This window comes from Oryzias latipes, chromosome 21 (genome assembly GCF_053564925.1).
Source record: "Oryzias latipes strain Hd-rR chromosome 21, Olatipes_Hd-rR_3.1".
In the NCBI taxonomy this organism is placed as follows: domain Eukaryota; kingdom Metazoa; phylum Chordata; class Actinopteri; order Beloniformes; family Adrianichthyidae; genus Oryzias; species Oryzias latipes.
In genome coordinates, this window is record NC_136257.1 from 20,556,768 (window position 1) to 20,828,309 (window position 271,542).

A 271,542-nucleotide genomic window follows, 5' to 3' on the forward strand; every position below is an offset into this window, starting at 1 on the left:
CCATAAAAAACCTTGGACCTTTACCTCATCCTAACTTGAAAATGCTTGATGGAGGTGGACATGGTTGAGGTGGCAGTTGAGGTTTGCTTTCATCGAAAGGAGAGTTTGCCAGGGTGACTCATAGTTTTTTTTTTTTACTGCTAACACAAAGCAGAGCTAATTTTACAAAGCAAGAGTTGTATGTTCTGCAGGTTACCAAAATAGGAAAAATAAAATTGGTAAGTATTGTGTTTTACCAGCAGTTGTAAAGGTAAATGAAAACTTAGAGACAGAAGTGGGTACCTGTTTGTCTAGGTTTAGGTTGGCATGGTTGTATTTTGATCAATCTTTAGTGGGAAAAACATCACCTACTCCATCTTAATAAGTACTGATAAGGCAAAACCTTACTTTGTATAAACTTTAATTTCATAGAAAAATTAAACCGAATATTAAGTTTAACTAGTTTTCCCCACTTATTCTAGTATTCGAATTACACCCAGACACTGATTGACCTGTAATTTGGACATTTTGAGATGCATTTTACTTGATAGACCTCCATCCATGTTCTAAAACCACTTAAAGACCCACTCCAATGAAAATAGTGGATTTGGTGTTCTTAACATGTTCTAATGGCATTTTTCTGATTTTGGAGGACATGTGTAATGAAAATTGAGCTTAAAATTGCATTTCTGAGGAACATGCTGTTGAATAAAGCTTGTAGCAGGAGGTGCTTCAGTCGGCGGGCCACAAGCTCCCTGCTCCCCTTCACTTGCAGACAAATAGATCCAAGTACGTCTTTGATTTTGGCTAAAAATACCATAATTATACTTCCATGGCTTAAAAATAGATCAGAAGATGATTGAATTTGGACTTTAATCTCTTTAATCTCTTTTTGAGAGGTTGCTGGAGCCTTTCAGTCTGTCAGACAAAGACGGGGCACACCCTGTATACTCCTGTTCAGTAGAGGGCCACACTTGCAACCACACACAGTTACAATTAGGGACAAATTAGTCATCAATTTATGCATAGTTTTGGACTGCGGGAGGAAGCTCCAGTACTGAGAGAGAACCCACGGATGCATGGGGGGAACATACAAACTCCTTATGAAAATACACAGAACTAGGGCCCTCTCTCTCACTGTGAGGCAAGAATGCTTCTGATAGACTTGTTTTCCTAAATTCTCTTCAAAAAATGCATAAGTTGGGTAAGTTAAAAGAGAAAAAAATATGTCACTACTGTTTAACGCAGACAGTGTCCAAAAATCTCCCAACTATTGTCTCATTTTTTTTACAGTTGGGCTACCGGTCAAAATGTCCTTCACATTTGTATTGTTTTTCTTCCCTGTCTTATGTCTTTCTCAAAAGCTTCTTAAAAAAAGATTTGACTTTAGGTGGGGATTTCTTGATTATTTATCTGAAAAATGTGCAGCTATGTGAACTGATGATGCTGCCTGCTCTGTTTTATCTCCCTGAGTGAGCATAAGTTTCAGTTTGTGGTTGAATGTTGGGATGGTTAGAGCTAAAAGTGACTGCATGGAAGCACTTCTGAACTTCTAAATCAAAACATGAAGATCCTGAACCACTCTGACCAGCATTTGTCTCCCTTTCCAATTCAGTTTGACTGTTGGTTTTTTATGGTTTGTTTGAGCATCAATGCGGTTTTGGGTCGATTTTTTTTTGGGGGGGGGGGGGGGGTAATGTGGTGTAAAGAATCTGACCAAGAAGAAACAAATGAAAAGTATCTAATTTTTAAAGTGAAATTTGACCATTTCTTGGAGAGCTTGTTGAGAGCTCTCCCCCTGATAAAGGCTTAGCCCTTCCCACAGGCCAATTACTCAAATATTTCATCTAAGCAAGTTTCTACCTTACAACTCAGAGAATTCTTAAACATAAACCATAAAATAAAATTATTATTGTAAACAGGATTTTAACGTGTGAAATACAGAAATTAGTTAGAAACATAAATCATTTAGACAGAAAAAAACTAAAACTAAAATTCTGACATCCAAAATCACTTCCTGTTTCCTGTTGCAAATTGAAATGTGTAAGGCTGTGTAAGTGCTCTGGCCTGTGTAAGTTTGTGGTGGGAAGCTAGGATGTTGAGTACAATTCTATTTAAGACCAAGTGTGCACCCTTAGGATCAAAATATATTGAATATTATGGTGTGGTGAAATGGGAGTTGATGTGATAACTCGCATGTGAGAGGTGGGTCTGTTCGGTGCAAACTACAGAGACTGCTGATGGACTGAGAGATGACAGGAAAGAAAAACAAATTCAGGCTGATGTTTAGGTGCTGTCTTGTGACCTTTGACACTTTCAAAGAACATAACATCTATAACGACAAACGTACCACAACTTTTCAACCAAACAAAGAACCTGCTGCTTATGTGCCTCAGAAAAATGAATCAACTGTTTCATAAAACCCGGTAGAAATGACAGCACCCTGTTTACAAGAAGACAGAAGGATCTGAAAAAACAAAAAGGAATTAAAGGCAATTATAAAGAAATGAAAATGAAATGAAGGCCACCAAGATGTTAACCTCTGTGAGATAAATGTTTAAAAAGTTTAAAATGTCCGATCACAAGCAAAAAATATATATAAATAGAAAATTGGGACAGTTTTTGACAGTCAACCTACCCATGTTGTTTGCACATGCATTAAAACTTACATTTAAGGTGGGAAGTCTGTTGTAATACACAAGTTACTGGACATTTAATGAGTAAAATGTAACTCAAAATCTATTTTGTGGTCAAATGTATTGTGTTACTGTAATACATTACGGTACTTTTGAAATGACTTACTTTCAACACTTGTAGCATCAATCACATATAAAGCTTTTTTTGTTTATGTTTTTGTTGGTTGTCAGTAAATTCAATTCAATTTAATTGAATTCAATTTTATTTATCGGTATATAGCCCAATATTTACAACAATGCAATGATCAGTTGTCCTTGTCTTTCGTCCTTACTTACAGTCCAGCATAGTGAGGCCCTTCAGAAACCATGAGAGCAGTTTTAAATTAAGCAGAAAAAATACTGGCAGTGGGACACTCAACTGCCTGTTTTAAACAGAAGTGTGGTGGGAGTGGGTGCTGTGGTACAGTGTCCTTGTGGGCTTTTGTTCCAAGCATATTGGGCACATATTTAACCCTTCAAGGGCCAGGTGGATTATAGAAAAATATTATTTTTGTCATTGAATATACGCCTTCACCTAAATCCAGAACATCATGGAATTCATAAAGTCAACAATTGAAAGTGGATGTTTAATCCAGTCTTAGCTCTTTTCAATGACCAGATCAATGACTTTTTTAGAGTCCACAGTGTATGAGTACATTTCCCCTAAATGTGTAACAGCAAGGAAGGAATACAGTTATTTTGCCAGATACAGTATGGTGCCCCACAGTAAAAGTTTTAATGAATGTTCCTGCTGGCTTTTAGAAATCTTCTGTTTAAATTGTCTGCTTTGACATAAACCAACATCTGTTTAAGCATTTATCTGTCCACTTCCAGATACAGGGCTTATGTCGCTTGAGTGACCCCACACGCACATTCCAACATCAGGTCTGTCCTCCACATCCTTTCTCTCTTTCCACATGGGTAATTCTCAGTCCCTATAAAGGCATGGAATAACCTTGTTTCTATTTTACTGGTCCAAAACTTTTATAAGCCCTGCTAATGTGCACTCAAACTTGTTTCCAAAGCTGCAGCTTCATTATGCTTTACCTCAAGAAAACATCATTAAATGCATTCTTGGCTATTTATCATGTGTTTTTGTTGTTGTTTTTTTACTTTTGCTTGTGGATAAAATCGAGAAACTGCTTCCTCTGTTCACATATAACTTATTTTTTTTAATCTAATGTGACTTTTATGGAGATTGGGGTTAATTTCAATGTATGGGACTAATATTTGCCAAATAAATTTATGCTTTGTTTTTACAAATGTTAAAGGACAAAAGAAAGGAACTGAAAATTAATATAAAAGTTGCAGTTGACATTTAAATGGAAATGAGTAAAAACCACTTGGAAACTGTTCATCTGGTAAAGGTTTCAATATGGCTGCTGCCTTTTGTTTTTCTCAACAGAATATAAAATTGCTCAAAGCTTCCTGAAAAACACATAGTAAAACCAGTGTTTTTAGCCAAATATTACAGCTGTTTGCACAAGGTTTGCTAGCAGAACACAAAACAGATGGAATACAAAATTTTAAAAGGTTAAACCAGCTTCTTTATTGCAAAATGATCACATTTTACTTAAATCCATTTGACTATAAAAGAGCATCAAAATGTTAAACTTCTTAATTTTTTTTTACCTTAAATTCCAAACACAAAGCTGATCAGCTGGTAATCAGGTAAAAATGGAACTTTAGAAAACCTTTAAAAAGCTTAAATAACCCTAATAAAATAGACTGGACCCACGTGAAACTATAGATGCAGGCACAAAACCCAATCCAGACTACTTGGCAAACAATATTTTTTAAATTGTACATTTATGCTGTTAAACAGACATCTGAAACACATTTCTCTCCGTTACCTTCAGTTGCATCTAATAAAAAACAGTGGCATCAATTCAGCTGGCATATGCTTTATTATGAGGGTTATTTCCAAAAATGTATCATCATGAAGGTATTAACAGAGGAAACTCCGCTTGATTTAGTTTTGGTCATTATTTAATTCAGTTTTTCTGCTCAAACATTTCACCAAACAAAAGTAGGCATATTGCAAAACAAATACATTTATTCTGAAAAATTAATCACCTGTTGATACCAGACTGAAGAAGTGAAAAAGCAATCTCTATATGGGGAAAAATAGAATTTTTAAAGTTCTAAAGTAAACCTTGTTAGTCAGACTAATCAGTGCAACCTAGAATCAAACCCAAAAGGATTCATATTTGGTAAAAAATTATATCAAGGATTTTACCCAGAATTCAAAATGTTTGCTTTAACCTCTTAAGACCTGAGCTAATATTTGAGGTAACCCTCTATCCATGTAGTCACAGGGCCCCAATTAAGAAGAATTAACTACTGTGGTAATATAACCCAAAATGTGATGTCAATGCATGTGGATGCCAGGTCTTAAGGGGTTAAACCATGTTTTAGGAATAAAATAAAAGGGAGATGTGGAGATAATGCATAAATCTGTCTTTTAACTGTGTAGTTGAGGTTGGACGGCAATGTAATAGGAGGTTTTAGTTTTGTGGTTTTGTAACAGGCCTAAATTTCTAAATTTGCCACTCCAGCACACAACATGGTACACGTGTGATTTTGATTTATGGTTGGGTTCTTTGTGTCAAAAGCAACTGGAACAGTCATCCTTCAAGACTCACTGGGGTCTGGTCTGACTTGTACACATTATTAGAATTAAATTTGGACAGTGAAAAAATGCTGGCTGAGGGAAACAGAGGTTCCAGTTCAGCAAAAACATAAAGCAGAGTCAATCAGCAATTCCACAAAGCATGGCGACCAAACGAACCATCTGCAAAATGCAGGGATACGTTGTTTGAGTAATACAAATAAACAAAGTTTAGAGTCTGGTTAAAGAGATTGCTAACTGTAAAGTGTAATTGTGTGATAGATTTGAGTGGAGCCATCTGTTAGGGACTTTCTATGGTAGACAGGTTAGGATCACACCAGTTTTCAACTTCAAATTTGTTTTCTAACTTTTTTTCTGATCTCCTGATTTGTGGGTTAAAGTGACATGATAGTCTATATTTAAACCATAAGATTTGCTTAACCTTTATGTGGTGTTGTGTGCAGAAATCTATGTCATAAACACAGCGTACAGTCTAGCTGTCTTCTGCTCATTAACCCTGCAGCATGCCTCCACTGGACCAAAAACGCAAGTAAAAAGAGTTGAGCCTGATGTTGATTCAATTCAAAATTGGTGAGCAAAATTTAAATTTTATCCAAAGTGTAGGACTTCTATAATTTCTGCCTCTATTTGCTTTGCCCTGCCCTTGTAATTCCTGACCAATGAGTGAAGTGCTTTTTAGTCATGTGGTTTTGTTTACAAGCTTTAGCTCGGAACAGGAAAGTATGCTTCACAGCAGTCTGATTACAGACCAAACGCAAGGTTCAGGACTCGATCCGGTTCAAATTAAGTGGAGTCGGTCGGACAAAGGATTTTCCCATTCTGATACACCCTTAGATTATGTTTAGGCTATGCTTCTTTTTTAAAAATCATGTTTAAAGTCCCATCCTATAATCATTTTACCTATTTTCAAAGTCTCCCCAGCGGTTGTTTAATTATGATTATGACAAGTTTAGCCAAAACCAAAAAAACCTGTGTCATTTTCTAGAACATAGTTTCTGCAGAGAATCGAGAGGTCATTAAAAATTCACCTCTGAGTTGTGGCAGTTGGCTAGATGAATTCCGCCCCTTCCCCTGCCTGTAGCTGAGAGCTCAGAGCAGGGAGCATATTTCCAACATCACAAACAGCTCTTTTTCGGATTACTTTTTTTGTCTGCTCCTGATCTACACTGGTTTGAATAAAGAAATACTCAGAAATGCAATTTTCATCTTAATTTTCTTTTCACATCATCAGAAAAATGTGACAAGAACATGTTAAAAACACCAAAAACACAATTTTCATCAGAGTACATCTTTTGAAAGATCTATAGAAACCCAGGACAAAAATATTTCATTAATTTTTTATCTAAGCTAAATTTTAATTTTCTGGGTCCGCAAGTAGATAATGCTTTGCAGGACTGGTAGTTAATGTATTTAGATTTGTCCATGTTTAATAATAATTTAGTGAAATAAAAAAAACAACTTCTAAAATCAGTTTTTTAAGTTCAACTTTGTTTTCTGAATGAAAGGCAGTAGTAGTAGTATACATTTAATTGTTTTTTGTCTTCCTTTAATCAATGAGATAACTTGGAAAGCGTTCTAAGGAAAAAATCAAGAGGATACAGGAGTACATAGAGCACATCTTGTTTCATAAATGTTTTCCTTCTAAACCTCAAAACTGTTCCCGATTGTCCCTATTAAAATTAATCTCTTAAGTCTTCAGGCATTTCTGAACAAAGTACTGAATCTCCTTTTTTCATGTCTCTATTTTGTGACTTCTCAACATGTCATTGGATGTCAACAGTCAAGACGATTTCCAAAGGATGTAATGAGTAATTCTAAAATAAACTACCCACAAACATTTGGAAATGCAATAGGACACAAATAACCAAAGTGTAAAAGCAAATCCTGCAGAAACATCAGAGGGGGTTTCCCACTTGACAGTCACAAGAGTATCATGTCTCTTTTTTTCTTCCTGTTTCCTTCTTTTGTTCTTCAAATTAAATAAATACTCAAAGCTAAAGTTGAGCATTTACTTCCTTTACCACATAAATATTTTTGAGTGCTCTTTTGGCAAACTCTTGCTGAAGTTAAGAACTGCACAAAAAAATTACAACATGTTGGACTCCATCATATTCAAGGCTTTGCCACTCCATAGCTTAACCCAACTCATTCTGTTTTATTCTTTGTGAATGTAAGTGACATTAATTTTTGCTATCTTAGATGACCCCACCCTTACTTACATTGACGTGTTCTCCCTACCATGACAAAGGTGGATAAAGGTGGAAAGATTTCATGTAATCCATGGACACCAGTGAAGATCACAAATCATTGAAGAAAAAAGGTTCAGCGCACTGTCTAGTGGGTCTAGATGACCCAACTCCCAATGGTAAAGTGCCTAGGATAGCACAAGGGTTACAGTGACAGAAGTGACGAGTGACTGAATTCCTCACATTTTCTTAGAATAAGACACGTCAAAAGCAGAAATTAAATTGTTCCATTGTGGCTCCAACTGAATCTGTCATTCTCGAATGTTCTAGATCTACACAACCTGCATCAGGCTTGAAGACATAAACAATGATAATTATTTTTTTCCTTTTTTTAGTTGAAAAGAAGGATAAAAATTGTGAAATGAATACCCGATCTTTGAGACTACTGTCATGCTCAGCCAAGCAATTCAATAAATCCACAAAAATATGGAGTTAATTCAGTCTCAATAATCAGAAATGCACACAACCGGTTTTACAAATGCACACGCTCCGATTCACAAATGTCATTTTATGCAAACGTGAAAAATAAATTCGGAAATACACACCCTGTGTTTCACAAACACACAGATTGTGTTTCACAAATGCACACTAAATGTTTTACAAATGCACAATAAGTGTTTCTCACAAATGTGCACACTGTGTTTCACAAAAAACATTTTAGAAATTCACAATAAATGTATCAGAAATGCACAGTAAGTGCTTCACAAACATGATTTTTAGGTACACATGTGATGTGAACTCACAGATCATTCGAACTGCAGACTGTGCATTCAAAATCCCGTTCTCGTTTGTGAATCTCCCCGTGTGTGAGAGAATTTTCTACGGTGAATATTGAGACTCATCTGACGGAGCGGGTCAACTAATGTCACCATTGGCTAGTGAATCTGTCAATCAAACTCATCGGCAAAGCAGGCGGGTTCGCTTTTAACCAATCGAATGGCCCCTTACACTCCTCACTTTCAAAGTGACGAAGGAGGGAGCTGTTCAGCACAGCAGTTGGGAGGACGCGGGCGGCAAACATGGCGGAGAGGTCTTCTGAACGGGATCAGTCTCAGCCCGTAAGTAATGCATTTATTTGATCATTCCCTCGTTGTACGTCCTGTAATGTTATTGAATACTAAGTTGAAGCGTTCTCCTTTGCCAAGTGACATGTGTGAATGCTTTATGAACACTGCAGCCGAGTCGTTTGCAGAGTACCCCCACCGCAAATTAGCTTAGCTTTGTTTTGCTTAGCCTGTGCAAGTTGTGGCTGTGTGAGTGTGAGTGAAGTTCAAGCCGGTGTCGGTTCAAGCTAGCGTCTACAGCCAATGATCTGTAGGTTCTTAACATGATTCATAAGGAACTAAGGGGAAAAGCATGCCGGATTTACAGCAGCAAAGAAAGTTTAATAAAAAGTATTGATTTGGAGACGGCGATTTGTTTAAACACTGATGCTATGCTATGCTATGCTAACTAGCTAGTTGTTCCGTGTGCTGCCTTTATGTAAACGCGATCCGGGTTAAAGTTAGACACAGCATTTTCACAACCCAGACTTTAAGACGGGGTGGATATGTTCAACAAAGTTAATTCATATGACATTCATGAAAACGGCATTTTTTAAATATAACAGACATGAATCCACTGTCTGTTGAATGAAAGCAGCCTCATTAAGTTTCTAACGTTAGAACCCGTATTCATTGTGATGACCAGCCCTGTGAGATTGTGTCAGAGTGTCAGCCACTAAAATCCCCGTATCTTTACTTCCAATGACGTAATGACAAGAATCCCAAACATTATGTTTTTAGGCTGTTTTGTAGTCGATAAGTAGTCACAGAAAGGGTGGATGGGAGAAATCAGCTGTCAACAGTGATTAGAGTAGAAGTTACTGTAAGTATTACACACAGGCTTCCTGTGATCAGTGTCTTGTCTCTGATTTTTTTAAAGGTGTTCTTTACTACAAGCTCAAGTAATCATAGCAAGAGTGTTTTAAAAAAATTCCCCTTTCATATATTTGAAAATTATGTAATTTAAGATAAGACAGCTAAATTATCTAATCCATGTTTGTTGTTTTTTTTATTTATTCTCTAGGAATTACTGAAGCGTGACAGCGTGACAATCTTTTGTTCCTCGTGCCATCAGGCAATACAACTCTCTGGCAGGGGATCTTACAAGTAATTTCTTTTAATTTTACCCACTGATTTTCCAATTATTTACCTTTTTTTATCAATCTTTTTATTTTGTGATATTTCTATTTGTAATGCATGTGTGTTTATGTTTTTTTAAGATGGCCATTTTTAAAAAATTTCCTCAGGGATTATTAAATACCCTTCTATTCTATTTCATATTTTATCATCCTATTGTATTACTGTTTTACCTGTCAATTGGGAATTTAGCATTTTTGCCGCCGTAAACATCTGTCAGTTGAAAGTATTTGTACTTGTATTCCATGTATCCTGTACCTGAGAAGATAGCAGACAACAACTGTGCAGACACCCATTTGGCCTTCTTCAGTGACGCTGTGAACGTTTATGGCTTTCCTCTGAGGTATTCATGTCATTCATAAAGAAATATTTTATTCACATATCAGGCAGTATAAGTACTTGGTTATTTGTACAAAAATAAAATTACTTTTTTTAGACTCCTCTCCATAAACAAAGGCAACTCTAAAACTCTTTCCCCTCATGAATAACATTTTACCCCCCCTTAACAGTCTCTCTCACCTCATTTTTTCCCCAGTGATACATGTAACCCACTCCTGCAATTTTTTTAACCTAGAAATTCTACTTATTGGCATCATACATAAGAACATTACATTTTAAACTGATGTGTACCGTATTGGCGATGCATTTGTAATTATGTGTTTGAGACATGATTTTCATGTTATTGTCAGGGTGAGAGGAGATCACGGAGGAGAAAATGTGGGCATAGCCGAGTTAATGCTCACAGTACGTACAACTGACACAAACGGGTTCATTGTGGGAAAAGTGTACACACAATCAACGGTGAGTTGAACCTAGTTTTAGAAGCTTTAATATATACACAGGGCTCCAGACTGCGTCCATTTGGTCGCATTTTGCGACCAAAATTTGAGAGTGTGCGACTGAATTTTACACCCAGTCGCACATGTGCTACCAGTAAATTTGCCTCCTCCACCCTCCGTATTTTTTATACATTAAACATGAAAGGAGCACGTCAATGATCGATGAAATGAGAGATGAAATCATCAATGAGACGCGAGCGCACACGCACGCACGCAGGCAGACACACACACTCGCGCGAATACTCATGAGACTGGAGCACACGCGAGCACACGCGAGCACACACTCGCGTTTCATTGAGTGATGCCTGAGGCGGCCAATGCGTCTGAGAAGAATAGGGAAAGTCACTGCAAGTGGCTAAAATATGTGGAGGGGCGGGGCCTAGAGATAATCGAGCGCGCGTAAACATCCGTGGGAAGGAAACGGAGACAAATATCATCACAACCTGATATGTGCGTCTGAGCTATGAGCAAGCGAACTATTGATTCGTTCTTCCGACCTGCAGCTATTGTACCAGTGACAGAGTGTACAGCAGGGGTCTCAAACTCGCATGAAGTCGAAGCTGCAGCGAGACTGAAAGAGACCAGGAATTAGGAGTTGTCCTTAACATTCAATTTCGTTTTAATATGCCTCTCCCCCTAAGTATGAGCTGTGATATTACATCTTTTATAATTATTTTAATGTTTTGTAATGGATGTAGCCTTTTTTTAATCAGTTGGTATTTTAAATTATTTTAATTGATCAGTGAACTACAAAAAACCCATCAGGACGCATGTCCCATAATGCATTGTTTTGTAGTCTGTAGTAGGGTTGGGCGATGTCCCCTAATTTGGCCGTTGACGATGTTTGCTGTCAACCATCGGGATGGACGATGACATCGTCGGGGGGGGGGGGGGGGGGGGGTGGTATTTTTACATTTTTCGTTCTTATATAACTGCTATTCGTTATTTTGCTTTTTTCATTTTATTTCCCAACTAATGGTTAATCCGCGATGATCCAGTATAAACTGAGGGAAGTGACTTTAACAGAAAAAGTAACAAGCAAAATAGAAAAGAAGTGGTCCGCTCCTGCACTTAACTAGCGAAGTGGACCGGCGGAGGGCGGATTTACAGCTTTATGTTTGATGGGAAGGGGGGGGGGGGTACATGAGCGGTATGTGTGGGAGATTTAAGACTGCGATCCGTCCCGCAGCTCTAGGGGTACGAGCTATAAAACTCAGAACCGGATCTAAACGTGTGTCTGAGCACAGTTCGGATCGTCAGCACACACAGCGGTTTGAGCTTCAAAGCAGAAATTTCGCTCAGTCCTTAGAAAACATTCAATCAATCACGTGGATTTGTGTTTCCAGTCGTGTCCCGACTAAATAAAGGCTGATGTTATTCTTACATGTTTACGTGCAGCCAGCAAGCAGCACCATCCAAAGCTAATGTTGTTAGCCCGTGTTAGCATACTGCTAATCCTGGCTACGTTCAGAAAAAGCACTGACCACACGGATTAAAATTCAAATGATGAGCGAACAGGTGTTTCATAATAACCGTAACATTATTAAAAGCACGTTTAGAAGATCGTCTCGTATTTTACCGAGCTGACATGTCAATGTATATAGCTGCTCGCCGCTGTTATCGTTTTGTATTGAATTGTTACCTTCAATAAAGTTTGGAAAAAAAGCCGCTCGGCGGAAGTTGTATCCTCTTCCGGTTTTCAAACTGCGCATGTGCGAATACTGCGCGTGTGCGAATGATTTATTCCGACCGAAATTGTGACCTTAGTGAACGTTTTTATATTCTGAAAACATTTTTCTGGGCCCATGTACACGGTTGGATTCCAATCCGACCATTGATCCCATCAAGATATTTTGTACATGTAACCGCGGCTTATGATGTCGACGCGCAACGTGGCGGGGGCGTGGCATCACGATGGTGGTCTCTCCATCGGGATGTCAGTCACCCATCACGATGGACGATGATATCGTCCATCGGCACAACCCTAGTCTGTAGGGCAGCTTTTAGTCAGTTCAATACTAAATTTCCAGCTGCGTTCGCTCTGATTGGTGTCTTGCTCTCACCCCTTTCTCGGGATATTTTTGTTTTGATTGACAGGTGATGTTGGAGCAAAAACAAAAATATACGTCACACACCAGGTGATCTGTGCAGTGTTGCGTCCATCTGGGTGATCTCAAACACGCTTATTGTGCATCTTGGCTAAACCTATTTGGTGTGACCAACATGAATTTCCATCCTCTAATATTTACATACATTTAAGTATTGTTTGAAACTGTGAAATTACGAAAGGTTACTACGGTAATCACTTGTTACTAAAAACTTTTTTTATTCTAAATGCATGGTATTTTTTTAACTATTTTTACTTAGTTGTACTGTCGTGACAGCGATGGTGATGTCAGTTTACCTTCATGTTGCATCTTCAAAAGTGCAGAATAAAATATGACACTGAATTAGAAACAGCACATTGTAATTTCTGCATCTATTATTAAAGTATTTATTTGTAATACAGTGGAAATTAGTAGATTTGGTTAGAATGTTGATTTACGGTATGCGACCCTAAATTTTCTGGTTGTGCCCCTAAAATTTTCAGTTAGGGGCCACTATGCTCCTAGTGAAAAAAGTTAGTCTGGAGCCCTGATACATAAAAGTGAATGATGTATTAAAAATAAATCTGACAATATAATATTTCTTTTTGCTTTTTTCCAAATACAGGATTGAGCTCCTCTGGTGTGATGTCTTCGTGAGTGTTACTGGTTTATATTACAACATCCTGCTCTCTCCTGAGGACCAAGACTTGCTCAATATCAGTCACATCACGTATTCTGCAGCCATTACATTTTTCTACCACGCATTCAGGCCAGTTTGGATGTCTTTAGTGACGCGTGGGACAGCCATCCAATCAGGACGGAGCAAAGCATGACACCAAATCAGCCGTGGCAGTTGGGCTTGACCCAGAACCCTGTTTCTGATCCCCGGGTAAATGCTTTATTTAATCTCACTGTACTGGACAACTGATTTGTGTGCAGTTTGACTAAAGTGGAAAGTATCAAGAAGAGTATCATGAAATCATAATGACTACAGTGAATTTTCGTCGAAAATGAATGAAAAGGATTATTGTTGTGTGGTGCAAACAATTTCCCTAAATTGTTTGTTTGTAGGAAGAATAGCACATCTGCAAGTTCAAAATGCATCACAATGCATGGCCTTATGAGCCATCAGATGTACTAATGTCACTACTTTGTTAAGGTTCACTTATTTGCAAATTATAAACAGTTATGGAGATATGAGGTCTGCCTGCAAGCAACAATATAAGTTATTATTAGTCGGTCACTGTTCCTACATAATCTAAAACACAAAAAAACAGTGCTGTTCATAAACAGTATCTTTTTTTTTTTTTTTGTCAGGGTATGCTGGTTCCAGAGATTGAATGGGAGGAGAGTGGATCCATGACTGAACCTCATCCTGGGATCAATGTCCTGGTATGGGACAGTCCTCTTTTGGGTCCACAAATGTTGGAACTGCAAGACGACATCAATCCATTGTGGAATTCAGACCGTTTGGGAGTGGACCTACATCTTTACTGTCCAGTGTGTTTAGAACTTAATTTAGGCGACATAATTACATACAGAAGAAGAGAGACTGAGGGGAGCAAGACAGAGTTCAAATCAATACTGCTGTATTGTTCAAGGGACTTCATTGTATGTAAGGAAGTTATGAAAATTAGTTCCAGTTTAAATAAAATTCAAATCAGTAGAGATCCCACATTTGCTTAAATTTTGATGTTTTAATCTGTCCATGTTTTCACTGAATTTTACTCTGCAATAAAGGGTGAATGTTTGCACTTTGTTGTTCTATGACCATCTTTTGTTGTGTAGTATTTAACCAGCTATAAAACCCAGAGAGATGAGGATCTTTTTTGCAAGGGTGACCTGGCCAAGAGGTGTATATGTATATGGTTACAATATAAAATCAATGACATTTGAGTTATTAAAAAAATAAAATTAAGGTCAAGCAAAGTGACTTCGGGCTGAGCAGGGGGGGTGTATTGGGTATCTGTGATTGACAGTGAGATGAACTTGAGGTAATGTAGTCCCACTGCGTGGTACGGAGCAAAGTGATGCCAGTTTCTCCACAAAACCTGTGGAAGTTGAAGATTTTTCTCCTCCACCTTCATATGATCAAAACCGAAGGGAACCGTGTCTGAGTGTTGAAATGACGCTAGCATGAAAGCTAAGAGAATAACGTACAAACGATCCCGAGTGAAACATTCATTTTAAATCTCATGACCAGTACAGAGTTCGATGGATTCAATGTCAACTGCATTCAACCACTGTTGCCTTGCTTCCAGGTCCACTGAAAAGTTGCACAAGCCAGTAATTTTTGACAACCGAAGGCAATAAACCGACAAGCCATGCTAAGGCTAACACGCTAACGACCGACTGGTCCAGAATCAAAAAAGGGCGGGGCTTTTGCCACCCGCAGAAAGCGTAGAGAAAGTGTAAGGGGCCATTCGATTGGTTAAAAGCGAACCCGCCTGCTTTGCCGATGAGTTTGATTGACAGATTCACTAGCCAATGGTGACATTAGTTGACCCGCTCCGTCAGATGAGTCTCAATATTCACCGTAGAAAATTCTCTCACACACACGGGGAGATTCACAAACGAGAACGGGATTTTGAATGCACAGTCTGCAGTTCGAATGATCTGTGAGTTCACATCACATGTGTACCTAAAAATCATGTTTGTGAAGCACTTACTGTGCATTTCTGATACATTTATTGTGAATTTCTAAAATGTTTTTTGTGAAACACAGTGTGCACATTTGTGAGAAACACTTATTGTGCATTTGTAAAACATTTAGTGTGCATGTGTGAAACACAATCTGTGTGTTTGTGAAACACAGGGTGTGTATTTCCGAATTTATTTTTCACGTTTGCATAAAATGACATTTGTGAATCGGAGCGTGTGCATTTGTAAAACCGGTTGTGTGCATTTCTGATTATTGAGACTGAATTAACTCCATACAAAAAAGACATTAGGAGAATGCTCCTCTGGAAAACATTTAGCCTGCTTAATAATGTAAAGCCTTTTTGGGCAGAACACCAATGAGGGATATTGAAAACAAAAGGACAAAGAAAGAAAAGTTTAGTAGTTTCACAAACAATCATACTTTAAAAGTCAGTAAGCTCCATTTCCACACATGGTGTTATTTTGTTGCACTTCTAGCTGGTGAAAACATTTATATTTAATTTTGCATTCAAGATGATACACCAAGAATGTGGAAAAAATCAAAGGAAAGATAGATCAGACTTAGTTTTTAAAAACTCACGGATTCTGTTGTGTCTGCATGGGTGGCTAAATGTAATAAGGGTGTGCTTAGGTGCTGAAAGTGATGGTACTGCTGACTGGCAGAGATTTAATTACTTCCCTGATTGACACTCCTTGCCCTGAAGAGGCTGTCTGTGGCTTCTATGCTCTTTGTGTCAAGGAGAGCTATGCCAAATACTTCAAATGTGAAAACGGACCCTGAAGACACATGTATTGCTACCTACTGTTTGTGTGTGTGTGTTTGCAGAGACAGGCTATTCAAATAAGAAGGACTACTCATGGGCAATTTTTCAGCGTTTGAAATATGATCAAAGACAAAAGTTGCCACAACACCTCACAGCAGCATCAGAGCCCATCTCCAATGCCAGAGCTTTTGTAAAGCAGCTTTATGATCTCTGCCCCTCACACACACCTGATCACTTAGCTCAGTTCTTTGGAATTCTAGTTTAATGCACACACCCACACAGAAGGAGAGGAGGGAGAAGTGTCAAGAGTTTGCTACTGACTGAACTGATGAGGGGGAAAAAACTTTTTTTCTTTTTCCTATCTTTTTTTCCAACTGTCATTCTTTATTTTAGTCACAGTGAGCAATGAAACCTGGGGGACTTAATCTTTATAGAAGTATTAAAATGTCAAACTTAGCATCGGAAACTAAAGGTAAGAAACGATGGCAGGAAGTAGAAATAAGAAAGACCCACCCCACTGAAAATCCTGTTTTTGGTGGTTTTAGCATGTTCTTCAGGCATGTTGCTGATCATGGAGGACACATATAAAGAAACTTCAGCTTAAAATAACATTTTAGAGTATTTTTTTATTCAAATCATTGTGAATCAGTTGGCATGTATCTCAAAACTGTGTGCCTGGATAGCTCCAATAAGGCCTGCATTTTTTGTTGCACCAGCAACGATAGGTTGGGGTTGTGGAGGGGTTGTAAGATGGGACATAGTTGAGATGGATAACGGGAAATGGGGCAGGCTTTCTCTGTGCCAATACTCTCCCGCACAACTCAGATGTAAATGTCCAATGAACTCCTTCCCCTCTGCAGAAACGACAGTTATTTTTATTTATTTATTTTTTTGCCTAAAAACAGCATAATACTGTATAATTAAATGACCACTGGGGACTATTTTTACATAAATCAAAAGACGATCAGAGAGGTACTTTAAGAACAAGAATAAAGAGAACAAAAAAAGGAGAGAACAAGGAAAAAGAGAACAAGTTGAACAGAAAGGTCATATAGGTTTTGATTTGCTGGAGCACATCTAGCAAAAGAAATCTGGATAGTACATGCCATGGTAGTTGCAATCAGCAACATAACTCAGATTTGAACAGACAGATCCATGCTAATTAAATAAAACAAGCAGTGATTTAGTTTTGACTCAATGAAAGAGGAGCTTAAAGAGAAAAAAAGCTGTGGAAAATAAGGCTAATCAGCAAAATTGGAGGAATTTGACAAAGATGATGTGAAGTGAAGCCATGTTCATGACCTCAAAGTGATTATCAAATTCTACAGTTTTTTTTTTCTGTCTCATGGCTTGCAGTGGCATCCAACTGAAAAGAAAAAGTGCATTTAGGGTGAATATTACATTACCTAATGACATCGTGGCACTTTAATCTTGTCCTACAGCCTTTTTCCAATCCAATCTTTCTTTAATCTGACAAACCATCCAGTCAGCATGCACCTCTGATATTTTTAAGTATTAAATTTGTTTGACCCAAGTCATGAACCAGCCATCATGACTGATGGGCCACTGGGAGTCACTTACTGTTACTTATTATCGTTCACTTCTGAATTAGGTTATTTTTGTGTTATCTTCAGAACAAGTTCATCAAAATAAAATGTATTAACCCTTGTTCCTACTCCCCCATAAAAATAAATTAATAAACACAAAATGATACTAGCCAGCTACTGCATAATAATAACTCACATACAATAAAACTTAGACCATACATCTTTATTGAAGAACACTTTATATAAAAAATAACTTATATATACAGTTACACTATGTAATTTTTTGTGTGTTTCAACAGTTGGACTATATGTGTTATTGAGGTAAGTAATTCATGTTTAGCATGGGTATAGTTCCATAGCATCATAAATGTCAGACCAAATTTTGCACATCTCATAAGATATCAGCTCACTTCACCAGTTTGTGTTTATACAAAAAAAAAAGGGTTTTCTTGGTATTTTTAGCCCCTAAAGGAGCATATAAGTAAAAAAAATTAATAGAACTGGTTTCTTCTGTGCACCAGAACCCAGAAAGTACTTCTATCTCCCTTTAGGGACTTCAATTTTTTTTTGAATGAATTGTCTACAATATTTTACAAACAGGGTTTGTGACCTAACACCAAATTATGTACCTAATAAACATGAGAGCTGGAGACCAGCCCCAGGTTGGAATTGGGAGAAAAAAACAGCAATAAAGAAAAATATTTCTGCAGAGGGTTCATGGTATGATATTGTAGTAGCATCCATCAACTTAAAAAGAAAAGCATTTCTACACAGTCAATGAAATGGTAAAGCTTCCCACAAAACTTGAGGCTTAGTAGCTGGAGATACTAACAGATTTGGTTAATTAGTTGTGTAAAAACACATCATTAAATTGTACCTAAGAACAAAATCATCTGGTCCTTTCAAAATCTAAAAATGATGTAAAGTTCTGTGTGTGAACAACTCTGCATGTACATTTCGAGATTTGATTACTTTTATAGACGGATGAAAGCAGAAATTTCTCTCAGATGTCTTTGATTCTTCTCAGGATGATGGGCACTAACGGCGTCCTCTCAGCCTTTATGTTAGTGTCACCCCTTGTCATTGTATCACACAGCTCTAGCCGGCTGCCAAATTATCAGCAGTAAGCGCTGCTCACTCTTGCAGCTATTTAGGTTTTAATCAGTAACATCTGGATGCAACTTACCCTTTAATTTCAGTGAAAGTTGCAAGACAGCACTCTGTCCTTCACAGTTTTTGTTTAGGCATTTTAGCTGTGCCAATTAATATCATAGTAATGTATACAACATGTTGTTTTTTAGAGTTTGCTCACACCAGTACCTCATTTTAAGTTTTTTATAGACCAGATGATTTTATCATCTCTATATAAACATCTTTCAAACCAAAATAGCACATGCATTTATTTTCTGTGAAAATATGGCTCAGATAAACGTCTTTGTCTTAGAGCCAAATTTTCTAAGCCATGCACACAACGCCTAACTGACTTCAGCTGTTTTTTTTTAGAACTTTGGGTAGAACAATCAGGTTTTGTTTGTTAGGGAGAGGGAAACTTAAGTCCTCTCAGAGCATTACTGAGTTGACCACAAAAGCTGCTGGTGCTACCTCAGTCTTCACAGTTCAGCAACCCTTGAGGCCGTTAGTCACTTTCCTGTCCTGGCACTGCTCATTTTAACGCAGTAAGGGTTTTATAGCATTTCCACTGGGCTTTCAGCGGTTAAGTGGCCCTAAATGCTTAATAAGGTGCTGGAAATCACAGGCACTTACCACCCATTCCATAAACCACAGCACTATAGCCTATTAGGCTAATGGGGAGCCACACGCCCAATAATTATAGCTGGCGGCAGCACTGCCCCAGAGATTGAGGTGTAGGGGGAATGACTGGCAAGCTTGATGTGGAATGGTTTGTGTAAGCAGCATTCAGAGGGTCACCAACATGGTTACTGGTGAGTTAGAGAGTGTCTGTTAAACTTATGGACTGTGGAGTGTGGTTTCAGGCAGCACGCAAAGAGAACATTGGGTTCATCCATCACTGTTAAAGATTAGACATAAAACACACATTATAAAAATAATACTTAGTTTTTTTGTTGTTTTTAGATAGGGTTTGGAACTTGTTCACTTACTGCAAGTGAATATCATCCATATTTTCACACGTTGCTGTACATTACATATGCTGATCAAGTGATAAACTTTAGCTTGTTATTTTACCAAGCGCTCACAAATAACTTTGCAGTTCCTTCAAAACGAGAAATATTCTCAAATGTTCTTGTCTTTTTAAGGATTCAGCCAAAGGCATAAAAACTTTGATGAAGGTCCAAAGTTTACAGGCGGGTTTACCCGATGAAAGCTGACCCAAAAGATGTTTTAGCATTTCCATGTGGCCATGATGGTTGAATTACAAGTGGGGGGCTTATTCCTACTGTCTTTTCTCTGTGATGACAACATAGTCAAAGACACCGTTATTAATGTTAACTAATACTGTGGTTGGATCAGATCCTCCTTTTTTTGCACAGACACTAAGATCTGGTTTCAGAGACTGAAAGATGAAACATACGGTTTGGTGGCAATCCAACGTGAGAAGACCCAGTGACAGATCCAATTATAATGTCCACTGTGTCCATAGTCTTGTAACCTTCACTTAACTTAGTACTGATTTTTTTTAAGAGTAAACAAAAGTTTATATAACTTGTTCATGTGTCCAAAACACAGCTCACATTTCTTTTAAATTCCACATCATTTGAAGAAAATAACATGCTGGTGGTAGAAAACAAAAACTAAGTAGTAACTCCTCTATATAAAATATAGCTAAAATAGCAAACTAGAGTAGTTTGAATTTAAAGCTTTGGTACTTTTCAACCTCTGAATCCTGCAGCGCTTGGATTAAAAAAATAAAAAAAATTAAAAAAAAACATTTTGGTCCATTAACTTCTTGAAAGAAAAGGGAATTGTGGAGAGCAACATTCTTCATGTGGTGGGATACTGTTCATCCAATTCAAGTCTTTGAAGTCTCTGCTCCACCAAATATTTAGACACTGGCACAGCGCGGGGATGGAGACGTACACGGGGAAGGACAGACTAACTGGCTGTGGAAACTGTTGACGCTCTGCCGTCCAACCAGCGCCACTATCTCATTGCTTCCGAGCACATCTGCACAGAGGGACTCCACTGCATCCAGCCTCTCAATCTGCACCAGGCGGGCAAGGAGGTCTGGGATGCTGTAGCCTGCGGTGCTCACTCTCTCAAATAGCTGAAGGCCGTCGCTCATGCCACCAATCTCGTCACGCTTCAGGCCGAAACTCTCTGCCAGATGTCTCCAGGTTTTGACCACAGCTGCATCACTGCTGTAGGAGGAGCTTAGCATGCGGCTGGCCTTCTCCAGGCAGTCAAAGGGAAGCTCCGTGGGGCTGAGACCTGGAAAAAGGAATGATTTTAAAATGTATTTTGTAAAATCCTAACTGCTTTCAAACTGTACTGATCATCCCTACTCACCCTCAGTCACATGGCAAGTCCTGGCATACAAGTCTAGGATTTTTTTCCTTCGACTCTGCAGCATCTGTGTGGTCACAAGAAAAACATTGATCAGAAACTCTGATCAGTTCAAAACCATGTCCTGCAAAGAACACTGTCTTCAAAATCTTCCTACCCCGGGGGTTTTATTGTTGTTATTGATTGCGTTCATGCTGCTGACGTTGCTGCTGGTGATGTGGTTGGGAGCCTGGGTGTTGTTTGCCTGGCTGCCTGCAGAGGCTGGGGTGCCATTGCAGACCACTCGGTGGTCCAGGAGGCCCAGAGAGAGCAGGCAGAGGTCGGGCTTGTAACCCACGTTAGCTTGACACAAGTTGTGGTTGGTGGCCTCTGACGATCTCAGTTTATCCGATGTCGGCTCCTCGTCACTGTCAATGCTGCGGCTGAGCAGCTGCTCATTTTCTGATGATGCATCATTTTCACTGCACATACATGATCACACTTTTAAGCATTTAGTAGTAAACGTCTGTAATGTTTAACCAGTTCTTATTCAATGAAGATCTTCAGTCATTGACCATTTTATTGTCATTCATAAATGAAAAATTATATTTTTTTGGTTTTCAGATGTTTTAAAGCAGAAAGACTTTGTATGATTGTATACCATTTGGAGGGAGGTGGTTTTTTTGCGTTAATTGTAGTTGTGTTGACAAATTCATCCATGCTGCTGCTTTTCTCACACTCCAGCTTTATATTTAGCGGTACAGCTGCACATGAGAACCCATTATTTTCTTGTAATCACTACAACTCCACTCCGGCTACCATAACGCTGTTATTTATCCAAATAGTGGCAGCCAGTGTACAAAAGACAGATTGTTCTTGCAAAGTCAGCAGGATGTGTGGAGAATGAACAAGATAAAACTGTTTTGCTGGCATGTCTGCTGGTTTTTTAAGCAGTTCCTCTGAGGGACTTCAGTAACCCCACTTTAACAACATGATCTTATGTGAGATTATTATTATTATTATTTTTTTATCTCTGATTCTTGTCTGTTCTGGACCCTTTCTATAGCAAAGGCACCTTGTTGACAGAGATGCAGACAGAATGCCATTGTTCTGATATCTCCTCAATTTTAAACACACACACCCAAACTCACAAAATGTCTTTGATTCCCCGACATCCAACACCCACTCTGGCAACAAACATAGACTTTGGACATATTCTGGCATGTTTTACCGCACCATTGACTGCTATTGATGATAAGGAGTTTGTGCGTTTGCGTCAGTGTGCATCTTCTATTCTTTTATTTACATCCTTTTGTTAAGTTTTGTTAAAAAAATAAAGGTATTTGAGCATGAAGCTGTAATCTGTGTGCTACACAGCTGCACAGATTTCCACACGTCCCTCTACTCATTCGTCCTAAAACAGCCTTGTGTTCTCATGAGGGATGAGATGTATGCAGACATGAAGGTGAGAAAAGCATTGGTCTTTTGTTGTCTGCGAGGACCTGCGTTCACCTGGTGGTGGTTTTATGTGAAGCTTGGAATAAACACCCGTATCCACCCAGACATCTATGTCCTTTGTCTGTCTCAATGTTTTTTCGGCTTCAGGGCCCAGACATGCTGCTACTACCTTACCTACACCCCACCCCCACCCCTTTCTGTCAGTTTCAATCCCACATAATGAGCTATCTTCTTTATAGGAGGAAAAAGTGTCTTCATAAACCACACAAACTGTTTGTATGCGCAGTGCCGGATTCCCTCAAGCAAAAGAAAAGCAAAAACACCAGAAAGCATGAGTACATGCTTGTTTGGCGGGAATTTTGGTTTTGGCAAATTCTGCTGTGTTAAGTCTTCACAAGCAGTCATAAAGAGCATTCAAGAGCAGACAGTACCCATGCAAGAGTCTTTTACTAAAATGGAGGTTTCTCTTACCTTTTTACTGTCTTCTGAGGAGAGGCTTTTAATTTGTCGTATTCTTCTTTTTCTGGGAAGATTACCACATTGTCTGTAAAATAAAAGAATTCACAGCTTAACATTTTCTTTTTGTTTTGTTTTTATTTTTATTAGTCATGGGGCTACTGCAATTTACCCCAGCTGTTGCCCTAGAGGCAGGGCAGACCCTGAACAGGTTTTAAGTCCATCATGAGACCACACAGATCCTAAAACTACCCACATAATTTTTCCTACCTGGGGAATTTTAAAACCACCTAATATACAAGATGTGACTTTTCTAAACCATAACATGTTCTGTTTTGGAACCAAAGAATGGAAAAAAAGAAAGAATTTACAGTCAAAATGATGATTGCTAAATATGTTGGATACCTGGCCATGTAAGTAAATACCCACTCCAATGAAAATTATGTTTTCTGAACATGTTCTTGTGGCATTTTGTCATGATGGAGGATATATATAAAGAAAATTCAGATAAAAATTTCGTTTCTGAGTATTTCTAAGTGCTGTGAAACTGGAACAGACGAAAAAACTTTGTTGGAAAAAAGCTTGTATCTGTATCTATTCCGATTCAAGCACTTGCAGAGAAAAAGATCCATGTACTCCTTTGTTTTCCATGTCCGAGCTAACATCTGGCTCTAAACTGCATGGCTGGATGGCTCCAAAATGTATCGCCACTTTTGTTGCATCGCAAATGTTAGGTTGGGGTAGTGAGGCGCTTTAAGATAGTGAGAAAGCTTACAGCCCAGTGGCAGACTTAAACTGCGCCGTAAATTTCTAATAAACCTCTGCCGCTCTGCAGGAACTATGTCTTAGAAAACGACACAGGTTTTTTATGTTGGCTAAAAAGGCATGGTAACACTTAAAAGACCCCTGGGAATGCTTTTAAAATAGATCAAAAGATAATTGGAGTAAGACCTTAAAAATGTCAGTAATTACTTGAACTCTGGCACAGAGCCTTGAAGTGTAGTGAGTTCTGTGAATGTAAACCTGATTGTTAGTTGTAATTCATCCACTTTTGATCCATTTGTGTCATTAAGTAATTTTTACAATTTTATTGTTATAAAATTTATAAACCAATTATTGATTTGGTTCTTCTTCTGAAAAAATACACAGGCACACTTAATGTCTTCTACTTTCTTTTAATCTCACTTTTCCACATGGCAATAAGAAATGAAAGGGTTTTGTTAAAGCCAAAGTTCTTCATTTCTTAATTTCCTCTGTATTTCTCTGTTGGTTTATTTTTTTAGCCATGTTTGGACGGCCATGGTGCAGAGGTAGAGGGGTCGACCTCTGATCAGAAGATCACAGGTTCGGTTCCTGTCCCGCCTGCCCATGTGTAGAAGTGTCCTTGGGCAAGACATTATAATCAACATTGATCATGGTGGTTACAGGTTGGTGCCAGTGTTCGGCAGCAAAGCCGCCATCAGTGTTTCAATGTATGTGCATGGGTGAATGGGATCGTGACTGTAAACCGCTTTGGGCCTCAAAAAAGGTATAACACACTAGTATACAACACTTACCATTTAAATTTAAAAAGCTAAGGCTGGAGAATACATACAGTTATTTAGTTAATTTAGATAGAAAAATTTGTGCACAATAAAAAGATTAGCTGTTTCAACATGTATGTTTGAGTATACACAAGAGGGAAAGAGTTCAAGTATCTCTAATCTCCTTGCACTGTTAGCTCATCGTCTGCATTAGTGTCAGCTGGCTCCAGTAGAGCTCCAAGCAATGCACTTTTTCTTTCACATAGACATCCAAAGAACATTTGAAACCAGCCAGCCATTACAAAGACAATAACAAGAACTCAACGTTATAACTCAAATCCAGACATCATATCCTAATAACACTAGATTCATTCAGTCATATGCTTTCTGCTGTTGTATTTCAGCAGTCCCAAATTCTCAATGGCCAAAATTGCAATATTTAGCTTCTGTGTGTGTGTCATCCTGTTCACAGTGCATTTTGGTCTGGAGAAAATTTTAAAGTGCATCACAGTAAGAAGAAATGACGCCCAAAGCAACGTATGGCTTTAGCTTTGAAAATGTCACATTCCTGCATGATGCACTCATCAATCTGCAAGTCTGTCAGACCTCTTATGCACACACACACACACACACACACACACAGACGTACGTGAAAGTACAAGCACGCACATGCATCTTCATAGATTCTACTGTGAATCACCCAGTTTCGTTTACAGTATTTGACAGACACCTGAAGCCAACATTAACTTTTTGTTGAAATTCTATAAGATCAAATAGGTGAATAGCTAGTTTGACAATGCACAAAGCCTCACTGAGCACTACGTTTGTTTTATATTGGATTTTAAATGTGTCCCATAAGCCTCAATGCTCAAGAAAAGATTTTGTTCCAAAAACATGATTCTTTTTTTCACTGCCAAATAGCTGATTCTTAAATGGCTACAAAATGCAGCTTGTAGCTTTAATTAAAAAGAAAAATCGCTACCAGCTTAGCCCCAAAGCATTCTAGGAAAGCCATGGATTTAGGTTGTAAGCTGTCTATTACCGTGTGTAGCTCAAAAAAATAGGCAGTTAGTGAGTTACATGAAAACACGTATGAATGAACTCTGAAGCAGCATTAAGTAGACATGATATACATTTGCTTTATCTATTTAAGCTTTAAAGTACCTTAACGTATACTGTTTTATGAGTACTTTGATGTAGTTTTGAACACATCCTTAGTCATCTGATGAAAAAAAAAAAAAAACTTGGGTGGTCTTTCTGCAAATATTAACAAAATTACAGACAATTATGCTTCACAGAGTTCATCCATCCATTTTCTATACCTGCCTATTTTTGTTCAGGGTCACAGGGTTGTTATAGCCTACCCAGCCACTGTTGGGCAAAGTTAAACAGTTAGCCAGTCCATGGCAAGGCCATTCTGAGTCAGAATCCCACACAAACTCACATTCACATCTAAGGGATGATATAAAGTCACCAAATAACCAATGAAGAGGGTTTTTGAACAGTGAGAATAAGATAGAGTACCTAGAAAAAACCCTCACAAGCACTGGACAACATTAGTACTTTGTATTGTATTAGTGTAATATGGTATGAGTATATATATTAAAAAAAACATTGAATTTTGAGTGACTTGTTGACATTTCGGCATGTCTCTTCAGGGGTCGCCGAAGTGTATTTCCAATGATTTACAGGTGGTCTGACAGAGATTTTTACGCCGGATGCCCTTCCTGACACAACCCTGTTTATTATCTGCAATGGGGGCTAGCAGAGGGAGACCATGTGGCAGTCCTGTACTTAACCAATTGAGCTATCCGTCTTAGGTTTCTCAATGGCTGTGATGCAAGTTTATAAATAACAAGTGGGAAAGATAGTTTTTATTTTCTTGCCATTGCACTGGCATTTGCTGTTTCAAGTTTACTGTGCTCACCTATTTAGGTCCTTGAAAAGCTTGTAAAATGTCTTCATGGCTTTTGTACCCCTCCCTAGCTGTGACAGTGGTCTCCCAAAATACATTGGGTGAAATAATGATGAAAATGAATTAGCTTGTATTGATTATCATGAATTCACCAACAAAATGGTGTGTTTTTTTTCCAGGAGTGTGATGTTACATTTGAAAAGTCTGTGTAAAAGTTTATAAAAGTTCTGTGGGGGGGAAAAAAACATCTTATATTTTATATATAATGTATTGGTGGTATATCTTCTAAGAGTACAGTTTTCTAGTTTTTATTATGGAGTATGTATTGTTTTTTATCAGGATGCGGCTTGTTTTAATCCATTTTGCTTGTAGAATGTAAAGAGTTGCAATTACTTACATTAAATATATTCTTAAATGTTCTTTTATTTATGGGTACAAAACATACAATCAAGGTTTAAATCCACAACGCCAATAGCAATATTAACAAGTTGACTAGATTTTTTTCTTCCACCAAAGACTTTTAAGTATCCGAGTAGAAAAACCAGAATAAGCTGAGCATGTCATTCACTGCTGTGAGTTTCTGACTCACCAGGGACATCTTTCTTGTCCTCCAGTTTGTTTGTCTGAGCCTCCACTGCTTTCACAACTTGTCCAGAACAACATGCTGTCAACAAACACAGCATCAGGCACAAACCTTACTAAACTGTAACAAGTAGCCGTGCACACATGATGAATGTATGACTCACCCTGGCCATTAGGTTTGGCTTTCAGGATGTAAAACATGATGATGAGCACAATGGCTATGGCCATGATGAAGATGGTTGACATGGCAATGATAAGAGCTGTTGCAAGATGACCCTGTCCTGGAGAACCTGCAAAGGGTAGGTCATAAAGTAAAGGTATTAGATGGATGAGGGAGCAGAAAAAGAAAGGATTACCAAGATGGTGATGAATGGGGACAGGCAAAGCCAGGCCTGCATTTCCTTTTTTGTTTATACCTTTACCTGGATGAGGGAGGACTGTTGTGCTGCCAGGGTTGATAGGGGGTTTTATTATTGCTTCAGTGGTCTTCTTGCCTGTAAAATATAAGCAAAGTTCTCAAGATATTTATTTTCTTTATGTATTAGTTAAATATTTTGCTCACTCTGGCTGCAATTAAAAGCTATAGGCAAATGGGTGGGTTCTGAGGAATAGCCCCCTACACTTTGTTCTTCTGCACTTGTGCACAAGTCTCTTGACTCTCCAACACAGGATATTTTGGGTTGCAGAATGTGTTTATTCTGCTAAAGCGCAAAGAAATAACAACAGGTTGGACGGGTTATAGACGTAGTCTAAAAACTATTTTTTCTACAAACAAAGAAGTAACCCTAGTTTCCTGTTTCAAAGGTTCTTTACCCAGTTTTCATGCAGCGTTGCGCACACTGTGAAGTAAGATTATCCAGTCACATCTGGTGAGTTTAGGAGCTTGATAAAAAAAGAAACTCTTGCTTGCTTGGATGTTGTGTTACTACTGTAATGACCTCCATCACACATGGGTCTGCATTGACATTCTGGATCCTGCTCCCAATACAGAAAGCATATCAGCCAGTTTGAGAAAATGTTGAAAGTGTTCCTTCTGGATTATTTCCCATCTTAGATTCCCCAGGATGTCATTTGTAAACAGTGTTAGACAGAACACATTTTCTCCTCTTGAGATGATTGGCTGTAAGTCGGTTTGTTTATTTTATTGGATCATTTATGTTCAATGCTAGCTAAATGTTCAGAAGAAGGAAAAAGTTGGATGGTGCTCCTGAACCCATGTTCAAACTCCAAACTGGCCTCAGTTCTGACTATTGACTGCATATGAGAACTAGACTCAGTGACCCCTCACCTCTTGCGTTCAAAAACGAAAGTACCTGATTGTCCCAAAAAGCTGAAATCCCATTGACTTCTATTGAGAAATAAACAACTATATGTCATTCTACTTGTCAGAAAATCCATTCTTGCTCAGTTACATTTTTAACATATTTTTGTCAATCCTCATTTTTTTAATAATATTTAGGCGGTAGTTTGAAATGTTTGATTGACAGATTCTTCCGAGCTTGGTTTCAAGTATAAGGGGGTGTAGACTTCCAACAAGCTCACTCCTAATTGGGAAGAGTAGTTGCCATAGAAATGTTGAATGGGCCAGACTAGGACCAATCCCTGGACATGGCACTGTCCATATTGCAAAAGCAAATTGCAATCTAATTGAATTAATTTAGTTGAAACTGTAATCAAGTAATTTTCTATAGGTGACATCACACTCACCCAGTCCAGTTCTCATATGTCAATGATTCTGACATAAATAAACACTCCAAAAAAGCCTTTAAAACCTAATTAGCAGGGAAGATTTAAGTGACAAAAAAGTTTTTTTATTAGTTGAACGGAAAAAAATGCTCTGAGGAAAGGAATAGAAGTCATGAGTTCACGTGCAACTTTTTTGTGAATCCTGTTGTTATTTTTGCATTTCATCCAACAGTGCTTCTTCACATCACTTTACAAATAAAACTTTTTTTTACTGCAGATTCTCAGCCCTAATAGCACTTAAACTTGATCTTTCCCAGACCACCTTAAGTAATACTTAAAAGTTTATGAGGCAACACAATTACAAAGCAACAACAACCTTCTTTTCTGATTTCTCCAAATTGTCTATTGTTTCCTGTTTAATCCTGTATGTGCCTCCCTCTGAGTATTCATCAACTCCTTTTCCTCTTCCCTAATAGAGCTGTGAAATCATGACAGCTCATAAATCCGCTCTTTTAATCAGTCTTTCATTTCACAGAGTTGATAAACCATAGACCATTATGGCATGAGCCCTGCCACTTCCTGTGATCCCAAGGCCCTGTGTCATCACATAAACAAACACCCCCACACACAGACACACACCAGTGCCATATAGCTGCACACATTCACTTGTGTTTATACTTCCCCTGAATAGGACAGGAGTCTGAAAAGGAATTCTGTTTAGCATTGTGTGGTTTAGTGTCTTTAATCTGGCATTCTGGCTGAACACTGCAGTGGGAACTCTGGTCCAAACCGACTAACAGAATTACAGAGCTATAAATCTGTACAATAAAGCTTAAATTACAGTTTAGGACAGGGACACGTGTTATAATAGCAACTGTCTTTAGTTTAGGATCACCCCCAAAATGAGATGGGAACCCAGCAGGACCGACCATACTGCTTCATACCACAATTTGCAGGAGAGTAGCATCAGCACAAGCACAAACACGCTAATCATCTGTCTTCTCACATCCACCAAAGTTTTAATTATCGCATACACACAGCTAGGAGGTAGCTGGGGTAATTTACAGATTACATGACAAGTGTCAGCCTGCCTTCACCCTGAACAAGGAGAACTCCCAGCTTTAAGCTGCTCATTTTTTAATTTACCGTCGGGAGGGGAGGGATTAATTTTGAGTTTCTGCGGGGAAGACTTCAGATGGAAAGAAAAATGGCATTTACTTTGAGATCCGCAATGGCTTCAACGAACATCAACTTCAAAATATTTTCTAAAAAATAAGCAGCTAAATAAAAAAAAAAACATGAAAAATAGTTTTAATAAATCTTTTAAACAATTAATGGAATACAAAAGTTCACATTTTTTATGGCACATGAATTTTTAAGAAATTTTTTAGAAGTCATGGTGGCAAAAAAAAAATATATATATATCTATGAAAAGTCCATTAAAGCTCTTAAATACCATCTGTGCTTCGCCACTACATTAAAAAAAATCATGTGTTTGTGTTTATTAAATACTTTTTATGGATTCTTTTTTAACATTTTTTTCTCCTAAATTTAAAACAACAAAGTTTTAAATGTTATTCTTCCTATAAACATTATTTCTTTATATATTTTTGATGTTTCGTCATGACATCTTAATACATCGTTCTATGTCCTTTATTGGACTTTTGAAACAAACTACCTATACAATTTGTTTTGGAAAGTAAAATTAATTTTTTTCAAAAAAAAATATAGATCTGGAGTTTTCAATAAACCTATGTTTAAAAAAGAATAATTTTTAAACTAAATAATTTAGCTCACTAACCACAACTTCTGGCGGAATAAACAAATGTATGGTCAACTCAGACAAATATTCATATAGTTTGGACAGCACCACACAAGAAGTCTCTTGGAAACTTTAAAATATTCTAAAGTACATGAAAAGCCAAACCATAATCAAAGACAGTTTGCTATTAGACTTGGCATTTTGGTTGGTTTGGTCTATTTAGATTTTAAATGAATGAATAAAACTGGATTTTACGAGGCAGAAATTGCTAGATGTATTTATCATAATGGTTGAACAACCTACCAATCATGTTATCGCTTTCAATTTGGAGATGCATTTCAAAATTTAAGAGGCAACATTTCCCTTTACAGAAGAGCATTGCGTTATTTGCTCACTCTGCAAGCAAGAAGCATAATAGTTAGTGCAGAGTTCACAAGTGAAAGTGTAGATCCACGTGTCAGCTACGCACGATGATCAATGGGTGAGGAAATGAATGAACAGGGATGGGATTTTGACCAGAGGGTCTGAAGAACTCAGCAGAGCATCTGACCTTCATATGAAGTCCAGGCTTTCAACATCTGCTTTTGCTCACCTGTCACCTCTTATATTCGTTCACTTAGACACAAATCTCTCCTGTCTTTTCTTGTAAAAAAAAACAGGGGACCACATGCAGAAAACTTAGAGGATGTGTACTTACTGTGTGTGCACAAAAAGCAAAAGTTCTTAGATTTAAGAAGGCATGAAACCATTTAGATTTTGTTTTTTAAGGGTCAATAAATTTGAAACCACAATACACACTCCCTGCTTCTGAGCATTTGCATAAGAAATGCCTTGTTTTCACACCCGAAGACATTGCAGTGAAAGAAAAAATATGAAGGGTAAAAGATGAGTGAAGTAAAAGAAAAGTCTTACACTCTTTGGTATTAAGTGGCGCATTCTGGCAGGAGTGGCAAACCATTGCATAAAGATTTCTGGCCCTGTTTTCCAGCATATAATACCTGCAAAATACAAAAACAGATGTTTCATAAAAACAATGCAATGGACTGCAACTGGATTTAAGTTAATTTTAATTGATTCCCAGCTTTTTTTAGCGATGAATATAGGAAAATGAGACATTGTGGATCAAGCAACCCTTTAAAATTGATATATTAAATGTAAGTAATATCAGCAAGTGTATGTAGCAGATGTGTGCAGGATTTGAAGCTGCTACATACGTACAAATACTCTGTAGTATGGAAAAGCACCTGGAGGTGTAGCGTGTGACCTTTTTAAGAAAATGGATTAATTGGTGCTCTGCAGACGCTAGTGTGGAACAGATATCGCCCTCGGTCATAATGTGTAGATATTCAAGGAAAAGAGAGAATGAGGTAACAAGGTAGTGAATAAATGAATTGTAAGGGATCGCTAAGGCTTCAGGGCATAAGGGTAAAAAAAAGAGAATTCATGCTGAATACCTACAGCATGCAATATTCAGTCTTGCAGGTATAGTAAATGCTTCAAGCTTGAATAGTTTGATTCAGTGTTCTTTCTCTAGTGAAATCCTTTATTATATCCGTGTCTGTCGCTTTGTCCTCTCACATAAAGGATGTTGAACTGTTTTTGAGTTATAACACGTTTCAGCTGCCCTTTGCTAAAGGGACTTTAAGCTTGTTTCATCTCTCCTTTTACTTCAGTGAAGGTGTTGCATTGGTTCAGATGAGGCAACCTTCATTTTTCTTTTTTATTGAAAACTTTTGACTGATGAGCAAAGTGTTTTTGATTATTGTCAAGTTAGTGAATTGTCCCTTAGCCAAGCTTCTGGGAGACTCTTGGCAGCTTTAGGTTTGGTAAATCCATAGGTATTCTTGATGCCATTAATTCATGTTATCTTCTCAACAGTTTCTGCGTTGACACAGCACCATCACTTTGATGGATGCACTTGCCTTTTAAGATTTGTCTGTTGTGGTCTTGACCAAGTTCAGACCACACGTGCTGGAAACACACCTTACTTTTCTTTTGTACTGATGTGTCAGGGGAAAAGTGCTCAAATCTGTGTCAAGCATCTTCTTATGACTAACAATTAGATATTCCCTAAATCTTCAAGTTTGTGATGAACATACACTATACTAGATGACACACCGATGAAGTAATGGCCAAAGTCTTCCTCTGTTGTAAAAATCACATTATTTAAAGATTCACTCAGAGGAAAATGTTGTTTCTGTGGATCCTGCCTCTGGCTCATCTCTGGCTCGTCTCTGCTCTGTACCTGACCGAGTACCTCGCCTCTGCTCCTGCTCCTACACCTGGCTGTGGTTCCCGGCTTGACTCGCGCCTTTGACTGTCCCCACAACCACGGCTGGATGAAGCTCGTCTGCTGGACTTTTATATATGTAGTTGTAGATTTAGATAAGTTAATTCTTCTCTAAGATTTCTGGTAAATCGCCTGTCCGTCCTGGGGGAGGATCCCTCCTTCATGTGGGCACCCCTGAGGTTTCTTCGTTTTTTTCCGGAATCCGGTTTTTTTGGGAGTTTTTCCTTACCGCGAAGGGGGGTCTAAGGGCAGGGATGCCAGTATTGCTTAGTCAGTTTGTTAGTTCATTTTAGTATTTTTCTATTGAACTCTTTGTATTCGTGATCCTTTTGATTTCATGTTTTACTTCGAAGCCCATCGAGACGACTGTTGTTGTGATTTTGGGCTATACAAATAAAATTGAATTGAATTGAATTGAATTTTTGGTATTTTTAGCATGTTCTTGAGGCATTTTTCTCATGATGGATGACATGTAGATAGAAAACTAAGCTTAAAATTGCATTTCTAAGCATTTCTTTATTCAAATCATTGTGAATCTGGAGCAGACGAAAAATGTGGTTTGAAAAGAGCTCATTTGTGACAGAAAATATGATGGGAGGACCACAAGCTTCCTGTTCCCTGCTCACTTGCAGGCAAATAGATCAGTGGCAATTTCTTTAAGACTGCAAGGGAAGCTCAGCTTCCCTTATAATGTCACAGAATTAATGGTCAAATATGTACTATTGTATCAACATTTTATTGACTAAAAATGTGTTAGAAAACGTTTATCTCAAAGAGTAGTTCGTTCAGTTACATATAGCAGGTCGGCTGACTCGATTTCCTTCTCATACATTCCCGCAGCATCACAGTGCATTTCCCTATTGAAGCCCAGCATCCATTGACTTTAATGGGGCTGCTTTGAACGTTTTTTTTCAGCGCTTCGAAACTAGACGGTCATTGGATAAACGCTGCGATGCTGTCCCGCCCACGGACGCTCAGCGTCTCTGGGGGTGATTGGGGAGTGGGCTGGCCCGGACTCCGAGCTTCTGGGTGATGATTGGAGGGTCTGTCGAAAGACTGCATCTCCTTGTACTGACAACAATTCTGTACTATAAGGAATCACTGAAGCTATTCGCGCTCAGTCCCATTGCGGATTTTTCAAGTTCAGTCGAAATAAAAACTGCTGTGACCTATGTCTTTGATATTTTCTTGGCGAAATTGCTTGATTTTTTTTACTTTTAAATAAATAGACAATTTTATGATGTAGGCCAAAGATGAGGTTCTCCTCTCTGACAGATCAGTAGCCGCCACTGAAATAGATTCATGTACGTCTTCGTTTCCTTATCCGAGCTGGCATCTGGCTAAAACAGTACGGCTGGATTGATCAGAATTTGATAGTCATTTTTGTTGCACCCAGAATGTTAGGTTGGGATTGTGAGGAGCTGTAGGCTAGCAGGCCAGAGTGTAGGTAAAGGGATGATGGGAAAAGGAGGCAGGCTTACTTCACAGCAACGGTTCAGCCCACAAGTCAGAGGCAAATTTCTAATGAACTCCTGCTGCTCTGCAGAAACAATGTCTCAAAAAATGACAGTTTTTTAAATATTTTGTCTAAAAACGGCCTAATCATAATTAAAAGACCACTGGAAACATCTTTGCAATGAATCAAAAGATGACCTGAGTGTGACTTTAAGGGAAAAAAGAATGTAAGAATGTGTCTGAAACTGGACATCTATAGATGTCTAGGCATCATCCTAAAATATGCACAAACATGCCACTTTACCAAAATGTATGCACTGAACCTTTCACGCCATTAAAAAAAAAAAAGGAAAGAAATCCTCAAGCATCTAATCAGGGCAGGTGCCATGTTTTTTCCCGATTTTTCTTTTTAATGGTGTGCATGTCAGGGCAGATCTTGCTGCTGACTTTCTGTCAGGCATGTAATCAGGACACTTTATGTGGTTTTTGATGTTAAGCGTATGCAAACACTAAGGCCTAGATAACAAAAGGTAATGTCATGGTGCTTTTAAGACACTGTGGGACGTCTGGCCTCTATTAATGCTAAGTAGCAATTTAGTTTATGAATGGGCTCATTTCTTTTATTGTTATGGGGACCCCTAAGCATGTGTGCTCGGGTACCTGTTCCTGCTGGTGCTTTGTCAGGGCTAAAGTGATCTACAGGTGGCAGCAAAATGCCACAAAACACAACAAGTAACATGCAGGAAAAAAAAGAATTTTTATATACCATCAAAGGCTAGAATTTTTAGACCTATTACAGCTGTTTTTCCTCTGATGCATTCAGAAAAAATGTAGTTGATTTTAAATCCCCATTGGCAAAGATATACCTCTCTCTTTAATACACAGATTTAAAGAGAAGATCAAAGCTGTTACATGCAAGGTTTGTGAACCTGAAGGAATTTAAAATACAAGACGTGTTATATGTTTTTATGTAAGTTTTTGAAAAATTAAATTCCTCGAATATTTATTTATTTTTGTGTCATGTGCTCCTCAATTATTTAACCACATGAGGTCTGCCTATCTTAAGATTAAAATTACAAGTTTTTTAGGCAACCGGGGCATAAAGGGGGTTATGGCTGGCATTTGATAAATATTTCTATTCTATTTCTATTCGCCATATTTTTCTAATGACAAACATTTCTTCTGAGCACAACCTGCTCCTCTCCGTCATCAATCCTACTCTTTTCTTCCTCTTCAAGGCCTCACTGTTGCACATTCAGACAGATGTTGAGAAACCTGACTGATGCCTGCAGCGCATCTTTGATCACACCTGTCAGAACATTGTTGGCCATCTTAACCAGATACAGTCTGACCAACAGCTAAGTCTTCAATGCAATCACCTAATTTACCTGCATCTAAGCTTGTGTCTTTGAAAACGTGTGTAAAAGATGTCAGAACATCTTCGTAAACTGCAGAATTCTAAACTATACATACAGTACGGTATATATATGCATTGTTACGACAGGTGCAATTCATTGCATGCTAAATCATGATATGCATTTTTAAAAACTTAAAATGTTGGGCTTTGCACCTCTTATCTATTGTGAATTTTGCCTTAATACATCCCTTGCATTTCCAATTGAGATGGCTCATGTATGTGTGTACGGTTTTCTGCTTCTTATTAAGGAACAGGGTAAAACAGTCTCATAATAATTACCAGTATTCTAAAGTAAAGTTTTCAAGAGATCAAAGTAAAGCACCTCAAGGATTTTAAGAACTACAAAACGTTTGCAAACAGTTTTTGCAAAGATCCTCTGGTCAAGAATAGAAATAGGAGATTTTTCTACCTAAAACAGATTTTGGGGGCAACATTTTGGCTACAGGCAATTTTCCATTGTTTTTTATTTATCATTTTTGAAAGTAAAACATGAAACAAAAAAAGACATAGCAGTCCTCCCCAAAATATGAAATGAATAAGTCATTGTTGGCCTGACCAATAATTACAACCCTCCCATCTTGTCTTTGCTAGAATGATTTACAAGCAAATGTAAGCCTTTTACATTTTTCTTAAAAAAAAAACAAAGTCGTTGTAAAAAGCCATGTTTAATCCTTAAGAAGAAAGTACTTTTGTTAGTTTTTACAATAGTTTGTTAAAACAAATATCTTCAATTGAACTTCTGATGAAAATCTCTCTTGTTACGCAGGAATGAGCTGTTTTTTATAGGAAAGTTATGTGGATTATTTATCGTCCAGAAAAACAGACAATTTAATAATTCTTGTAATTTTAGGTCCCTTTTCTTTAATTTATTTTTGTAGGTAGACCAAAACATTAAAGCATAAGTATGCAGTAATGCTTCAATTGTTATTAAAAGCTCATTAATATTGGGAAAAAAACACCATTTGCCCTTGAGTTTCTTACCCAGGCAAACAGGGTCCACACTCTGCATCTTTTTCAGCCGTTCCAGGTTCACGTACTGTAGCTTTGTAGAGAGCATTGCAGTCTTTATGGCGTCTGCATATCTCATACTTCCCTTTGGAGTATTTTCCCTGGGGGCATGGCACACAGGCAAAGCCTTCGTCTTTCATACCGTGTCCACAGGACTGTAAAACACACATGAATCCAAAAAATGAATGGAAATAATAACACTAAACTTAATAGAGAAGAACTAATTCTAAAGTCATTTTTAATGTGTTTTTTTTTAGATTAATGACAGGATTCGGCACTATGATGTGGGCACACAAATTCAAAAACATGCACCGTACACAGTCAAAAACACACATCTGTTTCTAGAAAATGTCCTTTGCAAAAATCTGGCATTACTCTTCTGAGATGACACAAGAGAAATCTGATTGGTCACAGAGGGTCTTTGTGTGTGCTGAGTGTGTGTGTGTGCGTGCGTGCGTGCGCGTGTGTGTATAGCTCTCCATGCCTGGTAGTGTTTAAGATGACCAACTCATCATTCTGTTTTCTAGCATCGATCTTCTCCACATGGCGCTTCCTCTCAGTGGGGAGGCCGAGCGGGCCACACAAGTATACACACATGCTCACATATACAAAAAAACACACTCTTTTGCTCTTTCATCTTTAATTTCCCTTTGCGCTTTCATCTGACTATTAAACAGGCCTGTGTCTTTTCCCTTTGGGCTACAGTAGACTAAACCTTTAAGAAATGCAATACCCCCCTTCTGTTTCACGTCCGCAAGTCGCAGTGCGATTATTTGATGGAAAAGTGCTCTGAGATATCAGTAGGATCATGTCACTTTGAGCTAAAGCGTGCCTTGATCTTATGAACACTGACTCACTGAGACTTTGCTTCTGTTCAGCACCTTTAACAAGTTTTGGTTGATTGAAAACCTCCTCCTTTTCAAAGCAAATGTGTCTCCTCTGTGAATTTGTACAGTATTATGATGAGGCAGGGAGAGTGGAAGTTTTTTTTTTTAGTTATAGTTTTTTTTATATATTTTTTTAAATTTTTTAGTTACCTTTTTTTAAGTAAGTACACATTCTATAAATCATGCTCAGGAAGCGCATGGATGGCTTTGTTGGTTAAAGGTCCTTGGGCAATATGGGCTACATAGTGCTGGTCCCTGCGCTGGTCCCCAGCCCATTCGGAATTATAATCTCGACCAAATCACCTGTGCGATTAGTCAACACTGATTCGCTGCGGCGACCCCTGAAAGGTGAACAACAACATCTTATGCTATGTTGGCAGCACACATTCAAGCGAACACAATTTGGGCGTCCACATTCAAAACTCTTTGAATGTGGACGCGCTACCGCGTCCCTGCACATGTTTCTACGAACGTTTTAATGCTGTATGTTTAAAGGTCTACACTCAGCATCTCTTTCCAACATTTCAGGTTCACCTACAGTGCATGGCTCTATGCAATTATGCGATAAAACCAGTTCAACTTTGACCAATCAGACATAGTGACGTATGGGTGGCATCCCTTTGAATTCATGCAAGTACCAAAGCATGTAAAAATTGATCAAGGAGGAGAAATTTATAATTGATTTTTGTATCCTGCCGGAAATGATATGACACCAAGTCTTTCATATATTGAACTAGAGATGTGAAAATAAAGCGCCTTGAGCAAGATACGTAAGATTTGCCTTGACGTTTCACACTAGTGTGAACACCATGTGCTAAAAGCAGTTCAAGAATGCGCGTTGGTGAAAACGTAGCATTAAACCTGTGGAAACATCTAATCATGTTAGAAAAGAAGCTTTGACAAAATGCAAACTAAAACTCTGTTTAAGCACTAATTAAGTAAGATACAAAGTAGATTCATATCAAATGAATGGCTGCTTTACATGTGTTTACATTCTGAAAAACAGTCTAGTGAATACACACGTGTGTTATGTGGATCCTAAACGTTTGTAGCTGTGTGATGTATTGCTCCAAATGTGTTTTCTGAAGTCTCTTTTGTGAGGAGAAACCTTCCGCTTTTCCCTTGAATGAAAGCATGTCAAAACACACACTAGACCACATGCAAGAAGACCTCTGGGAAACAAAGGAACATGTGAATTACAAGCTGTGGCACCCAGCGGATCAAGGTAGCTGGAGAACGTCCAAAGGGGGCTATCATCTAACAGATAAAACACTTTTCTTGGAGAGGGGGAATGGTAACAAATAGTTACATTTCTCTTTCAAAAAAAAAAGGCTTTGATCATAAGAAAAGTGATCTAACGTTTAGAGTGGTCAAAAATATTGTTTGCTTTAGATAAAAAAAAAGTGCGACTAGAAAGCTGATTTGTTATTAATCGGAAATAAAATAGGTAACAGGTAATCTACTACTATTGGTTTTAATTTATGGGCTTTTAAAAAAACTCTGTCTTTTGTTTATATATATATATATATATATATATATATATATATATATATATATATATATATATATATATAAGTTAAAGTACAGTTTCTATTCCACTTAAAAATATAATTGAATTTCCCATGAATTTCCTACCACATGGACCTATTAGTTATAAAAACCTTCCAAAGTTAAGTTAAAAGTTAAAGTTTTTTTTCAAACATCCTTAGTTAAACATGTCTTATCAGCTACAGAGTGCTGCTCCACGTCCAACCCACAATAGCTGCTAACTCTGTCTGCCTGATGTTTGGTCTTTGTTTGACAGCTTTGCGTTACAGCTGAGGGGTTCCCTCAGAAAGCAGTGAATGCTCCTCAAATTGGAGGATATTCAGTCTTAAGACAGTTTGATAAACTAAGGGAAGCTTTTTTTTATATATACAAAATTGACAATTGACACCATAAAACTATGACATTAGAGGAAACACTCAAAAAAATCATACATTTCCAGGACCAAAATGACTATAATTTGCTGCGTTCACACTCGACTGCAGCTGTCTTGATTTGGAAGGTGTGCCCCCCCCCCACTTCAGGTGTCCACTGAAGCATTAGCGTGCGATGTGTTTGCTTTGGCTGTCTACTGGTTGACTGATGGATGCTAAATCACTCTGTGACTACTGCGTGTCATTCACAGTGATGCATGCCTTCGCATTGAAGTCAATGAGAGCAATAAACCATAAAGAAATTGCTCATTTGAATTAGGGCATTCTTCGCTGTGCAGCTATGTGTGAGTTCTGCATTTTTGCAGGGGGGAAGGTAATGGTGGGTAGTCTGTGGAAAACTGACACATTTGGTTCATAACATCTTATCATCCTATTTCACAGGTCGGTTAGAATTTTCAGTTGTTTCATTTTGGAGCTTCCTTTCTTTTTGTTTTTCTGCTTTCTACATTAACAAAAGTTGGCCCTAAATTACCTTGTTAAAGTTTGAATACTTACCATGTTTGGTTCTTGTCCTGGCCGGCATTGAGGGCAAGCTTGGCAACTGTTACTGGTCTGGTTGAAGAACTCATATTCCCCACAGCTGGAGTACTCGGCACTGGCAAACATGCAGCACACCTAAGGTGACAGAGACGAAAAAGCTTGTGACAAGTCATTTCTGTGTTTTGAGTAACAATCCTATTTAAGCTCAGTTTCATCAAATCAATAAAAACATTTTGAAAGACTCTCTACAGGTTATCAAATTTGTCAATGGAATATGTTGTATAGTTTAATGTTGTAGTACCTCTGATTTGTTTGTGTAGAAAGCTGGATCATACCTTAAAGTATGGTTTTACTGAGACCTTTTAAACATTTTTATTGATAAGTGTTGGATTTATCCCATTAAGACAGATTGGTTAAAATACCTTTGCTTGAAGATATAAACATTCCTGCACTTGAGCTGTTTTTTTTTTTTTTTTGTCTTGTTAGAAGATATCAGTATATTTTCACTGTTAGCCTCAGGGGCTGATGGGTATCTTTTTCGTGAAACGTAAGTTAATGCAGTGTCCCCCTGAAGTGACAGAAACGTGACTGAACATGTGGCTTCATCTTCCTATGTGAGACAGGACAATTCTGGCTTATTGTAATAAATAGCAGCTGGTATTTACAACCTTTTGCAGAGATTTTGTTCTTCTGAACTAAGTGACTTTGAAAAAACATCTCCTAGGAAGTCATTAAAGGAACATTTAAAGAAAGGGGAAAAAATGCATGACTAAAACCCTCCATTATCTCACTTTTGCTTTAATGTTTCTCATTTATATAATGTGAACAAAAGTATGTTTGCAGCTCTCTAGTATGACCTTTCTGAACATCAGAAAACAATGGCCAGCGCTTCGAATTAACACAAGCCTGATGTTTTAGAGTCAGGAAAGTCAGAAAAGGGGTTTCATAACGTGGCATGTTTCTTTATTTTCACCAAATGTTATCCAAAGCTGCATTTTGTTTGGGTAGGATGTGGATATAAACTACAACTGTAAAATAGATTTAGGCACAAGCACAATAATACAATGATAATATTAATAAAAAAACACGAGTTAGGGGCTTCAGAAATAAAAATAATAATGTTCTGCTTAAATTTCTGTTGTTTACTTTGTTTGATAAAGGATTTTTGGCACATTTCTTTTTTTTTCCCCTTTAGTTAATTGTGGTTTTGGGCAGGTTAAAGTTCCCCTTTTATAGTCCCAATTTAACATAATGGGTTGGACAAAGAAAAGAAAAGAAAAAAAACAAAAAGAAAACATGTTCAGTTTATGGGTCTTCATTGGCATATCTATCCAGAATTCATGCATGTTTTAAGTCGGAAAGTTTATCAAAGTAAGACTAAAAAAAGAAAAAGAGATTTTTTTTTTTAAATTACTTTTTTTTTCAACATTAATTGAAGTTCTGACTCTCATCTCTTAATTTTTCCAGTTTAGCCCCAAGTAGTGTCTGTCATTTCCTATATCCTGAATGTTTCCTGTATTTTTAGTTGAGTTAACAGGACAGTTAACCCACTCCAAGTCACTGGAAAGCAAATAAATCCTGCAGTACATCCTCTGAATTTCTTCATCATCCTCCTTTTTCAAAGCTGAGTAAACAAACTGTCTGTCAGAGTAATTTATCATACCAGCTGCACACAACCAGCTGTGTCAAAGCACTTCAAAAAAATTCACTTTGGGGCTATAAATGCAACTGACATTTCTGCACACAAGCAATTGTAACAGTGGGACATGATTTAGCGTAATTCTTGCTTTTTGAGAGCTGCAGTGTGTCCCTGCATTTAAAGAAAGAATATGAGACAAAAATACTGTTACATTTAAGCCAGTGGTTTTTAACAAAACATTCTTTGATTTTACAGGGATTTTTTGCCCTCTGTAACATTTTAAGGTTTTATTCAAGTTGCTTACACAAAATGTCACAAAGTTTCTGAAATGTATTTTTGATTTTTGCAGTGATTGTAAGATGGAGAGAGAAAAAAATAGAATAATGGAAAAAAACGAGTACAGCAAGGAGAGTTCCTTACCAGTAATGAAGACAAAAACATGGATTTCTTCTGACCTCTTCTTTTCCACATTTTCATTTCCTTTCCCTGCTGGGGCAGAAGAAAATGGTCAATTTCAAAACTTAAAGCCCAATAAACACACAAACATTTCTTCTCTTCAGTCTGGCAAGGCAAACTTCTGTTAAACATCAGTGAAGTTATGAATCTGTTCTTGCCAACTGTCGTTGAGGGGAAATGTTGTGCATGTGTGTGGCTCCAGTGAGTTCAGTGCACCATTAGTATCACATCACTGCCAATAAACCAGGAACAGTGGTAAACACCCTGTGGCATTCTTCTGACTTATAAGTGTGAAGTGTGAGAACAAACCACCACAGGCTAATCTTTGCTTTTATCAAGTTTACCACTGTAACTACATTTCAACATAAGACTCTTTCTTTTGTCACATATGTTTTGTGAGACATTTGTTATGAACTCTCATTTTTACTGCAATGAAATGGACTAGTTTTTGTTAAATGTGTCCCACAAACCGTGGCTAAGAAATGGACTTAAGATACATAATATAAACAACTCAAAAATCACCATTTAAACTTTCTGAGCATTTTAGTCCATTAGGTAAAACCACAAAGTAACAGTTTGACTTCAGGACTGAAACTTTTTTAACAACCAAGTGAATTTCAGCATCGGAAAGTTAACTGAGTAACCACTAGGCTTGTAACACTAAATAAGTCTCTCCCCTTTTCTTTCACAACATTTTTTCTAATTTTATTGTATATTTAACACATTTGCAGCTTAGACCTTTTTAACTTTAGTGGCAAGAAATAGATTTTTTGGAAAACTACTAATTTTTATGAAATGCTGTTTTCTATTCCTATTTCTATTTTCATATGAATTACAAAAGTTGTCTTTGAAATGACAGATGACTTTAATCCATTTAGTTGCACTTACACCTTTGCTAAATATGTTCAAACATCTTTGAAATTTGTTTGTTTCAACTGTTTGACTACGTTTCAGAAAAGACCCGTTTGATTCTTTTTAACGGTCATTAGGGACAACCCGGTAACACAATTTGCAGCTGCAGTTGAATTCATCAACATCAATGTCTGTTTTTGTCCATATACATCTCATTTAACACAGACAGCAGGCTTCCCCTTTGCATTGTTTTAATTTTTTGCAAAGACATGGCAAAGACAAGATTGTGTTTTATTGTAATCTATTAATTTGTAAAGACTCAATATACCTTTCCCATTGCAGGTATAATGCCTTTGGTTTAGATTTACATCAAATTCACAAATCAAAAAAACCTGGAAGATATTAATGCTAACAAACAACTTTGTTTGATTACTGTTAAATAAGTCACCAAATATGTCGTAACCTCTTAGTACAGCTGATCCATCACTGGACCTTCTATGTCATATGTTGTTTTTTTTTTGTTTTTTTTAACAATATAATATATCTGTTAAACATACTAGAGAAGATCTCAGTTCTGCTTTGCTTCTATTGACAAAAGCCTGTGGTTCATTGTTCACAATAGCCTTTAATCAGAAAGGGATCCCAAACCTACATAGAAAATAATTACTGCAAACATTGTTCTTGTTTTTTTAATCAAAAACAACAACAACAACAACAAAAAACATCTGTTAAGATTCTATTTAAGATAAGATTGGGGCTTGAATTAGCACAATATTTGAGTGTGATTTTCTTTTACGTGTAGCTGTCCTTGAACCCAATTAGTTTACTTTAAAAACAGCTGAAGTCTACATCCATCTTAACTTGTTGAAAGCATCAAAGTGTGAGTCTGCGTTTGAGACACGAAAAGGAAAAAGTCACAATTATCTGCAATCCAAGGTCAAAAATGCCTCTGAACCGCAGATTTTACTCATCCATGTCGCAGACTTCAGTCTTCTGATCTTTGGCGAAGGAGAATTCTCCAGCCCAGGCATTTCATCTTGCTTAATTACACTATCCACACCCACACAAACATGCACACCCACACACAAACACCAGCACATGGACATACAGTTTATAAATGCACACAGCATTCATTTTTAAAAGCAAAATAAGCCTAATTGTGCAAAACACTGTGGTAAGACCACAACCGGTACGTACTATGTGTCTGTGTGTGTTTTTAAGTCTGCCTAAGAGATAAAAGGCTTGATGGTGTTTTTTTTTCTTCCTTTCTTTTTGAAATCAGGAAATGAATAACTGCCAAATGGCTGTGGACCCCTTGAGGCTATTCATTATGGGGTTAAAGTGATGTACGCACAAACCCCCTTGCACACAAACACATCCACCAGTGCTGTTGCGTTTGAAGACTTCTGGTGTCTTCTGACAATCTGTTTTACCTCTTTCAACCCTGTCTCTCTAACCTCAGCCTTCTCTGTTGGGACAGGTCTGATATGAAAGTAAGCCTCAGACTCCAGCTCCCTAAGGGGCATTAATCTTCTAAAGATTGTATAATCTCTGATAAATAACTACTCTGTGTTTGGCTGTATCTGTATCTAGCAGACTGCATGTCTTACATAGGGACAGCCGATGATCCAGACAGCTCCGACTTCTGTTTCCTCTTACTGTTTTATTCATCAGCTACATGTCCTCAAATGTTTGACCTTTGTTTGGATGGCAGCAAAAGAAATTCGTAATGTAATATGCCTCATATCAACAAAAATACATTTCAATTCTATAAAATTAAAAAAACATATTCCAAAAACAAAAAATGAAAACTCTTCATCCTCATCTAATGGAAATCAGCCAGTCTGAAACCAGTTTTTTTTTTTCTTAAAGCTTTCACTTTCAGACTTTGAAAAAAAGATAACAGTATTAGTGTATTTCACAGTTTTTCACTACATTTGCTTCATGGGGGAAAATGTTAATGTTAAATCCTTACGTCATTTAGTAGCGTGGTCAAAAGGAAGTTCACATAAATTAACTTTTAGGTGTTTCGACTCGTCTTTATGGTAAAAGTAGGCACTGTTTTGGGTGTTTTCACAATAGGATGGGCTCAAAGACTTTGTTCAGTTAAGATGGAAAAAATGTACAGGCTGCCATTTGCTTCTGGTTGTTTTTGAAGGGACAGAAGCCGCTCATTTGGAGGGGGAACCAACTAACACCAGCTCTGATGGAAAGAAAAGATTTTTTTTAAAGGAAAGGGGTTTGTCCTCTTAGTCCTCTAACAATGAAAGAAGAAAAAAAATCTGTCACCTTTTGCTAGACCGCAATTACCAACAAAAAACTTTTTTGGTGATTCTTGCTTCTGTACAGCTTACTATCGGGAGGAAAAAAAGTTCTGCAGCGACAAACCAGAAGCTGACTCTTCTTCCAATCAGCAGCAGAAATATTACCCAATTTAAAACATTAGGTAATAAAACATATAAAGAGGCAGCAGTTTGACCGCACACTGTAACGATAAATAATGTCAACATTTTTTTTTTTGCTGAATCTGCTTTTCCAAGCATTTTATTGAAAGCTTTGGTAACTTCACCTGCTCAAAAATCAATGGCAAAATGTAACGTTGCTTGCAGAAGCTGATCTTGGGTTGAATTTTCCTCATTTTAGGGGTTACATAAGAGAATTCCCTTTTTTTACGAGCTGATGAGTGTGTGTGCCTGGTGAATTTGGATGCCTTCCATGTTTTGATAGCCTTGTACCACTGCGCTCTCTTCCGGATGGATTATGTGGGGAAATAGCTTTTAACAATCACCGTCCAACTCAGTAAAGGATATTTATTACAGCGTTGACTACTCAATTAAGTATTAGGCCAATTAGTGGCCAGGGAACGCAGCCAAGAAGCAGAGCAATGTAGATAGTGATGAATGCGGTTGAAGTACAGTTTGTGGTCTTTTGAAAAGCTTTTTCTAACTGATGACAATCACATTAACAGCATACAGATTTAAGACCTTTTTTTTTTGTCATCTTGAATTCTGATGTTTTTGAAAGACCCATTTCCATTAAATGTCTCTTTTGATTTTTGGAACATTTTCCTTCTTGTCTTTAAAAGTGACATTTAAAACAAACACTTATGGTAACACTAGTGAAGCAATAATGCAGACAGACTTTAATACATCGTTTTAGTTTGTCCTGTTTTTATTTTACTCCAAATAAGTCTTTGGATTGTGCCATAGGGTCACAGAAAATCAAGTAAATAAATAAATACATTGAGGAGGAAGGGGAAAAAAACTAAAGCGGATATGATTATAATTATCTAAAACTATTGTCAACATGTACTTCCTGTCTTTTCAGAGATGTTCAATTTTAGTTCTAGAGAGTTTTTTACTAATGTATTAGATGCATATTTGGTTTTGGTTTCTGTTTTTTGTTCCATCTTGTTTTATCTTACATGATTTATTTTTTTATATAATCGTTCCTCTATAGACATACGGCTTCAATTTTAGTTGAAGCTGTATGTCTGTTTAAGAACGATTGATGTAGAAAGCAAAAAAAGCAATAAACTGAACTTTATTCTTTATTATTAAAGACATCTCCAAGACTCTTTTTTTTTTAATTCTGAATTATTCTTTGAATTCTCAAATGGTCAGAAATGAGAAAACCTCTAGGAGAACAGGTGAAATGTCTTCAATAATTAAAGATAAGGTCAAGTTAACTGCATTTTCATCTTCCACTTCAACAGAATCAACCTGGATGAATGAACATCTGCACAGACACTGTGTACAGGTGCATCAGTATTTATGTAGGGGAAAAAAATACCATATTTAGCTTAAAACATTTAAGCTGGTGCAGATAGAATCATTACAGTTAAATCAATTGTAATCTGGGAAATTCAATGGGGAAGTGAATTGACAAACTATATCATCTCATTTTATTCTAAAGTTTGACGGACAACAATTGTGGACTGCAAACTACTGCAGGTTATGCTTTAGATAAGTTACAAAAAATGTCACACCGTTGGTTTCTTTGTGTTTGTGTTTTGCCATAACACAATATCAAATGGTAGTGTGCACCTGCAAATACCACTGCCTCCGACAGATGAGAAAATCATGTCATTATCATCTCTTGATGTCTGTCTGGGAGTAATTTTTAAACTATTAAGCCATCCACTCTATACACCTTTAATTAATGTGCCTAGCACTAAGTAAAAGTGTAGAAGACACAAATTATAGTCTGGGAAAATGATAAAAGTGAAAAACTTCTGTGAGGTGGCTGCATAAAAGATAAAAAGTTTGGATTTTCCCAACAGTTTTGTTTCTTTGCTCTCTTATTTAAAGCTAAACCTTGTGAAAAACCAACAATGGCGAGCCAAGTTTTTAAAAATTGTACCTACATTTTCTGTGTAATTCCGACAGAAAACCATGAGAATAATTACTACAAAAATACAGCAGTAATTGCAAGTATTTGTTTATACTAGTTCAGCTCAACGACATACAATAAAGCAATAATAATTTATCAACCCACATACACTTTCACAGCCAAATGCATAAATGCATCTACACATTTTAAACCAACTTAGTGAACTAGGTCATTGTTCTGTCAATGTATGAGCTCAAACTGTCTATTTTTTTCTGATGATATGGAGGAGGAATGCACTGTTGGCACTCTTTTTTTAGGAAGCTGGAGATTAAATGCATAGAAGGTGCTGGTGGCCTGTCATTCACAACAGACCAACCGCTTTTACCTAACGAAGCTCGCTGATTGCAGACAGATCCAAAGGGAGAAAGGTCTGTGTATGTTTCTGCAAGGCTCTCTTTAGCTTTTGAAGGCATAAATTGGTCCCACAGGAAGTCAAAATCACTCAGCAAAGTAGCCACCAAGGCTCACATGAGGAACTAAATGAGCTAGAAATAAATACATCTGATTAGTTAGATGACTACCATCGAAGTTTGATGTGAAAATAAACCTATAACTAAAGAGGTTTCTAACTTTGGAGACAGACCCAAACCTCAGACAACAGCAGCCCCCCTCAACCCCTGCCTCCACCAGGATAAACACCATCTTACTCCAACTTTATGACCCATAACAGTGAACTGAGTCTTCACAGGAGCATCCGAAAAGCACAACTTCTTATTTTCACTAACAAAGCAGTCTAAAGACGCACCAAAAGCAGCGACACTTCATTCCTTCATCTTGATTAATGAGAATGTTTTTCTCTAGGAGAACAAAAACTCTGCCTCTAACAATTTTAGTTCTTTTCATATGAAAAAGTGTGTCTTTGCTTAAGAGTAAATGAGGTTTTTCATCTCTCTTCATCTTATGATTGCTTTAATTACAGGCTTACTGTCAGCTTCCCACTCTGTGTGCCGGAGAAACAAAGTCTTAAGGGGCATGAAAAAAAATGCTGCAAATACCTGCACACAATCTCTCCTATCACACACCTATGGCAGTTCAAGTCAGTCAGCATGCTCTTTGATTTTCTGCCTGCCGGTGATCTGTCTTTCATCGTCTGCTCTCCTTGATCCCTTGTTCCCCTCTTTAACTTTCCTGGAGCAGAACGTCTATCTCTCTGTCTCTGCGTCTGTCTCTGTTTATTCTGTATTGACAATAAGTTGGAAGGCCAATCTGCAAGCTGGAATTCATCTGTGTGTTTAATTCCTGCTAACTGACTAACAGCCAGGATAAAGCAATAGGAAGAAAATGAATATTTCTTTGCTAAGAACCTGTCATTTTCTTTTTAAATCTAATAAATGAAGTGCTGTGTAAAAATGATCAGTGTGTCAACAATAGTGGATAAACCTCTAAAGTTAGCTTTGTCAAAACTGATAAATAAAATAACGTACTGGAAACTTTTAAACTCGTAAAAAATTTATTTTGACCAAATTTACTTTACTTCACTTTTTTACTCCATTTATCAAACCTTAATGAAGAAATAAAGATGTGCATTTTAACAGTTTTTTAAAGCAAAAAGTTTGCTGAAGTTGCTTCCAAACGAGTGCCTTGAATCATTTTTCCCCCGCACATTTCTCCCTGGGATTCCCACAATGCAATGGTTAAAACAGATGCATTTAAAAACGCTGTACACCTCATTTTGTTTCTATGGGTACTTTGAGACCAAAAAAGTCCAGCATTACTCAGTTCAACTGGAAGGGGAATGCCAAAACCCCTTCCTTTGTGTTTTTTCACTTTGCACTTTTACAGATCAGATTGGAACAAACTTTCTAGGCACAACACACAGTAATAACAGTTGGTTATTGGGGGGGGGGGGGGGGGGGGGGGGGGGGGTGATATTGCCTCAAGCAAGTTCTGACCCAAAAGAGAAAAAATTGAATAAAAAAAGTAAGAAAAAGTAGTAAAATGCTATCTGCTCCCTTTATATTGCATGCCAGGCAACAAAACATTAGACCTTTTTCTTCATTTGTATGTATTCTTACCTGTTTCAAAAGTGTTTTTTTTTTAAATCATTTTTAGTCAAGTAACATGAATGCTAGCCTGAAGGTCAAAAAGAGGTCCAAGATAGAGACTCACATCTTTGTTCCATCACCCAACCAGTCAGTTGTTCTACAGCTTTCCTTATTAATCAGTGATTTATTTATCTCTTTAAAAACATTGAAAACAAAAATTAAAATAAATAAGAGAATTAAGAGCTCTGTGTGCTTTCTACCAATTTGCAACACCAGCTTAAGTCTGTTCAGATATTTAAGCCCCATATCAAGCTGGACTATGGCAAAATTGATGTCTACCCAGCAGCAAAGCCTTCACCAACACCACCTATAAAATGAAGCTGGCATAATTGACATAGATATTAGGAATTGCAAGATGTTTTTTAAGTGCTAACTAGGAGAGACTGTGCAACTCGTCAAATATATATATATTAGGCCTGCACAATATACTGCAAATTTATCGTTATCGCAATATCCAGCTCTGCAATATGCATATCCCAAAAGACAATAAATAAATCGTAAACCTTAAATGTGTTAAAACAATCTTATGGCAGCTTGAAGCATTTAACGAATCAAATAAATCCCTTCATGCATTTGACCAATCGGATGGACGTCTTCACCTTTTAGACCAATTGGATGGAGACCTGTTATGTTAGATGTTTGTCTCCTATGTCGTCGAGGGTCATTAGGAGTATAATTTTTAAACTGTTGCAATGAAATGGGAATGATGTTTTTGGTTGTTTTGCTATTGCTTTATATACCGCAAATTATACCGTTATCGCAATATTAATCTCAAATATCGCATATCGCGATTTTTCCTCATATCGTGCAGCCCTAATATATATTTATTTTGTAAAGGCACATTAGTAAAGCCATGACTATTATGATTATGCTGTTTTGTGGAAAAATGAAAGAAAAACGGTGGTTTTCCTAGGATATTATTTCTTCAGAGCGGCAGGAATTCATGAAAAATTTGCTTCTGAGTTGTGGGCGGAACAATTAGCACGGAGCGACCCCGCCCCCATTCCCCTCTCAGTTGCTGAAAGCTTGGAGCAAAGACCTTGTGGCCCGCTCGGCATTTTTCTACGCCCTTTTTAAATGGAATTTTTTCGTTAGCTCCTGATTTACAACTATATGAATAAAGAAACACTGAAAAAATGGAAGTTTGAGCATAATTTTCTATATATATGTAATTCCATCATCAGGAAAATGCCACAAAAACATGTTAAGATCACCAAAAACACAACATTCATCAGTGTTTCTTTAAATTCTCAGATCTAGAGAAGCTGTAGAAGGTTTTGTAAATATAGACATTTTAAAAAAGAAGTTTGTTATAGTCAAGGAATTTTATTTCATTTTAGCTACATATTTATATAGAATTTCATTCTGACAAAAATTGCAAACAAAATGAATAACTTTGTGTGACTTTCTAAGCCTACAAGTTCTGTTTAGAAGACTTACTTAATCTGAAATCACAGACCTACAGAGAAGTAAAAACCCTTTATTACCTTTGTTGTGTATTTGCTCATAATAAAATAGAAAGGCCATAAAAAGCCTTTAAAAATGTGTCCTTTAAAACGGGCTCTGATAAGCAGAGTTGAAAATATATGGCTTAAAATAGAGTCGAATCCCTACAACATGTCACTATCATTTTACATTTTAATTGTTTTCCAGTAATCCTCAATTTGGGATGCAATCTTTTAAATGTTTTTTAATATTCTGCAAGCCGTGTCTGTTTCAATCTGTTCCTAGCTTTTGCTCCATAAATCTGCAGCAAATTTACAAAAGATACAACTTTGAGGGCAATTGTGCTTGTTTCATATGGTCTGTTTCAACCGCCCTTGATCTGACAGTAACAATAAATTATTCCCTAGCTCGATGTAAAGCGTTTAAATAGCTTCTACAAATAAACTCTATGATTTGTTAAGATGAAATTTCCTCCTATATGTGTGAGGCATACCTTTCAATCCCATTAGGCCTCTGGAGCTTTCACAAAACTCTCTACAGCGTTAAAGGGGCATAATGTGTTGGATCAAAATCAGCTGGTGTTCTGCATAAATCTCACCATTAACTTTCACAAGAATCCTTTCTTCCTCCTATGAAATCACTCCAAAATAAATAGAGCTTTGTGTGAAATGAAATACCAAGAAAAGCTAAGTGACAGAGCGACGAGTAAGTAAACAAATTATCGCTTCACTTCATTTCAGTTTAGGATGATCATGACCACAGGCAACAGGTTTGTTAGTTTTTCTACCTTCATCCCTTTAATCCCCAGAAACCATATTAACGTCTCTTGAAGACAAGCTACACGCCCTCCTGTTTCTTCTCAGCGCTTCCTTTTGCTTTTCTACCTGTAAACATGAAAGCTTCAGTGGCAGCAGAGACAGGCTGCGCTGGGGGCTGCAGGGGGAGTCAGAGAGACAGGGGGATAGAGACGGATTGATTTCCACCTCCAGCAGCTCTAGTTCAAAGACAGCCAGCAGACTTCAGAGGCGCGGCAGGACCCAGCATGTCCACAACCGGGCCCACTTGCCTGTCTGCGGGCAGGACTTCCCCCCAGGGCCGGGACAGCCAGGCGGCACCAAGAAAACAATTATGCAGACAGGGGAAGAAGGTGTGCAAGGGTCAGAAGTGCACGCCAATGCAGGAGAAGAAAGCAAACCAACCTAAACACATTTTAGCCTTTTCTTTGCCTTTATTAATACTAATTTAAAGCCGAAATTTAAAAGAAATAACTTGACTGTAAAGTAGAGTCAGTGCATTATTGCAGTTAGGATTATAAATCACTACAGTTTGTGACGCCTTAACCATAAAGCAAGAGATGTGAAAATTATGCTCCCACCTTGGGCTACAACCTTTGCACCAACACGCACTGATACTTCTGAATTATTTAGGGACGCTTCCTTCACACACCACACTGAAAGATTTATTTTATAGGGATCATTCATGCAAATCAAAACTCTTAAAACTTTATTTTTAGTATTATCTGCTCTGTGTCTAATGCAAATGAATACTAAACTGTTTTTTAAAATTACTGATTGAAAAAAAAGTTCTATAGAATTAAACAAGGGAAATGTTGTGCTGAAATTTAAGTTATTGTCATCCACAAACTAAGAACCACACACTAGTACTTTATAGAACAAAATGTTGTTGTTTTTTACAGTTATAATCAATGTTTTTATTTTATTTTATTTTTTTCAAGAGCTGCAAAGACTTGCAACAACCACAATGCATGCATTCCTCCGGTTGGAGCTCTTACCTGTGGGTGGAGGGGGTTGGTTGCAGATCCTTTGGTGCAGCTCCTTTGCAGAGTCAGCGGATGGGCGCCTGCTCCTATGGTCACCGCTCAGTCTCTGACCCGGCGTTCCTGTAGCATCCCCAAACGGACCGGCAAGTCTCAAAGGTTCAACTTCACACAATCTAAGTTGTGTCTCAGCCTCCGTTTGGACGCATGTCGGTGTGTCTGCAGGCTCCTCCTTGAAGTTTTCTCCGCCCTGGAAGACAAACTGATTAAAGCGTCCCAGGTAAACTCTGTCAAAAAAAAAAAAAAAAAAGTTTGCAGAGCCTGACTCGACCACGCCATCTAGTGTTTGCAGGCATGCAATAAAATGTAGTGGAGGAGCCAAAGCATGCAAACTGCTGGAAATGGTTAGTGGAGTTCTATGTATGTTTTTTAAATAAAATATTTGCAAAAACAAATATGTATGTGTGTATGTAAATATCACATCCACTCACTCTCACACCCACATCTATGGACAATTTAGAGTTGCCAATTGACCTATGAAGCATGTTTTTGGACGGTAGGAGGAAGCCTGAGTCCCCAGAGAGAACCCATGCCTGCACAGGGAGAACATGCAAACTCCACACCGAAGGGTCCCCCCACTGATGTTCCGGTTCAGGTCCCCCAGCCAGGACTTGAACCAGGGGCCTTTGTGCTGTGAGGCAAAAGCCCTAACCACTGCGCCACCGTGCAGCCCATGTGTTGAAATGTATTTTTTTAAATAAAATATAAACGTTTTCATCTTCAGAACAGTGGATTTATAAATGGTCATCACGAAACGCTCATATGAAATCGATGATGTAATATTCACCGTTTTAAAGAAAAAAAGTAGTGAGCATGATGTTCGGATTGCTTTTAAAATCCAGGGCATGACATAGTCCAGGACTATATAGTTTTTTAGCAGTTAGGGATTAGGGTGGGAATTCAAACATAGCCATGGTCATGACAACCTGTTCTAGCATCAAAATGGGGAAGAAAGGTGATTGAGGTGACTTTGAACGCTGCCTGGATGTTGGTGCCAGACGGGCTGTTCTGAGTACATCAGAAACTTCTCATTTAGTTTAGGATGTCCTAATAACAACCCAGTCCTACTACTGTTTGGGCTCTTTATACAAATACCCCACACCCATTCTCACAAACACTTACATCCACAAAAATTTCTGTGAAGCAAAACCCCAGCTGAGTGGTGCATTGGGTCTGAACTGAACTAAAGCTTGGACTTTACTCTTCCTCTTCCTTTTTTCCAGTCTGCTCTTTCCTCCTTTCCCAGTTGCAGGAAGAATGAGATAAAAGGCAAGCTTTGAATACAGTCTTGTAATAACCCTAGATCTCTGACATTCCCTTTCCCTATCATTTTTTTTTTTCATTTTTTTGTTAATCAGTGGTCATCATCTGTTCTACACTCACCTGTTCTTCTATCTCCATCCTTTGTACTTTCATCCAGGTCTTCATCCCCCTTCTCACTAGAAGCGCATTGATGTGGATTCTGCTTCCTGACCAAAGAAAAAGGATAAGAAGAGGGGATAAAGAGCGGATGAAGAGAGGATAACAAGAAAGAGTAATGAGTTCTGCTGAGAGAATGATTGCAGCTCTGTTACAGACTGGACAAAAACACATATTAAGTTAAACCTGTATTTACTGTAATATATGGTGCAGTGTAAAAATTTACCTCCAGCTGGAGCTCCAGCTATTAGGAAATTGACACTTGGGACTTTTTTTGGAGTCATTATGTATAACATATTTTGTAGCAATTAGATGAAGCAGTAGTTAAGTGAATAACTTTGTATCAGAGGAGGAATTTTTGCCCGTTCTTTGCAGCATTGAAGAGATTAGTGGATGGTTCAAGGTAACTGCAGACCAAGCTCAGATCATAACCCTTTACCACTGTTAAGTAGAGAGGGGGAATATGGGCTGATTGTATTTAAAAAACATTTTTCCATCTATTTTTCTCCTTGACATTCTGTCAGATCACATCTAAATGTTTCAAACATTTTTTTTTAGTAAAGTTACTGCTTATTAAGGTTGTGGATAATGACCTAAAAATCAAGATGTCTTTGTTAGTTCCATACGGCTACTGCAATCCATTCTTATGGAAGCAGAAAAGTAGACTTTAGATCTTGCAAAAATTCCCAGCATCTTTATTTTGCGAAGAAAAATCTGATGCATAATGACTTTTGTCTTTCTTTTTCATTCAGCGCCTTCAAACGTGGAGAACAGAACCTTTAGGTGCACATGCTCCTGATATGGTGTCAGCATATTCCAGTATTACACATAAAACCAGTGAACCAACCTCTTACAAGACGATATGACCTTGCTCTTACCTCTGTCTCAGCTTCTACCTCACATAGCCTGTCTGGGAACACACACACGGCCCTCTAACTAGCCTTCAGTGTGAAAGCAAGGAACCGGTTGCCATGGAAACTGTCGTGTCAGATAACCTACTTTTGCAAGTGCGAAAGACATTGGCTGATGAAAGAGCGAGAGGTGTAGCGTATAAGTAGAGGTGATGTGCTGGCGCTGTTCTTCCCTCTTACATACCTGTAGTTCTGATAAATCTGGACTGATTCAAGTCATGAAGATGCAGAACTAATAAACGTTGGTAAAGGTACTGATGTAAATATGGGTACTGATAGAAATGCATCAGAGTAGAGAAAGAGCTGCAAAAAGATGAGTGTTAATCCTGACAAACATTTCTCAAAGAGTTACAGACACAATATGAGCAAATGAAAATAAATAACAAGAAATGTTCTGGACTAAAACTTTACAAAGAAAATAAAAGAAAACTCACGGACAAATGTTGACCTGTCTTGATAAAAATTATGGATGTACATTCACTCTACTCAATTAACCAGTAGGAAAAACATGATGCAGTAGGAAATTGCTATAATTTCAAAAGTGAAGTTCATGCTTTTTCCATCCAAAAATTCATTATCTCATAATATATGTAATTTTATGTATTATACAAGAACACTGCTTTCTGTTTTGTGACAGATCATGCATGTGTTGTAGATGTGCATAGTCAAGGCATATTAGTTGAATCTCAGTCTAAGAGAAACCTCAGTTACTAAGTATTTCAGTAAGAAAGGAACTGAGCAGGACATTAACTAGCTATGAGGAATTCAATTTAGTAATTTATTTACATCAATCAGGGATTTATGCAGAGCAGATTGTCGTTTAATTGTTTCGTTTTCTATTTTTTGCTGTAAATGAGATGAAGGTTAGTCATAAACAATGTCACTCAAAAAGTACTCAAACTATCCTTAACTGCCTCCACTCACCAAAGTTGGACATGTCTCAGTTTTTTTATTTCTCAAGTACTGTAGTTGGAAAATCAAGTTGTTTGGCTCTTAGGAGTCGATTCTGACTTTTTGATCTTTGCACTTCTAATCCACTTTGCTCCTTAATGACATAGGTCATTCTACTCTGAAATAGCTGGAGTGAAACAACTGGGTTTCCTCTAAACTAAAAAAGCGCAGTATAGCACAGGTAGACATATATGTAATAAGCCAACGTGAGAAAGAACTGTGTGAAGAAATACAATTGTTCCCTCAGCATAAGGCCACGATGTGCTCATTTATATAAGACTGAAAGATAAGGCAATTTGTCTATTCTTTTTCTACCAAGTTATTAAACTCTGAGGAGTTTTTGTTAGAAAATACTCATCTTGCCAATGGGGCTCTTTTTTTTGGCAAACCTGCCATAAAATGCTTGCAACAGGGCATAGAAAGCTTGGAAGAAAACTGGATGTCATGAAAATATTGAAGAAATCTCCAAAGCACACACTGTGGAAGCTCACCACAGCACTCAGACGGATAACAGTCAATTCAACAAGGAATATACTGTAAACAGGAACTTAAACACACAGAATCCTAATTTATAAGACAAGACAACCAAGGAATAAAGTGCAACAGAAAATGGGAATCCAAACCTGACATTGAAAGCAATAAAAATACCTGAATCTGGTCACCAACTGCGACAAAAATAATTATCCGAAGCCTTAAAACGTTATTTACAGATTGATTATACTTATTTTTAATATTTTTCTGTTCAAATAGAAATGTTGATGTTAGACTAATTTAGGTTTCAAGGTACCAGTACTTCGAATCTTGAGAGAGCATAAATATTGGTTGGATCTGTTGAACCGTTAGATTAAGTTAAATTAAGTTCAGACATTTAAATATTTAGAGATTTATCTTATATAAGACACTGACTAGAACAGATAACATTTGTGAGAAAAAGCATTTTTTTCAAGTTATTTCTGTTAAATTACTGTTACTTTTTTGCAATAACAAACATCACAGGGTTCAAAGTGATGAAGAATCCTTTAACCAAGAGACTAATTCTTCTGTTTTAGTGATGGCTTTAAAGAAGTTCATGAACCTGTAGGTGACTTGGCTTCTTTCTCTTAACATGCTGGGCCATGCCTATTATGTACAGATCACACAGCTCATAAAAAAACATCAAGAGGTTTGAGATAAGCCATTAATATTGGGAAACCACACCCAAGCCTAATAAAGTGTGTAACCAAAAATGTCTGAATTTCCATTTAGAAAAATGTTCCCGACCCAAAGATGTTTCCTCCTTGAATAACTTTGTACTTTTTTCAACAGCTGGTGAATAGTGGAGAATTTCCTGTACGACTCACCATGTGTGGCGTCCACACTGAATGTCAGCAAATAAAATCACAAATTAAGGCTGAAACACATAGAGTTCTCTTAACATTTTTCCAGTGTTACCTCATCACATTGTAATCCAAATGTTTAAAATTAGCTTTATTTAATGAAAAAATGTTGCTTGGGAACTCTACAATGCATTCCTTTTTTTGTCATAATATAATCGATCGAAAGAAAACTTTATATTAAAAATATTGTTTTGCATTTTCACAGAAAAGTTTTTATCTCTCAGTCAGATTAATTAAAAAAACAGTTTTATCTATGGTAATGTAGTTTATCCTGGAATCTCTAACTCCAGTCCAGCGTCAACGATGTTTCAGTCGCTGATGGTGTGAGTTGTATCTCACTAATCAACACTGTGGCTGTGTCCAAATTCGAGGGCTGTTTACGTCACAGCGCCGCGAAAAGTGCTATCCAATTCAACGACTCCTTCAAATGCGGCCAACGAATACGGCTTTCTTTTTCACGATTTCAAGGATTGGTCTGGTTGTGTCCTTCTACTGCCGTCCACTTCCCAAGATGCATTGTTGTTCTGACAACAATGAGGGACTATAGACCCTGGGTTGGAGATAATATCACCTGAACTAACAGCATTGATAAATGCATGTTGACAAACATGACAAACTCCTAATCTGACCTGACGTGACCAAAGCAATCTCGCCGTCGGTGAAGGCGAGACATTGAGAATTTAAAAGTAAACTCTAAATTAAGATAAAGAAGAACACATATTAATTTAGATTCTATTATTTTTGATTGGTTTTGTTATATATTTCAATTTCCCAGATATTTTACCCATCTCACATTTTTAAACAGTGGTGTTTAGACTAGACTTTTGAGCAGTTTTCTGAAATGTAAGTGATTTAAATTTACGACCATAATTCATCACTTCTAACAGTAATGAACATGTTTGTTACAACAATGTGTCTCCAGGCCTGTTCATGTGAGGCCTAACGCCCTGCTCACTGCATCAACTACGTCTGACTAGCTTAAACATGCCAATCACAGCATTAACGTTCAATATGAAACACCTTATGTACATGGAGAAATCCAAATGGTGGCTTTTTTTCAGCCTGGTGGCGTATATCAAATGACCAAACGAAACATCTGTGTCACATAGAAATTAAGTAAGTATATACAAAAGAGTCAGTGAGACACTCGTTCCTTTCAACTGCAATACTTAGCAGCTAAAGGTGGAGCGCTGAGCACTTTTCAACGTGGGTGGTAAAGAAAAAAGAAAAAAAGAACCACCCCTTGGCTTCATTTTAGTCTCTCACACACACATATGTGCCCAAACACACACACACACACACACACACACACACACACACATTTATCTTATTCACTTCCTACGCCTCCTGAGAATGAGAGCAGAGCAGGTCTGAACAGGTGCACATGCTAAGCGAAGCCATAATAATAGCTGAAAGTCACATACATTTGCTACAGTTGAAGGGGCTTTATATTGACTCACCGTCCGACCAATTATATCCCGACAATTTTGAGAAACCTTTCCCAACAGTAAACAAACGCAAACCTTAATTAACCATATAGTATATTCTTTTTTTATATACTCCTTTGGTAATTAATGTGTTTCCTACCCCGGTTGGCCTCAGTCATGGATGAAATGTTGTACAGTGACTGTGGTCAGAAGGTTATTAATTTCCCTGCTGCTGTTTACATATCAAAGTGCCCTTGGCAAAGACGCTAACCTCTGCATCGTCTTTAAACTGTAATGACGATGAAAGCATACTTAGCTTATGGAAAATAAAAACACTCTACAATAGACTGAGAATGAGGGAATCATGTCAGTGACGATTCCCCTGAAAATCTGTTGGTCAGCTGCACAGGAAACATTCCACAAACATGCTTTATCCAAAAAAAATCCTCCTTGTTTGCACCACTGTCTTTAAGCAGGAAACACCCTGGATTTAGTCAGGACCTTTGCTGTTTGAAGTGGAGTTTTTTTTCCTTCCTGCACCTAAAAATTCCTGTATGCTCCAGCTTCCTTTCACAAGTCATAAATTAAGTTACAGCTGTTGGTGATATAGGAATTAAAGATTCAGTAATGTTTCATAATTGAACAGATGAAGTCAACAAAACATTTTCTCTGTATGATCTTGTTGAACTTCCCTAGAATAAAGCTTTATTCTAATCCATAATCATTTTCTATTTTACATTCAGTTCATCGACGTACAATCTTATAGGATGAATTGCCTCATCAATTGCAAATACCCACTGTGCCACTTACATCATTGTATTTTGGAGTGTTGAATCTGGACAGAGAGACACATCCACAAGGTGTCACCACTGACTAGTTTTTGACTGAACTGCCACTTCACTGATTTCAAATTGGAAGGAAGGCTTCCATTACAGACAGAATAAGAATATAAATTGGTAATAATTCATCTCATTTTTTTTTCTTTTAGTTATTGCATGCATGCACTTCCTTTATTTCGTGGACACCAATAGATTCCGACAAACTCGAATGATGAAACTTTTAAGATCCAAATTGAATTTGTGAGGAATTGGAAATAGCAGCGGATGTTCCTGGAGGTGAGAGGAACAGTCATGTTAGAATGATTGTTCACTCTGTGTGGAGGTGTGAGGGGGAAATGTTCACAAGTGAGAGGCCGCGCTGCTCATTTTTCTCTTTCTGTGGTTTGTGAGCGCGCACCGCAGTTGAGATGGGCGCGCGGGAGATGATGATGATGGTGATGATGATGAGAGCGTGACCTCACCGCTTTCTGCACAGCTGCTGGTGAGTGGTGGTGGGGGGAGACCCAAAAGTCGGAACCAGCGAGAACCACAAACACGTTGAAGAAGACGCAAAAGAGAGACGAAGAGAGAGAAGCGCGCAGACGGGTGGAGGTGGTCGCGGTGCGTCTGTGGGCTTCTTCCCACCGGGTTCACCTCCAGAATGTTCTGCGTCCCCGGGTGACTTCCACGATTTCTGAGTGGGGGAGAAAAAGTCGCCGCGGCATCTGCTCCGACACTCCAGCCCAGATGCTTACCCTCTCCACCGACATGGACGACTCTTCGTCGCTCTTGGATCTGTTGGAGTGCTCGGTGTGCCTGGAGCGCCTGGACACCACGGCCAAGGTGCTGCCGTGCCAGCACACCTTCTGCCGCCGCTGCCTGGAGAACATTGTCAGCTCCAGGAGCGAGCTACGCTGCCCCGAGTGCCGCATCTTGGTGGACTGCGGTGTGGACGACCTGCCAGCCAACATCCTCCTGGTTCGCCTGCTGGATGGGATCAAGCAGCGGCCGCAGCGAGGAGGAAGCGGAGGCGGAGGAGGTGCTGGGGCTGGTGGCACTGGCAGGCAGTCCCTACCCGGTGGTTCCCTGCAGGGGTACGCAGCGGGGATATCCGCGTCCCCTCCGGGCACTGCAGTCAGAGAGCTGCCGGTTGCCACCAGGAGCTCCCCCGTTAAGGTTGGTTGCTTTCCCTCCATCCATCTCAGTTGTTTTGATTGTGCCAAAATAATACTTCAAGTGTAACTTTGTGTCACTCTGGTGCTGCTCATTGAGGACAGGTGGACAGAATGCTGCAGTTGCACTTAATTGGCAGCATGAGAGGTTCCTTTAAAGAGCAGCAAATGTTTGGTCTGCTTGGGATAAAACAACTCCAGAAAATGTTACTGAAAGGATATGTTGGTCCAGATGTTCTTGATATCCACCTTCTGATTGTGACATAAGGACTATTTAATCTGAATTCAGTGGGCAAAAAGGTAAGAGCAGCATCCTCCAAAGTCAGATTTGTGCTGTTGCTGTTTTGCTCTTCTTATAGTCCAGTTGCACACAGGCTGCAGCAGTGGGAGGTCTCATATCCCACAGTCTGTGGGAGAATAATAGAGTCTTGTTTACTTCCTGTGTTGTGTGCCCAGTGCATCCTCTCTTGGCTGTGTTAGAGACTGTAGCTGCACTGTGGCACTCACACAGCATACAGTGATATCATCAATGCTGAGCGGTGAAATTCTGAGGAGAGAAAAAAAAAAGAGGAAGTCGGCCAGTTGTAATGAGAAAGAAATGTCTGTTTCTGATCGAATTCTAGATATCTGCTTAGCTATTTTGTGGTAGTTCATATTTACTTGTTTACGTGCTTGTAAACAAGCTTGTGTTCTGTTAGAACATTGATGTGTCAGATAAAATCCTTTTAGTTTTGGGGAAATGTTTACGGTTGGGGAAAACCAATTTTGAAAGCAGCTTTTTAGCATATTATACTTAGAATGACTAAAAATATTTTTTTAAACCTCAAATTAAACAAGAAAAGGATGCATGAAACCCTTTAAATGGTTGCCTAAGATAGAAGAAGGAAGTTGCACCCCACAGTATATCTAAAATAGATGAAAACAATGTTTTTTGCTTCCTTTTTTGCAGACAACATCCACCTTGAGAGGGGTGTTATGAATTTTTAAGGAGTGTTGATTTTTGGCTCTCGTTCATTTATAGCTGTGGAAGGGGATAGCAAAAAAGGGGGCTTAAACCAATATAAAGATGTTAATGTTTAAACAATAAACTAATAACCCCAGTTATTGCCCACTTTTTTATAGATAAGCTTCAGCAGATCTTTGTGAAAAAGTTGAGGGTGGTTCAACAATAAAAGAATGAAAGAAATTTTGAAATGTAGACTCACACATACACGTCTTTATTCTTGATTTTGAAGCACAAACATTCTGATTTACAGTTCTGACAGGAAGGAATGCGTGAACTGTTTTTGTGAATGAATTGTATTGATAGTTGATTGGCACACAATTGTGCTCTGAATCCTAAACAAATGAAATACACAAAGTGTGCATTTGTGTCTTAGCTGGGGCCAGTCTGTACTTGTTTCTAGAACTCCATGGGGAGAGCGTTGTACTGTGGACTTAACTTTTATTGCTTTTATTTCCGCACACAAGAGCACAGACGCCTGTAAGCCACCCCACCCTACCCCCACTCTTACTCCAAACAAGTAACCCTCTCCTCTTCCTCATTCTATTCCCCACCATGCAATCCCCTGCAGCCCCCTGGCCTATGTTTGCTCCAGGCACTCTTGGGACCTAAAAGTCTGCAAGGAAACTGTGAATTACTCTCCTGCCTGCAGGTTACACTCCTGTGTTTGTGTGGACTTAAATGTTGAACTCATCTGTGCAGAAACAAGTGGGTCTTTGCAAAAAGGGGAAAAGTTTGTGTGATGCCACCACATGCACACAGTCGCTTAAGAGCTTGGATGCTAAAACAGAGCACTTTATAGCTGAAATTAATTGTCGAAGTTAAGAATGAATGTGTTGCCATGGAAAGAGAAGAGGAAAGAGGCATGCTGAGTCAGCAGCAATACCAGCAACAACCCCCCAGCACCCCACCACCACCACTACCTCTCGATGCCCTTCCTTAGCTTCTGACGCAAACCTTTGCATCTTACCAATTATATTATGCCATGGTCATTTCATTTCCCCCAGCTGCTCTTTTAAAGTTAGTTTCTCAGAAATTCATAATCACAAAAACAAATAACATCAACAAAAATGAGATCATGGAGTCACAGGCATCTGTCCTTTATATTTACTGCGCTCAACCAACAGTTTTGGTCCTTGAATTGTGGTCTTGCTTTTAAGCTGTTGAAAAAAATGTTGTATTTTTCTGCTTTTGTTGACTTTGGTGACCTCTTAAGTAGTACATCTGTTGTTTTGTGGTGGAGAGGCAATCACACAAGTAATACAATGTGTTCCCCATGTGGTATATAAAACAAATCTTCTTATAAAACAGATTTTCTGTGCAATTTCAGCTGAGTGGACCGGAAAGCTTGTGTCTTAAAAACCATTGTTGCTGTTCTCTTTAATGAAAGGAACCAACCATAGCTTGTTCTGCATGTGAGCACAGACAGTTTCTGACAGTGTAATGAAGCTCAGTTAGAGCTCAATTCTGACATAATTAATTCTGATGCAATAATATTAATCATTCAGATCATTTGCATATGAGATAGAGTAGAATAGTGAAAGTAAAAACCAGCCATATGTTCAGCAGATATTACTTTCTAGGTTTTGTGGTGCTGTGTACCACATGGGGAGGGATAAATAAACAATATTATATCAAAGTGGATATGAAAATTAAGGCTAGAAATTTCAAAGGGGCAGAGCAAAAAGGGCCCTGGGTTTTGTAACAGTTAAAGAAAAAAGGTTCCAGCTCTGGTTTCAATTGGCGTGAACCTTTTGGGGTTCCAGAGGGAAGCACATTTTGAAAAAGAAAGTCACTAAAGAGAGATAATTCAGTCTTTATTTACTCCAATGGTATTTTTAATTTTACCTTAAGAAACAAAACAAGTATTTTTCACAATGGCACTGATTTTGTGTTTAGCTGGGGATGTGTTTGGTGTTAAAATGTAATATTCATCTCTAGTTCATTTACAAAAAGAATACTATCATTATTCAGCGTTCGATCTATTTAACAGTATATGTACTGTAGTTGAGTTTTTTGTTTTATTGGATTAAATAAAATATGTGTCACTGGATTTCTGTCAAAATTACAATAAGTGATTTAGTGAACAAGCTAATAAAAACATAAATTCTTTTATATTTAAATCTTTTTCATAAAGTGCCACACCTTGTAGGCATGCCCATATAATTCTAATTAACACATTTTTTATACCAGTTGTAATCCCTAGCAGCATGTTTAGGTTGATTGTGGAGACTCAGTCAAGAGAATTACACTCAGGCTGGTTTGCAGTCCATGTTTATTTTTCCCGCACGCACAGGAAACTCACTTGAAGGTGTTTTTTTTTTTTATTTCCGAGCATTGAATGAAGCAGATGCAGAGTAGTGCATTTATAGAAACAGATTACACAGTGATGGTTTCTTTTGGCTTTTATGATACAAGCTGTGTCAGGGCTTGTCCTCCAATTATATGTTGCTGTAAATACCCCCTACTGTGACAACCTAAATCTTACAACAATAGAAAATTCCTCAGATGGCTGTCTAATAAATACCTTGAGTAGTTAGTTGAGTAGAAGTTTGAAACAAAGAACATTCTTAAACTACAAATAACTGGGAAATTAAAATGTTTTGAAACAATGACAAAGGTGGCTTAGATCCATCTTGGGATATGAATGTTTTCATGGAGTGCATTATCTCTTGTGAGTGAGAGGTTTTATGCCTTTGGCAGTATCCATTTTACACCTCAGTGAGTATCCACAATTGCTGTTTTGTGATCATAAAGCTCTTCAATTTGCATCTGCAACTGTCTGTCAGCAATAGATTGAGCCTGAGAGGGGATTAATTTTGGACTGAGGCACAGTTTTCTGCACAGCATTCAGTCAACATTTGATGTGATCAAGAAACTGGTACATCCCACAGAATTGTATTCCTCTCAGATTCAGACTATCATTATGTGCCATCTGTGGCTTACAATCACAATAAGTGATAAGTGTCTAGAGCATTTCATAAAAGGAACTTGTGATGAATTGTATGCATTCAAAATAAATCAACCAGAAGAAATTGGACTGTTAAATGATTTGTCCCTAAATTGTAAGCACAATTTTTATCAACAAGGGCGATTGGATTTAATTTAGCTTTCATGTGGTTCTCCTCCTGTCTGTCCAGTTTCCATCAAAACAGAAGTTGCACAAAGACTCCAACCCTTTTTTGTTTCCCCACACCTGCAATTACCTGGTTGATATGGTAACACCTGTGGTCACTATGACAACAAATGGCAGTAATGACAGTATCTGCTTTCATCTCCAGTGTAAAACATTGCTTTACATTGGAATTCCGAAGGATTAGGAAAATTTTCTATTGTGGAAACAGTCCCTGTCATGTTCCTTTGAAACTGTCTTTTTGATTACAGTTCATTAAAAACAAAAAACGGTCACATTCCTGCCCTAAGTCAGCATTCACTTTAATCTACTCATAGAAGTTACAGGACTTTCTTGAAAGCGATGTAAGCTTCTTTAAGTCCCAATCCAATCATCTTTAGGTGTTTTGTAAAAGTGTTTCCAGTGGTCTTTTAATTGTGATTTTGCTGTTTTAGCGCAAACCCCCCTGTGTCGTTTACTAAGACATAGTTTCTGCAGGGCAGCTGTTGTCCATTAAAAAATCCCCCCTAAATTGTGGACGTTACAGTTGATGCGGAGTAAGCTTGCTCTCATTTCCCATCATTCATTTGTTTACATCAAAACTGTCCAGCCGTAGTGTTCTGAGCCAGATGTCAGCTTAGACGAGGAAAACAAAAACGTCCAGGATTCTAGTCGTCTTCAAGTAGATGCATCAGAATGGAGCACACCAGGGAGCTTGTGGCCTACGTCACAACTGAGAGCTTTTTCCAACAGCATTTTCATTTACTGCTCCTTATTCACAATTATTTTAATTTAAAAATACTCAAACACAATTTTAAGCTTAATTTTCTTTATACATGTCCTTCATTATGACAAAAATGGCACAAGAGCATGTTGAAAACATTTAAAAACACAATTTTCCTCTGAGTGCTTCTTTAAACTGTCCAGACTAGTACTAAAAACTCCACAGTAAAACACCTCTGCCTCCTTAGTACGAAACGGCTGCCAGTCAGTCGCACAAACACCCCACCTCCAGCATGGGCATAAACACATATTTTTATTTATAAATGGGCAAGCGCATTCATCCACTTTCATTAGTGTCACAAACTGACAATCTCTGCAGTAAACAATAACCTCCTAGTTGTTTCCTTTGCATACAACTATATTATTTTTACTTCATAAATATGTAACAAGCACAAAAGGTCAGACAGTGCTCTGGCAAACAAACCCTCCTCTGAAGTTTTAAAAACTTTACTTTTTTAGAAACTACTTTTCCATGGATGTGTGTATACACGGATTGTTAAAGAAGCACACAAAGATTCCTCTGATAGTCATTACATGTGTCCTGTTCTATTTTTTTAATGAGATGAGAATGCCATTAATTTCAGTGGGACCACACAATGACCCCCGTGCTGACACAAATGTTTTTGCATATGCTTCTATGTGCTCAGCAGTTTAAGATGAGCACTTTTTGCTTTCTTGGAAAAATCTTTCTGCACGCTTGTGTGATTGTGGGAGCATGTTTGCATTAATGTTTTTGTCTATAAAATAAATCTTTTCTACTGAAAGTGTAGAAGACTTTAGGGCCGGGTTGATCAAATCGATCAGAATCCATCCAATTTTAATACATCAATAATTGATCCGTAAAAGTAGAGATAGATTTTTTATGCCTTTCTTTTTCTGGTGACCTAACGCATAACTGCAGAAATGCCAAAATCTGCTTGCTTGATGCTAACGTATAATGGAATTTCCCATAGGATGTCTACTGCTAACGCTTGTTTGCCCTAAACATACATTGCTGACCAGATGGAGTGTGACGCTATGGTAGAGTTCTACCTAGTGGCCAAACTGAAAAGCCCTTCAGAAGAGGCATAATGATCTGCACATTTTTGTTGGAGGTTCTTTGTTTGAGAAATCATGTAAAACTGTGAGGTGTAAACAATCCCCTTGATTTATTATTTCACTAATGAATTTTACAGTATGTAAACTGTATCCGATTAATATGAATAGTAGATTATTAATGTATTTCTATGTCTATGTCTAAATGTGTAAACAGTGTAAATTTAAAGTCGAATCAAAACAAATCGGATGGATCAAAAGTATTAAAAAAATTGATCCAGGCTCTGGTGAATTGAATCAAATCAATTCTGGAAATTATTGGTGATACCCAGCCATAGAAGACTATGGAGAGAGCAGCCATGTTGTTGGTTTAAAGAGAGTTGCTCCAAAGGGAAGAGACAGGAAACAGAAGTTGAGGTAGCAGAGCTGAAGATGTTGAGGTTCTCTTTGGGATTAGCAAGGATAGATTGAATCAGGACTGAAGACATCAGAGGAACAGCTCATGTCAGATGGGGTTGAGATGTTTTGAGAAGCCACATTGAGATGGTTTGGGCATGTTGAGAAAAGTAAGTTGGTAAAAGGATGGTGAGCTTGGAGCTGCCAAGAGAGAAGCCTAGAGGAAGACCAGAAAAGAGGTTGGTGTGTGCAATGAGGAAGCAGAGGGGGCAGTTAGAATGCAAACAAGGAGAAATCATTCTATTAATGTGTGTGTTTACCACTCTTGTATGATGTTGTTTTTTGTTTTTTTGAAGTTCACCTTTACTGTCATCCAACATGATTAGGAGGTTTTGAACATATTACCATCTCTATGCAATTTTGTGGTGCATAGCAATGTGTTGATTCTGTTATTACCTCCAATGTAGGTCAGAATTATAATAATGGCTTGATGGTTGGTGGATGTAGACATTTCCCATTTTGGGAGAAGGTAGCCATTTAGTCTGCGTGTCGAGTCTTAGAGGTTGGTGTATTTTGGTTTTAAAGATTAAACAAACTTTCAAGCTTGAGTGCAGTTTCCAGGGGTGTAACCAGTGACACACCTTCACAAATGACCATGTGCAGACATAATGGTTTAAGTCCTTTTTGTAACATCATATGATGTGAGGACTTATTCTGCTTTAGGTGACTGTAAACAAAAAAGCCAGATCTTTTAATTTTATAATTTTGTATGTCTAGACAACTTGTTTTTAAATATTTTTATTCATTTTTCTTTATTATTGGATGGTACAGTTTAGATAAATTAAATATTCATACAAATTTTTCAATTTTTCATTCCAAAACTAACAATGTATGGTTGCAAAAATTGCTTTTTTTCACCAAATGAACCAAAACCAAGAAATTCTTAGCAAAGTTATGAATTCATCAATCAAAAATACATAAATAATTTGTGTTTTTTCCCTCAAAAACAACTGATTTAAAGGAAAATGTATCGAATATCTGTCTATTGTATTTTTTAGATAAGATAAGATTGTTGATCTATCGCTTAAATTTACTTTCTGACTCCAGTCAATGTTTTTTTTCCTTTTTTTTTTTTACACGTTTTCTCTAAATTTTTTAAAACTTTCGGATCTTAGTTGTTTTTTGTTTTTTTCAGATGTAGCACAGGAACCACACTTAAACAAAAAACCAACTGTACAATCTGATGTTAACACTTTAGCCTTTTAAAGTATTGTTTTTTTTTGACCTAATATGTTTTGTCTACGTCTCTGCATTTCTTTGTACAAATTCATAATCAATTACTTGATTACTATTTTGGCAGTACTTTAGGTTGTCAAAAATAATCACTAAATTTCACATATAAGTATCACATATACATATAAGTCATATAAGTTAGTTTTTATTATGGGTTGGTGCTGAAGGGCTGTTTGTTTACATTGCATGTGCCTCATTATTAACTTCAATAGTTTGGAACATTTCATATTTAGTTTTTAAATCTTCCTCAGACAGATTCACAGAAACGCTTTTATTGAACTTTTATTACATACATTATGTATACATCTTTACTGGTGACATTGTTTTAGACAGTGATGAATGACACACTGCATAGATTTAGGCTTTTATAGAGCTGTGCACACATGTTGTTAATCAATTATTAAAGTGTACTTTTTCTACGTACCCTTTCTGTGTTAATATCATTATATATATATATATATATATATATATATATATATATATATATATATATATATATATATATATATATATATATATATATATATATATATATATATATATATATATTTCAAAACACAATATTACTATACAAACCATTTTTTGGATTTTAGTTTAATTGAGTTAAACTGTATTTCACTAACTAATATAGTATTTATTATTATGTTAGCAAAAGGGTTATCTTTCTTTGTATAAATCCCTGACAATACTTTCAATTTGAATCAAATTCTAACAATAAAGACTTTTTTTTTAAATTAAAAATAGTTTATAATTAACATATTTTTTTTAGTCATTTGATCTACTGTGTAAAATTGTTTATGTACATGTGTTTTTTCTCTGTAAAAAACCCTTTTTTATAGTGATGTGAAACATAAAATGTCATTATTTAAAAAAAACACACAATTTTACGATTTATTTTTCAATAAAAGTTCTTTTTGTTGTCAGCCCAAAAGTTACTGTAAAAGTCTGTGCCTGATCACAGCAGGTTACAGTGATGCATTTAGCCTCATTATAAATTCAAGGGTGGCATCAATACTCATACTTTCTACATATTTGAGTCCATCATCTCCTCCTCATTCTTCTCTGCCACAAAGTGCGTGCCTTCCTACTTTAAATTTTAAATCTGGTAGAAAACAGACTGTTGTCTTGGGAAGGGTGGATTTATTAGCAAACTAAAGTCTAAGGAGGATTTGAAACACGGCACCAATGGTTTTTCTTATTTCTTTAGCTTCTTCAACCTGCTGCTCACTCTCAAAGCTATACATGTGAGTCCATTATGTTGAGCTTATGAATATTTGAAAAAAACAAGTTTTCCTTTTTTTTTTATTATAAAAGCAGTTATTTTTAACAGATTACTCCAACACGCATCATAAGGCCAACACAAAGTCCCAATGTAATCACATTTATTCAACTGAGCGTGCAGCTGGGCAAAATCAGTACTTTTTAATTTCAGTTTGTACTGTTGGGTTAAAGCCTGAATGGCTTCCAAATACTCCTGTGGGACCATTGTATGGACCTGTAGTACAGTAAATAGTTATGCAATTAGACAGTGGGATAATGAATTTCCTTAAAACACTGCATGCCTTGTGTATTTAACACTGTGGTTTAAGCAAACATTTCTTTAAGAACAGATGAAGTGTAATAGGAGCTTTACATTTCACTTAATTTAAATGAAAATATCTGAGAAAAAAAGCAGGCAGAGATTTTGGTTTTATCATTATTCCTAAAAGTACAAAGTTTTAGATAAGCCAAGATCTTAAAGTACAAAACAATTCAAAACAATTTATAATTGAACAGTGTTTTCAGCTGGTTTTCTGAACTCAGAATAGATGGGGATTTTCTTGTTTTAAATGTGTGCTGTGGGCATGCTAATCAAAGGTTATTCTGGGACACAGCAGTCCACAGTTTTGTGGCTGCAGCACAGCTATGATTAGCTGTTGAATGAGGTTTTGTTTGCATGTTGCGCACCTAAATACATGTACATTTAAACCGATTGATATCAATGGTCATGACAGGTGTTGCAACAGATCTACAGTATGTAGTTTAAAAGAATTCTAACTGCTAATGTTTTTGTCCTGAACTCTGTTTACTTGTTTGTGTGTATGGAGCTATTCATATTAGTGTTGTTAAGGGAATCTGTGTCGCCTATTCTGTTGCTTGCATTTTTTGAGCAGTTTGGATTTAAGGAATTTACTAAGTCTTTTTTATTGAAAACATCTCCTAAGAAGCTTAAATTATAAATAAAATGGTATTTATTAGACAAACATTCAAATCATTACGACAGAGCACAATACAACAGCACAAAAAGACTGTGGAAATTGTTAGGTTGTGGGTTTCTGTCGGTTTTTCTCTCGAAATAGAACATGTTTACTATTGCTCCTGGCTGCATGTGGATGACTCAGCCTTCATTTAGCCCCCGTTAGATTTTTGATGTCTTTAATATTGTTGTAGCTGTAGTTATTTATTTATTGTAGTAGGCATAAGAGAAAGTGATCACCGTTGGGTTATTGATTTTCTAGCCCATTCCTTGATATGTCATTAGTAAACATTCTGGAGAATATTTTTGCACGTACTGCTTCATGAATCATCTCAGAACAAGACTCATTTGTTGTTGTTGTTTTGATTTTTTTTCGTCAGCGGTAGAACAGGGCTGACTCAAGATGTTCCTAATCAGCCTCAAACACACTCAGCAACTGTACATTTATCTATTCTTACGTTATTATTAATATAAGTTGTGCACAACTTACTGGAGAAAGGTAGTTTGCCATCTCTTGGTGGGTGGAGTGTCCCTACCCCAGTTGAAGGAGTTTAAATACCATTGTTCACGAGTGAGGAAAGACCGGAGCGTGAGATTGACAAGCAGATCGGAGCAGTGTCTGCAGTTATGTGGTCGCTGTACCAGTCTGTTGTGGTGAAGAGAGAGCTGAGCCAGAAAGCAAAGCTCTCAATTTACCGGTTGATCATCGTTCCACTGCTCACCTATGGTCATGAGCTATGGGTCATGACCAAAAGAACGAGGTCCCAGATACAAGCAGCTGAAATGAGCTTCCTCCGTACGGTGGCTGGGCGCTCCATTAGAGATAGGGTGAGAAGCTCGGTCACCCGTGGAGAACCTCGGAGAAGAATCCCTTCTCCTCCACATCGAGAGGAGCCAGTTGAGGTGGCTTGGGCATCTAGTCTGGATGCCTTCTGGACACCTCCCTGTGGAGGTGTTCTGGGCATGTCCCACTGGGCGAAGGCCCCGGAGAAGACCCCGGACACGCTTGAGAGACTACGTCTCTCGGCTGGCCTGGGAACTCCTCGGGGTCCCCACAGAGGAGCTGGAGGAAGTGGCAGAGGGAAGTCTGGCTATCTCTGCTTAGACTGCTGCCCCACGACCCGGTCCTTGATAAGCGGAGGAGGATGGATGGATGGATGGATGGATGGATGGATGGATGGATGGATGGATGGATGGATGGATGGATGGATGGATGGAAGGATGGATGGATGGATGGTGCTTAAGCATAAGAAGTCAATAAACTGCCAGCATTAAGCAATTGTAGGAGTTCACCTAGTTTTGGAAAATTTAGGGCAAAATCAAATTCTTTACCATTTAAACTAATTGAAGCCTCAGCCCCAGTGCTTTGTTGTGGATTTTTCACAGATTAATTTAGCATTAGACTGTGGCTAATCAAAAAATTAACAGGCTGATCATATATTGCAATTAATAATTTGCACAGGAAATCTCACTTCATGTTTAACTTAAAATATTATTATTTTGCTCTACTTTAAAATCCATTCAAATGGGTTCTTGTATGGTTAGAAAATCATCTTAAAAAGCCTAAAATAAAAGGTTCTAAATCTAGAATCCATCCCTAAGTCTCCAGACTGAGAGCTGACTGGCATCATCTAAAAATTTTTAGTAATTAATCAAAAGTATTTGAAAGTAAGTCATTATTAAAAAGTAAATATTGATCAGCCTGGAGGAAACATCCTTGGACCACTGTTTTAATGCATGACTTTGCTGATCAAAGTGGCCTGAAATGACTTTATTTCGGTTTGTCACATTTCTACTAAAGGACATTTTTACCACCTGATGCCAGGAAATCTCTGACTCTGGTAAGCCAAGCAAGCCACTGGGGGCAGAACAGCACTAGCGGGGTTGGTTAATTTGACATTCATTTAAAGTGAAAGTATTTCTTGAAAGAAGAAACACTTCAAACTGTTAGATTCATCAAAATCCCTAAGAGGTGAGTAGTTTCATGTTCTAAAAGAATATTTATTCTTGGCAGCAGTGGATGCAGCTTACTTCCTTTAGAACAGATGTGCGGCTGCGACCATCTTTTGTAAACAAACGTTAGATCAAAGAAAAATTTACACCATATGCACTTTTTAAATCTATGAAAAAAATTCACATAACGTTTAGATTAAACCTTAAATTTGCATGTTATTACTTAAGTAAAGAAAAGGAAAAAAAATGTTCAAAGTTCAAATAGTGCAGCATACTAAAAAAAAGCAGAAAAAAACTTAGTTTTAAGTTTCGAATTGGGTAAAGTTTGGGCATAGCGACTAACTGGCTGATGACATTTTTGTTGAGTGATTTAAAAGTATGTTTCTTCTGTTCTGCAATTTTAATATTTTTAAGGAAATCAGGCCTGAGTAGATTCACATAATAAAGCCATATCTTGTGGTAAGGCTGAGTTGTAAGCAGTATATTTTTAAAATATGTGTACAAGGGGTCCTGGATGTCTGTGTCTTTGCGAGGCTGCTCCGTCATCCATCATTGCACTCTACACCTTATTTTTAGAGATGATGTATTCTCTTTTCTTTAGTAAAATACTGCTGGTATAAACCAATCTGTGTCAGCATGTCAGCTAGAGTAAAGGTCGTCTGTATCATCAACTGCGTCAAACAGAATATAACCTAGGGCCTAGGCAAACTAGATTTTATACATGGAAATGTCACCACACCACTCGAAAGAAACCTTTACTGTAATACAGAGTTGCAAAAAGGTTGATTTAATCATAAATGTCACATTTGTGGGTACATCTGTTTTTAGATTTTGTTTGAAATGTTTTATTTACCTTTCCAAACCACAGAACAGTGCCAGCCACAGCAGGTGTCTCCCTCCCACACATTGACTTATTTTGGTGGTTTTTTTGTTTAATTTCAAGTGCTCAACTCATTCCAAGTTGGTAACCCACCTTTTCCCTTTTCTTTTAACCTTTGGTGTACGAGCAAGATCAGTTTCATGGTGTCACTCTCAATTGTGCAGTTAATCTGTTGTTTCGTGTGCAGCCAGTGCTGAAGCAGTCTTGTTTTATGCTCCAAGTATACTCCAAAACGAGCCTGTTGAGCTCAACATGGATATAATATACTGTATCTGGAAAGTTGAGATGTATGCAGTGTTGTCTCTTTGACCAATCTTAGAAAGTGTGTGTTCACATGTGTATTTTTACATATAAAGTCTTTAGAAAACAGTTGTTTATATGCCTTAAAATCAAGCAGCAGATATAAGTCAAAACAGAGGCAACTGTGAAAACCTTCAGCAGTTCTTACCGAATTAAGAGAATGAGCCGGCGACCCTGTTTGACAAACTTCATTTATTTAAAATACAGACCAGAGAATTCTCCTTAAAAGCCAAAAGCATTATTAGTTTTCATACCTGAAATGGAAAGCTGTCACACTCTTGAAACAACATGGGAGCTGCTTCTCTTCTTTGCACAGCAGCAAACGAATCAAGACATTCAGCAGTGTTTTCTTTGAACAGATAGAAATACAGATTAATAAACTAATGTTTATAATCCAAGCAAGAGGTTTGCATTAAAAATGTAGGCTCTGCTGTTAACCACAGAAGCAAGGAGATAATGGCTTGAGCTTGTTTAGCAGCCACAATTCCTGCAGGATCTCTGTCAGTTACAAACTGAGTTTTTAGGAGTGATTTTGGAATTTCTTGAACGGAAAAAGGTAGTTTGTTCTGGGGTGAAGAACTCCTGCCCCAGTTGGAGGAGTTTAAGTATCTCGTAGTCTTGTTCATGAGTGAGGAGAAAATTGGAGCGTGAGATCAACAGGCGGATTGGTGCGGTGTCCGCTGTTACGCAGTCGTTGTGGTGAAGAGAAAGCCGAGTTAAGAAAGTAAAGTTCTTAAATTAACGCTTGATCTTTGTTCCAATATTCACCTATGGTCATGAGCTCTGGGTAATGACTGAAAGAACGAGGTCCCAGATACAAACGGACAGAAGAGCTTTCTCCGTAGGGTGGCTGGGTGCTTCCTTAGAGATAGGGTGAGAAGGGATAGGGTCACCCGCGGAGAGAGCTAGGAGTAGAACTGCTTCTCCTCCACAGCAAGAGAAGCCAGTGTAAGTGGCTCAGGCATCTGGTCTGGTTCTGGGCATGTCCCACTGAGGAAGACCCAGGACACCATGAATAAACTACGTCCCTTGGCTGGACTGGGAACCTTCCTTCCCAGAGGAACTGGAGGAAGTGGAAGGGGAGAGGGAAGTCATGGCATCTCTGCTTAGACTGCTGCCCCCACGACCCAGCCAGAGATGAGCAGAAGAAAACGGATGATGTTTTTAGAGTTCTTTGAAAGATTACATAAAAGAAAGTGATTTAAGTGACTTCCATAAACTCCCACTGAAAATATACAGTCTAGTTTGGTAAAGTTCTTTGTGGCTAAAATGAGCAAATCAAAATTGGGTTTGGTTTTTTACCTACCAGGTAAAAGGGTGTTACTGAGTGACATTTATGTAATATGTAGTGAACGTATTCCATGTAAACTTTTTCTAATCACATTCTTTAACTCATGACCAGAAACTTTGATAAGCAGCTGTTAAACTTCAAGCAGCCCATCGTTGACAAAGAAATGTGGATTTTTTGCTACGGTAAAATTGTCTACTTATTTCGCACTTTTCTACCTTCCTTAAAGACCCGAAGTACTTTAGTGTCATTCAGTCACACAAACATATTCACACACTGACAACAGTTATATTAATAAATGCAATATTTTACATTCTTCTTTGTTAGATCATCAAAAGAAATATATACATTCTTCAACTAGTTTAATTAATTAATCTGTTTATTTTGTTTGAGCAAACCTTTTTTTGAACTTTAGGTTTGTATTAGGTATCAGTGTTAAAGCCCATCGTGTTCCTGCTCTTCGGCTGTTTATCAGTGTCATCTCTGGTTTCATCTTCTCCTCTTACTGCTCTCTTTCTTTCATTACTCTAAGCGTCGTCTGTGACTTATGTTCAGTCACTCGCTCAGGGACTTCCACAGAATGATTGCAGCCACTTCTACAACAAGCTCTCCATTCATTTGCTTTATCCTCCCTCTGAGAATTGGATAAAGTCCAGACTCCTCTTTAGCTCCCTTTTGCCACTTCTGCCAACCCTATTAAAACACCATAGGTCATCATGTGGAACTCTGGCAAAAGCTGCACTTTGCTGCCTTCCAGAAATCTCCTGCCACGTCTAATTCTAGTCCTATGTGACCTAATCCAGGATTTAGATATGAAGTGTTTTAGAACAATTTTAATATTTGTTATACATATCCTTAGGTTAGCATCCATTCCCTAGCTTTTTTTAAAACACACAATTATTTGTTCTTGATCTTACTTAATGTGTAAGCACATGTGAATCTTAGTTGGTTATTATTTGCTTAATGTTTATTTATAATGCACTTTTTTTTTTACAATTAAAACTAAAATAGAATTTATAAAATAAGAAATATATGTTCTTAACAAATTTATTTTCGCAGCAGTGTTTTGTGCAATATCAGTCTAATATATAAAATAAATAATTGTGCTTGGTGAAAAAACATCAAACATCATCAATCTCTACAGCAATAGTTTTAAATCTTGAAATCTTTAAACATTTCTGCAAATCTGAAGTGTTTGTCCAGTACGCACTTGTGCTCCAGAAGTTAAAGCCATGGGTAAAATAAACTAAAACTAGGATCACACTGAGAGCAAAGATGAAAACAAACTTGATGTGGATCATATTCCATTATTTCTTTCAGTCTTCAAAGAGACTGGCGATGGTTGTGATGGCAGCATTAATAAAATGGGAGGAAATGTGCTGGGGAGCCACAGGAGATACTGGCTCTGTAAAAAAACTGGGTCAGTGTCAGACCCTGCAGCCACGGCTTTCCCCATTCCTCATTATAAAAAACACATTTTTTCAAACATTAACCCATTTTTTCTGTTCATCAACTCTGTGTTCTACCTTAACCTCATTTATACCTTTTTTTTAGTCATCTGTGTTGTTCTCAGTTAAGAAATGGTCCAAACTGTTCTTTGTAGACCATGGTAGAGGGCACCCTAAAAAACTAAAAGGGATCAAAAGAAAAGAGGATTTAAAACCACTTGTGTTCTCCCAGGAAAAAAAAGTAAATTCTTAATTAAAGGAAGGAAAAAAAACTTTCTGTACTAAAACATTAGAAAATATTGACAGCAATTGAAAGGTTTTTCAACCATAAAATCGTGATATATTTTGGATAAACAGATTTGTTGTCTAATATCTGAAAATGCAATCTTGTTAAAAATGTGTTTTTATGTTTTATGAATATCCCACAGGTTTTATACAGGATATGCCCTATGGTCAGTGTCTATATTAGTGGATCATGATTCTAGTAATCTATGATTGGCTCCCATAATCCGGATAAGAGCTCCTGCAGCTTCCCTGTTCTTTGTTTCGTGTGTTTTTAAATAGAGCCCAGCTTGCGTCTGTGTCATGTCAGTGGCGCTACATCAAAGCTCTCACGGAGGCGCTTGGCAGCCGCCCTCGAAGTGTCTTTGGGCTCAACATGTGGCAGCAGTGCATCTAAATCACTGGGGAAACACTTGGTGACTGCATTCTCAATGGTCACCTGCTCAAGCAGATAAAAAAACACATCAGGAAAACAACTACTGGGTTTAATGTTTTTTTTTTTTTCTTCTTGCCTGCAGGTTGTGTTCCTGCTGTGCAAGCTCCTTTCACAACTTCACTAGGATTTTGTTTTTCTTCTTCCTGCTAAAAATGTTATCTGACGGGCAAATGACTGGCATGTTGGGAGAAAGGACTAGAAACTTGTTATACAACCAACACTGTTGACCTAACTGTCCCATGATTTGTTTGTAGGCAACTTTGAGTGTCTGGTGTTGAAATAATTGCGCAATTTTTCTGTCTGTTGCGTGAGTGCTTCACAAACAATTTCACTTGTTATGACATTTCATTTTGGTAGGAACAGATTTTGGGCTTTTTATTAATCAAAAAAGGAACGCTTTGCATCAAGGAGATTTTAGAATAAACTACAAAATGACACTATATTAGGTACTGAATATTAAAAAAAAAATAGTAAAAACATTACACGATAGCAGCTAATCTCTGACTAATGTTTGCTCTCAGCTCTTTTTTCTTCTTTGATTTATTTTGTCTTTGTTCTCACCTCTTTCACTCCCCATTCCTTTTCCTCTGTTCTTAAGTGACACTGCAGTCTTCCGCTGTATCTAGTGAATTCAGCTGCTCCAGCTTTTACTTGCACACACATTTTCCCACATTTCTGAGACATAAAACAATGTCAGCAGGAAGGCTTTTTCCTGGCGGCCTGTTTTTTTTTTTTTTTTTTTTCTCCCTTTTGTGTCGTGTATGATCTTGGATGTATTAAAAGAAAACCTTTGCAGTCACACTTATTTAGTTGTGCTCTTCCTTCCTTTTTCCTTTACCACCAGAAAATTGAATTTTAACTGCTGTTGTTTCCTGTGATGTCCCTGTCCCAGATAAGTCACTCACGAACATGAGCACAGTCTCATGCAAATGCATCCATCAGAAGCAATGTTAACCATTTCCAACAGCTTTCTGTCTTATAGGTTGTCTCTTTTATCCTAAAAGCAAAAGATCACCTATTTTCCACAGTAAGCTTTTTTGTATCCATTTTGGAATTACTTTAAGGCAAAGTGAGACCCTAAAACTGGGCTTTGAGAGGATTTCACCATGTCTACATGGATAAACTTTTTTTCTATTGCGTAAAATTCGAATTGAAAATAGATAACATTTTAAAAAGGTTTACATTGAATGGTTATCTCATAAAAGAGGCACTAAAGACATTTGAATATTCAAAAACTCAAAGTGTTTTGCCAAGCAGATAATAATTTGAAACATGTTAGCTCAAATGTACTCCCCTCATGATAACCGAAGGCAATTCTTCAGGCGATAATAAACAGCAAAAATGAATATCATAAAAGAGAGTTATTAGGGAAATAAAACTTTTTTGCTGGTTTACTGTCTCTGTGAGCCAGAACAAATGAATATGTCATGCGGATTTGGGCTGAAACACAAATCCATTTCAGAACTGGTGTGGCTACTATCCTTTCCTTTGGAAAAATGATCAAACAGCAAGGACGACAAAGCCATCATCCTCAAGCCTTTCACAATTTCTGTGAAAAGACTAGTTTCATTGTATTTTAATTTCAATTTGTGAAATTTTGGTGCGGTAAAAGGTCAACATACAACAAAAAAAGTGACTTTATGTTTTCCTCCATTTTTCCTTATATAAGAGATTTCCAACCTTTACTTTTACACCATCAAAGGGTAATATTTGCAACCTCGAATAATTTAGACAGAAAACTAAAACAAAATATCAGGTCCAGAGTGCTATGATTTAACACATTCTGAGCAGTCCAAAAATATTGACCACAATTTTCTTATTAATGGCATAATACATATTTTGACATTCCTTATTTCACAGTTTACCGCTTACCCCATTAGTTTATTAAGAGGAACACCTCGTCGAGCTTTATCCATTGCATAATAGATCATTGTGAGGTTAAGGCATTGTTTCAAGTTAATTCGGTTAAGAACTGGCACATTTATAATGTCACCACAGTGACGGGCATGCGCTGCATACATGAACACAGAGAGAAATGCAGGATGTGCTTTCAGCTGAGTTCAAATAAAACACTCAGTTGAACTTTTTTTATATATTCGAGAACACGAATTTATAGATTAAAGATGAGATTATTAAAAGTTCTAATTTGTCTGTAATAAATAAATTGTCGGTAACACAATTTTTTACGCCCCTAGTTAAAACAAGCTGGGTGCAAAGGTGCAACAAAAATAAAATAAAACTAGAGATAGCACACTTATATTGACAACGTTTGTATATTGCGTTTTTAATATCAGTTTAATCTTGTCAAAATTCTACCAACTAGGTTCAATTTTTTTTTCTGAAATATTTTGTCTGTGTAGAATTAGTGTCAACCCAGTGATCAACCCAATTACATGTCATTCAAACCAGGCATGTCCAGGAATAAAGGTGTATTTTTTAATAGGATTGGGCATATTGAGTACAATCAATGATTGTTGGGTCATTCAGTCTAAGGTAAAGTATGTTAAGAGATTTCCAGAGTAGCAGCGTGTGTGTTAAAGCCTTTTCAGTCCAGTCTCTTTGTTTTCATCTCCAACCGTTGAAAAAAACATTCACACTGTAAATTTGCAGTGTTCATTTTTACTTTTGGTTAGCCCAAAATATGCTTTGTCCTTTACAGACTATATTGTGCAGCTCTGACTGCTGTTCACCTTAATCATCATTGCATGTTCTTGCCTGGTTGCTGGGATACTAGTATCCTGTCTAGCAGAATGCCATATCTGCTGCATAGAATCCATAAAAGATAAATATTCTCTAAAGAATTGTCATCTAGATTCATTGGTGAAAAAATGTTTGTCATCACAATGCTTAAGAATAGTTCACTTCTCAATGTTTTGCTCAGTATCTGTCCTGATGAATGAAGCCTTCCTGACATTTTGTTTTTTAGGCCAAAGGTTCTGCAGCTTGTGACAGCCGTTTTTGCATTCATGGTAACTGGTTAGACACAACAAAAGCTCTCACTCTGAAATTCAGCAGACAACAGCCTAACTATAAGGTATGTATTTTTCCACTGACACACAGCAGGCTGATTGAACAGTTTGTTACAACAGATGGCTCTGAACCCTGCAGATGTTGGTGTGTGTCACTGTTGACAATCAAGAATACGGGTTTCTTGTTTTTCGTAATTGCATCTTATGACTGGTGTGTGGCTCACGAGACAGAAAGACGCACATTCATGCACTTAAGACATAGAAGAAGACTGTTTTCTTTATTTCTTTTCAATTTATATTCTTTTTTTTATTTAACTTGGTAAGTCAGTTGAGAACCAGTTTTCATTTACAATGACGATCTAGATCTTTGATGCGTGTTTTTGGAGGAAGCTGCACAAAAACCTGCACATGAATAAGGAGAACACACAGGAGGGACCCAGCAAGGCCTTCTCACTGTGAAGACAAAGTGCTAACCACTAAACCAGTGTGCAACCTATATTTTACTTTATGATTGTGAGTCAGTGCTTTTCGGTCGACCTCATTGGTGTCTCGTTAAGGTTTTTTCAGACATGTAATGAATGCTTAAATATGTGTGTATGTCTGTGCAAGTGTGTGTGTGTTTGTGTGTTTATGTTGCAGTAAAGACAGTGTTGGGAATGTCAGTTCTGTGGCAGCATTGTTCAGTCTTCCCTATATTTGACCTGCATTTGTTTGTTTTTACACACGAATGAGGCATTTCACAGGACCCCTTAAAAGGAGAATATAATGCCTCAAAGCAATTAATGTCATGAAATAATTAGCTGCTCTACTGACTTCTGTTGTGAACGCTTACGTTTTTCAGAGGTCAGGGTTAAAAATACAGCCTGGGGTTAATAAATCTGCTTTTAAGCACTTGTTCCTCATTTCTTATAAAGGGTAAATGTGCATTCATATATGCGATATAATGAACATTTTGGCAGAAAGTTCTAGCATCTCTTTTTCCTGCACATGTTTATCTTTTTTCCTCTTCTTTTTAAAAACAATCTTGTAATGATGCTGCAAGAGTTAATGGCTTTCTTGGCACGGACCAAAGATTCCCAGTGGGGTTAAAGTCTAGACTCTGTGGTGGCCAATCCTGTTGTGAAATCTGTGTCTGGTGTTTTCTAAACTGATCTCTCACAGTTTGAGGCCATTGAATTTTTGCAGTGCCATCCAAAAATCCAATAATTAAGGAGTTGAGTTGGTTTGTGTCTAAATCTTGTCAGTGGACCAGGTTGTGTTATCTGAAATGCATTACCTAGCTATGGAGCCGACTGTCTGAACAACAGCTATACTTTACGCAACTGTCACAGTTTTTTATCTTTCAAAAGGGAGAAAAAAAATCACTATTCATTAAAAATATTGGAGATGCTGCGTCATGTATTCAATGGGCGCCCTGAGATGGACTGGCAAACTGTCAGGCTGCACCTCCCATTCGCCCTGAAGTAGCTGGGATACATCCCATCAACCCCCCTGATCCTGCAATAGGACAAAGCAGGAACAGGAGCTGAACGGATGGATTCCATGGGCTTTTAAAAGAAACAGATGCCAAGAATGGAAATATGAATCTCATACATAAATAAAATTGGATTGTTTCACCTTATATTTGATATAGACTAAAGAAAATGCTGTCAAAGAACCAGGGCCAAGAACGGACATTTCTTTTTGAAAGGCAAATCTTAATAATAAAATAGACAACAATAATTGACTGAATGTATGCATGCTTCACTACAGTGACTGTATTTAGCTTTATGAAACATTGGAGGAATCTAGTATAAGCATTAGCGCAACATATGAACGGTTGTTCAGATAGCCATAGTATAAAGCAGTGTTTTTCAACCAGTGTGCCGCGGCACACTAGTGTGCCGTGGGAGATGGTCAAGTGTGCCGTGGGAAATTGTCCTCATTAACTGATCTAAAAACATTTTCCATCTCCAGGATTTCAGCTCTCTGTTCATCCAAACAGGCCCTGATAAAACACTGAGGAGTTAGGAATATAAAAGATGTAAAATACATTTTCTTTGCGTTTATTTTATTTTATTAAAGACATTTTGATAAGAATGACTGTACAGTACCGCGATTCAGCTGCACCTTCGGCTGTATTTTGGAAAAGTCCCGTCCCTTTAACTGTCTCCACCAATCATTCTTGGGGAGCTTAATCACATGTCATCAGTCTGACCAATCAGAAGTGGTTAAAGTCTTCACTTCCTTGTCCCGATTTAGCTCGTAAAGTCGCTCAGTTCTAACAAAAATAGCAGCTAAAACTCGTCTTTAGCGGTGTAGCTTTCCACAGAATCCGGTATCAGACCGTGGAACAAGTGAACAAAACACTGAAGCTCCGAAAACCGATCTCCAGCCGTTTTATGCACTACATCTCCCATGATGCATTGGGTCATAAGATTGACAGCGCACAAGGAGATCTGTTGTTAAACGTCTTGAAACAACGAACACACATCAATCTGTTTTTAAATCTTCTAACTTAACTTTTATCGCATTTTTTAGAAAAAAAAAAACAGCTGCAGTTTCCAGCTTTTTCTGACACAATTATCTCAAAAATGCATGTGAGATTGTGGAGGGACTGTAGATCAATACAGACCATGAGTTTCTCCTTTTTTTTTTTTTTTGGATGCTTGTGTGCCGCGGGATTTTTTTTAAGGTTAAAGTGTGCCGTGGCTCAGAAAAGGTTGAAAAACACTGGTATAAAGAACATTCTAACAAGTCAATCAAACTCTTTATGTCACCAAATCCATAAATTCTTCATCCTCTGTGTTGCTTTGAAAGTATTCCACCAAGCCTGGAAAAAGCCTGAACGGAGCTTCTTCTGTGATACTGTCAGTAATAAATACTGATACAAACATTTTCAGTGCCCTCTAGCTGTTCCTGCTATTTACTTTTCAAATATCACATATAACTTGCACCCCTGGCCCAACTTTGTAAAAGAAACGCAGCTGATATTCAAAAAAATATGGTATATAATACAGAGTAACCCAAGAAAGTAACCTTAGTCTTAAAAATATGCTTTACCCCCTAACTGTAAATATTTAAGTAGTTTTTAGTTTGAATTATAAACCACTATTCTAAAAAAAAGATGTATTTTTTGACTCTGTTGATATTCTTCCATTTTACTGCAGAAAAGTAGGGAAAATATGACTGTAAAAAAATTAAAGATTTATGCCAATGTGACTTTAGGGTCACCCTCCGCCATCAGTCATATTTCTTCAACTTGTATTCTTCTCCTGCTCAGTTAATCCAGTTCCAAATAATCTATTAATACAGTATAAGCAGGGTTAGACACTTCACGGTGTAATCTCAATTCAGTCCAATATAATCTGGGCCAGAGCCGCTCAGCTCACACAGAGAGTGAATATGAATGTGTTTCAGTCACAGTTGGGGAACTGATCCTGAATCCTCTGCTTGAATGAAGTTGTGATTGACCCACTAAGAGGACAGATGGAGGGAGGTGCGTGTGTGGATGTGTCTGTGTGTACCAGCAGCAATTTCCTCTGGCCTTGTGGTTTCAGTTGGCCAAACGGCTTGGTTTTACCTGCACACACACCCCTGAACCACAAACACACAAAGATATTGTAATTCGTCCAGCATTTTCAGACACCACCAGTCCTGGTGCCTCACTTTAACTAAACCCATAACTACAACTTGGCTCACCTATACCTTAACTTGAAGGTTTTCTAACCCCAAACTATGTCATTATACATCAATAAAACTTTTATTTTGCAAAAAAAGTTTTTCGCCCATTAAAAGCGGGTGTGACAAAGTTAGAAATGGTTCAAGCGACACAAAACCAAATTCACTAGGGGATTTAACATTTTGTATAAATACACCCATTTATGTTCCTCATTTATGTGCCTATGTGGGAGTATGAAGCAAAATGTATTTATAAATGCACCTCGCTGTGGCAGGACTTCAGCTATGATTGATTATTTAATACACACTGCTCTGTTAAAAAAAAAAAAAAACTGGGAACACATCAAAAATAGTTCCTCTGAACTGAGAAAAAGCAACAGCAGAGGAAAACAGAATCAACAGAGAAAGGTGGAAAAACTTGGCGTTTGGCTTGGTGACCTAAGTTTCCCTCACTCTCTGGAGCCATGCAGTTGCTCTCAGCTGTCCTGTGGAAATGATGTCAACAAGCAGCTGCAGCTTAGTACTGACGCTGAAAGCCCTGAGACACAAACACACACAGTCATGCATTATATGTTTACTGGTTCTGCAGTTAAGTTTCATTGAAATGTGTCAATTTAAGCCACAAGTCATTAGTCTCATGCTGGCATGCTGTAATTTGGGGGAAAACACGTTAAGTTGTAGCAGCAGAGTAAACAGAAATTTAAAAAATGAAGTGGAGAAAATTACAATATTTAAAAATCTTTAAAACATTATTTTTTATGCTAACTTAAAGATTCTATCTGTCATTCATTTATTCATTATTCTTTATTGTTATACACTAGGGCTGCACGATATGAGGAAAACTCGCGATATGCGATATTGGTAATTAATATCGTGATAACGATATAATTTGCGGTATATAAACAAATAGCAAAACAATCAAAAACATCATTTCGATTTTACTGCAACAGTTTAACAATTATACTTCAAATGACCCTCGTTGACGTAGGAGGCAAACATCAAACATAAAAGGGCTCATCTGATTGATCAACAACGTAAACGGGTCCTTCCGATTGGTTAAATGCATAAAGGGATTCATTTCATTTGTTCACTATTTCAGGCTGCCATGAGTTTGTTTTTGTACATTTGAGGTAACCATTTATTGCGATTTTCTCCGTCTTTTGCGGTATGCATATTGCACAGCTTGATGTCGCGATAACGATAAATGTGCGGTATATTGTGCAGGCCTATTATACACATAGATTTTATTTACTGCTCCGTTAATCACAGACCTTTGTCCCATGAGGTTCACAGCAACTTTATTAAGAAAACACTGAATTTTGTAACTGGTTATCTTTTTCTACGTATGTAAACACCATTTAAAACCAAAATGCTGCAGTTGAACAAAGTATTTCTTGTTGTTTTAATTAAATTCAGATTGTTAGACCAGATTTCAGTTTCTAAAACTGCCAAAGAAAAAAAGCAGAAAAAAGTTTCTTGAAGTTCTGAGGATGTCAAACTGCACCAGCAAGTTGAAGCTTAGAATTATGTGATTCCAAGATGTTGGATCAATTTATTTCTTTTATTTATGGATTTCAAATGAACCTGATACCTTGATTTTCTGATAGATAGATTGTAAATAATAAGAAGAGTATAACTTGGTATATTCATTCTGCAAATTCAGGTTAAGATAATATACTTTGTACTTCACTTCAAAAATGTGCATGCTCTTGTTTTTATATTTATATTTATGCTTTAGTTTTTTTGCTTTATGACTATGCAAAATAAGTTTGGCTCTATAAATGTGATAACAAAGAATTTGTGTAAGATGTTTATGTTTAAACCATTTTACAGCTCTAGAATTTGATAGATCAATGTTTTATTGTTTTTTTTAACCTAATAATCAGTATCAAGTAGTGCATTCAAATAATGCCATTGGATCAGATGAATACATTTCACAGCAAAAGAGTGTAATCGCTATTTTTAATATATCGCTGCTCATCAGAACAAAACACATTGAGAATATAACATATGCAATGAAAAGACTGAGGTATTACTCAGAAAAAGGGAACCAAAGCTAAAGACGCAACTGTACATGAGATTTTTTGCCTTAACTCTGCAAGAGCTTGTAGCAGCCCGTTCAGCAACGTTTCAGATGTTCTTCTGTTGAGGACATTTGTGTTTTTTAATGGGATGAATTTGTTTGGACTTAATCTTTAAGGACACCCACCAACACCACCAGCTTCTCTCTGATTGGAATCACAATCTCCAACCATCTGCCTTTCCATCTGACACCCCAGACTGTTCCTACCCTTTCCTTATTTACAACTTTCACCAACCCTCATTATACTTAAACATCTCAAAAGTGTTTGCTTCTTTATCACTTCTGTAAAACATTTTTTGTTTTTTGACTGTGTGTGTACACTTCTGCATGTGTGTATGTCGGGGTGTGTGTTGTGTTTGTGCATTGACCCAATGTCACAAAACAGTATCCTGCATCATAACATTTTCTAGATTACATTTTTTCCATCTCAGATGAACCAATTTTGGACTTCCTGTGGAGAAGAGCATTTTTCTCATTAGTTTGTTTTTGACCATTACTGACTTAATGGAGGATGAAAGAGGCTCTGAGCCTCAATATATTTTTTCTTTGCAATGTGTCAGCAAATAACCGAACCAAACTTCATGTTAGTTCGTTCCACTGAGGCGATGTTAGAAAATATTATTGACTGTGTGTTTCTTATTTTTTTACCCAAATGACAGTAATGGATTCCAATTTTGGCAGTCAAGTGACACTAGAAATAGTTAATTTTTAATAGAATTCTGGTTGCTTTAATCCATAATTATTTGAATTTCTAGAAATATTATGATTTAAGTTAAAGCTGCAGGACAGATAAAAAATAAAAGATTATTGCATGAATCCAGGTTTTGTAAGGCCTCAGGACACGTTTCCAGGAGTAAAAGTATTCGATCCGCAGTAATTGAAACCATGCTGAGTTGGGTGAACAAGATTTAGATCAAGAAGGTCGTGAACGTAACGGTCAACCAATTCAAAAACAAGACAAAACACAAAGCAAGCTGTTTTCGTTTTTGTACTGAACGTATTTTAATTAGAATAAGAATTTATGATACAATCAAGTGGATATTAAAAGCAATAACAACACCAACTATAATAATAACAATCATATGACTACCCATGTTTATTATTAGAATTTTTTTTTCATGTCCACATAGTTATCTTTATATAGGCTGGTATTCGGTACAGCATATATTGTTGTATTGTGCCCATACCATATGCTTATAGGTAGTTTTAAACTTTGGAATATTTTTACATTGTTTTTGTTCAAACTCCAGGCTATTCCAAATGCTGTTGCGCACACAGACACACAAAACCTCCTACGATTTGTTTGTACCATTGGTACCTTAGATGTCACTCTCAGATTATAGAAATGTTATCCTTCTATAAAATTATTTCTGGATGTTATTTGTAGTTACATGCTTTTTATGATATTAGAACAGTTTGATATTTCACAAGTAGTTTTAATGAATTAGTCTGAATGAAAATTTGGTTAGTAGGTTTTTACTCAAATATCAAGAAAGAAAAAACAATGTCGCTTTTTCCACAATTTTAGAGGAATCTATTCCATCTAGTCGATTTCATCACACAAAAAGCTTTGGTTAAACCTACAATGTGAAGATGGTCAAATAACTTGTAATGGTATTGTGATATCTCTGGCAGTATCACTGAGTTGTTTTGATAAGGATGAATAGATTTTGTTTCAAACAATTATGCAAAATAATTGCAGTCAGGTCAGATAATTGAAGATTAAGCGATCATTTAAATAATCACTTTAGGCAGGCTTTTTGAGGTCCCAGCTTTGTTTGACACAAATAAAGCAAGGACATGGTCACCACTCCATAATCATATCCTCATAATAGTCCATTGTTAATGTTCACTTACTCGCCACCCTTGTAGTACTGAAGTACATGAATGCAGCCATTTGCCACTGTAATCCTATTCTTCCTTTTTGCTTCCTGAATGGCTCTTATCTAGATCCTATTATTTTGTGTCATTCAATTTATTTCTTCTCTATAACTGATCAAGTTCTTTTTTATTGCAAACTCTTATCGCGTTTTCATTAACTGCAGCACTAATCAATTTTGTGGTATCATTGTTTCCTTCCAGGAGAAATGACTGATACAGAAAATTACAGATCTGCAGCCTTTTGCCCCAGAGGCTTGAACTGTTCCCTTATGTGAGCATTTGTCTGCCTTTGTGCCTCCTGTGTCTCAAAGTGCGCAAGCTTCATTTGAGCTGGAATTATTGACTCTACCAGTAGACTTGCTCACGCCAAAGATAGTTGAACCTCAAGGGCCTAAGAGAGCTACTAACTGTGAAAATGTGAAAATAGAGCAAGACCCAGCTGGCTTTGAACATGCCGAAGTGATTGTGCGCTCTTAATATGCGGGATGATTTTCTTTGTGATGGAAGGGTCGAGTATTGCTGACCCGCCAGAGGGCCGCTGACAGCTGCACGCTTGACTGCAAGATACAGTGTCTCCATAAAGACAGCGAGGGAGGTAGACACACAGAGGCGGGAAGGCAGAGCAGGATCTGAAAAGTCTTGGAGGATCTGATTTCTTGCTGTCTCCTTCTCCATTAGTGAGGCGTTATCTGACCCATTGTGGCCTCTTACATCTGTCCAATTTGCTCTCATTCTCTACAAGGGGTGTCTTCCCCATACACCTCTCAACTGGCCTATTTCCTAATCCCATCCCTCCTTTACAGCATTTAAGAGGGATCATTTCTGAGTAATGTGCTTGGCCTAAAAAAAAGGGGGTTTATCTCCTTAATAACAAATTAAAACCCAAGCACACGCATGTCGACCCATAGATAATCTGTGTCTCATCAGCACAAAATCCTGCTACTCGGGCGAAATAAATCTACAGTTAATTTGGGTACTCACAAGATATTGCATTTGTCTGGTAAAACTGCCCCTCTGTCTGGAAGGAAATCTGATGTTTCCAAAGAGGTCAAGATGATCAGTTTCACCCTTAGAGGATGACCAGTGGGTGCATATGTTTTGTGACAGCTTATAATTTAACCAAAGCTTAATATATACTTAATATATACTATGTTAAAGACCCACTCAAATGGAAATCTTGTTTTTGCTGTTTTTAACAGGTTCTTGTAGCATTTGTCTTTTGATGGAGGCCATATATAAAGAAAATTAAGCTTAAAAATTACATTTCTGACTGTTTTTATTCAAATAAAAATGAATCAGTGGCAGAGTCACAAAAATGCCATTGGAAAAAGTGAACTACTGCCGCTCTGCAGAAACTATGTCCAAGAAAACAACACAAGTTTTCATTTAATCATAATTAAAAGACCAGTGGAAACACTTTGACAATAGATCAAATAATTAACAAATTGAAAAGTTTCACCAATCTGTCAAGAGGTTTGGCAAAAGGACGCACCTTTAGCAATTAAAACAGTTTACTGAGATGATGTAAAACGCAAAAAGTAGATGTGATCAATGTTAAGTGGAAAATCAACTAACATGAGATAGAGAGATTCAAAGATTTATTCATAAGGAGGAGCGGAAAAAAACCCCATCAAACCCATCTTTCTTCTATCACCCTTATCTACATCCCTGTGAAACCTAAAGTCTGTGTTTTTTTAACCAATTTTTCCAATTGTGAAGCATCGTATTGAGGCAGCACAGAGACAGACTACAGTCGGCTCCCTTTCTCGAAGAACGCAAATACTCGTAAATATTTGATGATCAATATATATAATTCAAATCCCCGTGTCATGAATTATACATTGGCTGCTGGAATTTTGTGGATATTTGTCTTTGTTACTGATAGCCTGCTTTCTCATCTCATTTCAGCTGAGTGACAGTCTCAACTGTACAAGTACAATAGCGGAAGAAAATGGAAATATTTAGTGTCTCCAGAGAGAAATAAATTAATCTGATGATTAGTTTAAAAATAATCTTTATCTGCCCATTACTACCACTGTCTTTTTACAATGCATTAACAGATTTTACTCCAATAAATGGTCTGTCCATTTTTGCTGTTTTTAGAAGTTCACTTATAGAAATATAAATAATTAAAAAAGCACATTCTACAACTCCTACTTTAATTTACCTAAGTTATAAACTGACCCATAAAAAGAGGTTTTGTATAATGATTAAATGTAGTTTCACTGTGCTACAGCTGGACCCAGAGACTACGGCAGGGACGGAGCCGGCTATGACGGCACCAAAGAGACAAGTAGCTGAGGAGGAGTGAATGAGCATAGCAGCTGCAGATATGACTGCATGCAGACACACACTTGCACTGTCTGCTAATGGTTAGGGGTTATTACCAGGTCAAGATCAGGGAAGAGGAGGTCAGGAGAAAAACCCAATTTATCCTCATTAGGATGGTAGACTTGGAACGATGAACACACTTCTTGTCTCCCTGCATCTTTTAGTTGGTTTACCCTTCAATTTTATTTTATTTTTTTGCATTGTTTTATTCTTATATGTGTCTGTATGCATGTCTTACACCCGGCCAGACCAGTGGCCCACCCACCTAATGTGCCACCTGATCCAGCCCACCCCTGTGCCTGCAAGTCATTGCACACTGTTACTTAATCCTTCTCGGCTCACTGCGCTGTGGGTGTTAAACCTCGTTCAAACACACACACACACACACACACACATACATACACAGGGTTACAGCTTCAAACATCCATTTATACCCATGACAAATTGGTAAAAGAACAACATGCACAGTCAAAATGTATTAGATCATAGTTATTGTCAGGCACTGATTTTAACTGTTAACATTATTTTCACATTCAACTGTAAATAGCTGAACAAAATGCTTTTTAAGTGAAAATACAAGTAAAATTTAAACACAGTACTTTATAGGATTATTGTCAACACTTTTTACTAGCTAAGAATAACAAAAAATGCTGCAGGGATTTAGGTTTAGACTGTAGCTCCTTTTTACACAGCGTTTAATATCGAAAATACCTAAAAGATGTGTAGATTTAAACTTTTATAACCTGTACATTTTTGCGTGTGTGTGTTTTTGTAAAGATTCTATAGGTTTTTATAGCCGATCTTGATTGACAGCTCTTCAGAATGTCACATTTTTGGACCATTCCTGCTTTTACTTTTAATATTTGTTATGATTTCGGAAAAGAAGGGGCATGGTTCTCATCATTGAAGAAATTCTTTAAAATGTATTTTACCATCTCATGCACAGGCAGGATTGATTGACTTGTGTACAGAGTGTACAGACTAAAAAACAAGTACCGGTAATTTACTTTGCCTGTATAACCAACTGCATTAACTGAATCTGTCAATATACCGGTAGCGCTTCTTTATATTGTCAAAGTCAAAGCAGCTCTCTAAGCTCAGTTGCTAAACTGAAGGCTTTACTTGTGTTGTTACTGGTATTGGTAGGCCTAGTTCCTGAAAAAATGTGGGGAAAAATAAAGAGCCAAAGAGTGTTTTTCTGTGTTTATGTGCACTAAAACACCACAGTTTGACAACTGTCTGACATTTCATCTAATTTCTGCAAAAATAACACTGATTAGGGTCAGAGTGAGTTTAATTATAGGTGTAATTTAATTCTAGATAGAAATGAGCTTGTCAAAGAGCTGCTTCTCTTCCTGTTTGTTTTTTTTCCCTTGTGTTTAGAAATCTCTGTCGCTTAGAAAGTTGTTAAACTTTTTGTTCAGATGCTGCAAAAAATACCTTAAACGAATTTTATAAATGTTTGTATAAGAAGTAACAAAAAAAAGAGAATAAAACTTATTATAGTTGCAGGGTAAAAATCGATACAGACACAATTCTTGAGAACTTTAATGGGAACCTATTAAATGAGTAACAGATTTTTGTTTACCTTAAAAAAATAAATGCAGCTACACAGTCTAAAGCGTTTGGTGCTCCTTAGCTTTCATTTCAAAGAGATCCACAATGTAGTGCCAAGCTTTCAATGCAATCCACTGTGTTGCACTTTGGAAGCTCAATTTGGAAAATAATTTGAATTAAAATAAAGATCTTATAGAAACAATAAATCAGCATTTACAAGGAAAGAAAGAGAGACCTGAGCCATAGTTCTGGTAAATGTCTGTAGTTAGCCATCGCTTGACAGTACTTTTATCCACAGACCTATGTCGTTTGTCATTTAAGGTTGGCAAAGCAAAGATAAAAGCTCTATTTTAGCACTGGAGGACACAGAACTGCAACCGAAAAATAGAAAAAAACAAAGTACACATAAAAAAATGGCAGATATGTTACACATTTGTCATCTCTGTCAAACTGCAGATTTTTGTGATTTCTTACTTTTTGTATTTATACATCTGTGTCCTGGACTGCCATAGTTGGAATCAACAAAAATACTTTAACATACATTTTTTCCTATTTCTGAGATCTAAAATGAGCTTCTCTTGTATTTTTATAATACAGTAGTATAACAAAAGCATCTTCTGCTTACTGGTACAAAATGCAACGAGTGATACCCCTGTTAACTTAGTGGAAAAAGAATGTCACACAGTGGGAAACTTGAGGGTGTGAAAATCACAACAGCAAAGCCCTTGATGTTAATGTTTGCCACACATAAAACAACCACCTAAGCATCTAATTGTCACACAATGGTTAAAAAAAAAGAAAATCAAAACTTGTACTTTTTTTCTTTTCATACAGTACAGACCAAAAGTTTGGACACACCTTCTCATGCAAATGAATGAATGAAATCTGTACTGTATGTACTTTAATAACACTGTCAGAGTCGATGGTTTCATCTCTGTTTCTTTAAAAAAAAGTGTGATTCTTGGTTTGGTTTTCTGTATTGTTAGATGTGGGTTATGTTTTTAATTCTGTTTATCGTTCTGTTTATCCTTAGATGGTTTCACCAATAACTTCTGTTTATAATTTATGTTTAAAAGTTGATCAATTCCTGTTTTTCATCCTGTTTTTTTTTATTTTTGTATATACTCACTCTGTTCTTATCGGATTTTTCTTTGAAGAGGATGGTACAATTTGGTTTTGTGTCAGTGGTATTTTCTGGGTTTGTCTTGTTTCATGTCTTTGCCCCAGTGGGTCCTTTACCACCAGTTCTTCACATAATAGATCATTGTCATACTTTCTGTTTAAAGAAAACAAGGATCTTGCATGATCCTCCACTTCTTAAACTGAGGTTTAAATGTAGATTTTCACACAAATTATGAACAAATCAAAGCATGACGAAGTATGGCAGACAATATAGAAAGGAAATCCTCTTTTATGGAAACTCGGAGGCATGAGAGTTTGAGAGTCTACGTTTCCATGACTGCTTTCCGTTCAGTCTGATAATCTCATTTCATTTTTACATATTCGTTCTTTTTTACTATAAAAAGTTGATACGTTTTTTCTGTTTTTCCCTTGATCGCTGCCCACTACCTTCACTATTTCTCAAAGGTTAGTCTCCACCCCCTTGTTAAATGTGAACACGCCGATCTAAGCGGTTCATAAATGATTAATGCAACTGACATGGGTCATGACCTTTTTCCAACTAACTGTGGCACTGTTTGAGTTTGTGTGTGCGGACGTGTGTGTGTGTAAGATGTACAGACCTGAGCTACACAATTTCAGGCTGGATATATGAAGACTAATGGAACACTCATTGTACTAGTTTATCAAGATAGATCCAGGACAGTCCAAGGAGTGTGTGTGTGTGTAGGTGTGTGTGTGTGGGTGTGTGTGTGTGTGTGCGCACGCGTGTTTGTGTAGGTCTATTTGTGAGCATTTTTTTTCCAAAACATGGATTAGTTTGTGTGATAAATGAGAAAAAAAAATGAGAGCTGAGGATGACATTCACTCAAAAGCAACGCTGTTTAGATCAAACACATTCAGCCACATACAGTATGCTCTTTCACCCAACTAACATGAACCACAGCTATCATTAGCATTTTAACGTATAAAGGGGAAAAAAGGTGCCACATTATGCATTTTGAGTGCTTTTAACCAGGATGCAAAAACACTGGTTAGATGTCTCCATTGTTCACTCATTTTGAAAGGTCATTGTCTAAATATATGTGCACTTTACTATCTGAATGTTTTTGGGGAATAATATTTGTTTTAACTTCCACTATTTTATATAAAGTTTTTCTGTCATTCACGCTGATTTTCTCAGGGCTGCAAAATTGGAGTCAAAGCCAAATGCAGTTTGCTGCATCTTCAGGTATTTCTTTTGTGACATGCACACGTCTGAGTAAATCAGATTTGGGGAACATCTGTTTTTAATCTAATTGGATCATTGAAGGGGGATTTTTTGCTGAAATGACAAAAAAATCTCACTAAAGTGCTAGTCTAAAACAATCAAAGAGAAACTGCACATCAATAGATAATAGCAAATGCAGCAACCATATGTGCTCACTGAAGTTGTTTAAATGCACCATTGAGATTTTTTTTTTTTTTTACAAAATAAGAATTATAAAAGATTAAAGAAAATTTCCATACAAAAAATATCTGTTGACCTTAAGAGAGTCGTTTTGCCCTCAACAGTGGATAATGTCGGTTTGTTTCAAACGCTATATAAAGTCAAGTGTGCTGTGGAAAATTACCCATTTTCACTGATCTAGAAACATTTACCATCTTCAAGCTCTGTGTTCATCCAAAGAGGCCCTGATAAAACACTAAGTAGTTAGGAATATTAAAAATCATAAAATACTTTTTTCTTTGTGTTTATTTGATTCTATTAAAGACATTTTGATAAGAATGACGGTATCTCGATTTAGCTGCAGCTTCAGCTCTGTTTTCGGAAAGTCCCGCCCCTTTAACTGTCTAACATTTTTGGAGGCTTAATCTTACGTCATCAGTCTGACCAATCAGAAGTGATTAAAGTCTTCACTTCCTTGTTCTGATTCTGCTCATAAAGTCCCTCAGTTCCAACAAAAATACCAGCTAAAGCTCGTCTTTAGAGGTGTAGCTTCCCGTGGGATCTGGTGTCAGACCGTGGAACACGGGAACAAAAAAATGAAGCTGCCATCGGCGTCCGTTCTCACACTACATCTCCCATGTTGCATTGGGTTAAAGTGACAGCATCTCTGCGCTACAATGAGTCTTCCCTGTTAAACGTCTTGAAACCTCAACGAACACACATGAAACAGTTTTTAAATCTTCTTGATGAAATCAGAGGTCAACAGTTTAGTTTCTCCTTCAAGGTTTGTGTTTATTAACAGCCAAACATCCCAGAGTTTGGTCCAAGTCATCTTTCTAACTGAAACACTTTTCTAACAATGTTTGGATTATTTCATACGTTAAATTTAAGAATAAGTAATAACCACATTTAAGAAACAGCATTAAGGTGAAATGGACAACACATACAATTAAACTAAATTGAAACAATTTAATAATCTAAAAAGAAATAAAACCTTTGTGTTAAAGTTTTCAAAGACTTGATCTTTGATTAAGACAAAAGAAAAACTAATAAAACTTCAACATGTTCACTTTTTGTTAAGCTACAGAAAACATAAATATAATGTTAGTTTTTTTTTGTCTGTAAAATGTATCAAACATATTGTGATCATACACTTGTTAAAAAATTACAGTTGCCTTTGCACCAACATAAAAATAAATCAATCCCTATTTATAAAGAATATATTAGTTTTTTTGTGAGGTTATATAAAATTGCATGTCAATAAACTGGAGGGAATAACAACTACCAGGGCCAAAGTTCAAATAATTTAGTTATGGCCAGTTTATTATGGAAAACTAAATTAACTTTTATTACATCTTTTAGAAAAAACAGCTGCAACTTCCAGTTTTTTCTGCCACAATTATCACAAAAATGCATGTAAGACAGTGGAGGGACTGTACATCAATACAGACTATGATTTTCTACTTTTTTAAGTTTTGGATGCTGGTGTGCTGCGGAATTTTTGTCTAGGATAAAGTGTGCCTTGGCTCAAAAAAGGTTACAAACAACAACTTACTCACATCTGTAACAGTTGTTAGACCGGACGGAAAAAAAGAAGGGAAGAAGAGAGAGGGATGCTTGGCGGGGGGTTGATTATAGAGGGAGGGGGAGTAGAACCGTGACGCAGCATAAAGCAACAAGTTGCTGGATGTTTACAAACATTGCAGGCAGGTTTATAAGTGATTACGTCTTGTTGCTATAGCAACCACTGCAGGGTTAATGCTGCCAGTAATAAATGAAAGAACAATCCAATAAAAAATACTTTGTACTTGTCTAACATTTCTATTGTATTATTTATTCAACTTTTTGCGATTTGTGTTTCAAAAGCTGTTTCGCACGGTAATCCTGCATTTAGAATTGAACCGCAAATCTACAATATTACAAGAAATATTCAATGTGACGGGAAATCAGTAGACTAATCAAAACAATCGACAACAATATTCCTCTTAACAGTTCCTCTTAACTTGAAGAGGATGATTAATGCAGCTGTGTAAGAGAAAACGCCTTGTCCAGATCCAGTCAATTGCAGACAATTCCATTGGAGGACATTTTACTATTCAGCAGAACAATTTCGAACATCCAGTTGAGGCAAAGGAAGGGCATGAAGAGGTGGAATATTTTTGTACCCCAAGCCAGTCATCTGATCTCTGTCCAAATTACATGCATTCTAGATGGGCGACAAGCGTGGCTGAAAGAAGACTACAGGAAGAGCCTCAGGTGTAAAGCTGCTGTTGATGTAATTTGTTGCAGTGGAAAATTTCAGACGCAGTCTTTTCATAATATTCATATATGCACAGGTGGTGTGTTAAAGGCTGCTCCTAAATATGCCTGGATCATCACCGAGGTTTGTGGCAGAATTTCAAATTTTTACTCATGCCTGCCATTACATTTCTCTGTTTCTTGCATTCATAATATGAGTCATTAATATCAATACCCGATTTAAAAAATGTTTAAAACATAATATTTAGCATTTAAAAATGTCAACTTTTTGCCTTAATAAATTCATCATGATATTTAAAAAAATATATAACTAAAACATAGTAATGGAACATCAGCTAGAGAAGCAGTACAGCGATTAAATTTGATAAATACCATTAAAAAGATGACCAAAGCATTAACCTAATGATACTTGTTCTGCTTTTCACATGTACATGGAAAAGAAAAACAACTATTGCTAAAATATTTTTTTTTTTTACTCGGGGCCATATTGAATAACCCTAATTAAAGAGTTACATCACACAACTTTGAGAAGATAGGACTGTTGTATTTTTGTTTACACAGTTGTGATTAATGAAATGAAATGTATAGGGGTGTTTGGAGCAAAAATGTTAATGATTCATCAAGTCTTTAAAGGATTCATTGAGCTTCAAAACCAGATTTAAAAAACTAAAATGAACCTTCTGACGCCTGAGCTAACAGGTGTAAACCCTAAATAAAAGAGTCAAATATTTCAATGTTTTAATGTCTTCAGTAAAGCAGCATTCCTTGGCAAGCACTATACTTCTGTTCTTTACAGTTACTTGTTCATTTTGAACTAATCAAATGTATCAAGCTTGAATGGGCTTGTATTTCTTTCCTATAAAAAAAAGAAAAATAACAGCAAAGGATCACCGGTTTTGATAGATATGATGAATGTAAACAACCCCATAATAATATATTTAATTGTTAATACATCTTGTTTTGTAGATTTTAATCTGTTAATTTACAATGATACCTATAAAAGTAGTGTTTTTTAATAACGTAAGCATGTCCTGGAATAGAACAGAAAGGTTTAAGAATGTAAACATGCTTTAAACAGACATGACAACACAAAAGGATTTGTACTCAAATAAAAAAGGTCAGGAAAATAAACTACAGAGAAAAATGAAAACATTTAGCAATCACTGTAACATGTATTTGTAGACTCTAGATGTGTTTTTGCTCCCCTCTTTGGTCTCGGTGATATCAGACTCAAATATTCTGGGTAAAATTGGAACCTTTTTGCTTCTGAGAAATAAAGTTTTTTAAAGAAATAAAGAAGTCAAAGTACGAAAAATAAGTCAAGTTGCTCATTGTTATTAAGTCTAGTTATCTTCAATGTTGCCAGATCTCAAAATAACACTAGTAACTTTGTTAAGTGACTGAATTTACCTCAATGGCCACAATTACAATTTGTGACCAGAAAACAAAGATTGCTGGAACCTGAATCTCACTCTCCAGAAAAGGGACAGTTATTTGGTAATCAGACTTAACCATTGTTGGCTCCTGAGGTAATATTATTCATGGTGATTCTGCTCGTTTTATCCCTCGATAATTCTAGTATACACCTTAATCGCCTTGTCCTTTCCTGGATTTCTTCACTTGCTCCTGCCTCAAGCATTGGCTGCCCCTACTGTTGGCCTCTGCAGTTAATTTTCTGCTTCAGTTGGTTGTTCCACTGAAAGCTCCATGTCCACACTGCACTTTGGTGAGGTCAAGGGTAATTTTTTCTTTAAAAAAGAATTGCATGATCCAATTACAGAAGAGGAACTTTTTTTTTTACAAATGTAATTGTTGTTTTAGAAAAGCCTTACAACCTAAAACATTATACTAATAATCTCTCATGCATTATTAACTTAAGTATTTTTACATCTCAAAACCTTTTTGAAAGCCTTTTTAGGTGAGTCTGTGCTTAAGTCATCAAAATGTGCAACTTTAGTGTGTTTCCCTGACCTGATAGCTTTGTCAGTTTTTATTTCACCGACAGAATATTTGCTCAAAAGGTTCCCCATCCTGTTCTTTAAATTCATCCATTCTTAAAAACTTAACAATAAATTCAAACATAAATATTGCTGAAAACCATTTAAGCTATTTTTAAGTCACTGTCAAAAAGTACTAATTGATAATAATTAATAGATTAAATAATATCCAACGTCAGGTGGAATATCATCAAATATGCAGATAAAAAATGTAATAACCTGGAATTCTATACCACATTCAGATAAAAGGGATGTTGCTTTGTCTTACATATATATATATATATATATATATATATATATATATATATATATATATATATATATATATATATATATATATATATATATATATATATATATATATATAATGTAAAACACACAGAACATATGGTGGATTATTACAGTGACTTCTTGGCTGGTTGTCTCAGTAATCCCCCAGAGACCTCTCTGTTGATCTGAAAGAGTACTGACCGGTTTTATGTTTCAGGCGGCTCTCCTGTGCAAACAGATCAGGCACCATCTCTGCTGGAAAGAAACGATCTGAGACGAAAGGCCTAAGTTCCATCTCTTTGAATCCCCCAGCTTTTCAGTGATCTTTTTGAATGCTTGATGATCAGTCAGCTTTTTTTTTCTATACTTTTCAATTTGCCTTTTTTTCCTGTGTGGAAATGTTAAATGATGCTTAACATTTTCTTGTATTTTAAAAAAGTTACATTTTTCTTTGCAAAAGATTTAATACCCCACTTATGATATAAAAAGACAAGGAGCACCTAAAGACAACTGTTTATTTTTATTTTAAAAAAATCATGAAAAAACACTTTTTTTGAGTGCAGGAACAGTGGCAGCAAATAAACATTTTTAAATTATGGAAATAATGCCAAAAAAAAGTACCAGTATTAATTTTAACAATCGTTTTGTATTTTTTAAAAGAAACATTATTTTATTTAGGGTCTGCATCCTGACTAATTTCTACCTTTTTTGCAATAGAGATGTTGAACTTTATGTGCCAATGTAAGCTCAGTGTGTGTGTTTGCTGAAGATGCTTACAATGAAGCCACAAACTCTACAATCAACAAACAAACACCCCTAAAGTCTAAAACCAAAGGCAGCCCCAAAATGCAAACAGAAGTTGTTCTGGTAGCTCCCAAGTGAGCCCTAAAAATAGAGAAGCAGATTGGAACAAATCTGAAAATGAACATAACACCCTGGAGCAACGGGATCAGACAGAGGAGGAAGGAAGGAGGAAGGCAGATGGAGACAGGATAAGCAGAAGATGTGACATGTAATAATAAAACATGCCAGGTGGAGGTATAGAGAAGAGGAATATCTATTGTGTAGACACAGGTGCAATCAGCCTGCTTGCAATCATCTTTGCTTTGGTCAATGTGTATTTGTCTGTGTGGACCACGAATGTGCAATGTCAAAAAACAAAAACAACAAAAAACTGGAGGAATGTCCCATATAACCTGAGGGAAGATTCCTCAGCAACCCTGCATGTTTCTGCATGCTTTTCTGAAATGCATGAGTGTGTATGTGCAAAAGAAGAGCATGAGGTTCACACTTCATGCTTGTTTCTGTTGTGCACATGACAAAAGATGGATTTCCCCATTTAATGATATGGCAAGAGGGGTTTTTCGTTTAAAGCTAATTTACATCAAAATCTGATAAGGTCATTTTTACGAAGTCTGACGAAAGACTACTCCTCTTATGAGATGTTCTACTGACAAACATGGCAAAGCTTCTTTTCTCAGAATTATAAGTGACTATAAAGGACAGGGCAACAGGGAAATTCCTCAACATGACAGGAGTACCAGTTATGTTCAAGTTTAGTTATCTCAAAATGATAAAATAATTTAGTTGGGAAGATATAAGGAAAAGTTGCCATTTCTTGTCCTAGACTCCACAAAAGAGAAGCTTTTGCAATATGGATGCAAGAAAGATTAAAAACCTGTGATCTTTATTAGTTTTAGAACGGAAAAAAAAAGTTGATTCAGGAGTTGCAACAGCATTTTTTATTAAATTTGCCTGTTTTCAAAGTCAGAGCATGTAAATGTGTTTTCTTAAAGGAAATAGATCTTTTTATTAAGGCTTTACTGGGGAGAGGGGTGCTTCCTGATTAGATCAGAGCTCAGCTGCTAAATTATTCATTATTTTGGCACTTCTATCTACCCAATTACTGAACTGCCTCTCATGTTAAAGTTGCCACTTCTTAACACAAGATGTGAAAAAAAAAATCACATGAAGCAGCTGATTCATTAATGTCCCTGTACAGGGACATTTGAACGTCATGAGGTATTTAGAAAAAAACATCATTTTTATTACTTTAATTGATTTTTAGGTTTTTCTTGACTTTCATGATGAAAAAAAACAACTGATTAGCCGTACATAATATTGGATTGTTGCCCATGTATGATATGTCCATATCTGAGTGATCTAAACATACGCTGGCTAATATAGACCTGTGATTTAAACAGTTGTTATTGATAGAAGATGTGATACCAGATCAAAAGAAATGAAAGATCAAAAAAACAGATGAACTTTAAGGAAAACAAGAAGACCTTACAGTCTTACAAACAAAAAGCAGTTGACAACAATCATCCTAATAATGTAAAGGCAGTACTGTACATTGCTAAAATTTATGCTATAGTTTTAAAGGGAAAAATATGTTCTTTATTGCAAAATGTGCTGCTTTTTTGTTAGGTGTACTAGTGTTTGCATTCTATTTTGGTCATTGGACAATTAAAAGTGAAGGAAATAGAAATTTTTATTTAAAAAAAAGCATTCCTTCATCATAGTTTTTCTTTCCTTTTAACTGACAAGAATTTCTGGGTGGTTTCAAATAGTCTTAATTTAATTGTTCTTTATTAGTATTCAATATTATTTTTAATAAATGCACATGTGTACGCACATATAAAATGTGGTGAGAGTTCCACAAAGTTGCTCATAACTTCCCCTGAAGACATGTAGAAACACAAAGAGCTTGTAACTGTTCCAAATGTGAGAAAACATGTTAAGCACATCATACATGTTCAATTATTTCCTGCAGATGTTGATACTTAAAACAAAAAATATAAACAAAAAGACCTAAACCTTCCATCTTTACCATGTCATTTCTTTGTTTTTAGTCACTCTGATGGATTTTGTTTAGCTGTGATTCTGGCATTTTCTTCCTGTCCATCTCTGTCTCTCGACTGTGATTGACACATTTAGTGCTCCTAACAACCGCAGACACGCCTCAGCAACCATCTGTCAGTCATGGCCCCGCCGTCACCACAGTAACAGGGTTCTGGAGAGGGGAGGGGACCAATGGAGCTCGCACACCCATGACAACCTGTCACCTCTTGAAACCTCACCTAACCTGAGAATAGTTCTCTCCTCAAAACGTCCACTGCTTTGTTACAGTTTTAGAAAGGCTACATGTAAAACTGCAGCAACAATAACAGGGTTTTTAAAATGTGTTTCTAAGTATTTCTATAGTACTGCACTGAGAGAGTAAGCTCAATGTATCTCAGTGAGCCGCTGTAGAAAAGAGCAGCTTCATTATGAGAACACAACAGAAGCCCTGGGTGCTAATGACAGAGGACACTAACAAGGTTGTTAAACACATTTTCTGCTACACCTGTGACCCAGCAGGCTGAACTCTGCCATGCTGAAAGGTCAAACTTCAGAGGGAGTTTAGCAGCAGTGAAGAACACAAGGTGACGTGCCCTAAAGTGATACAAAAAAGGCATTGCAGAAATCAAACAAATGTGTCTCTTTTCCAGAAATGATGAAAGAAATTGTGCAGAGTCCAGATCAATTTGAAAAATATTTAAATACCAAAACATTTTGTTTGTTAATAAATCATTAAAAATGCCTTTGAAAAAAATGAAATATTTGCACTAATTGCTTTGTGGGCATTTCTTATAATGAATTCATTTTATAACCTTTTTCCTATGACCACACAATAAATATGTCATGACCTTAAAGAAAAAGAAATATGTGTCTGTTGTAAATGCTTTCTCTCTTTTTTCCTTGAGTCTTGAATCTTATACCTCCATTCTTAATTTAAAAAAAGACACATTCATATGAAAAAGACCCTACTTTTATGTTTTGAGACATAAAAAAGCAATCAGCTGAACTTTACAGTAGTTCTCACAAATACAACCCTTGAAGAACAACAATGCATGATGTATGAATCTATATCATTTTTTCACAACAAGAAATAATCCAAAAGGCAGAAGCTCTTTATGAAAAATGAAGATAACATTTGTTTCTTCTTCATGAATTATGGATTTGAATCTCAGGCAGGTGCTGCTAATCAAATTAGACACACACATGCATGGAAATGTCCTAAAAAAGGAACCGTTGAAGTAAAGACTGTTAATGTCATTTCCCAAAAAGCAAATGTAAATTTAATTTGTATGTAAATGTGTTGTTTCTCTGAATGGTAAACACAAATATGCAATTAGAATTTCTGCATGATGACCAATTACAGCATTTCTGGACTTTTCATGTGTTTGATTAAACTCCTCCTGTGTGTATTTTTTACATCTGTTTTAGTTATTGCAATCTATAATGTTTTGGGGGGGATTTTGCAAGCACAATGGTTTTACCATTAATATAAATCAATTTTAATCCCCTCTGTTGTGAATCTTCTTCTCCCATCTTTGATTTTATTCAGCTTCAACACTATGGGTACTTGATCAGGTAAAGCATTCATATACTTCACAACTCCACTGGCACTACACAGTCTGCATATGTAAAAAGCTCCGTGGATTGGCATTCCTCAAGATGCCGTTGTTTTCTCTCGCAGCACAGATGGAAATGAGCCTTATGAAGATGCGTGCCATCCCTGAGCTCTCTGTTCTAAACCTTGCTGTCTCTTCTCCTTTACATCTTCAGCTCTGTTTCTCTCTTCTGTCACTGCCTCTTTCTCAGCCGTTCACTCAGTCAAATAACCCCCATGTAGGAGCCTGATTTAAAGTCACGGATGACATTCACAAAGAATATTCAATGTGAAGATAAAAGTTTGTGTGACACTGTACAAATGATTGAAGACAACTGCATGCCTTGGTTTCTGTGTGCGCATAAGCTCTAGAGAGTTTGAAATTTTAAATGGTTTCTTCTGCTCTTTCCAAGATCAGACACAAGCTTTAACAATATAAATAAATAAAGAACAGGTTCGTTCTTCCTTTACATCTCATTTTTCCAATTTTTATGAAGATATTTTGTACTAACATTGGTTGTAACTTTTTCCGCATTTCTTCTTTTAGCGGGATTTGACAAAATCCATTTGAAGCAAATAGAGAGCGATTATCTGTATTCTCATTGACTCACAAATATATGGTTTGTATGTTTACACATTCATATCTCAGACAGTTGTGTATGCATGCAAGCTTTAAAGCCTCATTTTATTTTTTTCAAAGATTGTTCTTAATATCCATTTGTAAAATGAAACAAAAAAATGTGCCTTTTGATTAAGGCCTGTTACCACAATATTGGAGGAAGGTTTGGGGAAGAGAAGGAGGGAGTTCAGAATGTGTGCCCTGTCTAGGCTACCCCACTTTGGTGGGACACAGCCTGGGTATAAAGATAGATAGACCACAATATTTACTCGCTTGAAATGTACATTGGTGGTAAGATGAATCCATTTTGTTCCAAAAATGCTCTGGATGATTCTAAATTTCTGGCACTCCCCATAGGGCCTTAAGATGAGAACTAAAGGGTTTGAGTGGAGCAAAGGTGTGGGACTGGGATTCCCCTGAGTGTGAATTTCTTTCTCCCTTGTGGTAGTGTGCCTTTCAAAGAAACAATTATGCTTTCTTTAAAGACCCACTTTGCTGAAAATCGTGTTTTTACATGTACTTGTGGCATTTTTCTCTTGGTGGAGGACATATATAAAGAAAATATAGTTTAAAACTGTATTTCTGAGTATTTGTTAATTCTAATGGCTGTCAATCCGGAGCAAACAAAAAATAAAGTTGGAAAAAGCTTGTAGCGATGTAGATCATACAACAACAAGCCACAAGCTCTCTGCTTTGCTCCATTCTGATGCATCTGCTTGTAGACAACTAGATCCATGTACGTCTTTATTTTTCCTCCTTCCAACTGGCATCTGGATCAAAACTGTGCTGGATTGCCCGCCATTTTTGTTGCACCTCTAATGTCTGATAGAGGTGTGGGGGGCTGTAAGCTAGTGGGAGAGAGTTTAAACAGATGGATGATGGGAAATGGTAGCAGGGTTACTCCGCACCACTGGGGACACAAAAAGATCGAAAGCTTATCGGAGTGGGACTTTAATATTTGTGGATGATGTTTTTTTCTGGCAATAACCAAATCTCCTTAAAATAACTCTTACATTGAAGAAACTTTTTAAAAGGATTTTGAGGTAAACATTCATGTTCTCGTTCTGGACAGTTTTTGTTTTTTTTTAGAAAAATACAGGAAGTTTAGCAAAATTTGGTGTCAGAATGAAGAAGGAAGAGAGAGAGACAAGGTGGTAGATAAATGAGGGGGTGATGGGGAGGCGAGGACAAGGTGGAGATGAATGAACTCTTGCTCGCTCCTCCTGGCTAGACTTGTGTGTCTCACATGTGTGTGTTCTTGCCATTGTCTGTAATTATACCCAGAAATGGGAGGTGGTGTCGTGTTTTTCATCTGACTGCTCAGGAACTGCCGGTCTGTGTGTGTGTGTGTGCGTGTCTCCACTTATCCAGAGGTGTGTGTTGCTTCATGAATTATAAATAAAGAGTGAATCAATAGCGCTCTGAAGTGCTGTGAGACATTTTGCACAAGCGTGTGGATTTGCTGATTTCTGCATAAGCGTAGTGGAGTGGTAGTATAATTTGTTGTTTGTTTTTATGTTTTTATCACATGAATAAATAGACATTAATTTTTGTCTGTTTAGAAACCCAAAAGTCTATGTGTATTTGGATTTCCTACTCAAATGTGTATTTTCTTTGCAACTGAACATTGAAACACACAGGTAAATGTGTTCCATATGTGCAGCCACATGTATTTACATGCAGCGCAGTGTTTTTATCAGTAAACCAAAACCAATGCATGATGGAGTTTTGTGCTCCAGACAGAGCAGAAAAAGACCACTGCAGATTTACTACACCATTACCAAGCATCCAAACACAAATTCCCATGCCTGTATGCACTCAAACACACGCACACATAGACTAAGCAGGAAGACAAAGTTGTAATGGCCTTGTTCCCATCCAAGGACAGGTGAGAAGTAGAGGAGCTAGCAGAGTTATGGCAGATAAAGAGTTTGTGTGTTTGCAGGAAGGTGAATAAATGCTCCACAAGGGACACTGAATGGTTCTATGCTGCAATAATGGATGTGAATACAAGCAGAGTGGATCATCCCATCCCATACCATCTAACGTCTTTTGCTCACTTTCTCTGCGCCCCAGTGTGGGAATGTTAGTGTTGCAGAGTAATATAGAACTCAGTTGAAGGATTCCAGAGCAGTCGACATGTGCCAGCACTGCAAACAAGAGCATTTATTCTCCTAAATTTATATTAATCTGAATTTTCATTGTAACTGAAGGATCTGATGCTTGTGTTTATGTTACCACCAAATTGCAACTTTAAAAGCTTGAATCTCAGTTATGAGCTGACGATTGACATAAACCTGCCGAATCTCCAAAGCTGTCTCCAAAGATTTAATCAGAGTTTTTTGACATTTTGCCATTTTAGAACTTTGAGTTGCATGTGTATGAAAAGTGCTTATAAATAAAGTTTGATTTGATTTGATTTATGGCCAAGTTTGCTTTTGTAGAACCACATAAAGGCTAACATGTTTTATTATCAGGTTTAGCAGTGCATCTGCTACCGACTAGATACTAAAAAACTATAATGTTTCAAGAAAGAAAAAAAATACAAAACAAAACAGAAACCTTTGTAAAATGGGATACACACGCTGCATTGTCTAACTGACAGCTCCAAAACACCTGACTGGAGAATAGTTTCACAAACACTGCCTGGTGCAATACTGTAAATTTGCAAAAGTTTATGAATCCTATGGATCCAGTTCCTCTAAGTTTTTTATCGCTTTTCACTGGAATTGCTAAAGTCTCTGTCTTCTCTCTCTTCTCTCTAGTGTGGTAGCTCCTTGTGGCTGCATTGTTTTTTTTGTTTTTTTTCAAATACTGACATAATAGCAACTGTCTGAACTTTTGTGTTAGTTCAGCTTTAAGTGCACAGTGATGTCAAAGTATTATCTTGTCCTATTTGTCGGACCATTGGAGCATATTCTTGTTATTGTTCTTTTGTTTTCATTTATGTCCCTACTGCTGCATTAAACAGCTGTGAACCCATAGGATGCCAAAATGACATCTTCCTTTAGAAAGTAGTTGGTATCTCCTTAGTTCTACCAGAAACTGAAATACTGAAACTTTGATAAAGATGGGAATCTTGGTTTCATATAGATTCACAGCTGAAACTTTTACAATTTCCAGATCATTAGTTTTTTTCATGGAAAGCTTCCCTGCTGGAATCCAAAAATGCTAATGCACCACACAGCACTGGAAGTATGAATGTTGACGACAGCTAATGAAGTGTGTAAGGCTTACTATAATGTTCATGGGCCCAATCAGCCACCTCTCTTCCCTTAAACCTTATAACCTGTAAAAAAAAATCCCAATTCTTTTTTGTTTTGTTTTTGCATGGAATGTTTCTCTGGGAAAGGCATTTATTTCCAGGTTGCTGATAAATTTTTGTGAAGTTGTAAAGCAACATTTCTTTTTTGTTTCAGAAATGATTGCAATATTACCAAATCACAATCATGAAACAGGTGCTTTTGAGTTTCAATATTATTTTTACATAAAGAGTATAGATTATCTTGTATTCTAAATTTTAAATGTGAAAATTCAACCGCTTGGAAATAGAGGAAATGGAAAAAAAACATGATCTAATGTTAAATGTGTCTTTTTTTTTAGCTTGGGACACAATGTTCCTTTTTTACAGGAAGTGTAAATAGTTTAGCTGTCAAGCTAAACTATTTACTATTTTTTATACCAGATATTCAAAGTAACTATTTTCTTTGTAAAACAAGTGTCTGTAAAAAGTTGTGGAAGTTGAGGTACAGTCGCTGATTTTTGTACTTGTGCTTTGAACATGTATTTTTTAAAGTGCAGTGATATTTTTCCTGAACATGAACATGTAACCACACCCATTGTGTACAAGGACTTCTTTACACTGCGGCTTACACTACGTGTCACAGTTACAGACTGTGTTCTGGCCTTCATGGGAGTTTTTTCAGAAAATCTGTGACAGGCGATTTGAAAAAAAATTTACCCATTAATAAGAGAATGTGGGTCATAGCCCAAACGTGTTACAAAACATCAATTGTTCCTCAAACTGCAATTTAAATGCAGTCAATTAGCCTCTGATGGGTCTACGTCTTATTAAACTTTTTCCTGTTTTTTGTCTTTTGGCTGGAACAACATGACTGATGGCCTCTCCACTTTACTCAGCCACACAGTTTCTTACCTCATACTGTGCCTTAACTACCAGTCACCAGTAACAGTAATAAAATGTGCACTTTGAGTTTGAGTTCATCTTGTTCTCCACACCAGCTCCATCTGTTGTTAGATATGTATCTACTTTCCTCTGAGGAACAACAGCAACGGTGAGGCAGTTTCCAGTTATAGAAGTCAGATTGTTGTTAAAAGCAGTGTGCTCCTGTAACCGCCGACAACCTCCAGAGACAACTGCAGTGCAGTTTTGAGTACACTATTTCATGAATCTTGCTGCCAGTTTTGATATCAAAACCACTCCATTCTGGCTCAGAGGAAAGCTCAGCTGTCTCTGCTCTTTCTTCCTTTCATTAAAAAGTCAAGTGAAAATGCAGAGGTTGATTTTAGAGGAATAGAGGAGTAAAATAGCTTTTGAAATGAGAAAATCAACCAATGTCTTCACACAAAATGGATCGGCAAGTCGAAATATTTTATCTGGCCAAAGTGCAGAGGTAGAGGTTCAGAGGTAGAGCGGTCAACCTTTGATCAGAAGATTTCAGGTTCTCTACTTGCCTGTTCATGTGTCAAAGTGTCCTTGAGCAAGACACTGAGCCCACATTGCTCCTGGTGGTTATAGGTTAAAATCCCATTATCTGTCACAGACCTAGGTGTGTGAAATTTGTTCTCTGCTTTTGACCCATTTCCTGGGGGAGTGGTGAGCTGCAGACACAGCCACACTCTGTTTTAACCCCCCAATCCAACCCCTTTAAGGCCTGTTCACACCGGGACGAATTTCGCCGGCGATTTTCGCCGACGTTTAACGCCTCGTGACTAAACAAAGGGCACCAATGTGAGTGTGCACACCGAGGCGAAAAAACGCCAAGCGCCAAAGCGTCAAAAAAAAAAAACGCCTCGGGTTCGTTTTTTTTTTTCGACGCGTCGCGTCGAAATCTATTCGACCAATGAGAATGGCGCTTTTGCACACGTGTCTGGAGCTTCTGAAGTTACAGTAAAACACAACTTGGGGGCGCTCAAACACAAAACTGCCTTGCTGAGCACACATACCAGCGAAGAAGTTAGACGCCAAGTAGCGTCTACACTGCCGCGAAGAAATAATGACGGACATTCTTAAATATCCCCTTACCAATTACCAGTTGGAGCTACTGGTGCTTGAAATATTCATGTTTTCTTTGTATGATTCTGACAAGCGCGTAAATACTTGCTCTCTTCTTCTGAGTGAAAAGCGACTTTAAGAATCGTAAAGTTGCGCAGCGCCACCTTGTGTACAGGAGTATTTCTGTTTACATTAAGCGCCATCTAATGTCAGGGAATGAAATTGCATGTTCGCTCGGCTCATCGTCAGCGAAAATCGCCTGGGTGTGAACACAAAAGACGTGGCGAAAAACGCTGGCGAATAACGCCTGGCGAATATTCGTCCCGGTGTGTACGGGCCTTTATGCTGAGTGTCAAGGAGGGAGGCATTGGTTCCCATTTATGAAGTCTTTGGTATGACTCAGCCTGGATTTGAACTCACGATATTCCAATCACAGGGTGGACACTCTACTACAAGGCCACTGAGCTGGTTGACTGCAGTGGAGCTGCCATCAGTGTGTAAATTAGTGTGTGGATGGCCGAATGGGACTGTAAAGCACTTTGGGCCTCTAAGGACGTATTGAAGTGCTATATAAGTATACGCTTTTTACCATGGAGGGAATGTGTTTCCACTAAATGAAGAAGTAAACAGCTTATTGTTATCCATATTAACTCCAAACCTATCATCAACCACCTACATTTCATAGCTTGCAAAGTTTCTGCTTTGTGAGTAATTTATTTTTTCTCTTGCAAATTAATCTTTGATCAAACAACTTTTTGCTGTGTTCTAGATTGCCTTCGGGGATGACACTGCATGCTGGTTAATTTACTAGAACATACTTTTAGAGATCAAGGCCAGAAATGACAACATCTTGCACTAGGAGAATCATAGGTTAGTCAGTAAGCCGATGGTTTCATAAATTAATTTGAGCCATCATTTCCTCTGAGTTTCTGTGAAATTTTTATTATCATCACGTTGTCCACAGTAGTGATTTGGTGTTGAGAAAATGCCTCTTGTGCTTGATGAAGTAACCAATTTTTTGTTTTATTTGAATTTTTCTAACTCAATTTTCTGTGTTAATCATGATTATACCTGTTAAGCAGACAGTTGATTGTGCTATTCCTTAGTCTTTCTGTCTTGTTCATTGAATGGTCAGCTTCACTGGTGTCAACTGCAGGCTTTTGGTTTATGAACCGGCAATGTGATTACTTTAAAAACCCAATTTAATCATCTTTTGATCCATTGTAAAATCCTCTCCCAGTGGTTTTTCATTATGATTATGCTGTTTTTACCAAAGGACATAGTTTCTCCAGAGTGGCAATAGTTTATTAGAAATTTACCTGATTTGTGGGCAGGACCGTTGGCACGGAGCAACACCAGCGCCCCTTCCCTTCCACATGTCTGAGAACTTGAGGTAGCTTTTTCCTGCCGAGCATATTTTCAACGTAACAAATATGCTCTTTTTCAATTTGAATTTTTTTTTCTGTTCCTGGTTCACAATGATTTTAAAAATAAATAACCAGAAAGGCAACTTTAAGTGGAATTTTCTTTATGAAAAATGCCACAAAACCTGTCAAATACTCAAAAACTTTTCTACCTTTAAATCGTAGCATCAAAGTAGCTTTCTTACACAGTGAAGCTAGTATGGGGTGCGGTGTGATTGAAACATAGCTCTCAGCGGTGACATTTGACGTCTAGTTGCAAAGAGCAGTCCATTTATCTTCTAAAGATCAAAGGCTTTATGTCCTAATGCTGTTGCCGTAAGTTCAGTTTTGATTCGTTTTCATCTGGTTATAATTTACTCATGCTAAAGGGAACAATCAGGAAATACAAAACATGTGCTATTTGCAGAGTTAAAAAAGTGACAAAATAAAAAATAAGTTTAAAAAAAGTTTTTTTTAAGAAACCACTGAAACACGTTGATCTAAATTTATTTAAATATTTACATATGTCATTCACAGTTTTCTCATATTCTCCATTTCTACCTTAATGCAATCTAAATGTTAATGCTTTATAATTTACTGACTGCTTTCTTGATTAGCCGTTGCTTTAATGCTATTTTACATTTAAGGCAATTTGCCCAATGCAAAAAGGTTCTATTTAGACGTATAAATAGATTACAGTTAACTTGTTGTGCATACAGATTTAGCCAGCGTGTGACTGTTTGTGTACCACAGAGGCCCCGGTAAATGACACAGTCCCGTGCTGGACGAGTCACCTCCATGCACTTTACGGCTGCTGAGGGACTTGACAGATGGGACACTCAGCAGTGGCTGATGGAAGGATTTGTGCATTTATATTATTTTCCCGTGGGCAGTGCACAAACACACACCACACACACACACAGAGGAAAACACTGTCTTACCCCTGGGGTGCTGTAATTACCGCTCGTTGAATTCTATAGTGGACAGACGGAGTGCGTCTGGGTGTGCACGCTCTGACTAATGCTAACACCCTGCTGGTGACAGAATGCCAAAAAAAAAGCCCCTTTCTGAATTTGAGAGGTGTGAGACGTGAGATCCAGCAATCCTGGCATGGATTTGCTACCACACTGTTTTCCTCTTTTCACACATGAAATGAGTGATAAGCCCTGGAAAGATTCCTTTTTTAACCAACAATAGCAGACGTGCTTCTAGAGGCCTCCAGAAAAAAGGGAACTGACATATCGCACAGCCTGCTTTAGTTCAGAATCGTTGGTTGTTTCCTCAGTTTGTCATGAATTTAAAAAAGGAGAGTGCTTTGACAAAAAGTGCACTGACAGCACAAGTTAAATGTTATATTAGCTCAAGGTTTTGTCCCTGCCGTGCGAGTTTGCCATTAATCTCATTGGTAAAGCAGTTTTTTTATTTATTTATTTATTTATTTTATTACAGCACTCGAAATGTTGAGTAAAATGTTGTTACAACTTTTCATATAGAGATCTTTTTATGGTTTGTTTATTTAAGAAAGCAAAAAACAAATGAAAAGTTGTTGCTGTTCGATCCCAATGTGAAGACAGCACTTGAAATAAAGTACAAAATACAAAAATACAAGCCTGGTATGTTAATAAATTGTGTGATAGCTGATGAAACGACTTTTTTAAATGTTCTCTGCTAATTTTGTTGTTGCTAGCACACTTTTTCGTTAACTTTGTGGGTTTCTATTAGTATTCTGAGTGAATTAGTAATGGACACATTGTAAGAAAAAAGCGCAAACTCTGGGAAAGTGCAGATAAATCTAATCCATTATTATTATTATCAATATTATTATTCTGACCTGAAAATATAAATGATCTGAAACCACTGATCTAAAAATTTAGTATTAGTCTCTATAAGAAAACAAAAGACCAGGGCTAATCAACCCTAGTCATGGAGAAACTACTTTGTTTCCCAGCAATTCATTCCTTTGTTGCTGCTGGTTACCAGGATGAAATGCAATTGGCCAGTCAGGACCTGGATCTCCTGGTAACAAGCTGTGAGACAGATGTGAAAAGGGTTTTAGACCTCTTGTTAAGTGGGGCAGCTCAGAAGTGGGATGTGTGAATTAATGAAATATTAGCATGAAATAAAGTGTATTTCAATAGGGAGAGATATTAGAAATATAAATAAAGAAAGATTTATTTGTGATACAAAGTATGTGCATAAAATAAGTCCATAGTCTTTGGCGGTTAGGTTCTGGGCCAATGACGTCCTGCATGCTGGTGGGATAAGCTCGAATCATAGATGAATAGACCCAAGAACTGAAACGCTGATGATAGTTGAGGGCTAGCCCATGAGAAAGCATTGGTCCAGGAGGAGGACAGGATGGCTAGAAAACTGTCTTGTAGAAAGTTAAGTCTCTTAAACGTCTCCAATTGGTCCAGAACTCTGCTGCAAGGCTTTTAACTGGAACCAATAAGCACACTCATGCCACCCCACTGCTTTTATCACCAAATTGGCTTCCTGTTAAATTCAGAATAGATTTTAAGATTTTGATTTTAGTTTTTAGAGCCTAGAATGGACAAACCCCTAACTGGTATATTTCTGACCTTTTAACTCCCTACACTTCTGCACGTTCCTTGAGGTCAACTGATAAAAATCTTTTGTGCATTCCAAAAACTCGTTTTCAGACTAGGGGAGACCTCGCCTTTCAGGCAGTTGCTCCCCGACTTTGGAACAACCTCCCCCTGTCTCTGCGCCAGATTGACTCAGTCGAGTGTTTTAGAGCTCAAGTTAAGACGTTTTTATTTAGGAGAGCTTTTAGCTGACTTTTACTTGTGTTCACCTCTCCGTGTTTGTTTGTTTCCTAATTTTCCTGTGTTGTTTATTTGGGTCTCACTACTGATTCTATATTGTTTTAACATTGTGAAGTACTTTCTGAGTCGCTCTCTGAGGAAAGTGCTATATAAATAAAGTTTACTTACTTACTTAAACTTGAAAGCAAAATATTGTTTGTGATTGGCTGAGAGGAAAAGGTGGGGAATTTATAAATGGGTTTAGACTTATTTAATGAGTGGCGTGCAGAGTGACTGACAGAATTAGGTAGATCTTCCATTTTGAAATTGTCTTAATGCTTCACTTCAGAGCAGTTTTAAAGTCTTATAAATGCATCAATCCTTAAAATTTTCTTTTTTACTTAAAAAACCCCCAGCACTTTTCCAAAGGAAAAAAATAAATAGGTATCTAAATTATGCACCAAATACACACAATTGCTTGAGTAGAAAATAACTCATTCAACTTCAGAATTAAGAAAATTGACTTATCTAAATAAAATCCAGCTGTGCCAAATTTCATTTTGGAAGCTTTGAAAGGCAAAAAACAGAACTTGTGACATTTCCATGCAGGAAGTGGTACTTGATCAGTATGAATCCGGTTTGAAAAGGACATTTTACATTACCAAAACAAAAAAAAATGTCTAAATGTCAGCAGTTTTGAGGTTTAAGTGGGTTCAAAGCACATGATTGATAGGCGGTGAGAGTCAGCTATCATGTCATCGATTCCTACGTATAAAACAATGTATGAGGCCACCACAATGGCATGTTTATTTTCTGTGCAAACAATTATTTGCATTTTGTTCATTGAACTATTTAAGGCCTCAGCTTTAATGTTCACTGCTGAAAAGCTGATCTCAGCCTTCTTGACAATAACATTTGATTCATGATCTGCGGAAGATGAGGACAAAGATTAACAAGTTAACGGTCCCAGAGGAAGCACTAAATGGAGTGCAATAAAGATAGCCCAGATTTCCTATATATATTTTTAGCACAATTTACTGTAATGGTTAATTAAAGTTAAATATTGAAAAGTGATGAAAAAAATCTTATAGACTCCTCTTAGCTGTTAACCAATAGCAGGTAATAAAAGGTAATCAAGTGTGTTTGTTTTTTGCACAAACAGTAACCATGCACATACATTCACATCTGAAAACTATTTGTGCTTCATTAACATTCATTAGCATTTGTGTGTTTTCCCATCACAATGTTAAATGATGCAGTGCCATAAGTAGTGTATTTAGGCAGACGTCAGAAAAACAAACTGCTTAAAAAATAGGTGAATTGTCAACTCTGGCATTAATTGAGTATTTGTGAATTGTTAACATACTTCAGACGGAGTGATCACCCATAATATCATTTGTCTGATATTATTTATTTCACTTCCCCACATCTGCAACTACATATTTTTTCCCCTCTTCGTGAAATTTCCTTTATTGCTTATAAAGTTTAAAATTGTAACAAATGCTAGGCAAACAGCTTAATGCGGTCTCACATTCTGGACTTATAAAACACTTCCTTTATAGAGTTTGCGCTGTATTTTATGGTCATCTCTTGCTTTCAGAGAGCCATGGTTGTATTTTTTGGCAGTTTTTTTTCTAGGACTTGCATTTTTCTTTATTGTTTCGACACTATAACATTTTAGAAACCCAGAACTTCTGAAAGAATCCATCTTGCAGACGTCTGGTCCAGTTTTACTCTCATTGTTGAAAGGCCCTATCCTAAAGAAATGTGCCCCATTTTTTAATTGTGTGAATTGGACTTTATATTGCCAAATTTTTTATTTTTTTTTTACATTCTTTAAAGATATTTTACATAGTTTCAAAGAGAAAGAAATGGATGACTTTGAACTTTCTGCATGTAAAACAGAAGAAAATCCTGTGCCTGTCTTCTTTATGTCAGATTTCCTGATAACTTTAAAACTAACATAAAAGCCCATTCCAATTATCATTTATTTTTACATTTAAAAGTGTTCCCAGTGGTGTTTTAATTACGTTTATGCCCTTTTTAACTAAGATTTAAAAAAAAAACTATGTTGTTTTCTAGAACATAGTTTTTGCAGAGTGGCAGTAGTTCATCAGAAATCCCCTCTGAGTTGTGGGGGGGACTGTTGGCGTGGAGTAATACTACCCTGACTTCCCATTATCTCTTTTTTACACTATTTCCCACAAGCTTACTGCCCTTCACAACCCCGACCTAACATTAGCAGTGCAACAAATATGTCGAGCAATATTGGAGCAATCCAGCCGTGCAATTTTGAGCCAGATGTCAGGAAAACAAAGATGTACATGGATCTATTTGTCTACAAGTGGATGCATCGGAAGGGAGCAGAGCAGGGAGCTTATGGCTTGCTGATTATTATCACTAATACAGGGTTTTTTAAATGTTATTTTCCATTTTCTCCTGAATGACAACAATTTAAAAAAAAATACTCAGAAATGCAGCTTAATATTCCTTATACATGTCCTCCATTATCAAAAAGATGTCACAAGAACATGATTAAAAAACACTATTTTCATTAGAGTGGGTCTTTAACAACTATATGTGCATGTGCTGTATAGTATTTAAATTACAGATTTTTTTTTTTTTGTTAGAAATAGTTTCTGCAAAGCTTAAACTGGTGTGCTAACTTTCACTGGTGGAGCGTTTGCTTTGTTACTGATGGTGTTTTAGGCATTTTGACTCTAAAAGGGTCTAAGCCAAAATCGAATAAACAACATGAAATAGAATTTAGTTGTTTGGATTCAGGGAGGATGTTTTTTTGTTGTAAAATTTAGAACTACTCCATGTAGCACAACCTTGTTGCCTAAGGCTCAATGAAAGAAAAGATCCACAGCAAGCTGCCTCTAGGTTTAGACGATCTCCATAGCAGAAGGTGCACAATGACCTCCTTCTTTCTGGCATCTATAAGCAAACAGCAGTCCCATAATAAGGCCCTCCAGGAGCATCTACCGCCCTGCTGTCTTAGCCCAGGGGAAAGAAGGTAAAAAGAAAGAATAAAAGGAGATCATAGACAGGAGAAAGGACGAAAAAGAGAGGTGAAAATAGCAGAAGATTGAGAGGGGATAAGAGGCATATAAAGAGAGAAGAAAATGGTGAAATAAGAGCAGCATGGGTGCAAGAATGCAAGGAGAACTGTGGGCGACATAAAAAAATCAAGACTGTGGATGAGACAGGTGATGGAGATCTTCTCTTTCCTCATCTTCCACTGTCTGTTTCCACCCACTTATTCTCTTTGTCCTTTCCATCACTGCCTCTACCTTCAACTTCTCTGCTACTTCTAAAACTTTAAGCATCTATAGATACAGAGTCACAGCTCTTCCTCTCACTTGTCCAAGTTATCCTGCTGGATCAAATTCGCTTTATAGATATGCTCTCACAAACACATTTTTTTCTGGAATTGTTTCAGCTAGGGGTTTTGCCAATTTGGAGATTCGTTGTTCTGTGAGTCAAGGTTAAAGTGAAACCTTTGATGCCCTCGTTGCCTGGAAACATCATCCAACTCACTGTGACATCAATTGTGACCTCAGTACTTCAAAAAATAAAACTGTATTGTTGGTGGATCAAAGCTGTCAGCTTGCTGAATGGGTACGTTTCTCCAAAAAAGCTGTATCCCTTAGGTAACAATTTCACAACCAAAAAAACTAAATAAATACATTTTTCTTGTCATCGATTCAGCTGTTTGCACAGGCTTTCTTCTCATTTTCCTTTTCACGTGCCTACATTTTTCCTTGATCCTGCATGAATTTCAAAAATCTTGCCGTTCAGGACTGGCACACAGCCACTGTGCCTGACTGCAGGTTTGTGTAGATACAGGTGGAAGGCTGTACATGCTCCAGCTCACAGCAGTTCAAAAGCTCTGCAGCAGCAACTGAGAAAAAAAAAAAAAAAAACCTTTCTTTTTCAGCATGAGCACGCTCCCATGTTTTCTCTCAGATCGTGAACCCTAACCTTAATCCGCTGCACACCTTTAGCATTTAGAGTTTAAGACATGAGAGAAGCATGAAAACCTTTATGCGATCAACCAGCACTTGCTGCTTATAAATGTGCACAGATATTAAAAAAAAAATTAAATCCCTTAAAATATGAACATTTTCAGTTTGGTTTCTGGCTGCCATACCTTTCAGGTGCAAAAACTTTTTGCTGAATGCTAATTTGATTGGCAGCAGTATTTGCTGTTGAACCAATGTTCAATGACAATAGGAAGGTCTCTTTTTTCAACAAGTATCAATGAATGCATTAATTAGAGGGCTACAAAAAACATAGTAGCAAGTGCTCAATCCTGTGTTGACTAGGTGTAAATTTAGGAGGCGCACTGTTATAAGTGTTCTACTATTTGGAGAGCATGAAGGGCTGATTGAATTCAGATGGTTTACTCTGCAGGAAATGCGTCGCCAGCTGTTTTGTGCACTTCAGCTGGATGATAAAGTGGGAGCTGCAGTGGAGAATTAATGGCAGCTCATTGCTTGAGAGCAGTGCACAGGTGTCCGTAGACTCCATTCATATTTCTATGACCATACCCTAAATGGCAGACTTTTAGCTGTTACAACCGTGGCCATGTTTTGTTTTTCGCACAGTGGATTTTGTGTACCTTAATGATGATCTTTGATTAAAGACCCAGTCCGACCATCTTTTGGTCTATTTTAAAAGTGTTCCGAGTGGTCTTTTAATAATTGTGATTATGCCAAATTTTTAAAAACTGTATCCTTTTTTAGGACATAGTTTCTGCGGAGCAGCAGTAGTTCATTAGAAATTTGCCTCTGAGTTGTAGGCGGGATTGCTGGTGCGCAGCAACGCCGCCCACTTCCCACTGCTGAGACCTTTCTGTTACCACGCTTACAACCCCAACCTAACATTACCAGTGCAAAACAATATCAAACAATTTTGGAGCTATACAGCCGTACAGTTTTGAGCCAGATGTCTGCTCAGACGAGAAAAATGAAGGTGTACATGGATCTAGTTGTCTGTAAGTAGATGCATCAGAATGGAGGGCAGCTTATGGTCCGTACAGTACAGTGTATTTTCTATGACACAAATACGACCATTTGTAAAAGTTTTTTCATCTGCTCCTGTTTCACTACGATTTGAATAATACTAAGAAAGGCAATTTTGAGCTCAATTTTCTCAATGTATGTCCGTCATCAGAAAAATGCCACAAGAACATGTTAAAAACACCAAAAACAAGATTTCCATCGAGTGGTTCATAAAATTTCATTCCAGGGAGTAATTGTGTTGATTGGTGCCTCCCACATGTTTTCCATTTTCAGAGATTGTGGTTTTAAATTCATCACAACTGCCAATCCTCTCTCCATGCCTGTTGAAAATAAGACAACACCATAACCATTATATGGTTAACCATTATAACTTTAAAGCGGACTGCCACTACCTTTTCTATGTGAACATTTTTTCCCATTTTTGAATAGTTTATGCGATGGTATGTCATTTACGCTTTTGTTTTGTTGTTTTGTTTTGTTTTCTAGGTTCAATTCAGTTCAATTGAAACAAATGTATTTATCCCCTGAGGGGGCAATGCTTTTTAAGGTGCAGAGAGTAGCTTGATAAATTTATACCACACAGATGCATAAAAAACCCAATGCTATACTGCACTATATGATGTTTGCAGGCACATGTACATATAGGGGTGAAGACCTGACTTTTTTCCCTTGTATTAAAAAGTACCATAATGCCCTATAAAGTACACTAATAAGTTTTAATTTGTATTAACATTAATAAATTCCTGTTAGAGAGTCAAAATTTAAAAAAAAAAAATGTTGGTAAACCATTAAATTAATTAACTAAAACCGGACAAATATTGTGGAGGGGATAAAGAAGATTACCCTAAAAAGTAAAACTGAAAACTAGACACTTCTTTACCTTGAGGACAATTAACAGACATGAAGATATCTGTGGATAATTAACATGAAGCTGCAGTGACTGAAGGGCATGATGAAAAACAGTTGACAAACCAAAGTAAACTGCAGAATCCTCACAGCAACAGTATGATTTCATGAAATATTAATCATAATGTCAGCTTTCTAGGAATAAAAGTTCTTGGAAATCTGTGTTTTAAATATTACCCTCTTCATTAAAATTGCTTCACAATGATTCTGTCTGCAGTACATTGGGCCAAAATAAATAACCTCCAGTGTTTTATCGTTTTTATGTCTTCCAGGTCTATGATAAAGTGAATAAATTTATGTTGACAATAATTTATATACATAAAAAATGTCAATTTTATATCACTTTCATCTACACAAGTTTTATAGCTAAGTAGTTATCCTGTAGTACTCTATTTTAAAATTTTTACTTAATTTCAATTGTTTTAAGGACATAAGATGTTTGTTTATGCTGCCCTTTTCCGACTTTGCCCCTCTGAAATCCTGTGCACGTCCCTGGATGTTTGGACAACAGTCAAAGTTACCATTGTCTTGCCTTTTGTTTTCTCTATTTGTCTGGTTTTGCCTCCTTTAAGATTGTTTTTACAATATATTTTACGTCCAACGAAAACTTTTGTTTTTTGTAGGGCCTGGGAATTGTGGCATTCTCCCTTTCCTGTAAACAGTGGCAGAGCAAACGTCTGTGGCTTGGAAAGTTGTATTAACAACAAAAGCAGCATTAATATTGAATTTTCTTGATTTTAAGTCTGTTACCACTCATTGCATCAGTTCTGATTTCACTCAAGAAATGGAATTCAGCTTTAAACAGGGTAACTGCTCCGCTGGGTCTTAACCAGTTTTAAAAGCCTTGAATTTGAACATTTGGAAATAAGGCCTTAAATAGCATGAAAAAGTCTTACATCTTGATATCTTGGTCTTGAAAATAGTGCAGTTTAAAACTTTTTTCTTATGACTTCTCTGGTCTAAAGTTTTATTTTATGCACCATCACGCTGGATGTCAACCGCTGATAAAAACCAAAAGAAGCCGACGAAGAAGAAGAGAAGAAAAAAAGAAGCACCAGCTTCAGCTAGTTGTGGCTAAAAGTAAGCCGGTTCGGTACTGCGTACCGGTATAAGATCTGGTGGAGGTACACGCGTCTGTGTGTTTGGTATTTGCTGCTTTAGTACTCAGTACTCATACTCATACAAAGACTGCACTTTATCACATAATTTGAGCGTTTCCACAAAGACCTGTTTTATTTACAGCCAAGATTTATTCTCAACTGCATTAATCTGCATTAGGGTTGTAATCATTCCATTTAATATATTTCATGTCCTAATTTGTTGTCGCTGATACGATTCATGGTCGATATTGGTTCATTTTAAACTATTTAATTGGATCCGATTTACTGACCTAAAATCATTCCAGGACGTCTTTAGTCAAAAAAAAAAAGGTTTCCAGATTCATTGTATTTCATGCAAGATAATCAAGTGTAAATTAAATATTAAATATGTGCACAAACAAAGAAGTAAACAAGAATCAATGTTGAGTAGATTACTTTTAAGAGTAGTTGATGACTTTATAGTAATTAAATTACTTTACTCATTTCCCAATTTAAAAATTAATGCACTATTTGTTACTTTTTTTCCACTGACATACAAAGTGTAAGGATTCAGTGGTTTGGTTTTCTTTGTCATGTTTTTGGTTTCCTTCTTGTCAGTCACACCAGTTTCAGGTTCATGATCCATAGCTGTCTTCAGTTCAGTTAATTGCCCTCAGCCTATTTAAGTGTCTTGGTTTCTGTTCATCCTTGTCAGGTCATCTGCTCTGTTTTGTCACTGGTTTGTTTTTCCCCATAGTTTTGTCATGTTTCAGTTTGTTTCTTAAATGTTTTATTTCCTGTCACCAAGCTTGGTCTCCTGCATTTTGGGTCCTCCACCACCAGTTTCAAAGTCTCAAGGGAATAAAGCTAGCACAAACAAGATACCCTCAAAATAAAAGCATAGAGGTTACACAAGAGCAATCAAGTTTTTAGCACCACCTCATTAATTTGATCACCATCCATCCATCCATCTTCCTCCGCTTATCCGGGACCGGGTCGCGGGGGCAGCAGACTGAGCAGAGATGCCCAGACTTCCCTCACCCCAGCCACTTCCTCCAGCTCCTCTGGGGGGACCCCGAGACGTTCCCAGGCCAGCCGAGAGACGTAGTCTCTCCAGCGTGTCCTGGGTCTTCCCCGGGGCCTCCGCCCAGTGGGACATGCCCGGAACACCTCTCCAGGGAGGCGTCCAGGAGGCATCCGAACTAGATGCCCGAGCCACCTCAACTGGCTCCTTTCGATGTGGAGGAGAAGCGGTTCTACTCCGAGCCCTCCGCGGGTGACCGAGCTTCTCACCCTATCTCTAAGGGAGCGCCCAGCCACCCTGCGGAGGAAGCTCATTTCAGCCGCTTGTATTCGGGACCTTGTTCTTTCGGTCATGACCCATAGCTCATGACCATAGGTGAGTACTGGAACGTAGATCGACCGGTAAATTGAGAGCTTTGCTTTTCGGCTCAGCTCTCTCTTCACCACGACGGACCGATAGAGCGACCGCATAACTACGGACGCTGCTCCGATCCGCCTGTCAATCTCACGCTCCGATCTTCCCTCACTCGTGAACAAGACCCCAAGGTATTTAAACTCCTCCACCTGGGGCAGGGACACTCCACCGACCGAGAGATGGCAAACTACCTTTCTCCGGTCAAGGACCATGGCCTCAGATTTAGCGGTGCTGACCCTCATCCCAGCCGCTTCACACTCGGCCGCAAACCGCCCCAATGCACGCTGGAGGTCCCGGTTCGATGAAGCCAACAGGACAACATCATCTGCAAAAAGCAGAGAGGAAATCCTGTGGTCCCCAAACCAGATCCCCTCCGGCCCCTGGCTGCGCCTAGAAATTCTGTCCATAAAAACTATGAACAGAACCGGTGATAGAGGGCAGCCCTGCCGGAGTCCAACGTGGACCGGGAACAGGTCTGACTTACTGCCGGCTATGCGGACCAAGCTCCTACTCCGGTCATACAGAGACCGGACAGCCCTCAGTAAGGCTCCCCGGACCCCATACTCCCAGAGCACCCCCCACAGGATGCCACGGGGGACGCGGTCGAACGCCTTCTCCAATTTGATCACATGAACATGAAAAAATTTTAGCATAATGTATATACCGTATTTTCCGGACTATAAGTCGCACCGGAGTATAAGTCGCACCAGCCCAAAAATGCATTATAAAGCAGAAAAAAACACAGATAAGTCGCACTGGACTATAAGTCGCATTTTAACTTTCACAACCTTATATGACACAATTATAGCAGACTGTTTATCTAATAATTTCACAGTAATTTTTTCTCAAACTTATTTATTTATTCCTTTCATGAAGCATCATTGGCCAACTATTACTCTGTTTTCATCCTGTATTTGTAGAAACAGTTTTCACTTTTATTGCATTTCTGAATCTATGAAATCATTGGAAAATAGAATATTATGTTCTTAGCCTTCAAGATCTTACTGTAAAAAAAAGTTTGCTGATTCTCTGAGTCACTTAACATCCTCTTAACACTTAACATACCTCATACAACAAATTGACCCAGGAACATCATCTCTGTTCCTCACAAATGAACATAACAGGAGGGTTAACAATGTATTTATTTCAATTTATTTCTAATATAAGTCGCTGCGGAGTATAAGTCGCACCCCTTGCCAAACTATGAAAAAAAGTGCGACTTATAGTCCGGAAAATACGGACAAAGTAGCCTTCATTGTCTGTAGACAGGTTGCTTATTGACACTAGGGCAGTACAAAGCAGTTCATCTCCAGGACAAAACTTGCACTTAACTGAAATGTTTTTGCCTTTTTTTTTTTTAATTGGAAATAATTTGAATATCTATACCAGTTGCGTTCACGTCCATATTTCTGCTTTCTTCATCTTATATTGACCTATTTCCAACTCTGCATTAGCACACATGCATCAGTAACTGTTTTATTTTTTTATTAGTATATGTTTTGTTTCATTTAACCAAGAGACAATGTCAGAGCCAATTGTTTACACACATTTTTTGATTAGTCACCTGTGGTTTCACTGCGCCACAATTTATGTAATGAGGGTTTCTGTAGTCTAGTAATTGTAATTTATTTCATTACTCCGTTACTGACAAGTAACTGTTCTGAAACTAAAGAATTTTGTTTTATCTTTCTCCATACAGCTGGGAATTACGCATAGAAATTGAAAATTTTTGTATATGCAAGGTCTTAAAAGGGTCTTAAAAAGTCTTAAATTTAAATTAAAGACACTTGTAGGAACCCTGTTATAGTAGGAAAGAGTCATTCTTTGTGTGAGTCCGTGAAAAGTTAGTTTGTGGGAATTTCAATGCTGATAGCAACACCATGAGTTTTAGGAAGCCTTTTTTTTTTTTTTTACTCTTTTGTGTGGTTTGTTTGGTCTGTTTCTTTAAGAAGAATGCCTCTTGAGCACTGGTCTGCCTCAGGAACATGGTCAATGCATGAGATTTCTGCTCAGCACCGTAGAAAATAGGTGCTCAGTGTAGGAAAAAAGATATAAAGGTGCATTGCAATAAAAATGCATGGTGCCGCTGTTATGTGTCACAGTTTGTTGAAGGAGTTTTAATATACCTGTGCAGAAAATGAACAATGATCAAATCAACTTTATTTTAGTATGCAGGAAATACTGACAGCAGTGGTTCACCATTCACAATCAAAGCATTTTTTTAACAATGAGCTCCTGATTTCAGACAGATGGAGACAAGAGTGGGCTTATCGTTTCAAAGCAACCTGTTTTAAGGAATACCAGGGGAAGCCAAGCCCAGCACATTATCGCAGGCGTTCTAGCATTACAAAGGGGAAAGTTGTCTTCACATCTGATGGTATTTATCTGTGAGATGTGGTTCAGACCTTTAAAAAACATCCTGAAAAAAGAGATCAACACAATACACAACATTTTAGAAAGGGAAAGTGTTCTCAAAGTGTAAAGACATCCAAGTCCTAAAGGGTTTAAAAGTAGATACACATTTGCAATACTTTTATTAGTTAAGATCTTGGGTTGTTTTTTTTTCATAGTTTTGGTAAATTGGACTCAGTTGTCTTATGTTGAATTAGTAACTGCACAAATAACACTTTCCTTATACAAAATCATAGCTGTTTTCACGATTTGCCAATTGAAAAGAGTAAATTAAAGTATTTCACATAAAGGACAATGACAAGATCTTCAGTAATGATTTTAGACACATAACAAACTTTTCAGTATTTGTTATTTATTAAGCAAAAAATTAGCCAAAATCAGAGCATGGAGAACAAATACACCCTTTGATGGAACATCTTGTAAAACCTCCTAATTTAAATGAAATGTAATCTGTTCATTTCTGCCTTTCTCTCACAATATTACAGTGGAAATCAATTCATTTATTACAACGTAGCCTCATTTCATTTCAACTAGTGGAACTGGGCTAAAGTTTAAGCCTATATGACATCCTGAGAACATTTTCTTATTTTTATTTTCTTGTTCTGCTCCATGGTCATGATCTGGTGGACATGTGGTTTCACATTTAAATTAAAAAAAATGTGCATGTAATCTTAAGATTTTGGTCCAGTTAAGAGCTTAAAACAACCCATATAATTGCATTTCTCCTATCATGCTCTTGAAAGTTTGTGTTAGTTGTTGTTACCTTCAAATGCTAAACATGCGTGGCAATGCTCATTTTAGCTGGAGGACAATCATTCTTTCAACCTATCCAAACAATTTTTATTTCATTTAAGTCTGTCTGTATATATGCTTTCATTAGGTTTAGCATTTCCACTTGTTTTTACGGATGATTTAAGTTTGAAAATGTGTGTAGGCTCCTCTTAAAGTACATTCATACTTACACAGATTATACCTATATGCTGCTTAAGCTATCTGTTGATAGTCTTTCTTTTTTGCTGGAATTTTGTTTATACAAGTATAGATTTCAATATTTTGGTCTTTTTTTTTTTTTTTTTTACAAAAGACATTGTATATCTTTTTGGATTACTTTGGGAAAATGGTACAATGTATGCCAGCCAGAGAGTTGTGATATAAGTGACACGCCACAGAGCAATTTTGATGAAACTCCAGGGAGTCATGCCTCACACTTCTCTGGCATTTTCAAAATGACTGTGTTTGGCCCAAGGTAAGAACAGCAATTACCTGGCAAACATTTTAATAACTAGTCATATCTCATATACTGCTGGGGGAATAAAATAAACTATAAAGCTCATGTTCAACTATCCATGCTTTACAAATGAGTCTCCAGGGCCAACAGTTTGCAACATAATAGATTTCCACTGTTTTGAGTTGTTTTAAAAAAAACTCTTTGCTTTCAGGACTTTTATTAAAATGCATTATTAATTTGTCTCTGCGTCATTTTCTGCCCAATTCTAATATGTCAAATAATATAAAAAATAAAGTCACTGGTGTTTTCCATTCATGTAGCAGCTCTTGGCATAGCACTGACCCTTTTCTGTAAAAGAAAATTATAGAAAGCTTTAAAAGGATTGTATGTCTAATTTTTTTCAATTTTTCTGGCAGCTGTGTTTAAAATACAATATTATCATAAAACATGTAACATGCCCATATTTGCATTGTAAGCACACCACTCTTTTTCCTATAAACTGTTTTTAAATATGCTTAATTAACCTTACTGACTAGTTAAAGCTTCATAGTATTCTCAAACAAATTCAGATTCTGATCAGTGACTTTAGTCCACTTCCTGGTTCAAAGGTTGACTCTACAGGTCTTAATGGAAGTGTTTTTACTCATAATGACCGAGGAGAAAACGTTCTTTGTTTTGTTGATCATAAGTAATTAGTAAAAAAGTTTGAAATTGCTTAATTACTAAAGTTTTTTTTTTGCTTTCCAGAATATTCCTGCACTACCTTGTGGTAAAGCGCTCTACTCCTACGAGGGCAAGGAACCAGGTGACCTTCAGTTTTCCAAGGGTGACATAATCATCCTGCGCCGCAAGGTGGATGACAACTGGTACCATGGAGAGCTCAATGGTTGCCATGGTTTCTTGCCGGCCAGCTACATCCAGCTGATACGTCCTCTGAGTCAAACTCCACCACAAGGCAAAGCATTGTACGACTTTGAGGTCAAAGACAAAGACCAGGACAAAGACTGTCTGGCCTTTAGCAAGGTAACACACACGTGTTACACACACACTACCCTTTATTTACTAATACAAGAACCTCGGATTGGTTTCTCTGAATATACACATATAGGAACAGAAAAAACAATCAAATAAATTCAGCTTCTCTTATAAAATGTATGTTCTTTTGATCTGTTCTGATCTTCTTTGCGGCTCTACATCTCTTCAGGACTTATGAAATAGGATTCAGACCTTAATAGTATAGCCCTTATACCACACAAACACACACACACACATACACACACACACACACGCTTACTTCAATGGGTTGTTCCAAAACTAACATGAAGCACTTTTTTTTTAATGCTAACATCAGAGAGGAGCTACCTTCTAACAGCCAACATGCTGTCCAAAAATTAAAAATAAAATGAGTCCACTTCTTTGTTTTTTGCATGTTATATAATTTTTTAAGTAAAATGTGTGCATCTTAAAGTCTTGAAAAGTACAAGAGATAGTCAGAGTTGCCAGTTTGGACAGTTTTATTTTTTAAATTTGTGGGGCCAAATTGCTTTGGGAGGGTAAACATAACCCATCGAGGTTTGGGGTCAGTTTGGCGGTTTTCTGTTCTTTACTAAAATAAGTCACAACACAATAAGCAGGTGAACCAGCGCCTCACCTGTTAGCATACTCGTTTTGCTCTGACTGACTCTTCTCTGACTCTGAAAATTAGCAGATGTAATGTCATAAAAAAATGTCTAAAAGTTGGACTTTCAATTAAAACGGGAAGTAATAAATAATTAATGATTAATCACTGCTAATTACCGCTAATTAATCCCTGATTAAATCTTTGGGCTTTTTTTGGAGGGTCTGGCAGTTTTTAGATGGGTGGAAAACTGTGAATCCTATCTGACAACAATGAAAATAGTGTTTTGTTTTGTTATAACTTTGTACTACTAATGCTGTCTCGTTCATCTGTTGTGGTTAAACACGATCAGAATTGAAAAAATAAAAAGCCTTACGGGGTTATTTATGTTGAATCTGTTCTTGTTTTGAAAGATGAATTCTTAAGCTTTGTTACCATTTTTAAATCTTTTTGGCAGCTGATGTTTTGCACAAACGTATAATTACTGTGCCAAAATTTTGAACTGAAAAAGATGGAAAGCAAAATGAAAGAAGAAATCCTGTGTTTTAGGCTCCTTTTTTATTTCCAAGGCTGGTTATAATTTTGCTCCTGCTGATCTACAGGCCCTTTTGTTATGCAGAACAATCAACACCCCCACTTAGTGTCTGAAGTCAAAAAGGTTTTCTTCAGGGACAGGAAGACGAAGGTTTTTCTGTTACACAGTGTTGTTTTGAGCCATCACAAGCAAGCAGGAGCAGTTCAGATCCAGAAGATGAAAAGTCAGATGGTGCTGTCTTTTAGGGTGATGCTGATCAACAGGTTCACAGCGACTAAGTACAATTTCCTCTTAAACTCACACATGCCTGCCTGCAGGAGTGTTGTCATGCAGAACCAGTGAGAAAGATATTGTTCTCCCGGTGTGAGAGGTAATTACTCAGTATGACTAACACAGTCATTTAGCAGTATTATCGCTGCCATCCTGTAATGGTCTAACTAAGGCATTGATAGGAGGAGAGGAGCAGCAGAGGAAAACACTATTAGAATAAAGCGTGTGGGCGTGTGGTGAACAACAGAGAGAATAAATTCCCACGGGTCAGTTGCAATATTATATCATGTATAAATAATCAGAGCCTTAGTAAAAACAAATCAAGTCTGTTTAAATCTCATTGGCCTGTATTATGGTTTCAAGAAATGGGATTACCATTTCAAGGAAATTGACAATAGTTTTGCTTTCTGGGGATTTGTATCCTATTTGGGTGTTTTTACTTCAATTTACAGTTTTTCTCAGTCACTTTGGTGCATTTCTCACAACAGGATTAAACTTTGCACAACAGTTAGTGCTACCTCTACAACATTTAGTCATTTGTGCGCAACCTAGTGGCAGTTTCATGTTCATTTCATCTAATAGCGTATGCTTTTGGACATGAAGCAAGTGATTTAGTACAAATCCCAGCAAAATTGTCACTTCTGACTTGCTTTTAATTACTGTTACTTTGCTTTTATCATGTCTGTGAAAATTAACTATACTTGTACAGGCTGAATAGTCATTGTTTAGACAACTAATAATCTTAATTTCATTACTTGTGTCAATGGACACAACATTGTTGAACATGTTGTCAAACACTTTGCACATCCTTTATAAAAATATTTGAGGAAAAGGCAGACAGCATGGAAGAAATTGCATTAGAGAGAGAGCCTCTATTTACAGTATATGTCCCAGGCCAACAAGAAGGGAATAATAGAATTTTTGCAGTATTTTTGCAATATTGCATGTCTTGGTCCATACAAAACACAACACATATTGGCTTTTTTGGATGCTGTCCATAGGGACATAATCCCTGAGAATGAAAGGGATGAGCCTGATGACAAAAGGTATGTAGTAGTTTGGATAACATAAGCTTTCACCACTAACCCTGACGTCAGCTTGTGATGACATCACAATAAAGTCTGCAGAGGGTGGATTTGGTACTCAAGAAGATACTTTCCTCAGTGCATTGACAGAGCTGATATTTGCTGTGAAATACCGTAGATGAAAATATGTGGCCAGAGAGACGGGAGCGTCTAGTTCTCCATGATTGATTTGCAGCACTTTCTGTTTTACAGTATATTCAGTTCCAAAACTACCAGTGAGATTTACTGAGCAAAAAGAGGTTTAATTTTTGTAGTCAATTTTTTTTTGTATTGAGAAACGCCTTAGCAGTGGTGTAAACTTTAATTCTCTTGTGAAAAATGCCCCAAAGGGACTAAGGAAAAATGTAATGATTTAGTCCAAAAAACATGCAAAGTACCCCACAGAAAATGCAAACTAAAAAACATCCAAAGATATCAATGAATAAAACAGTTGTTGCAAATCTAATTTCAGGTTATAGTCTAGGTAAGTTACTGGCATTAAACATTTTGGGTAACGTTTTCTTTTACAGTACAGTACTTACAGTGCACGTAAGTGGTATATACATGGTACTTATTGGATAACTACTGGGCACTAACAGGGTACTTCCATGGTACTTTATATGCCATAAAAAGTACCATGTAAGTACCCTTTATTTCCCATAAGATTTATGGGACTTGTATGCCCCAGGCCAACAAGGAGGGAATATTATAATTTTTGCTGTAAATCTTTTGCATAAAATTTATGGGACTTACTGGGTACTTACATGGTACTTTTTTGTGTCTACTTGGTACTTACATGGTACTTGCTGTGTATTTATGTGCTACTATTTGGGTTATACGTATGTGGTACCTACTGGGTATTTATAATATACTTACTGGGTATTTACATGTTGTGCAAAGGTGTTTTTTGTAGTACTTACCACATGTAAGCACAAGATAAGTAAGTCTGCACTCATTGGATGTTTCATGGTATTTACCATGTGTAACAAGATAGTAGATAAAGAGAAACTACATTGGAAGTACTGTGGAAAAAAGGCCCGGAATTTACTTTCTACTTAGCAAGTTTATGTGTGTTTCATGGTACTCACCATATGTAAGATGGGTAAGTACATAGTACTTATGTAGTACCTTATTGTGTTTTTCATGGTACTTACTATTAATGAAAACAGAGTAAGTACACATGAAGTACTTAAGGGTAGTTTCTGTGTAACTACTACCTTCTTTTAAATGGTAAGTGGCACAAAAAACCCTTTAATTTAACATGTAAAAATCACATACAATAAATAGTACTTCCTGAGTACTTACTCTGTTTTCATTACTAGTAAGTAGAAAGTAAGAATTCCGGGCCTTTTTTCCACAGTAATTCCAATGTAGTTTTTCTTTACCTACTACGTTGTTACACATGGTAAATACCATGAAACATACAATGAGTGCAGACTTAAATTCAAGGTAATTTATTTGTACTTACCTTGTTTTACATGTGGTAAGTACTACAAAAAACACCTTTGCACAACATGTAAATACCCAGTACGTATATTATAAATACGCAGTAGGTACCACATAAGTATGAACCAAATAGTACCACATAAAAACACAGCAAGTACCATGTAGGCGCCGAGTAGACACAAAAAAGTACCATGTAAGTACCCTGTAAGTCCCATAAAAAGTACCATGTAAATACCCTGTAAGTACCCAGTAAATTCCATAAAAACTACCATGTACATACCCTGTAAGTTCCCAGTACTTATACAATAAGTAACATGTAAATACCAATTTTGTACACTATAAGTACTGTACTATAAAAGAAAGTGTTACCACATTTTGTTCACATTATTGCCCTATGCCCATGCCAAGTGGGCATAGGGCAACAGGGAAGAGAAACAACTTCCCTTTAGCCAAAAATAGGTTCTAGCAGATCCAGAATCATTAAAGACCAACTCCAGTGAAAATGGTGTTTTTTTACATGTTCTTGTAGCATTTTTCTCATGATGAAGGTCATACATAAAGAAATGTAAGATGAAAACTTCCATTCTGAGTATTTCTTCTTTCAATTCATGGTGAATCAGTAGCAGAAGTGTTGTTTGAAAAAACCCTGAAATTGTTTGCTTTATCTTGTTGGGGTTTGGGAGAACAGGAGAAAGACAAACTAAGGATCACAGTAAAGTCTTCCAAGATAGTGATCATAATTTCAGCTCGCAGTTTCTAGTCATCTGTTATTGTCACTTCCTTCACATTTAGGTTTCAGAAGACTGTCCTTTGCCTTACGCTTTGTGTATCTCCTCCTGAAGTGTTCCTGCCTTTTTTCTGTTTTGACCCTTTTTTCTGGATAATTTTTTTTTCTTTTTATTTCTCTGACCATTCTTTTTCCGTTATTGGGACTGTGGGATTTTAGATATTGTATTGGATGCTTTTGAGTAGGATTTACTGTGTGTGACCTGATTAACTACATTAATTGGGATTCTGTGTGAGTGCTTCCTTAAAGGGAATAAAGTTAACTTCGGAAACATTTATGAAGAAGCTTGAGATCAAAAAACCAAACCCACGCTCTTTTTGCCTCCTGTTGTGCTTCCTGCTGCTTTAACCACTCAGTTAGAGCTGGGTCTTACCTCTCTACCTTAAATCTGCCTCAAAGGTAAGAATTTTTAAAAAAGGCAACAAAATTAAGATAATTTTTACATGCTAGCTCTGTTGTTCTAACTCCCCTCTCGATTGTTTGAGTGGTCCTACTGCCTCATAGTTATCGGGAGGTCTTCTAACAATATCCTCCTGTGCAGTGCTTCAATCTCCTCATGTTATATAACTTGGGTCCCATTAAACCTTTTAACTGTCCATCCTGATTATGTGTCACTTGGATTGCTTAAGTACAAACGCTTACAGTCACAAAGTTATATGTGGAGCACAATAAAAGGAAGAATGTAGGAATGTCTGGTAACAAGTGAAAAAAGCCAAAGAAAATCACAGAGGGAACCAGCACAACCAAAGCCATGGTGTAGGTTTTTCTACTCTAACCTAAACTACAAGTCTCACCTAATATGAAAACTTTTCAGTCTGGCTTTATTGGTAGAATAATATCTGCATCCTAAACCAAAGAGGGAAGCTGGTTCTACAAAGGAGGAGCCTATTGCAAAGTGCCCTAACTCTCTTTTTCATATTTGAAACTTCAGAAAAACGCACGTTACAGTTTGGCAGAAGTTCTGGGCCTGTACTGTATCCGTCACAAAACAGGCAGACAGCTGGTTCCAATTGGAGCAGGGTGTATTAGCTCAGCTAAAAGTCCACAAAGCTAAATCCGGTTCAGGCAGGCAGGGAACCATAACGAGCATGGGAGCATCAGAGAAACACTGCCTGGTTCTGGTCACATGTATGTTTACATAACAGCAATGAAAAATCTCAATCTTTAAACTGATTTTAACCACAAAAGAAAATCCTGACTTATGAACTCTTTTTTCAATTCAACTGGAACTGTTTTCATAGAGGCTTTGAGACAACCTGAGAATCAGGAATTGAATCAGTCTGTCCTTGAATTAACATCACCCTGTCATTTTAAAACTGAAAGTACACAGCCTGTATTAAAGGAACCAACAAAGTTTAACCTTTTATGTTATTAATTTTCTAATGAAAAGATTTTCTACTTACAACATACACTCCAAACGAATCGTATAGAAAGGTCAGATGGGAAAAAACAGTGAATGTTGATATTTTGAGAGATAATGTTTGTGTTTTCCTTGACCGTGTTACACAGATTATTAACAGTCTTGACCTGATATTTTATTCTTTTGTTTTAAATCGAGATTAGACCCACACTTAAATACAAAAAGATAAATTGTAAAGTTTTATTTTGCTATTTTAATTGTTCGATTTTAGCAAGGTTAAAACTATTTGACCAAAAAATGTTTTGTAAGGAGGTTTTAAAAGTTTTAAAATCACAATGTCAGATTAAATCTTTTTTTTTGCTGGGTCACATAACTATACATTTATTGTTTGTGCTAACATAGAGTAGATGTTTGTGTTTGTCCGTGTGGCTTCACTCATTTCCTCTCTCTGCAGGATGAGGTGCTGACAGTAATCAGGCGAGTAGACGAGAACTGGGCAGAGGGCATGCTGGGAGACAAGATTGGCATCTTTCCCATTCTGTATGTTGAGGTAAATTTTCACACAAACAGAAGCTGCAAAAGCAACTGTGATGATGCAGACAGCCACTTAGATTAATACATATATCATATTTACTATTCCTGCCACTCCTGCTTTTAGTAAACAAATGCACAAAACATAGTCTTGTTTTCTGTCCTTTCTGATTAGACTTTGTCGGTTCCGTGATCAGAATAAATGATTCAAATGACACCAAGCATCAGATATCAGCACTTCATTCACAGAGATGGCCCTGATTAATCCTGTTTTTTTCAGCATAAACAAGATTAATTCAGTGCAGCACAAACTGAGCCTAACAAAAAAGTATTGACTTGGGTCAAAATTATTGAGCAAAAGAGTCTTATGATTCAATCGGTAGCTCTAATTTAGTGTTGAGAAATGACAACACATCTTTCATTTAACAAAAAAACTTCATTAGGAACCCATGTGTGACAAAAAAATCTTCTGTAGCTTTTTTGAATAAATTCCAGATTAAAAAATACTTATAATGAATAATGTTGTAAAAACTGTTACAGAATTACATGAAATTCCCTCAGATGGTTGATTTAGTATGTGTTCATAATTGTGAGTGTGTAGGTAAAATGCTCTTACACACAATTTTCCTGGGATATGCAAATAACTTGAGTTTTTTCAAACATATTTCTTTTCTTTAAGGCTTCCTTCTAAGTGAATGGAGAAAGCTCCATAACACCCTGAAGATTTTACCTTCTTTCATCACGCCATGCCTGTCAAGACTGAAATGTAATTTACTTTAATGCCTTTCCAACCGAAGAAATATCACGCAAAGTTTAAGCAGGATCAGGTTTAAAGCTTTTAAGCAGTACTAAAAAGGCAGCAGTGGAAAATGTGGTTTCCTCTTTTTATCCCCATCAACAGAAGTTTGTGAACACCTCTCCTGAGGGCCTGTCAAGGACAAATAATGAAACCCTTTGGAACAGCAACAGCAGAAAGGGTTTGGTTCCATAAGGTCGTTTTTTGAGCTCGAGGTGCATTAATGTGTGCAGCTTAGAGAAAACACAGACAGAGACTTATGTTGTCATTTTCCCCCTCAAGCACATGTCAACACTGGATTATTAGTTAGATGCCGATATGATGTTCACCTTTCAAGTCAAATACGATTTATTTTGATTTCAAAGCATGAGTCAATTAACTACTCTCTCATTCCAGCATCCTCAAACTCCAAACAAAACACACAAAGATCCCCTTATTCATCAGAGAAATATTGAAAGGTTTGAGCTTTTTCTTGTCCATTTACAGGCACTAGAAATTCAGAGAAACACTTAGTACCAAATGTGTTCAAATCTGCAATCCTTTAATCTCTATCAATATTATTCATTTTAACACTCCTGCTTGACTATGAATCCCACTCAGGCAAACCTAATATTCCAACAATATGTGTTTCTTTAGACATCTGTCTCAGGTGAAATGATAAAAGCCATAGATTTAGCAAAGCTATAACAAACACCCACAGTCTCACCACGTGTGCATCTTACTGGATACACACGTCCAGCAACTGCACAAGTCTCCATGCTGTATTGGTGTGTACATGTGAATGTTTTTGCATTGAGCACAAAAAAAGACAATGGATGGATGGATGGATGGATGGATGGATGGATGGATGGATGGATGGATGGATGGATGGATGGATGGATGGATGCATGGATGGATGGATGGATGCATGGATGGATGGATGGATGGATGGATGCATGCATGGATGCATGGATGGATGAATATTGATCGATCTGGCTTCTCTGCATTTATCTTTAAAACATCCAACATGAGCTGTCCTTCTAATGGATTTATTCCTAGTTCTATCCATCCCTGTAACTCTCAAAGATAAACTCAACATCTTCTCCTGTGCTTCATCCAGCTCTGCCTCCTGTCTGTTTCGCAATGATTCTACCAACAACATGGCGGCTCTCTCCACAGTCACACCCTTTCTTTCATTCTTGCTAACACGCTTTTATCAAACATCACACCCAAAACTTTCCTCCCCCCAAAGTGCACACACCTCTTCACCTCCTTCCCTCTGTTGCTCTGCACAGTTGACCCTAAGTGCCTGAAGTCCTCCATCTTCTTGGTCTTTGCTCCTTGTAACTTCACCATTCCACTTGAGTCCTTCTCATTAACAAACAGTGATTCTGTCTTGCTATAGCTGACCATCGTTCCTTTAATTTAAAAAGTAAATATTCACCTTCTATAGATGTTCCTCCACCTGTTCCCTGCTCTTCCTACAAATTGGAATCTCATCTGCAAACATTGAGGTCTGCTGAGATTCCATTCTAACCTCATCTGTCAGTCACTCCATCACCACAGCAAACAAGAAGAGGTTCAAAGCCGATCCTTGGTGCAGTTACAAGGATCACGATGTCTCACTTTTTCTTAGCTAACTTCCAACAGACTCCTGAATTTCATCATTTCACTGCCAAGACTCCCTGTCTGTTTTCCTCATTCCAGGTGACACACTAAGTACCTTCCTGCGATGTCTACCTGATCACTTTAGCTATTACTGTCTAATCATCTCTGAGAACCTTCCATTCTTTTAGCATAGTCCTCCGTTTGTCCTTCCATTTGTATAATAATATAATAATAATAATAAACATTATTTGTATAGCACCGTTCAAAATAAAAATCACAAAGTGCTTCACAGTAAAACACGGTAAAACACAATAAAACACAGAGTACAGAGAAAATTAAGAGATTGCTATTTTAAAAAGATGCGTTTTTAACCTGCTTTTTTAAAGAAAACATTGAGTCAGCAGATCTGAGGCTGAGAGGAAGGGAGTTCCAGAGGGATGTGGCCACTGCTGCAAAGGCTCTGTCACCTTTAGTTTTTAACCGAATTCTCTTAACAACCAGCTAACCCTGGTCACATGACCTCAGGGACCTGCTGGGAGTGTATGGGTGCAAAAGGTCTTTTATGTAGACCGGTGCTTGGCTATTAAGAGCTGTGTATGTTAAAACCAGGTTTTTAAAATGCACTCGGTAGCGGATGGAGAGCCAGTGCAGCTGGATTAACAACGGGGTGACGTGTGAAAACTTGGATGATTTAGTTAAAAACCTTGCAGCAGCATTATGGACAACCTGGAGCCGTTCTAAAGATTTTTTGCTCAAGCATGTGAAGATGGAGTTGCAATAATAAAGACGAGATGAAATAAAAGCGTGGATCAGCATCTCCATCTCAGAACGTGACACAATTGGATTCAGCTTTGCAATGTTTTTTAAATGATAAAAACAAGAACGTAAAAGTGACCCGACATGTGAGTCAAGGGATAAAACCGGGTCCAGAGTCACCCCAAGGTTCCTGACAGACGGCTTGATAGAGGAAGCAAGAGGACCAAGCCACTGGACTATCTGGGGGAGGCAACTGTCAGGAGCACAGACTAGAACCTCAGTTTTAGCTTCATTTAGTTGGAAAAAATTATCATTCATCCAACACTTGACTAAGTCCAGACACCTATGTAAAATCTGTATTTTAAAAACATCCTGTGGTTTAAAAGACACATAAAGCTGAATATCATCAGCATAAAAATGATAAGAAAAATTGTTAAAAGAACTTAAAATGTGCTCAAAATATCCTCAATACCAACCGCCTCCCTCGATTCCTCGTCCCATTTTCTCACTTACGTGTCCGTCAAAGTCTCCCCCACTCTTCCCCCCTCTAGAAATACCCTGAACCTCATCTATGTCTCTCCAGAATTTCTCATATGCGCATACTACCTTAAGTGATTTGCAGCATGATTGGACACGTTGGTAGAGAAACTGACACAGCAGTGATTAGCATGAGTGTCTGTGGTTGTGTCTGTGTGACATGTAACCTCCCAATGAATTCATTGACCCAAACTGGAATGCATTGTTATTAGTTATCCAACTAGCGAGTGTGTTTGTCGCCTCACTGACCTTCTGAGCGTGTGTGTCTGCTGGTGTTTATGCACATGTCCCATAGTCAGTCTCGGGAGAGTTATAACTAAGTTATATCTGCAGCATCAATCCATCATGCCTATTAGCATATGATTTGGCTTTGATTAGCATTTCTATTAATATGTAAATGATTCTTTAACAACTGTGAATCTGGACATGCTGTCTCTTAGTCTCACACGTAGAGACAGGAAGAAAAGGAAATTCTTGACTTCCTTGTTAGGACTGTTCAGGGCTTTAATGATTGCTAAGGAGAGATTGTAGTGTAGAAAATATCTAGTTGCTAAACCTTATGACATCTGTTATTTCCTTCTTTTTTTTCAAATTGCCTGTATGAAAGGCTAATAATAACAGGGGTTGTAATTTCATGTCAAAGCAGACACATCACTGTGTTAGGCAGATGAGGCGTTGTGATACCACATGTGCAATAGTTGCTTTTTCTGTCTGTCTGTCCGTATGTCTGCCTGTCTCTGCCAGGCATAGATGTAGAAAAAGATAGATAGCACATAAATTTGATACCAGAGACAAACATGACAGACCCATGATGAAAATGAGAAAGCTTTTATACTTGTAGACAGCTGTGCAGATGAAGACCTGTGAGATTCCAGTTGCAGGTTTGTGAGAGATGGTATCAATTCTGGTTCAAGATAAAATAATGAGGACCAGGTGGCATGTTATGTTCTCCTGTTTAAATGATTTGATCAAATACTGAGAAAATTCATGCAAAAGACAAAATAACCAATCCAGAAGTAATAAAACTATGAATTTAACTGCTGTCAAAAAATTCATGCTGTGTAATTTCTTCATAGAAATCCCATTCGACGACTTATTGTGTTTAGCAGTTGGACATGATGACTTCTTTCACCATAATTGTTTGGCATATTTGAAAGAGATAAATGCAAATACCAAGGCATGATTAGATCAGGATTAGAAAAAAGAGAGCTAGATTCTGCCTAACTGTCTAAATCAAACTTTGTTTAATGTGTCTTTGAAGATTTGTTCATGCAGTGTAATGATTTTCACCGGATTCCTGCAGACACACGTCGCGTAAAAATGCTATTGAAAGAGCTTCGACAGGAGCAAGATAATGACTTAATTCCCTGCATAAGCTATTCAGAAGCTATAAACTCTGCTGTTGAATTTCAGCTACACAGATCTTTAAATTGACAGCATCTGAACAGTCAACTTCTGTTACCACTTCAGGTTAGCTAGGTGTAATTTGAACTATTTTTGGATGTATCCTCCTACCTACTACAAATTCAAGTAATAATTAGATATTAGTGGACTTTTTCATCTGTTAAATCTCTTATTTGTGTATGCTATATTGCATTGATGTGAGGAAAACACACCTGCATTTTTAATGAGATGTCAAACTGAAGGTTGTTGTTTATTTTCATTTTTTTTTGATAACTTTATTCTTTATATTTCCAAATTAAAATGTGCTCTCCTCTGTTTAGTATTTTTATGCCATCTTAATAAACATCCATAAAAACCACTAAAGTGTCATCTGCGCTATACCCTCATGGGCATTTTTGTTCCTTAACACATTTAGAGGAATGCTGCAAATTTAATTAATTATAGCATTAAAACCTATACGTCTGTTATTGATCTCTAAATTTCCTTTACATTTTTTATTAATTTATGAGCATGAAACCAGGAAAATACATCACAAAGAGCATAGAAAATGCATCTAAAACAGGGACAGGTTTAGAAGTGGAGCCAAACTTTCATCCTTTGGAAATTAATGCATCTACATTATTAATGAATCTACATTCTAGATCAGCATAAAGAGACACTGTTTCTGGCACTGACGGATTGTTGAGTAATTCCTAAAGTTGGTACTGCTTTGTAATCCTTCTTTTCTGACATGCAATTTCTGTTACAAAGAATGAAGCGCATCAAGTTTTGAGCATTGTAGTCCTCATTAGAAAGGAAGTGTGACTGTTGCTAGAGTCAGCGACCCATTACTTATTTAGTAAACTGTACAGCTTATTTAACAAGCCCTCATCATGTTGCCCTGTTCTCAAGCTCTCACTATCACATTCGGTATCATTGCCTAAATGCGGACCTCACAGCAACACTCTGCTACAAAATTTAAAAGGGAACCACTGCTATCAATAATGAATATATTTTATAGAGCTGAAATTTTAAGGCTATAAAAAGTGTGATATTTCAGCTTTTTCTCCCTTGTCAGATTGGCATAACATCTCCAGCAACATGCATATTCATGTTGACCAACAGGATAGCAACAAACGGTGGAGTAAACATGATCAGAGCCGTTTTTGCTTTGTCGGAAAGGAAATTAGGGAAGTCCCAGCACCCAAAGTGATAACGGATGAAGCGCTGCTACTTTGTGTAATGATCGTCTTTTTCTGAATTTCGGCAGTGTACGGCATTTGCTGGATGAATAGTTGCTTTGTACACTTGCAGTGAATCTCTCATGCTGTACAAAACAAAGCAGGGGCTGATGTGCCCTGAGTTCAATCCATTGAATCCATTCTAGCATACAGAGAGGAGGCTCATATTCTGTCTGTTCATCAAGATCGGCTATCTGTTTTTCTGTGAATGTGTTCACCTGCTCACTGCACCTTTACCTCTGTTCATGAACTTCTCACCAGCAGAGATATGTTTGGTTTCTTAGTTAAGCACATTCTCTTTGCTAACATGTTGAAACATTAAACTTCTTATGTTTCGACAGTTTAGTCTGTTTTGTTTTGACTGCGCACACAACGGTGGTGAGCGCGTTGCATCCTGCCTCCCTGCTGGGTTAAGAACTTATCTCACCAGTGCAGTAAAATACAGAACCTTTCACTTAGAAAGATGCTGAAGAACAATTTATAACACAGAGCAATGTACAAAGAAAAACACTGGGGATTTCCAGGTTTTATGCTATTTGCATGTTGACAGTGAGGAAAATGGCATCTGTTCTGAAAAAAGAAAGAAAACTGACAGTTATTCACAGGAAGGTGTATTCTGTAAAACCTGTGGATTCAGTGGGGAGCAAAATGTCAAAACGTTCAGCCAATCATACAAAGAGCTTTATTATTGTTTCCTGTTTTGCATTTAGTCTGTGTGCAAATATATGAAACATCCTTTCATGAAAACTTTTCAAGCCACAAGTGCAACAAAAACAAAATCACCAGTTATTTTTGGGGTCTTCTGCACATCGACATCAGTTCACTCTGACATTCCTCTGTCTGAATACAATCCATCCTTGCAGCAGAACAACTGAACCAACACGACCACCATAGCCGGTAGTCACGTGATCTAAACACAGTCAGAATGTAGCAACAGATGAGCAGCAGACAAATGCAAAGCAACAATTGTCGTGTTATCAAAGAGGAAGAAAGGGTCCAACTCCTTACTCATTACAATGTTTATTTTAACATAGCTGAAACACATTTTATGTGTCTTGTTATGCAACACGCGCTGCTGTGATGTTATCCGAAAAGCTACCTTACAGTTTCCTTAACAGAATTCTCTTAAAACAATGCCATAACCCCTCAATGATGAGACAGCAACTCATTGAAATTTGATTGGATGAATTCAGATTCATCAAAACAACTTTTAACTTGATACACATTGCTTCTCACACTCCTTTCCCAACAATCTATATGTCATTAATACTTATTAGTGTACCTTCTTAGTTGTTTTCTTGTCAGTAACCGCCTTGCAGCATGTCTCCACAAGACCAAAGCAGCAGTAAACAGTGTTCAGCCTGAGGTTCATACAGGTGTTAAAAATAGGTCAGCAAAATATAAAAATTGTATGAACTACCCCGAGAAGGACTTCCACCATTTCTGTCTGTAGTCGCTTTGCCCCACCCTCGTAATTACTTACCAATGAGTGAAGAGATTTTATTCACGTGGTTTGGTTTACTAGCTTTGGTTCGAATCAGGAAAAGCAGCTTGGCGGCAGTCTGAACACAGACCGAACACAAGGTTCAGGACTCAATCCAGACCAAATTTAGCGGACAGGGTCCGGAACAAATGGTTTTCCCAGTTTGCGGTTTGCAAAGTAATGTCTAAAATTGTAAAATAAGAAAATCTTTTTTTTACTTTAGTTAAAACTCTAGTCTCGATTGTACTCAAGCTTTTAGTAATTACACTATGTAACAAATTTTCATTTTTGTTCTGTTCCTGGGTTGAAAGTCTGTTTTCCTAACCCGTTATGTCTAGAACAGAAAGGTAATCGCTGTTATTCCAGAAAAACTTTGCTTCTGTGACCGGGACAGCTTCTTCAGTCAGCATGATGGGCTGTGCTTCTGCAGCGATGTTGCCGGTCTATTCCAGGCTGTAGGTATCGCATGTAATCCTATTGAATGGCACCAATTCATAGACAGTTCATCCCGGAACCTCAAAGCCGTGTTGCTTCACAATGGAAATAACTACCCGTCTCTCCCGATGGGCCCACTCTGTGCATCTCAAAGAGGACTACACCAGTGTCAAGATGTTGCTGAGTGCATTAAAGTATGACGACTACGGATGGGAGGTCATCAGTGACTTCAAAATGGTATCATTCCTCAAGGGTCTTCTAGGAGGTTTCACGAAATTTCCTTGTTTCCTCCGTCTCTGGGAAAGCCGTGACACTAAGGCGCATTATCGCAAAAAGGACTGGCCACAACAGACCGAGTTTTCTGTTGGTAAGAGCAATGTGAAGTGGGGGGCCGCTGATAGAACCTCATAAAGTGCTTATGCCACCGCTGCACATCAAGTTAGGCCTCATTAAGCAATTTGACACTGCTCTTGACAAGGAGTCAGCAGCATTTAAATACCTCCAAGATCTTTTAGGTATCTGGAGGAGAAGCGTTCTGGTTCCGATCTTTAAGAACAAGGGTGACACGCAGAACTGCAGCAACTATAGAGGAATAAAGTTGATGAGCCACACAATGAAGCTGTGGGAAAGAGTAGTGGAAGCCAGGCTTAGGAAGAAGGTGGAGATCTGTGAGCAGCAGTATGGTTTCATGCCCCGTAAGAGCACCACTGATGCCATTTTTGCTTTGAGAATGTTGATGGAAAAGTACAGAGAAGGTCAGAAGGAGCTGCATTGTGTGTTCGTAGATTTAGAGAAGGCGTATGACAGGGTGCCGAGGGAGGAGCTGTGGTACTGTATGAGGTCGTCTGGAGTGGCAGAGAAGTATGTCAGAGTAGTTCAGGACATGTATGAGAGAAGTATGACGGTGGTGAGATGTGCTGTAGGTCAGACAGAGGAGTTCAAGGTGGAGGTGGGACTACACCAAGGATCAGCTTTGAGTCCTTTTTTGTTTGCTATGCTGATGGACAGGCTGACAGACGAGGTAAGACAGGAATCTCCCTGGACGATGATGTTTGCGGATGACATTGTAATTTGCAGTGAGAGTAGAGAGCAGGTGGAGGAACAGCTAGAGAGGTGGAGGTTTGCTCTGGAAAGAAGAGGCATGAAGGTCAGTCGTAGTAAGACAGAATACATGTGTCTGAACGAGAGGGATCAAGGTAGAAGCGTTAGATTACAGGGGGCTGAGGTGAAGAAGGTGCAGGAGTTTAAGTACTTGGGGTCAACAGTTCAGTGTGATGGGGAGTGTGGAAAAGAGGTGAAGAGGCGAGTGCAGGCAGGTTGGAGCGGGTGGAGGAAAGTGTCAGGAGTGTTGTGTGACAGAAGAGTGTCAGCAAGACTCAAAGGAAAGGTGTACAAGACAGTGGTGAGACCAGCTCTGCTCTATGGGTTAGAGACGGTAGCAGTGAGACAGAGACAAGAGGCTGAGATGGAGGTAGCGGAGATGAAGATGTTGAGGTTCTCCTTAGGAGTGACCAGGTTAGACAGGATAAGGAACGAGTACATCAGAGGGACGGCTCATGTTGCCTGTGTTAGCGACAAAGTCAGAGAAGCCAGACTGAGATGGTTTGGACATGTTCAGAGGAGGGATAGTGGATATATTGGTAGAAGGATGTTGGAGATGGAGCTGCCTGGCAGGAGGGCAAGAGGACGGCCAAAGAGGAGATACATGGATGTCTTAACAGAGGACATGAAGTTGGCTAATGTTAGGGTAGAAGATGTTTATGATAGAGTGAGGTGGAAAAGGATGATTCGCTGTGGCGACCCCTGATGGGAAAAGCCGAAAGAGAAAGAAGAAGAAGATCTTTTAGGTATCTTCGTCGGACCACAGATCAAGAATATTATAGAATGTGAGGATTTCGCAACGCTGTTGACCAGGACAGAGAGATCGGCTTGGAGCAGTTTCGTTACAGTTGTTCATGGCTTCCTTGGTAATCACAAAGCTGAAAACTATGTGGAGTTGGTGTGGACTCATAAGGAATTACGCCAAAATGGGATGCAGAATGTCTCTAAATGTCCATATCCTGGATTCACATCTCGACAAATTCAAGGAGAAAATGGGATGGGAGCTTACTCTGAGGAGCAAGGCGAGCGCTTTCATTAACATATATTGGACTTTGAACGTCGTTATCAAGGACAGTATAACAAAAACATGATGGGGGACAACATTTAGGGGCTACTTCGAGAAAGTGATTCACAGTACAATCGTAAATCTAGAAAATCTACACATTTCTGAACCTTGTTGAGTGGTTTTTGACTGTGTTTGTCTATTCCTTGGGCAATTTTCGGTTTTACCTGATCATAATGACGAAAAATGAATAAAAATTGTTTTATTTTCACACAAAAACGAGTTTTCTTCATGCTGTTGTCATGAAAGCAAAATTTGTGCCTAATGAATTCATTTTTTCACATACTTTAGACTTAAGCAATTGAAATGAACACTTAGAAGCCAGGAACAAAAATTGTGTTATAGTGTTATTTTTCAGGACTTTCAAAAATGTTTAGAACTTTTGCAGGATTAATTGTTCAGGACCATGGAGAGCACACAAAAGCTAAATCACAGAAGTCTTCGGGCTCGTTAAATTCATATTTTAATCTAATAGCGATTAGCGTTCTGAGTGTTTTATGTAAATAAACAATGAATAAACTGGTGTTGGCTTGAAACATCAGTGCTCAGAGAGACCTCATGCAACCATGAATTTAACAACTGTTAATAAATGTGTGCTGCTAACTATATATTTTTATGCTTTCAATGAGCCATTTGTAACTTTAAAAGTAGGTCTATTGCCTGCCCCTTTTACAAATCACATATTAACTAAACAATATACAAACATATTTTTTTCCTTTGATGTTTCCTTAATATAAATTATAAACAATAATTTATCCCTGCATCTTAGTCATCATTTTGTTCTTCTTGGGAAGAAAATAGACCACGTTTTGTCTTTAGAAACTCATATTCATGTGTAGAGGGTTCACACAGTGGTGTAGTGGTTTACACTTACCTCACAGCAAGAAGGCCCCGGGTTGAATTCCGGTTTTGTTCTTTCTGTGTGGAGTTTGCATGTTCTTTTCCAAGCATATGTGGGTTTTCTACAGGCACTCCGGCTTCCTCCTACAGTCCAAAAACATATTTCATAGGTTGATTGGTGACTTTAAAGTGTCTCCTTGGTGTGTTTGTCTGTGTGTGGTTCTGTGATGGACTGACAAACTGTCCAGACTGTACCCTGCATTCCCCTCAGACGCTATAATTGGCTTCAGCTACCCTCTTGACCCTGCACAGGACAAAGTGTGAACAGAAGATGGATGCATATTTATGTTTGATGCATAAATTGTTTCACTAACTAACTCAAAGGCCAGCTGTTGTCCGTGATTATCGTTCATGTGTTGGTTTGAACTGCTGCCAATAAGAACAAGTCAGAAAAGGTCACGTAAACACATACACATGTTGTGGAGTGTGCATGAAACAGTTCGGTCTGACACTTGAACCATGTCTCTCCTCTCCTCTCAGTTAAATGAAACGGCAAAGCAGTTGATGGAGATTGATAAGCCTATGCCAGCTAATGCACCTGGTACAAGCTCTGAGCCAGCACTCCTGGGATCCTGCAGTCTGGGATCATCCCCAGTCGCCTCCCCACCTAATGGAAATGGCTCTGGTCATCGCAGAGGAGAAGGAAAGAAAAACGCCAAGAAGCGGCACTCGTTTTCTGCCCTGTCCGTCAGCCAGAGGACCACCCAGCTCAACAACAGACACAGCATGGAAATCTCACATCCTGTCCTTATCAGCTCCTCAGACCCCAGAGCTGCAGCACGCATCCAGGTGGGTTCATATACTGGACACAGTTTTATTTTATTGCATGGAAATAATCATAATAAAAAATGTACATTGTGGATGATGTTAAAACAATTTAACTCACAAGCAATGACAAAAAAATATGAACAGCATAACTTCATAAAGAGTTTTGGTGCATGACAAACAAACAAAACAAAATGAGGACTAGTGTGTGAAAACCCCAGGGCAGGTGTTTCAAGATCCATCTTTGATGTAGTACACAGAGTCAATAACTGCGTTCCTCCTGTTTCTGTATTGTAGTCCCTGAACACCTCGTCTGCCTCTTCCATGCAAGCAAACAAAACTTTTCCTCTATTTGATTGCTTCTGACAGGAGACGAGCTGCTTTTGCAGTATTTGCCTCTGGTTCATTCGCACTGAATGTTGTTTACCGTCACGGCATGAAATTCCTGATGCTTGCAAGTTTGAAATGTTTTATTTTAAATGAACTTTATAAGCTATAACTTCACGTGTGCTGAGTCTCCCTGCTTGTCCTCAGGATGCACCTACCCCAGGCCCATCTCTCTCCTCAGCAGGACTACCGCTCCCCCCCAAAGTAGCATCTTTAACCTCTGAGCTGCTGGCCCACGCTAAGGTGCAGCTGCCTCTCAATATGTGAGTACCGCTGTTCTGTTGTAACTCAGGGAGCTGTGAGTCATCTTAAGTCTGGATTTTGATCTACTTATTCTATCAATCTAGCAAGTAACATTTTTTTTTTTAGAACTCAAGTGAGACCTGGGAAATCACTGTGTTATGTTGGTATACATATTTGATCTGTTGTGGCCATGATATTGGTTTTAATACCACTTCATTCACAGTCACTCCTGAAGTGTTTAAAAATGGAAAATAATACAAGAAAAAAAAACAGTTACACTCTATTCCCACTGCTGTGGGAGTGTTGGGTTCATAACAAGCTTGCAGAAAATTCTGCTGAAAGAATTTTCTGTCTTTTTTAAAATATATGAAAATATTATATCCAACAATACAAACAAACCAAAATAAAAACATGACTCATGACTATGAATCCCATTAGTTGTCTTAATTGAGAGCTAAGAACCATCTTACACTCACTGACGGAAACTAAATAAGCTATTTATAGGTTGGGAAATGTAAAAGTTTGCCTCAAGTAGACTAATTCACGAAAATAAAATAAAAATCTAAAGTGTTTAAAGCACTGCTTCCACACAGATTTACACAGGTTTAAGGTTTTTCCTTTTGACTGTGCTCATAACTTGTCAAGAAGGATAACAGTCTGATAAGCCGGCACTGTCAGCTTTAATTATATCAGCAAATCAAGAGGGTGTATGAGTTTGCACACACATGCACACACACACACACCGTTACCATTCAAGAATGGGTTCATTCTGGTGATGAGGTGATGAGGTCCAACGTTTTCATCTTGACCCCGCAACTTTTCTTGTTGCTATGGGAAGACAGGAGACACCCCCCCCCTCACCATCTGTTACCATGGTAACAGGGAGGGAGAGCATACCATGCATGTTTACTGTGTGTTTTTTATCATCTTGTGTCGGAACCCAGAGCTGTATGCCATTAATTCGTCTCTGTGACAGCACCAAGAGTTCATTTATACATTAACACGGGCCAAACAAGCAGACTTATGCATTACAGCACAATGATGAATTCTACATCCTGGTTGTAAGCTGCTAAACAAGGACTTATTGATTGGACTCCCATTTACAGTTTGTCAGACTATTCAGGAGAGATGATCAGTCAGCGCATTGGCTACATTGCTCCCTTGGGGAGACATGACTTGAATGGTAATGGGATGTTATTTAAAAGAGAGTCAAAAGCTTAGATTACTCGTGTAACTTAAGAAAAATGAACCTCTGCCGTCTTAAAAGTTAGGCACCAAAGATACTTAGTATCAAAATTTTGACAACTTTTCATAAAACTCACAATAAATTGCCTGTCTCCTCCTGGAAAATCCTGACATAAGAGGATGGAGGTAGATTTTTCAATGATAGGTTATAAGATTGTAGATTCCATCTGAAATGTGTGTTTTGTGTCTTCATCTCTTGTAAAATTGTATTTAAATTAGATTATTTTACCTGTTGGAAACACTTGACCTTGAACATTTTGTTTTAGCTCTCTAGTAAAATCTTCAAGAAGTCCTCTTGATGCCACATTAAAAAAGTCGTTTCACATTTTTATTAGATTTATAACAGTTAACATTTGATTGTTGAAGTTGTAGATTTTTAACAAGGAGAATGAAGCTTTGTGAGAGCTATCTATGTGGCTGTTAATAAAAATTTGTTCTCTTGGAAATATTTTTTAACCAATTGTTCTTACTTGTGGTTTTGCTCCTTAGATACCTGGCTCTTTATGCCTATAAGCCCCAAAAGGCCGATGAGCTGGAGCTAAGAAAAGGAGAGATGTACAGGGTGACAGAGAAGTGTCAGGACGGATGGTTCAAAGGCACCTCACTGAGAACGGCTGCCTCTGGTGTCTTTCCAGGGAACTACGTGACCCCTGTGTCCAGGTCAGTGAGGTTTGAGAGACTCTAAAAGCAATGCTACTGCATGTAACATCTGTATTCAGATGCAAATGAGTTGCCGTTATAATCAAAATGGAACCTTAATGAAGTCAAAAGCATCTTTTTTTTTTTTTTGCACTGATTTTACACGTTGGATGATGAAGTGAAATGAACTGCTGCAGCAACCACATTAATGCAGATGTAATATCCACAGAAGCCGCGTGTCCTATTCAGACTTTTGCTCCATTAATCACTAAACATGGACCAGGGCAAGCAGCAAACTATTTTAGTCTATTCTCACACAATGCCGTCTGCAGAGAGATTCTGAGAAATATTACAAAACATTCGATTTCTTAGCTCAAACTCAACTCAAATACAGGTAAAAATGAACAGTGCAACTGGAATAAGGACATGTAAATAAATATAAATGCATCATAGTAGTAGGTTTAGGGGCTGTCATCTGGACTCACTTGTTAAAGTTAGAAGACGTTTCACCTCTTATCTAAAAGGCTTTGTCAATTCATTGACAAAGAATTGACAGAATTGACGAAGCCTTTTGGATAAGAGGTGAAACATCTTCTCACTTTAAAAACTAAGTCCAGATGACAGCCCCTAAACCTACTACTATGATGGAATCAACCTGGATGAATGAGTCTTCATAGACAAATATAAATACACTTTTAACCTCACTGAAAATTTAGTGAGCAGCAGCCAAAAAATAAAGAATGATAAAGAAAAATGATAATGATAATCTTAAAAAATCTTTAAAAAGTCGCACTGAGTAAATGTCACACTTTTGGGTGAAAAGTGTGATGTTTCTTAATAAATTGGACAAGCCCGGTGTAATGGTGCATTTACACCCAACGCCTTTCGAGCAGTGTCATATTCACTGTAAGAAACTCGTCCAGAATGTGTTCATAAACTAGACGCTCCTGACATGCATGGGAGGAGCGTCTGTCAAACGTTTTTGGCCTCATCACTACATTGAAGCATTGTCTGTATATTTCATTTACAATGCATGGAAGACACAGAAGATGTTGAGAGATCAGGTTTATTTTTTAAGCACGTCTCCATGTCTGGTTAAATGAGATGATTCAGTATTTATTTTTCACATTAAGTTTTACCGACTACCGCAGGACCTACGTCTAAATGACAGCCCCTTTCAGCAGTATTTCTATATCTGTAACCTAGTTTGAAAACCTGCTGTCCGCATTAATCAGAGGAAGAAAAAAACAAAAATTAAGAATAATAATGTCTCGATGAAAAAGGGAAAAATATCATAAAGTTTAGAAGGAGAACAGTCAGATTCTCCTACATGTTTGTTTCAGACTCCACCTCGGGACTTCTTCTGCATTGCAGTATCAAATACTGATACACACACCCACAGTGCCCATAGCAGTTGTTAGTGGGTAATCAACTGCTTACACTAACACAGGTTGTTAGTGTAAAAATAACAATATATGTATATATATATATTCTTTTTTCTTTTTTTTCACTACACACATATGTAACACCCCTGGCAAACTGTGCAAAAAACCAGCAACTTATACTCCAAAATATATAAGTAATATATTTGGTATCGAGTTGTGAAGAGTGTTGTTTTTCACCTTTTTTTTTTCAATTGGATTTTGAAAACCTTTTGCCAGAACAACACATATAATTTTGTTTTATAAGAAAAGGGAAAAAAAGAATAATGGAAAATGCAAAGCAAAGTAGTAATAGCAGAAGAGTAGTGCAGGCCAAAATATGAGGGGAATCTAACTAACAGCAGTTTTACTCCAATCACCTTTTAAACTACTGTAACAGCGTTCCCTGTGGTCTTTTAATTATAATTTGAAAACCTGTGACGTTTTCTGTTGGCACGAAATAAGTCACCCCCTTTTCCCATCATCCATCTGCTTTACTTGCCAGATTACAGCTCCTTACAACCCTAACATAACATTACCGGTGCAACAAAAGTGCCAGATGCAGCTTGGAGCCAAATGTACATGGATCTATTTTTCTAAAAATTGATGTATCAGAATGTTGCAGAATAGGGAGCTTGTGGCCTGCCGACTGTAGCACCTACATCACTGCTACAAGCTTTTTTAAACACCATTTAATGTCTGCTCCTGATTCACAATGATTAGAGGAAAGGAATTCTCACAAATACAATTTTAAGCTTAATTTCTTCATATAAGTCCTCCATCATTAGAAAACTGCCACAAGAACATGTTAAAAACACAATAAACTGTTTTCATTTTAAACCCCTTTCAGGTGTAAAGGGGTTAAAGGTTATTTATACAAGAAAAGGCAACACTTGCAAAGGAGGTTTTGGGGTGGAGATTTGGTATTTTTTAGAGAAAACTGAAACAAAAATGACACTAACAGATAAAAACAACAGACTTAGAAGAAAAATTAGGAACAAAGATGACAAAATGATTCAAACAGATGCTCCAGAACCAGCAGGTGTCTTCCTCTGAGTATGACTGGCTGCTGCTCATTCTGCACTTATGCAGCCTTACTGAGAGAGAAAGAAAAAAAATCAGGATGGGCATGTAATCAAATGAGAGGCAATTTGTTATTTTTACGCGAGCATAGTCCCCCACCCCCACTCTTTCTTCTTCCACCTCCCCCCTCTTGTCTGCAGTGCAGCTCCGACATTTTTCTGTATGATAATTAAAGGCTTCCAGAGAAGAGACACATCCACCCTCACAAACACTCACAAAGAAAGCCATAACTCTGCAAGTGTCCAATGGCTGTTCAAAAGACACTCATAAGAATGTGGATCCTGCTGCAACCATAATGGAGTCCACTATTCTGCTGTTCAGCACTGTGCAGATAGAAACATGAGCAGCCTGCAGCAGCACATATGATACAGCAGGATGTGTACAGACAGATAACAGCAATTAGATTGCTCTTTCTGTCAGAACTGGATACTTCTCTTTGTTCATTTGGTTCTGCTGTTAGGAATTAAAACTGCACATTAATTTGTACTTCAAGTAGAAGTATCTAAAGCCCTTTTTTTGCCCAGTTGTAAGGAAGTTTCATGGTGTTGTGGTTGTTATAGCACTCACAGCCAGAGGGTCCTGGATCAGACCCCCGCTGGGTCTTTTCTGTGTGAAGTTTGAATGTTCTCTCGTTGGTTTTCCCCAGGCACCCCGGCTTCCTCCCACATCCCAAAACCAAAAACAAGCTTATAGGTTCAGATCATCCCTGTAAATAAGAATTTGTTTTTAATTCACTTACCTGGTTAATTAAAGGAAAAATGAAAAAGTTATAATTGAAAGATACAATGTGGTTCATTAATCTTAAACATGAAGTCATTGGGAAGTGCAATATTCTTTCCTATTACCTTTTTAATTGCAGCCTCTGTGGAGACATCAGTCCAGCCATAAATGGTGGCTTTACTTTGGAAGCCTCCACAGACAGAATCTTTGCAAATCTTAAGTGGTGTTTGCATAAAGAAGAGTGCCAAAGAGGCTTCAGTGCTCTGTGTTTTCAATTCCAAAACATCTCTTTTTTTGTGAGAGAAACAGTAAAGAAACACTGTATACTGTTAAAGCTATTAAACTGCCTTTTTTTAAATTAGTTTCAGAAATTAATTAGAAAACTGGAAACATGTATCCTAGTATGTTATTTAGTCTATCTAAGGCTCTGACAACTTACATTTGAATACAGAGCTCCAGAGATTTAAGACAATTACAAGACTAGAAGTTAAAATACACAAAAAATTTAAAGAATGCATACCTGCTGAAAAAAACGAGTCCTGAAAATTGATTATTTACCTATTTTTATCAAGAACCCTTTATTTTGTGACTTTGAGTTTCCAGTTTTACCACCGTCCTAATGAACAATAACATATATTAATACTATATCAATATAGGGGGTAGGGGGTACTGGGCCCTTGGCAACGGCGGCCGTGTTCCTTGGGTGCTGACTCCCTGGGCCCGGCAGTGCTCTCTCTACGCAGGGGGAGGGATCCCTGAGTTCTCTGGCAAGACCAAAGCCGGGGATCACATTATATCTGAGCCTGGGGGTGTCCGAGTCCCCGTAGTGTGGGTTCTGGTCCCTGACCCTGAGCGCTGGGCCTCGCCAAATTTCCAACTGCGGGTGAGCCTGGTTGGGCCATGTTTACAACACTTCTTGTGGACCCCCTCTTCCCCTGGGTGTCCTCCTCCTGGCAGGGACCAGCTGTCCCCGCCCTGCTCTCTCCTGGACCAACCGTGGGCCGGGTGGGTGGCTGCCTGGAGCGTGGGGCGGGTCTCCCTTGGGGGGTCCTGGCTCGTACCTGAGGTTGGGGTGGGGGGATGCTCAGAACTCCTGGGTGGTGATAAGGTGCTTCTCTGGGTGGTGGTGGGGTGCCCCTTGCCGCGTTGGGACCTCATGGCGCGGCATGGGGGGCTGCTTTCCTGGTTGGGCTGGAGCTTGCACTCTCTGTTCCCCCATGCCTCCCTGCTCTCTGGCTTTGGGGGCCCCCGTGGTGGTCCTGCTGGCCCTGGCCTGGGTGGCGGATATGATCGCCCGGGGGGCGGTTGTTCTCTATCTACTACCGTGCCAGCGTTGGGGGGTTCTAGCTGCCACTGCTGCTGTGGGGGGGTCTTGGTGTGGGGATGACTGGGCACTCTCCCTCCTTCTTTTTACATTCCATCATCCATTTTAGAAGAACATAAACACTCACTTGAGCACAAGCTCACCTTTGCACCAAAAGTTTGCGTGACTGAAGGAAATGTTTCACACTAGTTGGTTTGAAGGCATAGGTATGCGTGTTACATTAAACATTATTTGTTTTGTGTACATGTTGACATGTGAACATTTTTGGAGCCAACAGGTATGTTTACATTTGAGTGTGTATGTGGACAGGCCCCGCCCTTATAGACCTGTATTACATCTGAACCTCATGTAATGAGTATAACCATCCAGAAACTTGTTGCTTTATACTGCTTCATGGTTTTACCCCCCCCCCCCCCCTTCTATAATCACCCTCCTATTCCCCCCTCTCTAACATCCCTCGCTCGTCTTCCCCCTTTCCTTTTCCGTCCGGTCCAACACAAAAGATTTTCAAATATGATTTAAAATGAATAAAGTTTGGTCTCAATTACAAAAGGGGTTTATTCAGACATACCTCTGGATTGTCTGAGTATTCATAACCCCTGCTGTTAAAGTAAAATATGTCCAACACAAAAGGCCTCTCATCTGGTTGCCCAGCTGTTGGACAGGACAAGTTAAAAAAAAAAAAAAATGAATCAGTATTGTTTGATAAATATCTGTCAAACAAAAATAGCTTTTCCATGTACTCTAAAAGGTCCAAGAACCAGTATTTAAGTATTTAAAACTTTAAAAACATGACATGTATTTGTTTTTATCCTTAGGTTTTCCTCTTTCTGTTGCCCTTTCGTAATCACATAAAACCCGTTTACATGTTGAATCACTTTGTTTTTTTGTAATTGTATAAAATCAAAGGAATACACTAAAAAAGAAATAAAATAAAAACAGCTATCACACAAGTCATTTTAAAGGTTTTTTTTTACGTTTTTTTGTTTGTGTTTTTCTAATGTACAGTATTTAGGATTCTTGTGCAATTTTTTCTGATGTTTCTATTTTTATAGAAACCCCAACATATCAGTTTGATTACAGAGTGTTGAATTGCTCTGTGATGTGTATTTGCAGAGCTCCATTTGGACTTGGTGTTGCTCGTGGCTCATGTTTGCCCAGTCCAGTCGGAGGAAGTGGGTGCAGTCCGGTTGCAAACAAAAGTTCCGACCCGTCGTCGCCAGGGTCTGTGGGTCCCTCCATGTCCCGTCCCTCCCCTACACTTGTGACCTCATCAAACTCAGTTCACAGCAGGGACCTCAGCCCCGCCTCCTCTCCACAAACTGCTGCCGCCCAGCTTAAGAACTGCCTGCGCTCCAACCAGCACCAAGCGCGTACCTCAATGCAGCTAAGTAAGCAAATACTCTCAAGAGATGAAAGCCAATGACACTTTTAGGTCTATTTTATTGTTTATTTTTTATATTTAAATATAAGAAATCTCAAAAGTTGGATTCCTTTTTTATTATTGGGTTCATTGAGCTGACAGGTTTATACTTAGACGTTAAAGTGATTCGTATTTGAAATAGACAAAAAAAATACAATAACAATAAATACTTTAGTTTAATAACTAAAACAGACTTTTAGCAACAAAATCTTTCTATGAGATTATGCCAGTGCTCCCTTTGATGTCCAGAAGTCTTATGAAAACACCTAGCATTTTTGCCTCCGATGTTTGAACAATTTTCTGCTTTGCAATGTCAGCCTACAGCCCACGGCCACCAAGGAGCAGCCTTCTGATCCCTTGGGAACTCTCTCCATTTTACCCCCTTAGTTTCTGATTACAGAATAATGAAATATTGAACAGCCATTAATTCAAGTAGCCACTAAAATGTGTGCATTTCTGCAGGCAACCTCACTAAACTGCATTTTCTTCACTGCTTATATGTAAGGGATAATGGCCCTTGAAGTGAGCATCATCAAAAATCAACGCACGCCGTGGAAGCCTGAACTGTCCGACGCAAAGCGGAGGCTGGTTGCTTCCACAAAGCAACTGTTATTCTATGACAGTTGGGCAAAATGTAGAAAAGCAGAAAAAGAGTAAAAAAGTTTAAGAAGGAAATGTATTTAACTTAATAAAAAGAGTGCTAACTAAAGAAAATTCATAACAAAGGTAATAATTAATCAAACAGAGGGAAACCGGTAGAAACCAGCTAAAACAGACTAATGTTGAGGCCAAGATTCTCATCTGTAACCGACCAAGAACCTCTAAAGAAAGCCAGAACTTTTTTGGGTGCACTCAGATTTTGAAGTCATAGATAGTTTAGGATTGCAGCAGTGAAGGGCCTGCAGATGTTACTAAATGCGCACACAGTAAAGTGACAAGCGTACAGCTTCAAAACAGATTATTTTCATTACATCAAATTAAATATTTGTTATTTGGAGGAAGCGATGACGGAGTTGCAAAGCAATGCGCATTTAAGCTTTTGTCTATAAAAGATAGAACAGCAGGCAAACTAGATGCCATTCCGAATTCATGGTAATGCACAGCTTTGGCTTGAAGATTATTGCATGACTCAGTGCTTCAACTAACTTCAACTGTCTTGAAAGCCAAAAAAGGTACAAAAAAACATGATTGAAGTTGTTATTTTTACTTTACCATGGAGTGGTTCAAGTGTTTTTCCAAACGTTGGTTTGCCTGAAAGTTTGTGACTATTTATTAGAGCAGCTACACCTTGGAACTTCTATGAAGCTGGAAATTTTACCATCCAAGAAAAATGTCCATATTTCTTCCATCGTGTAACTTAGACACTGGCACTATGAGTTCAGCCTAAGACAACACTTGGATGAATGAAAGAGTTTTCTCAAGTTGTTCCAACGGGAAATCATTGGTGTGACAACGTTCTCCATAGTTTGAAGGCACAGGTTTTATGTGTACTGTTGTTGGCAGAAATTTCCAATGTCAATGTTTTGCTGCAGACACATGGTTGCTCTGTATCTTTTCTCAACTCAGAGGGAATTTTAGATGTAAAACTGTTAAAAGTAATCACTGAAGAGCAAACCAATACATAGAAGGATTTAGTACAACTGCTGTGTTGCTTTTCATGCCAGGAAGAGCTTGCTGCAAACGCACACACATCCACATACACACACTTGTGTCTACACAACATTTGAGATCAAATCGGCCTTGCTCTCCACTGATTCTTTTCATTTCTCCTCCCTCCTTCTTTCCCTTCCCTTTGTATCCTGTCTGTCTTTCTTTGAGAAAATAATAGTGAACATCTCTTTAGGGAGGCTGGAGAGTACTCATTGCTATGAATAACACACACATACACACTCTGACACACACATGCCCACTCAGTCAAATGACATCATTGTGTTTTTTGTTTTATGAAGGTATAATGACAGAGCTGCTCCATTCTCGCCCCATTTCTTTCCCCTTTTTTGTCTCTGCTCTTTCATTGATTTCTTTCTCACACACACACAAATGCACACACATCTGTTCTTGATTACAAAGTGAAGTATGTGCATAGTGTTTAGTGTTCAGGGTTTCTTTTCTTGTTTTTTTAATCACAAGACCAGCACAACTCCCTTAGGATTTTAGCTGAGTCCCAAATTGTAGCCAAGCAGGTGGCTACAAACCCTGTGGATATACGTGTGAAGCAGTACAGATAAGATACAAGGGAGGTCAGTTTAATGTGGAGGACAAGGCATCAACTGTTAATAGATGAACATTAGGTGAGACTGTAAAAACATTGGAAGTCAGTGAAATGTCCGAACAAGAAAAGCTGTGCAAACGTGTGCATTTGGGTGTAATTGTTAATGCGTGCAGATGCGCATTTGTGTTTTGTTAGTGACTATTTTTTCCTGCACTTCTATATTTGTGACAAGCGCGCCAGTGCAAGACAAATTTCTAAGAAGCTTAGACTATGGGATTTTAAATTTTATTTTTTGGAAAATTATATTTTTGCTTTAATCTCCTGGAGTTTTGTAGTTGTTTAGTTGTTTTTGTAGAAAAATAAATAGATTCTTGGAAATGAAGTATGTGTTCTTGATACTCAGACTGTGAAGTTGTCTTTCATTTAAAAGGGTCCTTCAATGGACTAAGCATGCTTTATGTAAATTTTGTGATTCAGGTCACAGCCTAGCTACTAATATGACAGCACAATGCATTCACTCAGAATAGCTCATTAGGATTTTGCTGTAAAAAAAAAACAACAAGATATACTTTTTTTTTTTGAAATTGTGAAATGTAGCCATTATTTCTGGCACTCATTTGTTTAAATGTTCTCTTTTAATTCTAAATGAAAGCTTACAACATACATGTAATCTTTTGTCCATTTTAGTTCACAGTCCACCTGCTGGAAGCCCAGAGCGTCCCACTGTGGCATTATCTCCCTTGCGTCCCCAAAGCTCATCTCCTTCCCGCTGCTCCGGCCAGTCAGGCCGTCCTCTTTCTATGGTTTCTCCGGGCTCCAGCTTAGGGCCTTCTCCTCTATCCTCCCCCGCTTCACGACCCATCCTCTCGCTGTCCTCACCTCTTTCCTGCCTCACGCCTCCAAACATGTCGCCTGTGCTGCTCAATGGGGATCCAGCCAGTCCACAAACACCATCTCCAGGCCCTTCACACACTCCAACCTCTGGGAGTCTGGCCCCCAAAGCAGAGAAGGTGAGGCTCATCTTCTAACACTTATTTAAGCTGTCGGATACTGCTTCTTGGCTTGTGTTCTTTTTTTATTTACCACAATTATACAAAAGTATTTTATATTTTACAAAGAAAGTGCTTACATTTAAATTATGAATCTATTTGAACCAAATTTCTGTTCTTACATTTTTATTTCGATCACTTCGAAATTCATGTATAACTAATAAGTGAATCTCTGCGCATTAAACAGGAATGTACACTATGTTCAGGCAAGTGTAAAGTTGCTTTTTTGATCACTTATGATTGTATTTTGTAGCAACAAATGCAACCATTGCTAAACTTATGCAGCTGGCATGAAGCCCCACCACTCATGTCTGCTAAGACAATGTTTCTTTAGGGATGTAGACCAAATTGAACCATAATAAAAACATCATACTTATATTGAGGAGTTGTAAGGAGACTTATTTTGGGGAAAAATAGAAAGAAAAAGAAGAGTGGAATAAACAAAAAGGTATGAGAAATGTTATTAAAAATGTGTATTTTTATTTTGTCTTTCATGAATTCCCTGACAAAAATTCAAAAGAAAGTGGAATTGTAGTATGGGGAAACATTCAAGCTACACAAATATCTGCAGTTGTAGATGAAAAACTATTGAATTGCATTTAGATCAAGTCAGCATATAATTAAAAATGACTCCAATTTGAATGAGCGAAGGATTTGACTTGCATGACGGCGTTTGTGTGAGCGTGTGCTGCTCTCTACTGGTTCCTTCAGCAATAACACAAATCAGGTGGCATACTGTGAACAGACAGGCTTTCACATTTACAGCAGGCAGATTAAGCCTTTAAGATTTGCAGATGAAAGAAGAGAGAGAGTGATGTTTTTTTTGCCAATATCACTTCACCTTGCTCTCTCTTCGCCTACTCTCCTCTGTTCTCTTTTGACGCCCACTCTGTTCCACTCATCCCTCTGCCTTTCTTTTGCTCCCTGCCTCATTTTATTTAAGTATTTCAGCTTGAATGAAACATCAAGGAAAATTAGAATTTCATGTGCTTCTGGTAACAACTAGAACTTTAAGGTTTAACTTTAAGTTTTTTTTTATGCCTTTAAAGTTACAAGAGTTAAATGAGCTAAAGGTTAAATGAGTTCATGTGACAAAGACTGATATTTTTAACTTGTTAAAGAAAAAATGTTTCAGGAAGTTAAGATCAGTGTCAGTTTTGATAAAATTGTATTTATTTATTTTATCTCCTGTCGTTGTGCCTCTCTCTTTTCTGTCCACTTCCAATTGTCAACCCTCCAGAAGGAGAGAAAAGCAGCGGGCTTGTTAAAGCTCTTGTCAGGTGCAGCCGCCAAGAAGAAACCTCGCTCGCCCACATCTTCTCCACCCACCCATGACCCCTCACTGGTCGGCCAAGGCGCTGTGGCCACTGACCCCACTCAGAACTCGCACCACCATCACCACCATGCCCGCTCAGGTTCCTGTCCACTGTCATCGCAGGGGAGAGCCGGCTCCTGTCCAATCGAGAGTGAGATGGCAGGTGCAATAGGGCTGGAGCCTCTGCACAGGAAGTCAGGTTCACTGGATACTAACTTTCCCATGTCACCCCCAGCAACACGAGCTGGCAGTGCTTTGATGGTCTTCCGGCCCGAACCCAAACCCTTGTCAAGAGAGAGGTGGGTCTTCCTAACACAAGAAGAATACTGTAAGGACATTTGCACAATTCTAGAAGATACTTTGACAAAGCTGGTAAAACAACAGCACTTGAAAGGTGATTTAAGATGATACCACTGAGCACATGACAACATTCTAGAGCAGACACGTCCAAACCCCGGCCTGTGGGCCAAATGCAGCCCGCATTCAACTGTCTACTGGCTCCTATCATAATATCAATATAATGCGGACCCCAGCACTTCCTAAAAACTAACATTTTTTATCGTGATTGGCTTGATTACAGTATGTCGTAAACCTATGGCAAAACCCTGAAGGTCAAGTAGGATGACCTTCAGGGCCTTAGAGGCCAAATGATCATATAATTACAATGGTTTGTACTTCTGTATCGGATAACTATTTGTTTTGTTTTCCTGTTCAGGGGATTCAAATTTAGAAGTTTACATTGAGCATTTACTTGTGAGCAACACATAAATTTTCGTATGAACCCAGATTTGATGTTGACAAAAGATTTTTTTTCTTTTTTTTTCCAGACAGACTTTTTCTTTTTTTTATTTCTGGTCTTTAAACATGACACTCACTGTAATTTTGGTAAAAATGTATTGAGATATAATTCTATTTTATTTATCCCATTGCAAAAAAACAAATCTACAAGATAGTTAATTTGCATTTAATATTATCATAAGGGTCAAAGAATGCATCCTGAATGGTTGGCCCTCACACATTTTCTCCTCACCAAATCTGGCCCTCTTTGCAAAATGGTTGAACACCCCTGTTCTAGTCTCAAGGCTTGAATACAACCAGTCCAATATTCTAAAATCATGCAAATTTAGAACAACCTTTGGGATTTTTTTGTGGGTTCAAGTCTTCTGAAATGAATTCCATAACATTCAGATGACATCAAAAACCATGTAACTTTAAAAATTGGATCAGTGTCCACACAATATGTGCATCTGGCATATTTTTATTTGAAAAATAGTTTTATGTATTATGAAATTAGGATTATAAAATGTATTCAGCAAACATTAGAAACCTGTTTTTGATCTATCAAAGGTTTTTATAATTCATAATTTAACATACACTGCTAAGATGTTACATGATTTTTATTATCTCGTTAGTTTATTCATAGAATATATCACTGGGGCTTAAAGATTGTAAACTTGATTCCACAGTTGTGTCATACAAGTGATAACATTTAAGCCATGCCTTTCAGTGTAATATCCAGCAGAGGTACATCATCAAATATTTTCATTACAGAACAGCTAATGCTGCTCCTCACTCCTTCAGGTGACGAGTCAGAAGTAAAGAACACGTTTTGCACTCATGTTGACATTTATTGGTTATTTAGGCTTCAATAATGTCAAGTTTATGTCTATAATCCAAAAGTATTAAACATTTTTATAACTTGTATTTACCCTCAAAAAACAATAGTTCTAAAATCCTTATCGGAAATTCTTTTAATTCCTTTCAAAGTTATTGTAGAAGGGTAAATAATATTTGGATATTTTATATCCAGAAACATTTATATTTCTTTGGAAATGATTTGAAATATCATTTCTGTCTTTATTAGTTAAAAAGTTTTATATTCCAAGGACAATATTTTAAAGCCAACTTTTGAAATCAAGGCTTTTAAAAAATTTGTAATAGTACAAAGTATTTGCCACAGATATTAATAAAATATGCCAGAGCAATCAACCATGATCCTAGCTTGTTTTCCTTCAACTACTCTTGCCCGAGGGGCTGGCAATTACCTGAAAATGGTGGGTCTTGTCAGTCAAAATCTTGAACCACCCGATCAGCAGGAAGTATGGCAGAGACTTTATAAATAGGCAGTGTTATATTTAAAGACTAGGTGATAGCCAGACGTCTAGAAGATTGTCATTAAGTGCTAAGGGACACATTCTGGACCTGGTCTGCTGCTCTGGGTTAACCCCCTCTAACTGTTCCACAGATGAACTTGCTATGACTGATCACCATCTTGTTTCTTTTAGCATCCCCTTGATTTTATCTGAGATCAAACCCACTCGCCTCATCTCCTTCCGAAACATTAAGAATATAAATGTGGAGCTGTTTTCTTCTCAGTTGGAGCGCATTCCTTTCCCAAACTCGTCCAACCCTGATGATCTGGTTTCTTTTTATAATAACTGCCTTTTAGATGTTCTTAACAATTTCGCTCCTGTAAAAACCCGGTCTGTTTTATTTGTTAAATCTTCCCCCTGGTTCACCCCTGAACTCCATAAAATGAAAGCCAAATGCCGCCAGTTGGAGCGGCTCTGCAAAAAAACTGGCTCTCCCGTCCATAAGGAAATATACAATGAACAGATTTTACAATACAAGGACTTGGTTTCTAACACTAAAACAAAATACTTCACTCAACTGATTGATGCAAATAAGGGAAATTCCAAAATGCTGTTTTCTCTAATGGATGATGTCTTTCAACCCCGTAACAGTTTTCCCCCTCATTTTTATTCAGATGAGCACTGTAATTCTCTTCAATTATTCTTTAACCAGAAAATTTTAGATATCCATCAGCATCTCCATTCCTCCACCTCTCCTCCCACCCCGTCTGACTCATTTTCTGTAACTCATATATTCACTTCCTTTTTCCTCCCTGATCCCAGTGAAATTTCCCGCCTCATCCATAAGTCCAAACCATCCACATGTTTGCTAGATCCCCTACCAACATCCCTGGTTAAATCCTGCCTTCCTTCTCTTCTTCCTTTCATTTGTGCCATTATTCACTCCTCATTGACATCAGGTATTGTCCCCTCACTCCTCAAGATCGCTGCCGTCAGACCCATCCTAAAAAAACCCGGCTCAGACCCCAATTCCTTTCATAATCTTCGTCCTATTTCTAACCTCCCCTTCATTTAAAAAATTCTTGAAAAAATTGTCGCCTCCCAACTTTCCCATCACCTCACCCAAAATGATCTTTTTGAACCCTTTCAATCTGGTTTCCGTCCCCATCATAGCACAGAAACTGCCCTACTAAAAATCACCAATGACCTTCTCCTTGCAGCTGATTCTGGACTCTTCACCATCCTCATCCTCCTCGACTTGAGTGCAGCATTTGACACCATATCTCACTCCATCCTTCTCCACAGACTTTCACCCCTCGGTATCGAGTCCACCCCCCTCCGCTGGTTTCATTCTTATTTTTCAAGCCGCACTCAGTTTATTCAACTGAATTCTTTCAAATCCCAACCCTCACTCATTTCATCTGGTGTTCCTCAAGGTTCTGTCCTCGGTCCCCTCCTCTTCATTACCTACCTGCTACCCCTTGGCAATATATTTCGTAAATTCAATATTGATTTTCATTGTTTCGCGGATGACACTCAGCTCTATCTGTCCAGTAAACCCAACTCTTGTATTCCACCTGCCTCCCTCTCCTCCTGCCTGTCTGAAATAAAAACCTGATTCACCCTAAACTTCCTCAAACTTAACAGTGATAAAACTGAATTACTCCTCGTAGGTTCCAAATCCACCCTTTCCAAAATTCCTTATTTTAACCTTTCCATCGATTCCTCTCCAGTTTTCCCCTCCCCTCAAGTAAAGAGTCTGGGTGTCATCCTTGATAGTACATTATCATTTCAATCCCACATCAATAGCATTACTCGGTCAGCCTACTATCATTTACGTAATATTAATCGTCTCCGCCCCTCCCTCACCATCCACTCTGCCTCCATTTTAGTTCATAGTCTGGTCACTTCTCGTCTCGACTATTGTAATGCTCTTCTCTATGGTCTTCCCAACAAAACTCTAAATAAGCTTCAATTGGTCCAGAATTCAGCTGCCCGCATCATCACCAGAACCCCCTCCTTCCATCACATCACTCCCGTTCTCCAGCAGTTGCACTGGCTTCCAGTAGCCTTTAGGATTAAGTTCAAGCTCCTTCTCTACACTTTCAAAGCCCTCCATAGCCTGGCTCCCTCCTATCTCTCTAATCTCCTCCATGTTAACACTCCCTCTCGCTCTCTTCGATCTTCTTCCTCCCTTCAGCTCTCTGTCCCTCCGGCCCGTATGGTTACCATGGGGAGCCGTGCCTTCAGTCGCTCTGCTCCCCAACTCTGGAACTCTCTCCCCCCAGACCTCCGTAACACTGACTCCTTTCTGATCTTCAAATCCAGACTCAAAACCTTTCTGTTCAAGCTTGCATTTCCGGAACACAGTTTCTCATTTTCTGTCAGCTGATTTTATTAATGAATCCAATTTATTTATTGTTTTTAACTTGTGATTTTATTGTGTTTTACCTCTAACTTTGTACAGTGACCTTGGGTGTTTTGAAAGGCGCTTTTAAATAAAATGTATTATTATTATTATTATTAAGTCAGGCCATGGTGGAATGATTAGCTGGTGTAGACAGACAGACTAACAAATAAATCAAACCTTTTTTTTTTTCTTTCTTTTTTTGGCAGGTATCGCGTGTTGGTTCCCTACCCTCCTCAGAGTGAGGCGGAGATCGAGCTGCGAGAAGGGGATGTTGTGTTTGTTCATAAGAAGAGGGAGGACGGTTGGTACAAAGGCACCCTGCAGAGGACGGGACAGACCGGCCTGTTTCCAGGCAGCTTTGTTGAGAGCTTTTGAGCTTCAAAAAGACAATACATGACCCTGCAAACACAGCCAGCGCAAATCAAAATAAGCACATATGATGCAAATGTTAACATTGATTTCCCATATCTGAGTGTTCATTATTCGGGTTGAAATCCATTCATATTTACTTTAAACTATGGAACTGTCCTTAAGAGGAAGTGGCTTATCCACTGTGATGTGTACAAAAACAGCCTTTTTTTTCCCAGAGACTTCTATTGTTTAGCAGTGAAACTTAATGTAAAAGAGTTGAAAAATATTCACTGAAGCCACAATGCATAACTTCTGGCAAAAGTCCTTAGAAGCTCATATTAGTCCAAAAAAACAACAAAAACAAATATCCTACACAGAACAGCTATTTCTGGCTTTGACCAGCGACCCAGCCAGCAGGGAATGGTTCACCCTCCGGTTTTGTTTAAGACCTGCAATGTTGACTACTAAAGGCACAAGTTCAAAGAAGACAGAAAATGTGCCCCTTTCTCCTTTTTTACCAGCACAAACTAGGACAAAAAGCATTAGCTCTGCTTTTCCCATGAGACCTCACAACTTGAATCTGTGTGCTTATTTGAAGTGAAAAGAGTCCAGATAGGCAATGAAGGAAGCCCACAAGCCAGCTCTCTGAGATCATTGCAAGCACATCTCTGCATCTAGTCTGTGACAACAAGCACATCGTTTTATTTTGTACTTGATATATATAACTGCATGTAGCATTTTTCATTTTTTTCATATGTTGTATTAGGTGGTTTGTGTTGTCCTGCTGTGATGATTTGTCTCAAGAGATTTTATTTAAAATAAGTGGTGCAAACGTTTTGTCTGAATTAGCTCATTCATTTTTATATTTATATATTACATAAGGGTCTATGACATATTTTAGTTTTATAAGGGTTTACCTACAAAGAATCCTAAATGATCAGAATAAACCAGCTTTTTGAATGTAAAAAAACAAAAAACAAAGAAAATGTTGCGCCAAACAAAATATGGAACTATATAGAATTGATTTTCGTTTCTGTGGTTCTTTATTTTTTTTAGGATTAAGAGTAAAACTAATGCAGTTGGTCACAAAACGTTTTTACTGTATCTACAATGATTTTAATATGTATTTACTTGTCAAAGGGGATTTTTATTTTTTTCCTTTTTTGCCTATAAGCACAAATTGGTGGAATTAGGACTTTTTTCACCTTTCAAATTCATTTTTTTCTTGGTTTTCTTGTTAAAAAATCCTGTCAAAAAACATCTACAAAGCGTGATTGCCAGCCTTAACCTTTTTGGACTCAAAGCCTGGACTCAGTTATTTTGAAATTCTGCCACTATATATTTTATTTTCTCTGTAATCAAAAAAAGCACATCGGCTCTGTTCCTTTCGGACTGAAACAAAAGCAGAGACACAAAAATGCAGTTTATTTGTTTATTTATTGGTTTCTTCTTTCCGCACAAGATCAGAATGAAGCAAAAACAGCTACTGATCATGTCAGCTGAGAAGCATTTTTTAATTATCAAACAACTATTATTAAACCGAGTGTCTGTATTTGACAAAACACTATGGAGTCTTTACTGCCAAACGGATTCATGTCGCAGAAAAAATCTTTACCTCAAGTTTTTTCTTTGTAAGATTTAGGACTAAATAATAAAACCGCTTTTTTCTTAACAAACATCTCTGAGACTTTAGAAAGCATTTCAATTAGATGACATGCAGATTCAAAAGAAGAAATTATTCTGTTTCGTTTGTTATTTTTTTTAAAAAGTGAGAGCAGTTCCAAGAATATAAAAAGTAGACAAAAAAACATATCTGGATTTTCTCAAAGGACCGTGGAGTAGAAACCTGGTATCGATTAACATTTGGTCAATGTAGTATTAGATGAGACAAGAACACATATTATAACTTGAATTGTTTTTTTTTTCATATTATGACAACTTTTATGTGGTTTTTTTACCTTGATTTTTTTTTTCTTTTGGTCTAAGTCTTCAATCTCTGTTATTCGTGTGAGCTAAAATTGGGTGTTATTAGAATTATTAAACTAAAACTCTCCTTATTGGCCTTTAAAACCCTTCAGTGAAACCAGAGTGCCTACTGATGTTAACACACACACACAATTCCACAGTATTTTAGGTAGACCGGTTCCCAATTTCTGATTGTTTACTTCTATCAGTCCAGAAAGCCTATCCATTCATTTTTATACAGCTCAGTCAGGTTAAGACTGATGAAAAAAACCAGCAGATCCCAGAAAAGCTCTGCACAAAACCCAGAATAGAGATTTTTCTGCATCTGTCCTATTTGTGTCTGAGCTGGAGTTTGTATTGTGTCCAAAGCACAAGTCCACATGTGTGCTGAGATCAGCAGATCCCAGCTGTCTCTTCTTCACCGCCGGATCTGAAGAGAACAAGTTTACAACAGTCCGAACATCAGGAATAAAACCACTGCATAGTGGTCACTTTAAATAATAAAACAAATGAAGAAAAAAAACTTGAAGAGTCTGTTTTTCAAATATTTTGTATGTGTTTTAACTGATGATGTTAGCTTGCCATATGCCTCAGCTTCCTGGTTGTTCAGTCTTGCTTGAAATCTTGAAGTGACACCTTTGAGAAAATTTCTAAGCAGCAAAAAGTAGAATTTGTTTCTATTGAAAACAGCACACATAATGATGATGATGCACAAAATAAAGTACCCATTCTCTAAGTCAGACTGTGTTGAGCAACAGCAATCATCACTTTTGTTCCAGTCTGAGCACAAACTAAACAAAAAAAGGTAGTTCTAGCCCAGGAACATGTGCCAGCACCGTTTCTGTTCCAGGCTGTCTTTTAGGTCTGATTGATTTTCAATTGTGGGGACGCAAACGAGTTAAGGCCACAAGGCATCACAAACCCCGCTTCCAGGAAGCCTGAGCTCTGCCATTTTGTCATTCGTTTTTGCATGTGTGTTGGGGGCGTTAGGGGGTGTGGCCTCTGTATGCAGCTCCACACAGGAAACTAAGCAAGCTTGGTGCAGGATGGACATTCATCATGACTGAGCCAAGTAGAATGTGGCACTGTTTAAGAAACTGGGGGTTAAAAGAATCTATATACATATATCTATATATATATATAAATTCTATATTGTGCAGAATATTTATTGGCCTTTTGTGCCAAATAAAGTCATGCTCTAAGCTGGCTACGTCCAGCACTCTCTACCATGTGATCATTATACATAGTCTTGTACTGATGACTCGTGGTTGATATGATTGTTTTTTCATGTCAATGCATTTTTCGCAATAAATGAATTTGTTCTATTAAAAGAAACTGATTTTTTTTCTTGCCTTTTGTGGTTTTTTTGCACTCTAATTTCGCTTTGTAATGGCCATAAAGTGGGAAATGACTCAATAAAATACAACTTTACTCAATCAGCTGCAAAAGCAAACACATTTCCTGCATAAGTCAATTTGGATTTGATGGTTTCCCCCTGAAGAATTTGTCCTGAAAATCGCATCCCTCTCTAATTTGAATTACCTTCATCACATTGTGTTCAATATGGGCTTATAAGGCATTACGACAGCAACTTGCTATCATTCTATGTTCATTATTCAGGGATGCCTGTTTTTCTTTCTGCTTCCTCTATTTTCCAATCACTGTTTTTTGTTGTTTTCTGGAGGAAAACCTTGGCGTGAAGCAGGTGGTCATTTGCGATTGTCCCCAGCACTCTTTTTAAATGACTATGTCTTTTCTGCAGGTGTCAAGTGATGAACTGCATTTGCATTTAGAGTGACTACCTGAAGGTGTCAGAGGGGTGCATGGATGAAAATGTGTGTACATGTACAACAGCTTATCTGTGCTTCATGCTAATTCAAATAAACCTTATTTTGACTTTAAGATTTGCGTACTTACAGTTAGCGCCTAAATTACCTATGAACTGCAGTGCAGAGATAGACTTTATCTATACAGAGAAAATATGGATAAAATCACTAAAAGCATGTCAAAAAAATGCCTCAACATGTGTTACCGCAACCAATTTTCTTTCTGCTGGTCTTGACTCCTTGAAAACAGCAAGGTGCTGCAGGCTCTGGCAGGAAATTGATCAGCATTCCTCTGCTTTATGCCATGTCCTTCTTTGCAAGGGCAGTAATGCTGGAGGGAGAAACACTCCAGATCTTATCAAGTAATAGACAGTTAATTCCCTTATGAGAGCACAAAGTAAACAGGAATAGTGATGCTGCTAGATTCCCATCTCTTAACATCTTAAATTTGGCTTTAATGTAAAAAAATCTAAACTAAACCATATCCTTTTTTTCGTTTAGAACAAACAGGAACTAATCAAATATGAATTAATAGATTTGGATCAAAGTATATGTGCTACGTGTTTCTTTCTCTAACAGTAGCATTAAAAAAAAATATATATAAATAAAATATAAAAACAAATGTAAAATTATAGAAAGGTGGTGCAATCTTTTTTGTATGAACTACAGGTCTGTAATCTCTGTCCAAAATAACAGTGAAGCTTGTAGAAACAAATGCACAGTGCGGCAAAGCAGACAAACACAATGTGTCGTGTCAAAAATACAAACCTTTATTGGAAAAGAAGATAAACTAGTTAAAAGTTCCCAAATAATACTATTTCATCCTTTAAAATAGACGTAGAAATGTGTCAGTCACAACACTTTTCCCTGTAGGAGGGACTTGTATTTGGACATAAGGCACTAAATAATTTTTTGTATTAGAAGCTCTTTTTTTTTTTTTTTTTTTGCTTTAAAACCATTTCCCATATAAATAACCCATTTTGGAAAAACTGATTTTTCTTTACGCCTTGCAGCATTTTACAGTACAGAGTCAAGTGAATACAAAAATGCAATAATGCAAACACAAACAAAGCTTCTCCCTTTTCTCATCACAAACACCGGCATTGTGACCCTATTTTTTTTTTTTGCATGCACAGTACCATACAATTCCGAAAGGTATTTCTCCATGTTCTGAAGGATGTCAGCTCTCTTGATACCATTGAAGAAAGCATGCTAAACAGTTAGTAGGTGGTCATGCCATGTTTGATTGGTGTGTTTTCCCTTTGGAGATACAAAGACTAGTGTTTCTGCTGCAGGATTTATTGTAATGCCCTTTGAGCTAAAACAACTTTTGTAACAGATCATTTCAATACAGATATTTCCAAATACTTCTAATATAAAGTACAGCTACAAACCTAAAATGCTTCTTTTTCATTTAATAGTTTTGCATATAAAAGGTGACAGTTTACCAAACTAAGGTTTTGTTTCACTTCTGTTCAACCTGATTTAAAATGTTTTGGTTCCGTTAAATATGTTTTGTTTTGTTTTTTTTAAAAACTGTATCAAAAATTTCTCTTTAAGGTGTGAGCGAAAGCTAGCTTAAGTGTCAGGATAACCTTGACAGAGGATTTTCAATGGAAAACTGCCCACTCAGAATTCAGACTTTGGGACTCCAGTCTAACAAGTCTTGATATGTAAACAGCTCCCAGTATGTACGGCTGTGGCAGGTTTCCCTCAGTCTGGCTAAAACTAAAATAAGAAAAAGTTTCGATTAAAAAAATAATAATAATTCAAATAAAAGGTTAAGTATAAGCTTAATACAGGAAAGGACATAAAAATAACAATAGAGATAACATTTTATGTGAATGAAGGTATATCTTTTTGGAAACAGTCCTTAAACTTTGGCCTCTTTTCTTCTCACACATGCGGAGTGCTTCAGAGGAGCTGCTTGGGTTAGGGTATGAGACGAGCCAGACAGAAGATCATTGGTTATAATGCAGAAAATATGGAGCGTCTTCACATGAAGCCGGAGCTGAAAGAAAACATTGGAAGCTGTGTGTTCACCCTCTTTTCAATTCTAAAATGAATACATTGTATGAGGGTTTCTGGGAATCACTAATGTATTGAGAGTCCTCTTACTTCTTGCGGTCCTTGTCTTTCTTGCCGTTGGCCGTCATGTTCTGGGCTTGCAGCAGTTGAGTAGCAGCTTTTCTCTTGTTAAAGGAGCTCTGGTCCTCCTCAAAAAGCCGTTTCTTTTCCTCCAGAGTTGCTTTCTCTTCTGCGTGGCGACGCTTCAGTTGCTCAAATCTGCTCTGCAGCTAAAACAAATGCAGCCAAAAAAACACAAATGACAACTAGAAGCATGTTTTTTTTCTTGATGTGCAAATGTTATCACGACAGGTGAGATATATGTGTGATTGTGAGAGCACCTCTCTCTCAGCCTCCTTAAGCTCGGCTTCCTTTTCCTTCACCCTCTGCACAAAAATCTGCCTCATCTCATCTTCTCTCCTCTGCAGCTCCAGCAGGAATTCCTGACGCTTGGCCTCGTAGGTCTGCTGCAAACTGAACACAGCACACACTAGTCCTAGTTCCCTCACAGGTTTGGTATTTTGGGTGGAGGCAGGTGTTGGTGCTCAGGCAGCTCACCTCACTGGTTTGCACTCTGGGTCTGTGTCCTTGAATCCCATTTCTTCCAGTTTGCAGCGCCTGTAGAGTTCGTAATGCCTGGAGTGGGTCTGCTCACGTAAATCCTCCATATTGACACAGATGAGCATCTCCCTCAGCTTCACAAAGTCACAGTGCTGCTCGTTTTCCACTGGAAAACAAAAGACAGTTTAAACCTAAACAAAAAATAAAAGCACAACCAACACAATAAGAGTCGTTTTGGTCAGGGTTCCTTGGAAACAAGCATGTTGCTCCATCATTACCCTGGACAACACCCCATGGATACTGGCGAGCCTTCACCATCTTGTTGCCGACGCAGACTTCCTCTGTGCTGCCCACGACAGCAAACGGTAAATGGCCCTAAAAGCAGAATGAAAAATGGGATTTTAGTCAAAAGTGGAATTTAATGCAAAGTTTGTTACAACAAAACCAAACTAAGGTCAACATAAATGTGGTGCAGAAATGTGTTTTGCTCATTTTTTTCACGCAACATCAAAGTTTAAGTCATTGTTGGTGCTGGTATGACTGGACTTCCACAAGTATTTCAAAAAAGCTATGTATATACAGTGAGGTCAATAAGTATTTGATCACCCTGTGATTTAGCAAGTTCTCCCACTTAGATAACATGGAGGGGTCTAAAATTTTCATCATAGGTGCATTTCCACAGTGAGAGACAGAATCTGAAAAAAACATTCAGAAATCACGTTGTACAATTTTTTTTAACAATTTATTTGTATATTACTGTGACAAATAAGTATTTGATCACTTGATTTAAACAACTTTAATATTTGGTACAGAAGCCTTTGTTAACAATTACAGAGGTCAAACGGTTCCTGTAGTTCTTCACTAGGTTTCTACACACTGCAGCAGGGATTTTGGCCCACTCCTCCATACAGATCTTCTCTAGATCTGTCAGGGTTCGGGGCTGTCGCTGAGCAACACGGAGTTTCAGCTCCCTCCAAAGATTCTCTATTGGATTTAGGTCTGGAGACCGGCTAGGCCACTCCAGAACCTTGATATGCTTCTTACGGAGCCACTCCTTGGTTTTCTTGGCTGTGTGCTTCGGGTCATTGTCATCCTGAAAGACCCAGCCACGACCCATCTTCAACGCTCTGACAGAGGTAAGGAGGTTTTTGCCCAATATCTCACACTACAGATCCCCGTTCATCCTCTCCTTAATACAGTGCAGTCGTCCTGTCCCCTGTGCAGAAAAACACTCCCAGAGCATGATGCTTCCACCCCCATGCTTCACTGTAGGTATGGTGTTCTTGGGATGATGATCCTCCTTCTTCCTACTCCAAACACGCCGAATGGAGTTAAGACCAAAAAGTTCTATTTTGGTCTCATCTGACCACAAGACTTTCTCCCATGACTCCTCTGGATCATCAAGATGGTCATTGGCAAACTTCAGACGGGCCTTGATATGGGCTGACTTCAGCAGGGGAACCTTCCGTGCGATACATGATTTTAAACCATGACGTTTTAATGTATTACTTATAGTAGCCATGGAAACGGTGGTCCCAGCTCTCCTAAGGTCATTGACCAGCTCCTCCCGTGTAGTCCTGGGCTGATTCTTCACCTTCCTTAGCATCATCGATACCCCACGAGGTGAGATCTTGCGAGGGACATTGACAGTCATCATTAACCTCTTCCATTTTCTGACAATTGCTCCAAAAGTTGTTCTTTTCTCACCAAGCTGATCGGCAATTGCCCCGTAGCCACTTCCAGCTTTGTAAAGACAAAGTACAAAACCAGAGGTGACCGGTCGTTCCAGGCAATAGCCCCCAGACTCTGGAATGCCCTCCCTCTGTCCCTTCGTGTGGCCGACACCGTCGATTCTTTTAAAAGTCAACTGAAGACACTTTTATTCAAAAATGCTTTTAGCTGACTGGCTTGATTGTTACTTTTACTTTTATTCTGTTTATTTTTCTTCAATTTAGTTTTGCTTACATTATATTTAATAGATTGTTTTTCTGCTTTTACTGGGTTATATATTGTTTATTGTTCAGCGCTTTGTGATTTTATCTGTGAAAGGCGCTATATAAATAAAACTTACTTACTTACTTACTTACAATTTTGTCTCTTGTGTCTTTTGACAGCTCTTTGGTTTTGGCCATGTTGGTAGTTAAACTTCTGACTGATTGTGGGGTGCACAGGTGCCTTTATGCAAGCTAACGACCTCAAACAGGTGCCACTAATTTAGAATCATGAGCAGAGTGGAGTTGGACTATTTAAAAGCAGAACAGCAGGAAATCTATCTAATACTTATTTGTCACAGTAATATACAAATCAATTGTTTAAAAAAAAAAAAATCGTACAACGTGATTTCTGAATCTATCTTCAAATTCTGTCTCTCACTGTGGAAATGTACATATGATGAAAATTTTAGACCCCTCCATGTTATCTAAGTTGGAGAACTTGCTAAATCACAGGGTGATCAAATACTTATTTACCTCACTGTAATTGAGATATATAAACATGACAATGTGTACTGACTGATCTTACAAGTGTTCATACTTCAGTTCAGCATCATAGTACATGTATGAACTCCTGCTGCTTCTTACATTCATAGTGGTGTTGACTTTGGCCACCGTCTCATCATCCAGCGGGAACTGGTAGATTTGGACGCCGTTGCTGACCAACTCACTCATAATTTTGATTTTGAATTTGTGCAGTTCACTTTTACTGATGGTGTCAGCTTTGGCGATCACTGGGATGATGTTTACCTGCATGGAGAAGAGATGCACAGTGGTGACAATCAGCTCATTTTATCACTCATTTAACTCGTATCGACACAGCAGCTTGGTTGTCTGAGAAACAAAAGAAAACGTTTGTCATCGTTAGTGATAAATTAAAAAAAGAAAATCTGAAAAACAAACAAATACAAGTAAAATAAAAACGTTTTCTTCTATGAAGAATTTCTTTCTCACGTTTTCCAGATAAAGTGGTCCATAAAAACAAGTTCCAGATGGTATTTCTGTCCCTGGAATTCAATCTGGTGCCTCCTCACATTCCTGTCTGTCAACTAACTGCACCAAAGGGAAGCCTGCAATGAGTTGTTGCCACCAGGCATGCTTCTAGGCCACACATGGATCCATACAACTCAGCAGAACCCCCACTGACCCCAGCAGAGGCGAGAAAACAAATCATTGAGGGTTTTTTTTTTTTTTTCCAACAGCTGTCTGAGTCACTGTCTGTCACTGCTACAGAACCAACAATCGGCTCTTTCTGAGTTTCACTGTACAGAGACACAAAGGGACAACTCAAGTGTGCATGCATGAGTTGATTACAGAATTCCACCCCTTTCACATGTAAATGCAGAGTTACTGCAACTGCAGAGCTACAAAAACTCACAGAGCATGGGAAAGTTCCTGACCACTTCAAGAGTGATGGAAGGAGGTTCAGTTCAGACTGAACTCTGGGCTTTTTCCAAAAACAGGAAAATGGAGAGGAGGTGTGACGATGAGCTGGACCTCTTTACGGTAGTGGGATGTTCGTTTCCAGAGAGCAGCACTGCCACATCACAGTGAGGAGCGGGCTTCATACTACAGCTGATGACAGTTTACCCCCTTATTTGCAATTTAGCAAAAATACATTAGATTTAACCTTAACGTGACAGAAAAGGTGTCCTCTGTCATTTTCCATGTCTGCATTCCTTTTCATTTAAAAATAGAGTTAGGTTTACAGATTGATTGATAATTAGATAGATTTTTGCCTAAAAAATGCAACATCAATTCATCAAATAAAGTAATCACTTCTATTTATTTATTTTTTTAATGCAAGAGTTTATACTTTTTTTGAAAATGTCCACTTTTATTCACTTTCAGTAGTTATTTATACTATTTGTTCCTTAAAATATATCTAGTTTATACATTTTAAAACTAAGGCCATATTTATGCAAATCAGTTTAATTGTAAATTGAAACAAGCCTGAATATTATGAATTAAAATTGAATCTATTTAGTACCTTGGCAGTTATACAAAGTCTGTGTTAGAGCTGCACAATATGAGGAAAACTCCCGATGTGTAATATTAGTGATCAATATTGCGATGAAGATATGAATAGGGATGCATGAACAACAGCAAAACCAAAAACAGTTGATACATCATTTCCATTTCACTGCAACAGTTTTCTTTAACCCTTGTGCTATCTTAGATGACCCCACCGTTACATTGACGTGTTCTCCCTACCATGACAAAGGTGAATAAAGGTGGAAAGATTTCATGTAATCCATGGACACCAGTTATGTTCACAAATCATTGAAGAAAAAAGGTTCAGCGCACTGTCTAGTGGGTCTAGATGACCCAACTCCCAATGTTAAAGTGCCTAGGATAGCACAAGGGTTAAATAAAAGTCAATATCAATTATTTGCAAATTATCTCAATGGTAGACGGTAAGAACTTGTATGTCGGGAAACATACCAAAGAACATTGATCTACTTTTCTGGTTGTTTCTGGTAGCCTAAACGAATATGGTCAGCAATGAAGAACAATGTAGGAGGTAGTGTGCATTTGGGATTTGAAAAAATGTAATAGTTTCTCTGTTTATGCATGTTGTGTGCATTTAGGGTAACCATTTATCGTCGTTTATGCCGTGTTTTGCGATACAAGCTAATGTCACATTAACATATGCTGCGATAACACCTGCAGACTTGTATTTATAGATGAAGAATAACACTTATATTTCTTTACACCACTAAATGTTCTCTGCAACATTTAGCTAGCATCAGTGCTGAGCCAAATTGTAGCATGAATGCCATGTAGAGTTGGTCCACGACTTAAATGTCTGAGAAAGACTCACTTCCGAGAGTTTCTTTCAGAGTAAAAGTTCCTTTATGAAACTGTCAGCATTTTTCACTTCACTTAAAGTCCTTTATTGTTCACAAATACACATTTTAAAGTTGTGTTTTCGCTGCTTTTGCTTCTAAGAGTTGGAGTTTAGTGAGTCACATGCTGGAAGATGGGAATTCCCCAGAACCTAACAACCTGATTAGAACTGACAGGGTAACAGGTTTTGCCCTGGCAATTGAAGGGTCCTTGTTTCATCCCTAATGTGAATACTTGCATTTTTCAACGCAGGTATTTTATACTCAGCAGATATTGAGGAAATGCTGCATTTGCCAGATTTAAATAAAGTAACAAAACTAAACTCACAAACACAGCTGTGATGTGCCGCACCGCAGCCTTTCTGAAAGTGACATCTAAAGAAACTGAAAGTCACCAAACACCTGCTCAAACTCCACACGGTAAGGATTTGAAACCAAACCATTCCTGTTTCAGTTCCTACCTTGCTGTCCAGCTTTTTCATGGTGACAAGGTCCAGGGATTTGAGGGAATGGCCAGATGGAGAAATGAAGTACAGACATGCGTGGACTCGAGAGTCGTGGTAATTGTGCAGAGAGCGCTTGATTTTTAATTCCTCCTGCAAGTAACTCTCAAACTGCTTGTCGATGTAGTCCACCACTGGCTGATAGCTGCAGGACACAAATATGGCGGCGATAAGTTACTCAGAATTACAGCATATTGTACAACAAACTTAGGTGTTTTCTGCATTTCACTTCCATTTATTCCCATCAGTTACTTAAAATGATTGACACACATTGAGACGTCTTGCAATCACACCTGTCTTGTTTGTTCATTTGGTCTCCAAAGCCCACAGTGTTGACCACCGTGAGACGCAGCCTGACATTGGTCTCCTGCAGGTCGTAGGTTTGAGCCCGCAGCTTTACCTGAGGTTCAAAGTGGGACGATTCAAAGTTCTCAAAATTGGTATTGAACAAAGTATCCATGAGTGTCGACTTGCCAATACCCGTTTCACCTATGGATAATAGAAAAACACAAAAAATTGTAATGTTAGACAAAAGAACATTTTTTATTGAACTGAAAATCCCTCTTTGATCTATTTTAAAGGGCCTATACCGTGCTATTCTTAAGTCTTTTATAGTAGGCAATATCCATATATATGATAATATATTACCTTTGGCACACAAAAGAACACATTTTTTAGTAAATATGAGTCATTTTCCTGAGATCTTTTCCAACCCGGAAGTAAGACGATTCGATTTCTGAGGCACCGGCTTTCATCCGTTAACCTCTCCTGCCAGCTTGTAGCCCCTCACAACCCCAACCTAACAATAGCGGTGCAGCAAAAAAGGCACGCAATATTGAGATTATCCAGCCGTACAGTTTTGTGCCAAGATACCAGCCCAGATGAGAAAAACAAAGAAGTACATGGATCAATTTGTCTGCAAGTGGATGCATCAGAATGGAGCAGAGCGGCGAGCTTGTGGCCTGTCGATTGTAGCTTCTACATCTCAACTACAAGCTTTTTCAAACTACATTTTTTTCATCTGCTCCCTATTCAGAAATGCAATTCAAAGCTTAATTTTCTTTATAAAATGTTTTGCATAATCAGAAAAATGGCAAAAGAACAAATTAAAAACACACACAAAAAAAAAAAAAAAAACAATTCTCCTCGGAGTGGGTTTTTAACATAACAGTATAAAAGTATTTAAAGTTGTTTTTGTTTTTTAAATACAAGCATCTTAAAAAGAAGAAGCCTAAATTGAGTAAATATAGCATTTATTAAAACAAATCAAAATAAATGATTGTGAAAATGTGAAGATTCCAGGAAGACATGTTTGTGTGTTGTGCATATTCATGTACCGATGCACAGAATATTGAAGCAAAAGCCTTGGCAAATGGACTTGTTCACAAGCTGGTCCGGAAGGCTGTCAAAGCCCACATGGCCGGCTAGAGACAGGGGTCTTGCTCCTTTATCCTGTGAAATGCCAAGTGCAAGCATTAGGTCCGTTGTTAGGGGGATGTTGCTTTATTTTTCTATGATCAGTACCAACCCAGCTGAAGGAAAAACAACACTCCAAATATCAGGGGACAAATATCTGAGCTGTCAGTGATTTTTATGACAAACTTTGTTGTTGTTGTTTTCGTTTGATTACTTGTAAGTGTTTGATTTCTTACCTTAAAACCAGCATAAAACTAGCATGACATGACTTTGCAAAAATGGATCATTTAACGTTCAAATGTGCAAACACACAAGCAATTATGAGACAAATAGTTTGATTTACACAAACAAAGCTTCTTGCAGAAAGTTATGCTAACCCCACTCGGACAATCTTGCTTTCATAAAACACGCAACACAGATTCTAAGAAAAAATTCACGTAAAATACAATAACAAACATAAAAAGTGCTCTGCGAGTATGCCCTTTAGTTACTAAAAGCGTTAGCACTATTTTATAGTTTTAACTACCAAGTTTGAAAAACTTTTATGAAGTAAGGCTAGCTGGATGTGACTGCATGTGTTAGCTTCGGACACTCCCTGCTCAGCTGTCAGGAACAGTCACTGGAAAACCACACAAAAAACAAAACTTACCGGCTGCCGAGCAACATCAGAAGAAGCCATGGTTTCAGACTAAACTTAAAGGCGTCAATTAGGACAACTATTATTAATTAAAACTGGGGGAAAAAATCCGAGATGATGTCCTATGAAATCCAGAAAGAGCGCCGTTGAGTCTGCACTCGACGAATGAAAAGACGATACCAATCACAACAATGTAGAAATGAGGGTAAACGTTTGGTTTGGCAAACCGTTTTAAAACACGTAGTTCCATAAATGTCATAAATAGAGGTTATAGGAATATTTAAACTTTTAAACACGTTTTTCATCTTAAGACTTTATAAAAAATTTAACTAAATACAGCAACATGTTATGCTATGCTATAAATTTGTCCCTTTTGTGCAATGGTATAGCCCATGTGAATCTTCCCAGTCACTCCCAATTTTATAGTTATGTTTTCGAACGGAACAGAAATTTGGTAACTTTTCAAGGAACGATTCATTGTGAATTTTGTTTCTGACATTTTAATTTAAAAGTGTACCACGAGACCTCAAACGTGTTAACAACTGAAAACAAAAATCAATTGATTTGTTTAAATCTGGAAGTAAAAACGTATGTCCTCAAATCCAAACATGTTTTAACGCATTACAGTAATTTGTTCTTCCGGGAGTAATCAACAATTTGCTATTTTTAAGATGTTCAAACGGCGATGTTAGTGTCCACCAGCACATGCAGCTGTATTACGTGGATTTACGGCGCTATTTTTTATTTAGAGGTTTGGACACTCGTGATTACGAGGAGTCCCTAAATGCAACTCTTTGCAGTTTACGAGATTCTTCAAAAAAAAAAAAAGAAAGAACAGCTCAAGCGCGACCCCTATCGTTCAATGCCCGCCACAGGTTTTCCAATGGAGGAAGGAGGAGGCCGGAGAGGATGCGATTCTTTGCTGCCACCGAACCAAGTGGATGAGCAGTACCATGAATGTATCCTGGGAAGTTAATGAGTAGCTGAGCCTGCGACTCTTTCCAGTCATTAAAGGAGGAAGAGGAGGGCGATGGCATCCCAGATCACGGAGGAAGCCGTGCAGGGGTTTCTGTCGGAAAGAGGAGGGAGGGTCCAACAGATGGAGCTGATGGATCATTTCTTATCTCTCCGTGGGTGTCATGACCAGTCAGACGAAGGGCTGCGGCGCATCGTCGACAGCCTGTGTTTGGTGAAGGTGGAGAACGGGGTGAAATATGTGTGTCTGAACGCGATGCGTTCGGACTCGGGCGGCCCGGACCACCAAGCGGAGTGCAACGGCAACATCCAAGAGGCGCTGGACAACAAACATGTGAACGGCAATCCTGAAAATGGAGTCCAAACAGGTGAGGGGAGAGGATGTTAATTTTTCCCTTTGCTGGATTTTTTTTTCAATTGTTTACATTTAAGTTTTTATGTTTTGTCGCAAGTGGTAAAACGCTGTTTTGAAGCATAATTGTATTTATTTTATTTTATGTTTTAACTTTACATATTTTCACAACAGTTTTATTTTGAAAAATAACAGAATTATTTCAGCAGATATGGATATTATCTATGCAGAAAAATTACTGTGTGCATCTTTTAAAACATCACTACACATAAACTCTGTTGAAGTGGAAACCCCGTTTTATTCCTCTACAGAGGCACCACTTGCCAGCTTGGACAATAACAAACAGTCAAACGACAACGAGAATGGGGCCAGGTCTCAGTGTAGAATCAACGCAAGGACGCCTGCTACATCTACAGGTGGAGGGGAGGTGAGGCTGAGGGACAGGAGGAGGCGAGAGTCGGCCCCAGTCATTGCTGTGCAAGATCTGGACCAGGGCCACCCTGCTGGGCCACACTGCCAGCAGGTGCGAGGGGCTCGCAGGGTTTCCAAGGGATCCCAAAGAGCCATCCTAACCAGCTGCTTGTCTGAAGACAGCGCACTGGAGGGACTGGAGTCCATTGGGGATATTCACACACCCAAGGGCAGCCGCAGGAACTTTATAGAGCTGATGATGAGTACTTCTCCTCAGGTTGGAGTTTTTTTTTTCATTGATTTTCTATATTTGCATATAAAAGTGCCAACAAATGTCAAGAACTTAGCTCTCACAGGTTCGCAGGTCGCTGATCAACCGTGGGCCCCGTGTCCGAGACTCCCTGAGGAGCGAAGGTGACTCGGCGTCCCTCCTCTCCTCAGCCACCGATGAGGACTGTGCCTTGGTGACTTTGGACCCACTAGAGCACGAGTGGATGCTTTGCGCCTCAGACGGCATGTGGGAGAGTCTACAGCCGCTGTTGGCCGTGGAGCCCAGCCTGGTGGCCAAAAGGGACTTTGTTACGGGCTTCACCTGCCTCCACTGGGCGGCGAAGCAGGGCAAAGCCGAGCTGCTGTCCCAGCTGCTGGGCTTCGCCAAGAAGAACACCGTACCTTTGAATGTGAACGTGAGATCTAGTGCTGGATACACACCGCTGCACCTGGCTGCCATGCATGGTCACACACAGGTGGGTTGCAGGGAGTAGGAGACACTCAATTTGATCTCAAATAACCCACATTTCTTTAAAAATAACATATTAAATTTACAAAAAGAGAATTGTTTTTCATTCTTTTATAATTTGCTGATGTATAGCCGGCATTTATAGAAGAGCAAATGCCCTTCACTGTGGTTGGCAGGTGGTTCGGCTGCTGCTGTCAGACTGGGAGGCAGACCCCGAAGCTCGGGATTACAGCGGGAGGCGAGCCATCCAGTACTTGCCCCCACCGCTGGCTGCTGACCTGCAGCAGGAAGGAGTGGTCACCTCACCGACCGCCGAGTCGGACGCCGAAAACGGCAGCGGAAGCAGAGGTGGAGGGCGAGGCTGGAAGCTGGCCAGAGTGCTGCAGGGCAACCTGAACCCTCTGCGGCGACTCCACCTGTCAGCTGAAGCGGCGGAAGAGCCGGCGGGGAGCGGGAAGGCCAAGGGGGCCCTGCAGAGGAAAACGTCCCTCAGCCGACTGAACGCCAAACTGCATCGTGGGCGCCACCGGGCCCAGATCATCCACAGCGCCTCCTTTAGGGACTCTGGAGAAGTGGAGATAGGAGAAGACGCAACCAGCAGTCCACTTCGCACTAGACCACTATCCAGCCTGTTTGGGTGAAGTACAACCAGCAAAATAACCAGCATCTTTAAACAATTCCATTTCCACATCTCAGAGTTCCAATATTTCCTACAAATAAACAAAGATTTTTTTCTTTAGAAATGGTCACTTATTCTCCTGAGCTTTAATTTATCTTTGTTCCGAATGCAGTGAATAAGCTTTTTGCCAATCACACAAAAGGGAGGTCCCTCTTTTTACCCGTCAAACCCATTTCTTTAAATCCAAATCAGATCAGCGGATCTGCATATATTCAGCTTGTCCTAGTTGTTCTGTCTAGAAAGGCCTTGTTTAAAGAAAGTAGCAAAACATTAGGATTCTGTTCACACAAACCTAAAAATACCTTGATTATGTAGCCTTACTGTAGGTCAGAAGCACTTTGAAGTGGTTCCACACTTTTTCCTCCATAAAAAGCATCAGATTTGTTTACAGAGTCATATATTTTTAGTTTTTCAAATGTGAATGATGTCCCTTTCCTGTGTTGGAGTGGTGCTGAAGCTTTCTTTTTATGGTACATTTCTGGAAAAATGGATTTATTTCATGAAAAACAGAGTTTAATATTTACTGTTCTTGTATTGATCAACCTGTTTGCACTCGTCACTTTGAAGTCTGTAGCTGATTTAGGAATAGAACTACATAAACTAAATACACTTATAAAAAAGAACCCTTTTGTTTTCTGTTACACTTTTATTTTGCAGGTCTAATCGGTTATACAGACCTTAACCTCTCACTTATGGTTTTATTTCTTTGACACTGTTGTAAAAAAGTGTTTGCATCCAATACTGAGCAGTTTCACTGTATGTCAGTTGAAAGCACACAATGTGTGTATATATATATATATATATATATATATATATATATATATTTGTTTTGTTTTCGATCTCCAGTGTACCTCAATTTCTGAAGCTGTTCTACTTTTTGTTTCTCTGTTGTGCATCTCCAAGCATGGCTCCTATAAATTTTCGTTTTGTTTTTTGTCATATTTTTTAACCTCGTATCTTTTCCATTCCTGCAACCCGACATATAGAATTTAAATTCTGCAGTTGAGTCTTTAAAGCGTAAACCATCTTTGTTTAATATTTCCATCATGCGTCATCATCAGTGAATGTGTGCCATCCTGGGGGTTTTAATTTGGCATGAACAAAATCACGTTATCTCATTAGACTTCCTTAAATATGCCAACCTTCCTCACTCTGCAACATCCTGGATTTACTGAAGGATGCCTTTTCAATTTTGTAATTTTTATAAAAAGAACTTGTGTAATAAAATGTCCTTTTCTGTGAGAGCCGTGCACCTCTGTTTTGTTTAAATGTAAATTCTTGTCTGTGAAATACTGTGATGCGTCTGTGCTGTGAAATCGTTACCAAGCAAACATTGTTCTTTAAACTGTTGGAAAATTTAAAAAAAAAGAAAGGGGGAGGGGGACATGAGTTTGCAGAAGATTGGAGTTTCTGTTGTCTGTTTTGGTGTGCTTTTTTTTTTTTTTTAGAAATGAGCGGCTCACGTTTAGTGCAATTTCATCTGCTGTTGCTGCAGACACCCAGCGATTGTTCCTGCCCGTCGGTGCTAAATAATTGAATGAAGTGATGAGCCAGAGCTCGTTCAGCATCGACAGCAAATCCACAGCTTCCTGTCCACAAGCTCACTCTTTGTGCAGCATCGACGTCTGCATGCTTTGTGTGTGTGTTTTTAAAAGACCTAAACTAAAACTCAGGGCGCTCTTGCTTCCATTTCATAGCCATTTATAGGATTTTTTATAACAGAATGTGATAGGAGAACAGGAAGTTCATTTTTGTTTTGTTTTGCATAGTTTCCATATTTTAAAGCCTTTTAACCTCAGAGTCCCTCTGAAAATGGTAGAATATATAAAAGGAAGTATAAATAAAGCTCCCAAGCTTTTCCCGGTGTGGGAGGGATGCGGTTCATTTTCAGCCAGCAGGCTCAGTCCTGAAACTGAACAGATAACCGGAGCTCTGATTATCCCCTGGAACAGTCCGTTCCTCCTATTTGACCAAGTCAAAATGTCTTTTCTAAAGCAGGATTACACGTAAACAGGCGTTATTTTGAAAGCTGAAGCCTTTTTATTTTAACAAATCCTTAACCAAAATGCAGTGCTGACATGGTGAGATTTAGGTTGGTGTTGTGAAATCCACAGTGGCCTCGGGCAAATTATCAGCTCAATGGCCGTGGACTGGGACAGAACTGAGAGCCTCTCTGACTGAAGCCACTGACCTACATACACATTGGTGGGAGTAATGCCTGTTATGTAAATTCCTCTGCCATCTTTTCAGGGAAACCGTGCCGACCTTTTTTTTTTTTCCTTTTTTGCCCGGGGTCTTGTTGAGATCATTCATGTCCAGCTCGTCCACTTGTGCTGTTTTAAACCACTTCAATCACCAAATATATAACCCTTAGATTGTGAGTGATGCCAAAATGGGCCTCCATACACAAATATTTTTAGTTGCCCTTTTATCGTTTTGGTCATGTGACCCTTTGAAAATGCAGGGAAACAAGTTGAAATAATAGGCTTGTTGGCTGAATACAATTAAGTCTGTTTGCTTAAACATTTAGGGTAATCTAAGGAAAGAAAGCAAACGGAAATCAAATCTGGTCAGTTTTTATCTAATCCTGTCCATTTAAGTGACATACATATCAAATTCTGGAAATATTATCATATTTAAGCATAAAAATGAAGCCAAAGTGAGAAAAAAACACATTGGATTGTAATCAATCAAAAGCAACAGGTAATAAAAGTTGTGCATCACTAAGAAGGCATGACTGGGGGTCACATAGATCTAGGAGCTTTACATGAAACTCACAGGTAGTTGTGGCCTTTGAGTCTGCTACCAAACAAGAAACAGATATTTAAATATGTGTACCGTCTATTTGTATAATGTCTTACTCCATTCCACCATAAAGTCTTCTTCTCTTTACCTCTAAAGCCTGCTGGCTTTGATTCTCTCTAATGTTTTATTTCTCTCTCTGTCTCTCTCTCTCTCTCTGTCTCTCTCTCTCTCTCTCTCTCTCTCTCTATATATATATATATATATATAAGCACCAGTGGCAGTTGATCAGATACAGAATTGTTATACAGATACACAATATATGATATATATTATATTTATCCTCCTGAGAACCGAAGAAAAAAAGTGTCTTACAATTTCTGTTTTTTTGTGATTTCCTATCCATTTGGGCCTAAATAAACACCTTACAATTTAAATTTTTTTAAAAATGTTTTTTTTATTTTAATTTCCCAACACGTCCACTGTAGAGGACAACAGGACGATATTTCTGTGAAAATAGAAGTTAATTTGGAAAATCAGAAAAAAGGAGCAGATTAAATCTTTAGAGTGATATTCACCCAAAAAACATTACATTTTGTTCTAAAACAATAAAATTCAGCATCACTCTTTTGTTACTTGTTGGACCATCTGCTACAGAGGAAGATCGACCGCTAAATTGAGAGCTTTGCTTATTGGCTCAGCTCTCTCCTCACCGCAACGGACGGATACAGCGACCGCATAACTACGGACGCTGCTCCGATCCACCTGTCAATCTCATGCTCCTGTCTTCCCATACTCATGGACAAGACTCCAAGATATTTAAACTTCTCCACCTGGGGCAGGGACACTCTACCCACCAAGAGATGGCAAACTACCTTTCTTTGGTCGAAAACCATGGGCTCAGATTTAGCAGTGCTGACCCTCATCCCGGCCATTTCACACTCTACCACAAACCACTCCAATGCATGCTGGAGGTCCCGGCTTAATGAAGCCAACAGGACAACATCATCTGCAAAGAGCAGAGATGAAACCCTATGGTCCCCAAACCAGACCCCCTCCGGGCCCTGCCTGTGCCCTAGAAATTCTGTCCATAAAAACTATCAACAGAACCGGTGATAAAGGGCAGACCTGCTGGACTCCAACGTGCACCGGGAACAGGTTTGACTTACTGCCGGCTATGCGAACCAAGCTCTTGCTCCGGTCATGCAGAGACCAGACAGCCCTCAGTAAGGCTCCCCGGACCCCATACTCCCATAGTTCCCTCCACAGGATACGGGGGACGGACGTGGTCGAACGCCTTCTCCAAATCCACAAAACACATCTGGACTGAATGAGCGAACTCCCGCATTCCCTCCAGCACCCTAGAGAGGGTGTAGAGCTGTTATACTGTTCCACGACCAGGACGGAAACCTAACTGTTGTTCCTGGATCTGAGGTTCCACTATCGGACCGACTGTCTTCTCCAGTACTGTGGCCTATTGACTTTCCTAGAGAGCCGGGGGTGTGTGATTCCCTGGTAGTTTGAACAAAACTAGATCAAAAACAGATCCTCAAAAATGTTATCAATGTACTGGGAAAAGTACGAGATTGAACTCCGGTATTCACAAACTTTGGCGTCATCTTGATAGGCAGGGCGCCCTGGTAGTACAGGTGTAAACCTCTTATGATGGACGTTTAAAAAACACAAAAAAATCAAGTTATTTAAAAAAAACAGTTATTTCTTCCTGAATCTCATCCTTTTTATCATCTCAAAGCTCCAAATCTGAATCTCTCTCAACTATCTGGTATAAAATCCTCTCTGCTTCACTTTTTTCTCCAAACATTATGTGCAGCAATTAAATACATTAAAATGGTCCCGGTGTCCTCTACAGTGGACATTCATTAAATGCCTGCTGTTTTAAAACCGAAAACATGAAACTTTTTTCAGATCTAAAAATATTGTTCCTAACATGTTTATGACCAAGAATATATATAATTATCATGGTAAAAAAAGGAATAGATACATAATTTTTGACTTGCCTTTCACCTTTCCATAAAATTAGGTAAATGGCATGGAAGCCATCTTTGTAGAGGTAAAACTTAAAGTTCCCAGCATGCAAACTCATCACATGACACATCAATGGAAAGCCCAGGATGTCCTCTACAGATTAAAGTAGGATTCGGAAAGGCATCTCTTAATTCCTTAGAAATATACAGATAAACAAAATGACCATTATAGAGGACATAAGTGAATGGGCCGGGTCTCAGGAGGATATTATTTTTTTTAATATATAGTATAGCTTTTACCACAGTGTGTCGCTGTTTCTTCCCACCGCCACTAATAGCAGTTTCTCGTAGTTTCCTTGTCAGGTCAAAGTTCACTGGATGCGGAATCGGCGTACCACGGCTTTTTTCAATGAAATAGTTGTATGATATATATAGTTTGACTCTGCAGCGCCTGGCTCTCAGGCTCAGGAACTCTTTATACACCCAGACTTAAATGTTTGGCGAGTTGTTGTTAAAAATAACTAACGTTAGCCAACTCTTATGTAATAGCAGACAGCTGCTACACTGGAGAAAAAAGGCATCTGTGGTGCTGGAGCTATCTAAGCTAACTACACGGTTCCCCGCCACGCAAACCATAGAGTAAGTGATTATGACTGATGACTTTGTGCGAAAAGAATGACTTGGTGTGTTTGTGACGCTGTTTATCACGTTTCCCCTCATTATTATTGATTTACGATCCTAAATGTATTTCTGTTCGTTGCGTAGCATGATGGGTAGCTCAAGTTAGCGGTAACTTAGCTGATGTTTTGGTTTGGTATTCATTTATTTAAAGTACTTGTAAGTAATTATTTGCTAGTAAATTAAATATGTTCCCCCTGTATAGTATTATTCGTGTATAAATATGCTACTGATTTGATTCGAGTATTAAGAAAAAACATTGAATAGAATTGTAACAGCTAGAGGTTAAGCTGAATAGCATCAATTAATTTGTTTATTTACAGACTTGAGGTCTACATATAAACACCACAACCATATATAACAGACAGTCATATAGAATAAAATCACTAGTCAAAAAAAGTGAATATAACAACAATAATAGTGATTAAAAAAAAGAAATGTGTAGCATTGGGGACTGGCATACACAAGTCCTGTCTAAATCTGTCAGTTTTGTGGAATTCTCTTTATTTCTTTGTGATATTTTTGTTCTTGTTTTGGCTACAGGGTCTGCGTAGATGTGTGAACTAGCTTAGCTGGAAAATCTCTGATTTTTCTGGTCCTTGGGGCATCCTCACTCGTCTCTGAATGACAATGACCACCATCGTCCACGACACCACAGAGGCAGTCTGCTTGTCCGCCGAGTACAATTTGTACCTCAAGCCGATAGCTAAAATGACCGTCAGCGTGGCCCTACCCCAGCTCAAGCTGCCAGGCAAGAGCATCTCCAACTGGGAAGTGATGGAGAGGGTGAAGGCGATGGTCGCTCCTGAGCAGTTCTCCGCCCTCAGAATCTCCAAGAGCACCATGGACTTCATCCGCTTTGAGGGCGAGGTGGAGAACAAGACTGTGGTCAAAGGCCTGCTAAGCCGTCTTGATGGAAAGACCATTAAACTTAGTGGATTCACCGATGTGCTCAAGGTAAGGCTGACAGTTTGAATCACCAATTGCTTAATTATTGCGTTTAAACTAAAGACGCACTCTGATGAAAACCGTGTTTTGGGTGTTTTTAATTATGAATTTGTAGCATTTTTCTGATGGTGGAGACATCTACGAAAAATATCAAGCTTAAATTAGTATTTCTGAGTATTTCTTTAGTGAAATCATGTGAATCAGGAGCAGACAAAAAATTACTTGTAGGTGGGATTTAGAAACTACGATGGCAAGCCACAAACCCCCCTTGCTCCGCTCCACTCTGATGCATCCACTTGCAGACAAATAGATCCATGTACGTCTTTGTTTTCCTCATCTGAGCTGACATCTAGCTCAGAACTGTACAGCTGGATAGCTCCGATATTGGGCGCAATTCTTGGTGCACCAGTAATGTCATGTCGGGGTTGTGAGGGGACTGAAAGCTAGCGGGAAAGAACGTAAACAGATGGATGATGGGAAGGGGACAGGCTTACTCTGTGCCAACAGTTCCGCCCACAACTCGAAGGCAAATTTTTAATGAACTCCAGCCGCTCTGTAGCAACTCTGTCCTAGAAGAATACGCAACGATTACATTGATTCATTTTTTTCATTCATCTTCTATCGTTTATTCCCTTTCAGGGTCACGGGGCTGCCGGAGCCTATCCCGGCCACTTTACAATAGATCAAAAAATGATTGGAGTGGGACTTTAAAGACTTTTATACATTATAATTTGTTCCATTAGACTAATACTTCAACTATATCTCTACCACAAAATGGATGGACTGTATGTGATGCATTCGTTGGTCTGTCTTCGTCCCTCAGGTTCGGGCAGTAGAAAATAAGGTGGAATTCCCCACCCGCCATGACTGGGACTCCTTTTTCCGTGATGCTAAGGACATGAATGAGACCCTGCCTGGAGAGAGGCCGGACACCATCCACCTGGAAGGCCTTCCCTGTCGCTGGTTCAGTCAGAAAGACAGTCAGTTCCCAGATCGGCCCTCAGAAGAAGTCCTCATTGCTGTTTTCCAGACATTTGGGAAGGTAATTGTCGATTAAAGACATACATTCTTCTCAGTTGGTAGTTCTGTATGTGACTATTTTTACATTTCTATACGTTTAACCAGGCTGTTCAGTACAAATCATGTTTTCTCAGCAAAAAGCTAAATTAAATAGAAAAATACAGATTGTTTATAGTTGCAAAGGTTTGCTGATCAGCTTTCCCTCTATTAACATGTTAGAGCATTTATAGAACCTCATACTGTTAATGTTTTTCATTTTTTGCTCTTCTTTGGAACAGTTTGTCTGAATCTATTTTTTTTTTTTGTGTAGGAAGAAGTCTGTATTTCTGCTTTTTTTTTACATCCAATTAGAGAACCCAGGTGAAAGTGTCTGAGTTCAAAGATCAGAAAGACCCCCTAAGCGTCAGAGTTCTTTATTAATAAACCAATAATAAAATCCAAACACCAAGTAGAAGAAGAGATGAAATAATGGCAACATATTTTGTGTTGTCTTTGTCAATTCTGGACTTTTAATTTGTTATGACAAACAAATAAAAAGGCAAGTTCTGATTCAGTTGGATTATATATTTTTCCAAAGAATTTGTTAAACCAGTGTTGGATGAAAATAACTACTTTTTCCTTCAATAAATTCGCTAAAACATTTTTACTGTGGCAATTAAAGAATCCAGATGAAATTATGGTTAAAATGCCTTGATCTAATCTGGATCCTCTACTTGCCACAGTATAAAAGTTTGGTGGTAGATAGAATGAAATATTCATTTTTACATCAAATGTATTTTTGGTGATTAACCGATTAGGCGGTTATTTATTCACCAAATAGGATTATCATCCAAGAAAGTACTGATTGAAGTTCTTATAGTTTTTATGAAGCTTCTTTTTATTCAGGCAATGTCTATGCCTGCCTGCATGTGTTGACTGGATGACTAAATGAAACTCATTTTGAAGGAGTTATCCCTTCCATTTGTTTGAATCTAGTTGCTTCACTATTTCTTTTATTCTTAAGACGATCAAAGTTATTTTAAGGTTCAACTAATAAACCAGAAATATTGTGTAATCTTGTTTTTGTAGGTGCGCAATGTTGACATCCCCATGCTGGACCCTTATAGGGAGGAGATGATGGACAAAAACTTCAGTACCTTCAGCTTTGGAGGCCACCTAAACTTTGAAGCTTTTGTCCAGTATCAGGAGTATGGCTTCTTCACAAAAGCCATGGATACGCTCCGCGGCATGAAGCTGATGCTGAAAGGAGAGGATGGAAAGGCAGTGGCCTGCAACATCAAGGTACTCTATCTTCAAATGTAGAGAACTTCTTTACCCTACAATCATGAGCACACTTTAAATGAGCTACTTTGGCTTCAGCTCTTTTATTTTCTGCTAAATATTTGTAAATCACTGCGCATCATAGAATGGAATTGTCCTATTTTGAGAGTCTGGTGTTAGAGGCTGTCCTCTTTACCCAGAAGGGTTGAGAAACCCCCCTAATGGCTACTTCATGTACACATTTATAGCTAATTTCATGTCTATTGTACTTAAACACAACTTAGTGGGTGTTTTCACCTCCATGTAAGCAAATAAATGACTGAAAGGCTTTTCTTTTTGGAGTTTTTAAATGATATGAAGGACTTATCACCTAAGCTCCATAAATATCTAAAAGTCTACGATACCGTAAATCATTTTTGAGTGAAAGTCTTGGTTTTACTTCAAAAGCTGTTTATTTTTAATGATTCCTTATTTTGTGACATGACTGATTAAATGCAGCTCTTGCAGTGATGATGAACATTTGCAGGCTGAATCAAAGAGATTGTTCTGGTCTGAGTGACAGAGTAGCTTAAGACCTTTCACTGCCATCAGAATGAAAGCTGTGTCATCAGTATCTCTGAGGTTCTGCTGGCGGCAGACTGAAGTGGTTTAATCCAGAGACTAAAGCTGTGGGATTTAAACTGATGTAAGACCCCAGAAAAGGCAACTTTGATTACAGATAATGAAATGCATATATTTGTTTTCAAATGCCAAAGTTTGAATGTTCTTGGTCTCATACTTCAACATTTCATCAAGGCGGACATCTTTTAGTTTCTTGCAGGTACCGGTACATAAATGCCCAAAACTCCTCGGTTAGCAAACACACAACAGTCATATTTATCGTTAAATGATGTTAAATGTGGTTTTTATTCCTTTCAGGTGACGTTCGACACCAGCAAACACCTTAGTGACGCGGCCATTAAGAAGAGGAACCTGGAGCGGCTGAAGCTGCAGGAGCTGGAGAAGCAGAGAGAGGAGCAGAAACGACGAGAGAAAGAAGAGGAGGAGAGGCGAAAGGAGGAAGAGAGGTATGGTAAAAAACAGGGGAATGGTCAGTTCATCTAGACTGGTGAGGCTTCAGTATGGCCACATTAAACACAAAAGTAAATGAATTCACATGCAACCTTATGTCAAAAAATGTATTTGCATTTCTTCCTTCTGCTTTTTTTTAATTTTAATTTTAAGAAAATATTTACCCTCATCTTCTCCTGAACAGGAACAGGAAATTGTAGTTTTTCTTTTCCCTCTTAGAATTCAGTCTACTTTCACCAAAAACAGGGTTATATCCGTGTCACTGATTGCTTTTTCAGGAAACTGAAAAAGATGGAGGAGGAGGAAAAGGAGAGAAAAAGAGAAGAGAGGATAAGGAAGCGGGAGCAAAAGCTACGGGAGAAGGAGGAAAGGAGGAATGTGAAGAAGGTCAGGCGGCAGCAGGAGGAGGAGCAGAAGAAGCTGCAGATGAAGATCGCGATGGAGGAGAGGAGGCTGCTGCTGGCTCAGCGCAACCTGGAATCCTTACGTCTCGTTGCTGAGCTGCTGGCCAGAGCCAAGGTATGAAACTCGCACAGGTTTTCCCCCTCCGGAGTTTCACAGCCCTTGTTTTGACAGCACAGATGGTTTTCTTTATGTCTCGTCCTTCCCTTCAGACACTCAAACAGCATCAGGAGGAAAAAGAAAAGGCGGAACGAGAGAAGCAAGAGCGACAGGAGCAGGCCAGACAAAAGGAGGAATTGGCTCGCCTTCAGCAGCTGGAAGCCTGTCGGCGCAGACAGGAGGAGGAGCTGCGGAGGGTGGAGGTGGAGAAGCAGCGAGCGCTGGAACTCCAACGTAGAGAAAAGGAGCTGAGAGACAAACTTCTGTCCAACCTCATTAAGAAAAGCAGCGAGGAAACCGCCGGAGTCGTACGGGAACCGGCTGGCTTACAAGGCAGCGAAGAGGCCTCGGATCCTCACTGTGGGATGCTGGAGGTCCTGGGTCGAGTGAACGGGTTGGAGCCAGGAAACGGCAAAGAGAAGCAAGTATCTGAGGCTAGTGTTAGATCAAAAACTTTGTCCAAGAAGAGCTCAAATGACAAACACGAAGAAATGGTTAAAAACAGACATGGAAAGGAACAAACTAGAGGCCACTCACGCAGAGAAAGAAGCTCGCACAGTCGAGGGAGACAGAGGCGCTCTCAGAGTCACAGCCGACGGAGAAGGAGCTCGAGGAGCTCCAGCCGCCACAGGAGGAGCAGCAGCAGGAGACGCTGCAGCACCAGCTCCAGCAGAGAGCGGAGCTGGAGCAGCAGGGGAAGGAGCTGCAGCAGGGGAAGGAGCCACGGGCGGAGTCGCCACACATACAGCAGACAGCGATCCAGAAGCAGCAGTCAGCACAGAGATCACAGGAGACACCAGAGACGCAGCGGCAGCACCAAGAGGAGCCACTCCAGGAGACGCTGAGCCGCTTTTCAAACAGAAAAGTTTAGTGTCTTAGGTCAGAATGCAAAGAAATTCAACCAAACTTCACAAAAGGATCTCAAGCCTACATTTATGAATGTCAGGGGTGTAGATAAAAATAATAAAAAAATATGTCCGTTTTACAAAGTTACTCAGTTGTTCTGTTGCTCAGCTGAAGCTTCTAACGTAAGGAATCTTCTGGCATCTATGTTATGTAAAAATGTGAATGAACACATTTCAGGACGGCAGCAAAGCAAACAGAAAAAAAGAAAAGCTTTGGTGAATATTTTTTAACAAAAACTCCACTCTAGACTTGTTAGGAAACAGTTTTGTCTGTATTAAACCAAAAAGGAGGTGAGAATTTCTTGACCTTTTTTATCAACTGTTTTAGTTGAGCTGCTACAGCTGTAGTGGCGTTTTTAAGACCCAGCATGTCATTTTACTGCTTTAGGCTTCAAAGTATAGGTGATGAAGGTGTCAAAGGGAACTACTCCGACATCTTTTTGGTTTTTGTTTTGTGACTTTTGCAGATGTTTGAAGAAACTGCTTTCATTCTATAAGCCTCAGTCTTTTTTCTTTCTTTCTAGAACCTGCTATTTCCTTTTGTTGTACACAATAAAAGATGAAGCTGTAACTTATAGACTGAAGAATCGGCTTCAGAACAAGCCTTTTATTTTGAAGAGACTTGAAGACACGTGTGCCCTTTTTTTCTGTCCATATGTGAAAAGAGGAACAAAAGTGATTAAAATGAAAATCTACTGTTGAACACAGAGTCGAGTCTGAATGTTGTTCTGTTTTCAGGTTTTTAGAGTGATGCGGCTCAACAGACTGTAAAAGTTTTCTCACTACAAAGACCCATCTGTTCTGCAGGATTACAATTCTCCCGTGAAGCATGACTTACAAACACTGCAAGCTGGTTATGAAAAATAAACGTTTTCAAAGTTGACAAGTCTTTATGGGTGTCTTGCTTTTTTTAGTGTTTTTTTTTTTATAACCTCAAAACGGGTCATTTGTAGTTTGTTACCACTAAACTTCATTTTGTGCATATGTGTCATGACATTCATGTGAGATCAAATGTATTTATGTAAAACATGGGGACATTTTTTTTCTGCATAAGTAATCACAGACCCAAGTAAATCGTACATGGTGAACTTTTTCTTTTGTTGGGGAAAACAAACGGCGAACAAGAGGAGGCACTAATTGGGAAAGCTTGGTGAAAAGCAGTGGGTTCAGGGATAATAAACAAGGCCGCAGTGTTTTTATAGAGTTGTTTCTTTGTCAGACTGAGTCCATGCTCTAATCTGGGTTATCTGGTTGTAATCAGCTTAGCCCACTGCAACTCTCACTGTTATTGCTGCTGGGTGGGCTTTGATTTAGGCTCAGTCTGGTTTTCTCAGCACTGCCAGTCACACTGAGGGCTGCTGCACTGACTTCTCTTCAGCAACAATTTGGAGAAACAAAACCTACTGTTTTTTTGTTTTTAATTTTAGTGGATTTTTGGCCCATCTATGGCATCACATTCCACTCAAGGGGCTCCTGCTGCAGACCTGTACCCCAAAAAAATCCTGGAGTACATGGAAGGCTTTTTGATCTCAAAGGTAAAGTTTCTGTGGCATTTGCTCACTCCAGTGTTCTCTGTTTAGTTCATGATATGGCACTGATGGAAAGACAGTAACATTTATTGCTAAGATTAATCAGTTCACTGCCAACCCTTGGAAAAAAAAATAATACATCTGAAGTTTGCTTCATTGGGTATATTGAGTGTAAATAAAGAGGCACTTAGTCCAGTTTCTTACTGACCAAAACCCAGCGAGAACTATTAAGTCTCGCCTCAACGTTCAGAAAAATACACTTTATTTATCTTTTTGTGAGCATTATGCTATTCTATTATAAAATGTAGGTTTTAAATATTTGCAGTAATTGAATTTCACGGGTTACCTTTCCTCTACAAATAACTTCTTTACTTTTGACAGGAGCACACACCAGTTCCTTTTAAAATAAAATCTATCCTACAGTTTAAATTTTGATCTGACATACTTTCATCTGTGTAAGTAGATGTATAGGATAAATAAAACTAAAGGAGTGGTTTTGCTTAGCGTGCTTATTCATGTGAACCTAAAACCTAAACCTACTGGTTGGGTTTTTTGCAGTAAAGCAGGAAGCAAACTATATATATATTTATTTTTTTGCCGGAGTAACAAGATGAGGCATCCTAATCTGTAGCGTCAATATTGTACCTGTATATAAGAGTTTTTCCTCCCTATAGTTTGTATTTATTTTATGGTGCTGCTACTACAACTGAAGTTCTCTACAGGGATTAATAAAGTTGATCTTAATCTTAATCTTAGTATTATTTTATCAAAAATAATTTTGTCTCTCTTGACAGTTTGGTAAAAAAATTACCTTTTCACAAACACTTCAAGTTATGTGTCAAATAAAAAAAAAGAGGAATAAACCAAAAGAGAATATGTGTTTACTAAGACTTATTAAAACTACAGAACTACACAGACAATTTTATTCATCAATCTGTACTTTCCTTGTCTTGATCTTCCCTGTCTGACCCAGACGGTGTTTACCTCCTGTGAACTGGGTGTGTTTGATGTGCTGTTGAAAGCAGAGCAACCCCTGTCTGCAGAGGAGATCAGTCAGGCAGTGGGGGCCAGTCTGGATGGCACTCAGAGGCTGCTGGCTGCCTGTGCTGGTCTACAGCTGCTCATCGTCCACCACGACAAAGGACAAGGTCAGAACACACAGATGCACTCGCACACACTGACACAACAGACTTTCCCCCCTTTTAATTAGCTTGATCTGTTAAAGGAGATCAAAAGTTACAACCATTTTATAGAGATGTGCAGAATATTATAAAAAGTTAAGGGGAAGATTGAAAAAAAGCGTCATGTTTACCATATTATCTTAATTTATATGTGGATTTTTAATCTTGGCCACCACAGACTTAGGAGATGTGGAGATGTGTGGCAGTGAGGTCAGGTCACATCTGGCCTGTGACCTGACCTCCCACTCACAGATGGCCAAACTGTGCACTGGCATCTCCACATTTATTCACTCTCCTCTACTTGTCTTCCTCCACCTGTTCCAGTGTTATACAGCAATACAGAGGAGGCCAGAGTCTTCCTCACACGCTCCAGTCCTCTGTCCCTCTGCCAGTCCATTCAGTACAGCTCGCGAACCATTTACCTCTGCTGGCACTACCTCACGGATGCTGTCAGGTCAGTTCCAAATTTCCCCTGTTTTTTTGTGTTTTTCTGTGCTTTCATGATTTGACAAAGTTACACAAAAAATAAGATCTTGGAAAGATATTTGCAGCAGCAACTAGCGGTTTCTTAAAAGGAATTTTTCAAAAGTGAAGTTAGCCACAAGAGGGCAGTGTTGAGCTGAAGGATGAGTTGCCTCAGTCTGCAGTCCTGCATGAATTCACATTTCCTTCAGACAGTTGGGTTTACCTCTATTAAAGCTGGGTCAACCTATCTCTAAGAAGTACATTAAAAATGTACAAGAATTAAAGAATTGTTTAAATTTACAAATACCTTAAATAATTCTTTTTAAAAATTGTTTCTTTTTTTAATTCAGGGAGGGGAAAAACCAGTATGAAAAAGCTTTCGGAGTCAGCTCCAAAGACCTGTTTCAAGCTATGTACAGGTAAATATTTGTCCTTATGCTTAACTGATGAAACAAATGTGTTTACTCATTCAAAAATTCTGTTTCTATCTTAACACTGTCTCCATTTCCCTCCTTGAAAAAAAAAAAAGTAAAGTCACGTCGTTTATTAGAAGGCACCAGCTTTAAGCTGGAGAGACAGAAGGCAAGAGGGAGGGAACATGGGCAGTGATCTGAACAAGCCCGGGGCTTAGAGAAATACACACAGTAAATCTACTATTGTCCTTGAGGTCTGGTGTGTTTAAAGTATCTAGTGCCCACAGTTTTAACGCTTCACTGACCTGCTGGTCAGCAGTTTTTCTAAGCCATCACACACTTGAAAATTCACACTTTTTGATCGGGCTGCCTGAAGGTCTGTGCTGCAGAACACCCTTGGGCCCAAAGGACGAGATTCCCTCCAAATTAAAGCACAGGGATTAATTGCAGAAAGCGTGACTCCACATCTTCAGCTGTATTTGCAAAAGCTTTGCTCTTACATGGAAAGGGATCGACAAAGGTGTACCGGTAAATTTAAAGGTCTGTTTCTCGATATCCAAGATATCTGCGGAGAAATGGAAACAAAACATTTATGAATCAGACTGTATTAGTCAAAGTAAATCTAAGCGGCCAAAATAAAGAAGGGTTGAATTTAATATGTTTACTGGCATACTTTTTGCTCATTCCAAGCTGGTGGTGGGATTTGAGATCTTGTTTTTGGTTCTTAGTAATGAAATGTGTTCCTGTTGCTGCTTGTTTAGCCTTTTAAATTTGTTGGTGTACTTCCTGTATTTGCATTTCTTGCATTTATTCCTTTGCAAACTATTCAAACGGCGCTGATGACTTAAAAAAAAAAAGCCTCATCATTTACCATGCAAAGGTTTAAAATGGGCTCAATGCATCCATTAATCTGGTAAACTAATAGAAATACCCTTTAGTGCAGATGAGTTTTCAATTCACTCCTGATGTATTGAAAATTAAATTGCTTCGAAAAAACAATGACCGCACCTGTGCACAATTGACTTAATGCGGGGAAGAAATTGTTGCTTCCTGCTGAATTCCCCTGTGAATACTGAGGATAAATTAGAAGGGAAAACAACCGCTCAAGTCACTCAGAGCATTTTCAAAGCGCTGCAGCAGGAGTAGGAGGATTTAAAGCTGACTGCATGAGTCAGACTCCCCTTTACTCATTGCCATTTAACCAGTCATGTACTGCACCTGAATAATTTACAGCCAAGTCTCTTCTGAACGCCAGACTCTGAAAGTCAGGAAAGTAGGATAGAGGCTGGAAAGAAATAACATAGGCTTTTCTTTAAGCCATATGACACTTAGAGGAGACAAACCAATCTGATAAAAATAAATGATTGGCTCATATATTTCCTTTAATTATATATACCTTTTATTACTAATTTTGCACAAGTGGAACTCAAAATCAAAATTTAGATAAATTTAGTAAACAAAAGTTTTTTCATTAAAAATATAACTTTTTTGTGTAATTTTGTTTTTCTTAGTTAGCTATCGACTATTGTTTGTCAAAATCTGAGCGAGCCAAAAGAGTGGAAGTTGGTGTTCAAGGTCGTCTCAGTAATAGGTTGTCTTGTTTAAATGTTAGGGCTTCAAATACAGAGATACAACAATGCTCTCATGGAAAAAGGAACATGGTTTGGCTGTAGTTAAATAAATAAAAAAAATTAAGACAGAGAAATGAAGGAGATTCCTCTCACACTCAAGTTTTTGGTTTATTTTGAAAGGGATGGATAGTTCTGAAGTTAACCTGCAGCATAGTACATTTACAAACAGCCCACATTTAAATGAAAGAAATGACAATAAAATAATGGTAACACTTTATATTAAGATTCCTTGACAAGCTTTGTTAATGCATTAACAAGCAATTATAATAGAATCTTTCTGTTTGCTAATACTATATTCTTATTAGCTACGATGCTAGCGTCATCCGACACCGTTCCCTATGTTGTTGTTTTTTTTTAATTTGTCTGAATTAAACTATTATATTTCTTTTACAGAAATATTTTTGCATGTTTAGTCTGTTTTAATGTTATAAAGTTCTTTTTACAAGCTTTATGCTTTGTGGTAGTTTGTGGTGAAAGTATTACTCACTTTAGATGAGGTACTGCAAAACATTTAATAAACTGTTAACAAAGTTAATTAATACATTTGTTAAGCTTATAAGCAGTTTAGTAATATGGACTTTGAAGACAATGGTCTGACTTTAGATGTTAATAAATCTTAATAACATTTTTAGGTATTTGCAAGACATCTATAATGCTAATAATTATCTTACTAGCATCTTACACATTAATAAAGCCTATTAATTTGTTAAGTTAGTTAATAAAACGTATAAAGCTTATTAACATTTAGGCTTGTGTGATACGTCTATAATGCTAATAAATGTGTTAGTAGAACCCCTAACAATAATAATAATTATTAAATTGTTAACAAAGGTTGTTAATAAATCTTATTAAGCTTATTAACACTGACACATTTGTTAGGCATCTATAATGCCAATAAATGTATCATCAGCATCTTAAAAACATCCTAATAATAATGCTTGTAAATGTGTTAACTAAGTAATTTAATTAACCTTATTCACTTATTGTACTAATAAATGTCTTGCCAACACCCTAAAAATTCTAATAAAATGCTTGTTAATGCGGTAACAAAGCTTGTAAAGGAATCTTATTATAAAGTGTTACCAAAATTATTTAGAAGAAGCTATTTCTTGGCATGTTTATTACCTATTTTAGCAAAAATTACACATCTACACTCAACATAGAGATTACTTAAGCAATTTGCATTCAGTCTAGTCTTTTCCACAAAGCAGAACAGTGATTTCATCCCCACCATTGTGGGACCGTCTTGAAGGGCCCTTAACTTGAGTGTTCCTTGTTATATTTTGGCTCTGTCAGATTTGCTTCAAGAGGAGCTGCAGGACTCGCATGAGGATTCCTGCTCGAATGTTACCACTCTCCAGTACCTGACAGTTTTTTTAGAGGCAAAAACGGACACCAATCTTGTCGTCTGAGGAGGGGGGGCAGCACTGGATAGTCCTGCCATGTGCATCCTTACTAAGAAATGATGATGATGCATTGTTGGTGGGCAGGAGAAAGATCAGTCAAAAATGGTGGACTTTGTTTTATAGAAAAAAATCTAGAAACAGTGATGTCAAAAAAGGAAATAGCCCTTGTAGGGGAAGGGTGAGTTGTAACTCATCTTAGCAAGAAAAACTCGTTGGCTTCTTTGTCAAAAAGGTGTTCTAATTCAGAAGTTTGGGGTTTGCGATTTCCAAAAATCTTTTTCTCCTCCCTGTCACTGTCTCAAAACTTATAGCCCCACCTGAGGCTACAGGTGAGCACAGTGTGCAAGGGAGAAGTCGTGGTACAAGTAGTCTCTCATTGATAAAAATATGAAATACAAACAATCTATTTCATGATATATGTTTTAAATGGATAAATGTGACATAATTACAAACTAAAAATTAAACTAAATCTGGCTCTAACAGAAAATTATTGTGGAATTAAGAAGAACATGGAACAGTGCAGCGGTGCATAGTGGTGCAGTGGTTACCCCTCCTGCCTCACAATGACAAGGCCCTGCTTCAAATCCTGGCTTGGACCTTGCATGATCTCCCCATGCGTGTGTGGTTTTTCTAACCCTGGCTTCCTGCCACAGTCCAAAAAAATGCATCCTCTAAGTTGTCTTTATAGGTGTGATTGTGAGTCTATGGTCCTGCAACAGACTGGCAACCTGTTCAGGGTGTACCCTGCCTTTCCCCAACAGTTGCTGGGATAGGCTCCAGCAACCCTGTGACAGATCAGAAGATGGATGGATGGACAATACACTATTTCATCATCCTACAGGAAGAGGTCCATAGATGTCTGGATGTTCTTTTACGAGGATATTTACAGGAACAAATATAGTACAATCTTTGAAAAAGTATAGCAACATACTAAAGTTTAAGGATTTTCAGTGCTTGCAGCAAGATTTGTTGTCATTGCATATCTTTGCGTTGTTTTTTTTTATATATATAAACCAGGAGAAAACCCAGCATATGAAAGAAATTGAACATACTGATAAAGTAGAGTAGGGCAATAATGAAGATGGAGCTCCAATCGCTTACTAGAGGCTACTGTACGAGTAAAAACTATTCAAGGATTTTTCAAGGTAACTTCTGTTTCATTCAGATCTTTTACATAAAGGATTGTTACATGAGGTCATTCTTGTCCAAAGCAATGATGACATTCCCAAGGACATTTGTACAAAGCTAGCTGCTATTATCATATATTTATTTTTGTGCTGCAGGAGTTTAATATCCCTTTGGAGATCATTATCTTTGAGTTTCATTGAACGGACAGCGGAAAAAAAAGCAGTGCACATCTTTCATTTCTGTTCACTTCTTGTTTTGTTTTCTCCTTTTTTTTGACCATCTCATACAAAACAAATACAGCCGTTTATTAAAAAAACAAAAACATTTCAATTGAACTAATACATCCTGAGCGCAGTCAGAGCTGCAGGCACAACCCCATTCATTATTTGAAAATGTTTTGTCATAATTTTGCTGCACTGCTGATTAGCAGAACAGTTGAAAGGCTGTGACAGTTTGTAAGTATAATACAGTAAATGCAGAGACAGAACCCTGTAGTAAGAGGGCTAATGTGACATGTGGTCAGAGGGCAGATGGATTTAGACATTATAATGATGTTTGCAGGAACAGGGATAGCCAACTTAAGCACCTTTTCCCCTCTATGATCTGGGATGGGAGCAAAAAGGAACAAATTTGTTGTTGTCAAAGGGAGTTAGATTTTTATTTTTTGCCCATGGTGCTTCATATTAAAGATGACAGTCTGCTGTTGAGCCTCACAGTCATTTGAAAATTTGTATAACATCCAATGCAGTCAAACTCTGAGGACAAACAACAATGAGTCACTTTTGAAGTTCTTTCAGACATCTTAGTGCTCTTAGAGGTTGGTTTGAGCATCTGATGCATTCAGCTGCAATAAAGTCTGAAGAAAGCTCCACAGAATGGAGGACATGTGTTCGTACGTGACGAGTCTTCGTGCTGATGCTGCTCGATGAGCGGGAGACTCCTCAGAGCAGCAGCCGTCACCACAGGCTCTTCTGTTCTGCCGCGCCCTGTCTGTCACGCACAAGCACACAAGGGTGTCACCACAGGGAGAAACTTTTTACAGGATGACTTTGGTGATGTGCGTCTCTTTTAGCATGTGATGCATATTTTTGCTTGGAGGTAGCAAGACATCACTTGAAGCTGAGTCGTAAAAATAGCTTGTTTTCTTTGTTGCGTGTGTTTTTTGTAGGTCTGATGAGGAACTGGTGAAGTTCATGCACTTGATGAACTCCATCTGGAACATCTGTGGGAAAAATGTGATCACAGCTTTTGACCTTTCCCCTTTTAAGGTCATCTGTGACCTTGGAGGTAAGTTTTGGACTGGTTAGCAAATATTAAAGTCCCATAATAATGTGAGCTCACAATCAAGTTTTTCCTAATATTCTTCAACCTGCCTCCATCTTTTGAGCCAAAAACTCACCAAAACGTATGTATATGAATGTATATTTTAATGTGAGTTACCAACATAATAACAATTCGGAGGTTTGTTTGACCTGTGACCTTGGTAAAGGGCCAACAGTTAAAAAAAAATAACAGTGAAGTCACCAAGTGAGCTTGTTTTAAATGTGGGTGGGGTTTGTAAAAATATATTGTTTGCAAAGATAATTCTGAGCAGAGTCCGCCATTTTGTGTAAATGGTGCGTGAAGAGAGGATTGTTTTAGCTGAGGCTTTTGCTGTGCCAACCCGTAAAGACAGCAGCTGAAAGGCAAAGAAAAATACATAAATGTAAACATTCAACCTAACTTAACTATTATAACTCCTCTGTTTCCAACTGGAGAATAATAGTGGGTCACACTATAAACACACTGGATTGACATTTGGTAAATGGTTTCACATAAATAATGTTTAAGTGCACATTGCAGAAAACCTTTCAAGACTACTAATATGGATGGCATGACATTTGTATGTATTGTAATGATTTCCATTGATTTTTTTTACCCTTACCTTAATTCAATTGTGACACCCTGTTTTGTTTCATAGACTAGCAGAAACATGGTCTCTGAGTAAAATGTGGAAAGTTGAAACACGCTACTGCTCTAAGACAAATAAGCCCTTTTTCTTTTGATTCTCGAGAGACACTTTGTTCACTGCTGTCTGTGTGAGCTGCTTTGTCAAGTTACATTTATTTATGAACCGTCCTTGAAGAGCACTCCCTAAAGCACTCTTCTAAGATTCCTTACAAAGTGCTGAAAGCTGAGAAAATGTTGCGCAGTGATAAGAATATGACACAGAAAAGACAATGTGGGAGGCCACATCCTTGCAATAATGAGTGAAATAGAGTCAGATCAGAATATAGCCCATAGCTTTTCTCTGTTAGAAATTGTACTGCATTTTTTTATGAATTTTGAATTTTAGGTAATGTAAAAAAAAATCACAGACTTTTTAGAGACTTATTGGAGATTTTCTGCTCATCTGCTACCTGGTCCCCAATTTACTGCTGCAAATAAAATATTTTTTTTAACAGATTTTCCAAAAATGTTGTTCGTTCACCTGCTTTCTCTTTTCTCAATGCTGCTTGTTTGTCTCTCAACTACTTTTTCAGTAATTTTTGTGTTTAAATTTTCCTGTCCTGTTGGGACCTGTCTACAGACAAGATGGCGCCCTAACATCATTAGCCAGAAGCGGAAATTTTCAGAATTGTAGAATCTATATCAAAACTCTTTAATGTGATAAATCTATTATAGTATCCAGTTCAAAATCCAGTTTTATTGTGCAAGATGGTACAGGAAACAGTGATCATTTGATTCCTTTCAAAACTGAGATCAACAAAAGTGTTTAGATTAGTAAAACTGCTACGCCATTTACACCGGGGCTTTAAAACGTCTTGCAGTCAAGTCCTCTTTGTCCTGTCCTGTCAGACCCCAACTGATTATCCCAGATGGCGGTGATTACTGAGTCTTGTTCTTTTGGAAGTTTTTTCCTAAATCTTGCTACGTACACATCTGGTATGTGATCCTCATTTAAGAGCACGGTTTCTATAACACTGTTTCAGCTTGCAGTCTTCACACTGGACTGTTGCAACCTGATATTTGTGCATGTACAGTTGGAAGAGGTTTGGTGTGAAATGTTAAGGCGGTGCAAACCTCGCAAATCTCGCTCCAGGCTTGTTCTTTCACAGCTCTATTCCACTATATGTAAGACTTGGTGTCATGTCATTTCGGCTGGGCACAAACCACAGTTATTAACGTCTCCTTCATGATCAAATCTCAAATGCTTGGTACTTCTGTGACTTAGGACGCCATCCAAACGTCACTTCCAAATCCGAGTCCCTGATTGATCAACTGATTTAACTTTTAACATGTGTAATGCGGCCGCGCATTTTGTACGTAGAGCCATAAAAACCTGCATAATGATGCATGAATGTGAGAGTTTCGAACACAGAAGCCCAAAACACGCATTAGTGCGCGTTTACACAGACTTTTCAAAGGAAGTAGTTGCTTGATCACGTGTTGCAGATGGCCGGTGTGAAGGTAGCATTAAAGGAAATTTTTGTCGCAGTAATCTGTCAATCACTTATATGGAACATCAAAATAAAAGTACGATAATCTGATATTACCCATATTGTCCAGAGCGATTTGGATTATAACTTTTTAAATATGTTGCTTTTTGTGTAACCTTTTGAGACAACCTCAGTTGTCAGCTGGCCCTTTATAATAAACTGAAATGATTTGAATATTAACCTTGCAAAAAGCAATAAAAATGTATAAATTGCTCTGTTCTTACCTCATTCTCACAGGTTAGCTTCCTTAAATTTGTACCACCTTAGCAAACCACACAGAGGAGCTGTGGAGCCTCTAAAGCCACATGCTGCCTGTCTTCTTACCCTTTCCCACCTCTTTCTAACTGTTTCTCTATTGGATTTTATGTTAATGCTTTTGCATGAGCAACATCACCCAACAGTTAGCATGTGAACAGCAGGAGCCCTGGAAGGCGTGACAGCAGTGTCACACGCAGACCTCGTCTCTCACACAGCATCTGTTGTTTTGTGCACACCTGCTGCTCAAAACCCTTTCTCTTTGTCTGACCGGCTCCCTGCCAACTGCCTGATTAGTGTCCAATGTATACAAGACATAAGTCGCTATCGATCCATCACTGTCAGATTAGGTTTTCAGACAAGGTCCTTAAGCATGGACGAGATTGAGAAACATGAGCAGAGTTTAATGGAATTACTGCAAGTGGCAGTGGTTGTTAAATGTCCTCCAAAACTGTGAATTAAATGTTTTAGAGCAAAAAAAAAAGGGGTTAAGAATTCAAAAGCAAATTTAAAACGTAATTCACGAAAGCAACATTTTGAAGCACTGTAGCAATTTTTAAAATCCCAAAGTGAAAAAACTCAAACACTGACTAAAAATAGCAGTGATAGAAGCCTTGTGAGATACACAAATCTCCGATAAAAGGCTTTTATTAACAGAGGCAGCCAAGTTAGCTTGGGGTCCTAAACAGTCTGTTGTGTATTTGGTTTTGTTCCTCCTCATTGCTCTTTGATTTTTCTCCTCTGCTGACCTCTGTTTGATGTGAGGGCACATGTGTCTGTTTGTGTGCGTAAAAAGGACAGCTTCGTGGTAATAAAACCTGATAAAGTAACAGGAGGTTTGATTGGAGGATAGCTTGGAGGAATGTCTGCCTTGAGTGCACACAAACCTACAAACACGTTGACCCAAGTCTGACAGGATTCGCAGGTTTATGAAATGAGTTCCTTTATTGTCGTCTTCAACCACTTTCGAGATGTCACAGCATATCTCTTTCATTCTGTTTTCCATCAGCTTTCTCTTTCAGTCTCTCTTGGAAATTCAATTTACTTTGGAATGAGTTCTTTCCAAGGACCAACATATTTATCCTCCAGAGTTACATCTTTGTTTCTGCCCTTCCATGTATGTGCATGTGTGTACATTTGTGTCTTACTTTTCTGACCATCTGGTGTTACTTGTGTTATATGAAGTAGAAGAACTGTAAAGAAAAGGTGTCCAAATTCTGTATGTTAGTTAACTTTTTCTATTGCCTTTTTAAAATGACTACAGATGTATTTAGACTGGAAAAATTTGAACCAGAGTTCGTTTACCCCGATAATCTGGAACAAATTTTCACACTATACCCAAGTGCACCCTGGTCAAGGATGAGGTACTGCTCTTAAACCCATCTTTGGAGGCGGTCTCGGTTCATTTCTAATCAGACAGAGCTTTGGTTCGCTCTAAGATTTCTCAGTCTAAATACAATCCGTCCTTGAAGCGGAAGAACTGAACCAAAAGGACCATCGTAGCTGGTCGTCAAAGTGTGTAAACAGATGAATGAAGGAACCGGTAAGACGCAGACAAATGTAAAGCAACGATTGTCATTTTATCAGACAGAAACAAGGATCCACTTTCTTCTGAAAGACCTCTCACATGCATTTTTTGTGTCTTGTAACGTGGCACGCGCCCAGCACTGCTGTGACATCACCCGAATTTTTCGAGTCTGAGACTAATGAAAATGTATAGAAGTAATGTGAAATTGTGTTTTACTTCACAAATGCAGCTGGGTCCATATTTTCTGTTGAGAACTTCAAGATAAATGCAGCATGGAGGCAGCAGTATGACACTGGTTTTGTTTTAAATTTCCTTTTGCCAGGTACATAAACAACACTGATGGCAACTTTAACCAATGATGTTCCCTGGTAGCCCCAAAGCTGCTAAATAGTTTTCACAACAGATCAAAAGTGCAAGCTTTTGACCAACCTGAACATCTGCAACATGTAGCGTGAAAACAAGAACAATATATTGAGTTACCACCTCCTCACATGCTTTAACACATACCCCTCACATTAAGGGTCTGTTTAATAAGGCCTTTGTCGAGAAGTGTAGTTGAGCTTATAGCTAATGTCGCTAACAAATTAAAGAACAATTGCTTCTTGAAGAATCATTGCTGCTTGTTTGTCCTCCGCCAAGATGTCTTTTAAAAAACAATCTTTTTAGATTTACATCACTCAATAAAAATAAACAGAAGAGGCTTTTTCAGCATAAAGAACCACTCAAAAGGTTATCACAAAACATTATTTCTTTAGTTTGTAATTAAGACATCTTATGCTAATCAAATAGTAATCAAACCATATAGTCAAAAATGTGGCATTAAAGGGGTTTTCAAGTCCGTTTTTCTTTTTCTCATGCGAATGATTCCGCCTCATAGCACCACTCCAGTTGACAAATCCCAAAACAGCTTCCATTACCCAGTTAAAGAACTATAATACTTGATACTTCCAAGTTAGCTTTAAAATCAGGAGCAGAATGTAAAAAAATTCTTGAATCAAATCATTACACCTACAGTTATAGATTTAAGCATTGTCAGTTTGACAAGCTTTAAAAACAATGCAACAAACTGTAATGCAGCATGTCAAGTTATGTGAATGAAAGGTGTTTACAATTGTGCTTTTTAATATTAGATTTATTGAGGCAACAATGATAAAAGGTACATTTAATTACAATGTTGTTAGGGGTTTTGTGTTATAATAAAATACAACATGTCACGGTGTATCAGGATGACCCAAATGCAGGACTAGACTCCAAGGCTGAGGGAAGAACCAGAGTTCTTTCAACAACAGAAAACACCAAACCAGGTGGGGAAAAACTCCACAAACATAACCGGACTCGAAAACAGCATGACTCCAGAAAGGAACCTGGGGGGATGTTTAAACTACCCTGACTTTAACCCTGAACTCTCACTAAAGTCCGCCTGAGCTTGCTTACTGTATGTCGGTTCCAAAAGACGGGATATCAGTTAGCGTAATTACGCTCGACTTGGCAACCCTGGGTTAATGCATGTGCACAGCAAGTACATAAAGACATTCTCAATGGATCCCCGATTTCCGGAGTCACCATGGAAACACGTGGAGAAAAAAAGAGAGCGCTATACTTCAGTGAGACGGAGTCTGAGATTTTAATGACGCCGTATGAAGATTATAGGCTCATCAAAAAAGTAATACGGCTGCATCATCAGCAAATAGAGATTCTGCTTAGAGAAAAAGAATGGAAAAAGTAAACAGACGAGTTTCTATCTCATTTCTATGATGCATATATATATAAAAATATAACTTATGCAACTTAAATGAATTAATTCAATTGGTAACAAGTGACTTCTGTCTATCCAACTCAATAGTTGTTTGTACAACTCAAATTTACATGTTTATCTAACTAAATGTCATATTACTCCAATTCAATTAAATGTTTTTCCATCTTAATTTATTGTACTTGTTGAACTCTCATATGTCTAAGTTTGAGGCCTTTTATTATAGATTTCTAATATGAAGCATGTATTCATTTATCTTGACCCTGACTTTAAGTTCAGTTCCTGCAAATGGAATTAGCACTGGTGGTGCTAAATAAACTCATCATCCTCTCCCTTCCTCTCGCTCATGGTGCAGCAGGAATTAAACAAAGTAGGACAAAATAACTCAAAACACTGTAAAACAGCTAAACAACAAAACACATTTGGTCAAAAACTCCCACTTAAACCCAAATTCGTCCAGACAGGTAAAGGGAATGGTATCCCACATTTCCTTGTGCTGCCAATCTAACAGCGGCACCAAAGTAACACCTACTTAATTGAATTAATTTGAATGAAAGTAAAATATCTGTCTGATAATTACGTGTTATTTTTAAGTTGACTGAACTCAAAAAAATGATTTATCTTAACTGAAGCAAATAATTCAGTTAGATCACTGTAAAAACAGTTTATCTTTCCAACATCCAGACGTGGTCTTATCACCCTCTCACGGTATTAAGTATTATCTGAGTATTTTTATCCACCAAATCATCTTCAAATGGACAGGCCATGCTGCTTTACCTCCCTGAAACAAACTAGCCTTAAACTAAACCCGCTCCAAACCACGTTATGTTCAGAGCATGAGTTGCTATGGCAACTTGACATACCCTCACGCATACCTCCATTTTTGGAACCGAAATCTGAGGTTATCCACTTCCTTAGCCTCAAACTTACCGTGGTAACTCACATCACCTGCTTTCTGGAATACCCCCCAGGCCAAAAAGACTGAACTAAAGCAAAACTCAAACAGAGCTCAAACAAATTAACCAAAAGTGCAGGCAGCCATGCTGGAAGCATGGCTTAAAACCTGGATAACTTTAAAAGTATTCAAGTTTTAATGTTCACAAGCAAAAATCGATTTTTAGCAGCTCTGGCCAGTCAAAGTCAACTGTTGATTTTTCCCTGGATTAAAATCTTCAGTGGGATTCTGAGACAGCCAAATCTGCATAAAGCCTCCCGCTGCTCAAAATTCAGATCAATTCCTTCTGCTTTATTGGGATTAATGTCAGATTTAACCAAATTCCAAGAGCTGCCACATTCAGCTGAATGCAAATCATACTAATAAATACTGGGTTTTTACCTGGAAGCATTTGTTCTGCTCTTGTGAGTGTTTGTTTATTTGCTGAGCGCAAAAGTGCACAAGTTAATGAAGGTTATGTATTCAGTGTACCTTGACTAAAAGCAAATCTCCTTCTCTCCAGGCTGCAGTGGAGCATTAGCCAAACAATGCACGGCAGTCTACCCAGAATGCACAGTGACGATCTTTGACCTTCCCAAGGTGGTGCGCATGTCGCAGGAACACTTTGTTAGTGTAGCAGACCAGAGGATCAGCTTCCATGAGGGTAACAGCTCTACAATTTGGGCGGAATAACTTGGCTATAATTATAGTATAAGGCCTGTTTCAATGCAACCTGTAAAACATGCATGGAGATAAAACTTCAAATTTGGCTTGATATTCTGATATTTATCTTATTTCAACAATATTTCTTGGCAAATTCCAAGTTCACGTTCAAGTTCAAGTTTATGTAGCTATGTTTGGACACAGTTTAAAAGAGTTTTTTGTGTTGTCTGTGAAACAAAAATAAAACATCCACAAGCTAGGTCCAGGAGAGTGGTGACATTTGCAACTTTCTCTTTAATAGGAATAATATAAATAAATAAACTATCTGTAATTAAGATGGATTTTGACAATTTTTTAGTCAATGTCCCATCAGTGGACAGTCATTGGTGTACTTTATATCTATTGAATTTAGATTAACTTATAAGCATTCTTACACAAACTGGCCAGAAAAATTTTTCATTCCTTTCATTCCTTTTTTTAGGGATATTCAAGTTTTTATTTGGATCATAACGTTTTAGGAAAACTGGATTATTTATTTACTTCTCAACTTTAAACATTTTCATTTTAACTAAGGGACATTTTGAACAAGAAAGAAATAAAAAAAATATTTGTTCATCTATTGTGCTGTAAAAATACAGTAGTCACAGGTGTACACTGAAGGTGACTGCTTGTGCAAAAAGAAGTGACACATGCAACCACCATATATGCAGACAACTAAAGGCAAATCCCCAAAATTCCCACAGTAAGAATCTAAATCCACATAAAATGAAGGAAGAAGTCTACAGCAGTTCCACTGATCTCTGGATGAGGTTGTAGCTCTGACAAGGACACAGCAGGAATATTGACATCATTTGAAAATGCGGCACAGAGGGTCAAGAAGAAGGGGTCGGCGGTCTTGCCAACAACAGATGGAGGATTTGTTACCCTCGATACTTGACTCCTGACCGATGACCGGACTTAATCTGTCAGCAAAACCAAGAAAGTCCTCCATACTGTAACACATAGAAGCATCTCAGCAGGGACAGGTGATCTACTTCCAGTTCACTGACTCCCTCTGATGCAAAGTTCCAAAATGTGAAATTTTCACTTTTAAAAACATTTGCAGTGGGGCAAAAAAGTATTTAGACTGCCACCAATTGTGCAAGTTCTCCAACTTAAAAAGATGAGAGAGGCCTATAAATTTTCATCATAGGTAAACTTCAACTATGAGAGACAAAATGAGGAAAGAAAAATCCAGAAAATCACATTGTCTGATTTTTAAAGGAATTTTTTGTAAATTATGGTGGAAAATATATATTTGGTCAATTACAAACGTTCAACTTAATACTTTGTTATATATCCGTTGTTGTAAATGACAGCAGTCAAACATTTTCTGTAAGTCTTCACAATTTTTTCACAAACTGTTGCTGGTATTTTGGCCCATTCCTCCATGCAGATCTCCTCTAGAGCAGTGATGTTTTGAGGCTTTGACTGGACCTCACAGACTTTCAACTTCCTCCAAAGATTTTCTATGGAATTGAGATCTGGGGACTGACTAGGCTGCTCCAGGACCTTGAAATGCTTCTTATGAGGCCACTCCTTCAACACCGAACAGTGTGTTTGGAATTGTTGTCATACTGAAAGACCCAGCCACATTTCATCTTCAATGCCCTTGCTGGTGGAAGGAGGTTTTCTCTCAAAATCTGACGATACATGGCCCCATTCATTCTTTCTTTTACATGGATCAGTCGTCCTGGTCCCTTTACTCAAAAACAAACCCAAAGCATGATGTTTCCACCCCCATGCTTTACAGTAGGCATGGTGTTCTTTGGATGCAACTCAGCATTCTTTCTCCTCCAAACAGGACAAGTAGAGTCCTACCAAAAACTTTTTTTTTGTTTCACCTGACCATAGGACAAACTCTACCAAACCTCTTCTGGATCATCCAAATGCTCTCTAGCAAACATTAGATGAGCCTGCACATGTACTGGCTTTAGTGGGTCGACACGTCTGACGCTGCAGGGTTTAAGTCCCTGGCGGTGTAGTGTGTTACTGATGGTAGCCTTTTTTTACTTTGGTCCCAGCTCTCTGCAGGTCATTCACTTAGTCCCCCCGTGTGATTCTGGGATTTTTGCTCACTGTTCTTGTGATCATTTTGACCATACAGAGTGAGATCTTGTGGGGAGCCCCAGATGGAGGGAGATTATCAGTGGTCTTGTATGTCTAATAATTGCTCCTACCGTTGATTTTTTCACACCAAGCTGCTTACCTATTGCAGATTCAGTCTTCCCAGTCTGGTGCAGGTCAACAATTTTGTTTCAGGTGTCCTTAGACAGCTCTTTGGTCTTGGCCATAGTGAAGTTTGGAGTGTGACTGTTTTTAGGTTGTGGACAGGTGTCTTTCATATAGATAATCAGTTCAAACAGGTGTCATTAATACAGGTATAGAGTGGAGAATAGAGGATTCCCGTAGTGAAGAACTTACAGGCCTGTGAGAGCTTGTTTGTAGGTGACCTAATACTTATTTTGCAACATAATTTGCAATTCATTTCTTTATAAATCAGACAATGTGATTTTCTGGATTTTTCTAATTTTGTCTCTCATAGTTGAGGTATACCTAAGATGAAAATTACAGGCTTCTCTTATCTATTTGAGAGCTTGCCCAATTGGTGGCAGACCAAATAATTATTTTTGCCACACTGTAAATTTAAAAATAGTCAGCTATTTAAACAAATACGGAAACACAATTGAATGGTATTACTTATTATTTGTTTTTTGAAAATTGAAAACTAATCAAAAATAACGTGAGAAACCAACAGATGTTTATCTAATCACAGTTAGGAATAGCTGAAATGATAGAAATTGCTTTTTTGAATAAAAAGGCATTCAGGGGCTGAAGCATAAATGGATGTAATTTCCAAAATTGAAATCATCAAACCTTCCCTTTTTCTGAGGAAAATGTTGTTTTTGCACAGAATTTTAGAAGTCCCAAAATAGATGTCAATTGTGTACAAAATTGGAACAGTTTTGTTAAAATTTGCTGTAAATAAATATAAGTAGCTGAAATGTCCTTTAATTTGTTTTAGGATACAATATTACCGTTTTTTTAATAACACTTTGGATGCTGTCAACCTTACACTCAGCCTCCCACTGAGATGCAACAGTTTGGCTCAAATCATTGTGAACAAAACTGTCAATTTGATCCTAACACTTCCTTTGTTGTGTTGCCTCGACTCCACAGCAGCTAATGTGGGAAAAAGGTTCACAGCATCTTGAGAAAATCTGCAGCTGGTGTCGATTCCTGCCCTCCTGCTGTTCACATCTTGCCACGATTGGAATTTTTAAGCCTGTCGATTTATGCGTAGAATTTTGTTTCAGCAAAGTGACCGATTGGTGGACATCATCCACCAGAAAGTAAAATCTCTAAAAGAATGCATTTTTCATACAGCAATTTGACTGCATCTATATATTGGGCCTCACATACAGTATGACTGTATTAACACAAATAAAACACTGCCAATGAAATATCATTAATTAGGTCTTGTGCTCTTGCAATCATTAAATTACAACAGACATCCATCTTTAGTCAACTGGCATAAACCATTAATTAGGTCATATCCTATTACTTAAGGGCTTGTCAACAGAATTATTAATTACATGCAGTAATTACAGCAAATAGAAGCTTCCTAAGCGACTAAAGCACTCTAACAGGAGACAAACAACCACAGAAATGTGAATTCATTTAGCATCCTTGTCCTAAATATATATGTTTTTCTTTCTTTAAGGGGACTTCTTTAAGGACTCTCTGCCTGTGGCTGACCTCTATATTCTTGCCAGAATCCTCCATGACTGGACAGATGAACGCTGCATAAAGCTACTCCAGAGAATCTATGAAGCCTGTAAACCAGGTCTGTGAGCGTGCGTGTGAGTCTTTTGAGTGTGAAAGGGATAAGCACTGTTTTTTTCCTGCCTGGAATGAGACGGCAGATTGTATCCCGTGATGCAGCTGATCCCAGAAAAATCTGTCCTTCTGGATTTGATGAAAGTCAGATGCAGTCACAGATACAATCAGGAAGCTGCAGAGAAAGAGACAACAAAAGAGAATGCCTACTTTTCCTGGGCAGCTTGCTGCATTTAACGTAGGTACATTAAAGGCTTTTTAACAGATTCATTCAAGTATCACAGCATTTATCAAAAAGGTTTGAACAAAATAACTGAGAAACGGAGCTTAAATGAAACTTAGCCCAAATGGCTGGCATCAAAACTCTGTTATTATTATTTCAGAACTCTGTTCTGAAATAATTCTTGACATTATTCTGCCCAACTAAAAGCTGTGAGCATGGCACATGCTCAGTGGGTATTTCTTACTTTTTTGTAGTTGTAGGCTTCATCACTTTTTTACCAACTTGACAAAAGAGTCAACCAAACAGATAAACTGAGACATCTGCAACCCCCGATTTCATCTTTGGCAGAAAGATGCACACTCCCGCAGTAAACCTGCTTGCTGCAGATGAGACGTGCCAGAGGGCAGTGTATCTTCCTGTCACTGATGAGATGAAAAGATTGCAAAGGTCTGATATACGCACAGCGTCGCAAAGATACGATGGGTGACCAGATGGATGGCATCGTGAAAGGCAAAGCAACACCAACCTTCAAGTTACTTTCCTGTAAACGATCCTTGGAAAGACCAAGTTACAGGATTCTTTTGTTTCATACAAGTTAGACATTTTAATTTAGTTAATGCAGTTTATGAATAGTCCATGAAATGTGAAAAATCCGAAATGTACCATTAGTTTTTTTTTTTTTTCTCAATTTACTAAAAGAACATATTTGTCATAAATTTTATGACAAATATGTATAATAAAGTATTTATAATGGCACAAGAAAATCTTCCTTGATTCTCCTGTTAATTCACTTTTATGCACCATAGATATACATATCATACTAAATGGCAATAAAGCCTTTTTTTATGTTGATAAGAAATAGTTCATTGGTGTAACTATTATAATAACCTTTTGCTGATAATAATACAATAACCCTGACAGCAATGAGGTGTGAAATGTTAAAGGTAAAGTTGTTTATTTGAATTATAAATCCCTTCCAAATGCAACTGTGTATTTATAATTCAAAAAAACTGATTTCAAGGTACTAAAAAAAGAAATTAGAGATCTGAATCCTTTTAGTTGGTTTTGTTTAATATTCAAACCAACTAGTGTTGCATTTTTACATGTATGGTAAGCACAGAATTCGTGCTGTCATGATCATAAATAAAGGAAATCTTTCCAATTTCTGTAAAGAATTACTTTGAATTTTGTCATGCTGAATTTGTTCATCCTGTCTTCAGTTTGCAGCTAACATGTTATCTAATGTTATCTTTTCTTTTCTAGGAGAATTTATCATGTTAGTTAACATGAATCAATTGAAAAGTATGTTCCTAACTGTTGCACTAATTGAAGGTGATTACGATTAAATAGTTGACGTTACAGACTCATTCTAATAAAAGTTGTGATTTTTGGTGTTCTTAGAGCATTTTTCTTACTATGGAGGACATATATAAAGAAAATTGAGCTGAATATTGCATTTCTGAGTTTTTCATTATCGAAATTGTAAATCAGGAGCAGGAAAAAAAAAACGGCAGGCCACTAGGTCCCTGCTCTGCTCCATTCCGATGCATCCACTTGCAGAAAAAAATAGATCAGTGTGCGTCTTCTGTTGCTGTACGGCTGGATAGCTGTGATATTGCTCGCCATCTTTGTTGCACCGGTAATGTTAGTTTGGGGTTGTGAGGGGTTGTAAGCTAGTGGGACAGAGTGTAAACAAAGGAGAGATGGGAAGTCATGGCAGGCTTACTCCCCGCAATGGTCCCGACCACAATTCAGAGGCCAATTTCTGATTGACTCCTGCCACTCCACAGAAATTATATCTTATTTTGCCTAAAATTGGCATAATCATAAATACAAGATGACTGGGAACGCTTTTACAATAGATTAAAAGATGATCGGAATGGGACCTTTAAAAAAATTTGCTCCAACACTAAATGGAAAAGTTTTACTTGCTGGCTAACTTCCTGCTTTTGTTGCAGGAGGCGCTGTGCTGCTAGTGGAGGCGCTGCTAAATGAGGACGGATCTGGCCCTCTGACAGTACAACTCTACTCCCTGAACATGCTAGTGCAGACAGAGGGCAGAGAGAGAACAGATGCTCAGTATGCTGCCTTGCTGACCACTGCAGGCTTCACCAACATCCAGCACTGCCTCACGGGGAAGATCTATGATGCCGTTATGGGCTACAAAAGACATGAAATATAGAGGGATGTGCACTGCAGTGTAAAATGTACCAGGTTTCTGACTTTTTTCTCAATAAACAAAACAAACTGCATACATATCAGCTCTAAATGGAATCTATAACAATGTATCAGATCTCTATGGTTTCTTTGGTCTTCATTTTACAGGTAAATTTTATACAGAAATATTTCAAAATAAAACATCAATAGCCCACTAAATACCCTTGCATGTAGCTTTTTTAACATCTCACTACAGCGAAAGCTGGCACATCCTTAGTAAAACCTCATGTTTGGAAAAAAAATCAACATTTTTTAATTGTAAAAGCTTGAGCGATTTTTGCTGTACCTCTAACCCTATTTAGTATTGCTCATGACAAGCAGTCGTGCCAACAGGAGTCTTCTTTAAATATGAGAGCATCTGACAGAGCTTTCAGAAGCTAATGCCCAAATTCAAACCTCAAATCCCCAGCAAGATGACGAAGGGAGGCTTAAAACTATATGCTTTTTGACTGTCAACAAAAATGAAGAAAATCCAGTAAAGTAAAATGGAAGAGCCGCTGGTGCGGTGGAAACATTGGAAATATGCTGCATAATGTTTTCCCCCAAACACAGCTACAGTCAAGGTTTCACAGCTTCTAAAAATAGGTTTTTCAAAATGCAGAAAATTTTCTTATTGGCAACTTGAATTGATTACAAAACTTTAAAGATCCACTCCAATTAAAATGGTATTTTAGGTGTTCTTAACATGTTCTTTGAGCTTTCTTCTCATAATAGAGGATATATATAATGAAAATTAAGATTTCAAATGATATTTCTGAGTATTTTTCTATACAAATCAATGTGAAACAGGAGCAGGCGAAAATATGCAGTTTGAAAAAGCTTGTAGCAGTGACTTACAAACTACTATTGGAAGGCCACAAGCTCCCTGCTTGATTAAAAACCTTTTTTTATTCAAATAAATAAAAATATAATTTAAAGTTGTCTGTATTTTGTTTTAAGGTTTGATTTCACAACCAAGCCAAACTGTGCATAATCCACATTGCATTTCAGATCTTTTTAGATTCATACAGACACTCAAGGACAGCAGGAGTGCATTCAAAGATTAGTAATAAGCAGTTCAAGTTTAATGAGGATTTATTTGAAGATTAATCACTTTCCCTCTGAATATTCAGGTGCTGAGCAGCAATATGTTCCAGTTTACAATCACAGAGATGAAACTGTGTTTAGATCACTACATACTATTGACTAGGACTGATTCCATAACTGAATTCTGAAAACCAGTAGGCTAAACTAAGACTAGATAAGCTAGTTGGCAATGTTTATTTTGATACATGGCTTCACAATTCACGGGTGACTTAAAATTCAACATGAGCTAGTCAGAAACTATCTGAAGCTCATGAAGCAGTAGTTTGTAGCCATTTGCCTCTCTAAGAAGATTATAGCTGGATTGGAAATAGGTCTGTGTCAAATTTACACCTTCATCATCATGTCTCAGTGCCCATTATTCTGTCACTCTCCATTAGTAAGATCCCAGAGGATCCCTGAGGACTGGACTCTGTCCCAGCTGCAGTTGGGCGAGATTTAAAGTACACAAGGTTAATGCAGGCAGACAGACAGAGAGACAGACAGAGAGACAGACAGACAGACAGACAGACAGACAGACAGACAGACAGACAGACAGACAGGCAGGCAGGCAGGCAGGCAGACAGACAGACAGACAGACGTGCACAATCACATTTACACCTCTTTAATATAACCAACCACAAAAGTCTTATAAGATCCGGGCAAATATGCAGTCCACTACATATTTAAACTTGGACAGGTTTAATACCTTAACCTTGGTGTGAAATGACAGCTATTCACTACACCCACTGTGTGGCTAATGATACATCACGGAAAGCTGCATATATTAGCAATAATTTTTGCACCCTAACCTGTTCGAAATCCAGACTGCCAGGTGTGATTAAGAGCAATGCTGGGGATAAGATTAAACTGCAAAGGTCAAACTCCATCTGATAGAATTCTGAGCTGCTACTTTCACAGCTTTCTTACATATAATCTTTTCTCATTAATCAATCCTAAGCCCTTCTGTCTGTACCACACACTAATTTCTGGATCTCATTGCCTTGCAAAGCTTTCTCAATGCTGTCTTATTTGTAGTGATGGATGTGAGTCAATTCATCCTCTCCACAATAGAGGCGACCATCTTTAATGTCACCCTCCTCTTCCTCTTTGCATCCGTTGTGTTCAAAATATGCACGCCAATCTTTTTCTGCATGGATTTTAGTCTGTAGTTGTGCTGTTGTGACACAGTTAGACAGAAAAATGTATTGAGCTGCTCTGCTTATCAATAGAAACTAGACATTTGACAGAAGATTTACCGTAATTCTTTTACAAGTAGAAGGGAATCGATTTCTTTTCAATTACAGTGCTTCTAATTAGAGCAAAAAAGTTTAAGAAATAGTAAGAGACTAGTATATTCTTAAATCTCCAAACAGACAGGATTTATTTCCAGCTATGAAAAAAATCAGATATGTTTTGCTTTCATTTAGAGGTTAAATTAAGGTAATTTTGGAACCAAAGTGGTTTGATGCATATTTACATCAATGAGCATCAGAAGGTCAAATATGTCTTTATTTGGATGAGGCATTTCCATTTTGTGCAACTCTGAAGACCTACAGTACTTTCTTGCATTAGTTATTGTTGTTGTTGTTTTTTTAATTGTGAGTTATTAAAACTGATTAGAAATAATAAAAGTATTTATTACTGTACTGTTGCTTTATTCTCAAAGTTTCCCACAGCCATGTAAAACAATAATTAAACAGAAAAGTCAAAGCGTAAAACAGTGCCCTTGTCCTTGTTTGCTCTTGAACTGTCCTATCTAGGTATTTGTCTTTTAAATTTTGCAGATGGATAGTTTCCTGAAGTAAAAGAAATTCTGACATAGAAATTCAAATATATGCTCTTCTGCAATCTCATTATGGCAGTGATAATTTCCTAGGCCAGATGTAGAAGGCCCTTCAGAATCAAATGAAAGAGAAGGCAAACTGTCCAAAAACCAGATGTGCTGCATGACAACTTAATGAACAGACTGGTAGCAGATGCTTCTCCCCTGGGTGCTATGTCTCTTCACTCCAGGGTGCTGATGACGGTTTTCAGTTCTGGAATAAAATTCCTTTTGTTTTGCTTGTGTTACGTTTTTTTCTTTAAAAATTAGAATTAAGCAAGAATCAAATAACGGAATGGTTAACTTGTTTTCTACAAGATTCTAAATTGTTGAGCTGCTATTCCATTAAAAATCAATGAGCTTTGAGAAAACCTTCACCATGACCTTCTCTAAATTAGCCAATTTTTGCTGTAATGTTACTGTAACTTTTCTACCATGAATAATTGATTCTGATTGGCTGCTGGGTGTCCATTAAAAAGTGATAATCCACTGTGATAATGCACGCCTAAAAAAGAAGTTCCGGTCACATAGCTTAAATGTTCTATATCACTGCGCTGGTTTTTTTGACCCTTGTGCTATCTTAGATGACCCCACATTACATTGACGTGTTCTCCCTACCATGACAAAGGTGGATAAAGGTGGAAAGATTTCATGTAATCCATGGACACCAGTGAGGTTCACAAATCATTGAAGAAAAAAGGTTCAGCGCACTGTCTAGTGGGTCTAGATGACCCAACTCCCAATGTTAAAGTGCTTAGGATACCTCAAGGGTTAAAACAAACTTTGAATTCATCATCTGGACAAAAAACAAACGTTAAGAGGTCAACTTTCCCTCAGGACTGATTCTCTATTTAACCCGTTGTGACAACCAGCATATGTATCGCTTTCTTTGCCGCTGCAGTCAAGGTCAATGCTGGTTTAGCGCGAATTCACCACACCACATATCAAAAAGTCAGCTTTTTGTGAAAAAAAGCTATCTAAACCGAAAAAATAGCAAGAATAAAGTACTAAAAACTGACTGAATATTCATTTCTTTTGTAAGTGACCATGCTATAAGGGGGTTAATGGCCTTCGAAGTGTGCAAAATCAGAAATTAAGTCACTTCACACACTGGCTTCCACAGCATGCGCTGATTTTTGATAATGCACACTTGATCGGCCACTGTCCCTTGCTTATGTTCTAGGTTTTTTAGATAAACAAGAGTGGGCGTACTGTAGTTTTAATTTTGTTTACTCCTTGTTCTGTATGAGGAAAAATTCTGTGTTGAAAACAAACAATTACCATCTTCTGTAAAATAAAGGTTATTTTGTGCATTTTGCGGTCTCAAGCCCCCAAAATACACAATACTCAGTTTGTTACCTTTATTCTGGTACCACAGCCGCCCCCTTCACCATAGGCAGCCGACATTTGATCGGAAGATTGCAGGTTTAAATCCCGCCTTGCCTGCAAATATTTTAAGTGTCCTTGAGCAACACACTGAACCCCACCTTGCCTGAAGGTTGGCGCCAGTGTTCAGCAGCGGAGCCGCCACCAGTGTTGCGTATGTAAATGGGTCTTTGACTGTAAAGCGCTTTGGACCTTTGAGAAAGGTAAAAAAGCGCTTTACAAGTATACCCCATTTACAAGATACAATCCTGGTCAAGGTTTGTAATTTTACCTTAGGTTCAGGTTTTGTTTTGTTTTTTCTTTCAGTGTAAAGGAGACCATCATATGGAATGTAGTAATGGTTAATGGCTAAACGTAGGCATCTAATTTGTTAGAGTTATTGAATGAAACGAAAATCAAATAAAACAGAAAAAGAAGAGCAGGTCTTGTTGATCTTTAATGGAGTTAGATATGTATATATATAAAATATATATTATATATTTTATATATAAAATATATATATATTTTATATGTATATATACATAAAAGATATGCGCATTGCAACCTCAGATGGGGTTTTATAAACAGGAGACTGATTAGTAAAGGGTTTAACATCTTGAAACTGGATAAATCCCTGAATTCCAATCTGTGAGAAAACAAACAAATATTGACGTCAGGTACGTGTTTTTAAACAGCAGCTTTTTGGATCAGCTGGAGACCTTTCAGAAATTGATATTTTACTCCTACATTTATTATACAAGGAATTCTTGCACAGTTTGAACATCACCTGCCAACAGCCTCACAATTTTTACAGTAAGAACATTAAATAGGGAAAGGGGGAAAAGGAAAGCTTCCATCACAGCAGACTGTTCCTGGAGGAAATGTGAAAATCTCCTGGTAAAAAACGAGGTAGTTAATATGAAGTTTAACTTTCTTTTACAGTGTTTTTTGTTAAATCAGTCCACTATTCTCCTTACCACAGCACATTGACTCTTCCTAAAACGAATCCCCTTTTACCTAAAATATTTAAACAGTTAAATCAGACACTCAGAGTTATGCTTACTCTTGCAGCAGAGCAATCATACGCAAAGATAAATGGCCCAGTGGATTTGTCATGAGGTAAAGACATGTGTTGATTTGTTACTGTTTAAATCTCTGCTAAACATCCAGAGTCTCATTTCTTCATTCCATGCACAGGTACGTCAACCGGCTCAGCATTTATTTCCATTTCAAACACAAGAAATGTACATTTTCTCCCTCATTATTTTCTGTTCAGTCCTGTGTTTCAGAGTTAGAATGCCAGCATCCAGGCCAACCCGAGTCAGGTTCATGAAAGCTTTTGGGAAGTTGCACAGCTATAATTGGTAAAGTGAATAAAGTATGTCAAATCCTTTTTTTTTAATGGAACTTTTAAAGAAAGCAGGTTCACAAGAAGAAAAAGCAAACAAACAGACTTTATGATGCATATCACAATGTAAAAATAACAGTTCATAATCATTTGCTCTTTAAGAGTTTAGCAATGCTTAATTGCTGCACTTCTCCATCTCTTTTTTTGTGTGCTCTCCTTTGTGTTTTGCGTTTCCAGTTTTGATTGTGCAACTGAAAGACTCTTTGTTAAGGCTCTAACTGCTAAACAAATCAAGCAGCATCCCCACGCTCATGCTCAGACAACTTCAGGGCACAGACCTTTCTGCCTGGGACTGTGTATATGTGTAAGTTTGTGGGCTGAAGGTGTGTGTTTGAAGAAGGAAAAAAACTGGCCTCCTGGCTCTTTCGTTTGTGTTTTTACAAAAGTTATATAATTTTCAAGACGTTTTCCCCATAAACCAACACACAAAGGCTTACTTTTCTTTTCTTTTTTATTATCAACTACAAAAATAAGGCAATAGGCTAATCTTTTTTTTCTTCTTGTAAGGATTCTGTGCTTTGGTTTGGTTTTTGTCAGTTATGTTATGATTTTTGGTCATGTTCTGCTTTGAACTGTCCCTCAGTCAAACCAGTTTCAGGTTTGTCTTGATTCACAGCTGTCTTCATTTAAGTTGATTGCCCTCAGTCTATTTAATTGTCTGGTTTTCAGTTCTTCCTTGTCAGGTCATCTCCTCTGTTCTGCTGTGTCACCTGTTTTGTTTTTTCATGGAGTTTTGGTCATGTTCTGGGTAGTTTAGATTAACTGTGTACATTTCTGTCATTAAGCCGGGTCTCCTGCATTACGGGTCCTTCACTACCAGTTCTGGACAGTCATGAACAGCTTCAAAAGTTGATTAATTCAAAATACAAACATCAATCATCAGTGAAATGTTGGTTTGTACAAGTTCAAATTGTATGAAAAAAAAAACATTTGACTGTAAATTGAAGTTTATTTTTTTGAGGCCATGTTGAAGTTTTGTTAGTAATAAAATGACTCAAATACATAGGTTTACATTAGAGATACCTTTTTAAACCAGAGTTTTGGCCATGCTTGACCTCTGGCATCTCTTGTTCCGGATCCTCCGAGCAACCTGGCCTGGTGTGTCCACGTAGGGCGCACTGGACCCGGGGGTTGGGGGTCTGTGGGGCGGGAGGGGCTGGGGATGAGTCGTGCTTGGGCTGCACAGATGCTGACACCCCGGCCAACAGAAGGACAGGGCGGACGGCACCTTCTGGGTTCTCTGGGTTCTCTCTTCTTTAGATTTTTATAGTCATTTCTCTTTTACTTGCGTTTGTTTTTGTGTATTTTATTTTAAGGGGGTTATTTAATTATTTTACTGCATGTGTGGGGATTGGTGTTTTTGCATTGTACATGTTCAGCACCTTGAGCTGTTTACATGAAAGGTGCTTTAGAAATAAAATAAATTTGAATTTTATATATTTAGGTTTGTAGAAAGGGAAAGTGACATGCCAGGACATTGTCACAGTCCAGTGCAGACATAAACATACTTTCACACGCACTTTTGCTCACACCTGTCTTGTCTCACAACTCAGTAAAAGTGTCTCAGCTTAAAGCTGTACTTCCAAGCATGTTCATAATTCATAGAGTGGTGACAGGGCTATTGGACAAGACAAAAATGTCTACCCTGTGGGCCACACTCACCACACACTCAGAGGAAGGCGGTGGTCATATTAGCTTTCAGCTCATGCAAGCCTATAGCTGAGGCCTGGTTGTAAAGGTGGAAACCTAAGAGGAGACAATTCTTAAAATAAAATACATATAATTGTTTCAGTTTGCAACTTGGTATGATTTTTGGCTAAAACCAACAGAGAAAAATCAAAGGATTTCTGGTTACACTGTATTAACATCAGGCAGGTTGTAAGCACCGCTAAACCGAATCCCTCCTTTTTTACCTGGCCTCCTTTCCAATAATGACCTTTGAATGCATGTTAGACAGGGGTGGGTTGGAATACAGACTCTTAAAAGTAAAGCCTTGTACTTTTCAGATCAGAGATGTGTACCCGGTGATCCTTACTAACCTGCAGAGGAAGCATGAAGGTTTTGATTTTCACCTATAAATCCTCTCATCTCACTGATTATGCTGCCATGTTGCCTTTTACCTATGGGAGGACCAGTCATCGCCGGTGAAGTGCTGACAGGCTCTGTCCTGACGAACGGCTTAACTCTCCTCATGGGAGAAATCTCGAACTCCATTTGCTTTCTAAAGAGATGTCAAGTTCCAGCGCTGTGTATTGGGGTTTGAAATGGTTATTAATTTAATTTCGTTTTTTTTTTCCTTCGCTCTTGTATGCATTTAGAGTCTGACAGCTGCAGTTCTCTTCTTTTGTTTTTGCAGCTGTTGTTCCTCAGGGTGTTACAATTTGTCATATCCCTTTTGATGCACAATTTCTTTGCATTTGTCACTACATGAAACCAGTCAAGCTGACATTAACCAATGAAAGGGCCATGCTGTTGTGGAGGAAATGCATTCTCAATGGTTTCACAGTGTTCCAATTTTACGATGACTTTATTGTTCTGCATTGAGCTGACGACAGGTCCTCAAAATGGAAAAAGATGGCAGGACTCTATGAACTCAAACATTTGAATTTCTCTTCTGACAGCCTCTCTAGCGGCTGTTTTCAGATTGGCTGCTCATTCACCAAATCAGGAACTGAACATTACCGGTAAGCAGGGAGCTGCTTAGATTATTTACCATTACATCAGTTATTGATAATCTCAGATTAGATATTCACTGTATAGTGAAACATGGAGACATATAGAACTACTTTATAAGTTGGCAAATATGGTGTGAATTTTAATCTAACTGAGATGTTTTAAAGTTAATGTGCTCAATCATTAACAATGTTGATAGACAAAATGCAGAATACAACATTGGCATGCAACGTAAGCTCCAGTAGTAGTAAAATAACGACACCATCACCACTTGAGAATAATAAAAATAACAAAAAAACACTGAAGCAAACTAACAATTTGAAATATCATTTGTGGATTTCTGCAGGCTCAGCAAAGACTATTTAACCTCATACAAAAATAATCTTAAAACTGAAAACAATGTTTAAAAATGGTTGTATGTGACAAGCAGGTTCTTTTGGATTGATCTTGTCTTTTAGTTCATCCATCCATCTTTTTTTTTTTTTGGATGTCGACACAAGGCCACACATTCAAACCTGGGAAAAATTTAATAGAATAGGGTAATTTATTGATCCCACAAAGGGGAAATTGCCGTGTTACCATTCCTCTATTAAAAACAGAAGATAGATAATAATTTACACTAGAAGTACACAAAAAAAACTATAACAGTTAGTATTGTCCGTTGTCTGTGAGGTTTTTGTGGATGCCAGTGGCGGACGGGAGGAAAGATCTGTGAAAGCGCTCCTTCCTGTAGTTAAAGTTTCTGACTGAGGGAGGTCCTCAATGCACCCATGGTTACATGCAGAGGATGACAGATTCAGCTTTAGTGTTTCTTTGAACAAATCTCATTTATAGGCAAAGTAAGACTTCAACTATACATTTAACTCACATGTCTACAGTTGAACCTTTTTCCAGCTGAAGTTTACTAACAGGATTCTGAGTCTGCTTTTCCTTTTTGGTAGGAAGGATATTTGGAAGGAATGCAGCCCACTGGGCACAGTCATGCTTTCTTGGTATTTAGGCTGCTAAGCTTCTTCCATTTATAGTCAGTGCAAACATCAGTGCTGCTCTAGATGAACACATCTCCTCAACACCTGTCATGTTGTACTGTGAGGTGTGAAAACTATCCCTGTTTTCTCTGCAGCTATGCAGGGTTTTAATGAAGGCATACTCATTCTTTAGATTTGTTTGACCTTCACAGCAGCGACAACTCTGCTAAGTGATAGGGCTGGCTAAAACAAGCTCTCCAACCTTTCATTTTCACTGAAAAAAGAAAAGTATTGAAAAAATAAAAACTATTTGTAAGAATTTCTCAATATAACTCACAGTGAATCAACTTGAGTCAATATAAATCTTGTAAAAGTAAATTGTGCAAGACCCTAACCCTTTCTATGCCTTCAGGCTGATCCAACGTATTTCCTCAAAACCAACATTTTTTCCCCCCAGCCAACATTTTTTCAGGACAAGTCAATTAATATATTATTCTTATTGTTTCTAGAAATTTTAGTTTAAATGTTTTCTAACTGCAATCTTCTAAATTCAGCATTTTTACTCTTATAAGTGAAAAAAAGGGTCACAAAAATTATCTGAATTTTTTTTTAAGACTTTATTTAACAAGATCACCAATTAGCTGTGGCGATTTTTTTATAAAGAAAATTTTGTTTAGCATCTCCATCTAACCAAGAGATTTTTTGAGACATACGCCTGTGTATGGCCGTATCCCTGCAGTTCCTCTCTCTTCTCTGTTGCTGCAATTTTTCTATAATTTGTTGTGTCTCACAGGCAGACTTAGTGAAATCTGTTTCACATGTTCGCAGATGCTAACACACTTACAGCAGGACGTGTCTGCCAGGCACATATTGCGTTCACAAAGTTGTCACATCTGCCACCAGCGGATGTGACAATAGCCCTGCAAAAAAGGATCCAGACAGAAATACATCAGTGTCCTGCATTTTTTAAAGTGATATAATGTGCATGTGTTCTACAAGCAAGAGTATGAAGTATCCATGATATGGAAGAGGCAGTTCTTACTGATCTACGTCGGCTCGTGGGTTGGATGGGACAGGCGGTCAGAGCACAGGTTTTTAGAGGAATACACAAAGATGCATGAATGGATCAAAATACTGCTTTGGGGTTTTTTTTGTGAGTAATGAACATTAAAATACACTTAAAAGCTCACAAATGTGATTTGCATGGTATAGACCCATTAAGCAAATACAATTCAAACTTGTAAACATTTGCCAGGCTTGAAGCAGGCTTTACAACATTCTACTAATGTTTTTCGCTATGGGCAAAAAGAAGACCAAAAACTTTTTGACTTAGCCTTGATTTTGGCAGCTAAAAAAAAATAGTTTTAAAGAAGCCTGATCTCCTTTTTCACTTGTGTGTGAATGCAATCAAATATAAAAGGTTTATAACCTGCACTATTTATAAAGATCACTGCATGAGGGGGTCAAATGGATGGTGTTGCCACAGGTAATTGCTCACATGAGCATCTGGCCTTTTTCAAAGAGCACAGTTTATTTTAGCAGACCAAAGCAGAGCAGATTAACATATTTCCTCTGATTGTTTTCATTAGGGTGTAAATGCCAGGGTCACCATGGTCTCCATCCCTCAGAGAATTCAAGTGACTGAAGCATTTGTCGCTTTGACAAACAGGACAAGGGACAGTATGAGATGTTTACTTATAGCCACATAAAGACAACCAGCCCCATCTGCATGTTCTGCTTCTTCTCTCTCTACATAATGATAGTAATCTGGATCGCACTGCCAAGATACAATGGCAGATGACTATTAGTCAGCCAGCCAAGTTCAGCCTTTTTGCACTTTCAACTGAACAAGACCAATTGCTGCAGTTCTGATTCAGTGGTTTTGGTCTTTTTCTTTCTGACTGTGCTACTTTATGAGTCAAACTATGTCCTTGCAGAGTTTTTTTTATGTCCTATTTTTAGGGCCCGAGCACGGAGTGCAAGGACCCTATTGTAATTCGAATGTTTATTATTATTATTATTATTATTCTACCGGAAGAGTCGCCTTTTTGAGGCCTTTAACATACCCCAAAACTCACCAAATTTGGCACACACATCAGGAGTCGCGAAAAATTTCGTATTTTATAGGAGATTGGCATGGGCGCACAAAAACGGCTCGATAGCGCCACCTACAGTGACGTTTGTCCCGACGCCCCGCATACGCTTTAACGTACAAGCTTGATTTTTACAGGGCATGTTCTTCAGATGAAGACTTACAAAAAAGTCTGAAAGGACCCACCTGTCACTCGCACAGGAAGTCTGATATATTGAGGTCAATATGTCATTTTTGCTCTATTTTGGACATTTGCAGGCCTCGCTCTAGAACGAACTCCTCCTAGAGATTTGTGAATAATGACTACAAACTTTGGTTTTGTAAACTAGACACATGTCCGATGTTAAATTGCGAAGCTTTTAAGTTTTTATGGTTGTTTGTGACCGTGGCGGCGCGTAGAAATTCGACGTTGTTTCGAAAACACGCCATGAAAAGAAAAATGGCCATTACTCAGCCATGCATAATCCAATCTGATCCAAAATTGATATGCATGATTGTAGTCTGACTCTGAACACATCTGCAGTGAAAGAATCTGGAAAAAGTGTAGCGCCACCTGCTGGCAAGAGGAAATGACATGTTAGACTTGGAGCATCACTGCTCCAAGTAGGATGAGCCGACACACCTGAAAATGACGTCCACCTGTTGAAAAGCCATTGAAGTTTACTCTGACAAAAAACCATAACTTTCAATGCGGGGGTGTGGTCGTGACAGAGCGGCAAAGTTGGGCATCTCGCTATGCACACAAAAGTTGCTCTCACGTGCACATTCCTTGTCCAATCTCACTGAAATTCAATGGATATGATGAAGCTTCTATTCTGAACCCATGGATATGACAATCTTGGACGAGCTCTATAGCGCCACCTAGTTATTGCATTGGGCACATTCTGCCCTGTATTTTCTCTTTGCTTTGTCCGATGTGCATGAAATTAAAACTGGAGATACTCAGAAGGGTCCTCTCTCATCATGTAAAGTTTCATGGGTGTACACCTGACGGTGCCTGCGTAACAGGAAGTGGTCGATTATGTGCACCCAAATAATAGAAATTTATTATAAATCAGCCGTTTGTCTCAGGAAGCTGAGATTTCAGAATTAGATGCCTTTAATAACCTCCAGCTTTGATATGTAACACTATAGGGTCTACGAGAAACTTCATCACTTGATTTTTTTAATGAAATTTTGGACTGAACAAAGATTTTTAGCATAAATTCTGTTTAGGTTATCAGCACCAAGAATTCAACTTTCATAGGCATTTATGTGCTACTGCTTCCTAAAAAAATTCAGAATGATTGAAGTTACAGGTGAACTTTTATTCAACATTTCATCCAAAAAGGTCCGAAAACGTCTTTTTAGGCAAAACTACAAACACCTATTTTTTTTCATAACTTAATCATCATATATCAACACCATTTATTTTTTTAAATGTAGGGATCTGTGTTTGCTGCCTTCCATATTTTTTTCAGAAGTCCAGGTGAAACAGATGATTTTAAAAAAATCCTTTTTCATCCCAAAACCTGTGCTTTTTCCGTCTGGACTCCAAACAAGTGTGTTTTAAAATTACTTATGCTTCAAATATCCACACCAAGTTTAACACGCATATAGCTGAACATGTCTAAATGCTTCTTGAATATTCTTTACAGATATAAAATGAACTGGTCAACTGTAGGATGTCATTTCCTCTTACATGGTTCAGTCTTTTCCTCATGCTGCAGCCTGCTCCTCAATCTTTCCTGTTGCTGGAGTCAAATTTCACCCCCCCCTCCCCCCCCCACACACACACACACCAGCTGCCTGTTTATATGCTAACTAACCCAGAAGTGAGGTGACAATAGTTTAGACACAAGAGGGAGGGCAGACTTCTTTTTCATTTGTTTTGTATGTCTTTCATAGATTTTTATGAATAATCATTGCTTTTCTAGTCATGTAAAATGCAATTAACTTAATATTTTATCTTTTTTTTTTACAAACAAAACATATGAATGTGCTCCAAAACAAAACCCAACTCTCAGTACAGTTCTACAGATGTAACATAAGACTTAGACAGTAAATGTCTCTTTTATCCTTTTTTAATCAATGCTGCAACTTCTTTTCCTTAATATAAATCCAATGAAATTAAACTACAAAACCAAAAAACACAACCTATAGAAAATTTCTCTAAATAAATTATGTGTATATACAATATGTAGCACTTTTAAACAAAATAATAACAAATCCTTCCAATACAAGCACAGAAAAATGGAACACAAATTTTAAAACCCAAATTTGAAATGGCAATTTTAAAAAGATAATTTTTTCAGCCTGCTAAAAGTGCACAATTGTAAAAGCTCTTTTATATAGACAACTGTTTGGTTGCTTAGAGCTCTAAATATAAAAACAATGCCTTTATGGACGTGGCACGGATGGCACGGATGTTCAGCAGGGTAAACCCCAGGAAAGCGGCGGGACCTGATGGAGTTCCCGGAAAGGTTCTGCGGGCCTGCGCCGATCAACTCTCCCAGGTCTTCACAAAAATCTTCAACCTGTCGCTAGCTCAGGCTTTCATCCCTGCTTGCCTGAAGTCATCCCCTATCATCCCGATACTCAAAAAGTCCTCATCCACAGCCTTCCTCACGGACTTCCGCCCAGTTGCACTCACTGCTGTAATCACAAAGTGTCTGGAGCGGCTGCTCCTGGGACACATCAAAGACTCCCTCCCTCCAATCTTCGTCCCCCACCAGTTTGCAGAACAGAACAGATCCACCCCCACTCTACATCGATGGAAACTGTGTGGAGAGGGTCCACAGCTTCACCCTCCTGGGCACCACCATCTCTGCTGACCTCACATGGTCTAACAACACCATGACTGTCATCAGGAAGGCCCAGCAACGCCTGCACTTCCTGAGAAAACTTAGGAGGAACGACGTCAGCCAGGAGCTGCTGGTAACGTTCTACCGCTCAACCATTGAGAGCATTCTGTCCTATGGCATCACAGTGTGGTTTTCCCACTGCACTGAAGCAGAACGGCAGAGTCTCCAGAGAGTGGTAAAGACAGCGCAGAGGATCATCGGCTGCCCCCTCCCCTCACTGAAGGACATTTACCAGTCTCGCTGTATCAGCAGAGTGACTAGCATCACCACTAACTCCACCCATTCTGCTTTCCCTCTGTTTGAACTGCTGCCCTCTGGAAGGAGGTACAGGTCCATCAGAACCAGGACAAACAGACTAAGAAACAGCTTTTTTCCATAGGCAATTATCATACGGAATGCACATACGTCCACCAACCACACCTCACTCTAATTTTACTACAATGCGTGCAATATCCTGACTGTCTAACCGGGTCACTGTGCAATAACTTGATATTTATTAAGCTGTGCTCACAGCAACTCATGTAATTCCTTTCTATTTTATTCACAAATATTTAATATTTAACAGTTTCTGTCCATATTGTTCATTTTTTGTTAAGAGTTGTAAATACAGTATTTCTTTTTCTATTCTATTTTTATTTTTATTTTATGTAACTCCTTCACTCCAAGGCTGCTGCAATTTCATTGTATCCCCATGTACAATGACAATAAACGATTCTGATTCTGATTATATCACTTAGACACAGATGGAGAACCATATCAACTGGATTGGTAACAGCAACAACCACCGACCAAGCCGGCAAGCCCTGGCAGAAAAGATCCCCACAAGAAACACTGCAGGCTGTTCCATAAAAAATATAGTTTTACCATTGCCTTGCAGATCACAGTTGAAGTGGTTTAGTTTTCCTAAAAAAATTCAGAATGATTGAAGTTACAGGTGAACTTTTATTCAACATTTCATCCAAAAAGGTCCGAAAACGTCTTTTTAGGCAAAACTGCAAACACCTATTTTTTTGCATAACTTATCTTTCAAATATCAGCACAAAAAAATTAAAAACGGTAGGGATCTGTGTTTGCTGCCTTCCATATTTTTTTCAGACTTAAAAGTGTAACAGATGATTTATAAAAAATCCTTTTCATCCAAAAACCTGTGTTAAATCTGTCTAGACTCCAAACAAACATTTTTTTTATGGTAACTTATGTTTCAACAATCGACACCAATTTTCACAGACCTAAAGCTGAACATGTCCCATAGCTCCCTGAATATTTTCATAGATATAAAATGAACTGGTCATTCTAACATCTGGCATTCTAACATCTAACATCTTACATGTCAAAGCCTCTCTCAGCCTGGCTCTGCTGAAGGAGTCGTGTTACAACCCCGCCCCCTCCTGCTGGGACCCCTGCTATGTAAATTAGCAAGCAGTGAACAGAGAGATGAGGAGTAAGAATGGTCATTACTCAGGCATGCATAATCCAAAGACAGCCAGTTAAACACTGAAAGACATATTTTTTCGGTATGTCTTTCATACATCTTTAGTATTAAAAACTCTCCAAGATGAATGTGCCTGACTCCACCTGCAGGTGGATCACAGACTTCCTGACGGACAGACAGCAGTATGTGAGGCTGGGGAAGCTCGTCTCAGATACTCGGACCACAAGCACCGGATCCCCCCAGGGCTGTGTCCTTTCACCCCTGTTACTCTCCCTGTACACAAACAGCTGCACAGCTGGTCACCTGTCTGTCAAACTCCTGAAGTTTGCTGACGACACCACACTCATCGGCCTCATCTCTGACGGAGATGAGTCGGCCTACAGGAGTGAAATAGCCAGGCTGGTGTCATAGTGCAGCGCTAACAACCTGGAGCTTAATGCTCTGAAGACAGTGGAGATGACAGTGGACTTCAGGAAGGCCCCAGCCCCCCTCCCCCCTGTCATCCTCTGTGACTCCCCGGTGACCTCTGTGGAGTCCTTCTGCTTCCTGGGAACCATCATCAGCCAGGACCTCAAGTGGGAGCAGAACATCAGCTCCATCACTAAGAAGGTCCAGCAGAGGATGTACTTCCTGAGGCAGCTGAAGAAGTTTCACCTCCCTGAAAAGATGCTGGTAGACTTTTACACCGCCATCATCGAATCCACCCTCACGTCCTCCATCACAGTCTGGTTCGCTGCGGCCACGGCCAGAGACAAGGCCAAGCTGCAACGCGTCATCCACTCAGCAGAGAAGGTGATCGGCTGCCACCTCCCGTCTCTCCAGGAGCTGCACATCTCCAGGACCTGGAGGCGGGCAGCCAGGATTGTAGCCAACCCCTCTCATCCAGGACATAATCTCTTTCGGCCCCTCCCTTCTGGCAAGAGGCTCCGGTCCATCAGGACCAGGACCTCGCGCCACAAGAACAGCTTCTTCCCCACTGCAGTCAGCCTGCTGAACAGAACCCCAACTCCCCCAGGTGACCCCCCCTCCCCCCCCGCCCACCAAAGGACTGTCGGTGCCACTTACAGGCCCCACCATCCCAGCCCATCTGTGCTCCCACTTTAATTCACCTTACTCTACTGTATATAGTGTGTTGTTGTTGTTAACTTAATTTTTAACTTATTCTTAATTGCACTATACACCAAGTCAAATTCCTCGTTTTGTAAAGTGCGCTCTACTGAACCTGGCAATAAAACTTTTTCTGATTCCTGATTCTGATTCTGATTCTATTAATCATTGTTTTTTATTCATTCAAAATGCAATTAAATCAATATTTTATCTTTTTTCTTTTCCTTTTTCTTTTTTTTTTATCTCTTATATCCTTTTTTATAATCAATGTTTGAACTTCTTTTCCTTTCTATTGTCATGGTTTCAGTTTGTTGTCTTTTTTTTCGCTTTAGTTCTTGTTCTGTCTTGTTTGGTTCTGTTTCCTGTTTTATTTTGAAAGGTTTCCTGTCTTGTCATGTTTCTTTAGTTTTACTTCCTTTGGTCCCCATCTGCCCTAATCGTGTTCACCTGTGTCTTGTCTGCCCTGTCTGTATATAAGTCTTGTCTCTGCCTTCCTCCTGTGCTGGCCCATTAACTTCTGCTCATGTTGATCACGTCTTCTTGTCTGGCGTCCATGTCCCTTGCCATGCCACAGTAAGTTTTTGTTTTTAGTTTTGTCATCCTGCTCTGCAGCGCTTTTTGTTAGTTAAATAAACCCACTTGCCCTGAACCCGTTTGCCTCCCGTCTCTGCGCCTGGGTCCTACCTGCTCTCGAGCCTCCCCCCCACAAGACATCTATACATCCAATGAAATTAAACTACAAATCAACAAACACAACTGATAACAAATGTCTCTAAAAAATGATGTGTATATTTGCAGAACCTTAAAAACACCAAACAAATAACAAATGCTTCCCAATTAAAGCACAAAAAATGGAACACAAAATGTAAAACCCAAGTTAGAAATTGCAATTTGAAAAAGATACTTTTTTCAGCAGCTTTTCAAAATCAATCACCAATTCTACACTTCTGTGGATGAAACAAAGAACTCCAGAACAATGAAGCCATTTCTCTAAGTCTCTCTCACCTTCAGTTTTAAACAAGGTCTGTGAAAATCCACCATACATTGGTCACATGAACTCAGAGACCTGCTAAAAGTGCACAATTGTAAAAGCTCTTTTATATAGACAACTGTTTGTTTGCTTAGAGCTCTAAATATAAAAAAAAATGCTTTTCTATCACCTAGACACAGATGGAGAACCATATCAACTGGATTAATAACAGGGTGGCATGTTTAGACAACATGAAGCTGTCCATCACATTTTTGACCTAAACATGTAAACACATCCTTGGCTCTGCGGTTAGGAAATGGTATTTGGGAATCTCTTTATACCAGGAGCCAGCCTGGCCATTGGAACATCGCCACAGTGCCCATCCAGACTGGGACAGCAACGGGGTCCACTTCAGAGCCGTGAGCTGCTGTGTTTAACTCCAGCTGTCCCAGCAAGGTAGACAACTGCAGCAACATCCACTGACCAAGCTGACAAGCCCTGGCAGAAAAGATCCCCACAAGAAAAACACTGGCTCAGGCAGGCTGGTCAAAAAAAAATAGTTTTGCCATTGTCTTGCAGCTCGCAGATCAAGTGGTTTAGTTTTCCAGTAATGTCAGTCAAGAATGCAAGTTCAGATTCACAATGTTCATATTCACCATATTCAACAGACATCTCCTCCAATAGCACCTTAAAAATCCTGTGCTGTTTTGCTTTGCAGCTGAGGTTGTTTACGATTTTCAGAATAAGAGTCATTATATGTCCAGAGCCGATCACTTCTGCACATAAGGCCTGCTGGTGAATGACGCAGCAGTAATGCAGACATTTTGGAAAGTCTGGGTCAGCTTTACAGTGAGTGATGAAACCTGTTTGTCTATTGATCATAGCAGGAGTCCCATCTGCAGTCACTGCTACCAGCTTTTCTAATTGTACCTTTTTCTGCACAAAAACTCCTTCACCATGTTATACATTTCAACTCCTCTTGTAGTTGTCTGTTAGGGCAGATGTGTCAGGAGTTCTTCTCTTGTGGAAACCAAAAGCTATGCTGTACTGTTGCCGTCCACAGACTCATCACACTGGACGTTAACCACCTGCACTTTGCAAGATCCCGGTCCAGCTAATTGGCCAAGTTATCAGACATAGCTGACACTCATCTAGACATTGTAGTGGAAATTGAATGAGTTCTATTGTTCTCATCCTTAGGGACAGTGATAGCAATTATCATCATTGCTTGAATTTTTTTCATGCTGTATGCAAAAGTCTTTGTCCCTTAAGGCAACAGATTACAGCCGCCCCCCCCCCCCCCCCCCCCCCAGGCTGCTGTCGTATTAACAATAGCTTGGAGCTCCAGAATGGACAAGAAAAAACGACGAGAATGGCTCGAGCAGGGCGTTGCTCACGGGGCGGTCGCTCGTGCCAGGCGGTCGCACGTGCTCGGGCCCGCTAAATGCTACTTGTAGCTTTAATTTTGCATTATACTCTTATTATAACTCTTAGTTTTAAAATGTACAGTTGAGAAGTGTAATTTCCCAGAAAGTATTGACAGCTTCAAGGAGCTCATTTGAATTTCTTGCCATTTAGGCACCCTAATTTAAATCTATATTTAAATAAAACATTAAGATTACATAAAAAGGTTGTTTTTCATCAGGTTTGTGGTCTGTAAAAATGTAGAGGTAGTTTAAACCTGCTGTAATTACAAAGATATTCCTGCAGTTTGAAGGGGAGGGGGTAAATGTTTGTTTAACCACAACAGCAGGAGGCACTTACTGTACTTGAGACTCTCTCCATATATATATATTTTTTGGATGGTTGTGATACAGAGGTAGGTAACCGCCTTGCCTACCCATGTGTCAAAGTATTCTTGTGCAAGAAACTGAACTCCACTTTGCTCCTGGTGGTTAAGGTCGGCGCCAGGTAAAGCAACAAAGCCACTGCTACAGTGTGTAAGTGTGTGTGTTACTGTGAAGCGCTTTGGGCCATCACCATTTTTATTTTAAAACGTTTTTTTATTTTTTACGTTAGAGTGTAATAAACACAGACAAGTAGAACAGCTTCTACTATAATCATATCAGGTTCAGATGGGTGCAAAGACTTAAACCATTATTGGTGCAAATGTACAAAAATGCAGATAAAGTTAGCGTAAGTGTAACAGGCGTGTTCTACCTTCAACAAGCCCGTTAATGCCTCAATCGTTTCTGTGATGTGTTCAAGTATGAAAGACAAGATTCCATCAATTTCATGAATGGGTTTATTCAGACATGAACAAAAAACAACAAATCTGTGACTGCAGGTCTTCCAAACATTAATGCCTACAGAGTCACAAAAATGTCAATACAAAAGAAATATTTCAAAACACAAATGTAGAATACAGGTACCCATACCTCTGATGCTGTGTTCACACAACCCTCTCTCTGCAAGGCCTGTTCAAGTGACCACTTCTAATGAAAAGTCTCTGTAAACGTGCCTTCACTACAAGTCAATTTTCAGGCTTTGCGAACAAAACGTGAAGCCATTAAACGCGCCTTAAAAGTTAAACTTGTTGAACATTGACCAACCAAGAATTCAGATTTGGTAGTGACATATGGGTATTGTTCGTTTTTTATACAGAAGTGCAAACCGTTTGAAAAGTGAAGGAGAAATGAATCATTGCGGTTTGTGCACGGAGGGAATTCTACGACACCGAGTCTTTCATATATCTGAACAGAGCTGTGATAGAAAAAGCCAGAAGCAAGATTTGCGAGATTTGCACCACTTCGACATTTCACACCAAGGCTCTTCTAACTGTGAGTACATGGGCTTGTATCAGGTAGTAACAGTGCAGTGTGTACACCGTATGCAAAAGCGTGTTCCAGAACTTGTGTTCTTGAGTGCCCGGTGTGAACGTAGCATCACAACGAAAGGACGGCGCGAACAGAAGGTAGGATGTGAGTCCCATCCTAAACTTGCACGACTTCCAGAAGGGGCAGTGCAACTGATACAAACCAAAACAACAATGATGAATACAAACCTTTTCATTAACTGGAACTCAGGATTTTGGTAGAATGTCATTAACCAAAGAAAAAAAAGTGTACGCATGTGTTAAATAGGGTATGAAGCTTTAAGGTCTGAGATTAGGTTAGGCTTTCTGTACATGAGTGGCGTTCTGTTTGTTTTTTGTCTTTGAGGTTACAAATGCACTACATTGAAATTGTGACCCCTAACAACAAATACATTTTTAGTGGGAAATTAAACTTAAAAAACATGGTGTGACACATGCTTTGTGTTTTGCTAAACTGTAAAAATGAACATATATCCAGCATCAGGAAACTCTTACTGGAAAAGAGTTGCAGCAGGATAATACCACATGCACCAGTTCACGCATAAAAACAGATAATGGTGTTTTTAATCAGAGAGATGAAAGAGAAATCTGCTGGGCTTTCCTGCTTCTTTCTTCACTTTCCTACTTTTATTATTCATCTATCTATTGATCTGTCCCCCTGCAGCATTTCAGAGCAGCGTACAGCTGCATCAACTCCCTCCCCAAACTAAAATGACCTTCACTTGCTCCACATGCAGATAAAAAAAAGTCTAAGAATGGCAAGAAGAAACAAGACGGAAATAGGGATATTCAAAAACTGAAACAGAGGAAAATGGATGATACTTAGCTTGCTATGAATAAAAAAAGACGGAGAACAATTACACAGAAAGAAAAAGGGAGAAACCAGGTGATGTAAAGAATGGAAATTACAGGATTAAGAGTAGGTCATGAATAAAGGTGTGTTCTCGCAGATAAATTCTTGCCCAGCTCGTGCATTAGGGATCTATCAGATAACATTAGCCAAAACGTTCTCATGTACCTGGAGATAAAACGCACTCTGCCAGCAAGTAATTGAGTGTCTTGTGCTACAGAAGAGTTTCAAAGAGGTGAAGTTACAAAATCCAGTTTTAATGTGCCCATATGTGTTTGACCTTCTTTTTAACCTAATTTAGCCTATTTCCCCTGCAGTGGAGATGACGAGGAGGGGAAAAAAGAGTCAAGGAAGCGTTCAAAGAGTGCCGAAGGCTTCCACTCCCTCTGACTCATTGCAGAGTCATGGAGCACTAAAGCCAGTAAAGAGAGATTAATTTAAAACTATCCTACACATTCAGCAGGAAACCATGGCTTCAAGCTCCGGAAAAATACCCGCCACGATAATCTCTCCTTCTGTTTTACTGTCTCTATCTTACTCCCTCTATTCTATCTCCCTCTTCCACTCTGTATAATCTTAACGTCATTAGCATTTCAAAAAATATCTTTATGACTCATGCATTGCGGGCGCTCTGTTGAGTTTGCCATTAGTTGGCTATGAAACCGAGGCAGCTCAGCCTCTCCATGCATCCCGATTTTAGCTTGTTGAAAGATGCAAAGTATGTCCTCATGCAGACATTTAAGGGTGGGAGGACAGAAGGATGAGCACAAAAAATACATCATGCTGCATGAAAAAAAAAATCAGAAGGAAATAAAGGAAATGTTCAAAGAACAAAGGAGGTTCATTTGCTGCACTAAACATGGTGGAAGTTTATGATTTAAGATTTGTGCCAATTATCAGTGATCTGCTTCAAATTAAATTGTAACAAAACGATTGAAAATTACAGAATAGACAAATCCATTTTTCTGAACACAGATAGCAAAGCCAAATTGTAAAAAAAAAAAAAAAACAAACAACCAAAAAAAAACTTCAAAGCTTTTTGGATACAATAGGATGGAGCTCAATTTTCCAGTTCAGAGAAGTCGATTGCATATTCTCTGCATGGAAAAAAGTCAGCTCAGGTGAAAGCACATTTTCAGAATTCCATGCATAAATCTTCCAGACTACAGAGGAAGTGTTTCAGATGTGTCTAACAAAGAGAAGGCAACGAGGAATCGCATGTAACTTGGTGGACAGATTATATCCTAGCAGTGTTAAGAGCTCCTTGACGCCCTTTCAGAATAAATATCTGCAGGGATTGACAGGAGGGGCACTGAGGTCAGACTCAGGGTCAGGAATTTGGAAGTTCAGTCCTACTGCTTTGCCCTACTAATATAAAAAAAATTGTCCTAATTCCTCTTTTTTTTTATTACAAACCCAATTAAAAATTATTTGAGACACATCAAAAACCAGGAAAAAAATAATTAAAAATGCAAACCATATTAGCAGTTGTGATGAATAAAATGCCATTAATTATTTTTTTCTTGAAAATATGAACCAGAATTGACCGCAAGTGGGGAAAAAGTGGGTGAATTTCAAAGATTTTTAACCTGTCAGGTAAAAATTCTTACTATTCACAGAGATGCATACCTGGTTTTAGCATGTGTGCATTTTAGACGCTGGACTGAGTTTGTTGAAAGAACAAAGCAAGCCTGTTTCAGAGTTCTCCACTCTGAAGGTAAGATTCCTGCTTCCTAAAGGTTAAAAGCCTTTTTGGGTTGGAAGCCTAACAATTTCAATCAATATTCCTTAAAAGATCAATGTACCGAAAATAGCTTCCATTCAATTGAGAATCGCTATGTGCTAGATATTGGTATACATTTAAGAGCCTGAACATAAAGTAGTTGCAGAGACAATGTACACACTGGCTAATATAAAGCCCTCTGTATGATTTTGTCCCTTTTTACTTGAGACCAGCGACAGCAACGCAGCACTTTGGACAAGCTCTGAAAGAACATCCACACAGCAGGGATGAGGGAAGTCATAATAACACCTACAGCCAAACCTCTCAGTACGTCTCAGCGCAGTGTAATGATGTACAACCTGCAGCTGCTGAAGTTTTAGCTGCTTCTCTTATGGACCAAGAACTCAGTGAATTAGATGAGTGAGTCCAGATGTTCAGTAAATCTGCCCTGTTTATCAAAAAATAATTTATTTTTAAAAAAAATAAAGAAGAAGAAGGAACTCAAATTCTGTCCATAAGCAACATGGCGGAAAAAACTGTTTCCCCTTTGAGCAGAATGGAGCAGAGCATCAAAGGGTATCTTTCAAGAACCGGCATTAAATCAATGAGACAAAAGGTTTTACGTTCTAAATTCCACAGGCACAAGGACTAATTTGTTCTGTGTTAATGGTCTTGTCCAGGTAGACTAAAGGTAAGGTTAGTTGATATATATTAACTTTATTTGTAAGTTCATTATTGAATTGAAAAAAATAACAAAGTAGTTAGTAAGAAAAACAGTCAACATGGAGAAGTTTCACATTTTCATCCAAGAGGCTCTCAATCCTAAAGTGCAGTGGTAAGAGAGCTGGATTATAAACTCAGAGAAAGGAATGGTTTAGGAAATGACCCCACATTCTTTAGGTTAGGAGAATAACAGTTAAACAAAATGTCTACGTAGTTTCAGGTCTTTGCAAATGCAAATTCTTTATCATTGAAACTGCACCAAAGCTTCACTATTCTGCAGTTTGGGCAGATTTGATGTACAGATTGTAGTTAGTTTAAACACCTGTTTTAAAAAAATATTTAGTTCCATGTGTGTATAACTGGTGAACGACTGGTGTCGCTCACATTCCAACAAACATAAATGCAAACATGAACGCAGCCTAAGAATGTTGTGAACAAAAAAGTAAAAAGCTAATCTCTGTGAAGCTCATCCGATATCTGTTTCTGTCATTACCATAATAATTGACACTCCAGCGCACAAAGAGAGCAGCAAGTGGACTCGGCCTGAATAACAATGGAGGAGAAAGAAAACGGTATGTCATCAAACATCTTAACAAGTCTCATACACAGATGAATTCTCGTTTTCTTTTTCTAGCAGTGATTTAAGGATTTACATGCAGGAAAACTTTTTTTTTAATTGCAAAAAAACTTTTACTTTTGCTCCACATAAATTGAGAAAATGGTGTCCTCATTTGGGGTTTTATTTTAAAGTTTTATCAGCTACAAGAAGATTAATATTTAAATTTTTAAAAAACTAAGAAAGAGATCATATTTTGGTTGCTTTTTCCCCACAGAGGAGCTGTTTGAATATGTTTTGCAGTGAAACGTAATTTAAGAGATGATTTGTGAAACTTGTAATAAAAATGCTTCTTAATTTTTTTCTCCGTTATTATTGCTGCCAGCCATGGGAAATCTCCCTTTAACATTTCTCTTTTTATTTACTGCCATTATTTTGGAATATCTAAATAAAGTTTGTTAAAGCTTAAGCTATCAAACATAATTGATTTCTGTTTCAAGTGTGCATCATTCTCCTCTCTCATCCAAAATTATAGCATATAACCCAATTTAACATATTTCCGCTCCCAGCCTGTAAAACGTTTACTTACTTTAGTTTTAGGATTAATTTCATTTCAGTCCCAAATGAAGCTCCTCTGAATTCAAAAGTGCCAGCTATAAAAAAATTCTTAGCGATGAAAAAAGTCTTAAACTTTCTCAATAATTTTCTTTTTGTCCTGCCCTTCTGAATTGAAGAATTGTTCAGGTCTTCAGTTTGCTTTTCTTTCAGTTGTTTTTTGATTTTTGTTTCAAAATTCCAAAAAATCCACATTTCCTGCCAACATCAATGTGTGCTGATAACTGGTGTGGATTTACAGAAGAGTCAGTCTTTTGGCTTATCGTACTTCTATTAAAGTGTGTACTATCCCAACATATCCTAAGTGGAATCACCAGTTTCTCTTACCATCATACACATCAAATCAAACACACTTTATTTGTGTGGCACTTTTACACCTCTAGCTACATAAAACGTAATTAAATTTAAAAATACAAGACAAACACACACACACACACACGCACACACACTATGATCAAAAGAATGATAAATAATACAAAAATAAAAGCTTTATTGATCCCACAAAGAAAAAATGATCTTCAAATTATTTTTATGTAAATCATTGAAAATAGTACAACAGTAAATTATTTGACTATATTAATACTTTAACAATATAAGATCATTAGTTAGTTTTTCTTACCATCATAAACTGGGACTCTAATAATTTGTTATCCAATCCAGTTACCCTATAATTTTCTGTGAATTATCCCTTTAACTTTCCCAACGATGACAAAATGAATCAAAACCATTTCTACTGCTTATTGCCTTGGGGGAGTAATACGTACAATAAAAAATTTGAATATTACATTTTCTAAATGTGCCACTCTTTAGTTGAGCAGACAGTTAAAGGGGTTAATTTTTAATATGTTTGCTTGTTTGGCCCATCATGAAAATCAGTATTTTGTCTAAAAACATCTAAAACCAAAGAGAAAAAATAAAAGTAAAAAAAAAATACATGTAATATTCAATGGAATAGGAAAAAATAAAAAGTTGTTGAAAAGGTAAAACGACTAGTCTACTTTTCTGACCAACAGAACCAACAGTTTTTCCAAAAATGTTGAGCTCCAAATTTAGTATCTTATTTTTGTCATTGTCATAGCATTTAGGAGTGGTTCAAAAAAATACAAAATACTCTGAACATTGCGTCTAGTATGGATTTTTTCAAAAATCCCTTCAGAGTAGAAGAAATGGTTTGCACTCTGCTTTTAGTTCAAATTACAGAGTTCTATGGTCTGAGGGTTTATCAGCCTAATTATAGTAATTGTAAGTTCTGTTTCAGTAAGTATAGCTGTCATTTTCTTTCTGAAATCCAGCTTCTCATACTTCAAGTCCGTACCAGCACTAGACTACTTTTCTTTTACCTGATGTGCAGAATCGATAATTCCTTCCTTTGCAGAATTCATTTTTGACCTCTTTGTTAAAAAACAAAGGTGGCTTGTATTAATCACACAGACTGTGAGTGGTTCTGGTATAATCACTCTGACTAGAGACTGAACCCTGAGGGTTTATCAGTGAGACTCCCAGCAGCTGAGTGACAGCTGTCCCATCTGCCATTGATCCAGTAGCCACAAAGAGATGGTTTATACTGCGCGGAGTGAAATATGAAGGATCTCTCTGAGGTAAAGACATGGAGGTGCAGCTCATTTGCTGGAAAACTAGAAATGTGTGAACATCTGTGTAAAATCTGAGACTGTCATTTAATACAAGAAAGTGGCTTTAATTTAAATTGCTAAAAAAACTATGATACTCAACTACGGCTCAAAGACTGCAGCATTTGAGGGTTATTAGCGGTGGACTATGGGAACTGAGAACTGGTTCACTGCTTGTTAATAAAAAGTGAATAATAATTTAAGCATGAAAATGCAGGGCCAATACTGTTTAGAAGAGACCAAACGAAGGCCGGAAACTCTCACTATGTTCATATGCATAAACAGCAGTCATCAGTTAGTGCACTTTGCCCAACACAAACATGTGGTGATGTGAGCCTCTCTCCCACTGAGAAAGCATTCAAGTGCCAAGGCTGGGCTGCAAGCAAGCCCACCCCTGCTTGTCCTCTCTCTGTGCCTACTCCACTCCAGAGTGGATTACAGCCTCCACTCTTGAAGTGTGGTACCCATGCTGTGCATTGAGAGAAATCTGAGAATATGTGGCTTTACTATAACATGTAAACACAGAAAAACTAATGAAATTTGTGTTTGGTAGATTTTTCTCAGTAACGAATCTCTGTTAGAAGGCTTGTTCATTTACATTAGCTACTCTCGTAAAGATTATGCATTTGGATGAGCAGAAGAGTTAGGACTGCACAGTATTTAGCACTGTTTCAAATCCCAGCTGCATCCTCTTGTTTGTCTCTGTGTGGAGATTTCACAATCTCCTAGTGCATGCGTGGGTTTTCTCCAGGCTCTCTGGTTTCCTGGTGTATCCCACCTTTCCCCTAAGGTATCTGGGATGGGAGCCAGCAACCCCATGACCTTAAACAGGATGAGACGGCTATGGAGAATAAATGAATGAATTTTGTTGAGTTCCGTGTATAAAATTTTGCCAAATCATCTCTGCGTCTGCTAAACAGCTTATTCTACTCATTAAACTTATTAGGGGGTTTGCATTATGAATGTTTGCAGAAACAAAAGATATTTAAAAAAAGTACATTTCTTTGCCAAAAATTATCTTCTATTAAAGATATGCACCAAGGTAATCAAAATGAAAATATTTTACAACAGAGTACTAAGTAGTAGTAATGCAAGAAAACAGAAAAAAGGCATTCTGTATTACAAATGGATTCATCTTACAGCTATGTACAATTTTTAACAAAATAATTGAATATTTGTCCACAATAAGGTTTTAAAGCAGATCAAAATCTAAGAGGTAACCCCCCTTTTACTCTTTCACCTGCTGGAACACAGGAGCAAATGCATTTAAAAGTTAAATTTCCCAAAGTATTCAACATAAGTTCAAAAAGATTTTATTTAGACCCCAGTGAATCAGCTTTAGGTTGTGATTATACACACCAGCCAGGAAATTGAATTTGTTGTAATCTGCACTGAGCACTGACGATGACCGGAGCCAACACTTTGAAGCACTGGAGAATGAGCAAAGGGGAACAGCCTCCATCACAAAGGTCGAGCAGTTCATCTGGTAGGGTTTGAAGTTGGCTGAGAATAAGGACAAAGGGTAACCAATCCCTTTGGTGTCATCCTGCAGGAGAGCTTCTGCTCCAGAAGAAATTGAAATGTTCTATTTAAATGGAAGGGAAAAGTCTGGGACACAAGAACTCTGTCAACACAAGAAGATTCAATATTCAAGATTTTGTTTTGTTTTTCATTCCTCACAAAGTATTTGCAGAGAAATACACAGGTGAGACGAAATGTTGTTTCTATCAAGCGTGATAGTGCAAAGAAGCTGCAATAAAAAAAACAATCAAAGAAAAAAAAGAAATACAGTCAGGACCATAAATATTTGGAAGAGTTAAATTCTTTCTAATTTTGTTTCTGTATATTACCACAGTGAATTTTAACTAAAACAACTCAGATGCCATTGAAGTGCAGACTTTCAGCTTTTACTCCATGGGTTGAACAAAAAGATTGCATCAAAATGTGAAAAACTAAAGCATTTGTAAACACAATCCTTCATTCCATGGGCTCCTAAGTAATTGAACAATTGACCTCCATGCTACTGCATGGGCAGGTGTGGGCAATTCAATTGTTATGTCATCATGAGTGAAGCAGATAAAAGGCCTGGAGTTGATTAGTGAACTCGTGCTTGCATTTTGAAGATTTTGTTGTGAACAGACAACATACGGTCAGAGGAGCTCTCCATGCAGGTGAAAGGAGCCTTCAGTAAGCTGAGAAAACAGAAAAAAAAACATGCCAGAGATTGGTACAGTATTAGGAGTGGCAAAATCCACAGTGTTGGAGATCCTGAGAAAGAAAGAAAGAAAGCACTGGTGAACTCAGCAACGCAAAAAGACCTGGACGTCCACGGAAGACAACAGTGGTGGATGATCGCAGAATCATTTCCATGGTGAAGAGGAACCCGTTCACAACAGCCAACCAAGTGAACAACAGTCTCCAGGTCGTAGCCGTATCAATATCCTAGTCTACCATAAAAAGACTGCATGAAAGTAGATACAGAGGATACACTGCAGGATGCAAGCCACTTATAAGCCTCAAGAATAGGAAGGTAGATTGGACTTTGCTAAAAAGCATCTAATAACGCCAGCACAGTTCTGGAAAAACATTCATTAGACAGATGAAACCAAAATCAACCTCTCCTAGAATAATGGCAAGAGAAAAGTATGGAGAAGGCGTGGAGAAGCTCATGATCCAAAGCACACTACATCATCAGTAAAACACTGTGGAGGCAGTGTGATGGTCTGGGCGTGCATGGCTGCTAGTGGCACTGGGACACTAGTGTTTATTGATGACGTGACACAGGACAGAAGGAGCCCAATGAATTCTGAGGTGTTCAGAGACATACTGTCTGCGGAGATCCAGGTGAATGCAGCCAAACTGATTGGGCGGCGTTTCATAAAACAGATGGACAACGACCCAAAACATACAGCCAAAGCAACTCAGGAGTTTATTAAAGCAAAGAAGTGGAATATTCTTGAATGGCCAAGTCAGTCACCTGATCTTAACCCAGTTGAGCATGCATTTCACTTGTTGAAGACTAAACTTCAGACAGGCCCACAAACAAACAGCAACTGAAAGCCGCTGCAGTAAAGGCCTGGCAGAGCATTCAGAAGGAGAAAACCCATCATCTGGTGATGTCCATGAGTTCAAGACTTCACGCTGTCATTGAAAACAAAGGATTTTCAACCAAATATTAGTGATGACCATTTTGTTTTCAGTTATTTCATTTGTCCAATTACTTAGGAGCCCATGAAATGAAGGGATTGTGTTTAAAAAATGCTTTAGTTTTTCACATTTTTATGCAATCTTTCTGTTCAACCCAAGGAATAAAAGCTGAAAGTCTGCACTTCAATGGCATCTGAGTTGTATTTAAAATTCACTGTGTACAGAAACTCTACTAATGTGCAGAAACTAAACTAGAAAAAATGTGTCTCTATCCAAATATTGATGGTCCTGACTGTAGCAGTAAATTAGTTAGTTAGAGATGAAATAGAATGAATTAAAAATAAAATGAAATGAAATGGAGAACAGTATTCAGTGTGACTAAAGTGACTTATTTGCGTTTAGCAGCAGTCTTGTGTGCGTGTGCGTGGGGGGGGGGGGTACAGTTTGGGGGGTTGGGGTTAATCCTTTTGGTCTTACTGCAGAGTGGAGTTTGTGAGAGCATGGATGGATGAGGACAGTCCGTTCAGCAGCCTCACAGCCTGTGGTAAGAAGCTTTTTAGCATCCTGCTTGATCTTCAGCTGATACTCCTGAACCTCCTCCCAGATGGCATGAGGGAGAACAGTCCATGAGAGGGGTGCTGGGGGTCCCCAATGATGGAGGTTGCTCTGCTTAGGCAGCGCTGCCCGTAAAACTCATCCAGGATCGGGAGAGGTGCACCAACAATCTTGCTTGCAGTCCTCACAATCTTGCGGAGCCGTTGTTTGTCCTGAACCTTGCAGCTGCCAAACCAGGATGTGAAGCTCTGTGTCAGGATGTTCTCAATGGTGCCCTTGTAGAAGGTGATGAGGTGAGGTGTTGGAATTCCAGCCTTTTCTTAATATCCGGAGGGGATGGAGACGCTTCTGGGCTTTACTGATGACCATTGTGGAGTTGCTGGAGGAGAACAAGTTGTAAGTAAGGTGCACCCCCAGGAACTTGACGCTGTCGACCTTCTCCACAGCAGCACCGTTTATGGTCAGATGAGTGTGGTGATTGCCAGATGTCCTGAAATGGATCACCATTTCTTTTTTTTTGTCCACGTTGATCTGGAGGTTATGGGATGTGCACCACACTGCTAGCTGCTCCACCTCCACTCTGTAAGAAATCAAAAATCATTGTGTTTTATTTTTCTATTCTATTTTCCTTTATATATTCTATACCATGACGTTTTAAATAAATGAAATGAAGCTTCTGGCACAAACAGAATGTCCAGAGCATCCTTCATCAGATAAAACTTGGACTGAGATGGTTCTGTGGCTCACTCCAAGCAACACTAAGCACATCATCTCTGAATTTCTGAAGTGAACATTAGAATAGAATAAAAAATAAAAAAGAGTGTTTTTTTAAAAATGGAATCAATTTAAAAAAGCAAATACAGAGTGTTGTGCAAATACTGCTCTCTACAGATCTTATTTTTTAAGATATTTGGTTGACTATCAAGTCAACCAAATATTTAGGAATTATTGAGTTCTAAGCCTTTTCTTTTTAAATGACTATTGAGTAAGAATATTACTTAGACATTATTCAAACAAAAAATGTACATCTCAAACTCTTAGCTTATTAATGTAAATAGTTCCAAAGGTTTTTAAAGACCCGCTCCAAAGAAATGTATGCTTTTGGTGTTTTTAACATTTATAGATGCACAACATGCATTTATGAAATTTTGAAGTGAAACTGTTTCTGAGGTTTTTTTTTAAATTTCATTCAAACAGTTGTGTATCAGGAGCAGACGAAAAATGTTTGAAAAATATTGAAGTGGTTATGTAAACTTTGCAATCGACATATGTCGGCAGGCCACAAGCTACACAAATCCCATTGCAGACAAATAGATCCATGTTTTCTTTATCTGAGGTGGCATCAGACTCAAACCTGTACGGCTGGATGTCTCCAATATTGCTTGCTAGTTTTGTTGCACAGCTAAAATTAAGTTGGGGTTGTGAGGGGCTGTAAGATAGTGGGAGAGCGTGTATACAAGGGATGATGGAATATCAGTGGAGGCATTCTTCCACGCCTACAACTCAGTAGCGAGTTCTTAGTGAACTCCTGCCGCCCCGCACAAACAATTTTCAAGAAAACAACGCAGGTGTTTTGATGTTGCCTTAAAATTACATAGTCATAAATATAACACCACTGGGAAAGATTTTACAATAGATCAAATGAGGATTGGAGTGGGACTTTAACTGTTAGCAAACATACTGGTTTTGAATTTGAGAATTCGAATCACAATCAGAAAATGTAGAAATTCTCCTTCACCATTGACCCCATCCAATGTAACTCAGAAAAGCGGTACTATGTCACCTTAAAGGGTTTGAAACTATGCTTTGTAATTTAAAAGCACACCCTTCAAATTACGCAGCATTCAGCTCTGATGGAGCAGGTAGTGAGTCCCAATTGCAGTGGCTCATACCAGCAGCCAAGAACTGAATTCGATTTCCCCCGACAAACAGGATTCTGGGTTTATTCAACAAAAACCGCAGGAAAGCTGATTTCTTGGGGCTGAAACAAAGCTATTCCACAATTTATTTATTTCTTTGGCTTTTTCTGACCATGTTTGTTGTCAACAGGCTCCTCCAATAATAGGTTTAATACTGCTGCTCTGCTTTTCCCAGTCTCTCAGTCTGAGGTCCAAATCCCAGAGGCGATGACAACAGAGATGACGGATTGAATTGTGTTTTCCCTTGGTGATCCATGTCTTCGCCACATTTCCCCTGTAGTTTTAGCATATTTGTCTTTTTCTAATCCTCTGGCCAGCTTAGATCAGGTTTTAGGTGCTAAAAGTCAAGTCACACCTTCCCTTCCTCCTCATTGCCTTAATTTATGTGACCTTCCCCAAACACTGTGAGTCTCATTATTGCACCATGGGAGTCTGAAAACACACACATGCACACACACACACAGTGGGAAATGGGTGCACAGAAGGCAAGGATAATTGACAAGACAACACAGACGTTCCAGCACACACTGCACAGCGAATAGACGGAACCGTAACTGGTATTATCGTTTCTTGTCCTTGTTCATGAGCGCTGCATGTGCACGTGCACACAGACTCCTGCACACCATACCTGCAGAGGATCAGTGACTGACAGGAACACTCCAGAGACAAAAAGCAAAGAGCCAGAAAGTCAAAGACAACATGGAAGTTTGACAGTTTTATGCAAACAAAGTCTCTGAAACACAGCAGACAAAACCTGAGAAGCTAAAGTTAAGGAAAGAAATATTTATAGCACAAACTGAGATATTTTGGTGAAAACCTTAGGTTTCAGTGACAGAAAACTTAAAAATAAAGGTTTTTGGCTCATAATGGAACTATTAAAACACTATTTTTTCTCTAATATTTGTCTGTATAACTGAAAGAACCGCTGCAGCAACAATGCTGCAAAAATGAGTTGTGATTACTTGTTTGTTACATCAAAACAGGTATTAGAATCTATGACCCACACGGCATGGTTTGGCTCTTGAAAGAAATGAAAGGTGAACATTGAGGAATTAAAGATAGGATAAGTGTGTGGGAAGATATACTTATGAGAGCAAACACAGGCTTTTCTGCAGGCAGCCAATGTGGGAGCATCTCAGGGCGATTGTGCTGCTCTCATCCAATCTATTCCTGGTCTGCAGGGCTGTGGATTTCCTTTTAACATTTCAGGGTTTCTTATAAATTTATCAGCTGATACGCTCACCAAATTCTTCCCATTTTCAGGCTGAGTGCTCCCACCATGAAAGATCTGAATTTTAATGGATTCATCTCAACACTGAAGCAAACTTTATTAATTGTCTAGATGGACCATAAACATAAACATCTGCAATACTGCATTCATTTAATCACACATATGACTGAATTTAACAATAAACTTTCCTTGGACTGAAACTTCTTTCTTTTTTTATATACAAATGTTGGATGCCTTCTATTTGTGCACAAAAGAAAAAGAGAGGCCAGTGATGTTTATGCAGAGCAATGAATGTGTCTTGTTCCTGTCTCATGCTATTTGTTAGTTGTGGGAGGATTCGGTATTGCATTTGAGTGGGATCTAACAGACCCTGTCCTCAGAGTGTGTAGGTAAAATATGCACAGAGGTTCCCTATTTTAGAAAGAATTCTATGAAAGGTTGAAGGATCAAAGCACAAAACACAAATATTCCATGTGTGAAAGAAATACTATTTTAAGTCATTGGATGTTGATGGATAATGGATGGATTATCTGCCATTACTGTCTAATCTATCTAACAGGCCTAAAAAGCTTTTCTTTATTATTATTCTTTTTAATTTCTTGCAAATATTTTTTTCTGTTTTTTCTTCAAAAACAAAAAATTATTTTTTATTTTTGCTAATAAATAGAGTGGAGGTAGAATTTCAGGTGGGCAAGTCTAGAAGTGCTGAGAGTTGGGGGTTAGATCCTTCCCTAAAATGCATAGAAAATCATGCTTTCATCATATGAACACATTTCCATCTTCAGCTAAACTCTATTTGATATGTCTCACTGACACAGCCTTTTTTTATGGGGGGTGGGGGGGTGGGGGTGTCATAGAATTTAAGGGGGCATTGTCCTCCCCCCCTTGCCTATGCATATTTCCGACCTTTTTATTGGCATATTACCAGGCGGTCTCCAGCAGATCTTTTTCTTGCTTGCCTGTCTTCATTTGTAAATATAACACCCTCATTTGTTTCCTGTTCACCACTAAAGGCCCGTACACACCGGGACGAATATTCGCCAGGCGTTATTCGCCAGCGTTTTTCGCCACGTTTTTTGTGTTCACACCCAGGCGATTTTCGCTGACGATGAGTGGAGTGAACATGCAATTTCATGCCCTGACATTAGATGGCGCTTAATGTAAAACAGAAATACTCCTGTACACAAGGTGGCGCTGCGCAACTTTACGCTTCTTAAAGTCGCTTTTCACTCAGAAGAAGAGAGCAAGTATTTACACACTTGTCAGAATCAAACAAAGAAAACATGAATATTTCAAGCACCAGTAGCTCCAACTGGTGCTTGGTTCGGGGATATTTTAGAATGTCCGTCATTATTGCTTCGCGGCTGTGTAGACGCTACTTGGCGTCTATCTTCTTCGCTGGTATGTGTGCTCAGCAAGGCAGTTTTGTGTTTGAGCGCCCCCAAGTTGTGTTTTACTGTAACTTCAGAAGCTCCAGACACGTGAGCAAAAGCGCCATTCTCATTGGTCGTGTAGATTTCGACGCGACGCGTCGAAAAAAAAAAAACGAACCCGAGGCGTTTTTTTTTTTGACGCTTTAACGCGTGGCGTTTTTTCGCGTCGGTGTGCACACTCTCATTGGTGCCCTTTGTTTAGTCACGAGGCGTTAAACGTCGGCGAAAATCGCCGGCGAAATTCGTCCCGGTGTGAACAGGCCTTAAGTGTTGAGGTTTTCTTCTTTCTGTTTCAAAACATACTACAACCTTTGTGGAAATGATGCCACTCTGTAGAGACATCTGCAACAAATCATTTTAGATTTGTCCCCCCCCTCTTTTAAAAAAAAGTCTACTCTGTGGCAGAGAAAAAGAAAAATGACACAGGACGAGCACTTTTTCCTCAAGTTGTGTGGTCCTGATCACGAAAGTCAGATGAAAGACGTGCACAAACGTAACTACATAATTGTGTACATAATTGTATTTGACATGCAGACTCATGGGTAAAATAGGACACGGGGGTTTTCAACACGTGCTCTAATGTGAGAAAACTGGAAGCAGCAGTTCTGGGAGGGTGGCTGTGAGTCTGTGTGGGTGTTTCCTGCCAAAACTTGTGTTTACACAATGACAAATTGCCTCTCCTGCATGTAATTTGTTCACTTGGTGCCATTCATGTGCAACGCTCACCCACACTCACAAAGCACCATGGTCTCCTGGAAGCCTTGCTGGGGTTTGTGTGCATATCTGTCAATATAATCTAATGGCTTTGTTGACCTGAAGCCCAAGGGCTTCGAAGCACTTCCCGCCTAAATCAAATGGTTATTTAAAGGCCAGCTCACCACCACCACCTTCTTCATTGCATCTGTAGAAGTATTTTCTTCACTCTTGTCCTTGCACACAATCGTTTCCCTCCTTATTTCGCCTCCTTGACCTTTCATTTGAACTTTTAGCTCCTTTCAATCTTATCAGATCTTGACTTACGCCTAAAGCAGACAAGGAGGTTGGCTAGGGAAACATCTTTTTTAAGAGAAAGCATATCTTTGCATCAATTCGTCTCTTCTTCTGTGTATCTTTCTGAATTTTTTTAATGATCATAAATCTAAAACCTTTACTAATGTTTGTTTATGTATGCAGAATTGTGCAAATATTGGCTTAAGACTTTTGGTGTAAAAAATAAATTAAATAAAACCCACATAATTACAACTTTATGCACTTTGTGCATCTGAGATGTCTCTTGGTCACTAAAGAGACATTTCTGTGTCATCTTCTCAATGTTGTCAGAATCTTAACACTTCACCATCTTGTTATTTCACAGGTGGTAATTAATCTCAGAATGGACCTTTTCTCCTGGGTACATTCACTGTATCTTTGGGATCTCACTTGCTTTAAAAAAAAAAAGCTTTTAAGGGTTGAAAAAAGCAAATCAATTGTCCAATACGGCATAATGGTAAATTGCTAAGAAAACTTAAAGAAATGTTAGAACAATAACAGAACTAGTAAAAGAGGCTTTCTAACCATGTAAAACATGGGTATAACTGCTCCTACAATAGTATCTGCATTTAGAAAAATGCATTTGAATACATCATTTTTGTTACAGCCTGGCAGGTATAAGAGTCTTTTTTTTTTAAAGAAAAGGCAATTTTTTTTCTTATAAATGTTGGATGAAAGGTGATTTTCAAGCCACATCTGAAAGTAACACGTGGATCAAAGATGTTTTAGCCATCTTTAAGGAATTACTAATCTAGTTTTTCAACACTTGTGGTTATTAAAAATCTATCTCTAACAGAAAAGTAGAAGCAGGAGACTTTATTGCGATACAGGTTGTGATACTGTAGACAGTCAGCGATCAGAGGTCATGCGAAACCTGCTGCTTCATACTTTTAGAGGAAGTCCGATGTTGACTCAGTTTCACTATTACAGAACTTCACAGTGACAGCAAATGAAAATGTTACTCCAATTCCAAAAATTGCTTTTAAGCCCTCTAGTTGAACTTAAATCCTTTCTGATGTGTGGTGGCACCTCTGACAGTCACCTCAGGCTGGTGTCATCAACACTGATGAAGGCAAACACATAACAACTTCACATTTATAACTCTTGTTTCACTTCCAGAAGGAACTTTAGTATTTAAATAAAATATTCAAATTGAAACAAAAACCCAAGATTTTTCTTTATATTTAACGCTGCAAACCACTTATGAATGACCCTAACTACGTCAGCAACCAATTGAGTAATTTTCTAGCCCTTGAGGTCCCTGGGGAATGTGCACCACAGCACTTTAAAACATGTGGAACATGTCAGGAAAGATGTTTCTTGATATATCGTTGTATAGACACATATGTGATTCTGTCATTTTTTAAATACCATTATTTCTTATGCTGCCTAAAGCACAGCTTTGTGGATTTTGCCCCTTTTAAAGTCCCACTCCAATCATCTGTAATCTATTGATAAAGTTTTTTCAGTGGTCTCTTAATTATGACTATGCCTTTTTAGGCAAAATTAACAAAAAAAAAAAAGCAATGTTGTTCTCTAGTTCCTGCAGATAAGATAAGATAAGATAAGATAAGATAAGATAAGATAAGATAAGATAAGATAAGATAAGATAAGATAAGATAAGATAAGATAAGATAAGATAAGATAAGATAAGATAAGATAAGAGCAGCAGGAGTTAATCAGAAAGAGTTGTGGGAGGGACTGTTGGCATGGGTAAGCCTTCACTCATTTCCCATCATCCCTTTGTTTACATTCTCTCCCACTCACTTACAGCCCCTCACAACACCAACCTAACGTTAACAAAAATGCAACTAATATTGGAGCTATCGAGCCGTACATTTTTGAGCCAGATACTCAAACAAGCAAAACAAAGACGTGCATGGATCTAGTCGTCTACGAGCGGAAGCTTGCTGCTTGTCATTGTATGCTCTATGTCACACCTACAAGCTTTGTCTGTTCCTGATTCATAACGATTTGGGAAATTGGGAAATGTGCAGAAATGCAGTTTTAATGCTAATTTTGTTTGTTGTTACATGTCCTCCATTTATATGTCAAAAACACCACAAACACGGTTTTTGTTGGAGTGGGTCTTTAAACAAGAGTTCAAGACCACCAAAAGTCATGTCTCTGTCAAGATGTGGTATTTTGTCTTGAAATAGTGTGGACCATAGGGGATATGGTCCAGTTTTGAAAATTCTAGTCCTTCTTAACTGCATTGTGTTTTGACAAAGCTCTATTCTTTTATTGAGAATCAACTGCATTAACACTAAGAGAATAAAGAAACTAGACATTTTAACTCAAATCGTCTTAGCAAGTGCTAAAAACTTTGATTCTCCAAGTATTAATGTCCCAATGGTAAATCAAACATCATTTCAGGAGATTCTTAACTTGTCACATTCAGATATATTTTTATGATGACAAAAAGTTCAGACAGTAAGACAGGACATGAATTGTGTTTCATTTAACAGGAACCTTCAGGGGCTGATTTCAAATGGTGAACATTTACAGCTTCCTTCTTTGGCTGGTATCCACATTTCCATAGTTAAGCAGTCCTTATCCTTGTGTGCATTCGAGTCTTTACCAGACAGTAATCATGTTAGTGCAACTTCCTAATAGTAAACCAAAAAAGATGTCTGTATTATTAGAAGTAAAAATCAGCTCACCTGAGCCTGAAGCGGCAGATTTAAAAACTATGATCCGGTGTCAGGAAATCCAGCCGTAAAAAGTTCTATCCATCTATTTTCTCCATCTGCTTTATCCCTTTTGGGGTTGCCGGAGCCTAACATGGCTAGCGTCAGGTGAAGGCTGGGTACACCCTGGACAGGTCGCCAGCCCGTCACTGGTAATTACTGTTTATTAATTAAGAATAAGAAAATTTGGGTATTTGCTTTCAGTTAAATTTCCTAAATCTGACTTTTTCAACCTCTTTCCTTATACTTTAATATAATTATTATTTTGCAAGATCATTGTAGAAATGTTAATTTGTGCTATCCTATGGGTCCAGATGACCCCACCCTTACATTGGCGTGTTCTCCCTACCATGACAAAGGTGGAGAAAGGTGAAGAGGATTTCATGTAATTCATGGACACCAGTGAGGTTCACAAATCATTGAAGAAACAAGGTTCAGCGCACTGTCTAGTGGGTCTAGATGACCCAACTCCTAATGTTAAAGTACCTAGGATAGCACAAGGGTTGCAGGATTTGTTGTGCAGTTCTTTGTTTTGTGTCACTCAACCACCCCAAAAAAAATTTGTTTATCTTCTGCAGGCTGAAAAAGAAATTTTACTCTATCTGAGTCCACCAATTACAAAAATCTGAAAATCATTTTTAAAAACACATTGGATGGAAAAAATGAATGTCTGAGCTCATTAACTCACCACTAAAAAATTAACGACTGCACTTGTGGACTGTGTAGGGATTGCTTATAAAGTCTGTCGTCTCTGCAGGCTTCCAAAAAATGAGCTCAATCCCATCCAGATGTTTTTTCAGATGCACATCAAGGGCTGCAGCTTTCTGCTTTGGACATGCAGAGCTCCATCTACGATCTCTGCAGGAGAGGTCTGCATGTTCCACAAATGAAGGCAAAAGAATGTTTCATGGAAACCATTAGAGTTTTAAGGTTTCTGCATAAACTGATGTTTCACATTAACAAACTATGAATTCTTTGGGGAAACGTTGAAAATATCCTATCGTCAAAAAGGGGGCTTGGATTAGCATGAAAGCCATTGGTTTTCCTCTAGTAAAAATTACACATTTAAGATTTTTCCAAAACCAAAAGGTCAAACCTCTTATGTATAGGAGGGGGTTAGGGCCATGGAAGAGGGAAACAAAGGGCAAATTTGATTATTTATCTCAGAATTCTGACTATTTACAGTTTATAATTACCTTTTCTCCCCTTTTTAAAGGTATATTAAGATCTATAAAGCTGATTAAGATAGGTTTTAGATTTGAGACATGATGTTTGTGTTTTGTAGCTTCGGCCCCAAAGACCTGAGTGGCTTTTAGCAAAGGATGGAGCCGCAGATGAATTTTTAAAGATAATAAATCCTTCCAAGGATGTATCTTTCATAGAAAAGAAATGCTGCACAAATGTGTTTTCTGGTGCCAAACAATAGATTTGACCCAGTGATGATTAGTTTCAGATTCAGACATTTGTTATAGGAAAACAAATGGTTTTGTGAGCATCAAAGACAGAAACATTTTATTTCTGCAGCATTTTTCATTCCAGGAAACAAACAGAGCAAAAAAGGGAATAAAGCACGCAGATGAGAGGGGATGGAAGATTGTCATTCTGGAGGTGTCTGATGGCTGTCAGGTGGTCTTCCTCCACTGCAGATGTGACGCAAACATACACTCACCTCGCTTCTCTGCGCTGTGTCATCCTCCTCTCCTCCCGCTTCACATTTCTTTGTTGAATCACCCTGGTTTCTTCTCCTGTCTTTAACTTGCTTGCTGTTTTCGCATGTGTGCCTGCATGCACACTTATTGTTGATTGTCACAGATTTCACTTCTTTTTCATCTCTCTATCAAATGAGTGAAGATCTGTGTCCTGGAGATTGTTGGGCTGCCTGTTTTCCCGTCTCCTGGACTCTGATAAAATTAGAAATATCGACTTTCTGTTTTATAGAAACCTAAACGAATTATTTAAGTTATTGCTTCATCGCAGTTGTCTTACAAGCAGCAAAATCCTATTTGGAAAATAAAAGCTTGTTTCCTTTTTGCCCAGCCATCCTTTCTTTTACCTATTTGTCCTGTTATATTTTTCTTTCTCTAATCATATTTGTTTTTTCCTCCTAACTGCTACCTAGCTTTTGACTTCTTCTCATGCTCCCCAGCGTGACAGTTAGAAGGAAACTATTCCATCCCAATGCTTTTATATACAGGTTTATATATTAGACTTTCTTGTTTCTTGTCCTACCAATCTGTTCACCTTTTCCTTTTTAGCCACTTTAAAAATTCTATTTCACATTTCTGAACTTGCTTGAGTTCCGTGTGTTTCACACACACACTTCACATACACTCCTCACAATAAGGTAGGGATGATGTTATTACGAGTGCTTTTGCTATTTAGTCAACATTTTAATTAAATATGTGAAAATTCCCTTAATAAATGACAAAAAAAACACAATTTTCAGGAGATTTATTCTTATTACTCCAAAAATAAAGAGAGTAAGAAAGATGTCACCAAAACTGATCATGTCAAAAGCGGGAATTTCCACCATTATCTATAATGACAGCTTAACAGTGATGTCTCATGCTCCTTAAATAGCCTCATGATGTTGTTCTGAGGCAATGCGTTCCACTCTTCCATAAGTGCTGTGCAGTTCTGCCAGGTCATTTGGGGGTGGCGTATCATCATCCAGTCTCTGGTTCAGCTGGTCCCAGACGTGCTCTATGGGGGTCCGGGTTAAGGGATATTGCGGGTCGTACCATATGAGGCACTCCCACTTCCTGAAGTCGAGCTTTGACAATTCAGGCTCCATGAGATGGAACATTTTCATCTATGAACAGAAGGTTGGGAGTGTGCTGGTGGTCGTAGGAGATGATAATGGCAACTTGACCATCTACAAAAACCAAATTGGTTTGGTGCCGACTGGTGATGGCTGTCCAGACTGTTGCCTCTCCTCGACCAAAGTGACCTCTGGGGACCATGTTGACGTATCGCTCACCTTGCCTTCTCCAGCAACACTGATGACCATTATTCCTTACTGGAAAAATAAATCCTTTATACCCACAGAAATTAGAAATTGATTCCATATTGAAAAGGGTTTTCCTTTAAAACTTTTGTTTCGGCCCCAATCAGGAAGACATACTGCACACAACAAGACCATTATGTGGAAAACACAAAATGAGGTGCATCTACGTATAACCCCAATAAAATTGCTTCCCTGTCCCTAAAATCTGTGAAGTAAAACACAAAATGACATTCGCAGAGTTTTTCACAATATCCCTAAATTATTGAGAGTACTAGAGTGATATTCTGCAACACATACTTTATTTCTCATCTACAAATTAGAAAAGGAATTAATCTAAATAATGATGGTTACTTTCGTCCAACAAATATGAATAGCACAGACCAAGATGTCTGAATTATTGTTTCAAATGTTTTATTGTTTGGGATCATTGTAACAGAAAAGTGGACTGACTCGATTCCAGTTAGAATGAAATGAATGAAGTCAATGAGGTTGCCAATTTTTTGTGATATGGCCGTTGCCATGTTGGAACCAGAAACCCTCAGTTAGCAGTGATAAGTCCAAGTCGGTCTGAGTCAACGTTTCTGTGGCAACCACCAATCAGGAGTGAGTTTGTTGGAAGACCACACCCCTTCCATTGAAAGCAAGCTCAGGAGAATCTGCCAATCAAACATTTCAAACGTTCAATGTGAGACCACACACTTTTATTTTACCTTTAAAAGAGAAATGATATATTATGTCTCACAAAACTGATACAAATTTTAGATTGAGTTGCTTTAGTGATTACAATGTAAGTTGATCCTTCAAAAGAAAAGCGTGCATTTTCACTCCTCCACATATCCTCTTCCATCCATTCTCTCACCTTTTCTTTATGTTAGTTGGAAACTCTGTGGAAGCGCAAAAGTAACATCATGACTTTGGACAATATTTTTAACGCCTATTTAACCAACATGCAATGTGCACTATCATCATCCAGAAAGAAAAGAAATCCACTGATAAACTATGAGATCAATCGTTCTCTTTACCTCACAAACATATTTTGTGTTAAGTTTTATTGCATTCAGTGTTGTAATCATTTGTTTTTAGTTTGATCCTAATAGAATGCCATATCTACAGTGACAGCAAGTCAGAAAACTTCTTGAGTTTTTAGCTTAAACTTTTAGCAACTTTCTGCAGGAGCCGCAGTTTAGTATTTTTTTTTTTGTTTATCTGTTGCACTAATATTAAGTTTCTGGCACATTTTCAGTCTCTAATGTAATGATTTGTTGTTACGTTCTACATTCCAGTTGCTCAAAAGCATGTAAATTAAGGCAGAAACTCAAAGACTTGTGTTGGGAGAATAATTTCATACCTAACCAAGGATTCAAAGTGTGCTCTAAATTCAGAAGATTTTTTCTTTAAGACAGAGACACAGAAAGTAAAAAAAAAAAAAGAAAAAACGCTTTTTGGGTCATCAAAACTTTGAGACATTTAGCTTAGAGTTAGGATGATTTGACCACTGTCACATCTCTCTGTGACCTGTGTCAGGACTCGTTTCTTCACACCTTTTATTTCTGATGGGATTCAGTATTAAGCCCAGCGGTGCAGAAATATAGCAATTTCTGTGACAGCACAGCAGAAGGGAACCAGGTTTAAAGCATCGACGGTCAGGACCATAAATATATGGACAGAGACACATTTTTTCTAATTTAGTTTCTGTACATTACCACAATAAATTTTAAATAAAGTGCAGAGAAGTGCAGACTTTCAGCTTTTATTCCTTGGGTTGAACAGAAAGATTGCATAAAAATGTGAAAAACTAAAGCATTTTTTAAACAAAATTCCTTCATTTCATGGACTCCTAAGTAATTGGACAAATGAAATAACTGAAAACAAAATGGTCATTACTAATATTTGGTTGAAAACCCTCTGTTGGCAATGACAGCCGGAAGTCTTGAACTCATGGACATCACCAGATGCTGGGTTTTCTCCTTCTGAATGCTCTGTCAGGCCTTTCCTGCAGCGGCTTTCAGTTGCTGTTTGTTTGTGGGCCTGTCTGAAGTTTAGTCTTCAACAAGTGAAATGCATGCTCAATTTGGTTAAGATCAGGTGACTGACTTGGCCATTCAAGAATATTCCACTTCTTTGCTTTAATAAACTCCTTAGTTGCTTTGGCTGTATGTTTTGGGTTGTTGTCCATCTGTATTATGAAACGCCGCCCAATCAGTTTGGCTGCATTCACCTGGATCTGCGCAGACCACAGTATTTTACTGATGATGTAGTGTGCTTTGGATCACAAGCTTCTCCAAACCTTCTCCATACTTTTCTCTTGCCATTATCTAGGAGAGGTTGATTTTGGTTTCATCTGTCCAAAGAATGTTTTTCCAGAACTGGTCTGGCTTTTTTAGATGCTTTTTAGCAAAGTCCAATCTACCTTCCTATTCTTGAGGCTTATAAGTGGCTTGCATCCTGCAGTGTATCCTCGGTATCTACTTTCATGCAGTCTTCTTTTTATGGTAGACTTGGATATTGATACGCCTACCTCCTGGAGAGTGTTGTTCACTTGGTTGGCTGTTGTGAACAGGTTCTTCTTCACCATGGAAATGATTCTGCGATCATCCACCACTGTTGTCTTCCGTGGACGTCCAGGTCTTTTTGCGTTGCTGAGTTCACCAGTGCTTTCTTTCTTTTTCAGGATGTACCACACTGTTGATTTTGCCACTCCTAATACTGTAGCAATTTCTGGCATGTTTTTTTTCTGTTTTCTCAGCTTACTGAAGGCTCCTTTCACCTGCATGGAGAGCTCTGACCGCATGTTGTCTGTTCACAGCAAAATCTTCAAAATGCAAGCACGAGTCCTCTAATCAACTCCAGGCCTTTTATCTGCTTCACTCATGATGACATAAAAAGGGAATTGCCCACACCTGCCCATGCAATAGCATGGAAGTCAATTGTCCAATTACTTAAGAGCCCATGAAATTGTTTTTTAAAAAAAGGCTTTAGTTTTTCACATTTTGATGCAATCTTTTTGTTCAACCCATGGAATAAAAGCTGAAAGTCTGCACTTCAATGGTATCTGAGTGGTTTTATGTAAAATGTACTGTGGTAATGTACATAAACTAAATTAGAAAGAATGTGTCTCTGTCCAAATATTTATGGTCCTGACTGTAAATCTGATCTCCTCCTGGAATTACTAGAACATTTAACAACACCAAACTAGAACTAATCTGGATTAGAATAGAGGTTGACCGACATGCTGGAGTCCAAACAAAATGTGCTATTTATCAAGCAATGATCTTTACATAACATATCTTTGTGGTGATGCTTTAATTGGAAAACATGGCAGCATGCCTGATTAGATTAGGAAGGCATCTGGCTGCTGGTGTAAAGAGGAATCCTTTGGCTGTGTGCTTGGTCAATTCATACAGGAGTAATGCATAATGTTTATGTGGTTTAGCTGCTTTTCTTAAAGATTTGCTGATTTAGTTTTTAGAGTCCCATGTTTTGTTTTGTTCTGTTTTGTGTGAAATGTTTCCTTTTATCTTTTCTGACATCATAGTGTCCTTTGGTTCGAATTTTATTCAGATTTCTTATTTTCTTTGATGCAGATGTCAGTGTGAAAGCAACTTTGGATCATTTATGGGGTTTTTTGTTAAAGAAATGAAATTTTACTGGTTAAAATTCAGCCAGAAGTGCATCAAAACATTATTACCTAATTGTTAAATAGATCAATTAGGTGTGGTTTTAAATTCTGCTTGGCTTCAACACTTCACATTTTTACTTTACCTTGAAGTTAACCCTGGGGTTTGAACTCAGCACCACTCTGACTGATGAAGCCACTTGTAGTCAAACGTTTCAAGAAATTAGATTTTAAGACATGACTCAACTTCATGAAAATATCACCTGGATAAATGAGAACTTTCACTGACATTTGAAGCTAAAAGAATGAGAAAATGCTAAAATGTATGTCAGTTGTTGTAAATTTATCTCAGCATGATCATTTAAAGTTTCTAAAAAATCACCTGCAGGTGAAGCAAAATAAAAACTATTTCCCAAGACCAAATTGGTTATAATTGGTCAAAAAGGTTTAACTAAAATGATGAGACTTTTGTTTTCTTTGTCAAGCTTACACTATGTGTTTCCATTCAACCACAGCAGTTCAAATAAATAATAATTAATAAAATAATTGTTTGTAATGAACTGTGAAGAATTTCAAGGAGATTTGCTTCAGGGTGATGGTGTTTTTGATAAGTTTCTGTTATGAAGATAAGCGCTCGGAGCTAAAGCCACATGTTCTGCTTTATGCTTGTAAACATCAATTCAGCAAAGTTTCCGGTTTCTAGGTAATGCCATGTAATTCCTGCTTTCATTCATAATTCCAAACGTATCTTAAAGTGCCTGTAAATATAATGATGACAGCTAAATGCAGAGATGCTTTTTCCCTTATCTTCATAAAACACAATGCTTGTTACAGAATTAAAATTCTAAATCTCGAGTTCTGTGAGAATATATGCAATTTTCCAGAGTTGCAATCCCCCCTCTTACATGTGAAATTAGAGTATAAATACTTTGTTTTTGAGTTATTGAGTAAGAATGGGTTATACAAGAAACTAGAGACAAAAATTATTTTATCCTCAGTAAAAGAACTTTAACCCTTGTGCTATCCTAGGCACTTTACCATTGGTAGTTGGGTCATCTAGACCCACTACACAGTGCTCTGAACCTTTTTTCTTCAATGATTTGTGAACATAACTGGTGTCCATGGATTACATGAAATCTTTCCACCTTTATCCACCTTTGTCATGGTAGGGAGAACACGTCAAGGTAAGGGTGGGGTCATCTAAGACTAGGGTTAAAGCCAAAATAAAGGACACTACATTTTTTTAAAAATAAAACATTATTTTCTGTCTGAATTAGTTCAGTTTGGTTTAACTGGGGCCATTAATAGAAGTTTGAGAAAGAAAACTATGGGTTAAAATTTAGATCATTTTAAAGTGAATAAAAAATTTTGAAAATTTGGGGAAAAAAACAGACATTGTAAATTAGAAAAAAAAATTGTAAAATTGAAAGCAAGACACTAAATTAACAAAAAAGAGGAAAAAATGTGAAAACAAGACATTGTAAATTTGGCAAAAAATTTGAAAACAAGACATAAATGTAAAATACATTTTGCTAACAACGTGATGTAAATTAAAAAACAAATCTTGGAGGGATCGCGTGATGCTGTAGTATCGCGAGACCCAGCGAGACGAGTGTGGTGAGTCGACTTGGCGGCGCGTAAGCATTTGAACAAACATTTTCGATCTTGTTTCATTTTTCCGCCATATTAAAACATTTCCTGCTAACTAACATAACCTGTTAAGAGTATTAAGCTTCTGTCAGCCTGGAGGACCTGGAGAATTTCATTGACGAGTGTTTTAATACCTGCAACATGGTGAAGCCCAGAACCGCCACCACCACCCCCTCCGCCAAGCGTGAACGGCCTGAGGACTCTCCCGGGGCTGTGTCCTCTCCAGGCAGCGGAATGAGCGATATCCTGGATTCGATTGACAAAAAGCTCTCCAGCTTTGATGGCCGCCTCAATCTGCTGGAGATCCTCCATAGAGAATTTCAAGGTCTGCGGGAGTCTCTGGAATTCAGCCAGCAGCAGGTGCGGGAGCTCGCAGCGGAGAACCAGGCCCTCAGAGAGACCGTGAAGACCCTGAGCAGTGACACCGCCCGTCTCTCCGAGGAGAACCGATCCATCAAGGAAACCCTCCTGGATCTTCAGTCGAGGAGCATGAGGGACAATCTAGTGGTCGCGGGGGTTCCAGAGGAGGTAGGAGAAGACCCCGAAGCCACCGTGAGATCCTTTTTACAGGTCCACCTGAAGCTCCCCAAGGAGGAGGTGCAGAAGATCTCCTTCCACAGGGTTCACCGCCTCGGAGGAAGAAGGTCCGACCACCAGCGCCCGCGTCCTATTGTGGCTAAATTCGAACATTTCAAACAGAAGGAGTTGGTGAAGGGCCGCGGACGGGAACTGAGAGGCACGCATTACAGCGTTAATGACCAGTTCCCGGCAGAAATCCTCCGTAGAAGGAAGATCCTGTTCCCGCTGAGGAGGAAGCATCTTGCTGCTGGTTCGAGAGCGATTGTGGCCGTTGACAAACTGTACGTGGACGGACGGCTGTTCCGGGACCCGGAGATCACCCCCTGGCTGTGCTGAAGGCTTTCAGATCCGCGCTGAGAACATCTGCGCTGCCCAGAAGAAACCCGCTAAACTTACTTCAATGAATGGAAAACCGGATCATCAATAATCCACACCTCGATCGCAGGAAAACAGTCTTTTTTTTTTTCTTCGTCACTTCAGTCCCACTGATGTTTCTATTGTTGTTTTGTTGTTGTTTTCGTTTTCCCTTCTATCTCTTTTTTTCTTTCCTTTACTCTCCCCCCCCCTCTCCCCCCTCATTATATGTAAATCACCTGGAAGCAACTCATCCTCGGTAAGTATTTATTTATGCACGGAACGGGCGCGCGCTCACACAAGCGCACACAGGGGCGTGCACATGCGATCCCGCACACACACGCTGACATACTGCAATCACCTCACACAGGCTCTCATAGGACGCACGCGACACGCAGCTCACATAACCAGAAAACGTTCACGCGCACAGCGCTTCTCAAATGCGGGCACGCGCACACGGACTGGCACACAAGCACTACTTAGCTTTACACCTTTTCAGTCAGAGCAGTTATGAACAGTCTTAACATCGTTAGCTGGAATGTGCGTGGACTTGGCTCTGGGCCAAAGAGACTGAAAGTGTTAAATCACCTGGATGGTCTAAAAGCAGATATAGCTCTACTGCAGGAGACCCATTTATCAGATTCTTTGAATCACCTTATGTGCTGCTTACAATTTCCAGTTATATACTCTGCCAGTTACAACTCCAAACAACGAGGAGTTGCTGTTTTAATTAATAAAAATCTTAATTTTACTCATAAGGATACAGTTACTGACCCAGAAGGCAGATTTGTAATCATTAATATATCCATTCAGAATAAGGACTATTGTATAGTGAGTATTTATGGTCCTAATGTTGACGACTCTTCCTTCTTTCACAGATTCTTCACCTCACTCTCAGTTCACTCTGACTCCACAATCATTATAGGAGGAGACTTCAACCTTGTTTTGGACCCTGAACTTGACAGACTCAGCACAGCAGCAAACCAGCGTACATGGCGATCTGCAAGTATTCTAAAGCAGTACATGAATGATCTGGGTCTCTGCGACGCGTGGCGCTCATGTCACCCAAGCACTAAAGGGTTCACCTTTTTTTCTCCAGTTCACTATTCACACTCCCGTTTAGACTATTTATTAATCAGTAACTCTCTTTTAAAAAATATTCAAAGCTCCAATATCCATCCAATTATTATCAGTGATCATGCACCAGTCTCTGTAAACATTTCTAGGGAAAAATCCACACCCTCTGGTACAACCTGGAGGTTTAATACGTCTCTGTTAAAGGACCAGGAATTTCTTGAATTCTTTAAAAAAGAGTGGGCAACCTTCTTAGACTTCAACAATACTCCAGACATCCCACCGTGCGTTCTTTGGGAAGCAGCAAAGGCAGTCATGAGAGGGAAAATCATTTCTTATTCAACGCACAAAAAACGCAAAGAGAAAGCAGATTTATTAGAATTAGAAAATAAAATCCAAACCCTGGAGACTGCTTATGCTGCTTCTGCACAGGAACACATTCTGGGAGATCTGAAAAATTTAAAGCTGCAGTTAAATGACATCATTAATAAACAAACACAATTTCAAATACAAAGGCTACGACTTGAAAGATTTGAAAACTCTAATAAATCTGGCAAATTTCTGGCTAATCAGCTTAAAATTAACAGAGAAAAATCATCAATCACCTCTATTATGGACCAAACAGGAAATGTCACCCATGACCCGGTCAAAATTAATAACGAATTTGAAAACTTTTATAAAAACCTGTACACACCGCAGATCAATCCGTCAGAGCAAAGTATTGACTCATTTCTTAATAATGTAAACCTACCCAGGCTAAATGAGGATCAAATCACAAACTTAGATTCTCCGCTCTTGCCGTCTGAACTTCATGAAGCTCTGTTACTTATGCCCAATGGTAAAGCACCAGGGCCTGATGGCTTTCCTGCTGAGTTTTATAAAGAATTCTGGGAACAACTGGCACCAACATTTTATAAAACTGTCACATCTATTAATGAGAGCCAATCAATGCCACCTAACATGAACTCAGCCAACATAATTCTTCTTCTAAAACCAGACAAAGATCCCACTAGTCCTTCAAGCTATCGCCCCATTTCTTTAATCAATGCAGATGTAAAAATTATCTGCAAAGCACTAGCACAGAGAATAGAAAAAATCACTCCTCACATAATTCACTTCGACCAGACTGGATTCATCAAAGGCAGACACTCGGATGATAATGTCCGTAGACTAGTTAATATAATAGACTTTGCCACCATTAAAAAACAGGAAATGACGGTACTATCGCTGGATGCTGAAAAAGCCTTTGACAGAGTTAATTGGAAGTTCCTTATTGCTGCCCTCCATAAGTTTGGTTTTGGAGAAGCATTCATCAATTGGATCAAAATATTATATCACAACCCCAATGCATCAGTTAGAACTAATAAACAGACTTCAAACAGGTTTTTTCTTGGAAGAGGAACCAGACAGGGCTGCCCACTCTCTCCTTCTCTTTTTGCTATATTCATTGAGCCTTTAGCTGCAGCAATAAGACAGAATGAGAGCATTATAGGAATAAAAACCAAACACAGCCATCATAAAATTAGTCTTTATGCGGATGACATATTACTGTTTTTAAGGAATTTACATTCTGTAAATGAAACAGCAATGATCATAAATGAATTCTCCTCCATATCAGACTATTCCATTAATTGGAATAAGTCTGTTTTATTACCACTCAACAGGAATATGGAACAAAGACTCACAATTCCAGTTAAAACAGGAAATATCAAATATCTGGGTATCTACTTTTCCCCCAAACTATCAGAACTGGTGCAGCTAAACCACACCCCATTACTGAAAAGCATACAGGACGATCTAACACGCTGGACCAACCTGCCTCTGTCCCTTATGGGCAAGGTAGCCACGGTTAAAATGAAAATCTTACCCAAGGTTAATTATCTCTTCTCAATGATTCCCACACAACCGCCATTAAAATGGTTCAAAACATTAGACTCATCCATATCAAGCTTTCTATGGAACAACAAACCTGCAAGAATTAGTCTAAAAACTTTAAAATCTGCAAAAAGCTGTGGAGGATTAGAACTACCTAATTTCCACAAATACTTTCTTGCAAATAGATTACAATATATCTTAAAATGGTTAAAAAATAATCCAGAAACCAACTCATGGTTAGACTTGGAACAGGTGTTATGTGGAAAGATCAACCTGTCACAGCTACCATTTATTAGCCAAACAGTTAAAAAACAGGATTGTTTCAAAAGCATTAATATAAATGCCACCTTAACAGCCTGGTGGGAATTTCTCAAAATATCAAAATCATCAATTCAACCGTGCAAAATGACACCCATCTGGAACAACCCGGACATCCTTATTAACAAAAAAATGATTCACTTCCCAGCTTGGCAAGCAGGGGGCATAAAACAACTAGAGCACGTAATTATTGATAGAAGATTCATAACCCCCCAGGAACTTCAAGACAAACATGGAATAAATAACTTCTTGGAATATCAGCAACTTAAATCAAGTATTACTAAAAAGTATAAAATTAAAGACGACGATTTAAAGCTACCAGATGTAGTTACCACTCTGATTAATTTTTCAATGAATAGAACTCTCTCCAAAATATACAAACTTTTATGTAATTTAGATAACAATATTGCCCTTCCAACAAAAAAATGGGATGCAGATTTGAGCATCAGCACAGATGAAAGCTTCTGGTCAGAACTTTGTCTAAACACCTTTAAACTGACAAAAAGTCCAAATCTGCAGCTAATCCATCTCAAAACTCTTCACAGAATTTACTACACTGGACAGAGGATGTTCAAGATGGGTCTCAGTAACTCAGACATTTGCGAGCACTGTGATAATAATCTACCCGACAGCTACATGCACGCACTGTGGTTCTGCACTCCTGTCAGGGCTCTCTGGCAGCAGGTATGTGCCGATTTATCAGTCTGGCTTAAGGTTTCAATCACTGCCTCACCGTCACTTTGTGTGCTTGGTGACATGAGTGCCATCGATATAGAAGAAGGATTAGCATCTATCATTTTCATAACTCTTTGTATTGCCAAAAAAACTATTTTAATAAATTGGAAAAACAAGAAAAATATAAACATAAGTCAACACAGAAATCTGCTGTTTGATCATATCAGCTTGGAAAAAATGTCAGCCCAAAGCTCAAGTAACTTTGAAAGAATTCAGTCTCTCTGGTCTCCTGTGGTTGACTCCATGACTTAGGGGGTGGAGGGCCTGGTCGTCGCTGCTCCTTGCCCTTCTGCCGTGGTTTGGGGTGGGGGTCGGGGCTTCCGGTGCCTGGCGGGGGCGGTGGGGGGCTCCGTTGGTCGGGGGGTCGGGTCCGGTGCCTGGGTGGGGCGGGCTGGGGCGCTGCGTGGTCCTCTGGGCTTGGGTGTGGGGGTGCGTGGTGGGGGGGTGGGGTGGTGGTCTGGCTTGGCTTGGGGGGGTGGTCCCTTTGCCTGTGCTGGGGGGGGTTGGCGGGGGGCCCTGCTCGGGTGGGGGGGGCCCAGCGGCGCCGGATGGGCTGCCCATCTGCACCTGGGGCTGGGATCGGCCCTTCCCTGGCTCTGGGACGGGACGGGACAACCCTCTCGGGGCCCCCGGTCGCTCTGGGTGTCACCCGCTTCGGCTGCGGGGTCTGGGGTGGGGTGGGGTGGGGGGCTTGTCGGCCCTGTCCTGTGGGGGGGCGTTCTGGGGGGGAGGGGGGGCCCATTATTAGTACGGGTCGGGGGGGCTAGCGGGTCGGGGTCTCCGCTGAGGCAATCAGTGGTTGCCTCGGCCGGTTGGCCTCCTCGGTCCCGTCGAGGCCTGACCAGAGCTCTTCTAGGGCCGGCGTCTGGGGGTGGGGGCCTGGGCTTGCTCCGGGGGGGGGCGACGCTTTCTGGCTCCTCTCTCTCTGTGTGGGGTGGGTGGTGCCGGGCCTGGGGTGTCGGCGCCTCCGGGGGTGGGCCCCTGGGCTGGGTGGCCCTGGCCCCTTTGCTGGGGGTGGGCTGGGGGACGGCTGTTTGACCACCGGGGGACAGTCTACCAGCTGTCCCCAACTTACCCCCTTCCTTATATAACCTCATATTAGGGTGAGGGGGTGGGGGGTTTAGCCTGCGATGCGCCTTGGGGGGGGGGCTACTTGGGAGTGGCCCCCCTCCTATGGTTGCCGTATGGAGTGGGCCCCCCCTCTTTCGGTTTTATTTGCACCTTAGACACGTAGGGTCCTTGGTAGGGGGGGTGCTTGGACATCACTGCCAGCAAGCAGCAGATGTCCTCCTGGCACCCTACCCGCCAATTTTAACCGCACCTTAGACATTTAGGGCCCCTTGGTGTGGAGGGTGAGGGGACATCACTGTGAGTAATCAGGAGATGTCCCCTTAGTGCCCTACTCGCCAATTTTAACTGCACCCCCCTTAGTACACACACCCCTCCCCCTTCAATATATACATTCAAACATAAACACACACACATGCACACAAACACCCTCTCAAACACCCATACACGCACACACATTTTACAAGGAAGGTGGGACCTGGGTCCATCTGTCCCCTACCCCGTCCCTGGTGGGGGGTGTGGGCCCCTTGGCGATGGCGGCCGTGTCCCTTGGGTGCCGGCTCCCTGGGCCCGGCGGTGCTCTCTCCGCACGGTGGGGGGGTTCATATTACACCTGAGCCGGGGGTGTTCGTGTCCCTGGGGGGTGGGTCCTGGTCCTTGCCCCTGGGCGCTGGGCCCCGCCAAACTTCCAACATGGCCGAGCCTGGTCGGGCCATATTTATAACATCCCTTATGGGCCGCCCTTTTTTCCCCGGGGTTCCCCCCTCCTGGGCGGGGGCGGCGGGCCCCTGCCTTGCTCCTACCTGGACCAACCGTGGGCCGGGTGGGTGGCTGCCTGGAGTGCGGAGCGGGTCTCCCTTGGGGGGTCCTGGCTCGTACCTGGGGTCGGGGCGGGGGGATGCCCGGAACTCCTGGGTGGTGGTGGGGTGCTCGTCTGGGGCTGTGGGCGTCCCTCTCCGGTGGGGCCCTGCGTTGGGCTCTTCCGGCGCGGCGGGGGGCTGCTTTCCTGGCTGGGCTGGGGCGGCGCTCTCTTTCCCTCTGCGCCTCCCTGCTCTCTGGCTCTGGGGGCCTCGCGGCGGTCCTGCTGGCCCTGGCCTGGGTGGCGGTCTTGGTCGCCCGGGGGGCGGTTGTTCCCTGCCTGTTCCCGTGTGGCGCTGGGGGAATTCCGGCTGCCGCTGCTGCTGCGGCGGGGGTATGGGTGTGGGGGTGGCTGGGCGCTCCTCCTCCTTCTTTTCACATTCCACCATCCATTTTAGAAGAACATAAACACTCACCTGAGCACAGGTGTTAGCTCACCTTTGCACTAATAGTTTGCATGATTGAATGAATGAAAGATTTCACACTAGTTGGTTTAAAGGCATAAGTATGCGTTCGTGAACACTATCTGTTTTGTGTGCATGTTGACATGTGGACATTTCTGCGGCTAGCAGGTGTGTTGATAATATTTGAGTGTGTGTGAACAGGCCCCGCCCTTTTTGTACTACATTTGAACCGTACCGTAACGATAAACAACCAGTAAACCTGCCTGCTCTATGCTGCTTCATGGTCTTACCCCCCTTCCCCTCCTATTATCACCCTCCTACCCCCCCCTCTCTCTAACGTCCCTCTCTCTTGTTCCCCTCTTTCCTTTTCCGTCCGGTCCAACACCAAAGATTTTCAAACATGATTGAAATTAATAAAGTTTGGCCTCAATTACAAAAGGGGTTTATTCAGACATACCTTTGGTTTGTCTGAAGATGAATAACCCCTCTTGTTAGAATAAAATATGTCCAACACAAGAGGCCCTCAGCTCTCATCTGTTTGCCTAGCTGTTGGACAGGACAAGTTAAAAAAAAAAAAATAAAATAAAAAAAAAAAAAAAAAAAAACAAATCTTGAAGATTTCAAAATAAGATTTAAATAAAAAACAAACAAGATCTTGTCTTTTTTTTTTATATTTGAACATTTGAAAAATTTTAAATTTTAAATTCAGACATTGTAGATTAAAAGAAAATTGTAAATCAGACAAAAATATATTTTAAACTGGATAGAAATTTTGAAAATTTGAATAAGAAAACTAAATTTTAAGCTTGAATGTAAAAGAAATCAAAATAAATTAAGGATGTATTTAAACTGAGAGAATCCTTTGTTTGAGTCCGCTTAATTGATGGGATTTAGTCCTGAACCTTGCGTTTGGTCTGTGTTCAGACTAGCATCATTCTTTTATGAACCAAAGCTTGTAAACAAAACCACGTAACTAAATATCACTTCAGTCATTGGTCAGGAACTATGAGGGCAGATCAAAAGAACAAGAGATAGAGGGACGTGCTGTGCTTTGCAATCCTTACCAGTTTAAATTATTCAAATTTTATATTTGGATTACCAGTTTGAACAATGGAAACAACGCTTTTTAGTTGTTACATTTTCTGGCAAGGAGATGTTCTGTGTTAGCGTGCAGCAACTGCAGTGAGTTTGTTTTTGTTTTTTTTTCTGAGTGAGAGTGTTTCCGACATATAGATTGTCTGGAAAACAGCAAGAAGCAGTGTGTATCACATTAACAGATGTTTTAATTAGCCTGCATTCATCGGATCACATTTATAAGAGTTGTTGAGTCTCATCTTTGTGGTGCTACGGGATTTTTTTTAAAGAGAATTCTATTAAGGAAACTACAAGGTAGCTTTTAGGATGATGTCACGGGTGCGTGCCGCATAACAAGACAGAGAAAAGCATGTAAGAAGCGTTTTAGGCTGTGGACTCTTTTTTTTTTTTTTTCCTGTTTGATAACACGACAATCATTACCTTATATTTGTCCACGGCTCATTTGTTGCTACATGCATACTCTGTTTATGTCGGTGGCCGTTTTGGTCCAATTGCTCCGCTCGGAGAACAGATTGTATTCAGACTGAGGAATCTCAGAGCGAACCCAAACTCAGTCCAAATAGAAACGAACCAAGACCACTTCACAGGGTTCACTTGGGTGTTTTCAGACTGAAAATTTGTTCTGGATTATTGGGGAAAATCAAACTTTGATTCACTTAAAGCAGACCAAATGTGTCCAGTCTGAATACACCCTAAATCGTAAACGGTTACCAAATAAAAAATAATGTTCATTTGAAATCAGCTGCTGTTTTGTGTTTTTTTTTAACTTTTGTTTTTCGTTTTGTTCGCTTCCAGCCTGGTTCTCACTAACTTCACATGTTGCTTAAGTGTTCAATATAACCTGCAGCATACCGTAGACCAAATGGGAATGAACATTTTTGACTTACGGGCTCACCAAAGATCTACGATCCATAACATAACATTAATATAAAAGTTCAACAAGTAACATTTTACTCCTGTAGATAGATACCATAGGTGACTCAGAGCACTGCAGGTATGCAAAAAAGACTTTTTTAAATCTCCTCAAGCACTAATCGATGATGTGTGGTTTAACAAAGTCATCAGTCTGATAAGAATTTGCTTATTCTACAGCAAAATGTTAAAATGTATTCTGCAAACATCTGCGTGCAAGCCACTTCCCTGTACGTCTCTGGTGTCCTTGAGACTGATGGTAAAGGAGACGTTTACTGTCTGTTGTGGTGACATATAAAAAGCCGCTTTGAAAACAGTTCTTTTGAGTTACTGAAACCGTTTATCCCCAAATGTCACCTTCATGAAAAATAGACATTTGTTTTCTAACACAGTCAAGTATTAATCAGTTCAGCACACGCACTCTTGCCTAACTAAAGTTAATGAGTATTGGTGATTGGAGGTACACACCAACATGCACACACGTGGATTTCAATAGGCCTGTTTTTAATGTGTATTTTAATATTTTTAATATTGACTGTGCAAGAGTGTATGGGTGTGTGATTGTGGCCATGCAACAGACTGGTAACCTGCCTTCGCAGGGTGTACTCTAGGGACAAAAACGGGTTTAGAAAATGGATGGATGGATTTTTTTTCATGCAAGGGTGGCGTTCAATTACAAACATGACAATACAGTGTATAGTCACTACAGCTATGATGTAAACTGTGGGTATCGCTGGAAACCCAATAAGAGCTGGCATAACTGAAATTCACAAAGAACCTCTATCAGAGCTGTACGCACCGACACTTCTGCCCGAGCGTCACTGCTTAGCACAAAACAGGTAAAGATGCAACATCACCCACAAAGATTTATTCAATTGTCTTGGTTTTTTCTATGGGTTTGATGCTGGAAACCTGAAGGCTTGGTAAAACCTGCAAGGAACTTTTACCTCTGAGGGGTAAAATGGTTGAATTATTTTGTCAAATGTAAGTATAAACTCAGGGAAAACAAATCAATATGGTTAAAGAAGCTCCAGAGAACTGCTGTTTGGAAATCCATAGTAGAGATAGAAAGATGACTCATGATCATCTGTCTCTGGGGAATCTGGACAATCATAAGGAAAACTCTGAGCTTCCGGACAGAATATGCACTTTTTTTTATACAATAATGCTTACTTTTTATCAGTTTTTGCAAAACAATAGGCAAAAAACTGCCAGCTTTTAAAGTTCCCATTAACCAGCAGGTATTGATTGCATAGCTGCTGCATCAAATCAAATATTAAAAACAAGATTGGTTTTGAACATGAAATGACATGAACTTGCATACACAGTTCCCCACCAGGTTGTAGTTTCCCAGCTGGCAGACAGAGTTGAGGGAAAAAGGAAGGACTTGTTCTGGTTAGACTCTTTAACTCACATCAGCTGTATTTTCTTTTTCTGCACGCTACTGCAAGATGCTCTAAAAGAAGCAGCAGTAACTTTAACACCGAAGATGTCATTGACTGTAAAGAAGAACTTTACCCAGTGAGGGTGACGTCACCCAAAGAAAATGACTTACTTCTGGCTTCAACCAAATGAAGTCAATTTAGGGGCCAATTCTCCACACTGCCAACCTTGCCATCTTGGAGCCAAACATCATCAGTAATCAGCGATTGGTCCAAGTCGCTCTAAGTCG

General features: G+C 38.4%; 7 protein-coding genes and 1 long non-coding RNA gene across 17 annotated transcripts; 5 read left to right on the forward strand and 3 right to left on the reverse strand.

The window, feature by feature from the left end:
- Nucleotides 1–9,627: 9,627 nt before the first annotated feature.
- LOC144988841 (uncharacterized) lies at nucleotides 9,628–14,392 on the forward strand. Its single transcript, XM_078939875.1, has 5 exons — nucleotides 9,628–9,682; nucleotides 9,979–10,055; nucleotides 13,264–13,291; nucleotides 13,408–13,527; nucleotides 13,956–14,392. Exons 4-5 carry the CDS (start codon nucleotides 13,468–13,470, stop codon nucleotides 14,322–14,324), a joined length of 429 nt encoding a protein of 142 aa, XP_078796001.1. The 5' UTR covers nucleotides 9,628–9,682; nucleotides 9,979–10,055; nucleotides 13,264–13,291; nucleotides 13,408–13,467; the 3' UTR covers nucleotides 14,325–14,392.
- Nucleotides 14,393–17,812: 3,420 nt separating this feature from the next.
- On the reverse strand, nucleotides 17,813–52,866 carry edar (ectodysplasin A receptor). Of its 5 annotated transcripts, none has more exons than XM_078939002.1 (12): nucleotides 52,593–52,866; nucleotides 42,030–42,095; nucleotides 39,986–40,105; nucleotides 36,598–36,779; nucleotides 31,367–31,452; nucleotides 27,423–27,500; nucleotides 27,171–27,296; nucleotides 27,014–27,088; nucleotides 23,002–23,074; nucleotides 21,251–21,554; nucleotides 21,097–21,160; nucleotides 17,813–21,018 (listed from the first exon to the last, which is right to left on the reverse strand). In XM_078939002.1, exons 2-12 carry the CDS (start codon nucleotides 42,084–42,086, stop codon nucleotides 20,633–20,635), a joined length of 1,551 nt encoding a protein of 516 aa, XP_078795128.1. In that variant the 5' UTR covers nucleotides 42,087–42,095; nucleotides 52,593–52,866; the 3' UTR covers nucleotides 17,813–20,632.
- Nucleotides 52,867–53,738: 872 nt separating this feature from the next.
- On the reverse strand, nucleotides 53,739–60,139 carry LOC144988842 (uncharacterized). Its single transcript, XR_013652880.1, has 3 exons — nucleotides 60,022–60,139; nucleotides 54,021–54,106; nucleotides 53,739–53,874 (listed from the first exon to the last, which is right to left on the reverse strand). It is a non-coding gene; the product is annotated as an uncharacterized LOC144988842 (long non-coding RNA).
- LOC105356810 (E3 ubiquitin-protein ligase SH3RF3) lies at nucleotides 59,698–166,151 on the forward strand. 4 transcript variants are annotated; one of them, XM_023951220.2, is made up of 11 exons: nucleotides 59,698–60,715; nucleotides 126,016–126,291; nucleotides 132,803–132,898; nucleotides 144,642–144,950; nucleotides 145,461–145,576; nucleotides 147,291–147,461; nucleotides 153,105–153,379; nucleotides 156,311–156,633; nucleotides 157,913–158,150; nucleotides 158,223–158,286; nucleotides 162,697–162,992. In XM_023951220.2, exons 1-11 carry the CDS (start codon nucleotides 60,287–60,289, stop codon nucleotides 162,863–162,865), a joined length of 2,466 nt encoding a protein of 821 aa, XP_023806988.1. In that variant the 5' UTR covers nucleotides 59,698–60,286; the 3' UTR covers nucleotides 162,866–162,992. The 4 variants fall into 4 exon arrangements, with proteins under 4 accessions (XP_023806988.1, XP_023806990.1, XP_078795998.1 ...); XM_023951222.2 differs by having other exon boundaries at nucleotides 157,913–158,138; XM_078939872.1 differs by having other exon boundaries at nucleotides 157,913–158,146; nucleotides 162,697–162,886.
- A 1,230-nt stretch (nucleotides 166,152–167,381) lies between these two features.
- septin10 (septin 10) lies at nucleotides 167,382–177,067 on the reverse strand. The gene is made up of 10 exons (XM_004081695.5): nucleotides 176,669–177,067; nucleotides 175,941–176,055; nucleotides 174,897–175,092; nucleotides 174,562–174,748; nucleotides 171,840–172,001; nucleotides 169,539–169,635; nucleotides 169,258–169,426; nucleotides 169,041–169,173; nucleotides 168,751–168,929; nucleotides 167,382–168,643 (listed from the first exon to the last, which is right to left on the reverse strand). Exons 1-10 carry the CDS (start codon nucleotides 176,696–176,698, stop codon nucleotides 168,628–168,630), a joined length of 1,284 nt encoding a protein of 427 aa, XP_004081743.1. The 5' UTR covers nucleotides 176,699–177,067; the 3' UTR covers nucleotides 167,382–168,627.
- A 396-nt stretch (nucleotides 177,068–177,463) lies between these two features.
- sowahca (sosondowah ankyrin repeat domain family Ca) lies at nucleotides 177,464–181,211 on the forward strand. 2 transcript variants are annotated; one of them, XM_078939874.1, is made up of 4 exons: nucleotides 177,464–177,999; nucleotides 178,400–178,671; nucleotides 178,751–179,140; nucleotides 179,310–181,211. In XM_078939874.1, exons 1-4 carry the CDS (start codon nucleotides 177,687–177,689, stop codon nucleotides 179,772–179,774), a joined length of 1,440 nt encoding a protein of 479 aa, XP_078796000.1. In that variant the 5' UTR covers nucleotides 177,464–177,686; the 3' UTR covers nucleotides 179,775–181,211. The 2 variants fall into 2 exon arrangements, with proteins under 2 accessions (XP_078796000.1, XP_004081895.1); XM_004081847.5 differs by having other exon boundaries at nucleotides 177,519–177,999; nucleotides 178,295–178,671.
- Nucleotides 181,212–184,851: 3,640 nt separating this feature from the next.
- On the forward strand, nucleotides 184,852–191,865 carry akap17a (A kinase (PRKA) anchor protein 17A). The gene is made up of 7 exons (XM_011489654.4): nucleotides 184,852–185,178; nucleotides 185,761–186,174; nucleotides 186,989–187,207; nucleotides 188,254–188,466; nucleotides 189,364–189,512; nucleotides 189,795–190,035; nucleotides 190,131–191,865. Exons 2-7 carry the CDS (start codon nucleotides 185,842–185,844, stop codon nucleotides 190,920–190,922), a joined length of 1,947 nt encoding a protein of 648 aa, XP_011487956.1. The 5' UTR covers nucleotides 184,852–185,178; nucleotides 185,761–185,841; the 3' UTR covers nucleotides 190,923–191,865.
- Nucleotides 191,866–192,304: 439 nt separating this feature from the next.
- On the forward strand, nucleotides 192,305–213,705 carry asmt (acetylserotonin O-methyltransferase). Of its 2 annotated transcripts, XM_023950846.2 has the most exons (8): nucleotides 192,305–192,517; nucleotides 193,485–193,659; nucleotides 194,017–194,146; nucleotides 194,508–194,576; nucleotides 199,904–200,022; nucleotides 207,208–207,348; nucleotides 211,111–211,233; nucleotides 213,408–213,705. In XM_023950846.2, exons 1-8 carry the CDS (start codon nucleotides 192,428–192,430, stop codon nucleotides 213,629–213,631), a joined length of 1,071 nt encoding a protein of 356 aa, XP_023806614.1. In that variant the 5' UTR covers nucleotides 192,305–192,427; the 3' UTR covers nucleotides 213,632–213,705. The 2 variants fall into 2 exon arrangements, with proteins under 2 accessions (XP_023806614.1, XP_023806615.1); XM_023950847.2 differs by lacking the exon at nucleotides 207,208–207,348.
- Nucleotides 213,706–271,542: the final 57,837 nt, after the last annotated feature.

Bases quoted from the DNA above. Each gene is read 5' to 3' on its own strand.
- sowahca (XM_004081847.5), top strand. From the start codon at position 177,687: ATGGCATCCCAGATCACGGAGGAAGCCGTGCAGGGGTTTCTGTCGGAA. The intron at 178,000-178,294 runs GTGAGGGGAGAG...ATTCCTCTACAG, and splicing joins TGAAAATGGAGTCCAAACAG to AGGCACCACTTGCCAGCTTG. The intron at 178,672-178,750 runs GTTGGAGTTTTT...TAGCTCTCACAG, and splicing joins TGATGAGTACTTCTCCTCAG to GTTCGCAGGTCGCTGATCAA.
- asmt (XM_023950846.2), top strand. From the start codon at position 192,428: ATGGCATCACATTCCACTCAAGGGGCTCCTGCTGCAGACCTGTACCCC. The intron at 192,518-193,484 runs GTAAAGTTTCTG...TGTCTGACCCAG, and splicing joins AAGGCTTTTTGATCTCAAAG to ACGGTGTTTACCTCCTGTGA. The intron at 193,660-194,016 runs GTCAGAACACAC...CACCTGTTCCAG, and splicing joins CCACCACGACAAAGGACAAG to TGTTATACAGCAATACAGAG.
- edar (XM_078939002.1), bottom strand. From the start codon at position 42,086: ATGAAAATGTGGAAAAGAAGAGGTCAGAAGAAATCCATGTTTTTGTCT. The intron at 27,297-27,422 runs GTATAAACAAAA...TACCCTTTGCAG, and splicing joins CCTCCCTCATCCAGGTAAAG to GTTCTCCAGGACAGGGTCAT. The intron at 21,161-21,250 runs GTAGGAAGATTT...GTGACCACACAG, and splicing joins ACAACAATAAAACCCCCGGG to ATGCTGCAGAGTCGAAGGAA.
- LOC105356810 (XM_023951219.2), top strand. From the start codon at position 60,287: ATGCTTACCCTCTCCACCGACATGGACGACTCTTCGTCGCTCTTGGAT. The intron at 132,899-144,641 runs GTAAATTTTCAC...CTCTCCTCTCAG, and splicing joins TTCCCATTCTGTATGTTGAG to TTAAATGAAACGGCAAAGCA. The intron at 158,287-162,696 runs GTGGGTCTTCCT...TTTTTTTGGCAG, and splicing joins AAACCCTTGTCAAGAGAGAG to GTATCGCGTGTTGGTTCCCT.
- akap17a (XM_011489654.4), top strand. From the start codon at position 185,842: ATGACAATGACCACCATCGTCCACGACACCACAGAGGCAGTCTGCTTG. The intron at 186,175-186,988 runs GTAAGGCTGACA...TTCGTCCCTCAG, and splicing joins GATTCACCGATGTGCTCAAG to GTTCGGGCAGTAGAAAATAA. The intron at 187,208-188,253 runs GTAATTGTCGAT...TTGTTTTTGTAG, and splicing joins TTTTCCAGACATTTGGGAAG to GTGCGCAATGTTGACATCCC.
- septin10 (XM_004081695.5), bottom strand. From the start codon at position 176,698: ATGGCTTCTTCTGATGTTGCTCGGCAGCCG. The intron at 175,093-175,940 runs GTACATGAATAT...TATTATCCATAG, and splicing joins CTTCAATATTCTGTGCATCG to GTGAAACGGGTATTGGCAAG. The intron at 169,636-171,839 runs GTAAGAAGCAGC...TTCTGCTTTTAG, and splicing joins AAGTCAACACCACTATGAAT to GGCCATTTACCGTTTGCTGT.
- LOC144988841 (XM_078939875.1), top strand. From the start codon at position 13,468: ATGACACCAAATCAGCCGTGGCAGTTGGGCTTGACCCAGAACCCTGTT. The intron at 13,528-13,955 runs GTAAATGCTTTA...TTTTTTTGTCAG, and splicing joins ACCCTGTTTCTGATCCCCGG to GGTATGCTGGTTCCAGAGAT.